Source organism: Manis javanica, chromosome 4 (assembly GCF_040802235.1).
Source record: "Manis javanica isolate MJ-LG chromosome 4, MJ_LKY, whole genome shotgun sequence".
Taxonomy (NCBI): domain Eukaryota; kingdom Metazoa; phylum Chordata; class Mammalia; order Pholidota; family Manidae; genus Manis; species Manis javanica.
The window spans coordinates 14,636,889-14,920,965 of record NC_133159.1 but is presented as its reverse complement, the minus strand read 5'-3'; the positions used below and the strand labels follow the sequence as shown (position 1 = coordinate 14,920,965).

The 284,077-nt window shown below is 49.6% G+C and overlaps 5 protein-coding genes and 2 long non-coding RNA genes across 19 annotated transcripts; 4 read left to right on the top strand and 3 right to left on the bottom strand.

Annotated features, from left to right (window-relative positions):
• The first annotated feature begins 14,013 nt into the window (after positions 1 to 14,013).
• On the top strand, positions 14,014 to 28,021 carry LOC118968607 (uncharacterized). Its single transcript, XR_012129743.1, has 3 exons — positions 14,014 to 14,378; positions 16,468 to 16,579; positions 27,584 to 28,021. It is a non-coding gene; the product is annotated as an uncharacterized lncRNA (long non-coding RNA).
• A 44,746-nt stretch (positions 28,022 to 72,767) lies between these two features.
• On the bottom strand, positions 72,768 to 142,394 carry VWA5B1 (von Willebrand factor A domain containing 5B1). Of its 8 annotated transcripts, none has more exons than XM_073233330.1 (25): positions 141,890 to 142,392; positions 136,658 to 136,884; positions 134,885 to 135,070; positions 134,285 to 134,419; positions 116,190 to 116,292; positions 114,298 to 114,450; positions 112,773 to 113,043; positions 109,510 to 109,655; positions 109,013 to 109,144; positions 108,267 to 108,391; positions 104,564 to 104,740; positions 100,577 to 100,687; positions 98,668 to 98,870; positions 98,121 to 98,235; positions 96,545 to 96,730; positions 94,545 to 94,692; positions 93,568 to 93,758; positions 88,937 to 89,138; positions 88,160 to 88,474; positions 86,268 to 86,405; positions 83,233 to 83,361; positions 81,119 to 81,193; positions 80,423 to 80,492; positions 79,871 to 79,988; positions 72,768 to 78,310 (listed from the first exon to the last, which is right to left on the bottom strand). In XM_073233330.1, exons 5-25 carry the CDS (start codon positions 116,209 to 116,211, stop codon positions 77,843 to 77,845), a joined length of 3,495 nt encoding a protein of 1,164 aa, XP_073089431.1. In that variant the 5' UTR covers positions 116,212 to 116,292; positions 134,285 to 134,419; positions 134,885 to 135,070; positions 136,658 to 136,884; positions 141,890 to 142,392; the 3' UTR covers positions 72,768 to 77,842. The 8 variants fall into 8 exon arrangements, with proteins under 8 accessions (XP_073089431.1, XP_073089428.1, XP_073089427.1 ...); XM_073233327.1 differs by having other exon boundaries at positions 116,128 to 116,292; positions 136,473 to 136,884; positions 141,890 to 142,391; XM_073233326.1 differs by having other exon boundaries at positions 116,128 to 116,292; positions 141,890 to 142,391.
• An 8,867-nt stretch (positions 142,395 to 151,261) lies between these two features.
• Positions 151,262 to 212,918, top strand: LOC140848836 (uncharacterized). The gene is made up of 6 exons (XR_012130040.1): positions 151,262 to 151,378; positions 152,947 to 153,215; positions 209,207 to 209,279; positions 209,940 to 210,019; positions 210,413 to 210,481; positions 211,018 to 212,918. It is a non-coding gene; the product is annotated as an uncharacterized lncRNA (long non-coding RNA).
• Positions 204,745 to 225,707, bottom strand: UBXN10 (UBX domain protein 10). Of its 4 annotated transcripts, XR_005056446.2 has the most exons (4): positions 221,446 to 221,539; positions 213,318 to 215,927; positions 212,931 to 213,055; positions 204,745 to 206,763 (listed from the first exon to the last, which is right to left on the bottom strand). XR_005056446.2 is itself a non-coding variant. In XM_073233325.1 (3 exons), the coding sequence occupies exon 3, from the start codon at positions 215,910 to 215,912 to the stop codon at positions 215,070 to 215,072; it is 843 nt and encodes a 280-aa protein (XP_073089426.1). In that variant the 5' UTR covers positions 215,913 to 215,927; positions 222,976 to 223,130; positions 225,313 to 225,707; the 3' UTR covers positions 213,084 to 215,069. The 4 variants fall into 4 exon arrangements, 3 of the variants coding, with proteins under 3 accessions (XP_073089426.1, XP_036856082.2, XP_073089424.1); XM_073233325.1 differs by lacking the exons at positions 204,745 to 206,763; positions 212,931 to 213,055; positions 221,446 to 221,539 and adding exons at positions 222,976 to 223,130; positions 225,313 to 225,707 and having other exon boundaries at positions 213,084 to 215,927; XM_037000187.2 differs by lacking the exons at positions 204,745 to 206,763; positions 212,931 to 213,055; positions 221,446 to 221,539 and adding an exon at positions 225,313 to 225,707 and having other exon boundaries at positions 213,084 to 215,927.
• Positions 225,708 to 229,807: 4,100 nt separating this feature from the next.
• Positions 229,808 to 242,555, top strand: PLA2G2C (phospholipase A2 group IIC). Its single transcript, XM_017662744.3, is given in 4 exon segments — positions 229,808 to 229,848; positions 231,649 to 231,786; positions 233,604 to 233,707; positions 241,023 to 242,555. Coding segments are annotated over 4 exon segments (450 nt in total). The 3' UTR covers positions 241,190 to 242,555.
• An 11,302-nt stretch (positions 242,556 to 253,857) lies between these two features.
• PLA2G2F (phospholipase A2 group IIF) lies at positions 253,858 to 264,508 on the bottom strand. 2 transcript variants are annotated; one of them, XM_036999545.2, is made up of 6 exons: positions 264,219 to 264,508; positions 263,500 to 263,552; positions 260,639 to 260,783; positions 259,737 to 259,846; positions 257,542 to 257,705; positions 253,858 to 256,101 (listed from the first exon to the last, which is right to left on the bottom strand). In XM_036999545.2, the coding sequence occupies exons 1-6, from the start codon at positions 264,332 to 264,334 to the stop codon at positions 256,090 to 256,092; spliced, it is 600 nt and encodes a 199-aa protein (XP_036855440.2). In that variant the 5' UTR covers positions 264,335 to 264,508; the 3' UTR covers positions 253,858 to 256,089. The 2 variants fall into 2 exon arrangements, with proteins under 2 accessions (XP_036855440.2, XP_017518222.3); XM_017662733.3 differs by having other exon boundaries at positions 253,858 to 257,705; positions 264,219 to 264,507.
• Positions 264,509 to 277,029: 12,521 nt separating this feature from the next.
• On the top strand, positions 277,030 to 283,718 carry PLA2G2D (phospholipase A2 group IID). 2 transcript variants are annotated; one of them, XM_017662735.3, is made up of 4 exons: positions 277,030 to 277,101; positions 279,766 to 279,910; positions 280,607 to 280,713; positions 282,081 to 283,718. In XM_017662735.3, the coding sequence occupies exons 1-4, from the start codon at positions 277,062 to 277,064 to the stop codon at positions 282,224 to 282,226; spliced, it is 438 nt and encodes a 145-aa protein (XP_017518224.3). In that variant the 5' UTR covers positions 277,030 to 277,061; the 3' UTR covers positions 282,227 to 283,718. The 2 variants fall into 2 exon arrangements, with proteins under 2 accessions (XP_017518224.3, XP_036855452.2); XM_036999557.2 differs by lacking the exon at positions 282,081 to 283,718 and adding an exon at positions 281,541 to 282,074.
• Positions 283,719 to 284,077: the final 359 nt, after the last annotated feature.

Below are 284,077 nucleotides of genomic sequence, written 5' to 3'. Positions count from 1 at the left end.
CCTGGGCAACTGGGACCCCTGCCCTGGGCCTGTGCCAGGAGGTCCTGATCTGGCCTTCCTCTGACTACTCCATCTCATGGAGTGAGCAGTATGCAAGGCCAAGGGGACCTGGCCACCCAGCAGCTGCACCTCCTCTCCTGGACTCTGCTTCCAGAGCCTGTATGGGCCTCTTCCCTGGGTCACCCTACTGCAGTTGGACCTCACTTCTGGTGTTTGTGTCTCTAAGTCCAAAGGATGGCTAAGCGGTGGCCCCTTGTCCAGCCTGTGGACGGTGCTTGGCCATATTCATGTGAGGCCCCACCTGGGCACATGAGGCCCCTTGCAGATTGGGATGGAATTGGTGTTGGGGATTGGAGTATGGGGACGCTCCTGATACAGACCTCCACTTATATTCTTGGCCTGGGCCCAGCAAACGTTAGGGGTAGCTCCAGCAACCCCCACTTTTTTACCTTTCTGTAGGGAAGACTGTGCTCAGGGGCGGAGGCAGGGAGGAGTGAGTGTGGTTTGGAGACCTCTGTGTTAGGGACTCTCCTGTTCTCTGGGCACAGAGCCACCTCTGGGCCAAGACAGGCTGTTCTTTCTGTCTTGGGGAGGGGGGTGTTTGGACTTAGGGGACAGAGTGACCATAAATGACAGCAGGAGGCTTAGGAGGCTCTCCCAGGCTCTGGGATGGGACTAGAATGCCACCTGTGGCTCTGGCCCATTTTTTTGGCTCTGCCCAGGAGCTGGTGAGGTAGCGTCACTGCAAAAAGGAGACAGGGAGAGCAGGGGTAATGTGGGAGCCAAACCTCATCCAGGGCCAGGCCTGCTGAGTGGAAGCTGGGTGGGGTGCAGGGGCAGCCCCAATGAGGGCCTTGGCCAGGCAGCACTTCCTCCCAGTTGGGCTTTACTCACCACGTCAGGGAGAGCCTGGTGTCCAGGAGGCCCATACTCAGCTCCCCGGCAGGTCCCCTGGTGGCCAAGAGACAGGGATGGCTTGCCCAAGGGAAAGAGTGGCAGAGCTGGCCCTTAAACCCAGTACCCTCCCATTTCCCTCATAGGGTCACTTTATTGAGCTACAATTCATACACAAGAAAACATGCCAATTTCATGTGTACAACTTGATGAATTGTGACAAATATATACACTTGAATCACACTGACCAGGGTGCGACAGAGAGCATTCTTCCACTCTCTTAGGCCCCTGAGCAGTCACCTGTCCCCCACCTTCAGGTCCAGGTGATCACTGATCTGTCTCTGTCCCTGAAGTTTTGCCCTTTGTAGGATTTCAGAGATGGAATCACATGGCATATGCCTCTCGTGTGTAGCTCCTTTCACTCAGCACATTTATTTTGGGCCTGGTCCATGTTGTGGCTTGTGTCAGTAATTCCTTTTCACTGCTGAATAGTATTTCAGTGCAAGGCAGTATCATTGGTCCATTTGTCAGCTGGTGGGCCTTTGTTTCCAGTTTTTGGGTTTTACAAATAAAGCTCCTGTGAACAATTCTATACAAGCCTTTGTATGGACATGTGATTTCATTTCTCTGGAGTTAAATTGCTGGGCCATATGGTAAGTGGGTGTCAAGGGCCTTGTAAAGTGGCTCTATTACTCTGCCTTTTCATGGGCAGTGTCTGGGAGTTCCAGGGCCTCCACTTCAGCCCAGGACTCCTGCCCCCAGAGCCCGGGCAGTGGTGACACAGGGAAGTGAAGGAGTCAGGTGGGTTTGGTCTAGCTGCTTCTATCTGTGAGGATCTTAGGCCATCAGAATGACAGCAACCTCCAGGGACGTTAAGCTCTGTGCTGTCATTTTACAGATGGGGAGGCAGAGGCCCTGAAGGAGAAGGAGCCTATACTCCTCCAGGAGGGGTTTGGTGCTGGTAGGGGCTGGCAGGAGAGGGTGGAGTGGACTGGGATTAAGAGCGGGGGTTTTGGGGTTCGATTAGCCCCAGATTGTAGTCTTGCCTTAACCAATTACCAGCCTCTGCACCTCTGCTCTGTAAACGGGGACCAAAACAACCTCATAGGATAAGTTGGGAGGATTAAGTGCCTGGAGCTTGACCACAGGGTGGTCAGAGAGTCTCTCCAAAAAGAGGGGATTTAAGGTGGAATCTGAATGATGGGCAAGAGCTGATATGTGGGGGAGGGGGAGGTAGTGGGTTCCAGGGTGTGGGAACAGCTTACACAAAGGCGCAGAGGTTGGAAAGGACTGCCCGCATTTCGGGCAAACGGCAGCGTGGCCCTGGGAGGGATCTCGGAGAGAGCTGTGTGGAGACACCAGAGAGAGATGGCCTGGGGTCTGGCCCTGCTAAGCCTCATGGGAGCTTGGATTTTATACGACAAGCATGTTTATTTTAGACACAGTGTTGGCTGTTATTCTTTCTCTTATTTTTCCATCCCTCAGGGGTCTTACTTCCCAGTTCAAGCCTCTTTCCAAAAACCCAGTGTGGGCAGGTGCAAGGCTGGGGTCTGCCGCCAGCTGAGTCTGGGCCCCCACTCGACCTCTCCCGCAGGCCTGGCAAGCCGAGTGGCACCAGCTGGCAGTGTGGGGGTTGTGGGAAACCATCTGCTGCTCCCTATTGTCCATCACCCATTGTCGGGTCCACGCCCTCTGCTCTGAGGACAATGGGGGACAATGGGGGAATGTGATCGTCAGGCTCCTGTTTCCCGGCCTGGCCCCTCGCCCCCACAATGACACCAGGAGAATGGCCCCCTGGGGTGGAGGCAGGGGCTCTGCCAAGCGGGAGGCAGCGCCTCCTGCATCCCTCCTCATCTCCCTGGCAACCGCAGCTGCCAAATTGTTGGTTGGAGGTGTTTTTTTTAGCGACCTGAGTGGGGGCTTTCTTCTTGCATCCCCCTGAAGGCTGGGGTGCTCTTGGGCAAGGATCTGCCCATCACCTCCAGAGGGCCCCAGCTCTCTGGGACCTTGCATGCACCTAGGGGCCCAGTACAGGAACATGCCCAGTCAGACCAAGTCCGTGCTTAGGATGCCAGCAAGGCAGAGGCACCAAAATAAACTCAAGTGATATTTGAGACAAAGCGGCAAAGTTGTCCTCATCTAAAAAATCAGCACATTGTTAAAGTTCCTTGTGCTCATGTTGTGTTTTAGTATTGCTTTTATTTGGACTTAAACAGTGTGGGGAGGGGACCCAACACTCTGCTTGTTGTTTAGAGTCTCTAAAAGTCTGGGCACAGCTCTCAGGGGGTGTGAGGGGAGGGGAGCAGATCCCTGGACAGCTTCCCTCTCATCCCTCCGGGGAGAGATCCCAGCCGTGCAGAGCAGCCTGGAGAGCTGACTTGTTAGCAGCAGGTGAGGTCTGCTCTCTAGTGTTCCAGAAGCCAAAGGGCCAGACAGCGATAATAACAGCCCTCATTTACTGAACATTTACTATGTGCCAGTAATCGCCTTATGTATATTAACTCATTTAATCTTCACAACAGATCCAGGCGGTGAGCACTAGTAGTGTCATCCCATTTTATGGATTGGAACACTGAGGTGCAGAGAGTTAACGATGTCCCCCAAAGTCACACAGCTATTGGGTGGCACAACCAGGGTCTAACCTGGCTGCTGAGCTCCCGGCAGTGAGCTCTTATGCTCTCTCTCTGAGTCCGATTCCTGGTGGCCTCCTGCATAGCTCCTCCTTAGGATGAGCTCCATCACCAGCTCCACTCCAGGCCAGAACTCTGGAGAGATAAAAATAAAGAGGCTAGCCACCTCTCCAGGATACCCCGGTGACTTGGCATAGCCCGGGGTTGTGAGCTAGACCACCCCCCGGGCCTATGTCGTCACTCTGGCACTTGCTAGCTGTGTAGCTGTGTGGCCTTGGCTAAGCCACTTCACCTCGCTCAGCCTCATTCTCCCTTTCTGTAATTTGGTATAACAGTCACATCTTCCTCACTGGGTTGGTGTGGGCATTAAAAGAGTTAATATACGACAATCACCCAGACAACTTGTGCCCCTTAGAATGTGCTCAATAAATGCTAAGGGGGATGTTATCATTGCTTTTGCCCTCCCTTTAGGGTGATCACAGGGATTGAATAACGGGTAAAGGCACTTTGTATGTGGAAGACAATTACACAAATGCCAGGGCTCGGTGTGACTCATATAAATACGAAGTGTTCAGCCTGGAGAGCGGCAGGGGGTGGGGGTAGGGATGAGAACCACCTTCTGCGGGTGTTTAAGTGCCAAGTGCCAGCTCAGTGGGATGGTGGTGAGGGCACCAGCAGCTTAGAGGCAAGGGAACGTTCCTTTCCCTACCTGGGCCTCAGGTGCCCCATCTGTAGAATGGGTGACTGGGGACGAGCTGATTTCTAAGCCCTCTGTCCCAGCTCTGATCTTCCATGGCTGACAGAATAAGAGGATGTGTAAAAATGAAAGTGGAAAATAGACACATAGGGTGGTACACCTACAATTGCAAAAAAGTGCCCCATTCTTCCTTTTTCTCTGTAATCACACTGTTTACAAAATGACTTTCAGTGTGTCCCTTTAGGAGGTGGAGTCTATTTCCCTGACCTGTCCTGTGATTGGCTTTGGCCAATACAAAGTGGAGGAGGTGGCACGTGCAGGCTGCAAGTGTGGGTCTCAAGAGGCTTGCAGCTTCCTCTCTCTCTCCTTCCCTCTCTCCCTCCTTCCATCCCTCCCTCTCCCTCACATTCTCTCCCAATTCTGGGCTACCCTGGTGGAGGAAGACAGACACATGGCCCAGCCAGTCCTGCCACCCCAGCCCACGGCAGGTGGGTCGTCAAACAGGTGAGAGCGAGCTCACCTCGAGCAGCCAGCCCCCAGCCCACCACTGGTTGTCAGCAGACACATGGGCGGAACAAGCCGAGATCGGCTGGGCCCGTCCAGAGCCACATATCCACCCAGTTGGCTTGCAGACTGGCGAGAGAAAATACACATTGACTGTTGTGTGCCTTGGAGGTTTTGTGGTTGTTACACAACATTGAGTCGGTAGATAAATGACACACATACATGATCAGTAGAAAAAAACATGGCTGTGGTCCACTGTATGACCTCTGCTGGGACTGCTGCTCTCTTTGGGGGTTCAGGCAGGGTGGGCTCAGTGTAGTGGTTCAGGGCTTAAGTTCTGCTTGGAGATCTGCCTTGCCTCAGATCTCAGTCACTCACTTTTTAGTTGTGTGGCTTCAGGCAAGTTACTTAACCATGAGGTCTCTGTTTTCTCCAAACTCTGGATCATCATAGAACACGCTTTGGGGTTGTTTTGTGGATTAACTGAGTTAATAGATGTTAAAGAGCTTAGAAAAACTGCCCATGGTGTAGCTTTCATGGTTTAAGGTCTAAAGTCAGATACACGTGCGCCTGAATCCTGGTTCTCCGGTTTGCTGGAGGGGTGCCCTTGGTCCTTCCTGAGCTGCCGTGACCTGATCTGCAAATCCGGGATCCTGCTAGCATCTACCTCATAGATGAGACTGTGCGTATCAAGGGCTTAACCCAGTGCGTGGCCCAGAGAATGCTCAGTAAATCTGTTTTGGGGAGCTGCCTGCTGCTTCTGGGGACATGGAATCTTAGAACCAGATGTCCCTTGGAGACCAGTTTTAGTTTGACTTCTTCAGATTAAAGATGGGGAAACTGAGGCCCAGAGTGGCACTTGCCCAAAGTCACACAGAGTGGCTGGAACCTACACATTCTGACCTTCAGCCTGGTGCTCTTCCACGGTGCTAGGATGGTCTTGGCCCTACGAGGCATGTACGTTCTGGACTTGGTGGCTCAAAAGAACAGACCAAGCTAGCGCCTGTGCCCTGTCCCACACAGGCCTGAGGGGCGGATCAGCCTCTTATCCATCTTTCTGGTATAGGTGAGGTCTCCCAGAGAGCTGGGCCAGGCCCCTGACCGTGGAGCTCACTACATACTGGGGTCAGATGTCTCAGTGACTAGTGACCCCTGTGACACAGACCTCACTATGGGCACAGAGGGTGCCAGGGCCAAGGTTGTTTCCCCTGGGGCAACCATGGGGAAACTGAGGCTCAGGATGGGCAGGGCCTGGGGCTTTCTGCTCAGTTTCTTGCCCCAACCACTGCAGGCTTCTGGTCCTGTGGGTGAAAGAGGCAGGATGGAGCCTGTCGTGCCCCAGGCCTCGGCCTGGCTCAGTGAGTCTCCCTGTCCTCCAGCCCCACCTCTGTCCCTCCCTGGTGATTACAGGGCTGCCCGGCCTGGCTGCGGCCCAGACACTCCCTCCAAGGCCCTCTCAGGGGAGTGGGTCTCTGACCTCATTGTCTCTAGGGGTCGGCACTGATGCTGAGCCGGAAATTCCCCATGTCCCAAAATGCCTCTGTGGATGTCCTTGCAGGTCTTAACTTGTCTACAGGGAGGAGGTAAGGGGTTCCCCACCTCTTCCTGCCCCTTCCCTGGGCTGGCTGTGTGGGGCTGGGAGTGCTGCGTGTGTGTGCATGTGTTATTCACAGGCATGGCATGTTCATTCTGTGTGTTCCCATGGGAGGTAGGTGTGTGGGTGTGTCCCCATAGGTTCTTACTGGTTTCCACTCATCCTGTGGGCCTCCCATGCATGAGTTGTATGCACAAGTCTGCACAGTGTGTGTGCCCACACTGGTGGTTAAGGGAGCCCTTGGGGCAGGTGCACAGTGTGCTCATACCCTGAGCACTTAACTGTAGATGCTGTGTGCTCTGTGTTGGAAACTCTGAGTATATGCACATTGTGTGTGTGTACGTTGTGTGTGTGTACATGTTGTAATCACCCCATTTATGATGCACATTGTGCATGCATACAGTGGGGGGTCTTCTGAGAAGGGGTTGGCTGGGAAAGGGCTTTACATTTCAGTGTTGTGTGCATGTCGTGCCTGATCCCACTGGCTTGGCCCACATCCTGCTTCTACGGTGCTGGTTCCCAGAGCTCAGGCAGGCACAGCAAGTGGGAATTGCCTGTAGGGAGCTGGAGGTGGATGGATCGCCTCAGCCTGGGTGCGGCCCTGGGCACTGCTGCCACTCACAGAGACCTTGGCACCTGCATCTCCTAGTAAAGATGGGGCAGGCAGGTCTTGGGGGCCTCTTTTTGGCCAAGGTTCCCTTTGATGTTTTTCCTCTCAGACTCCTGCTGTCTTTGAGGGTCTTACACACAATAGACTCTTGAACCTCTGTGCAGAAGGGTTGCGGGCTCCTGAAAGCCCTTGGTTGTCCCTGACCTCAGGGCCAGCCTTGCTCCAGTGGGGGAGTGAGGAGTTGGGTGGCCTGGAGCCCAGGTCTGTTGGCATCCAGGTCATGGGCCCCCACCTGCTGCTCCGCCCAGCTAGAGACTTCTGCAGCCAGCTGGTGGAGTTACGGCGAGGGGACAATAGCATCAGAATTTGCCCCCATCCACCTGTGTGCCCTCCTGTCCTTGAGGCGTAAGACAGGGTGCCATCTCCTCACCCCCAGTCCTGGGCTGCCATGGCAACACAGAAGCTGGCTCACCACATGCTACCATGCTAGGAATTAGTGGGAAGAAGCAGCTGCCCTGCTCTGGGGCGGCCATTGGCCACATCTGACACCTTGCCACCCTGGGGTGTTCAGAGATGATGTAGGCTGGAGTCCCTCTGGCTGCTGGAGAAGAGTGGCCATGGGGGTCGCCCATGGTCCTCTCTGGGGCTGGCATCTCCTGGCAACATCTCTCAGGGAAGGACCAGAGACTTATTCACACTAGAGTGCAAATGACTAAGCTCTTCTGAGAAGGCAGTGGGTTGCAGGAGTGTAGAAACTTGGGCTCTAATAAAATCAGAAGCTTAAATTAACAACTTATCAACAGGGAAGATTTTTAGGCATGGGAGGGGAGAATAGGGATATTAAACAATTAAAATTTAGTTGCTGATGGTTCTGGGCATGCAGGGGGCTGCTGCAAATCAAGCTTGTCCTTGGGTGTTGACGGCAGTGGGGGAGGGACCCATGCCTCATCCCGCCTGCTTCTCTGAGGACTCGGCCTCCTTTGGGAGCTGAGTTTTTCTATTGGACTCAGAGGTTCCTCCTACCCCCACTGTTGGCTCCTCTTTATTTGTTTTCTTTGGAAAAATGTTCTCCCTTGGATGCTCTGAGCTTAGAGAGAAAAGAGCAGTGGAGAGGAGGCTGTCAGAATTCTGGTCGAGGAGTGAAGTGGGGAGGTGGGTGGGATGGTGGGGAGGGGTGGGCGAGAGAGGAGGGGACAGAGAGAGATGGGAGGTCTGAGGGAAAATGAGACCAATGGCAGGTCTATTTGAATCCCTGTTCTGCCACTAGAGGGCGTGTGACTGTGGGTGAGCAGCCTCCCCTCCCTGTGCCTCAGTTTCCTTATCTGTAAAATGAGTACAATGACTTCCCAGGGTGTCTGTGAGGATTGGGGTGCATGTGGAGGCCCCGCATGGTGAGAGCCCACAGAAGCTGCTTGGGAAATGACAGCCTGCATCACTGTTCCCTTCTGCCATGGATTCTGTGTCAGAGAGGGAGGTTTCTAGACCTGACCCCAGGCCCTCACTCCTAGAAGGAGAATGCCCTGGCATCTGAGCCCCTCTTTTGCCACCTTGGGTCTCAATGTCTGCCTGTGAGAAACCACTTCCCGCAGGCCCTGGGTGGGTCCCACAGGCCTTTTTCTTGCCAGGTGACAGATCCACGAGATGGGAGTAACCCACATAAATTGAGGTCAGTGTACTGTGCAGAGCCGGGGTGCTGGAGTCCTCCACCTCAGGGGCCCCTGGCCCAATCCCAGGCCCAGGAAATGGGACAAACCAGGAGATAAACAGGGGAGGCATTCTCAAAGGCATCCACGCTCAACATCACCCAGCAAGGCCCCAGTAGCACCCAGCTTGGCTTGGTAGGAGAGACAAAGGGTGCAGATAGGAGGGGGAGCAGCCTGGGGGGAGCAGGGCAGGATATCAAACCCTCTCCTCCAACGAGCTCCTTTCTGTGAAATTCCAGCATCTGCAAATTTATTTCTGCCAGCAATTTACCTTTTCTGCAAGCAGGAGAAATCTGTTCTTGTTTATGAGTCACTGATTTTCTGGAAAGATTAGAAAAAGAAGCATCTGCAGTTGGGAATGAGACAGAGAGGTGAAGTTCAGTGGCCGAGCTGGTAAAAATGAGTTCTGGCTTAGAGTCTAATGTGGTCTTTCTCCCATTTAACCACAGGCGATTATTTTGTTGACTGGAGGTACAGGGCTTTATTAATATCCATACAGCATCCTTTTTGATAAAGCAAACATTTTCTACTTAAATAAACTTTGAAGCTTTAAATTGAAAGCTCTACTTGACACGATGTAACAAACTGGAAAATATTCTATTTCTAACATAGAAACCTGTCAGAAAATGTTTAGCCAAATAAGAATGGTCTGGGTAGGGATTTAGCATTAGATCTATAGCTGGGGGCTGGAGAAGGGTGGCTGGACCCTCTCTGGGGAGTAAGCCTGAGCCACCATCCTGTCCTTGTGGGAAGCATTGCCACTAGAAGACACCTCCCCCAGGGGGTCTTCCAGGGGCTTCCCTCCTCCCCTGGGTGCCTCTTCAGGTGCCTCAGGCCATACTACCTTGTGTTAGAGAGTCTGAAAGTGGTCCCCAGTGTTCATGGTCCCCCAGCTCGACTACATTTCCTAGACTCCTTTGTAGTTAATCTAACCATGTGACTGGGATCTAGCCAATGGGATGTGAGTGAAAGTGCCATAGGCAATTTCTGGGTTGTGCCCTTAAAAGGACAGGAGTGTGTTTTCCCTCCCCTTCCCTTCTTCCTGCTGCTGGAGCAGACCTTTGGACCCCAGGATGGAAGCCACGTGTGGAGGCTGGCAGAGCCCTGGACATGTACCTCTGGGCTGCCATATGGGAGAGAAGTAAAATTTTATCTTGTTTAAGCTAATGTACTTTGGGGTCTATTTGTTACACAGCTTATTTTGTACCTACCTTCTTCATATGGCAAGCACAGCTTGATAACTGGCCCAAACCCTGCAGGGAGTGGCTTGTGTGTGTCAGCCACAATCAGTATAGCATTGTGGTTCAAAGCCTGTTAGACCTGCCTCAAATCCCTGTGCTTTCACCAGAAGCTTGTCAATTTGGGCAAATTACTTAACCTCATTTGCCACAGGGTGATTTCAGTAAGAAATGCTTTTCAGTGGTGACCCTGTGTCCACAGGTAGATGTCACTGAAAGTTTCATGGAACAACACTTAGCCTTCCTGCCTGCAGTACACTCTGACATTTTCTATTCCAGTGGTTCTCAAAGTGGGGTCCCTGGACCAGCAGCAGCAGTATCGCCTAAGAACTTGTTAGAAATGCAATTTTTTTGGCCCCATCCCAGACCAGCTGACTCAGAAACTCTGGGTGAACATCTAGCAATCTATGTTTTAATAAGCCTTCTAGGTAATTCAGATGCAGCTGAAGTTCGATAACCACTTTTTAAGTCCATTTAAAAATATGCTAGTTATCACCTACTAAATCGCTCTCATAAGCCACTCATGTAAGTCAAATCATGTGGACTTAACCGATGTCTGTCTGTCTGTTTCCTGCCAGCGTTCATCTCTTCTTCAACTTGCTAAAATTTCAATAGAGGAAATACCCTAGTCCATGGCTGCAGAGATAGGTAAAGACCCCTACCCACCTGAAGCAGTAGTTGGTTCAGGGATGAGCACATGATCCTTGTCTGACGAAATGCAATCCTGAGACCCTGGCTGGAAGTACTGGAAAGGACAATATCTTTCCCCAGGGGTTGCTGAGCTTGGAGCTGTTCATGCCACTGTTGCCACCACTCTGGAAGAGACTGCCTAAAGCTACAGGCATCTCAGAGGAGGGGAGCTGAGCTTTGGGCATCCTGCATCTCCTTATGCCTGGTCTCAGGCAGAGCTGCCAGGGTCCAGAGCTCAGGCAACCCTAGAGCAGAGGACCCTGCTCAGCTGGACCTTAGGTGCAGCTCTGATGTTCAGGGAAGTTGATACCCTGGGGGACACCTTCCAGTGCAGTGAGGAGCTGGTGGGTAAATGCCCCTGGCTCCACTTCTTCAGAAGGACAATGCTGAGAGGCAGCATGCTTCTAAGAAGTTCCAGAAGAGTCCAGTCCCTGTTGCTTATCTCAGCAAATTTGAAAACACTCCCTTTATCACTCTTTTCTTCTTCCCTGTCTCAATCTCCTCTCTCTCTCCCTCATTCCTGCTTCCTGCAATCCCTTCCTAAATAGACCATCTGCACCCAGGTCCTGGTCTCAGGCTCTGTTCTCATGGAAGACCAAGCTAGGACAGATTCCTGTTGACCTTCGAGCATTTGGATCCAGCCCTACCTGAAACAAACTCCACTTCTGGATGTTTCAGTTAAGAGAGCCAAAAAAATCCACCCCCACTCCTTTTTTTTTTTTTGCTATGTATACTAGTCACTATGCAACAAATTACCCCCCAGATTTAGTGGCTTTAAACAGCAATGCTCAGTGTCTCCGTTTCTGTGGGTAAGGAATCCAGGGGCGGCTTGGCCGGGTCCCTCGTGAAATCGCCATGAAGATGGCAGTCTAGGCTGCATCATCTCAAGGCCTGACCGAGGAAGGATCTGCTTCAGAGCTCACTTCTTGGCAGAATTCAGTTCCTGCTGGGCTGTCAGATAGAGGGTTTCAGGTCTTTGCTCTCTGTTGGCCAAAGGCCTGCCTCAGTTCCTTTCCACGCGGGCTTCTCGTGGGGCTGCTCACGACACGGCAGCTGGCTTCTACGAGAGCAAGCAAGGGAGAGAGCAAGAGAGGGCAGCTGAGCTTCTGTCACCTAATTTTTTAATGGCATCCTAACACTTTTGTTGTATTCTTTTTGTTAGGAGCAAGTCACTAGGTGCAGCGCACACTCAAGGGGAGGAGGGGCTTACACAAGGACACGAATACCGGAAGGTGGGAACATCAGGAGCCATTTGTGAAGCTGCCCTCATGGGCCACAAGTAGCATGAAACCCTTCCTGTTCTCTTCATTTAGGGATATTCTTTCTGTTTGATTCTCACCATGCTATTACGGTACTAGCTAACCTTTTTTAATGCTCTGTGTCCGTGCCTGGACTTAAGAGCATCACCTGCATGATGCCATTAAATCTCCTGCTCTGAGATCAGACCTGAAAGTATCCTCATTTTACAAGATGAGGGAACCGGCATGCAGAGAGGTTAAGGAATTCGTCTGAGGACACAGAACTATTACGTAACGTCACTGGAATTCATCAGAGAGTAATTCATCAGAGAATAAGTCTTTACCTGCCAGGCCATCAACACCTCTCAGCTCAGTGAACACAAAAGCATTCATGGAGGCTTGAACAATTCATTCACTCAGAGCCTTAATCTCCCTTCCCTTTCACATAGACCTTAAATTTCTGACCCTAACACTCTCCTGTTATTGAGTTTTCATTCCTGCCAGCGTTTATAAACCTCCTTTGGGTCATGGAGGCATTGGAGAATGTGTTGAAAGTTATGAACATTTTCCTCTTCCAAAAAATATATTACCCACTCAGATCCATGTTAGCTTTATGATTTTCAGTGGCAACTGAACTACCTGAAGGTACCCGGGGCTCCAGGATGGACTCTCATTGGCTCATCTGTGGTCACGTGCCCAGCTGGACCCAATCTCTGCAGCCTAGGGGATTTGATCCTTAGGACCATAGCATCTCATCCTCTCATTTTACCGACGGAGAAGCGGAAGCCTGGAGGGGAAGAGTGACTTGCTCACGGTCACACAGCACTGGTGGGCCCAGGGCAGAGTCATGCAGCATGGAAGGCATGGTCCCTCCCTCAGTTTGCAGGTTCCTCCTGACCAACTCACCGATGCGTTCCCAGCCACTTGTTCTGGGCCTGGCCGCACATTCAGCACTAGAGGAAAAGACCCCTGAAGGTTACGGAGAGCGAATCAATGGAAGCTGAGGATAAAGTAGTGCCGACCCAGTGAGACCCTGGGACACTGTCCTGCAGGATGTTATCGGATAGCCCATGAATAAAGAAAGGGCTCCGCGAGGAAGTAGGTTTGTGAAACACAAAGTGAATTGGTTTCTTTACGTTAGAACTTCTCAGAACTCTTAATAGGCTCAATGCAGTGAATCTCTCAAAAGGAGGATATAGCATGTGTGTTTCCCAAACGTGTTTGACCATACGATCCTTTTTATTAAGTTGGATTTTTGAAGGATTACTGTTTAGAGAAACATGTTTTGGGCAATGCCAGGGATCAAGGATCAGCATGGACAGGGTGGTCAGGGAAGCTTTCTCAGAGGAGGGGGTGCCCCAGCTACATTCAAGGACAGGAGGATTAGGATAATCAGGTGAGAGCAGGGAAGGTGTCCCAAAGGAATCACAGGAGAAAGCACTAAATATTATAGCACATATGAGTGGAAAGACTTATACAGGTCAAGACTCCTTTGGAGACAAGTGCCAGAAATGCAATTCAAACTGGCTTTGGCAAAAAGGGTAATCTATTGGTCCATGTGACTGCTTTCAGGCATGGCTGGATCTAGGTGCTTGAACCACGCCTTCAGGGTTAAGTATTGGCTTCATTCTCAGGCAGGCTCTCTTCTCAGAGGGGGTTGTCATCTCCAGGTTCATATGCTGGCAGCTAGCAACCTCAGCAGGGAGTGAGATGCTTTTTACAATAGTTTAAATCGAAGTCCCAGGATGGACTCTCATTGGCTCAGCTTGGGTCATTCTGGTACCATTCACTGCAGCCTAGGAGATCTAGAGCTCTGATTGACCAGATCCTTAGGGATCATTGTACCCCATCATCTCATAAACAGATGATGACACAGACCTGTGTAAACGGGTGAGGGCAGGGGCTGAGGGAGCTGAGAAGAGGGTCTCCAGATCTACTCTCAGGAGGACAGGGAAAACTCCAGAAGGGGGGGTGATACCTTAGCTGAGACTTGATGGTCAGATGTCCAGGTACATGTGTGATAGTTCATTCACTTACTTATTGAATTAATGAATATGCATATTTGCATCTTTAGGGATAAAGATGTCAGGGGTATGTGCAGTTGTGTGAGTAGATGTTAGAATGAGTCAATAGGCAGCTGTGTGTCACCATGCATGCCAAAATATGCTGTGTGCATAGAGATGCACATAAATAGGTACACACAAAATGCACATAAACACACAAAAGTATATGCATGTGAGTGCAAATGTGGATTTCCATTGTGTATAGAAGCATGTTGAGGGAGTACCAAGTAGTGGAACCGGATGCCTGTTTGAATCTTCGCTCTGTCACTGGTATGTCCTAGGCAGGTAAACCCACTGGTCAATTTCTTCATAAATAAATGGGGCAAATAATAGTATCTCTCTGTCTAGGTTGAGTGCCTACGGCTGAAATCTAGTCTCAGAGATCCTGTGGGGAATTCTGGAGCATCAGCGACACCATGGAGTTCATCCCCCTTGAGGAAAGGAGGACAGCCCTTGCCAGCTGGTCACTGGCTGTGTCCCTCCACCCTTCTGCCTGAAGGAAGAAGTAATCTCGCAGGTATTTCCTGGTGAGGCCCCTTGGGTTTGTTGAGGGTCATATTCCAGAGAAGAGGGGAGCTGTGAGCCAGGAGCGCCCATGTCACAGCAGGGGATGGGTGCACCAACCGCCTTTACTCCACACTCACTCCTCAAAATAAAGTCCTGGGGCCAGTAGCATTGGTCTCCCCTGGGAGCCTGTTAGAAAAACAGTCACAGGCCCTACTCCAGACCTGCTGACTCAGAACTTGCATTTTAACAGGAACCCTAGGCCTAAGCACATTAAAGTTCCAGAAGCACTGTGTGAACCGACTGCACGGGGTTGTTGCAAAGATTTAATGGGGTTAAGATACAGAAAGCACTCAAAATGACAGCTGGTCCACAGTAGGTGCCCTTGTCGTTTTGCATGGCAGTGTGCAGGGCATGTTTGCTTATCCAGAGACTTGGTATGTGTAAACAAATGCGTGCAGGGAGGACCAGTTACATAATTTGCAGGATTCAGTGCAGAATGCAATGTGGGCCCCTTGTTAAAAAATTAGATGGCAGACAGAGCCTTAAACCAGGCAAGGGGCCCTTCTGAGCTTGGGGCCTGTGTGACTGCGCAGGAGGCAGGAGGAAGCAGCCAGTGCTGGCATACGGACGTGGATGTGGATGGGAGTTTTTGAGGCCCTGCTGGTCCCAGGATTTCTGTTCTATGGTGATTTGGGTATCCTTCTGGTTCTACAAAGGAGGAAAGCCTGGCTGAGGGTTCTGGGCTGGAAATCGGACTCCTGGCGCCCATCTCCCATTCGCACCCCACTCCTGGAGCAGCGCGCATATGTGTGTGTGAGCCGGCCTTAGTGACTTTGTGGAATTGTTGAGAGCTCACAGCTAAGAAATGTTCCTCTCACATTTGCACATTGCAGAGACATTTGAGTATGTTCCCCCATGAATCGTGGGTATCCATTCCCAGGGAGCGCTCTCTGCTCAGGAGAAGGGGTGTGAAATTTAATTTGCACTAATTATTCTGAAGTGAGAGGAGTGGGAAAGAGCTGGCTTTGCACATTCAGCCTCTTCCAGCAGCTCCAGGTTGCAGGTTATTTATGTGCGGGGTGGGGGTGGGGTAGGGGTGCTGGTACCATGGCAGCAGCAGCTGCTGGGATTTTTGGGCAGATGGGCAGAAAGGGTGGGTGGGGGAGGGGAAGGAGTAGGGTAGAGCTGGAGCTGAGTCCCTGTGGTTGTGGGGGACCACGTGTAGAGCCCACTGTCTCTGATGGGGGAGAGAAGAGGAAAGGAGCTCCCTCCTAGCCCTGGTTTAGTTGGCGAGGCCTTTGGCGGAGAAGGTCAGCAGTTCATCCCAGGATACAGATGGGCTGTCCTGATCTGGAGGGGAGAAAACTGTGTTTCAAAGACTCCCTGGGACAGGGGTGTCCCGATGAGGCCCCAGGTCCTAGGCTGAGCTGGAGGGCAGAAACACCCGCAAAGGCAGGTGGCCGAGGGAGCACTGCAGCGGGAGGAGGGGCTCTGGAGCCAGGAAAAATGACCTGCATGTCCCCTCTTGCTCCTGTCCAACGCCTTCCTCAGCCCCAACTCCCCCGCATCTCAGCTCCTTCGCTCCCTTCCCCCTTCCCCTCTCCCCACGATGCTCTTTCCTTCCACCACTAGAGGGCGCAGAGGCGCCATGGTTGCTCATGATTTATCAGCCTAGGCCGGGCTGTGGGTGCTTGAGTCGGGTGGATGGGGCAGGGGGAGGAGGCCCCTCAACAACTGGGTCCTCAGTAGAGCTGGAAAGGTTCAAGCCTGTTTGGAGCCTGGGCGTGCCTGGGCTGCCTCCAAGGCCAGAGGATGTCACGATGACCTCCCTCCAGCAACCTCAAGGGAGGGATTTTTGTGGGGGGAGAGGGCATTCCCTTGGGACCTGGAAGGAAATAACCTGGGTTTCCTTTCCAGCGCAGTCACTTCCTCATGCATGGTGTCACGCCAGGCGAGTCACATCCCCTCTCCAGGCTACTGTTTCCTCTTCTGTGAATGGGGACAACCAATGCCGCCTCAGTTGCTAGGATTGGATAGAATAACATACAGAAGAGCTGCACTGTAGGCACTCAAATGGGAGCTTTCCTTTGCCTTTGTAGGTCAGTCAACAGATGTTTCTTGGGCATCTACTATATGCTAATGTCTCTGCAAGGCACTGGGAACAACCAGAAACAAGATGGACACAGGGCCTACCATGAAGCTTTCAGTCTGGTAGGGATAAATCATTATACATAAGTGAAAATGCCTTTTAAAATTACTGTAAATTCTGAAGTCATTATAAATATGTGTCATGTGCTATGAAAAGTTAAGTTCTGGGTGCCATGGGAATGCAGACCAAGGAACCTGACCAGGTCTGACATTCAACTGAGCTCTAAAGGATGAATAGGTCAGTCACAAGGGAGGCAAGAGGGAAGGGCCTTTCAGGCAGAAGAACAGCAGATGCAAAGGCCTGGAAGGAGGAGCAGTATGTATTCCAATCATGAAAGGCTGTCAAGCGTGATGGAGGGGTGAGCGACATGGAAAGGATGTGAGATGAGCTGGACAGTGGACAGAGGCCAGGTTACCTAGAAGATGTGGGCGCACGTGCAGCCCTGGAGCAGCAGGAGTACAAAGTAGGAGGCCCAGCAGCCTTTTTGTGACAGGGAAGAAATGGGAATTCCCAAAGTGATGACAAGTTTTCTAAACAAGAAAGTGCATCTCTTCTTCTTTCCCAACAGTCCTAGAGCAACTGAAAATAAAAGAGGCATCGAGAGAACATACTGGCAGTGACATCACGATGCTGGGTCTCATTGTGGGGGACCTAAGTGTTGGGGGAAGCTGAGCTGGCCTCCCAGCATCCAGTGGTGAGGACTGAGAGTTAGGGCCCTGCTCTCTAGATTGCAGCCTGAAGAGAGTCTTTTCACTATTGGCTGCTTCAATCTACCCATCTGTGAAATGGGGAAAGCTGGTTTTGACTACCTTGCAGGGACCCTGTGAAAAGCTGCTCTGAACTCCTTGCCAGAAAAGTTGTTCTCTGGTGCCAAAGTCAAGTCTTGCCCCATTGATCCCAGCCCTGAGCAACCACTAACCTATTTTCTTTCTCTACATATTCACCTATTGTTGATATTTCATATATATGTGGATCATATAGTGTGCGGTTTTTTGTGACTGGCTTCTTTCACTTAGCATAGTGTTTTCAAGGTTCAGTCATGGTGTAGCACAATCAGTCCTTGATTCCTTTTGGTAACTGAATAACAGTCCATTGGATAAGATACACCACATTTTGTTTGTCCATTCATCAGTTGACAGACATTTGCACTGTTTCTGCCTTTTGGCTCTCATGAATAATGCTGCTATGACCATTCACTTACAAGTTTTTGTTTTTAGTTCTCTTGAGTTTATTATTCTTAGGAGTGTACTCACTGGGCCATAGGATAACTTTATATTTAAACTTTTAAGGAACTGCAAAACTTTTTCCATTATGGTTGCACCATTTTACATTCCTATTACCAATGTATGAAGTTTCCAATTTTTCTATATCCTTGTCAACACTTATTATTATCTGACTGCTTGATTATAGCCATCCTAGTGGGTGTGAAATGGTATCACATCAAGATTCTGATTTGCATTTCTGTGATGGCTGATGATGTTGATTATATTTTCATGTGTTTTTGGATATTTATCTATCTTCTTTGGAGAAATGATTACTCAGATCATTTGCCCACTTAAAATTTGGATCATTTGACTGTTTATTATTGAGTTGTAAGATTTCTTTATATGTTGAAGATGTAAGTCCCTTATTAGACATGATTTGAAACATTTTCCTTCCATTCTGTGGGTTTTCTTTTCACTTTTTTGATAGTGAACTTTGCAACACAAAACTTTTAATTTAGATGAAGTTTACATATTTTTTTCTTTTGTTGCTTGTGCTTTTAGTGAATCCATCACCAAATGCAAGGTCATGACAATTTATCCCTGTATTTTCTTCTAAGACTTTTATAGTTTTGGCTTTAAAATTTAGATCTTTGACCTATTTTGAGTTAATTTTTTGTGTATGGTATAAGGTAAGGGTCAAGCATCATTCTTTCGCATGTGGCTGTCCAGTTGTGTCAGCATCATTTGTTGATGAGACTTTTCTTTCCCCATTGAATGGTCTTGGCACCCTTGTCAGAAATCAGTTGATCACAGACGTATGGGTTTATTTCTGGACTCCTAATTCCATTCCATTGATCTATATGTCTAGCCTTATGCTGGTACCAGAATGTTTTGATCATTGTAGCTTTGTAGTAAGTTTTGAAGTTGGGATGTGATTCTTCTTTGTTCTTTTTCAAGCTTGTTTGGCTATTTGAGGTCTCTTGCAATTCCATATGAATTTTAGGATCGGCTTTTCCATTTCTACAAGAAATACCACTGGGATTTTGTTAGGCATTGCATTGTGTGTGTAGATCAGTTTGGGAATTATTGCCATTTCAACAATATTAAATTTTATGATCCATGAATGCAGGATGTCTTGTGTTTTATTTAGGTCTTCCCTAATTTTCTACAACATTTTGCAGTTTTCAAAGTGTAAGTTTTGCACTTCTTTTGTTAAATTTATTCTAGACTATTTTATTTTTTGATGCCAATGTAAATGGAACTTTCTTAGTTTCATTGTAATTGTAAATTTATAGAAATAAATTGATTTCTGTATACTGATCTTGTAACCCAAAAACTTGCTGAACTTACTTTTTAATTCTAATAGTTTTTAGTGGATACCTTAGGATTTTCTATATATGTGATCGTGTCATCTATGAATAGAGGGATTCTACTTTGTCACTTTTTCTTGCCTATGTGCCATGGCTAGATCCTCCAGTACAATGTTGAATAGAAGTGGTAAGAGTGGATATTCTTGTCTTGTTCTGGTTTTAAGGGAAAAGCATCTAGTATTTTTCCATTAAGTATGTTGTCAGTTGTGAGTTTTTTGTAGATACCCTTCATCTGGTTGAACAAGTTCCCTTCTATTCCTAGTATGTTGAGTGTTTTTCTTTTTAAATCCTGTAAAGGTGTTGGATTTTGTGAAATGTCTTTCCTGTGTTTATTGAGATGACCATGTGATTTAAAAAAAAATTCTATTGCTATTGGGTACTGTTACTTGGTTTTCAGATGTTAAGCCAACCCTCCAATCCTGGGCGAAATTACATTTGTTTATGGTATATAATTTTACATTGCTGGATTTTGTTTGCTACCATTTTTTTGTGGATTTTGCATCTATATTCATAAGAGATATTGGTCTATAATTTTCTTTTCTTGTGATGTCTCTGGTTTTGTAGTAGAGTAATACTGGGAATGTCTTTATTTCTCTTTCCTTTTTGAAAGATAATTTTTCTGGATATAGGATTCTTGGTTGGCAGTATTTTTCTTTAAGCACTTTGAATATATTTTCCCTGGTCTTCTGGCCCCATTGTTTCTGATAAATCAGCTGTGAATCTTATCGAGTTCCTTTGTAAGTGATGATTTGTTTATCTCTTGCTGCTTTGGAGATTTTCTCCTTATCTTTGTTTTTTAGCATTTTTTACTACTTTGCATTTATCCTTCTTGGAGTTTTATAAGCTCCTTAAATCTGTAGATCAAAGTTTCTCATCAAATTTGGGAAGTTTTCAGCCATTATTTCTTCGAATTTTTTCCTGCTCATTTCTTTGTCTCTTCTCTTGTGATAATCCCATTAAGTATGTACTGATGTACTTAATGGTGTTTCCCACTTCTCTGAAGTTCATTTTCTTTTTTTTAATCCTTCCCTCTAATATTTTTTTTATTAAGGTATCATTGATATACACTCTTTTAAAGGTTTCACATGAAAAACATTGTGGTTACTGCAGTCACCCATATTATCAAGTCCCCCCCACTCCCCACGGCAGTCACTGTCCATCAGCATAGTAAGATGCCACAAAGTCACTACTTGTCTTCCCTGTGACCACCCCAACACCATGTATGCCAATCATCATGCCCTTCAATGCCCTTCTCCCTCTTTTCCCACCCACCCTCCCCCATCCCTCCCCTTTGGTAACCACTAGTCCCTTCTTGGAGTCTCTGAGTCTGCTGCTGTTTTGTTCCTTCAGTTTTGCTTTGTTGTTATACTCCACAAAGGAGGGAAATCATTTGGTACTTGTCTTTCTCTTCCTGGCTTATTTCACTGAGCATAATACTCTCTAGCTCCATCCATGTTGTTGCAAATGGTAGGATTTGTTTTCTTCTTATGGCTGAGTAATATTCCATTGTGTATATGTACCACATCTTCTTTATCCATTCATCTACTGATGGACACTTAGGTTGCTTCCATTTCTTGGCTATTGTAAATAGTGCTGCGATAAACATAGGGGTACATGTGTCTTTTTGAATCTAGGATCTTGTTTTCTTTGGGTAAATTCCTAGGAGTGGAATTCCTGGGTCAAATGGTATTTCTATTTTTAGGTTTTTGAGGAGCCTCCATATTGCTTTTTACAATGGTTGGACTGATTTACATTCCCACCAGCAGTGTAGGAGGGTTCCCCTTTCTCTGCATCCTCGCCAACACTTGTTGTTCCTTGTCATTTCCATGTTGGCCATACAAACTGGTGTGAGGTGATATCTCATTATGGTTTTAATGTGCATTTCCCTGATAATTAGCAATGTGGAGCATCTTTTCATGTGCCTGTTGGCCATCTGAATTTCTTCTTTGGAGAAGTGTCTGTTCATATCCTCCACCCATTTCTTTAATCGGGTTATTTGCTTGAAGCTCATTTTCTTTTGTTATTCTGTTTGTTCCTTGGATTGCATAATCTCTATCAATCCATCTTCAACTTTGCTAATTATTATTTCTTCTTTGCCAGTTCTAATCAAGTATTGGGTTCCTTCAGTGAAATTTTCATTTCAGTTATTGTTCTTGTCAGCTCTAGAATTTCCATTAAAAATAACTTCTATCTATTTATGTTCTCTATTTGATGAGACATTGTTATCATACCTTTCACTTCTTTAAGCATGGTTTTCTTTAGTTACTTGGAAATATTTATGATAGCAACTCAGAATTCTTTGTTAAATCTGACAACTGCTCTCTCTCACAGACAGTTCTGTTGCTTGTTTTTTTTCCTTATGTGTGGGACAGAATTTCCTGTTTCTATGCATGTCTTATAATTTGTTTTTGTTGGAAACTGGACTTCTTAAATAATAAATGGTAACAATCGTGGCCTCCTTTGAAGATACAGCTTTTGAGATCATTGTTTTAAGATTTGTTCTGACCCCAAGAGAGCTCTGCTCTCTGACTCCTTCTTTAGTTCTCTGATAAATTTGTCAGTTTATAGTTTAGCTTATATCTCAAATGAATCTACCAGTCTTCTCTTAATTCTTTTTCACACAGCATCTATAGGCTTACCTTTCCCAAACTGGGTTACAAATGAATTATTTTCTTTTGAGACAAGTTTTAGAACTTTCTCTTTTATGGTCTCTCTCTCTCTCCCTTGGAGAAGATCTCTGAGCCAGGTTTCCAGAGCTAGGTGTGGGGATAATAGCACTCTTCTTTCTGAATGACATCCCTGCCGTAGGAGCTGGGCTTCTGGTGGGACTGGCTATAGTTTCTGGGCTTGCTGAGAAGTCAGCTTGCTTCTCCGGAGGTGGAAACTCTGATTTATCAATGAGCCAGGATAAGAGTGATTGGGGCTTCAGTATTTCTCAGCATGCTAAACACAAAGCAGAGCCTCCCTCCCACTGGCGGGGGCTGGGGAGAAGAAGGAGCACCCACCTCTCAGCTGTACCCACCCAGAGCTGAGCCTCTGCAACAGTAAGCTGGGCAGCTGAGAAACGCTGATGGCCTGCCCTTCCTGGGAAGGTACTGCAGGCCTCCAACTTGGGGCTAGGGAGAGAGAGAGCCCCGTGCTATTGGCTACACCTGTCTGGAGTGCGGTTTCCATAATGCTGAGCTGGGAGTGGAGGTGGGGAAGTGGATCATAGTTCAAATGCCACAGACTTGCTGTTCTTACGGAGTTTTATTGGGTTTTCTTGAATAGATGTTTCTTCGTTTGCTTTATGCTCCTAGGACCATTTCTAGAGACTTTAAATGGTTGTTTAAAAATAATTTTCAGCAGTTTCACTGGGGAACAAATCTGCAGAGCTCCTCGCATTGCTATGCCAGAAGTGGGACTCTAGCTGTATGACTTTACACTAACAAAGACGAGAATTTAATTCTGTTCACTCCCTCCTCCATCCATATCTTGCATTTCCTAGTCTCCTATTCTCCCAGTAATGCTGTGATTTCCTCCTTTTTATGCAAAAGCTTTTGTTTTCCCTGGAGTTACTAATCATCTTTTTTTTTTAAGTATTTTTTAAATACTTACAACCAAGTAAACTCCAAACCCTTGGCCAATAGCAGTGCATAGCCTCTCAAGATATTTAGATGCATCAATATTCTATCAATTTCCTCTTCCTGAAGTAGTTCTCCAGAACCTTCTGATGTGCTTCAGGTTGGACTGGCTGCTTTCTATACCTGGTGCATGGATGTTATCCTGCAACCCTTCACTATCAACCTGGAGGATTCCTCTGTCTCTCTCTTGTGTTGGGTCTTCAGCTTCCTGTATCCCATGTCTCCCTCTTTCTTCACTTATTCCTTTGTTTTGATGAAGCACATCTTCCAGTAGTTCCTCAGGAAGGATCCATGAGCTGTTAGTTTTTTGAGAACATTGTGTATCTGAAAATGTCTTTATTCTATCCTCATCCTTGCTTGGCTGTTGGTCTAAGTATAGAATTCCAGATTGTAAACTGTTTTCCTCCAGAGAACATGCAGGCTTTGCTCTATTGCCTTCTAGCTTCCAGTACTATTGTGAGGAGAAGGAAGCTTCTCAATCTGGAAGCTCAGAGAATCTTCTCTTGGTTCCCAGGGTAGTAACATTTTCCTTGCCTTGGCATGAGTCTGTTTTTATTTATTGTGCTGTGCCCTCTATGAATCCTTGAACTCTAGAAAGTTGTTATTTGGATCTGTGAAAAAAATTGTAAATTATTTTATGACCCTGCCGCATCTGCACTTTTTTCTGTTCTCTCTAGAATTCTAATTATTTGAAGATGGAACTCCTGGCTAAGTTCTCTCATTTTCTTTTATTTTCTCTTCTTTTTTTCTTCCTTGTCACTCTGGAAAAGCTCAACCTCATTTTCCAGCTTTTACTTTTTAACTTCTGCTATTGTATTTTTAATTTTTAAAAGCCTTTAATTTTGTTCTCTATGCCTTTTTTTAAAAAATGAGAACCCAGTTTTAATTTTGCTTGTGTGTGTCTGATGTTATCACTCTGATGTTATTAAGACAGTTTTTTTCCCTCTTGCTATTCTGTTATCTTCAAGTTGGTGTTTTCTGTTTGTTTTATTTTTTATCTTTCAGGTTAGGGGCATTTTTCTGATTCCTGGCAAACCTCAGCTGCACTTATTTAAAAACAGGAGCTGATTGGCAGCTCTGAGCCCACAGGGAGGTCCTGTGGGCCTTGGGCTTCTTTACAGGGTGAGCGGGCAGTGCCATTTGGTTGGGAAACCTTGTGTTCCCGAGGTCTTTTCTCCCTGGTCCACCATGTTTCCCAGGGGAAGCTCTTCCAGTTGTCTGCCTGGTGGGTAGTGGTCTCACTGCCAGTGTCCTGAGAGCAGAGTGAAGGGAGACGTTGGGGTCTTGATCTGCAGCTTGTTCACATGCATGGAATCTCCTTGACATCATTAGAGTGCCATGCCGTGCATTCTACTGGTGCCCCTGGTCTAGGGGCGTCTGGGGTGACAGCAGCTTCTTAAACGGCCTTTCAAAGAATCCTCTTAATTTAAACTGCCATTTACCCCAACTTCCTGAGATTTCTGATGTAACCAATCCCTGAGTCTTCTGGGGACTTCTTTTCCTGATTCATTTTCCTCAGTTATCCATTTGTTTTCCAGCTCCTGAGATTTTGTTCCTGTTGTTTTCTCTCCCATTCTCCCCATCGTGTGGGCTCAAACCCTCAAACATTTAAAGAAATCCCTTTACTATTGTTTCAGCATCTAGAGGGCGAGGGAAACACAGGAGTCTGTGCGTTCAATCTGCCGTCTGTACACGGACATCCTATCTTCTTGCTGCCTTCCCCATCCCAGTAAATGGAGAATCCATATTTCTAGTTGCTGAGGGCAAAACTTTGGAGCCATCCTTGACTCCTCTCTTTCTCTTATACCCCACATCCAATCTTTGTGTAAATGTTGTGAGCTCTCCTTTCAAAATAGGTCCAGAATTCACCACTTCCACCGCTACAACTCCCCGCCAAGCCGCTCCGTCTCTCACCTGGGCCCCGCAGGAACCTCTGCCCTGGCCTCCCTTTCTCCCTCTGCAGTCGCTCTGACCAGCTCTGAGCAGAGCAGCCGGCTCTCTCTGTTATAACCTGCCGCTCCTCTTTCTGTAGCTCTCCTGTGGCTCGTGTTTCACTTTGAATAAGAGATCAAATCCCCATAAAGGCCAGCAAGACCCTGCGTGACCCAGCCCCCCATACCTCCCAGGCACATCAGCCCCCTGGCCATCTCACGACACACAGGTCAGCTGTCTCCCTGGCTGCCCCCTTTGCTCGGGGAATCCTCCCTCAGACACCTTCAGGGTCCCTCCCCTCACCTCCTTTAGGCCGCCTGGGAGCCTTCCCCAGCTGGAATAAATCTCTCTTCCTCCCTGGGGCCTTTCCATCTTCCCTATCTCACTTTATCTTTCTCTATAGCAACTCTCAAGATTAGACATATTTATATCTCCTTATTTAGTTTTTAAAGCTTATTGCTCCTCTTTAGAATGGATGGGTTTGGAGACAGGGATTTTGGCTTATTTGTTTACTGCTGTGTCCCCAGCATGGTGGCTGGCATATAGTAGGTGCTTAACAAATGTGGACTGCGTGCATGAATGAATGTATGAATGAATGAGTGCTTGCTTGGCTCTAGCCCTGGTTCTGGGATGGAACTTGATCCAGGTAGGGGATTTAAGGGCTTCTAGGTCTACAGCCCTTTCACTCATTCATTCATTCATTCATTCATTCATTCATTCATTCATTCATTCATTCATTCATCTATCCACTTATCCACCCAGGCATTATTATTATTGATGTCGTGAGTATAAAAATTCCACAGCTAGAAAGTGGCAGGCGGGGATTTGGCTCCAGCCCATGAATCCCAACCCCTGGCTGCTGATTACGCTGCTCACAAGGTTGGGGGAATAAGACATAGACCCACTGTCTTGTCTTGGGGTAAGAAGTTAGAGCAGAACCTGGCCTGGGGCTGCCCATACTCATTAGCTTCCCCCTGCTTGATGGGTGATCCCTTAGAGAGTCCTTCAAGGTCTAGCTCCAGTGATGCTGCCTCAGAGAAGCCCCCCAAGACTGGCCAGGGCAGAGCCAGCTGCTCCTTGTCTGCTTTGTCGGAGCCGTGCATATCCTTTATCAGGGTGAGCATCAGATTTCTTTTCTTTCTTTTTTTAAAAAATTAAAGTATACAGTCTTATGAAGGTTTCACATGAACAACACTGTGGTTTCAACATTCACCCATATTATCAAGCCTCCCAACCCCCACCCCATGGTAGTCACTGTCTATCAGCGTAGTAAGAGAGCATCAGATTTTTTACAAATGGTGCCACTCTCTGTCCGCCCCCAACTGTGAGCTCTTTTGGTACGGGCTAGATCTTGGTTGGCTCAGGTTCCCAAGAGCCCAGTGCAAGGCCTGCAGCTTGGGAGGCACTAGAGGAGCAGCCGAGTGGAATGAATGATGTAGGCTAGGGAGGGGCATTGCTAAAATTGGGGCCTGAACTGGAAGTCAAGCTCTGCTACTCACTAGCTCTGTGACCTGGGGAGGTGTCTCAGCTCTCTTGTCCTCAATTCTCTTATCTATGAAATGGGAAGAAAAATAGTTCCCCATTCCATGAGGATTCAATGAAGTAATGAAATCACTTTGCATAGTCCTGGCACAGAGTAGATGGGCAATAGCAATCACTGTTCTTGTGAGGCAGGCGTCCCTGGCACCAGTCCACTGGCTCTGTCCCCCCCACCAGCAGGGGCCTCCATCTGATTTCCTCCTGGTGCCCCAGGCATCTGGCTGAGTCCCTGGTCCGCCAACTTGGCCCTCTACCATTTAGAGACTGGCCTGTCTGCACTGAGTGTTGGCCTCCAAACAGCCATGCCTGACACATCATGCTGTTGCCTGCTGGCCAAACTGGAGACAGTCATCACTGGGGCAACTGAGGCCTCCCCTGGGGTAGCAACAGAGTAGTGGGCATTGTACAAGGAGCAGTGCCTGGGAGGCCCACAGGCCCAGGGTGGGGGGCTGTTGCAGGAGCGAAGGCAGGCAGGGGTGATGGGCAGGTATGTTAGAGGAGAGGGACAGGGCTGATCCCAGGCATGCCTTGAGCAGTCGGGGAAGTCTGGGTCATTATCAGTATTCCTTGAATTGGGTCATTTGGCAGAGTACGGGTCTCCTTAACCATCCAGTCCCTCATCCCTGACATGTAAGCTCCAAGAAGAAAGAAAGAGGGTGTATTGTGTCTGTGAACAAATATATTTAATATATTGCCTTGTATTCTCTAAGTGCTCAGTAGGTGTTTGTTGAAAAAAAAAAATACATCGAAAAGAGGGGTGACATGTTCTAAACTAATTTACAAACTCTCTTGTTTCCTTATGGCGCTTGTCAATGCCCGGAGACCCTTTCTCAAGGGCAGCCAGGCAGGTGGGTCTTGGGAACATGCATTTGATATTTCACCCTCCACACACACACACACACACACACACATGCATTTGATATTTCACCCTCCACACACACACACACACACACACACACACACGCATTTGATATTTCACCCTCCTTCACACACACACACACACACACACACACACACACACACACACACCAGTTGAGGTGGGGAAACAGCAAACATACAAATATCTCAGTGGCCTGACTGATCTGAAAAGAATGAGCAGAGAGAAACCAGGTGACACTCTCCAGAGGAGGCAGTGAAAATATTATGCAATTTAATGTATTCATACACGTAGTTTGCTGTGACCAGACAAGCACTTTGCCCTGGGGAAACTGGAGTGAGCCTGGTGGCAGGGGGGAGGGAGGAGCAAAACCAAGAACCACGCCCCCTCGGGGGAACAGGGAACACTGGGCTCCAGACACCTTTAAAAAACGACATTTGTTTGGTGTCTGCTGTGTGCCAGGAACTTTATGCCAAAAGCTCGCATTTCATCCTTGTAACAGTCTTTTCTTCTCTTTCAGCAGGGGGAGCGGAGGCACACTGTGGCCAAGCGACTTGCCCAAGACCGCAGAGCTGGTGGGGGGAAGAGCTGGGTGGGACCCCAGCGTGTCTGGCTTCTCCTCCGTGTCCACTCCCCAAATTCCTCCCCTAGCCTCCCGCGAGCTGCCACCCCAGGTTTGGGGCCTGCTCTCTCTCACCATTGTAGTCAGGCCTGGAGACAGTGGGACGGACTAACTGGCCTCTCAGACACCCCTCACATGTCCTTCCTCCCACCGAATCCCTTCCAGGTCCCTGACTCCTGGGCCACTCAGCATGGCCTTTGGCACCGTGTGAGCTGGACCTCCCACACCGGACAGAGGCTGGGACCAGGATGGGACGGGGAAGAAACCAGGGAGACACACTTTCTGGATTTGTGTGTGTCAGCCTTGGCTCCGGAAATGAAATGCCTTTTAATTTCATCGTCTGTTTTTCTTTTTTTCCCTCTGTGATGCTGTCTAGTGCCAGGAGGCCCTTGGCCACAGGATGCGTGTTTAACAAATCCAATAAAGCCTTTATTTGGCTGGCTGTTTGCTCCCTGGAGCTTGCCAGCCTGGGAGACATTACCTCATTCAGGCTTCTCACCTGTGAGCAGGGAGGGTCTGGGTGGGGACCAGGAGAGGGACAGCTGAGTGGCTGGGAGAAGCCCAGGCTAAGGAGGCCAGCACTGTCCACAGAGGGTGACAGATGGTGCCTAGGGCAGTGTCCCAAGACCTGAATGCTGGTCCCAGCTCTGCCACCAACTCTTGGCTGGACTTTGGGCGATCTGTGGAAACACTGGATCTTAGTTTTTCTTCTGTGAGGTGTCAGGATTAGACTAGGCTACTGGGTTTATGTATTTTTTAAAGTGGTGAAACCCAATTTCCCCAAGTGGAAGGGGCTATGGAAGTCTCACCTTGGACGGCTCTGGACCGTGGTCACTACTCTCTTGACTTTTTTGTGTTCTTTTTTTAAGATGGCAGGCTTGTTTCTGCCTCAGGACCTTTGCACTGGCTTTCCTTTTTGCATGAATATCCTTCCCCTGGAATGACCTGTGCACAGCCGGCCCTCGTCACTCAGGAGTCAGCTTGGATGTTGTTTCCTCAGAGCACCTCCTCTGACCAGCCTGTCTAGTGATGTCCTGCAGCCCTTCTGTACACTAGCCCCATTTTACTACACCCTCAGTGCTTATCACTCCTTGATGTGTTCTTGGATCTTTATTTGTGAACACTTTTATTGTCTGTTTTCCCCACTAGCTTACAAGTTTCAGGGGGAGAGACTTGTCCCCTTTCCTCTGTTCTCATCACAGCAGTGCCCACAGTGAAGGTACTCAGTAAATATTTGAGGAATAAATAAGTGAATAAATGAATGCTGGTTAAAACAGGTGATGCTGAGGCTGCTCTGAATCGGAGCAGGTGTACCCCACTGGCTGGAACACCCCCTCATTAGTTCCCTCCTCCCACAGTCTTTGAGGACCCTCCCTGCTCTCCATTGGGGTGCCATTGCCACCAAGCGCAGTTTGAAACCCACTCGGACTTCATTATGTCTAAGGCTCCTTGCAGCTCTGACAATCCACTGCCAATTCCAGAAACAGTGGTAAAGGCAAGAAGGGCAAGGGGAGGAACGGCTTCGGTTGTCTCTGAGGAGGGGGTCCCTAAACTGGCTTGGAGATTTAGAGATGGTGCAAAGAGCCTTTGAGGAGGAAGGGAAGAGAAGCCGAGGCTTGGTCTCCAGACAGCAGTGGGCCAGCCAGGCTGGGGAGATTAAATGGGAAACGTTGGACACAGTCAGGTGTCAGAGGGTCTTGAGTGCTAAGGTGAGACGAGTGTCCTGATTCGTGATGTGGGGGCGCCGGCCCTGAAGCTTTGAGCAGGACGGTAGGATCATCAGGGCCTTGCCTGTTGGCGATCAAACGGAAAGGGGAGACATGGAGGCAGGAGACCAGGGGAAGACTGAGAGGTGGTGAGGCCTGGACTGGGGCAGTGGGGATGGAGTGAGGAATCCGATTCAGCAGCGACAGGGCACTAAGAGCCCAACTCCTAGTGAATTCGTGAAGTTGTGTGGTGAGAAAGGAAGAGGGAAGACAGTCTGACGTTGCTCCTGGTCTATGGGGATGATGCTCTTGCTCAGGAACGGCTCTGGATGACAGTGTTGGCAGCGATGGTGGGGGAGGGCTGGGCTTGTGGAGAGGGCTCTCCCCAGCCCCCACATTCCCTCCAACTCCTCCTCCCCAGGCTGGAGGGTAAGTTTTCACAACTCAGCTGCTCCCCACCGCAGGCTGCCTGGGCAAAAAGCAGTGCTCTGGTTTGGCCCCCTCCCCGCAGACCCCAGGGTTAACGTACTGCTGGTCATCCAGGGGCTTGGCAGAGAGTGGGGATGACTCGGTGTCAGCTCATTCCCACTGCCGAGAACAAGGCACACCGTGGAGTACACCGGAGAGGGAGATAAGAACTCAAGGGCATGTTCTATCCAGGAACCTGCTTCAGAGTTTGGGCTGCTGCCTAGAGGGTGCACCCTAGAGGGTGTACCAAGACTGCCAGAAATGGACAGTGTGTTCTTTGGGTATCTAGACCATGTTCTAGATGTCGGGGAAAGGATTCTGGAATTCAAGGGCAGATTTTGGAATTCCAGACTCGTTCCAGAACTCTGGGCTCTGTTCCAGAATTCTCGGGGATGTTTGAGAAGCTTAGGGTGTATTCTGGAATTCTGGGACATATTTCAGAACTCTGGGGGCTTGCTGGAGTCCTGGGCTGGCTCCCTATCATTTGCCTCTTGGACCTGTCTTATCTGCTGTGATCTGCCAGTACACATGGTTACAGGGAGGCGGTTGCCAGGGCAACAGTAACCATAGGGTGTAACAAGTCCCAGAATTTACTCTGAGCCTTTGACATTTTAGCTGGTGGAGAACCACAGTTAGCGCCTCAGAGCCTGAAGAGCAGGGATTCCTGCCAACCCTGTTTTTATGCCTCCCTTCCCCCCACCAACCTCAAATAACCCTCTTCTCGGCCCCTGGATCTGGTTGCCCAACATTCCCTTGGGCAAATGAATATTCAAAGGCAGCCAAAAAGTGTATTCAAATCTTATAAACTTCCGCCTGCCTTGCTCCATTTAAATGCATTGGCTTCTGCTGTGCCCCATTTATCTGGCAGGAGAATGAAGGGTAATTCCAGGAGCTGACAATAAGTGTTTTTTCCAAGTTGTTTTAATCTCCTAAGTGGGGTAAGAGAGGAAAGAGCCTGGGCCCCTCGCTTGGTAGATTGTGCCCCTTTGACAAAACACGGAACCCTAGAATGCTGGTGTGCATCTGCTGAAACCGTGGTCCAGGGAAGCGGGGCAGCAGTAGGTGAGTGGCAGAGGCAGTGAGTCCCATGCTGGGCCCTCCTTCCTAGCGGCTTGTTCTGACCTGTAGGACGTGGCCCCTGCAGCCAGCCTCCTCCCCCCTCCCCCCCTGCCCAGGCTACATGACAGGGCTCTCTAGCCTGAGCCCCTGCTTCTTTCTACCAAATCACAGACTGTCATAAGTGGAGACCCTTTAGAATCACCTGGGCTCTACAGATGGGGAAACTGAGGCCCAGAGACATCCCTCAGATGGCTGGTTAGGGACCTGAATTTCAGGCTCCCAGGTCCCAGCCCAGAGCCTCTTCGGTCCCACTTGACCTCTCCCACCCCATATGATTCATTCATAAATCCATCCATTATCCATATATCCATCCAGCAAGATATTAAACACCTGCTCAATGCCCTGTACCATTTATACCCCCTTGGGCTGAACATGACAGAAAATTCATGGCTGGGCACCCTGTTTATGATCCAGGCTCCCTGGGCCACCCTACCTCATTCACCTCTCCTTCTGCCAATAGACATTTTCCCATCCAGACCAACCTCCTCCCACTGCCCCCCACCACCAAGCCAGCCCACCAAGCTCCTTCTAGTTGCTGCCTTTTTCGCTCGTGAAGTCTCTCCTTCTTGGAACATCCCCTCACAGTTTATCCAAACCCTACTCATCCTTGAAGGCCCAGGAAAAAGCCCCCCTCTTCCATAAAGCATTTCCTTAGCACCCCAGGCCCTCTGAGCCCTCCTTTATCCTATGACCCCTTGACTAGGAACTGCCCAAATGAGCCCCTATTTTCTGCTTTTCAGTTTTGTCCCAGTCCACTCGTAGAGAGCAGGCCCCATGCAATTTGATCACCACTATTGCTGTTGATACAGTTACAGCAGGGCAGTGCCATGATGTCAAGAAAATGCCATGGAATGTGCAGTCTGACAAGGGGTTAAGTCATTGTTTTACAGAAGATGTTCTGTGTGATCCTGAGCAAATCCAAACCTCTCTGAGCAGCAGCTGTGCGATGCAAAGCTGTGCGATCACAGATGATGCCTTTGAAAACTCTAAGATGCTGAATAAACAGGAGAAGACTTCCTCGTTTCAGGACCCATTTCCCTCTGGGCTACTTGGGCCTGTGATCCGGACTGATTGCGGACAGCTTAAGCCACAGACACCCTCTCTCTATCTCCTTCCTCCCCCGCTGGGGTCGCCATGCTTCAGGGCAGCGTCCCAGGAGGGATCTTGCTAAGCAGAAAGAACCAAGGCGGTGGTGGGAGTAGGATAGGTGGGATTTGTTTCTCCCAAGAAGACTCACTTCCTGATTGGTTGAGGGTGGGCTGGGGGCGGAGCAAGCCTCCGAGTATTTATTTCCTAAGGGGCCATGGCTTCCTCGGAACAGCGTCCTGTCTGGGAAAATAGGAAGGCACATGCAGCTTCATTTCCTCTCTGTGGGCTCCTGATTTTAATCTTCATCACCTCAACATCAATCAAAATACAAATATGTAAGTGGTGTCAATTTTCACCATGCATCGCGTGTGCCCACCGCATACACAGGCCCGGTATGTGCGCATGAAGACACGTACTCACACGGGGCTGGCGCCGAGGCCTCGCGAGCATGCTCGCCTCCCTGCAGGTGCACAGCGTGTGTCCATGCCCGCACCCTCATGCTGGCACCGCCCTTTCCCACTCAGAGCAGGTGTCCACGCGAGTCTACTCGAGTAGATTTGCACATGTGCCGACACAGAGAGGGGGTGCTCTGTCATGGCTGTCCATTCACCACTTGCACGGGCTTGTACATGGGCTTGTACACCCACATGTGTTTATCTCTGTGAAAATGTAGGCCCCTATGCATCCATGTCTGATGAAGATAAAAGTAACTGACAGTCACACACCCTCTGTGCCAGGCACTGTGAACTTGGGAGTGTGAACGCAACGACCCCTTACAACAACCTGGTGACATACACACATATGACAGCATTCTTAGCCCCGTTTTCATGGATGTGAAAACTGGCTCAGGGAGGTTACATAACTTGCTCAAGATCCCGCGGCTGGGATGTAGGAGGGCTGGGGTTTGAACACAGGCCGTCGGCTCCATGATCCATACTCAGAACCTCTACACCAACTTGGTAGTAAGCTTGTTTACACAGGCACTGCGAAGATCAAGCCAGGGCCTTACCTGGGCCTTGCCCTCACAGGGGTGTAAGAAGAGAGCAGTTTTGCCATGGATGGAAAGATGGGTGCCTGCGGAGTGTGTGCACGCCTGCCCGAGCTATTTCCTTGTGAGCTGCTGAAGCACTCCAGCTTTTTCCGGGGCCGGATCCCTGCATTGTGCTCTCTAGAATGGACTACTTTCCATTGCACTTTTTTTCTTAAATCACACATGTCAAGGCCCAGCTGAGCCCCAGCAGGCAGGGAGTGGAGGACCAGGCCACTCCCCCAGTACTGGGCAGCTCTTAGAGCCACTGCCTCACCATGCTTCTTTTCCTACCCTCGTCTCTGGTTGAGATCACTTGTGAGGACAGATGCCTTCCCCAGGAAGCCATCCTGGTCCTGTCTGATGGAGTTAGGGGCTCCTTCACTGAGCACCTACAGTGTGGCTTGGGATCTCCCTGGGTCTTATTTCTGGCTCTGCTGCTTCTCAGCTGTGTGACCTTGGGTAAGTGTCTTAACTTCTCTGAGCCTCAGTTTTTTCACCTGTGAAATGAAGGTGATATTGACACCTACCCCAAGCATGCATGGGAAGATTATATGAGTTAATACATGGAAAGGTCTTAGAACTGCACCTAGAACTTAGCTACTATCATCATCATTGTTGTTCCAGCTCCTACCTGCGTGGGCCTGGTTATTTGTCAGGCTCCCCAGGCAGGTGTGCCCTATAAGAATGGGCACCACCACATATCACATATTTCTCCTCTGTCCCAGGGCCTGGCTTGGTTCCTGGTGCATCACTGATGTGCCTCGACATTGATGAGATGTCTGAATGAGGGAGCCCAGTGCTTTCCCCAGTGGGATCAGGCTCTCTCTGAGTGGGATAAGCCCCATCTCTCTGTCTTAGGGGGTGGGTGAGGCTGTCTTCTCTATGCCAAGGATGCAAAGTAGGGCAGGCCTCCCCTGGGGGGGTTGCCATGGCAACAGGGAAAGTTCTGCTCAGAGGCAGAGACGCACAGGGTCGCTTGGGAGGCATGGTGGTGTTGCCTGCCTACAGGAGGGAGACAGGCTACTGAAATGGCTTTGGAGCCTCCATGACTCATCTGTACAATAAGGGCAAAGCTCCAGCGCATGATCAGGGTCATATTTAAGGGATCATAGGTGGGGAAGGTTGTTGGGAGTTACAGAGGGCCACACCAGTCTTGGCTGCTTTATGACAATCTTCCCCACCAGCATGGAAACATCGTAAGAGAGGGGACATTGCTTTATTTGCTGCTTTATCCCTGGCACCTAAAATAGTGCCATAGTATCTGCTAATAAGTATTTGCAAAATGAAGAATGAGTCAAACAAGGAGATGGGGGCATGTTAAGGTCCCAGCCCAACCCAATATTAGAATTCTACCAGGCCCTGGTTCCAAGCTGTGGTCTGCTTTAGAGACCCCTCAACACCATCTCTGACCTGCTTCAGACCCCCACAGACCCCTGAGTACCACCTCCCACCCTAGATCTGACCTCTTTGAAGGGGCAGGCCAGAGACTGGGTTCCATCTGGCTTTGGGGAAATTGTCCTAGACTGGGATTCTTGGAGTTGGCTGATGCCAAGCTTGGGGTGGGGAAGTGAGATGGTCATGGTGGGCATAAAGAAGACAGGTTCTCAGGCCCTTCCCAGTCTTGCTAGATCAGACTCTCTGGGGTGGAAACTCCTGCTCAGGACACAGCCTCTTACAGCTGGAGGGGCTTAAGGGATCTCCCTGCCAGCCCAGGGTCTGGTGCTTCTTGTACACTTGGGGAGACTGAGTCCAGAGAAGGGCCTGGCTTGCCCCAGTCCTAACTCAGGCACTCCTTTGCCCTGTGACTTGGGAATTGCTTGACCTCTCGACTCCAGCTTCTGCATCAACCCTCGTGGCCTCCACAGGCTTCTCCTGAGGGCTGACTGCTGCAGCTCTCACCTCTGCATCCTGCTCAGGACACCAAATGGCGCAGGAGGGGGCAGACTGGGGCTGCTTTTTGCTTCTTGGGCAGGTGTCTTAGCCCTCTCGAGCATCAGTCTCATCTTCTGCCAAATAGACATAACGTGACCCATTTCATTCGGAGGTGGGTTGGTGAGGCAGTTAAGAGTGTGCACTTTGCAGCCAGAGGTACTGGTTTGAGATCTGGCTCCACTGGGTTGATAGCTGTGTGACCCCAGTCAAGTGACTTCACCTCTCTGAGCTTTAATGTCCTCATCTGTCCAGCAGGGTGATGAATCCCAGCCTCATGGAGGACATTGTGAGGGGGTCCATGAAACACAGAGTAGGGGTTCAGCTAAAATGAATGCCCTTTTGAAGAAAGGCAGGAAGGTGATAGCCCAGATGTCCAGCTGGTCTGTCTCAGTACAAGACAGAAGCTAGAGAGAAGGCTGGGTTTGTCTCTGTATCCAAAGGGCAGTGCAGAGCAGGGGCAGTGGAGGGGAGAGGTATTTGTTCGAACAGCCAGAGATGCTGAGAGGCCCCTGGTATCTGGCCATTAGCTGGTTCCTGCTGAGTCGGAGGGAGTTGGAGGCTGGGAAAGTGATGAGCCATCGCAGCTGTGCGGTACTTTCTCTGCTGAAGAGGAGTTTTCATCTCCTTGTCTTAACTCGTCTTCACAATAACCCTGGTAATTGTTAGCCCAGGTATCAGGCTTCCTGTCTCAGATGGGGAGAACCCAGAGAGGTCAACTAGCCTGGCCAAGGTCACACAGCACAGCAATGACCAGAGACAGGGAAGGTGGAGGGTGAGTGTTTCTAAAGGATGGCGACGAGCCATAGGGATATCATACTGGACTCCGTCTAGCTTAACTGCTGCTTGCTGCCAGGCTCTGAAGCCAGATATCTGAGTTCGAGCCCTGCCTCTGCCAATTCCTAAATGTGTGCCTTGAGGAAGTCACTTAGCCCCTGTAAGCTTGGGTTCTTCATCTGTCACATGGGAAGAATAATAGCACCTATCCCATTGGGTTGCTTTGGGGAGGAGCCCAGGCAATATATATAAAGCCTGCTCAGCATTTGGTGGATTTGCTACCTTAGGCATAGCTTTGTCACTCCCAGATGTTACGTGCCCTAAATTCACATCACCTCTCTGAGCCTCAGTTTTTTCATCTGCTAAATGGGCACTGATTTTGTGCCAGGCATTGGGCAAGACCCCTGCTGGTCAGGATTTCATTTTGCAGCAAGCAATGAGGCCAGCACTTTTAGTCTCATTCTCCAGATTGGACACCCAGACACAGAGAAGTGAATGGATGTGTTTGTAGGTACTTGGCTAGTCTCCAAGATAATCCAGCTTGAACTCAGATGGAGATTCCAGAGCCCATGATCCCAAAATGTGCCTGCCTCTAGCCTCCCTACAGGGAATTCTTTCAGGCTGATAACTTGCTGCAGTTCTGGAGTCCGGGGGCTGTTGCCTGCCTGGAGGCTGGAGGAGCGGGATCCAGCCGCAGGTTGATTCCTTCCCTCCCAGCGGATGGTGGCCTCCCTCTGTGCCCCTGACATAGGGGTCCAGTCCTTCTGGACCTTTGCACTTCCCTGGGGCCAGTGAGGAGGCTAGCAGACCCCAGGCCATGGCCAGAAAGTCATTAGCTGGGACTGGAGCATGAGTGCTGGTAATGACCCTGTTTTCATATGGAGGCAGCGCACAGTCTCTCCCCATGCTTGAATTTGCTCCCGGAGCTCCCATTCCGGAAGGAAGCAGCAGCAGATTATGTAATCAGGACTGGGTTATGTAAGGATGTAGCAGGCCCTGGTGGGCCTGGGGGAACAGGGCAGCTCCCCCAGCCCTTGCTCCCAGCCCCCAGCACCAACCTCTGGAGCGGGGCCAGGCTGCTGCCCCAAGCTGCTCAGGTGCCCCCCCCCTGGGACTGAGGACTGCAGCCCAGCTGCAGCAGGAGATGCAGGGTGAGGCGGTGGTCCGGCCTGAGGCAGCACTGGTCGGGGAGTCAGGAATCCTCGCTTGGGGTCCCAGCTCTCTCATGAATTGGACAAATGTCTTCCCCTCTCTGGGCCTTAGTTTCCCTTTCTGGAAAACCAAGCAGGCAGCGTGTGGTGGGGAGAGGGGCTTGGGTAATCTCCAGAGGCCCTCCCATTTCTAGGGGTGCTATGTTTCTCTCACCTGTGAGAGCGAGGTCTCGATTTCTAGGTTTTGACACTGATGCTGTTGCCAGGCTCCCTGAGCAGGGCACACTCTCACCCTGGGCCCTGACTTGCCTGTCTAACAGAGAGATGAACCCCACTGGCAGCTTCCTTGGTGCCAGATGTGTCTGGACTTCTGGGATTTTGCAGGCTGGGAGAGAGGGGAGCCAGGGCAGCTCGTCCCCTTCTCCCTCCTTTGCTCCTTGATCGAGTCCTGCGGAGGCCAGCTGCACCGTGTAGTAACCGTGACGCTGACGACAGCTACCACCGACTGGGCAGGCCCTCTGCTCAGCTCTTTTTGTGCAGTATCCCATCTAATTCTCACAAAAGCCCCACAAAGTATGTGATTTTATTATCCCTATTTTACAGATAGGGGCTGAAGCTCAGGGAGGGCAAGAGACCAGCTCAAGCTCACGTAACCAGTCAGTGGCCAAGCCAGGATTTGATTCCAAGCTTATAAGATTCCAGAGCCCCCGACACCGTGCGTCTGCACAGAACCGGCCTGGTTCTCTCCAGAGACCAGAGAAATGGGTATGCCAGATGGTGTAAACAGCCCTGTTCTGTGGTCTAGGCTCTGAGGAATGTCCATCCCCCTCACTAGCCACCCCCAGGCCTCTCTGGATTCCCCACCTCCCACTGTGTTCCCTTTGTGCTACCCACGGTGGCCACGATGGCATCTGTGTAGTGGGCAGCGCAGCCTGTGGGCTGTGTGGATGGTTGGCACTGAGGGTACGTGGGTACTTGTATTTTTAAACCCTGGCTCTGGCCAACCGCTGAAGTCAGCTCAGACTGGGCCAAGGGGTTTTCTTTGGGCACTGCTGCCCCCTGAGTGGGAGGGCTGGGGGCAGGCTGGCATCTGGAAGTACCCTGCCAATAAGTAGGGCTGCCATCAGCCAGGCAGATGCTCAGCACTGACTGGGCTCTGTGTCCCTTGAATCCTGGAGGCCCAGGCAGCCTGAATGGAAATCGTGGGGGCAGTGGGCAGGTCAGGCTTGGAAGGAGGAACCAGGGAGAACAGGAGAGGAGGCAGGTGGAAAGAAGGCAGGAGACCAGGGGTGGGTGGGAGGCCCTCAGAATGCTTAGGTCCAACCAAAGAAAATATCCAGGTCACACCGTGAGTTAGAAACAGAGCCAGGACTCAAACCTCAAGCTCTTGATTCTAAGCAGGAACAGTTTGGGACTAACTCCCTCGTGGCCCCAGGAAGTCCTGCTCTTGGGGCGCTGCTCCTGGGAGGGGAGTTTTGCTTGCCCTGTAGAAACGCAGAGGAGGAGGCGGCTGCTCCTCTGCCCACTGAAGCAGCCATGCTGAAGGACAGGGCAGGGTTTCATGACTGAGGCCAGACGGCAGCAGGGGATGGGACTGGAGAGGGACGGAGAATCTGCCACACCCACCAGGCCCCCAGGCTGTCCCTGCTCCCTTCCTTCTGACATTTGGAGTAGTGTCTGGTTTCCTTGCCCCTGATGCCTGGCACCAGGAGGGTCCCTCTTACCATGTGCAGAGCAGGATATTGAGGGGACAGGGAGGCCATTTCAGGAGAAATGCGGCGGAAGTCTAGCTCAGAGGGCACAGGAGGATGTGACCTCTGCCCCAGCTCGGATGCTCTTGGGCTCCTAACTTTGTCATAGCACCTTGTGGGGTCGGTGTGTCTTCAGTTATCAAATGGGAGCAATTATCAGTGTTTGGAAGTACTGATCTTAAGGCGGGCACTGGATTAATCACTGTCATATGTTATTCTTCTCAACCTTACAGTGATCCATTTATCAAATGAGGAAACAGAGGTTCAGAGAGGTTAACTTTTATGTCCAGGGTCACTCAGCAGCTAAGTGACAGAACTGAGGCCTCTCTTCAGAACCCAGGTGCCTACCAGTAGCCAATGCCTCTCCTGGGGAGAGGAGGCCTGGACTGGTTCTTTCCTGCCCACCCCTGCCTATTCCATTCTCTATTGCTATCAGTGCCAGCCTTCTAAAAACCCAAACCTGATCATCTACCTCCCCAACTTGAAACCCTTCCGTGGTTCTCCACTGCCTCTGTGGAAAATCCAAACCACCTAGCTCGGCATTCAGGGCCCTTTTGTAACCCAGCGCCTTCCCACCTCTCCAGGGGCCCTGGGGTCTGGCCCTATTACTCCCTGGACCGTCTGTTCTCCTCCTCCGTGCCTGTTTGCTCCGTCAGTCCCCTCGGCCATCTTCACCTTATCCTCAAACTTATCCCTCCCTTGAAGCCAGTCCAAAGTCACTCTGTGAAGCTTTCTGTGCCTGCCCCTGACGGGAGCTCACTCCCCTTCAGTGCCCCCATTGCCTTGAAGGTGGTTTGCAGTGAACTGTTTGGTACTCTCCTCAAGTCCTCTGGCACCATCTGAGGGTGCCTGGAGGAAAGCAGCTGCGCGAGTCACCCCCGCGTCCCCAGCCCCGAGGCCGCGCACAGGGGACATTTCTTGCCGAGTGAGCGAACCAAGGGAGTGGATCAGGAAGCTGCAGAGGAGGGCAGATCAGAAAAAGTGCTTTCTGGGTAGAGGCCTCGTCTTGGGCTCCGGAACTGCTCTATCTGCTTCCCACTCACTAAGGACGGTCCAGGTTGACAGACAGTTGGACAAACCTGGACTTGAACTACGTGATGTTGGCAGGTTGCTGAACCTCTCTGAGCCTCAGGCTTCCTCATCTGTGAAGTGGGCTAACAATATGGCTGCTATCAGGATTCAGTAAGACAGTGCCTGGAAAACTTCTAGAACAGAGCTTAACCTGCCACAAGATAGGTGCTCAGGGCTCTGCTATCATCTCCCGCCACCTTCACCAACACCTCCATCAGTATCACCATTCTCGTCATCAACTCCCTCATGACACTGCCAGCTCCACTGTCATCACCAGCACGCTCACCAGAGTCCATCACCATCTTCATTGCCTTTCCTTGGGCCTCCCTATTTCTTTCTGTGTACCTGCCCCTGTTCTGGAGATTCTGCAAGTATGAGGTGCCAGCCATGGGCCAGGAATTAGGCTGTCCTTTCCTTATATCACCCTATTTAATTTTCAGCCTGAAATAAAAACACAAACAAAAACCACTTTCTTCCTAAGGAGAATCTTCACATCCACCACATGGGTTGCTACCATGACCCCCATTTCACAGAGAGGTAAACTGAGTCTCAGGTAAAAAGTAACTTGCCAAGATCATATCACAGCTAGTAGGTGGAGGATCCCCGCTTGGTCATCTCTTCAGGCCACACCAAGCTGCTTGCGGCTCCTGAACCACTTGCCTTAAGGGTTTTCCAGATTTGCTTTCTGCTGCTAACACTCCCTGGAAAAGGTCAGTATGACCTTTCAGCTTTTCCTGAATCCTCTGGGCCCAGCAGAGAAACACTAGCATTTTACAGCTTTGCTCAAAATCCAGGGAAACAAAACGGGACATAAGCAAGGATGCCAGGAAGCGGTGGAAGATTTGCAGGCCCAGAAACCAGGGTCTTGGGCCCTCGCTGGTTCTCTCGCCTGCATGTGCACCATTATTCCTCCGACACACAGAGCCTCTGCAGCTCCTGCCTGAGGATCCGGCACAGAGGAGCCACACCAGAGAAGCTTTGCCCGCCCCTCACCCCCCAGACCGTCACATTTCCAGTCTCCTTCTCATCCTTGCCTGCCTGCCTTCCGGAGAAGCATCTCTGAAGTTAGAATAAAAATTCCCAAGTTGGCTTTCTTTTAGAGTAGCTGTGGTGAGGCTCCAAGTGGAGAATCATGGATTCATTCATTCTGCAAATGTGTATTGAGCACCTACTGTGTACTACAGTTGTGCTGGGCATGAGGCCCTAGACAGAGCTTAAACACGGCCCCTGTCCTGGAGGAGGCCAGAGGTTATCTCTAGGAGTATCTTCTCTGTCATTCATTCTGGGAGGGCTCAAGGACAGAGGCCCATCTCTGGCTCCACAGAGCTGGACACAGAAGGCTTTCAGAGAATGTCTGTAGAATGGAACTAAATGCAATGCAACTAAATGAGAATCAGCCTCACTGTGCAATTCTTACTGATTTAAAGCAGGGACCTGAGGAACCTCAGCCCTGACCTGACCCCCTTCCCATGGGCCCACCAACCCTCTGTGTGTGCCAGCTCACCTCAGAGCTCCTCATATTCTCTCTCTGTCTACACCTCACTTTCTACTCTGAGATTGAATCCCTATTTGTGCCAGGCACAACGTTGGGCACACGCTGCCATGTTCTTACAGAGACTGGTGATGCCCGAAGCACATACCAGGAGGGCATTAAAGGAGGGCACATAATGGGGCTCTCTAGGAAAAGCAGGGAAGCTACCAAGCAGGTCCAAAAATGGAGGGCAGGAAAAGGAGCCCAGCTTGCAGTCTTATGGATGAGTGGACCTCAAGGGTATTATGGGATTTTTATGAAACTTGAGGGTTGAGATGAGGGTTCCTGTGCCTGCACTGGGGACTTTGTGGTTTGAATCTCTTGCTGGTACTAAGGGAGGAAGCATCTGGGTTTTCTTATCAGCTTGCCCAGATGTGAGGCCAAAGGGGAAGGGGGGAGTGGTGGGTTTGAATGCCTCCAGCAGTCAAACATCAAAAATGGAACCACTCCATTACATAGTGTGCCTCCTCCCCCATAACCATCGCCAACCTTGGCAAACACTAATACGTGCTGCAGGTCGATAATGTGATCACCTTGAGAATGTTATATAAATGAAATCATAGAGTATGTGACCTTTGAGATTGGCATTTCCCCACTCACCCTGTCCTTGAGGTCCCTCCAGGCGGCTGCTATCAGCAGTTGGGTCCTTTTTGTTGCTGAGTAGTACTCCATGGTGTGGAGGTCCACAGTTTGTTTAACCAGTCACCCATTCAAAGACATTTTGGTTGTGGTGTTGGCTCTTGCAAATGCAGCAGCTCCGCGACTTGATCTGATATTAATGTAGCCACACCTGCTTTCTTGTGATTGTGATTGGCATGGTATATTCTTTTCCATTCTTTTCTTTCAGCCTGTCTAGATCATTACGTTTGAAGTGAATTTCATGTAGATATATGGCTGAATCATGGTTAGGTTTTTTTTTAGTCCACTAGGCCACCTTTGGCATTAGGGTTACCACCAGGAGGGCAGAGCAGCCCTGCACACCCACTGCCACACATGGGGTAATGACGGAGCAGGAGGTGGTGAGTGGACAAGTTAGTTTAGACCTAAGAGAGGAAAACCCTGTGCTACTGGTGGGGAGAGTACAGACAACCCTGAAGACGGTGGGCTCACTGGTTGGGTTTGGGGAGGTCTAAGTGGGATGGGGGATGGGAGAGCGGTTGGGCGTTTTGTGTAAATGAGTAAATCCAAACATGTGAGTGATACCGTGGAGGAAAGCAGGCCTTCTGTTTCTTTTGCTGGCCTAGGTCAGGTTTCTGCAGCCAGCAAGTGGTTGGTGTGTCACTTTGTGCCTAACAGAATGCCTGGCACATAGCAGGTGCTCCATAAGTATTTGTTGACAGAATAAATGGATGAATGAGGGAGTAAATGGGAGTTTATCTGAATCGCCTCACTTCCTTCACTAGATGTTGTCACTGAGTGGAGATCCATCCCCACTGCTGGAGAAAGCTGGAGGCTGACTCTCCTGGGGCTCTGGGTAGAGGAGGTCAGGGAGTCCACAGTTCACAGTTCATATCACCACCCACCCATCCATTCACCTGCCCATCCAGGGTTGGGCCAGATGTTGCAGGTTTTCATGCCGTAGGGGTGGGCCCATGAAAAGGGAGAGGTAGGGAGAGGGATAACATTTCATCCATTCATCCATATACCCACCCAGCCAGCCAGCCATCTACCTACCCATCTGTCTATCTACAAGTCTCATCTGTCCATGTATCCATCCTCCCATCCTCGCACCCCCTCATCCCGGGTTGGGGGCCAGATCATTCGTGGTGGTGGGATGCCAGCCTCTGGACTTTAGGCTGAAGGTTATCTTTTGTGACAGCTGCGATGGAGGGGAGATTAATTTGCGTGCCAGTGCAAGTACATGCTGGAGTCTAATTAGGGCTTCTGCAGGTCCTGGAGGAGGTGGAGCCCCAGGCACTTCAGGAAGGGCCCTCTCCACTCCCTCTTGTCACTTAGGGAGAGAGATGGGGACCAGATGGAACACAGTTACTCTCATGAGCAAAACACCTGGATTGTACTTATTAACCAGTTCATGCTAACTCTAGAATACAGGGCAGCAGATGGAATGATCTGGGCTGGCTGGCCTCACAAGTTCTCAAGAGGGAGAGTACCCAGTTAGGCTTTGTGGCATCGTTGTTGGGTTCCAGACTGGGTAGCAAATTGTTTTGGAATGAATAAATAATCTGTGAGGGGGTGACTTCAAAGGCTCCTGCCTTTGAGTAGAGACCACCTCAGGGTCAAAGCCAAGACTGAGGCCGTGAGCGGGGCAGGCCTCATGGAGGTACCATCACCTTCCACCTTTGCCTCTGAGATCCTCACTCCCTGTAGGCTGAGCTTCACTTCTCCCTGTGCTCAGCATCTGAAACATAGACAATGCCAATCACATTTACAGATGACCAAGTGGGCAAATATATCCATTAGGTACACATGTTGCTGAGTGCCTACTATGTGCCGGCATGCCCTAGGAGCTTAGGCACAGCAGTAGAGCAGGCAAGCTCTCTGTCAGCATGGATCTCACTGTGGTGCTCAGAGTACTGGACAAAATTAAGTCATATGTCTTACAGGGCATGCACTGCTGCTGGTGTTGCCTGTACGATGGTGTCTCGGAGCCAAGGCTTGGGGTTGTTTCTGGCAAAAAAGGGTGCAGATAGGGGATTACCTGCTGAGGAGCCAAAATTGATGGAAAATTCTAAGCACTGTTTACAAAGCGCTTGTTATATGCCAATAGAGGGGTTCTCTCTCTGAGGTCTCCACCGAGGAGGGAGGTTTTTATATTTGCTCTGCTTTGCAGCGGAGGAACTAAGGCCTTAGAAGCAGCTGTGACTCACCCAAGACCATGTAGGGAGAGGGTAGTGGAGCCAGGATTTGAATCCAGGTCTATTTGGCTCCAAAGCCCAACTTCTTAACCACTTGGCTCAATTGCCAGGGAGGGTAGAAGAGGATGGCAAGAGGGGTGGGTATACAGGAGCTGGTGTTCAGCCAGGGAGACTTTGGAGGGCCATCTTAGATGCTGTCTTGGTCTCAACATCCTTTGTCCTTAAGCTTGAAGGTCTCATGGGTAACTTCTGGCAGACCAACCAAGCCAGGCTCCCTGTTGTCTGCCCACCGAGGAGGCCATTCTGCAATGCAAATCGTGTCTGCCCACACTGAATAAGGATCCTATGCGTTTACACAAAACCACTGAATAAAAATTACATATTGTTGCAATTTCTAAACACCACCCTGCTGCTCGCTCATAGCTGCAGGGCAGGCGGAGTGCTTACGGAAGGCTGTCAGCAGCCCTGGGCCCCGCTGGGCTTGCTGAGGCTCTGCTAGGGTAGAGTAATTCAGTGCTGCTTGCTGTCCCTACTGCTGCAGTGGTAGGAGGGACAACCTAGTTCTCCTGCAGCTTCGAGGGTTGACCCGAGCCTGGCTATGTGTGCAGTTCTGCATTGATTCCTCCCCGCATCCGGAGGCCAATGAAAAACCAGAGGTGATTATCACAATAAAACAGTGATCATAGCCAACTCTCACTGAGCACGTTCCGCAGCCCAGAAGCTTAATTCTCACTACAACCTTTGGAAGTAGGTCCTCTGTCATCCCCATTTTATGAAGGTGGAAACAGGCTCAGGGAGGTTAAGCAACTCACTCCAGGTCACCCTGCTAGTCGCTGGTGGAGATGATCGCAAACCTCCTCCGATTGAATTAAACCTCTGGCTCTCAGCTCTGATGTTACCCTCTCCCTGACCTGCCTGCTCCCTCTGAGACCCATCAAGAAGAGCTCCTTGGGGGAGCAGCCAGCAGCAGTGGGCTCAGAGAAGATTTAAGAGAACAAACCCAGGGGCTAATCTGCCATGTGTGCTAAGATCCTTGCTCATGTGTCCATTGTGTGTTCACACGTGTCCTTATGTGTGTCCTGCAGATTTTGCACTTGCCCGTGTGTTCGAAGGTGTGTGTTCTGCATATGTTTGCATCCTCATGTGTGTAAGTAAGTGTGCGGCTGGGTGCTTTTGTGTTTTTGTTCACAAGTTTCAGCATATGTGCATGTGTATTCATGCTCATGTACATGAAGCGTGTATCTGATTTTTACTGGGTGTTCACTATGTTCCAGGTGTGATTCTAACTTTGTCCTCGCCGCAATTCTGTGAGGCAGGTACGGTTAATATCTCCAATTATGGATGAGGAACCTGAGGCACAGGCGTCGGTACAAGTTGCCCAAACATCCCTTCCTGTGGTTATAGAACCTGGTTTCTTCCTTTGTGCCCACCATCCTCTTTTCTGGCCCGTATGGCTTAGGTATTGGTTGTGAACCTCCCCAATGCCGGGGTTGGCCGGGGACCCGGGTGTGGCAAGTCCGAGTCACTGTGGTTGGTTCAAGCATCTGCGGCAGTTCGGTGTTACTGAAGTGTGCTTGGTGGCAGAAGCAAATCCCTGGGCCCCAGCCCGACGTCCTGAACCAGGAATCTGCTTCCACAAACCCTCCGGGTGATCCTTGTGCACTTAAGAATCCAGACCTTAAAGTCCAACCGCCCTGGTTGGGGCTGGGATTCCAGCCCTGCCTCCTGTCAGCTATGGACAAAGCATATAAGCTTTCCAGGCCTCAGTCTTCTCACCTGTGAAATGGAAACAATAGTATTCCTGACAGTTTAGAGGGCTAAATAGGTTAATATAAACAAAGGGCCTGGAATAGATCCTGGCATGAGATTAGTTGCTGGAGGGTTCACTGTCCCTGTCGTTGCCCGGGGACAGGCATGGGGCGCAGTCCTACCCAAGAAGCATCAGCCCTGAGACTTTTGCTGGCATCGTTAGGAAAAAGTCTCTTTCTGCCAAGACAGAGGTAAACCTGGAGCTGCTGGTATTGGCATGGCCTCCTGGGGCAAGCTTGCCTGAAAATTAAGTAACAATGAAGAAAGTAAAGGGGAGCGGGGTCCCCAAGGACATTTTGGGAGTACATAGTCCACACCTAAAGCCACTGGACTTTTCAATTTCATGAGCAAATACATCTTGTTTTGGCTTTAGCCACCGTGAGTTGGGCTCCCAGAACTTACACATGAAGAACTCCTGCTAAGCGTCTGATTTGTCCCAAACATTTTGCAAAGAAGCACCTGAAACGAGTCCAGGTCCAGATAGTGAGGTGGGACAATGCTGCACTCAGTCTGGCACCTCTTCTTGGCTATCTTGTTCCAAAAAGGTGACTCTAGGCCTCATGGCATAGCCTTTAATGATGGGTTCTTTCTGGTGGGCAGCTGAAGGCTGGCCCTGCGTGTTGGAGATGCAGGTGTAATTCCTTGCCAGCATCACCATTTGTTTGAGGTGCCACAGGGCTTCCTCCCAGAGACCAACCTCTACGTAGTCAGCCTTATTACGGACTTGAGCTCTTTTGCCATGTGGGGAACTTGATGGGGCCCCTTGGCCTTTCAAATGTCAAGCAGATCTTCCCTCTGCCAGGCCCCCTCTGTAGTCGCCCCTGGGCCCCTCACTGGCGATGCAAAGGCCCTGTGCCTGGAGACAGGCTGAGGGCAGTGGCCGAGGGCCTGTGGGAAGTGACTGTGTCCACCGTTCTCATTTAAGGTATGAATAAGGAAGGTGCTGTTTTCTGCCTCAGCTTCCCCAGTTCCTGTGTCTTGGGCTTCCTGCTTCCTTCCTGACCAGGTATTCTTTGCCTTCCACCATCACCCCCATGGTTTTCCCTTGATCTTGCCTGCCTTCCACTCTCCCACCCTTCCCACTCCATTCCCAGGCTTCCCAAATCTCCCCATTTCAAGTTCTCGGTGTCTCCTCATCTCCCAAACCCTAACAATCTCTTTGTCTGCCAGTCATCTTCAGCTTCTAGAAATCTCAGCCTCCCTTAACCTCTGCTGTCTGACCTCTCCCTGTACCTCTCGGGATCCCCAGCTCACCCCCACTCACTATGCTGTCCCCATGACTCTGGGCGTTTCTATCTCCCCAGGGCTCTCCCCATCCTCCTGTCCTCTCCCTGCCTCAGACAGCAGCCCCACACCTGTCTCCTCTCCTCCCTTCTTTCCTCCAGGTGGCCCGCTGCCAGTTGGGTACCAGTCGGGTTGCCATGGGAACCACTGAGCCGCTTAGGAAGCTGCCATAGATCTAATCACAGGCTGTGAGTTTTCAAGGAACAGCTCACTTTCTGGAGGAAAGACTGGTGCTGACAGCTGATTAGGCTGATGCTGGCGGGCAGGGAAGGGAGAACAGAAGCCACAGAAGATGTCAGCCAAGGCAGGCCAGACTTGGGCTTCTAGGGGCAGGAGGCCAGAGCCACCCAGCCCACACTGTCTGCTGCCTCACAGGCACTCTCAGACCTTCTAGGGTTTTCCTGAAGAGATCACTGATGCTCCGTGTATTCTCTCCTTCTCCCCATATCACTCACATTCAACCATTTCCACATTCACTCATTCACCAAACTTCCCCCCACTTCCATTGTGTGCTCCTGAGGTCTTCCCAGAGCAGCGGGAGGCACAGATCCTACCTGGACACATCTGCCAGAGGCCATCCAGGGGCCGCGGGGGATGCAAGGAGGGTGGGAGTCCCTTGCCAATGGTGGGGGCTGGGGGCATGCTTCACAGGGGACCCTTGAGCCGAGTTTCAAGGATAGACAAGAGAGTGTCAGCTAGGCAAAAGGCAAGGGCCCTTCTGGACCCATAGGTTCTGTCTCTGAACGGTCTATGGGCCTGGGATCTGTGTTTGGTATGCTTGAGTGAGGCCATGTGGAGCCGTACCTACTGAGACATTCCCGAGGGGCTGTGGGGTGGTCCTTCAGATCCTTTCTTATAGCCCTGTGAAGACTGGCGGGGGGGATGATCCAGCTCCTGGAAAAATAAACCAAAGTTCACCACACGCAAGTCCTCCATGGTGGTCTGTGTTTCAGGAGGGCAGGATGGTGGGAGATTATTTAGGAGAAATGTTCTAACCCACCTGCTAATGCCCACCCACCCCACTTTAGTTGTATTGCCAACAGGGTTGTGCCAGAGCTTTAGGACCAGAAGGGCCTGCCAGCTTGGTCTAGTCTTAGATGGCTCCCCCTGGTACAGGGCTTTCGTTTCTCTCATCTAAGCCCGAGACTGTTTGCACATAATTTGCATACATTTGCATGCGGTGTCGCAGGGCTCAGCATAACAAAGCGAAAACACATTTTTCTTGCCAGGATGCTTGCAGCCTGGATTAGAGCCCAGGTGCGCAGAGACCAGGCCTATAAAATGCTTCCCTCCTTTGGCCCTTGATCCTCCTTTAGGGGGCACCCCTTGCTGCATCCATCCCCTGCTGCGGAGCTTGGGCCCCAAATCAGCAGGCAGGAAGGGTATCCCAACCAGGGAGCCTGGATTGTCCACATCCTGGCTCAGCAACGTGCTTGCTGTGTGGCTTGGCAAAGTCACTTTTCTTCCTAATGTCTCTACCTGCTTCTGTAAGAGCCTAGGGTTTCCAAAAGATTGGAAAGTGGAGTGGCTGTCCTTGAAGAAGTATCATTTCATGTCATGTCATTCATTCATTTGATTCTGTTCATGGTGTGCTTAAAATGTACCAACACACTCTGTTCTTGAATGAACAAAATCTCTGTCTTTGGGGATTTTCAAGGAGACTAGCATTGATCAAATGACCACACAAATCAATGTACAATTGCAGCTGTGATAAGTGCTACACAGAGACAAGTGGTGCTTTATGGGAGTCTGGAAAGTCACAGAAGACTTCCTGGAGGAAGTGTCCCTCAGCTGAGATGTTAAGTGTAAGATGTTCTCTAGATAAAGAGGGGCTAGAAGAGCCTTCCAGGGAGAAGAAAAAGCATGTGCAAAGGCCCTGGGGTAGGAAAGAGCAGGGCCATGTGGAGGAGGGAGAGGAAGGTGCTGTGTCTGAGTGAGAAGGGAGTGAAATGAGAAGGGACAGGAAGGTGGGGCCAGCCTCACAGGGCCTTTCTGGCCCAGGAGTGAAGGTTGTCTTTAAAGCAATGATGACTTTATTCTAAGATCAAGGAGGAACTATTAAGCAAGGAAGTAGCATAATCAAGTTTGCATTTTGCAAAGATAGCTTAGACTATAGTATGAAGAGTGGGTGGAGTGAAAGCAAGAACACCTGTCCAGAGGCTATGGGATTGTGAGAGAAAAGCCAGGACTTAGGTTAGGTAATTAAGGCTTGGGGATGAACACCAGGAATTGAGTTATGGTCATGTTGAGTTTACAATGCAGTGGCAGTTGGGTAGCAGGGTCTGGAGCACAGGGAAGAGATTGATGGGGTGTGGTGTCCTCCCACCCTCCAGCCCCAAGCCCCAGGAAAGGGGGCTCATTAGGAGCTCCTCTGCATCTAGCACCTTTCAGAAGCAACTGACCTCATCTGTCTTTAGATCAGTATTTTAGGTGTATTTCTAATCCAAGGGTAGGCGGAGCACCGGGTGTGATAAGTGCCTTCCCACGTCACGTGTATTGAACTTGCACCCTCTGCGGATAAGGATGGCCTTTCTGAGCCCCAGGTCAGTTCCCACAAAGGAATCCCAGGCTAGTTCCAGGAGTGGTACACATTCTGGAGGACAGGTTTTGGATGCAAAAACTTTAGAACTGCTGGGATCTTTTGATGGTTTGTGGGGATGTGGAGACAGAATATTTGAAATTGGGACAATCTCAGAAAATTGAGACTGTATGGTTTTTATGCTGTCTAGGAATGGGAGAAACCAGAGGGAAGGAAGGGGAAAGGAAGAGAAAAGAAAAGAGGGTCTGTTATGTAGGAACGTCTACTGGATGCCAGCCCTTACAGTAGTTTTTTCCTTTTAATAGTATTGTAATATTTGCTTCTCACAAAAGCACGATAGGAATCAGTTAGCCCATGTTACAGGTGAGAAGTGGATGCTCAGAGAGGTTAGATAACTTGCCCCAAGCTGCATAGGAAATTCAGGTTGGAGCTGGAATTCTAACCCAGGCTCATGCTCTTTCCACCACATTAGCCATGTTTGAAAGTGGAGTTTTAATCTGGAGCCCAGGAAGGGTTTGGCTTCCTTAAGGACCAAGTGCCCAGAGGCCAAGGAGTCTCACAGCTTGGCCTGGCCCTGCTCAGCAGGAGCCCAGAGACCAGCGGGGGGCCGCTTTGGGTTCGTGACCTTTCTGCTCTGCACCTGGCCCTCACCCCTCCCCTGGCAGTCGCAGCTCTTCCTTCACCTGCAGGCACTTTCTACCCAGCACCCGCGCTTTTCTTGCTGTCCCCTGGGGGTGCCACGGGCTTTCTCACCTCCACGTTGCTCCCCTGTGACTCCGTTCAGAATACCGGCCACCCACAGCCCTGCTCCTTGCACGCTGCTCCCCGTCCTTCGTGACCCAGCCCAGCAGGCTCCTTTGAACCTTCCCTGATGCTCCAGGCAGAGTTGAGCCCACCTTCTCCTGGGCCAGGAGGGTGCCTAAGAGCCCCAGGGCCAGGTTCAAATCCTGGCTCCCCCACTTCGGAACTCTGTGACTTAGCGCAAGTTACGCCACCTCTGTGGGTCTCAGGCTGCTGCTCTGTAAAGTGGGGATCATAATGGTCCTGACTTCAGAGGATCATGGTAGGAGGTACTTCATGAGATTAAATTAATGAGATGGTGGAGGTAAAACCCTTAGCCCAGGGCCTGCTTGCACACAGTGATCCCTCAGTGAGCAATGGTCAGTGTATGACTTGGGGCCACTGTCTTGTATTTATTTGCTTGTCTGTCTCCCAACCAGGCTGGGAGCTCCTTGAGGACAGAGCCGTCCTTTTATTTTAGTATTCCCAGTATTTCCCATAGGCCTTAGATGTATTAGGTGTTCAGTGGACATTTGTTGAATGAATGGACAGATACCAGCATCTTTAATATGTTTTGCTTCCCTTCTCTGCACCCAGCTTTTTTCAAGTTAACAGGGTTTCATGCTCAGTTGTGCCCTTCACAGAGCCTGGCCTGCACACAGTAGGTGCTCAACAAAGGTCTGTGGTTTATTTCCTTAGGCAGCCCTTCTCCAGACAAATGGAATGCAGCCCCTGACCCACACACACACCAGCAGTCCTCCTGGGTAGAATAGATACACATTTCTTATTTCCCACATGTCTCGCCTTCCCTACCGAGCACAGAATTAAATGGCTGCTCAGCAGCTCAAGCGCACAAATATTCCTTTCAAAATTATTACATTCACCATTTGCTGGCAGAACATGCCATACAGAACATCCCAGCGTCTTACTGAGAGTGGCTGTGTGCTTTCTGCTTCTGCCTCAATGGCAGTATGTGAGGCCAAAAGGCCTTGTCAGGGCTCCAAGTGCCGCCTTTGCTAAGTATTGGCTGGACTCAGGGGGCCAGTGGGGAGCAATTCTGGGATAACCTGAGCTGACCTAGGCAGGGATGTCATTGCCAACACATCCTGGTGGCCTTCATCACTGACCTCACCACCACCACCAGCACCATTACCATCACTACTGCCATCACCACCACCACTGCCACCATCACCACCAGCTTTGCCACCATGATCACCACTCCATCCACGCAGACACCATCACCACCACTGTCACCATCATTACTACTACAATTAATAACACTATTAATTATTAACATTTTGAGAGCTTTACCTGTGATCGACATAGAGCTAGGCATATTACATGAATAATTTTATTTAAAATGTACCTATAGATAGGTACATTTTTAATTTTCATCTTACAGATGAGAAGCAGAAGCCCAGAGAGGTTAAGAAATTTGCCTAACACCACAATGCCAGCAGGCTGCAAAGTCAGTTTAAAAAAAAAAAAACTAAAGTCAGCAGAAAAAAAAATAAACAGCAGTTTAATGAGTGTCCGTTGGCACCCAAGATACAGTGCTTTCTATTACCAGACACAAAATTGAGTGTTACTCTTAATGCCTGCAAACTACCTGTGAGGTGTGGGAGAGAAAAGTGTGTGGGAAGACCTGTACCTAGAGGGATCCTTATACTACATATATTTTGATGAAAGCTGTCCTAGGTTTTCTGGTCACTTAAGAGCCTACTTGTCTTTATGACACCCCAGAGGTATGGCCAACGCAAGGGAAGACTTGGCTCTCTCTCTAATTCCAGGTGCTGAAGCCCTGGGCCAGTTTCTCCTGTTGCTTTAGGTTTCCTGGACCCCATCTGGGTTTCCAGCTGGAAAGGAGTGTAGCAGCCTTACAGATGGAGAAAACTGAAACTCAAAAGAAGGAAGGACCTTACGGAAGGCACAGAGAAAATTGCTTTTTTGTCTAGTTCCCTGACAGCTCAGACACTGTGAGGGGACTGTATGGACTCTAAGTTTGCTGAGAATGAGAATTACTAAGGGGGACGCACCCATAGCAAGACTGCCTTTCCTTATGGGCTGGTTTATGCAGTAAACAGCAGGGGAGGGGCCCCTCCCTCGGTCCTGTCGGAGGGAACCCTAGGATTCACTGGCTGTGCTTGGGGAAGGTGGCTCAGAGCTCTTTGTCCACCAGTCCATCAAGGGTTTATACTCCCCACGGCTGGCCAGGGAATCCTTGCTTGAGAAGGAAGGTTCCAGAGCAGATGGTTCAGTCCCCAGATCCCTCCCCAGAAAAATGGTGAGCAGTTATTTCAGTATTTCCTGGAGTGGCAGGCTGGCCCCTTTTTCTGAGTGTCTGGAGTAGCCAGAGCGAGAGCTGAAGGGATTTGAAGGTAGTTGATCTGAGCGATGAATATAACCACCCTACTTTTGGCATTCTCTCAAGAGACTGCAGGAAAGCCTTCAACTTGCCTTTTGATGATTTCTGGGTGTAAGACTAATGTTTCTTTGTGACTCATGCTAAGGTTGACTTCAAGGAGGAGGTAAGATGGCCTGTCTTGAAGAGGGTTACATTCATTCCTTCATTTGCTCACACAACACATATTTTTTGACTTCCCACGGAGTGTCAGGCATTGTGCTGGGAATGCAGCCCAGTGGTGAGGACAGAGTAGAAGTGGTCCCTCACAGGAGACAGACTTGTCTTCAATGGTTCCATTAATGGAATGTAATTACAAGTGGTTTTGAGCTCTAACCAGAAGTAGCAGGAGCTGCAAAGAGAACATAGAACTGGGAACTGGAGGTGGTTTTGGGAATTGGGCTTCCTTGAGGAAATGAAGACCAATCATTATTTTGAAGATCAGGAAATCTTAAGTAAATTGTCCAATAAATACAGCCAGTAAATATTGGGATTTGGATTTCAACCTAAGTCCTCAGGTTTTAGAATCCAGCTTAGCCATTTTGCTCCCAATGCTTCTGGCGGATGAGTGGGTGTAACAAGACAAAGATGGGGTGGATGTGGGGACGGGGTGAGTTCCAGGCAGATGGAACAGAGCTGCACGGAAAGTGCCCGGTGGTAGGAAGAATGCAGGGCATTCAAGAGCTGGGAGGAGGGATCAGGTGGCAGGAGGGCAGGGGGAGATGGGCAGAGCCAGATTGCAGGGGGCTTGGGAGGACCGTCAGGGTTTGGGCCAGGCTCCTGGCGCATGAGCTCCACAGGGTCGGCATTATGTCTGTTTTCTTCATCCTTGAATACTCAGCCCTGAGCACACTGCCTGGCACAGAGCAGGAGATGGTGAATGACTGAATAAAGACAGAGAGAAAGCCCATCTCTCTAGCCCTTGCCCTGTTTGGTGTCCTCAGTTCCCACTGTCCATCAAAATCCCCAGGGATCTTGTTAAAAAATATAAATGCTGGGGCTCCAGTCCTGGAAAATCCAGTTTAGTAATTCTGGGTTCAGCCTTGGAATCTGTATTTTCAGTAAGTTTCTCAGGTGACTCTGACTCCACCTGGCTGTCCCCTGGGCACCCCTAGAAGCCAACAGTTTGCTCGTAATGGACAGCATGGAGGTGGGTGCTGCCCTGCAGATCCTTGCTGGGGGACACGTCTTTAGCTTACTCCTCCCACTGAGGTTTTACACTATAGCACTATGGAGAGAAACACTGTTGGTAAAGGGGCTTCCCATGGACTGGCAGCCTCTCCTTTGGGAATGCAGATGTTCCTGGGCTGAGCCTGACCACCTGACCATCCGGGAAGCTGGACTGGATCTTTGTTGCGTCCTGTAAACTCCCTAGAAGTCCGTTGGGAACCAGGAGACAGAGAAATCGGTCAGTCAGTCAACCAACCAACCAACCAACTAGTTAATCCCGAGAAAGGAGGAAGAGAGAGGGGGAGAAGGGGGAAGAAGGTGTAATAGGGGAAGAGCTGGAGAGAGACTGAGGATGGACAGAGAGGGAAAGAACAGAGAGACAGGGAGATGGAGAACGGAGAGCGAGCACGCCAGCTGGGGATGACGGGGTGGCTTTTGGGAGACAGTCCTGAACAGCCACAGTTCTGGGTATCTCACAGCAAGGCACTGTTCTCTCCTGCTGTTCTTGGAGGGGCCCCGGGGGATCCCAGGGAATGTGAGCATAGCTTGAAGGTGTTGAGGGAGGTGGTGGGGGCCCTTTCCTTTCTCCCCGCACTCCCCTCTCTCTCGGGTTCAAGGCTGCAACTGTTGGAAAGGGTCCCACTCGCTGAAGCTTCACAGACCCAATCAGCCCAGGATTCCTGTTCACCGGACTGGGATGGCCTGGTCACTCCCAAGGCTCTCCGGGACACAAGGGCCATCCCTTGCTGGCATCCATCACTGTGCAGTGCTAAGGCACGTGAAGCAGGTGAGACTGGAGGTGACCAGGAGAGGCAGCTGTGCCAGGCCCAGTGGACTCTGGGGCTCCATTTCATCTTATTCAGAACTGAAGCCCTGAGGTGTGGTGGCCCTAGAGGTCCTCCACATCAGGATGGGCCTCTGGGCCATCAGCAGATGGATTGGCAGTCATATTGGCCAGAGGGGGGCCCACGTGTAAGAAAAGGGTGAAGCTGATAGGTCAGCCTCGGTCTCTCCAGCTGGAAAACATGGTCCTGGGACTAGAAGATCATGCCTACAGATTAATATCGGGCTCCCACTATGTGTCACACTCCTTTGCAAGCATTCCAGGACCCTGTCCTGACCTGGTCACACTCACCTTTCCCAACTCAGCCTCTGCCACTTTCCTGACCTGTCAACCTCACTAGAGACTTTGAGGAGCCCCACTGCCTCCTTAGGGCCTTTGCATGAGCTGTTTGCTCTGCAAAATGTCCCCCCTGGTCTTTGCATGATTGGCTCCTTCTTGCCATTCACCTCTTCAGAGAAGCCTTCCATTATCACCTGTCTCAAGGAGCTTCCCAGTCACTTGCCATTATATTACCCAGTTTTTTTTTTTGCCACTCCACTCTCCCCACCCCCCCAGCAGTCCATTAAAGAAGGGACCGTGTCCTTCCTAGTCGCTGGGGTAACCCACCCCCATCCCCAAGTCCAGCTCAGTGCCTGGCATAGACACTGCGTGTCTGTCCGCTGAGTAAAATGGATAAATGAATGAATGCAGTTAGAGTAGCTGGTGCTTGATTTGTGTCATTTCATGTAGGTGTCATAAATTCTTTCATTAGATATGGAGGGGGATGTTAGTATCAGCATCCTACACATGAGGAAACTAAGGTTCTGAGAGGTAAGGCCATGTGGCTGGGACCCAGACCCAGGACTCTGCCCCCAAGGCCCTCTTTCTGTTACCCCAGACTGCCCCACTCTTTGCTGAGCCAAGAGGAGACACCAGCAATGAGGAGGAGGGGTTATTCTCTGCACTGACAGATGGGGGTGTAGTTCAGAGTCAAGTCGCAGCTCCAGGCTGGTGGCATTCAGCACTGCCACCCACAGGCCTTTGGTAGTGGTGGTCTCCCTGCTTGTTCTTGGTTCCCACTTTCTGCAACTGTGATTGCAGGAGGCCCAGGGGAGGCCTGGGAGCAAATGGCCGCTGCATGGTCCACCCACTGCCTCTAGTAGCTGTATCCTGGAGGCACCAAGGGCAGATGCCCAGTCTGAATGAGGTGCTGGGGCATGGGAGAGGGCACTGCCTTTCAAAATCATGTAGGCTCACTTCCCAGCCAGACCCTGTGTGATGTTCTGAGTGGGGAGAGGGCAAAGGCCTGACTTGCTTGCTCCCCAGTGGCCCAGTGAGTGCAAGGCTCCTGACTCATAGGGCAGAGGCTTCTTGTGTTTGTGAGCATCGGGGAAGTACTGCATGTGCCCTGAGGCTGCAGGAGTGGGCTGCACTGCCACCTGTCAGGGGTGGCCTGCTCCTCTGAGAAGCACTGAGCTGGGTTTGTCCTGGTCGAGAGGCAAGATCATGGCCTTTAGGGTCACCCAGGTCTGGATTCGAGTCCCAGTTCTGCCATTTACTGGCTCTGTGATTTCAGGCAAGTCGTGTACCTTTCTGAGCCTTAGTTTCCCTGTCTGTATAAGAGACAGCACTGGCCCCAGTGAGTCACGCAGGAGGCATCATCTCCTCACCATGGTAGCCAGACTGCCGCCTCGGGCCACTGCCGGCCAGCTCCTCCTCCATGCCTCCTCTCGTGCTGTTCTCTGTCCGGTGCCTTGTCCTGCCTTGCCTGCCGGATAAAGGTGTCATCCTTCTGTGTAGCGGGCACCTCCCCAGGGAAGCCTTCCCAGACGCCACGAGAGGGCTGGTCATTCTGGCTTTTCTGGCCCCCGCAGGGCTACGGAGTGATGGGGTCACCAGGGCCAATGTGTGTTCCTGGAGGGCCCAAGCCGTGTTTTGTTCAGCTGTGTCCCCACCGCCCAGCACAGGACTTAGCACAGAGCTGGGAAAAGAAGACTATTGCTTGAAGAAATAGATGGAAACAAAGAGGAATTAAAAATAGGAATGAATTTATGAGCAAAGGAAGGAAAGAGGGAAAGAAAGGAAGAGGCAAGGAAAGGGGAGGGAACAAAGGAAAAATAAAGGAAAAGGAGAAGGAAGGGAACGAAGAAAAGAGGAGGAGAAAAAGAAATGAGAGAGGAAGGAGGCAGGGAGGGAGGCTGGGCGTCAGCTCGCGCCCCGAGGAGCCCCCTCCGTGGCACCTGCAGCACTGACATCTCAGGGCCTGGCCCCTCTCTCCTGCCTGCTCCGCCCTGCCTGTCACTCTGCAGAGATTGGCAGGCGCCTCGGGCTCCCACAGAATATTCATTGTTCTCTTCCCTGCTCTGCTCGTCTCTCCCTGCCTCTTGGGTGCCAAAAATGGTGGCATTAACAGAGGTAAAGCATGTCTGGCACTGGGTATGGTGGGTGGGGCTGCTGCAGGCTGATTCATCAAAAGACGCTCCTCTGCCCTGGGCTCAGGGTGCAGAGGCTGGCTCAGGCCTGACTGCGCCTTCCCCAGAGGATCCAGAGAAAGCGGGAAAGCTATGAACAGGGCAGTCCCTTGGGCTTGGGAAGGGGTCTGCCTGCTGGGGTGGGGGGAGTACAAGCTCAGCTGGGACTCCTGGAGGGACCTTATGGGCAACTCATTCGTGTGATTTGGAGCAGCTGGGGTCTTGGGCAGGGCTTATGTGGGGGGCAGAGGCAGGCTCTCCAGAAGGGCTGGAGATGGGGCTGGGAGAGCACAAGAGGGTTAAGACTGCAGGCCCAGAAGCGGAGGCCAAGATTTAGAAAAGGCCCTGAGGCTTCAGCCAGTCCCATGGAATCCAGCTAATAGCTGCTGCTCACTATGCACCTACTATGTGCCCGGTAATCACCTACCTTAGGCTAGGCGATTTAGGGCCTTGTTTCATTTCAATGTTCACACTAGGCATCATCACCAACCCCGTGTGAGGAAACAGTGGCGTGGATAGGCCAAGGAACCCATCAAGCCCACAGCTAGGGAATGTCAGGGCCAAGATTTGAACCAAGGATTGTCAAACCTTATTGTATGCCTATCAAGGCCCACTTTAAAAAAATGGTTGATCTTTCTAGAATAAAATAATGCATGCTAGCTGTAGAGATTTGGAAAGTAGATTTCATCATGGAAAAGAGAATTTACCTTAAGCCAAGTATTTTTTTTCCTACGCCCTTAAAAAAATCACACAACACACACCACTTGGCATCTGGTTTTCTCCTACTTCACATTAGAGCAGAAACATTTTCCTCGGTGAGTAAATGGCTGCCTCAGTATCTGGTTGGGGATACGTACTCTAATTCCCTTGGCGATTCCTTTACATTTGGACATTTAGCTAGACACTAAGTTTTCCCTGCTGGAAGCAACATTGTGATGCATTTCTTTTCATTCAAGCTTTTTCTATACTTCAGGTGATTTCCTGAGCATAGAATTCTGGAAGGGGAATTACTGGATCCAAGGAAGGACTCCTTTTGGAGGTGGGCACAAGGGCAGAGGACCGAGGGTCCTTGACAGTCTGCCACAGAGAGGGGGATTTCTTTCTAATGAAGACCGCTCACGAGGGCAGCTGGCTTCCTCTGGGCTAGCACAGTTCTGATTTCAGGCCACAGGAGTCAGACCTGAAACAGAACCCTTGCTGATAGCCTTTTGGCTGCTGCTTCACCCTCTCCCAGGAGCTGATGGGTGGGTGTTGAGGGCAACTTAATGTAGTCCCCTAGCTACTGGAGCATCTAGCAGTGGTCATCTCATCTCAACCCACCCCACATGTGACAGGTGGAGCGGCTGAGTCCCAGCAAAGACAGGTAACTTGCAGGGTCGCTCTGATAGTAACTTCCCTGTGGTGAGACACAGGCCCCTCTGACTTCCAGTCCATTGTTCTTTCCATGACATTAGCTGCTTCTCAGTGTTTGATTCCAGGTGATAGAATTCTATACTCCAAGCATAATGAATAACAATGGCTGGCCCCATAGTTACCATGGCAACACTGGCCCCAAATTTCCTCCTGGAGGTGCTGGGAGCACAGGCTTGGGCTGTGAAAGGTGTAAGGCCGGGGTGGGGGTTGAGCGAGCTGGGGCTGGAGTCCACTAACGTCTCCAGCCAGTGGGATGACATCACCCTGATGCCCTCAGGGAAGCCCCAGGGCTGGGCCCAGAACAGGGACTGTCACCAGTGATGCTCCAATTTGGTGCTTATATTCCCTGTGAAAAGAGAAGCGGATTTTTTTAAGACAGGAAGCTGGGAAGCACAGCTGTGTGTATTTGTTCTGGGGATACAACACAGGAAAGTGCCTGGGGAGAGGGCTCCGGCCAGACCGGTATTCTGGGGATGAACGCGCTCCCAGCACAGCCCTGGGCTTGCTGGTGGGACCAGCCCCAAATCCTGCTCCCCAGGTGTCCTTGGGGCACTGCTTACACAGGGTCCTCACCTGGGCTGCACTGCAGAGGAGGGAGAGGCTCTCAAGAAGGTGGGAGGACAGGGGGAGACTCCTGGCACAGGAGCCGCGGGCAGAAGGCCCTCAGCTTCAGCTGCTCTCCCCACCTTCTTTCTCTGCTCCGCTCCGCATCCATCTCTCCTCCCCCACCACATCTTGCCCTCCCTCCTCCTGCCAGCCTTCCTCTCCTCCTTCTTTTTTGCCCTTCCCTTCTGTTCTTCTCTCTTACCTCTCCTTTCCTCCTTCCTCCAGCTACACTCTCTCCTGTGCCCCCGGCAGGCAACTAGAAATGCAGCAGTTCTCAGCCTCACTTACAGCATAGCTGATCTTAATTTTATAAACAAACAAACAAATAAACCAACACACACTGGGTTCATGCTGCCTCCCAGCCATCATCTGGGCCTACCGCTGTTTGCTCAGGGAATCTAATCATCAGCCCAAAGCAAGCAAAATTGAAAAGGAAACTCTATTGCTAAAATTTTCCAAAGCTAAATAGACGTGCCCATGGGGAAGCATTTCCCAAACTGTGACTGCAAACTCCAGGTCCTCGCAGTGGGAAATGCAGTTCAGTGACGTGAGGAAAGCACAGACTCTGGGGACTGTCTGCCTGGGTTCAAATCCCTGTGCTGCAGTACACAAGCCATGTAAACTTGGGTAAGTACTTAATCTCTCTATGCCTCAGTCTTCGTTTCTGCAGTGTCAACAATAGTATCTATTTCACAGGTTGTTATGAAGATTAAAAACCTTAAAATGGAAAGATCTTAGAACAGCACCCGGCACATGAGTGCTATGTAACATAAGCTATTCCTATAGGTGTTTCATGAAAGGAAGTTTGAAAAACACAGAGTACTTCTCACCCACTGTCTTGGAAGTAATCATCACACAATAGTGCATTATGGGGGCACAAAGTCTTATAGCCAAAATATCTGTTTGGCTTTGTTTGCCTTTACAATCCTCAAACTTATTTTGGCTATGACACTCCCCGTTTCTTCTTTGTAGGCACAAAACAACTGTCTCTTAGGACATGCCCACTTTTGAGGGTCACAGTTTGAGAAATGCTGGTTTGGGATTATTCACTATTTCAAGACTATGGTGAATGAGGTAGAGGGAGAAAGCGTCATCTGAATCATCAGAAATATCTGGGGTCAAACCTCAGCTTTACCCTACCAGCTACAGGGCCCAGGAACTGCCAGTCAGGCCTAGAGGGGGAGGAGGCTTGCCCACGTCTATACAGTTAGCTAGGGGACCTCAAGACTAATACTCAGGGCTCCCAGCCCAGGACTCTTCCACTTCCCTCCTTTCTTCTCCATCATTGTCAAGTAAAAGCAGGAGATCTTTGGTGGCGGGGGGAGGGAAAAGGGGGTGTTCTTCATCTTTGAGACTGATGTGAGATCCCTTCCCCCCACCCTGCCCCCCATTGATTTTTCAGGTCCTGCAAGGCTTGAGAAATGCTGCAGCCACAAAGAACATATGCTTTCCTCCCAACCAGGCAGAGGGATTAGGTAGGACATTCCCACTCTTCTCTTCCCACCAAAAACAGTAAAAGAGCTAAAAACCCCTGGCACAGACTGAGTGACCAGGCACCTTTGAAAGGGCCGAGGCACGTGCCTTGTCCTTGGTGCTGAAACATGACTGGCACCTGGGCAGTGGTCCCCAACCCCAGGACTGGCTGGAACGGCCTGTGCAGAATCTCCTGGGGAGAGTCCATCCACACTGTGATGTCCAGGCCTTGCATCCCACCTGCTGAACCAGAATCTGCAGGGGTTGGTACCCAGCTTCCACACATGTAAAAATCTTCTGAGGGTGATTTGGGACCCCACTACCCTTGTGGAACATTTATGTGTCCTAACCCAAGCCCACCTCTCTGATGGATTATTGTTTTTCAGTAATATTATTTTCTGACTTTGTGAAAAACAAATTGTAACTTTGATATTCTCACAGAAAAAAATTAATCACTTTATATATTTCCTATTAATGGAGCTCATTCTATGCATGACTGGAAGTTCTATTATTTTTATAACAGCAGCAAATTTTTTTCACACTCTGGGAACTGTAAGGTGCATATTCCCTCCTGATTCCACATTTGTGGTCCTCTGAAGTCCATTCCATTCTTTCCCTTGGTTTGCAAGCCTAGGGATTCAAGGCACTGGGGTGGTTTAATTATGTTTATGTGCTCTCTGTCCCCACATTGCAATGCTTCAGGCATAGAGAAGATGCATCTATTGTGGTATTTACTCTTTTTAGATATCTTCCCTTTCCCTCTGGGACCCAAAGAAAATCCTTGGTGGAGAAACAGTTACATTGGACATTCTACGAAGAAGGGTGCCAGCAGGATGGGGCCAGAAAGCTTCAGTAGCCTCCGATGACCCCCTTGGACTCTCACGCTGAGCAGGAGTGTGGATTTGTCCCTGAAATCCTGCATCCCCCTCTTATTGATTTCCCAGATGCCAGAACAGCTGGCTTTGGGGCTGTGAAGAGGTGTAGAGCAGTGATCGGCTTTGGAGTCAGACCTGGGTTCAAAGGTAACTGTGTGATCTTGGACAGATCGCTTCCACTTCCTGGGCCTCACATGCCTAATGTGTTAAACATAGACAGCACTATTCATGCCTTAACAGGGCTGATGTAGAGAACATGTGGGAAAACGGACATCAAAGTGTCATCAAAGTGGCTTATCCTACAAGCCACCGTAAATTATAATCATGCAAATGAATCTCTAGGCAGATAGATGGCAGCAAACTAAGGAGGACATTTGCATCTTAATATGATATTCTGGGTGTCCTGCAAACTTCTGTTTTTCTGCCCGTGCCCTGGAAATCAAGTTCTAAGAGTGAAGCTGACATTAAATGTTTGGGATCATGAAAGGGTAGGGTTGTGTGTCCAGAGCAGAGTGGTGGTCATTGTCTCTTCTAAGGCATCTTCTCAGGGTGCCTCTAGTGGGAAGTCAGTTCCAGAGGAAGAAAGGAAACTATACCAGGGGTTGGAGAAAGTCACTCGGTCTTCCCTGGTGTGAAAACCTTGGGCCAGTGTGGGCCTGGGGTGCTCAGGTCTAAGGATTGGCCTGAGGGAGCAGTACCAAAGATCATGAACTGCAGGCCCCTTTACCTCTTTGTGCAAATGGGAAAATGGAGGCTCAAAGGGGTCAAGCAACTTTCTCAAAGTCACAGGGTTAGTTGGCAGTAGAAGCAATGGAAAGAAACAGGTGTCCTTTTCATTGCGCTGCATGGCCTCCTGGGCACAGGGCAAGGAGTGCAGTCACTGTTTCTGTCTAGTAGAAAAAGAAAAAGTCTCAAGAGAACAGGGGTTAATTTCTGGGAAGCTGGGCTGGGTTAGTTCTATGTGGCCGCAGGAAGGGAAGCTTAGGGGTTGGGAATGCAGATTTTGGCATCAGGTAGACTGAAATATGACTTCTGGCTCTGCTATTCACTACTGCTGTGGGCTTGACCTCCTATAGGCTCAGTGTCTTCATCTGTGCAATGGGACTAATGGCAAATGCTACCTTAGTGATGTCATGAGTCAGTAAGTCAGTCAGTGGCAATACATATGATAACAAACTTCACTCCTTGCATGAACGATACTTTAGTTCTGGTTCTGTCTATGAACATGCTAAGATGTTGAGTGGGACAGTGAAAAGGGTGTAGTAACGCTAGGAATAACTGAAATTACATGCAAAATTGTATGTGCAGGAGACCTCCAATGATGGAAGGAGGGGTGTGTGTGTGTGTGTGTTTGTGTGGACAGTGAGCTCCTCATCACTGGAGGTGAGCAAGCCCTGGCTGGTGGAGGTGGAAGGAGGGGTGTGTGTGTGTGTGTGTGTGTGTGTGTGTGTGTGTGTGTGAGCTCCTCATCACTGGAGATGAGCAAGCCCTGGCTGGTAGGGGTGGAAGGAGGGTGTGTGTGTGTGTGTGTGTGTGTGGACAGTGAGCTCCTCATCACTGGAGGTGAGCAAGCCCTGGCTGGTGGGGGTGGAAGGAGGGTGTGTGTGTGTGTGCGTGTGTGTGTGTGTGTGTGTGTGTGTGTGTGTGTGTATACAGTAAGCTCCTCGTCACTGGAGGTGAGCAAGCCCTGGCTGGTGGGGATGCCGCCAAAAGGAATCAGGCATCTGCTGGAGAAACAGGCCAGAGCTTCTGGTGTTCCATAGTGCCCACTCTCTCCTCAATTCCCAGGCTGCTGCTCACTGGGGGCCTCTGTTTTCCAAAGCAGCAAGCAGCCTGCATGGTAATTACTTTTGGACTTATTAAGCATAATTATCCCCTAATCGCATACAACCAGTAATTACTGTGGCTGTTACCAGGGGCCTACCCATGCAGTACTGCCCGAAGCCCTGGGGTCCACCAGCCTGCTGGGGCCTGAGGTGGAGCTGGTGCTCCCTGTCACGGGGCAGGAGGGGCTCGGCTGAGCTGGGCTGTGGCATTCCCCACAGGGTGCTTCTCTAGCCAGGCATGGGGCTGTTGAAGGGGTTACTCACACATGCCAGCCCCCGGGCACTCCAGGTTCCAACCAGCCAGCCTTCTTCCAAGTACCCCCCACCCTGTTATGCTTGCCCATGCCACCCTCCTTTGCTAACACTGTTCCCCCTCCTGGGATTCTCTTCATCTCCTTTTATTCCCCTTCCTTCCCTCCCATCAACTACCCTCCCCTTTCTTCCCTTCCTTCATGTATTTCTGAGTCTCTTTTATGTTTCTAGGCTGTTCAAGATCCTGGAGATAGAGGAGCGGGTGTGTGTGTGTCAAAATCCACGCTCTCATGGAACTTACTTGCTATTCGGGAGAGCAAGAGACAAAGAACAAAATAGGTAAGTTATGTAGCATATTAGAGAGGGTTGAGTGTTAGGGAGGAAAAGAAAGTGAAGTGATGAGGAAGGAGGAGGTTTTCTTGGGTGGGGGTTGCGGGAGAAATTTACAGTTTTAATAGGATGGCCACAGTTGGCCTCATGGAGAACGGGACACTTGGACAAAGCCTCGAAGGAGGCGATGGGCTAAACTTTGATAATGTGAGGGGAAAGAACGGGACAGTGCAGAACCCCTAAGGTGGGAACAAGTTTGGTAAATCTGAGGCTTGGAGAGGTGGTCAGGCTGGCTGAGCAGAGGGAGTGAGGGGAGGCGGGGGTGGGGGGGTGCAGGGCCAAAAGGGAGGGATTGGGGTGGACTGGGTCGGGCCACCCTTCCCCACAGCAGGAGAGCCCGAGGGCCATCAGAGGCCAGTGAAGCTCTTGGGCCGCATCCCACGGGCAACCCAGATCCCTGGGTTTTATTAAGCTGCGATTCCCAGCTGGGAATTTTTAAGGATGTCAGCTTTTCCTCTGAATGAAATATTTGAACAGAGAAGTGGCCTAATCTGGCTTGTATTTTTCTCTGCTCTGTCCACCGAGAGCCTGTGGGGGTGGGGGGCCCAGGGAGAAGTTGTTGTTACAACAGTCCAGGTGAGAAGGAAGGGGGACCTGGTGGTGGAGCAAGGTGGCATAGGAAGATTCCAGAAACATTTTTAAAGCAGAGAGGGCAGGATTCCCGGATGGGGATAGGAGGTGTGAGAGGGAGGCACCCACAGGTTTCTTGCCTCACCACCTGGAAGGAGGGAGTTGCCACCTTACCTAGTGGGAAGCAGGTTTCAGAGGGTGGCAGGTATTCAGTTCCAGGCATTTTAATGTCTTAGACATCCAAGAGAGGTGTCTGCCTGTGGCTCAGAGGAGAACAGGTCTGGCTGGGGTGCATGTGGGAGCCATCCACACGTGGATGGTATTCGAAGCATCCACATTGGACCTGCTCACATCTAGTGAGTGACTGAGGACAGGTGAGAAGCAGCCCAGGGTCTGAGCTCTGGAGCCCCAGAGTTAAGAGATTAGAGAGGTAAGAAGGAGCCAGCAAAGAAGACTGAGGAGCAATTGGAGAGGTGGGGGAAGCCAAGGAAGCCCGCTATCCTCTCCGGAGACAGGGAGCTCTCACCTCTACATCCTGGGGCAAAGATTCTGCCTCCTCCTCTCCCCTCCTTCTCTCCCTACGTCCCTCCTCATTCCCCCTCCACTCCCCTCCCCGCCCAGCCCCGGGGCTTTCTGTGTTTTCCTGTGTCTCTCTTTCTCCCTTGGGCTCCTTCTCTGGCCTCTCCCTCCACTCCTCCCTGCCCAGCCCCTGGCAGCGGGTGAGGCCCCAGAGGCGTGGGATCTCCCAGCAGCCGCGGGCACCTGCCAACCTCCCGGCTTTGGAACCGGCTTGTGGCCCCGTGTAGTGCCTCGCCCCCTGCCCGCTTAATGCGTTCTAATATTTATTTACACGCCTTCCAGACTATTATTTATTAAGGTATCTCTGCCAACTGTGAGCGGGCTAATTGCTTTAATGAGCCCCCTCTCGGCTTCCACGGCGACGCCGTCGTGGCGACCGAGCCTAAGCCGCTCAGACGGGGGAAACCGAGGACCTCTGGGCGTGCGGTGGCCGCGCGGGACGTGCGCAGTGGAGGCGCAGAGGGTGCTGGGAACGGGCGGAGGGAGAGAGCCGGGGGCGTAGGGAGCGCGGGGGGTCGCGGAGCCAGGGCGTGAGCGGCGCGCCTGGGGCGCAGTGTGGTGTCTTGGAGCGGGCGGGGGTCCCCTAGCGCGAGGGGCGGAGCAGGGGACCCAGGTGGGGATCCTGGAGCGGGTGGGCGACCTCGGTCTGAAGGGATGGTGCAGGGGTCCCACGTTGGGGGCCTTCGGCCTGCGGGGACCCAGTGCGCGAGGCCAGGCGCGAGTGAGGTTCGGATGCGCAGCGCTTGGGCGTCGCGCAGCTCGCAGGGCTGTGGGCGGACAGACGCACGGCCGCGGAGCCCCGGGAGGAGCGTGGCCCTGGGAGGGGCTGTCCTCTCCCCTCCCCTCCCCCTCCCCCTCTCCCACCGCAGCTGCGTAGGCGGCGGCCACGCCTCGCCTCGCTTGGTCGTCCCTACGTCAGCAGCCGCCGCCGGAGCCGGAGGGAGCGATTTAATTGGCAGGATTTGGGGTTAAGGAGGGACGTCGCTTCGTTGGGATTGGAGGCAGGGCGCGCGGGGTGGGGATGGAGGGTGTAGGCTGCTGGCCGCAGCGGGGAGGGGAGCAGACTGAGTGAGACTCCGGGCCGGGAGTCCCTGGAAGGGGGGGACAAAAGCAGACGTGGGCGACAGTTGGGGGAGAGAAGCAGATGAAGCGCGACAGAAAGTACAGCTGGGCAAAAACGGAGGCCCGAGAGACAGCCCGGTGCGGGCCCTCTGCGCTCCAGCCGCGGACCAGCCCGCTCGCCGCGTTGCGCAGCCAGTGCCAGGAAGCAGCCTTCACAGCGAAAGTGGGCTAACCAGGGGACATTTATCATTTACTTTTACTGCTGGTACTGTGGGTACAGTGTTTGCCAGCTTCCAGGCCTTGGTGTCACCGGGAAGTTCTCTCCCGGCTGGGAATTGCAGCTTAATAAAACCCAGGGAACTGTGCCCTGCGCCTCCCCCGCACTCAGTAAAGTGATTTAAAGCGCGCCATGCAGGGGCCTCTTGGGTCCCTCTTCCGAGCCACACTGGGCCTAGCGCTGTGCCTTCCTGTGCACACGCTGAGGTAGGTGTGGTGAATTTCCCGACGGGTAAACCGGGGCTCTGAGTGGTGAAGTGACTCGCCCACCTGCTGACCAGGCAGAAGCTGGATGGAGAGGCCAGCCCAGAAGCTCAGGCTTCTTCCACCTCCCAGGGCCAAACCACTCACTGATGGATGGTGGTTGTAATTTCATGAGGCCTCTGGCCCTGAGGGACACTGTTGTGGCCATGGAGCTTTATGGAACTAAACCGGTTGATCTGCCCAGTGGCGGTTTCTGGAGGTCCAGGGCTGGCTGCTCTCTCTGCAGTTCTCCGGGGTTCCCGGAGCTCATTCCGATGTCCCCGGCCCGGATGTGGCCATGCTGGCCTTTGCCGCCTGTGTGCTGGGAGCCTGTGGCCCAAGGGGAGAGTCCTTGCCCCCAAGGAGAGCTGATAAAACATCCTGGGGGCCGAGAGTGGGGTGGATCACCACCACCCTTTCATCCTGGAATGTCCTGGAGTCTGGAATCAAGGTGTTAAAAGCACCAAGCCTCAGAGTTGGAGGGAACCTTGAGAGTCTGCCTCCTGCATTTTCCAATGGGGAAACTGAGGCTCAGAGAGGGGAAGGGACTTGCCTGGGGCCCACAGTCTGTGCCCCTGGAATGACCTGTGTCTTCACTGAATGGTTGCTGGGAGGTGGGGCCCCTCCCCCATCTCCTTATTTCAGCATCAGGGGTCTGGGTTCTACTACAAAATGGGGAGGGTGGCAGGTTTTGACTTCCTGTGTGCCCTAGACTTCTTTCCAGCTGTAGCCTCCCTCACCTCATGCTCTCTGCTGCCTTAGGACCTGACTTCCTCCAGCCTCCATATCTAGCTGTGGGTGTCTCCCCTCTGAAGCCACCTGTCACTAGCCTTCACCCACACCCACATTTCCACAGGGGCCTTCTGCAGATACTACCTTAGAGTAGCTGTAATGTGGGATCTTTAGACCCAGCAAGGTCAGGTTTGGGAAGCCCTGAGAGACCTTGGTCCAGGCCCTATCGCTCCCTGGGTTTCAGTGTCTCCATGTGTATAATGGGGTGCAGGGAGGGGGACACTCAGAGATTTCTAAGCACCCTTTCCAGCTCTGACATCATGGGACTGTCCCTGGTAGCAGCAGCTGGGACTTGGGTCCCCCAGGCCAGGGCCCATCTACTGCTTCCCTTCCTTGGGGCAGGAGTAGGTGGGGGTCATGGGGAAAGAAAGCGGAGAAAAGGCAAAGATCTCTGGGCCCCGTGAGCAATGTGTGCTGAGCAGGGAAAAGCTGGGGTTTTGTCATCCATTCTTTTCCTGTGTCTTGAGCCTCATGGTCCCTGGCTACCTTCCTGGGGAGGGAACAGAGGAGCTGGGCTGTATTTTTCTTCTGGGGATGGAGGAGGGGACTTTTTGGGCAAGGGCTCAGTAAGACCGCAGTCCCAATAACTGAGCATGGAAGAGCAGTTCTTTTCTAATGGAGGAGAAAATGAAAAACTCAGTAATAAATGCTCTCTGGCCCTACTTGGCCTGGTTAGCCTAGTTGCGGCACCCAGGACCCAGTAGATGTGGAGTGTATTCATAGGTGGAGGGAATGAATGAATGAATGAATGAATGAACTAGTGAACGAAGTCTTCAAGTAAGTGAAGAACCCTGGCCCTAGAGTTGGGTAGATCGGGGTTTGGATCCGGCCCTTGCCAGTTCCTAGCAAGCTAGGTGACCTCGAGCAAATTGCTTACTGTCTCCGAACTTCCGCTTCCTCATCTGTAACACCAAAATGACACTTACAGAGTTATGAGGAACAAATAAAATGACTTAATGGAAAGGCTTTAGAGTATTGTCTGACATTTAGAGCTCCCCAAATTATAACTTCTGATTATTTTCAGGGAGGATAGAAGGCTTGAGCCACCTTCTAACCTTGCACTTCAGCATGCATTTACTGAGCACTTAGGATTTTCCAGGCACTGCAGAACCCAGTCTCTGCCTTCAGGCTGCTTATAGTCTGATGGGGGAGACACTTGAACACACAGCCTTGAAATACTGCTGAGAAGTGCTGGCAACAGGTGTTTCCTGGAGTACGAAGGACTGTGGGGGAGGTCCAGTCTGCCCCAGAGGTGACCTGGACGTGGCGGACTCCACACTGAGCTCTGAAGGAGTTTGCCTTTGGTAAACATCCATCATGGGCAGAAAGAACGTGGCATGAATGTCTTGCTTGGGGAACTCAGGATGCAGTCTCTGCCCCTGTATCGGGGCTCTTCTCTAAGTGCCCAGGATAAATAGCAACCTTCCTAGCCTCTTCATCCCTTGTACCCCGAATGTTGCTTCATTTGCTGCCGTATCACCTTTCATGTTAATTTATCTTTACTTGATTTTGTTTATGTGTCTTTCATCACTAGGATATCAGCCCCAGGAGTGCAGTGTTATGGGTTTAATTGTGTCCCCCTTCAAATTCATACATTGAATTCCTAACCCCTAGTACCTCAGAATGTGACCACCTTACAGGGAGAGAGGATCTTAACAGAGGTATTCAACCTAAAATGTGGTCATCAGGGTGGGCCCTGATCCAATGACTGGGGTTCTTATAAAAAAGGGAAATTTAGCAGCAGATATGTCCACAGGGAGAAAGCCATGTGAAGATGGGAGCTGTGCTGCCCCAAGCCAAGGGGCCTCCAGAAGCTGGGAGAGGGGCCTGGGACAGATCCTGCCTCACAGACCCCAGAAGGAATCAACCCTGCTGACACCTCAACCTTGGACTTGGAGCCTCCAGACTGTGAGGTGTTAATTTCTATTGTCAAGAAATTACATTTCTGATTTTGGTACTTTGTGATAGCCTCCCCCACAAGCTAATATAGGCAGAGATTTTGTTCAGTGCTGTATCCCTAGTCTAGAACAGGGCCCAGCATTTAGCAGGTAAAACAACTCATAGTTCTAGAATGAATTAACCTTGGTTGCAATGTGCAGTGATGAAAGCTGGACTCTGGTGACCATGCAGATGGAGTGGAGACCTGCAGAGGCAGGACAATGGTTTGGTGTCTCAATCCCTTCTGAGGCTCATTGGCTCCCTTTCTGTCCTTTCCCAAAGTGGTGATCTTTTGCGTGATTAACCTCCACTGTTTTCTTGACCATTGTCCAAAACCCATAGGTTTGGGGGCATCTCAGATCCTCCCTTGGGGGAATGGGGAAGAGGGCTGCGCCCAGACGAATTGCTGTCTGTGGACAGAGTCCCCAAACACAGGAGCTACACAGGAGCTGACTCAGAGAGTGCAGTCTGAGGGAGGAGACAGAGCCCTACTTGGGAAAACATCTGGTCTGACGGAGGAGGTAAGATCTGTGTCCTTGGAGAGCCCCCAGTCTGATGGGGTGCATAGCCTCCAATATGATTGGGAGCTCCCAGTCCGCTGGAGGAGAGAGACAGCCCACAAATACGCAATAATAAAATGTCCCATGAGGAGCTGCTGCTGACAGGAGACCTGGGAAGCCTTCCTCAAAGAAGGGGGACTTCACGGAGCTTGGATGAGGAGGGGGTGCTAATATGATGGAAAGAGGAGAAGTGGCAGGGCAGGGAGGGACCACATAGTCACCTCCCTTCTAGTTAGTCCCAGGTGAGTGAGGTCAGCGTCCGGGCACACGAGTAAATATATGACCAACACAGCCTTTCAGTGGGCTTCGTAGCCATCACGAATCACCCATTTTTAGCAGAGAAAAAAGATAGTTGGCAGGGGACAGGAATATCTTCTAAAGCCACCCTTCATCCCAGACGCTCTCCTCTTTCCTCAAATGTTTCAGCCGGCCGGAGGCCTGGAAGGCAGTGCATGCCCACAGCGCCCTCTGCTGGACAGCGTCAGAAGAGCGCAGCAGGCTCGGAGTGCCCAGGCATTTGTGCAGCTAGCCCCTGGTTTGCAGTTCTGGGGAAGGCCCAGATTCTGAAGCTGGGAATGGAGGATAAACAGGAACTGGGTCAGTGGCCGAGGGGTCTACATCTGCAACCTGAAGGATCTTGGAGCTCGAGTAGTGTAAGCTGTAGTTAGCTCGGTTTGGGGGTGGCTGCAACTATATATTGCCACCATAGGCAACTCCCCCTTCTCAGATATTACCAGGGGCTCAGGAGCTGGGGTGGCCACCTGGGTGTCCAGGACAACTCCCGCCCCCCACCCCTCCCGGCTAAGACAGGACCCCTCCCAGGAGATTAGCTGTGTCTCATCATAGCATAGTGGACCTATGTCCCCTTCCTCCTCCTACCCTGGGTGGCTGGGCTTGGGGTCGGAGGTCTGGATACTTCCAGGAGGGCTTCATGATCAGAAGATTCTAGGCGATGGTCAGATGGGAGTGAAGGCAACTGCTGCAGCGTGGCAGGACATAGAGCTTGGCAGAGCTAGGCCGGAACTCAACTTAATATTTTCTCTTCATTTCAGACCAGGGTAAGGCTTAATTGAGCCCAAGGGAGCTCAGGTTTCCCTGGAGGCCAGCAGTGCCTTGGAGGGACTGGTAACCATAGAACAGAGGACCCAGGAGACCCACAGACCCAAGTCATTGGGCTCACCTCATTCTCTCCTTCTACAGAGTTCCTGGAGGGAACCCAGGGCCCCCTAGTTCTTGCTTTCCTGAGCATGTTTTTCATAGTGTGAGGGGCTCGGAGACCTTCATTGCCATCCCAGCAGCGTGCGTGCGCGCGCACACACGCGCGCGCGCGCTGTCTCTCTGGCTTTTTTCCAGGGTGTACAGTAGAAGAAGAGATTCTTACAAAGGTGGAGGTAGTGCCCAGCTCATAAAAGTCAGTGAGGTGCTAAAGGGACTTCAGGTCCCCCAGCCGTCTAGAGCTGTGGTGGGGGGTCAAAAGGCTTGTCTATCTCAGTAAACGTCTGTTACCGGCTGAATTCTCCATGAGGACCACGCCAGTGAACAGATTTCTGTTGACCCTTTTATTCTTTGCTGGTCGGCTCCTCAAATTGTTCCCATTAAAGGCCGTTAGCACATCACAGTGTTTCTGGCTTATTGGGAATTTGTATTTTAGTTAACTCTTCTCTCTGAAGGCTGCAAAGGGATGGCTGATTATGAGGAAACAAGGTAAACTGCTGGACGCTTTCCAAAAGGGACCTATGTTTGATTTGGCCAGTTTGTGTGGGTTTCAGATAAAATGGTGGCTGGTGATTATATTCAAATAAATATATTTTGTGATTACTAATTGCTTCTGAGAAAAATCTGAAATGTAGAAGCCGCTCTGCAGAGATATTGCAGCAGGTGCTGTCAGGGCCTTGCCCCATACCCCTCAGCTTCTCTCAGTCCAGAGTACATGGGCTGGACACCTGCACTTCTCCACATGACAGTTCTCTCTAGCTGCAGAGTCAGTTCCACTGGTGCACCTGTGGAAGGCCGGAGGTGCCAAGAAATGAATGGCTCTGAGAGTGACCCTCAACCAGGGACAACACTCCCCCCCTTCCTTCACTGCAAGCTTTGTGTGTGTGTGTCTCCTCTGTTTCCCAGAGTTCTCCAGTGGGATGATGTCCACACCCATAGTAGTCACCTGCTTCACACCATTCCCTTTACTGGTGTCCTTCGTGTCACTATTTCACTTCCTTGCTTGCCTAAGGGTGTTTCCTGGGATCACATAAATACACTGTTTGCACTGAATCCTTATCTCAGGCTCTGCTTCTGGGGAAACTATTGTGACCAACTTGTCCTGATTTTCTTGGGATTGTCCCAGTTTTGAACTGAAAGTGCCACATCCTGGAACCCCACCCCTCAGTGGGTCACCCTAGAGGAGAACCCAAACCAAGACAGATTTGACCACACTCAGTGGGGCAAGCAGATCACTGAACCATTAGCTTGAACGCCAAGTATCAGCTTTGAGAACAAAAGAGCAGGCACAGTATAATTTTGTCATATCATCAGGTTTAACAGTTTTTATGAGCTAAAAGCCTAAGACAAAAGTAGCCACCAAAATAAGCCCCAGGGCATGATTTGCTAATTATTGGTGGACATGAGTTGGCTGATGTCCCAGATTTCCACAATGTCTACATAACTGGCTACTGGGCAAAAAGGTGGTATGTATTCCAAGAACAAGAAGTGTCACGGGCACAGTGGAGACGTTACAGGTGAGCAGGCAAGGGGCTGGGGCAGCACATTTTAGGCACTTGAGGCTCTGAGGGGGACAAGCACCGGCCATGCCACTTGAGCCAAAGCCACTTGGGCAAAACAGTGCAACTACACCACGTGTGTCACCACATTTGGCCACATTGAGACGAGGCGCTTTGCCTTGGGAAGCAGCTGTAAGCTCAAGACAGCTGGCTCCGAGCCAAGGAGATTTGCAGCATGATCAGGAGAGTCCCACTTTGTCAGGTAACCTGGGAGGCAGTGTCGTTGGGAGCTAAAGTCAACAGGCTGGAGGCCGGGAGAACATGTGGGTCTGGGAGCTCCACAGTAGGGGGCCGGGGGCCTGGCCAGGAGATCCTGTCAAGCTCCTGGCCTTAGGATCCATCTCTGCAGATTGGATTATCCAGCTGCAGAGTGCTGCACAGACCCCTGCCCTGGTTATTTTTACACTGGCCCTGCAGAGCATGCTACAGCTGAGGAATGTGCCCGTTTTTTTGGTTGATTTCTCTAGTCCCTGCTAGGCTGGTTTAAAAAAAGTCTTCAGATGCCATGGCAATGAACACACAACCTATGCCTGGGGTAGCAAGGCCCTTCTCTTTCCCTTCCCAGGGCATTACGGATGCAGAATGCATCGTGTCCAGGGACCACATGGAGGTGTTCCAGTGTGCAGGTGGTGAGAGGCAGCCCTTGGACCCCACAAGGGCAGGTGCTAGAGTGTCACATGGGCTCCAGCCAGCCAGGTTCACAGCTGCCACCCATTCACCAGGGGGAGGCTGTGCACAGACTGGGGGAGACCCTTTCTCAAGTCCTTTCATTGGGAGTCCCTGCCAAGGAAGAAAGAGGGGAACAGTAGCTGAGAGAGGAAGAAAGTCTTCAAGTAAGGGTAGAGACCAATAGGAGTTTAGGGAAAGTCAGGAGTTAGAGGAAACTTCCAGAAGCCTTTTCTGATGGCCATTCCAGGTGAACCAGCTGGAAGGGAGGAAAAGAAACCCTTGCTTTCTCGAACACCTGAGGCATGGGTGGAAACACCCAGAGGCTAGTCTGAGAACCAGCTACCCCATCAGTCACGGCCGTGGAGGGCCGTAGATGTCACTCACGTTGTCCACAGGAAGGGGACAGGCTTGGAAAACAAGTGCCGGCTAGAAACCGATGCTGCTTATTTACTAGTGTGGTGTAGGTCTGCCTAAGGACAGGCTCCCGTTTTCCCGGGACCTGGAGCTCTCTCCTAAGGGGTCTCAGAGAGCGGACTCAGCCTCTCTGTGTGGCAGGAGCTTGGACCCAGGGGGCCACTTTGTTGCAGGGACCCCCTCATTTCGCCTGGACAAGGAGGCCCACATAGGGAGCTCCTCTGGCAGCACAGCACCGTGCACTGCTCAGCTCACCTTTACTCTCCGCCTCGGTGAGCACAGACGGCTCAGGGGGCTGGCCTGCAGTGTACACGGTGCCCGAACGCACTCGTGTAAGGCCACACTCACAGACGGCAGGACCACAGGTTTGAGATGGGGCTGGTCAAGACACACCCACCTGGAAAGCTGGGAGTGGGGAGATGGTTCCTGGAGCAGATTTTCTTCAGATGCTTCTCAGCAAGCTCCAAAATGGAGAAGAACACCCCCTGATATTTCACTATGCTACCTCATGGTGTCTGGCACATAGTAGGTAATCAATAAAGGCCTTTTGAAGGTCAGTGCCCGAAGGATTCTGAGAGATGTAGACCAGCATTTCCCGATGGAATAACACAGGGAGAGCCACCTCCTGAGCCACCTTACTGGAGACTGACAGTACACTTGAATGAATACTTACATATTTACACAACTGAGTCACTCTGACCTAAATAAATGTTTGCCTAGTGTTTTCCCAACATATTGGCAGGTGAGACAGTTTCTCATGAATTGCCAGTTCACACATGAACCAAAGAATAATGCTGGACATGCTGATCTATGGGGCCCAGAGATAGCAAGCAACTTGCCAAAAGTCACACAGCCCACTGGTGGAGTTTAGGCCAACACTAGAGTTCCTCAGCAATCGGCTCAGTGTTCTTCCCTCTAAAGTGCCATTAGGCAATCGTACTCTTCTCATTCTTCAGTCAGGCAGGGCTTAAATGTCCCTTTGATTGACTTAGAAAGCAAGTGCTACTTTAACAGAGAATTTAGATTAATCCAAATTAATCCCAATTGCAGGGGCAATGTTTCACCTACTTGAGAACCTTCCAAACTATTTCAGCTTTAATATGCATGCCAGCCACCGAAGGTTCTTATCTTTTCCTTAAAGCTAGTTCCTTCCATTCTCTGTTTGGTAATCCTGGAAGCAGATTCCTAAGACTGCATGTCTTCTCTATATCATTGAAGTCCACTAAAAAATATCTTTCATCTTGATATCCCCCAAAGCCTTTGGGTTATTGAAATCAATGAGGATTTGTTCCTCTGCACCTCTGGGTGCTGGGCAGGGGAGCCAGGGAGTGTGGAGGTCCACAATTTGCTTACGCATCCAAGTTGTCCAGAGCTCCAGCAGCTGCTACCAGATTGGGGTCTGAGGAGGTTCCCAAGGCGGGTTGTGGGCCCACTGCCTTGCTGGATTTCTCCATTACTCCTTGCAGGTGTCTTACAGCACTAGTTCCACACTGGGCACATGCTGGGCCACCTTGATCCCTGATTATTGTCCACACTGAGCCTGGAGACCCACAATCAGGTTAATTGGTAGGCTGGTCAGCCCTGTCCAACCTATTCTAGTTAGAGAAGGAGAGAGGCCCAGAAACCCCATGTGACTTTTTCAAGGTCACACAGACAATTACAGCAAGTTCATGGTCACTAACACAGGGAAACATCTCAGAGGCAGAGAATCTGGGAATGCCAGGGCAGGGAAACCCTCTGGCTCCAGGGCACCCAGAGAGGGGAAGCCACTTGCCCAAACTAGTGCTAGGGATTCCAAGTCTCAGCCTGACAATGTTTCCATTTACACTGGGCCAACCAGGGGATGCCATGCTCCGCCCTCCTCAGGCTGCCGCTGGGGCTGCTGGCTGCATAGCTGCAGTAGTGTTACCAAGTGCAGTCACACCATCTTGACTTTGAGTAATGACTATGAGCCAGCACCCCAGACTGGTATGCTTCCCTCCAGGGCTGTGGTGGCCACAGTGTTGGTGACTGGGGTCCTCCCCAGGCAGTGAATCTGAAGCAGGTCAGCCAGCCATGCAATAGATGGGATTTCATATCAAGTCTCCAGCCTCCTCCCCTCCCTGGGGGATGGATCACTGGCTTTTTGTGAGAGCCTCAGGAGGGCTTGTGTGGGGACAGCGGCTCTTGGGAAGTGTGGTGGCATAGCTGGACTTGGCATGGAGGGGTGGACTGTATGGGGCAGGTACCCCACCCTGCTGGGGCTGCCTTTTCTCAATACCCAATGGGCCTTCTGCTGGAGGCCCTCTCCCCCCACCTTGCCACTGCTAAGACTTGGCATTTTAGTCTTCGTGAGGCTGGGCTGTGTGCCAGAGCCCACATGTCCTTTACAGTCAGTGTGATCCATAGAGTCCTCCAGATCTGCCTGAAGGGGAATATCTGTGGGGACTTTGCCCCAGGGCTGCGAAACCCACGGGGACCACTTGATGTGGAGGGCTAAGGCCTTGGAGAGGTGGGTGTGCAGGGTGTGGAGGTTCAGCCTGGGGTTCCAAGCTGGTGGGCTTCCTTGGGGATGTCCAGATCCACTTCCAGGGGAGTCTCCATGGGTACAGCCACCAGGGAATGTGAGGCTGGGATACACCTGTCACCAAAGCTATCACAAAGTGGGCCTGAGAGGGAGAGGTCCCTGGGGGCAAAGACTCTTGAAGCAGCACGTCTTCATTTCATTAAATAAGTCATGCTTCCCAAGTGGAGCTCCCATCCAGTGCACTGCAGCCAAGCATGGTTTTCTGTTGCCAAGAAGGCCCCTCTTTCCAGTATTCTGTGGCTAGAGAGGACCCCCTGTCCCAGAATGCAGCTGATGCTGGGTGCTTCTCTAGCCCCTCAGCCCAAGCATAGAGTTTACATTGCACAGTTCCTGCAAGTGTGTGAGTTATTTAAGTTGCTGTCTGCTTTCTCCACTGAATTCTGTGACCATGTCTATTCTTTTGGACTATTTTTGCATAAATTGTAGATTAATTCTAACATCTCAGCTTGCAGGGTGCCCTCTTTGTCCTGACCACCTCCTCTTCTTAGGTACAAAGTCACAAATAATTGGTCAACCAATGCTAAAGTATACTAAGGGCTTCCAAGCCAAAAGAAAGAGTCCTGGGGGACTCTTTTGTAAATTGTTGAAAAGTATAGTTCTCCAGTTGGTTTATACATGGGATTTGGGGGTCTTGGGCCATCACCATGGAAGCAGGTGCCTATCCTACAATGCAGCAGCCAGAGGTGGGCTCCATGTACCTAGATGCAAGCTTGCATGTCTGGTTATCTGCAGCCTTTGGGTTCGCTCATCTACACTTTTATTTGAGGGGGGCATTGCCCATGAAATCCTTCTCCAGAGAGAACTCAGGTTTAAATTGTGTTCTCTCTTCCAACCCCCCTGAATTTACTGGCTGTAAACCCCACTGCTGCATGCATGTCTGAGCAGAAAAAGGAGCCTTGGAACCTTCTAGAGATCTGGACTAATTCCCTCACCTTACCCACTTATTGTATAAGTGAGGAAATGGAGGCCCAGGCAGGGGGCAGGGGTGACCTAAAGTCACAAAGCTGGATGGTAGCAATACTGGGACTGAAGTCGGGCTTCCTGATTGTCAGGCCAGGGCTCTTTCTAGCAACCAATATATTGGCTACAGCTTCAAAAATTCCCCCAACCAGGCCAAAACGGTCCCCTCCCTCTCCTCCGCTGTTCCAGCCTCCCTTCCCCCGACTACACATAATTTGGGTTATAGCAAAGCATATCGAACTCCAGGTTCTCATCCCAGTGCCGCAAGAGCACGAACAGCTGGCGGGCAGCAGCCTTCAGTGTGCCCTGCGTGCGGCCCTCCGGCACCTCCTGCTGCTCCAGCCACGAGTTGGCCTTGGCGGCCACCAGCTCCCACTCAACAAAGTAGGAGGCTGAGCTGTGCTCCAGCCACGCCAGCGCCACCACTGTAGCCCACAGCTTCCCTGTGTGTTCTGTCACAGCCTTGGGCTCCCAGCCCGGCTTGCCCTCTGCCAGTGGCTTTGGGGAGAAGCTGTGGGGACTCGGGGTCTTAGACTCAGGCTGGCGGGTGGTGAGGGACTCTCGGTGGCATGTGAAGGGCGAGGTCCACTTGAGCTTCTCCATGGGGATGTGGATGGCCTCACAGAAGGCTTGGTTGAGCAGGAAGGCTCCGGAGGCCAGCTGCAGAGACACCTGTGCATGGGAGAGCCCCTCAGTGGGCCTCAAACCTTTTAACCTGTGGAACCCCAGGCCACACAAAAGTCTGGGTCCACATATAGCCCGCCCTTTCATCCTCCCCAGCTTGTCCTGCCTGCCTGGGGGATTTGCGGGATACCCAGGCCACCCGAGCTTCTCCATGTTTTCTCCCACAGAAACACGGAACTGAGCACCTGCCAAACGCATCAACACCTTCACTCCAAACCTGCCTCTTGTCCTGGCAGGTGCGCCGAGGTTGGCCACTGGGACTGTCCACTGCTATCCAGCAGACTCTGAGCAGCTCACCTCTCTCTTCCTCCCTCCATGCCAAGCAGTTTCCAAGTCCCAACAGGTTTCCATGCTACACAGCTCTGTCATCCGCCATCAGCCTCTTCATGTCCCTGCCTCTACTTCCCCTCCCTGCCCCCTCCCCACCACTCCATCTTTCCTGCACCCTTGGTGCATGGGAGGGGATTTTGTAAGGCACAGATCATGTCACTCCTTCGAGGCCATCAGGTCAGTGGCTTCAATTTTCACTTAGAATAAGTCCAAACTCTGATTACAAAAATGTTCAGATGTGGACTTGACACTTGCCCCTCAAAGCCCCTTCTCCGGCCACCAAGCTCTTTATCCTCTCGTGGCTGCTGGCCATGACGCCTCATGTGTCAGGTCTTGGCTTTGCCATTACATTTTTCCAGAAGTCATGGGCCCTTCCTCCCTGACTTCAAGCCTGGAGTAGGTGTCCTCCACCCCTTTCCTCCCCACCAAACCTCAGGCCTCTGCCATTACAGTGCCCACGGATCAGAGCTGTCCAGTTCCTTGTCTGCATCCCCATTGGAACTTAGTGCCATGAGCTCAGGGACTCTGTTTATCTAGTTCAAGGTTGTCTCCCAAGGTCTAGCACTACACCTGGCTCAACAAATACTTGTTGAGTGAATACATGCATAGTGCTCTGTTGTCCTGGATATTTGGAAATTCACAGTGACTATGCACTTGGGTGTACAGGGATGAGAGCCGTGCAGCGGAGCTCAGACTGTGTCCTTCCTTCTAGCACCTCTGATCCCAAAGCCCCACTGGGTCCCACATGTAGCAGGGCCAGTGTCCCTTGCTCAATTCAGAGACGCCTACTCCAGACTTGGGCTTCTAACTCTGCCACAGCATGCTGGGGCGTCTTCAGAGCCACCTGCTAAACACAGTGCATGTCCCTGGGGTGTTAATTTTACTCGCTTGTGAGTCATTTCAAGGCTTATTTTTATGTATTGAAAAGCAGACACACATAGAGGGTGGAGTGGAATGCAAAATTTCTGTGAATTTTTAAAGCAAAGACAGCAGATTGCAAGAATATTCATGATGCTGGTGCTGGCTTCTAGCAAGACTTCTAGATCTTAGGCTTGGTGGGGTGGGGGGCTCAGGCAAACTCCCTCTGCCCTGCTGGCTAGCTGGGTCAGAAGATCTAGCTCTTCTTTCCCTTGTGGAGTGGGAGGGTGGGCAGGAGGCTCACCGGAAGGCCGATGGGCATGGTGTTTGGAGCGGAGGGGTGGGGGCTTGGGCACTTACCAGTGGGACATAGTCGAAGCTCTGGCTACCTGGGGTTGACTGTGGGGCCTTAGTCAGCGGCTTGCTCAGGAAGCCCTTGGCAGCTCGTGTCAGCAGCCTGGACTTGTTGAGATTCATCCTGTGTGGGTAGAACCCAGAAGAATGACCAGAGTCACCCTTGTGGTGTCCCTGGTCATCCCATCCCCCTGAACGTCAGAGCCGGAGGGGATCTGACAGATGGCTTCCTCCAGTCTCCTCATTTGACAGCTGGCAAAACTGAGGCGGTGGGGAGGGGATTTCCCAGGGTCACCTGGTGGGCGAGCAGCAGCCTGGATAAGGAGCATGTTCGTGCTCTTTTCATGACACTCTTCAATGCTGTATGCTCACCCAGCACAGCGGTCAGTCGTAGGACTAGGCCTCCCAGGGGATTCGCATTTACAGAGACCGTGCACATTTCAGATTGTTCGTTTTTGTCTAAATGTCAGGATGGGCCTGCCTTTGACCTTCCCAGCCAGGGAGAGCCCCAGGAAAATGGGTGGCAGTTGTGTGTCCCCCCCTGGAAATCCCATATACCTGGATCCAAAGAGAGCCTCTGAGGCCTTCAAGGAAGAGAGCGTGTGGGTGGCCAAACTGCGCAGGGGACCTGGGGAGCCACAGAGTGACAGTTGGAACCTGACAGATGACCCTACCCAGACACTCACTGCCCAGCTAGGAAAACAGAGGCCCAGAGAGGGGCTTGCCTACATCTCCAGGGATCCGAACTGCCCATTAGGCTGCAAGGCAGTTTCTGACCCAGCTGGTATGGGGACGGGTGAAAAAGGTGGGCTCATGGGAAAGAAACAGGCCTCTGAGTTTCCTTGACAGGCGGCCCCTGGCATCTTCTGGAAGGTTATCTTTGGCAGTAACAGCTTTACATCCACTCCTCTTATCCCCGAAAGGGGGGCATTGGGTTTCCCTCCTGGTACACACTTGAGGATTCTAGGCAGAGTGAGATGGTAGAAAGGTCCCTCAGCTGGGCACTGGGAGGCATGACTCCAGACCTAGCTCTCTTGCCAGCCTCTTGTGTGACTTTGGGCAAGTCACTTCACCTCTCTGACTCTCAGTTTCCTCATCTTTAAATTGGGGGTACTCCTATTCATCTCACACCAGGATGTTCTGAGGAATAAATGAGCCTCCGAGGACTTTGTTGGCCTAAGACACCCTCCTGGCCCAACAGTCAGTCAATATCACTTTCTTTATTAAAAGGAGAGCCAACCGATGCCCACTCACCTTCAGAGGCAGCATACTTCTCACGGCCTGGGGACCTGGTCTCGCTGAAGGGCGTGGCGAGGCTGTCCTCCACACCTACAGCATGAGAAGCCAGGGAGGCCTGAGCCCCGCCCCTTTCTCACAGCCCATCTCCCCAGGGAGAGTGATTATATGAATACCTGGGGATGGGCTGGGGAGCAAGGTCAGGGTTTCCATCCCTGCTTGGATGGGGCTTCATCTTCCAAACATACCACCAATTTCCCACTGTAAAAGCCAGACACGCCTAGGTTCACGTCCTGACTCTCCCACTGACTAGCTGTGTGACGTTGCGAAAGCTGCATCCTTTGTAAGCTACGATAGCCAGTTGGGATAATTGTATTTAGATTGCAGTGTGGTTGTAAGGATTAAATGAAGTAATACACAGTGCCTGGCCCCTGGTAAGTGCTCAATTAATCCCCGAGCTGCAGGACCAGCAGGGAATCAGGAGCATCAGAGGCCTGAGGGTGGGGTTAGGGGAGGAGAGAGGTGGGCTTCTGCTCACCAGGTCTGTGCCTTACTAAGGAGGGGCTCATGCCAGCTCTCCAGGAGGAGTCAGAACATGGCACTGACTTGTCAGGGGCTCTGAGCCTCACTTTCCCCATCTGAAATGGGGACAATAATTGCATGTAGTTTAAAATGCATAATCAGGGTAATTATTGGTATGACTATCATTTCAAGGGTGGAAGATTTCAAAGGCAATATACTGTAAGAGAACTGTATTCAGGGACGATGTTCATCAGAGCCCTGTCTCTCCTGGGAGACCATTAGTAGCGCTGTGAGGGCTAAGAAGCTCTGTTTATTGCTGGGTGCTCAGGGGCGGTGCCGGAGTAAACTAGTGACGTAGTGCTCGAGGGACTGCCTGGGTTCAAGTTGTGGCTCTGCACGTATCAACTGTGTGATATTGAGTGAGTCACTGAACTTCTCTGAGCCTCAATTTCCCAATTTCTTAATGCAGAAAATAAAAGAAATGTTCTCAGTTGGTTGTGAGGAGTCGTGGGTGATTGGAACAGTGCCTAGTTCATAGAGAACTCTCGGTATGTGTTAGCCATTGTCATCCTTGGGGAGGGAAAGGGCTTGGGATTGAGTAAGAGCTTAGAAGGTGTAGACACGTGGGCACGAATCAGAGGGCAATGGAAAGGGAAGGATTTGTGATTTTGATGGCAGCCATGGGCCCCAGCAGGAGCTGAGCTATGAAGAAAGGAAAGGGCGGAAAGGAATCCCTGAGCCCAGCCTGGCTCAGGGGTACCCCCCCTGGTTTTGGAGGCTCTGAAGGACCACAGAGTTGGCAGAACTCCTTAATTCTGAAAAGCTCCTCTTGCCACTCACACTGTTCCTTTTTAAAGCCAGAAATGTCTGTAAGCACTTTCTGCTCCCTTGGGTAAAGAATTGCTCTCATCTGGGTGTCTGGCTAGTGGTGAGGTGGGACCACTGGTGTCCTTCCCATGCACAGAAGGAGGCAGGATATCCTCACCGTACACGTGAGGGTATGAAGGAAAAGGTTAGCACTAGTACAACAGTCAGGCTGTCTTTAGGAGGACAGAAAGACTTTCAGACATTCGGGACACAAAGGGTTAAAGCTATCCTGTGAATTAGTGCAAGGTCCCCACAAGGTCAAATCATGGATCTTCAAAGACCCAAGCTGCAGACACAATGAAATCAGGTGAAGGCAGGAAGGAAACGGCTGGGAATCCTGACAGAAGCAGATGGTGGGACCCAAGCAGATGGAACTACTCTTTGTGCTCTTTTCCCTTGTTTATTAGTTTTCCTGGCATTTGGTGCCTGGGAGAATTCAGAAGTTGGAGGCAGGGAACAGCCCCGAGTGTTGGCGGACCTAGAAAGGGGAGCGGTGGTGGGACGGTGTGGCACGTGGTCAGGGAGACTGTGCTGCTCTCTGGCTCCGGGCAGCCTTCTCAGCAAGGCTTGGTTGGGCCATGCTGAGCCCCTCTGCCCATCCTCAGAGAGCGCAGGAGGCCTGGCCTTGCCGTGGCCCTGCAAAGGCCCATGATGCAGACTCAGAGAGAGTCCTCCGGGGCCGTGGACATGTGGTGCCCTGACTCAGGGGCTCAGGATTGGAACACGCCCCAGGTGGCTCTTACTGAGGTTGTGAAATACTCCGTCTCCTGCTGCCGAGTCTTCCCTGGGCATGGTCTGGGACCGTCCAAAGCCAGCAGAGGTGCTCCTCCACTGTCGGGTCAGGACCTGAGAGCTGGCCATACGAAATGCACCTTCGTGAATTCGAAAAGAAGGGGTTAGATGGGTACAATCATGCCAGAGTCTTGCCCCTTCCCCAAGGTTGGCAGCAGGGAGTCTGGCTTCCATCTGTCAATCATCCGAAGGCAGGAAGGCCTTGTCCAAGGTCAGACCATGAGGTTTGGAGCCAGATGCTCTGGGTTTGAAGCCCAGTCTCATCTCTTAGTAGCTGGATGGGGTATTAACTCCTCTGAGCCTCGTTTTCCTTATCTGGTAATATAACTAACTACCTTGCCCGGTAGATACTATGGCTGAGATAATATTCAGAAAGTAGCAGTTTTCTAGTTAATTAAAAGACTGGCTTTTTCAGGAACGTGCCACTTTCCTTCTCTCAGTGTGCTGTCTCAGAGACCCAGGTCCCAGCTCTCCTCCCACAAGACAGGCTCCTGAAGTCCAGGGTGTCACCAAAGGGGGGTGGATGGAAGTGATGAAGCTATGGCGCACTGAAGTGTATTTTGGGAAACCCCACTCTCAGAGAACACCATGTCTGTAAGGTTTTCCTTTAAAAAATGAAGAGTTGTATTGGGAAATAAGTTTTGAAGAAGCTGCATAGTATGGTCCATTCTCAGCCTCTTGAAGTATATGACGATGCTAAAAGCACTGAGAAGTATGCAGTAAAGAAAGCTTTTGAGCTTTAATTGATCCACGGTTCCTAATCCGGTATTCCCTATTTTTGTGCTGAATGGCCATTAGCAGGACATGGAATCATGGTTCTAGTTTCCTGGAAGACATTTTGGAGAGAGCTGATCCAGGTCTTAGGCAGCTGTGGGACTTGGATTAAGACACGGGCTAGGTCCTCAAACCTCCCAGGCTGTGGCTGCAGACACTAGGAGAATGGTCAGAAAGAGACACCCTGAATGAGGAGCAGTTTGGGATGACAATGACGGTCACTGAGAATGGCCCAGTGAAGCAACAGCTTGGGCTGCTGACCAGAGCATGAAATGCGAACATTTGGGAGAGTTAAGCAAGGGAGGGAATGGGTTGTTGATTATTTTGGTACCAAAGATACACAAAAAAATAATGGGTGGGGGAACAGGAAGAATGTGGAGAGGCGTATTTTGTTCCCAAACACAATTCCTTCCTGAGGTCTGCTAAAAGAAAAAATGGAGCTGTAAAGGACAGGAAAATGTCATTCAGGAAAGAAAAAGGACATATAATTCATAAACATATGAATAATACCTCACCAAAAACCCTAAATAAATTCCCCAAGAGATTCTTTTCTTACCTATGAGACTGGCAGGATTTAGAAAGATAAACAATATTCAGTGTTGGCAAGGGCAGGCATCTGAATAAGCTTTGGGGCAGGGTCACTTTGTTAACTAACTTACATTCCACTTTTAAATGTACAGACAATCTTACTTCTAAGGGTTAATTAAACCTGCAGAGATAACCAGACAGATGCACAAAGATGTTCTTTGCAGCATAACTGACAATAATCAAAAGGGGAATAAACTGAGGGTATAACAATAGGGCTGGTTAAATAGGTTCTGATGAAGTTTAAGAGGCAGCGGAGAGGGGTGAGAGGGAGCAGAGACTCCAGAGCCAGGCCCCTGGATTCAAAGGCTGGCTCTGCCTCTCATTGCTGTGTGGCTGTGGGCAAGTTACTTAGCTCCTCTGCCTCTGTTTTCCCATATGTAAATATGTTGGGAGCAAATCTGTGGGCCTTTAAGCAGATTCGGTCACAGGAGCCTTAAGACAACAGCAACGTTTTGAGTAAAAATCTTTCCTGTAAAATCAGCTGGAAATCTTGCCTATAAAGTCAGCAACAATGAACCCATCCACACGTTGGAAACAAGTTTTCCCCTATCACTAAGAGGAACATTTAGTGAACTCCTAGGTTAGAGCTGGGGTTAATTTACCTAGCAACATTTGCATTTCTAAGTCAGAGTTAGCAGTTGGGCTACCTCACAGCATGTGCCTTTTCTGTCCTTTGTTAAGCAAGAAACACCTCCCCCGCCCCCAGAATGGCAACCCCCCCGCTTCTCTTTCGAGTCCTCCGTTCCCGTCAGGGCCTACCAAGACCCAATCACCCTTCTGCACCTCCCCGCCGGCGCCTCCTAAAGTCCAGTTATCTCCTGACCCACCCCTTACTTGCTACTTATATAAATTGAGCCTGTAAACAATAAACTTCGCCAGCTTGATCAGACATCCTGTCTTGCTGGTCATTCTTTGTGTCTCTTGCTTGTCTCATTTCTGCAGGCGTCTCCGGTACACTCCACGTTCGTCCCGCGGGCCGGGACATAAATAGGGGTAATAATAGTATCTGCTTTGCCAAGTTGTTAAATCATTTAATATATATAAAGTGTTTTGGAACACTGTCTCATTGGCTATTTGATGGTGATAGCTCCCTGCAGTAGAATACACTGCAGCTCTGAAAATGATAAAGATTTACCTTCACGGAAAGGTACTTTGTAAAATATAGCACATATTAGTATGATCCAATCCATGCAAAATTATCTGTCTTGATTTCTCTACATGTAGATACCCACAGAGAGAAGTCTGGAAGGATGGTAATTAGTATTCATCTTTGGATTGCTGTCATTCCTTTTGCTTTTATTTATTTTATGTCTTTCTAGATTTTGGAATTTTCTACAGTGAGCACACCTCATAGTCCCAATTGGAAAAATACAAAAACGTCATATTTATTTGGTGCGAAAGAGGGAGCGGGATGGTTTCCCAGACTGCAGAGCAGTGGGATGGGGGCTCATGTGTCACACCCCATGGTGGCCAAACCATCCACTGGGGGCCTTTCTGCTTCTAGGCCATTCCTTGTACCCCCCGCCCCTGCAGGCCTGTGTTCCTTTGTATCCCAGCACCCCTCCTCAAGCCCGTAGGGGTTGCTTGGCCCTGAGGAATGCCTGGCTGCCCACACCTGCCTTACCAGAGTTGGGATACCCCACCACGGTGGGCAGGTAGCGGCTCTTGCTCATGTCCACAGGCACAAAGGCTGTGTATTTGCTGATGATGTTGCAGGCCTTGCTGGTGTGCACGGCATTCATCTGGTAGCGGCGGCCAGACCCTGCGGAGGGAGGAGCTGGCAGTCACTGCGGAGACTCGAAAAGTCCTCCAACAGGGGGGTTCGGCAGCTAAAAGGAGGGCTAGACCAGGAGTCCCCATCTTTGGGATTTAATAAGCCCTTAAAATCAAGAGGTTGCCACCTTGCCAATTAAGGACATTTTTTTAAAAACCTACGGTTATTAATCTCTACCATCATTTCATAAAATAAGGACATTTTAATGTAAAAGAGGTAAGACATCTAAGAATAAAAAGACAGTTACATCCCTTAAATAACTTTAGTGTTATTTTTAAGAAAACAGAACCCTCTATGGCGTCTGTATTTTCTCTTTTCATTTTGCCACTGTCCGATGGGATCCTTGCTGCAGGATTTCACGGGTCCCTGGCTGGGTGGGGACCACTGGGACAGTCCTGCAGAGAGGATGGAGAGCCCGAGAGGAAGAGTGGTGGGCACAGGGTCACAGAGTGAGTTAGTAATGGGCCTGAGATCAGGACTCAGGATGGTCTGGCCCCCAGACCCAAGCTCTTCCCATTGAAAGAGTGGGCAGCGTCCATGGCTGGTGGCCTCCAGAGGCCTATGTGATGTGCCAAGGGGACAAAGAAACGCTTTGTGAAGTATAAGGTGAGGTGTTTATGGGAAGAAAAAAAACCCATATATGTGTGTGTGTATATATATATATATATACATATATAATGTGAAAATATAAATAATATAAAATATAAACAATATGATATTATTGTATCAATAAAGCATGAACCTCTAATAAATGCTAAATATATTCTCTATTTATAACTGTATCTATCTATTCTCCAGATGTATTCCATCGAGAGCCCAGGAGTCACTTTCTTAGGAGAGTTTGCCACAATTCCTGAACTAAATTAGCTCCCCGCCATCCTTGTTATAAAATCTTTTGAATTTCTGTAATTCTTCTTAGTAGCACGTAGGACAAATGGACTCAATTGTGTGTTTAACTATTTGATTAACGTCGGTTGCTCTGCTAGTCTGTGGCAGCATGTATGAGGGAGACTGGGGATTATGGTGGTCACTGAGCCATTCAGCCCCGAGTCTGGCCCCTGGCTGATCCATACTCAATAAATGGCATTGATGAGGGAGTGAATGGACCAACTAGGTCTACAGGGTTCTGTGGGAAGGTGTGGTCCTGGGAGCAGGTGGAATAGAGCTGTCCCAGGTTCCAGAGCTCTACAGGGAGCGCTGCAAGGAGAAGCCCTGGGAAGTGTGGAGAGTGGGGGGCCTGTAGCAGAGGGGAAGGAGGTAGGAGAGGACGGATCACCAGATCACGAGGCGGGGTGGCAGGGGGTAGAAGAGCCCTGGACTGGGGAGAGGGAGGTGTCTGGAGGCGGAGCGAGGGGGGCAGATCAAGGAGGGGATGGAGTCTGGGCGCTGTGGGAGGAGGAGAGTGTTAGGGGTGAGGGGAGGCATTTAGAGGCCGCGGTGGGAGGAGGGTGGAGCGCTGGGCGGCGGCGGGGCCGCGGGTCCGTGGAGGGGAAGGAAACCCGGCGAGGAGAGGGGATCTCAGCGGCGGCGGGGCGGGGCGGGGCGGGGGGGGGCGGGCCGGTGGGACGGGCTGAGTGGAGGGGCGGGGCCCGGATGCGGGGCGGGGCTCAGAGGCGGGGAGGAGCGGGCCGGGCCGGTGGGACGGGCTGCGAGGAGGGGCGGGGCCCGGATGCGGGGCGGGGCTCGGATGCGGGGAGGGGCGGAGCCCCGAGGCGGTGGGGGACGCAGGCCGCTGTGCTCACCGTGCTCGATCTCGCCCTCGCGCTCCGCCAGCTGCTCGAAGTCGCGGATGATGGCGCGGGCCGCCAGCTGGTGGAAGGTCTCGTTCCACAGATCGGCGTCGCGTGCGCCGCCGCGCTCGGGGCCGGGGGTGCCCAGCTCGAAACTCACCTCCCACTGGAAACTCTGGCTGTCGCGCAGGCCCTTGACAACGGCCCTGCCCAACACGGGGCGTGGGGTAGCGGGCCTGTCGGGACTGACCCGCTCCTCCGACTCACCCAGGGGCTCCCAGTCCGAGGACGTCTCGGTCTCGAAGGCTGAGGAGTGATGAGACGGCTCTGCAGGCAGAGGGACAAAAGGGCGGTGCCCTGAGCCGGAGGACAGAGGGCCAACCCCCAGGGGCCATCGTCCCTCAGGATAGACTCCCCTCACCCCCAGCAAGTACAGTGCCTCCCACCCCAAACACACAGCTCCTTCCCTAGGACAGCTGCGGTGGCATGGGCTTGTCCAAGAGTGGGGCAGACCTGAGGGAGCGAGATAGGGTGGCGTCAGGACCCTTGGGTGCAGAATGCAGCTGCAGGGAGGATTATCTGGGAGCCTCACAGGCAGCCCAAGGGCCAGGTTGATTGGGAAAGAGGGGTCGGTGAGGTCCTCAGGGACGGCTGGACTACAGCAGACCTACCCTCTCCGCCAAGGGCACAGAGGCAGGCATCTGCCCTCTGAGCTGTCATCTGAAGCTAGGCCACAGCCAGGGGTTCCTCCCTCTCCCCAGTCAGATCCTGGACCCTATTGACACTTACCCAGGTCCCCAGGGCTGCGTCTGTCTGAGGAAGGCTTCAGGCTGGACCCAAAATCCAGCTCTCTCATGGGGTTCCAGGCCTGGGACTCCCGGCAGGAAGGCAGGGCTGGCTGGCAGCCTTGGGGCAGCAGAGAGGGCCTGCGGGCTCCTGGGCCCCGGAGTTTAAGGCCCTGGCTCAGGTCTGGGCCACTGTTCAGCAAGGGCTAGGAGTACAAGAGGAAGAGGAGGAGGTTGAGTTCCTGGTGACTGGACCCTCCCTGCACCCCCAGCCCCAGCTCTGCCTGGGCACTTTGGCTCCTCCTGGGAGACTGACTGCCCAGCAGCACCCAAGGGCAAATTACGTGCTTCCTACTAACCATGAGAAACAGCAACGTGAATAAATAAGCCCGAAGTATGGATGAAGTCCAAACCATTGGAAAACCATGGAAAATGACGCACCATGGATAGTATTCTAAACCCACTTATTTTTTTTTACCATAAAGCTCAAAACTGTGCATTTAAAATTATCTTTTTATATGTCATGCTTAAAAGGTCTTTCCCACTCAAAAACATTACAGAATTTCTGTGATTTTATTTTTGTTGGTTTGTTTAAATCTTTGATTCATATGAAATTTATTTTGGTGTAAAGAAATAGGAACCAGCCTTTTCCTTGATTTTCTGAATAGTACAAATCTCAACACCGTTTACTGAATACAGTTCATTCATTGAGTCCCTAGGGTTTATCAATTCCCCACCTCTATCCTGACAAAGCTGTCAAGTTATTTGGCTTTATTTCTGGACTTTTGTTCTGTTTTGTGTATTTAATCTGTTTATTCTTGTGCTGGGACAAAAAGTGTGAAAAGGCAAGGGATAAACTGGGGAATATATTTGCAACATGCATGACAGAAAACATTTTCAAGAAAATGCTCTGATAAAGCATGGGAGAATAAACTCAGAAAAATGGGTTGAGAACATCTACAGAAGTTCTTAGAAAAAGTATCCAAAAAATTCATGAAAAAATGCTCAGCCTCACAAGCATTGCTCAAAATTCAGTTATGATTTTTTTCCCCATCTTCCAGGTTGGCAAATATTTAAATGATGGCATCCATTGCAGTCAATGGAGAGATAGGTTCTCTCTCATGGAATGTTGGTGGGAGAGCAATTTAGCAATGTGCTATCAACATTAAAAATGCATAAGCTTCTCCAGAGAAGAAGTTCAGATGGCCCACAAGCACATGAAAAGATGCTCCACATCGTTAATCATCAGGGAAATACAAATTAAAACCACAATGAGAGATCACCTCATACCGGTTAGAATGGCCACTATCCAAAAGACAAGAAACAACAAATGCTGAAGAGGATGCGGAGAAAGGGGAACCTCCTATAGTCTTGGTGGGAATGTAAATTGGTTCAACCACTGCGGAAAGCAATATGGAGGTTTCTCAAAAAACTAAAAGTAAGAATACTGTTTGACCCAGTAATTCCACTCCTAGGAATTTACCCAAAGAAAACAAGATCTATGATTTGAAAAGACATACACACCGCTATGTTTATTGCTGCACTATTTACAATAGCCAAGATATGAAGCAACCAAAATATCCATCAATAGATAAATGGATAAAGAAGATGTGGTACATATACACAATGGAATATTATTCAGCCATGAAAAGAAAAATCCTGCCATTTCCAATAACATGGATGGAGCTGGAGGGCATTATGCTCAATGAAATAAGTCAGGTGGATAAAGACAAATACCAAATTATTTCATTCATTTGTAGAATATAAAGACAAAGCAAAACAAGGAATAAAAAAAACAGTGGACTCACAGACACCCAAGCGACTAGTGGTTACCAAGGGGAGGGGTTGGGCAGGGTGGGTGGGGAGGGAGAAGGGGATTAAGGGGCACTATAATCCGCAGTCACAATATAGGTCTAGGTCACAGGGACAGTTGTACAGCATGGAGAATACAATTAATGACTCTATAACATCTTACTACATTAACAGACAGTGACCCCAACAGAGGGGGAGAGGACTTGATAATATGGGTGGATGTTGAACCACTGTGTTACGTATGCGAAACCATCATATGTATATCAATGACATCTTAATAAAAAAATGCACAAGCTCCTTTGACACAGCAATTCCACTTTTAGGAATCCTGTGGAAGTATGCAAGGATGTAAATAATATTTGCTGCAATATTATTTGTAAAAGTACAAATCTGGAAACCAAATGTCCATCAGTAGGGTTGGCAAATAAGTTACAGTACAGCCGTGCAGTGGGACACCACACAACGCTGAAATGAAAGAGGCAGATGGCTCCATACCAATGTGGGAAGATGGCCAAGATAAAACTAAAAACGTGATTTGCAACTGTTCTGTATTTTGATTGGGGTGGTAGTTACATGACTATATGCATTTGTCAAAACTCGGAACTGTTCACCAAAAAGAGAAATTTTACTGTATATAAAAAGGACTATATTTAAAATTTTTTACTGTATTAAAAAGACTTTAAAAAAGTAAATCAGACATTAGTTTGCATATGCGATATTTCAAAACATGTGTATTGCATGTATATGCATGCGTGCAGGAAGTTTTTCTGGAAGGAAATACTTAAAAACAAGTGGCTCTGGGCACAGGAGAGGGATGCTATGATTACTTCATACCTGACTTGAGTTTGAAGGTTTTTATTGCAAACCCTGAGTTATGTATTAATTTTGTAATTAAAGAATATTAAATTAGTTAAAAATGAATTTTGTGCCTCTGGGAACACATACATGGCTTGTAGGGAGAGGGGGTGGGGAAGCCAAGGCACTTCCTGGGTGTAACAGAGAGAAAAACTGCCTCTCAGTCTTTTTAGGTAAAGTTAATCATGGGGTCTTTTTCATCCCTATCAACTGTTTGTTGGGAAGAGGACTGTGATTCCCCATTAGAAGCAGGCTCCTTGGGACAGGGGTTGGGGTTCTCCTTCCTGTCTCCTCTGGACCTGAGGTCCCGGAGATGGTACAAGGGTGTGGAAGAAGAAAGAGATTGGTCACTCTCAATAAGACCTCAGCGAAAGCTGGTACCCATCCAGGGCTTCTGCATCCTGAAGGATGCCTTTCTCCCTCCCCCATCAGAGACTGGAATTCCCTTCCCTCCTCCCCCACCATCACCACCGCACTGAGAAACAGAAGCTGGCAGTTGCCATGGCAACCGATTAGTCTAAGATTCAGCCCCTCACCCAGCCAGAGGCTGCAGGGAGCGTGTACATGTGTGAGGGCACATGTGTGTACATTTGCACAAGTGTGTTGGGGAGTATCCAACTGATGGGGAAGCCAAGCAGAGGATGGGGAGAAAGAAGCAAGACGGGCCAGAAGCAAGCGAGAGAGAAGGAGGCCAAGCTGCCCAGAGGTCTCACCAACAGAGCTGCGCTTAAGGAACACCTACCGTGCGCCAGGGGCTGTACCAGGCACTTCCTGTCTTACCGGCTGATGCCTGCCAGAGTCCTCCACTTACAATGGGCTCCCAATAAACATCTGTTGATGGATGTTAACTCATCTGCATAAGCTATTCTCCCCATTTCACCCATGAAGAAATTGGCACTCAGGCTATTAAGCCACGTGTTTGAGGAGTAGAGTCAAGTCACTGATTCCAAGATCAGTGTCTTCCATCTGCATGGAGGAGCCCTGGCTAAACACAGAGGAGGGCTTTCAGGGAAAAGGTGACAGTGTCTCTGCCCTTCGGGAGTGTATGTGCAGGCGGGGAGAGATGGAGGAGGTGGGTAGGACTGAGAGAGTGAAAAGCTGCTTTCGTGGGACTACAGACTCACAATGACAAAGCCACATAAAAAGCCCATTTGTAAGAAAATGGGATTAGGCCTGCAGATAATACCAACACCAATTTGGTTTAGGACAGTGTTTCTCAACCTGGTCATTTTGCCCCCCATTTCGCAGGGGACATCTGGCAGTGTCTGCAGACATTTTTGATTGTTATGACTGGAGGTGGTGGTGGTACTGGTATCCAGTGAATAGAGGCCAGAGATGCTTCCAAACATTCTACAATGTACAGGACAGGACAGCCAACAAATAATTATCATGTTAATGGTGCTGAGGCTGAGAAACCCTCGTCTAACTGGACAGTGCAGGGCTGGTCCTCCCGTAGCTGTAACTCTGAGATGATCTCTGCCCCAGGTGAGTGTACAACCCTTGCGATTTGCAGAAGGTGCAGTGTGATGGAGGGGTGAAGCAAAGGCTTTGCAGGCAGAGGGTCCTGGGTTGTAAACTCCTGGCTGGCTGTGTGATGCTGGATAAGTCACTTTACCTCTCTACCCCTCAATTTCCACATCTGTACAGAGTGGGGGCAGCCAGCCTGAACACTTCTTTTTCCCAGGGATGCTATAAAATCAAATGAGAGTGTAGATGGGGAAGCTCCTTGCCAACTGGGAAGTGCCGTGTGCAGACAAATGGGTGATGTCATTGACCAATGGGTATCATTATCATGAAGGTTCTAATATTATTGGGGGTCAGGCAGATGACCGTCCAGAAAAAGGAGTAAGAAGTCACTCACTTCACAGTGTAAGTTGTGGACAGGCCCCATCCTTGTGGCTGAAGCGGGAGACCGAGCTCTTCCCCACCCATGGCTTCCCCCAACTCCAACATGCCCTGTTTGAGTACCTGCAAATCAATCTGCCACTGCAGGGCATCTGGGCTGGGCTGGTTGGTAAGGTCTTGCAGCTTAGCTTTCCTCAGTGGGTGTTTCCTGGCAGCCACCGTGGGGTCACTGGCTGTGGGGGTCCTTGGGGAGGGCTTGCGGGCGGTGATCTGGTTGGCGCTATATGCCCGCCGTCGCTGGGAGTGGTCCAGACCTGGGCAGGGGTGTTGATAGGGAAGCCATCAGGATGGAGGACAGTGAGGGAAAGAGAAACTTCTTGAGTTTTCCCGTTTGCTTACTGAAATATAACCGGCTGCCTCACCTCACTTGGCATTCAAAGCCTTGCCTAATCTGACCCTAATCTCTCTACCCAGCTTCTCTCTTTTCTGTTCCTTTTCCAAGGTACTGTGTGCTCCAAACTTACTAGATGAGTAACCAATTATGTATGCGTTTTCTAAATGCCACATCTCCACATCTTTGCTCCGTCAGTTTCCGCTGTCTGAAATCTCCTCTCTCCCCACTTCCAAGAACCAATGCCCTCATTATACCTTTGTTGATATATTCTCTACCAGATGTGCCTTTCCCTGGGACCCCCACAGTTTGTTAAGCTTCCTGTGGCCCCTGTCCCTGCTTTCTATCAGAGTTAAGGCCAATTATATTCCACTTTGCACTCAGTTATTAGCCTTAGTAGGTGATCAGTTAAATACCCTCTGAGTGGAAATGAACACCATAAAGAAGGTGTTTGGAGACAGACAGATCTAGACCCTTTATCTATACTCTTATCTCTTTCAAGTTCCATGACCTTAGCCACTTTGCTTAAATTCTCCAAGACTTAGTTTTGTCATCTGTATAATAGGTATAATAGTAGCTACCTCTACAGCTGCCCTATTCAGTAAGATTGTTTGTATAAAGTGCTTAGCACATAGTAAGTGCTTAGTAAAATGTAGAAATAATGGCCTCCCTAGAGAAGGGAGTGAAGTACAAAGAGCAGCAGACTAACTAGGATTGGTGGTGGAGTCTTCGCCAGATGGCTGGGCGTCTTTGGCCTGCCTCAGGGTGAAGGGTGCACCCAAACTCCTGGCACAGTCTCTGCTGTCTGGGCTGGTCCCCTCATCTTGTGCATGGTAGAAGACAGAGCTGCCAGACTCCTGACGGGAGGGAGAGAAAAGAGGGCTGAGAATGAAGCTAGATGTCAGGGAGGTCATCTACAGGTCATGAAGGGATGTGAGAGTAGGTGGTGGAGGTTCCAGCTCGTTATTATTTTTCCAGAATAATGGGAAAGATTTTTGCTTGCTTGGGAAACTTAGGCAGACTTCTGTTTAAGAGATGGTGAATGGAATTGACTTTTCATATCACTTCTATTGTTTATATTTTTAATTGTCATCTTTATTAAAAATTTTTAAAGTATTTCTAAATGACACTGCTGTCTCCAAAATTTAGGTAACCAAAATTAACAAAATGAACCATCTGTTTCTTCCATTCCATTCTCCATGATACAACATATATATATATACACATATAGATATATAGTATATTATATAACTCAAAACATATATAGAATGACCAAAAAACCCTTATGTTTTATTTATTGAAATCAATTTTGGGAGTCATTTTTGTTTTCCAGAAACTGGACCATATTACTTACATTTATTGTATCTAGAAATTTTGCACTTAAACATTTTGGAAATCCTGCATCTCAACTATTCTTTTTAATATTTACACAATATTCTGCCAGCCCTTATTGTTTAGCATTCACCTTGTGGCCATTTATTTTTGCCTCCATAAAAAAAATGCTACAATACATCCTTGGACATAAATCCATTTCTGTTAGATTCTTAGGAGGGATTTCTGGGTTGAAAAGTTATCTATTTCTAATTTCATTAGTTATTTCTAGATTGTTTTCCAGGAGAGCAAGTCCTGTTTACACCAACAATATATGAGAGTATATGCTTCACCCAACAGCCCTACTAGTAACAAGAGAAGTCTTTGCCAATCTCATGGTTAAGGAGAATGATTTGAAGTCCTTTCTATCAGTAGGGTCTACTGAAGATCTGCTGCCTTGCAGACTATGGTTCTTAAGAGATCCCATAATACTCTAAAATACTCAAAAATTTCACATAAAATTCTAACTTCTCTTGAAAGATTAGTAACACATTTAATACAGGGCTCACATTCCTGCATGGCAACAGTTTATTAGGGCTGAGTAGGAGCTGCCCGAGATAGACAGGGCAGGTGCTTACAGCTTGTCATATTCCTCACCACTCCTTATTGCCTCTCTATGAACTCAGTGATAACTGCTATCTGTCATGACATTTGCCCCTTTTATTTTTACAAGTCCATTTCATTCATTTTATGCCTACCCATACCCTCTAGGTATTGAGTTTGTGACTCTTGCTTAAAAATAAAACAAAACAAGATGGTAAGTCCTTCAAGGAGGAGTGGAGAGAATCACTAAAGAGGGAAGATGGGTGAGGAAAGAGCTTCAGGCAATCCCCCTATTTTTAGCATGAATTCCACCTCCCTTTGAGAAATTCCTCACTTTATCTCACTTCTGCCACTACATACTAGAGAACTGTCTGTGTAAATGAAACCTAAACTCATCTAAGGAGTGACCTGATTAGAGAGCTCAAGGAAAGAAATCTGAGTACAGTTGTTCTGAATTATATTGTTCATCAAAATCACTTTGGGGAGATAATGTAAAATGCAGGTTCCTGGGCCTTAACCCCAGAGATTTTTATTCAGTTGGTTAGTAACTAGGGCTTTGTATTTTAAACACATTCCCCAAGTGCTTCTGCTGCAGGGGATCTTGAGAACTACATATCGAGGTGGTAGCATTTATCCACGTAGTGTCATCGTGACTGAAAGCTCATGGCCTGGCAACTACTGAAAACCCAGATCTAATTAGTTCCTAGCTACCACGAACAGTCTTTCCAGCTACGGACAGCTTTGTGGGCAGGGTTCTGGACCCCCAGTGCTGGTTGGAATTTTTAAGATACTTACAGATCTGGGATTGCAGATGTATAAGGAGGCATCACACACAATGCCATACCCCACCAACCGTTCTCCAGGGAAGAGGCAGCTGGTGCTGACAGGTGAGATCAGGACCTCGGTGGTCTCAGGGAAGACCCACTCCACAGACACATCACTCAAGACTGGGGCCATGGCCTTCTTCAGGGATTTAACCATCTGTTGGGCAGGGCCAAAACACAGGTTGAGGGGATGTGTGAGCAAGGGTATGTACAGATGAGGAGCACAAAGACCATGTGGGTATGAGCGTGAGGTGGGGTGAGCAGGGAAGAAGGGATAATAGGCCTTGGGGTGGCTTGCCCCGCAGTGAACATGCCTCTGAGCTTCCTAGAACTCCTAGAATGCCAGAGGTGGGGCAGATCTTTGCTGTCATCCTCTCTAAGCTTAACATTTTGTAAATGAGAAAAACCAAGATTCAAAGTAGGGCTAAGCTCTGGTACACAGGAAGTTTCTGTCAAAACATGGACTGGATAGTGATCTTGAGCAAGTTAATTTATCTTCTTGGATTTCAGTTTCCCTTCTGTTAAAGCAAGTTAGTAATTCTCAACTCTCAGTGTAGCTGGGGAGACTATCTGAGATATGGATTTGAAGTATCTGCTACATGGCAGGTGTTCAATAAATGACAGCTGTGGCTTAGCGTCACCCAGGTTGACTTCTTCAAATGTACTGAAAAGCTAGAGAAAAATGATTTGATTTGGGGATTGTGACAGCCATGCAAGATCACTCTAAAATCTCCCTTCAAGAAAGGCAGTGCCCTTTTGCTGCAAGGAATGCAATGAGGTGACAGTCTCCAAATGCAAGACCCAGCTTTTGAACCAAGACCTCACGACTCCCTGGAAGCCCCCAGACGACCACTGGACATGGCAGGGATAATGGTGCCTGGCATTTCACCCTGAAACAGAGCTCCCTGCTGGGTTGGCTGAGACCTTGCCAGGCCTGCATTGCAGTGTGAGGCCCTCCCTGCCCAACCCTGCTTCCCTCCTTTCCTTCCCCAGGTGTGACTGCATCACGGACTGAAGAATTGTCCTTCCTGTTCTCTCCTCTGTTTTCTCTCACAGACATTATCCCCCAGTGAACCTCTTGTGCTCTTAACACCAGCTCTGTTTTTGGTTCCTGGACGACCTGGACTGACACAGGGATTTTCTGAGTTGGCTTATTGATGCCAATTGTACAGGAAGTAGAGAAAAGACTATAATCTCCCAGATTTCTGGACCCTTTAGGTTCTTCCGAGCCACCATTTATCTATCGTCTGGAACATGGCAAGAAATGACCCCATATCCATAAAGATAGCGTCTCGTCCAGGAGCTTTAATCCTGCGCAGGAGGGGAAGGAGTATGTGATTCAGTGGCAGGAGAACAGGGGATCCAGTGTCCTGTATGTGCTCCGGGCATTGCCTGTCTTTGGCCTCCACCTCTGATTCTCACTGAGTGGCCTAGAGGAAAGCTTAGACTTGGCCTCGTGAAATCCCAGCTCCATCACTGAGTTTCTGTGTGACTGGTCTGAGCCTGGTGGTTCCAGCCCCAGAAGAGACTGAGGCCCTGCTCCCTACCTTGGGTTGCAGTCGTTCCCCCTCCACCAGGAACTCAGCACTGCCCTTGGACACAGTTGCCAGCCCTTTCACCAGCCTGTGGCAGACGTTGGATCCAATTCCAAAGCTATAGCACCTGGGGAAAGGGGAGGAGAGAGGCCGCTACTTCCCATTCTCTCTGCCATCTTTGTCTCCTGATGCAGCAAGAGAGAGCGTGAGCCAGCCGAGCTATCTCAGAGGGTGAGGGAGAAGAAAGAGGGCCGTCGGACACTCATATTCACACATGGACAGCCCATAAACTACCACCCCAGCACAGACTCAAAGCAGCAGGAAGGACTTCCGCCTAGTCTGCTCCACGGGAGCTGTGTGAGTGTGGGAATCTGTAGGTATCCCTCCTGAACGCTTGAGGGCAAAAGGCAGACTTTGCAGTCAGCCACACCAACCTGGAAGCAAAGCACCGTAGGAACTGTGGGTCCTCTCCTGGCATTTTCCATGTTGCTCCGGTTCTGGCACCCCCAGCCCAGGGCAGCCCAGCATAACCAAGCCCTAGACATCCGCCTGTGCCCACCTGGTGGAGAAGGCATGGTTTCGCACCAGTTCTAGCACCTTCCCAGTGTTGTTAACGGCACCATCTGTGATCAGGAAGAGAAGCCGCGGGTGGCCTCGGTGCACAGGCTGCCGGATGATCCACTTGAGAGGAGAGAGGACGTTGGTGCCACCCATGTCAGCCCGCATCCTCTGGATGTTGTCACAGGCAGTGGCCAAGTTTTCCTGCAGGAAAGGCCATAGGCAGGGGAGATTGTCCCCAGGATCACCGTATGGCACCCCTGGAGGATGCGTCCTTCGTTTGCCTAGATCTTAGCTTGATCTCACTGGAGTTGATTCATGTTCCCAATTGCATCTCTGCCCTACATGCAGGAAGAGTAGATGACCACTTATTTGGTGTGACTCTGCCCAATAACACCCTCTACTAGTGCCCAAAATGTCACTGTGGTGTATTCACTTATTATTGTCCTTTGTTACTCCCTCTTAAAAATATCAACACCCCTAGAAAAGGTAGCATATTGGGTCCTAATTGCTCAGCACAAATGAGTTTCCTTTTCCCATGAGCAAGGCAGGAAATGTGGTGGATAGAACATCAGACTAGAAATCTTAAGACTTGAGTCCTGGCCTCACTGTGGCCCTAAATCCCTACCATACTTTGAGGAAATCACTGCCCCAATCTGGGCTTCAGATTCCCTCCCTTCTGGACCAACACTGTGAGACCCAACTGGCCAAGGATTACGGGCCCTGGATGGATATCACTGCAGGAAGGACAGATTCTTAACAGACATCAAGTGCCCTACTTCTGACTCAACAAGATGCTCTTCCAACACCCACGCTTGGAGTAATAGATACATCAACAGTCTTAAAACGTATATGTACCTTTTGAAACAGCAAGACTAGGAATTTATCCCAAGGGAATCATTAAAGAAGTATGGGAAGTCTTTGCTACAAAGCTGACTAAATGGAAAAGAATGGAAACAACTTAAATACTCAACTGTAAGTGTTCAGTTAAAAACCCATCACAATCTGTGTAGTGAAATACTAGGCAGCCATTCAAATTATGTTGCAGGTTAATACTTATGGCATGGAGATATGCTCAGGATAGTTTTGTGTTAGGAAAGTTGGATACAGAACAGAATGGAAGGTCTAATCCTATTTTTATTGAAAATGTCTGTAAATTCATAGAACAAGGTCTGGAGGGAGTTACACAAAACAAGCTCTGAACAATGGTTTTTCTTCTTTTTTTCTGACTGATATGATTATGGGAGATTAAAAAATTTTTATTTTTGATCATTCAGACTTAAAAATTATAATGCAATCATGTTATTTTTGTATTTTAAAACCCATGTTATTTTTAGTTGAAAAGTGTCCCTATGTCCTTCCTCCCTTCTTCCCAGCCTTCCCTCTCTCCTTTGCTCTTTTCTTCCTGTCCCTAGACATGGGTAGGACGCTCCAATTTTGAACATGCTGCTGAGGCCGCAGTCCCCTTTGTTCCCAACCGCAGCTTGAGGCTTGTGAGTCCCACTGTTATCCCGCACCCACGTCCACTTACTCACCTATTCACCCCCGCCCATTCACTCCTTTAGCTCAACCTTGCATGAATATGTCATTCTCATGAGACAGAAGCTTCAGTGGATTGGGGGACTGGGATAGAGCCTCTCTCTACCCTTCTCTGTACCCCCTCTTCTGTGCACACCCATAGTTTTCCCAACATAGTCTTTATTTTTAAAAAAAGAAGGGCTATCAGAAGATGTCAGAAAACTGCCCACCAGAGACAGCCTCTCTTTAGTCCTCTGTTCCTGGGTCTCATCTGGGTTCCATATGAGTGGCCCGCTTCCAAGGCAGGCTTCAAGGTGCCCCCTCACTCTTTTCCTTCCTTCCCTCTGCTCCTCACCAGCCACCCTCTCCTGGTCCCTGCCTGACCTCCTTACCTCACTGTAGGTCTGACTGGAAGGGAAGAGGGTCTTAAATGTGGATCCAAACCCGATGACATTGAAGAGGCAGGCTGGCATGAGGCTCTTAAGGGCTACCAGCATGGCATCCTGGCAGGCAGGAAAGGGATTTTCAGGATTTGGGAAGAAGTTTTTACCTCCACCACCATACACCTGTATTCTCATCCCAACACAGAGGCAGCCTCCAAGCAGGACTTTCACTCCTCCATCTGCACCCTACAGATCAAGAAACTGGCTGACACTGACCAGAGGCTGGACCAAAGCCATCATCATAAAACTTCTCGTCCAATTAGCAAGTCCAACTCCTCAAAGCCATTCTATTATAGCTTGCCGGTTCCATTTCACCTCCTTATGACCTTGGGAGGCAGGGAGAACAGGGAGCACCTCCTCTCTTCTGCCAAAACAAAATGGACATCCAAGGGAGGCATGTGGCTGGGTCTAGGTCACGCTGGTGATGGAACACGCTTCTGGCTCTCCTCCGGGGCTTTTTATATCAGATTCACCCTAACCATTATTTACAAATCTCTTAGGGGCAGTTTCTAGCTTGTATCTGTTCAATGACCAATATGTACTTTAGATGCATACCTCAAATAATCTTCGCAATAACCCTTGAGGCAGCCACAATATCACCCCCATTTTATACACAAGAAAATCGAGGCACAGAGAGGTAGATGGACTTGTTGTTGAGCACTAAGATAGTAAGCAGTGGAGCCGGGATGCAGGCTTGTGTCACTTTGCCTCCAGCGTCTGGGAACATTAAAGAGTCTTAACCTATTTAACTATGCAATACCAGGAGAATTTGACAAAAGTATAGTGAAAACAAATAATGACGAAGAGGGAAGATGGAGGAGATGACAGGAGGGAAATCATGACTTGATGATGATGATACAATACCATGATAAATATAAAATGAAACTACATGAAAAAACACTGTTCTAAGCACTTTATATTATCTAATTTAATCTACATAATATGTGTTACAGGATTGTGATTAAGAAGATAACATTGAAGTTAAACATATCTGGGTTTAAATTTCACCTTTATCATTACTCACCTGACCTTGGGCTAATTAAGTCACTCCTCTGAGCCTCAGCCTGGCACAGAGTAAACATTCAGTACATGGCTATTATTACCAACCCAATGAGATACCTGTTTATCCCAATACTTCTATTGTGTAGATAAGGAAACTGAAGCTCAGAGCGTTAAGGAATGGCACTGGATCACAACACCTAAGCATGGGACTGAGGCTTTCAAAACGTAAGTCTAAGATCTTTCTCCATGTTGGCTCTGCCTTGGCACAGAGTTTGGGAATGAAGGACTCACCTACATCCCAATAGTTTATTGACGACACCCCACTGAGTTTACTTAGCCTAGCCTCAGGGAAACAAGCTGTTGTATTCCAGAATTCAGAAGGAAACAGCTGCAAGTGGATCCAAGCGACTTCTACACCACATGGCTGTGCAGGCTCCACAGACCTGCAGCACCTCTCACACCCACCTCTGTAAACATTAACATTAACATCCACTCCATTTCTCTTTGTTGTTTGTGTCAGTACGTTTTGTTTCTTTACAAAAGAAGTCAATATCTGCTTGTTTTTTTCATTAGCCACTAATGTATGTTTCTGCTAGCAGGAGACTCTATTGATCCGTACAGATTGTCTCTGTTCACGCCTATTAGAATGTTTAAAGCCCATGTTTTTGGCAGCAGGTGGAAGCTGAAGAATGAGACCAGCTGCAGGAAATTAAACTAGCTGAACTGTCCCCTTTGGCGGGGCTATTTGGATTTAGTCTCTCCTACCTCCCTAAGCCTAGTTTTTCCTAAAACTTCAACCTAATGGGCTACAATTAATGACCCAAGCAACTCATCAAGGATCTCATTGTGAGTGGGGAATGGGGGTGTATGGCCTGAATAATTTTTGTGCCTTTCTCTAAAAGGGGCATGCATAACAGAATGGATTGCATTAATGCAAAACCATTTGCGAAGGGATGACCTTGAGCTCTAAGAGCAGAACTGGAAAATTGAGCAAGAGACACTCCAAGGGGAAAGGGAGGGAGAGGAGAGCCAGAGGAAGTTGTCAGAGAATTCTGGAATGTAAAGGTTGGAAAGGTCTTTACAGGAAATGGTTTCCACTCATAAACCAGCTCCATTTAACTGATAGTAACTGCCTGGAACCCTGAGATGAGAAGGATACAGAGAATGAGTCAAGGCTCTGCATGAAAAATAAGTGTCATGGCTAATTACTGATATCTGTCTGGGCTTGGGAGAGAGGAACAGAGGATGTGTGACATGTATTTTCCCTCCCTGAATCAATCCTTTGTCACTTTACAGGAAGGATAAATGAGGCCCAAAGTTGAGAATCAATTTGTCCAAAGCCACATAGCAAGTCAGTGGCAGAACCGATCCTGGAGCCCAGGCATTGCTCTTTCCAATAAGCATACAGCAGAAATGACATGATTAGAGAAGAGAGCTTTTCTTAGTGGAAAAGTCTTATAATTACCTATCAACAGTGTAAGGAAAATGGGCACCGAACCAAGATATGCAAGGCTTATTAGGCTCCCTCACTAGCCTCATGATGTTGGGAAAAACACTTAATCTCCTGGGGACTCAGTTTCCTTACATGGAAAGTGGCAGGGAAAATAAATGCTCTTCAAGAGATGTTTTAGGTTTATTATCCCTTGATACTTTAGAGTAACTGGAGAGACGTCTTACAAGTTGATGTAGTTATGGAATGGAGCACACATGGTCGGTCACACAAGGCCTGGAGAATGCTTCAGCACTGCAGCACTATGGACAGCTCCCAGTTCCGATTCCTGCCTTTGAGGGTGGGCGAGAGTGGGGAGGCAGTCCTGCACCCCAGTGTCAGGAGGCCTCAAGCAGGAGCCTGGGTCTCATGTATGTCTGCTCTGTCACACTTCAAGGACAAAACCCAGCCAGAGCAAGCCCAAGGAGAGAGCTGGCAGCACAGATCTCACCTAACCCCAAACCTTCCTTGCTGATTCCGTTGCCTTGGAAGCAAGAGTTTGTTTGCACCAGGGATAAACTAGGAGAAAGGTTGAAATTTCAGGTGACAGCAGAGTCTGCTCCCTTGTTGTTCACTCATCCCTTATTTTCTTGAACTATATGATCCTTTACCCAGTTCAATAAACATCAACTGAGGGTTTTTTTTTAACGCGTAGGCACAGAGATAGGCCCCATGGGGAGGGATAAATGAAAACTATCTGGTCCTTTCCCTTAATGAATTCATAACTCCAGAGGAGATGGACATCTACACAATTGAAAATACAAAGGGGAGTTGGGTACGTCATAATTGATATGAATAATCTGAGGGAGATGAAATGCTTCTGATATGAGGGGATAATACAAAAGAGGGTATCACTGTTTTGTAGTCCTTTAGAACTCTCCATTGCAGCAAGATCATGCTCCCAGGCAAGAGTGATTATCAGGACTGTCCCCCTCACTTGACTGTGAACTCCTTGAGGGCAGGAACTATGTTTACAACCTGCTGTCTTCCCAGATGGCCAAGCATAGTGCTTTGCACATATTAGAATTTGGGGGGAAAAAGGATAAACCAAATATTTTCTACCGGATCATACACATTCCTAGATATCAGGGGCCATGGTTGGTGTCAGATGATAGGGTCAGTCAGACAGACAAGGGTTCAGTCTTAGACCACTCTAGCTGTGTGACCTTGGGTAGATCATGGAAACTCTCAGTATAGGTTTTTCCATTTGGAAAATGGTAACAATAGGACCAGCCTCAGAGGATTAGTGTCTGGATTGAACACCAAGCTGTGCATTAAGTGGACACAGTAACTGACCTGTTGTAGGCCCCTAGCAAATGTTAGTTTCCTTCCTCTCAAGGAGGGCTGCTTGGAACAGAAAGTCCTGAGGAAGTGGGTTTGGGGGAGCACAGCTGATTTATCCTGGAGCCCCAGCCCCCAGGGGGAGGGGGTCCTCTTACAGGTACCTTGACGCGGTGGATGTTGGTCCCACTCATGCTGCCACTCCTGTCAATGAGGAAGATAAATTCCCCTTGGCTCTTTCTCAGGTTCGGCTGGACTGACTGGAGGTCGGGACAGAAGTTGAGCATGATGACAGAATGGTGGGGGACATCCTTGTGGAGGCGTCTCCGGATGATTTCTGTCTAGAGGAGGAAGGAAAACTCTCTCACCTGGGCATTCAAGGAGTCCAGAGCTATCCTGGGGGCTCGCACTGATCCCCTATTGCTCACCAAGTTTTGTCAAGATCCCACTCATACTCTGGGTGAAAGGCTGCCAGGCAGACTGTACTTCTCACAGGTTGACTGTGACTGTGGACTTTCATGGGTTGCAACAGCAAGTATGGACTCAGAAGGCAGAAAGATCTGGGTTTGAATCCACTGTTTGGCAGCTGTGTGATCTTGGGCAAATCCCTCCTCTGGGTCTGTTTCTTCATTTGTAAAATGGGGCAAACACTGTTTCCTTTCTCCAGGTGGTTTTGAGGCTAATCTGAGCTGGCACACAAACGGGAAGCCACCAGCACACATTCAGGTCTCGGCAGAGTGGCGGTTTCTTTCACGTTCACGCCCAGCACCAAGACCGTTCGGGCTCATCTTGGCTATGAACTGGTTTCCCTGGTTTGCTGATTCTTTCCCACTGATAACTTCCTATTCCCTCTTCAAATTTTACTTCTTAAGAAAACTTGCTGCAATCTTACAGGTGGACTTAATTAGTATTAAGTTTCCTCATCCAGGAAATGAGCACACGAGTACACGCCTCGCTGAGTGGTATGGATCAAATGCAACGCTTGTGAAGCCCACTTGTTCCTAAAAAGTGGCCTTTATGCCTGCTGCTCTCAGGCGTTGTTGGGGGCCCAGGAACTTCTCTCCCTGCAACTTTTTGCTTGTATCTCTGCCTCCCCTCTAGCACCTGTGCTACTTGAATGCCTACGTCTCTTTAACATCTCCAGGGCTTAACATAGAGCCTCATACAGAGATAGACTGAGTAAACATTCAAGAAAGGGCTTTATCTTTTCACTTCTTGCTCTTTTTATACATTCCCTTAGCTGGTACACTGCTCCTGAGCCCTCCTGCTTGACTCTCCCATTCACTCCGCACCACATCTCATTTCCTCCGTCCTCTTCTGTCCCCACACCGACTTTCTTGGTCTTTGTCTGACTGTCCCTGCATGTGTCTGTCTTTTTGTGTCTGTTTCTCAGTTTTCGTCTATTTGAATCCCTTCCCCAACTCCACGGCATCATCACACACCCAGGTGCTCAAATCAAAGACCCAGGAGTGGTCCCTGGTTCCTCTGTCTCTCTCACCCCACACATCTACTCCTTTAGCAAGGGATTGGCAGGCCTGCTGCTCAAAGACATTCTAAACTTGTCCTTTCCTCTCTGTCCCCACTGCCACCACCCAAGTTCAGGGCAGTATCATCTCTTATTCGGACCCTTATTGGCAATAGGCTCCTACTGGCCCTTCTTCCTCCTCCATCTCCTGGTGGTCCGTCCTACATAGAGCAGGAACGTGATCATTCTCATCATTCTCTTACTTGAGCAATAGCTTCTTCCCCTTACACCTCGTATAGGGTTTATGAAACCCCCAATGCCCTGACCCTTGTCCACCTCTTTTGCCCACTCTGCTCCTTGTATTAAGCCACCTTTCTGTTTTCCAAACATGCCACCATTATCCTGTTTCCAGTGCTTTGCACATTCTCCCATTTCTTCATCATCCACCAGGTCTCATTCTCAGATGGGCTTTCTCTACACTCCTGCCTAAACAGTACCCGGTGCTTATCATTCATTATCATGACATCCTGTTTTATTTCTTCAGTGGTCCCCAGCCCTCTCCAAACTCATATTGCTCACTTGTTTACTTCTTGTCTGTGCTAGAATATAAGCTCCATGAGGCCAAGGATGTGCCATTTTCAGTATTGTCGCCCTAGTACCTAGAACAAAGCCTGACATCTATTGGGCACTTAGTGTTTGTTGAATGAATAAAGGAGACTGAATCTGTGTGGGTCTTTGTCAGCCACCGACCTCTGTGTGCATCTTTTTCTTTTCATTTTTTCAGTTTCTCTGTCTCTATTTGTCTCTGCTTCTCTCTGCATCTGTCTCTTGTATATGGTGTCCTCCTCTGTGTCATTTGCCTCCTTTTGCTAAATCACGTTTTTTCACACATTGTCCCACTCAATCTCCCTGATCGACATTTGCTGTCTGGATGCCCACCTTCCTCTCTGGCAACAAATTGCGCCCTCTTTCCTTCATGGAGCTCCTTTGCCAAAAACCACTGCCTAGTCTGACTCTCTTAATGACAGAGCCCACAGCAGCACAGATACATCTGCCAGTGACATGGAACCACCTCTGAGAACGTGATTTTTGCCTCTCAGAAGGGTGGTGTTGGGCCCTGGCTCAGGATTCCCTGAGGTCTTCTTGAGTGGCCATTATCCATTACAGCAAACTCACCACTTCATAGCAGCTTCCCCATCGCTGTCAGCCCCGGAGCTCATGAGAATACAGGGTATTTGCCTAACCAACAGAAGGTGGCAAATTCTCATTTGCTTCAGGTCCCAGAGCTACTTGATTTAAGCTTGGCATTGCCCTCCCCCACCCATGCTGTAGTTCTCAGAGCTCAGTGGCACCCTGGCACTGCCACTCCCACTCTGAGAACCTGGCTCCAGCCTCTTCTTCCACCTGACTCATCTGGGTGAGGGAGCCCCTCTGGGAGGGCAGGGGTTTCCAGTGGGCCTTTAACATGCAGATGAGGTGAGCAAGAAGCTGTCCACCTGCTCTTGTTCACTCCCCTCTGTATTGTCCCCTGCCAGTCAGACTGGCAGGAGTGGGGCTTTTAAACCCAGCGTAGCTCTCCCACACGATCAAGTCTAAGTTTATGGCCTCACTGTCACCAAAGCCAGCTCCCAAGAGAATGGTCCTCCCCTTCCCCCAGCCTACCAGCTGTTTTTGGGGTGCCAAACCTCAGTTTTCTCAGTCGAAGAGGAGAGAGAATAAAAAGTGTGTCCTCATTCTTAAAACTACCTTGGCATTCAGGACGGGGCTCGGTGTGCAGGCCGTGAGCTGGAGAGAGACTGCTGGTGTAACCTGCGGCTGTTGGCTCAGCCTCCCACCTGTCACTTCCCCACTCCGGCCTCTCTGCTGAGGCCTCCTTACCCTTTAGCTTCATGGGGGAGGGGCGGGCAGAGGGAAGGCTCTTTCCCAGGCGTTCCCCGCATTGCCTTTGTTCTTCATGTAACAGCAAGCAAGGATCTCCGAGGCAGAAGAGCAAGAGACCCATTAGGCCGGTGGGGAAACGGAAGCCTGGGAGTAAAGACGCTGCTGGGAGGGCACCGACTGTAGGTCCTGGGGGTCCCTCGGGGCTGGAATGGTCTGGGGAAGACCAAGGGGTCTTCTGCCACCAACCGAGAATTCTGCTTGGCTTAGGCATCTTGGTGGCAGTAGGGGAAGGGGGCCTGGCTGAAGGCAGGAGGACAGAATCAGGGAGACAGCTGCTCCGGGCCTCCCTTCTCCCTCTGCCCGCGGTCCCCGGAGTGAGGCACTGATGAGGTGTGCCCTGTGACCTGGGGCAAGCCATTGCCGCCCCTGCCCCGGCTCAGTCTCCTCACTGGCCGCGCAAACACCAAGTCACCATGCCACCCCAGTTCTGCCGCCACTGCTTTCGCTTCAGTCACCCTCACCTTTCGCCCTGCACTGCTGTCCTTCTTCGTCCCTTTAATGAAATCTGTTCTTCCCTTCAGGTGCTGGTCAAACTCTCCCAGGGTCATGTCCCCTTTCTCCATCAGGACGTGTGGCATGTGGGGCTCTGCAGAGATGAGATTGACTCTTGGCACTGGTCCGAGTGCTGGAATGATGCCAGGGGCTTTGCTGCAGGGGCGGGATCTTCGCAGCGGGGAGGCCTCCCAATTGGAAGAGGGGCGTGGAATCCCTGGCTGCCTGGAGCCGTGTGAGGCCATGGGAAGACTCCTTAGCCAGGAGCAGGAGAGCCTAGCCGCCATGGGTGACTTGCTGGTCCTTTCTGGGCCTCAGTTTGCAGGTCTGTAAAATGGGAGCGGGACTGGGCTCTCTGATCTTTTCAGGTCCTGACATTCTATGAGTTCTTAGAGACAAAAAACTTGCTCCCTGAGGTTCAGAGCTGCCAGGGTCTCATCTAGCTTAGGGTTCCGAAAATCCTATACTCAGCAGGCCAGGGGGCAAAACGCCCCCAGTGGGTAGATGAGACCCTGGGGCCTCTGGAGCTAGAATCGGGGTCAGGAAACCCTCGATTCTGCAGCTACAGCCAAATTTCCCAGGAGGCCAAAAGTCAGTCTCCTCTCCTCCCCCTACCCTCTCCCTGGCTGGTCACTGGACCTGTGTCTGTGCTGCACAGGATCAGCGCCCCCTCCATCCCATGGCATCCCCGGGGGCTCTGCCTGGCGCACAATACCGCTGGGGTGGATGAGGATCTCCACAGGCCGGTCGAAGGTGTGCCTGTTGGCCAAGGTGATGATGATGCTCTTGGCTGAGCATGCGGACGGGGCAGCATCGGCTCTGATCTCGTGGGTGGGACTCTCCACCCCTGAGTAGCACAGAAAGAAGGGACACACTCAAGAGCCTGGGAGAGATAGGGGCTCAGTGGGGGACGCAGAGACCCAGGCTTGAGGTGACAGGCACACCAGCCCCATTGCGGGCTCCTGACACTGAGGTGGGCTTGGAACCTGACCTTGGGAGGGGCTCATCTTTGGGCCACACATCACAGAGAAGGAAATGGGGGCCAATAAAGCTCCCTGTGCTTCAGGTTGTTCCCCATCTGGGTGGGCTATCTTCCCTGCCCCGGGGCCTCGAATCCCTGGCAGCTTCCTCTTTGTCCCTGGCAGCTGCCTGCCTGAAGCCCTTCCCACCCCGGGGCCTTGAATCTTCTTTTTGGCTCCTAGCTCCACTCACCTGCAAGCAGGCATGGCCCACGGATCTCCAGCTGGAAGTTGAACTCATATTCCATGGGGTTGGACACTTCAGTGTCCAGGAGAGTTGCCAGGCACAACTTGTTCCAGCAATCCAGGGCCCGATTGCCAAAACAATGCCTGTCTTTACTGGGAAGGGGGCCAAGAGGAAGGAGAAGGCGGAGACAGGCAGCCAGGGCAGAGGCACAGGCCAGCATGAGAAGACATGGAGGGTCGGTGAGTGCCGGGCAGCCCAACACCCCTGCATCCCAGCCCCAAATGGGGCTGAGGAGCTCTCCCTGACCCCGGATCCTGACTCTCCCACTCATCCTGACCTGAGGGAGAGCTTGGATTCTGCCACAAGGCCCAGCCACCTCTGATGACCTGGCCGGGCACCAGCATGGTGCCCCACAGCGCTGGTTCACCTTGTCCTCACTGGACCCCAGAAGGTGGTATCAGGGCCCCACCTCTCCCATTTCCCATGAGGGGAAGCTGGGGCTCAGCCAGATGAGGCATGTAGCCCATGCCCCCTCAGTTAGGATGTGGTGAAGCATGCATCCTGCACCAGGCCTGCCTGGCTCCATGGGGAGATAGCTTACACTCCATCTCACCACTTCTTGAATCCCTGCTGAAGCCTCAAGTTACTGGGCCTTCGTTCTGCGCCATCCCCCACTGTCTTTGATCCTGCCCTGTGGCCTTCCACTCCATGGCACACCCTCTGAGGTTTCTGATGTATGTCCTTAAATATGCATGTCTCCTTGTAAAATGCTGGTGGTTTTTGGTTGTGAATGTGTTTTCAATGGAAAAGATTGCATTGTATTATGAATCTTATTCAATCACTTCCTTCTTTCCACTCCAGTGCTATGTTTTTGAGGTCTGTCCAGGTGTCTGTCTGCAAACCAGCCTTTTCTGTTGACATGGTGTCACAGGGGGACATCTGGTATATTGTATTTACTTGTTTCTGCCTCTATCTCCCTGTGTCCACAGACGCCACCACCATGAAGCTTCTCATTTGTGCCTCCTTTTGGACGTACGAGAGAATTTCCCAGGGGTCCTTGGGTCAAAGGGCACACATCTGAAATAGCCAGATTTACATCTGGGATGGGTGTCTCAGTTTCCACGTCTGCCAGCAGCGAACAAGGATCTCTTTTTCTTCTCATCCTCACTACCACTTGGTGTTACCTATTTTTCTTACTTTTCCTAGTGTCATTCTATCTGAGCAACTGTGAAGTTCATGAAGATTAGATGCAGGCTTCTTCCCAGAGCATCATGTTAACTTTGCCTACTGGACTGGGCAGAATAAGCTTATCAGGGCCACCTCATGAGCATCAGAGCCTCCTGGGCCTCTTGTTCCCAAGGTCTTGAATGTCCTCTGCCTTTCAAATGCACAGGCTTGGCAGCACTTACAAAGACAATACCCAAACTGGTGTTCCCTGGTCTGAGACTGGCTTGTGCTGCCAGCTTCTCTGTTGTGTCAACAAGTGTCCTCACCCTAGGCTTCAAGGTCCTACACATTCTGACTCCCTACTACCTCTCCTTGGGGGTCTAGCCTTCCTGCTGCTCTTCAAACACACCAAGCCTGCTGCTGCCCCAGGGCCTTTGCACCTACTGTTCCTTCTACTCTCTGCCCAGAATTTCTTCCTCCAGAATATCTCCATGGTTTGATCTGTTCATTCATATCAGGCCTCAAATGCTGCCTAAGCCCTGTCTATTCTAGCAAAACAGCACCCACCTTTTCCTGCCCCCTCTATCCTCTGTAGCATTTATCATCACAGAACTCAGCCAGTGTATTACATGCTACAGGCTTGTATCTTTATTGTCTGTCTGCCCCTGTCAGAATTCCAGTCCCATGAGGGCAGGGACCTTGTCTGTCTAATTTGCAGCTGTATTCCCAACACCCAAAATAGTGCTGGCACACAGTAGGTGTTTAATTACTAGCCTATTGAAGGAGCAACTGAGGAAGCCCTCCAGGCTGACTGCATGTGGGGAGCTGCAATAGCCCCTCCCCCCAGCTTAGCACTCTAGCTGGTGGTGTCCGGGGGCCTGCAGACACTGTCCTCTGTGTCCCAGTGTGCACATGCTCCCAGCTGTCGCCAGAGCCTTGCCAGGGTGCGTGTGAAGCTCCTGGATGTATATGGTACATCTTCCCAGATTTCTACTTGGCTCAAAGACGTGGGGAAAGAGTTGGGTGAGGGGAGTTAATTACAAACTTAACATCAAATATTATTTTTATGCCAAAATGGTGCTAAGATACTGTGGGTTGAGAGATTTTAAAAATTCACACATGAATGATAATATACAAGCTTTCCAAAAACATCACCTGAATGCAGTAGGCTACTTAAAAATGGAGTCCTGTGTCTCTGCAGAGGAACAGCTCTTTCTCCTGGTCCTTAGCTGGGGAAATGGGAAGGGCCCTGACCTCAGCAGGAGGTGCCTCAGGCTACAGCCCACTTCCTTTGCCCTCTTACTCCATGGGGAGTACAGAGAAACTGTCTGGTCCTGGGCTTGTCGTGCTCCCCACCCTGCCTTGCTGCAGACCCTTTCAATGGCCCCTGGCTGCTTTGGAGAGAAATCCACTGTCTGCCTGGGCCACAGGTTGTCTTAGCTCTCTGCAGCTTCATCTCATGCCACTGGTGCTTCTGGGGCCCTGTCCTTGCTACTTCAGGGCCTTTGCCCCTGCCGTTCTCACCTACAGGAACACGCCTCTCTGTGCCCACAACCCCCCCCCACTGCTGAGCTCACAGATGAAATATCACTGCCCAGAGAAGTCCCACCTGGACCCTGGCTCCCCAGACTGGGTCCCTGTTTTATACTCTCAGCCCAGTGAACTTGCCCTTCATAGCACTTTTCACATAATGAGTTATACAAGCACATAAATGATTACTTACACATTGGTTGTGTTATTGCTTGGATAATGGTCTCTCCCACCAACTTCCAGAAAGGAAGGAACCATGCTGGTTTGGCGCCTCTGTATCCCTAACATTCCGCTTGGAGTCTGGCACATAGGTACTCAGAAAATACCTCTTGAGTACATTAAAAATTAAATGATCCCAAACTATCCAAATCCCAGAACTTCTGGCCAGTAACAATACAGGGTTTTCAGGGAGATTTTTAAGTGCTCTGAAAGTGAGCGGGTGGCGGGGGCGGGGGGAGGGGGGGTTGGGGGCGATTGTTCAGCCAGTGGCCCCTCACACCGCTGGCTCCACCCTACTGACTCCCTGATGCCTACCTGAGATCCTGACCCGCGTCTGGGCAGGGGATCCTTACCCTGGGGCCTGTAGGTTGGAGGGGCCGGTGTTCTCGGTGCAGAACTGGGGCACGGTCGGGGCGCAGACAGCAGGCAGCAGAACGCGCACAGCCCCGCTGGGCAGCGTCGGGAGCTCAGAGGAGGTGCTGATGAAGATGGTGACGTTCTCCATGGGAGCAATAGTCCCCAGGTTGACCACGAACAGGATCCGCTCCAAATCCTCATCCAGAGCCACCTTCCCCGGTGTGTAGGAATGAGGGGTGACAGAAATCCCATCTTGCAGAAGGTTTCCTAAGTGCCAGGCCTGGAATCAGGGTCTGTGCATGTATTGTCTTTAGTCCCCTCCAAGCATGTTGTGTGGTAGGTCGGAGTAGCCCATTGTGGATGGGAAAACTGAGGCTCAGTAGGGGGTGTGACTTGCCCAAGTCACTCAACGAGTAACTCATTGAACGGAGTCCGCATGGATCTGACAACAGGCCATGTTCTTTCCACTGTACCCTGGTGGGAGTGGGAGACTGGGACCCACAAGACACCAATGGAGGCTACATCTCCATTTGCAGACCTATTTTCCCCTAAAAATCACACTCAAGCATCCCCACCTTTGGGATCTAGGCTTTGCTCACTTTCTCCTTTTATCTGAAAGTCTATTTCCTCATCCCTTTTCAGCCAGTCCTTCCTATCCCTCCAGTCCCTCCATGGAAACCTCTCTGGTGCCCAGTCTGGACCCCACTTCCCCTCCTCTGACATTACCCACACCTCTTTTGGCACAGCCACTCTCCACCTCCTAACATGGCCATTCCTAGGCATGTCCTGGCTATTCTTCCAGGCTGTGAGTAGTTGCAACAACTTGATGGCAACTTTTCATCTTACACATGGTAAATGCCCATTAAAAGATTCTTGAAAGTCTTAACGATCAGGTGAACAAACTTCACTTCAATCATAGATCCAATGGTAAGAATCTCTTACACCATATGAATTCAAGGTCTGGCTCTGCTCTTAACATGCTGTGTGGTGTTGGGCTGATCACTCACCCTCTCTGGGCCTCAGTAGCTTCAGTAGCAGGCATCAGTAGCCACAATTCAAGTACTTACTCTGTATCAGGGACTGTGATCAGTGCTCTGCACGCATGCTCTCTGTTGAGCTTTGGGTGTGTATAATTATTAGTTCCATTTTACAGATGAAGTTTGCTTTCATACCTAAGCTCATACCATTTGTAGGCAACAGGATGGGGAGTCAAACCTTGGTGTGACTCATTCCACAGTCTCTGAGCTTGAATGGCATGCTATTCTGTTCTGTTGAGATATCTTAAACAACCCTTTGTTATCTTCTTTGATCCTCACCATGGTTTTTAGAATAGAACAGCATAATTACCTCTGTTTGATATATAGTAAGGCCAGATTCAGAGAGGTTAATTATTGGCCTGAGTCACACTGTACCTGACTCCTAGTTTAGTGTTCTCTCTACCTAATCCTATTACTGCCCTTTAAATCGACCTGCGACTCCCACCAGACCCAGGCCCTGCCACAGTCCTTCTGGTCTCCTTACCTGTGACAGTTGTGGCTCTGATATGGGTGGCATCCAAGTGGCCGCTGTCCATCTTGGCTTTGTCCTTGATCTGTACTGTCACGACGCGGTCGGCAACGACAGCCTCAAAGCCGATCACCGTGGTGTACTCATCCAGGGGGTATATGAAAAGGCCTGCAGGGGCAGGGCCCTGCGTCATGGGCTGCCCCAGCCCCGCCCACCCTCCCCCGCCCCTGGGAACGACCCCCGAGCCTTTGGCCCGCCACTAGGAGGATGCCCGAGGTGATCAGGCTGGGACCTCACGGCTCTGGGGCAGGGTGAAAGGGACAGCTGCTCCCTTGTCCCAGCTGACTCTTAGCCCGTAGGCGGCCTGACTTCTCAAGAGGCAGGGCAAGGCTAGATTTCTGTGTGACCTGCTGTGTGTGCCCCTGTGCTGCCCAGGGCTGAGGCTTTGGAAGATGTAGAGTAGGGTTCTGATCCAGGCCCTGCACCTTTCCTAGCCTGGCGACCTTGGATGAGACGTTTAGCTTCTGTAGCCTCAAAGTCCAATTTGTAAAATGGGAATAATAGAACAAACTCATGGTCATGAAAATTGAAAAAAGAATCCCACTGTGTATGTGCCCCACATTTTATATATCTTAGTGCTTCTGAATCTTTAAGAGCACACACATCACCTGGGGGGCTTCTTCAGATGCAGATTCTGGTTCACTAGTTCTGGGCAGGGCCTGAGATGCTGCATTTCTAACCAGCTCCTGAGTGATGGCGATGGCTCGGGAACTGCACTTGGAGATCACGGTTGTATCTCATTTAATCTGCCGACTAACATGGGGACAGCGCAATGCCAGGCCCAGGGGGAGCCCTCCAGAAACCTCACTTCCCAGTTTCCTCATCTACAAGATAGGGGCTGGGGGCCGGTGCCTGGTTCTTTCTGCATGTGGAGAGTCAAAAGACTGTCCCCAAAGTAGGTCATTAACTTACTCTCCTGGGTCCCCAGTGGGTCCCATTTTAAGCCCCCTTCTCTAGGTTTCCCCAAACAGGAACAGTCTCATTTGCTCTTCCCAGGAGGGTTGTGAGGGGATTGAAGAGTCCCTACAGGTGCCTTTTAGGAACTGAAATGGTGTCAGAACCTCAGGCTGGGCTGGAGGGCGGTGCCCCAAGACAGGAAGCTTGGGGTTCAGGAGACCCCCACCACCCTGGATGGGAAGGAATCCTAACCGTGACACACTTACACAGCTCCCTCCCACCAGCCTTCCTGCGACTCCCTCCCTTGAGCAGAAAGAGAAGAGCAAGGGCTACAAAGGGTTCCTGCAGGCGAACCCCTGCCCACAGCCCTGAGGGCCCCGTGCCGATGATTCATATGTGCAGACTGTTTCTCATTCCACACTGTCCTTCCTGATTACCTCACCTGCTCCTCCCACAACCCTGGTGCTCAGACAGGGCAAGGAGCATCCCAGTTTTGAGAAGGACAGTGGCTTCCCCGAGGTCACAGGGACAAGAGCCACACCCAGGACTGGGAGCCCTGACTTCCTCTGAGTTTTGGTGCCTGTCCTCCTGCGAGGCTCCCTGGGGAAGGTGGACAACTGACCTTTTGACGCTAGTGGGCATGCCTTGTGGACATAAATAGCACCAGGACGGTTGGCTGGGGCTGAGCCCAAGCCTGGGCTCCCATCCTGATCTTGCCTGCTGCACGCTTTGAGGCCTGCAGGGCAGAAATGCTTTCCTATTTTATAGACGAGGAAGCTGGGACTCAGAGAGACCCAGACTTGCCCAGTGTCAGTTGGCTGGTACATGTCAGGACACAGATCCGTGTGCAGAGGGTAGCTCTGGGGAAGCCCCAGAGGAGGTCCTTACCCTGGAAGGGCTGGGCTTCCAGGTTGCCATAGGTGAGGGAGGCGGTCAGACCCAGGGCGTACCCGCTGACGAAGGAGGTGACATCAGATGCAGTGAGGGGCAGGGCTGCCCCTGTGACCTGGTTCAGCAGACCAGGCATCCTGCTGGCTACTCAGCCTTCAGGGCCTGCAAGAGACAGAAAGGGCAGGAAGTGGGGAGAGGCCCCCATCCCTCCAGCTTTCCCTCCGCAGACCACACAGGCAAGTAGAGCATCGTCTTCATTGTCCCAAAGCACTTCCAGCTAGTGCCCCATGCTGATTCTCCACCAGCCCTGAGAAGTGGTCATTCCATCTCTCTCCATTTCACAGTAGAGAAACTGAGGCCTGAGGCCCTGTGACCTGCCCGGATTCACTCAGCCTGTTGGAGCACCATGGGGGCGAGAATCCAAGCAGGCGCACGTGGGGCCTGGAATTCTCCTCAGGAGACGATGCTCCCTGACTGGCAAGGGGAAGCGCAGGACTCAGCTCTGACCCGTCCCTTCGTCAGCCCCATAATCCCCGAGCTGGAGATGCTCCCTCTGCAAAATAAGGGGATTGGACTGGCCCACCAGGTCCCTCCTCCCCTGATTTCAGCGACTCTGCCCACTACAGTCAACACTGTGGCTGTGACGGGGTGAGAAGTACCCCCCAAAGAAAACGAAGTGAAGGCAGCCTCCATCCGTCCAGGTGTGCAGGCTGAAAGCCGGGGGGTCACTTGCAAGGCTGTCCAGTGCGTGCCTATCACTCTGCCTTTCCTCAAAGACGGGAACTCTTCCTCTCTAGGACCCCTCATGACCCCAGCTGGGATCCCCAGGTGCTCCCGCCCCGTCTGCCAGGCCTGAAGTATCTTTTTAATTATCTTCTCCCTCCTGGCTCCAGCCCAGACAGCTTATCTCTGGAAAGCTGACAGCAGGAGGCAGATAAGGAGACAGAAGGGGGCGGCTGTATCCCCAGATGTCTTCTCTCAGGAGTTCTTTGTCCTGGTGGTGAGAGCAAAGCCTGGCTACTCCCATGGGGCAGAACAAGATGGTGGAGCTCATTTCCTGAGCCTCTCTCCTGCCACCCACACTCCCTCCCTCTTCTTTCTCATCCTTGTCCACTCCTGGCCAGAACACTGACTGGGGAAAGCAGCTCCCGGGAACTAGCACCCGATGCGTGGCAAACTTGGACTTAAGCTTCAGTCCATCTTGGGGTAGAGTTTTGCCAAGGGCACCTTATCCAGTCCAGGCTCCCCACACTGCCTCTGGTGCCCTCCCCCGGGTTCCTGGGGAGGCCCTTTGCCCAGGGAGTGGGGTTTGAAGGAGCAGTGAGTGGGGTTTGGAAGGCAGGCTCCCTTGGAAGTGACCCTTTAACAATATCAGCCCTCTTGGAAAAAGCAAATTTGAAATCTTCTGGGGCCTAATTAATGCATGTTTTTCATCAGTTCTTCCAGCATTGATAAGCACCTACTGTATCCTTGTGGGAGATGAGTGCCAGGGAAAATAATGCTGAGCGTCCTTCCTCTAACCATCCCAGCCTGGGCCCTGAGTGGGCACCAGGCCATAGCAAACAGCCAGGAGGGACTCGACAGGGAAGATGTTGTCTCCGGGACAGGGCAAGGAGGCAGGGCTCAGCCTCGGGGGCAGCGCCTGGGCAGGTCTGAGGTGCTGCTATGGAGGCTTCTAATGGGTCGGGGCCAACATACTGCTCTCTTCACCTCCTTCCCTCATCTGCCAGACAGCCTGTCTCTGCTAGGTCCTTGACTTTTGGGTTGCTGAATATGGAAAATGGGCTGAAGGGCAACAGAAAGCAGAAAAGGTGGGAAATGGGCTGAGAGACAGAGGTTACTAGAGATCTTAGTGCAGTCATGGGGAGAAATGGGGGGCTTGAAAGGATTTTTAAGGAGTGCCCTGAGTTACAAACTTGGTCTTAATTAATATTCTTTAAGAGGCACAAAAGCAAGCTTGGGATTTCGTGGGGTGCTGGACTATATTTCTTTTAATGAAATGTTGCAGTGACCCTGAGCCCTGAGAATCCTATACAGGTTACGGGAGGTTCCCAGTGTGACTATCAAATACCAAGACTGTTTCTTGATGGTCCAGAACTTGTAAGTCCCAGATTTGAATCCTGGTGGATGGCTGACTGCCTGCCTCACTCACCTTGAGCCAGTCACTTCTAATCCCTGAATGCTGGTTCCCTCTTCTAAAAAACTGGGTGAGTTGGATGGGGCACTAGCTCCCATCTCACCAGCACTGTGAAGGTTGACTTGAATAATACTAGGTAACCAGTACAGTGTCTGGCAAATAATAGGTGGTCAATAAACATTTGTAAAGTGAAATGAATGAATGTCAGCAGCCTCCCAAGGACACTAACTGTAATGATCACCTAGGTGCTGGGGAAATTGTGGGCAACAGGGCAGATGTGGATATAAACTAACAGAACATACAGATAATAAATAGAGCTGCAAGCCAACAACTTCGGCACTGAACCCCTTCTTGCCACCCCCGGTACTGCCATCCACATGGCCCCTACAATCTATTCCCAATGGAGAAGACAGAGTGATACTTTGAAGACATGGATGCAGTCATGTGACTGTACTGTACAAACCTCCTTCAGCCTCTCCACATCCCTCACAGCCCCCCTGATCTGAGCTCCTTGCCTGTGTCCTTTCTCATGTCTGCATTGATGTCATCAAGCCAGCCCTTTTTCTGTCTCAGAACTTTTGTGCTGGCTGTTCCCATTTCCAGGAATGCTGTTCCCTTAGGTAGCCACTTGGCTCGCTTCCTCAAACCTTCAAGTCTTTGTCCAAATGGCACTTTCTCATGAAGGCCTATTCTTACTACAGTCTTACCTTGGAGACAGTGTGAGTTTGGTCCCAGATCACCTTAATCAAATGTGTCAAATGAAGTTTTTTGGTTTCCCAGTGCATATAAATTATGTTTACACCATACCGTGTTCTCTTCAGCGTGCAATAGCCTTGTGTCTAAAAATACATACATTCCATTATTTAGAAATACTTTATTGCTAAAAAATGCTAACCATCATCTGAGCTTTCAGCGATTTGCAGTCCTTTTGCTGGAGGAGGGTCATGCCTCGATGTTGATGGCTGCTGACTGATCAGGGCGGTGGGTGCTGAAGGTTGGGGGCTGAGGCAATTTCCTAAAATAAGACAACAGTGAAGTTTGCTACGTTGATTGACTTCCTTTCATGAAAAATTTCCCGGGGGCATGCAATGCTGGTTGATAGCATTTTACCCACAGGAGAACATCTTTCAGAATTGGAGCCAATCCTTTCAAACCCTGCTGCTGCTTTATCAACTAAGTTATGTAATATTGTAAATCCTTTGTTGGCATTTCAGCCGTCTTCACAGCACCTTCACCAGGAGTAGACTCCATCTCAAGAGACTACTTTCTTTGCTCACCCGTAAGAAGCAACTCTTCATCCGTTCAAGTTTCATCATGAGATGCGGCAGTTCAGTCACAGCCTCAGGCTCCGCTTGTAATTCTGTTTCTCTTACTGTTTTCCTCACATCTGCAGTGACTTCCTCCACTGGAGTCTTGAACCCCTCAAAGCCCTCCATGAGGGTTGGAATTGACTTCTTCCAAACTCCTGTTAAAATTTATAGTTTGACCCCTTCCCATGAATCATGAATGTTCTTCATGGCATCTAAAATGGTGAATCCTTTCCAGAAGGGTTTTCAATTTGCACAGATCCATCAGACTGATCACTGTCTATGGCAGTTACAGCCTTATGAAATGTATTTCTTAAATAGTAGGACTTGAAAGTTGAAATGACTCTCTGATGCATGGACTGCAGAACATTTGTGTGTTTCCAGGCATGAAAACAGCATTAATCTCAGTGTCCATCTTCATTAGAGCTCTTGGGTGACCAGGTGCCCTGTCATTGAGCAATGATATTTTGAGAGGAATCTTTTTCTGAGCAGTAGGTCTCAATATTGGGCTTAAAATATTCAGTAAACCATGTTGTAAACAAATGTGTTGTCATCCATGCTTTATTGTTCTATTTATAGAGCACAGGTGGAGTAGATTTAGCATAATTCTGAAGGGCCCTAGGATTTCCAGAATGGTAAATGACCATTGGCTTCAAGTCACCAGCTGCATTAGCCCCCAACAAGAGAGTCAGCCTGTCCTTTGAAGCCAGGCATTGACTTCTCCTCTGTAGCTACGAAAGTCCTAGATGGCATCTTACTTCCAATAGAAAGCTGCTTTATCTACACTGGAAACCTGCTGTGTGGTGCAGCCACCTGCGTTAATGATCTCAGCTGGATCTTCTGGATAACCTGCGGCACCTTCTCCATCAGCACCTGCTGCTTCACCTTGCACTTCCCTGTTACGGACATGGGCTTCTTCCCTTAAACCTCATGAACCAACCAACCTCTGCTGGCTTCCAGCTTTTCTTCTGCAGCTTCCTCACCTTTTCTCAGTCTTCATAGAATTGAAGAGAGTTGAGCCCTTGCTCTGGAGTAGGCTTTGGCTTAAGGGGATGTTGAGGCTGGTTTGTTCTTCTATACAGACCACTAAAACTTTCTCCATTATCAGCAGTAAGGCTGTTTCTCTTATTGGGTGTTCACTGGAGTAGCACCTTTAATTTCCTTCAAGAACTTTTCCTTTGCATTCACAGCTTGGCTACCTGGTTGGCACGGGAGGCCTAGCGTTTGGCCTGCCTTGGCTTGGGATGTGCCTTCCTCACTAACCTTAGTGATTTCTAGCTTTTGATTTAAAGTGAGAGATGTGTAGAGACGTGGCTCTTCCTTTCACTTGAACACTTTATGACCATTGCAAGGTTTTCAATTGGCCCAATTTCAATACGGCTGTGTCTCAGGGAATAGGGAGGCCCCAGGAAAGGGAGAGAGAGATGGGGGAACGGCCGGTCAGTAGGGCAGTCAGAACTCACACAAGTTTTATCAGTTAAGTTCAGAGTTTTATATGGGTGTGAACCGTGGACCTCAGCATAATTACAAAGATCACTGATCACAGATGACCATAACAAATAAAATAATAATAATGAAAAAGCTTGCAATAGCATTAAGAATTACCAATATATGATATAGAGACACAAAGTGAGCAGATGCTGCTGGGAAAATGACGCCGATACACTTGCTCTGTGTTGGGTTGTCACAAACCTTCAATTTGTAAAAACGCACTATCTGTAAGGCCCAATAAAGCACAGAGCAATAAAATGAGGTGTGCCTGTACTGTACTTAACCTTCAACCCATTCCTCTATCCTCTGCCAATCCCTCACTCTGTTATTTTTATATTTCCCATAGCATGTGTCACTTACATGCTATATATAAAATATGACATTTACTGCTTATCATTAGGGCAAGGGTTTGGGACCTGTTTTCTCACTGTTATACCCCATGTACCTTGAATAGTGCTTGCACTAATAGTAGGTGGTGAATAAATACTTGTTGAATGAATGAATCAATCAATATGTAATCACATGGCAAGGCTAGCTGTTTCTAGGTTTCCCATTTGCTCAACTGAGGGAGAGAAGTCCTCTGGCCACCAGGCCCAAGGCAGTGAGTACGTCAGAGAAGATGCTGAAGCTAAATCCATTCATCCCAGTGTTTATCCATCAGGGCCCCAAACACACCCTCCCTGGCAGCATGCAGGTTCATGCATCTTCTAACAGACCATCAGTCCATAGCGACGCTCTGCTGTTCTGTATCCCTGAGCTGGCCCCTGACCATCTCCAGCCTCTCCTAGCCACCCAATGTGCCTTCTGCAGCCACCACACCAGAGGCAGCAGGCTCCCTGTATTCTCTCTGTGTCCTTGTCTAGGACCCGCTTTCTCTCCAAGTGGGGCGGCGTATTCCTTGTCACCCATCAGAGCCAGGTGGGTGTCCTTCTTGGTTCTGATTGTGGTGCTGAGACCATTACTTTTCTATCCGCCTGTAAAACCCCTTCTCCTTTTGGTTGTCCTCCACCCTTTGGTGCTCACCATCTTCAAGGTCCTGATCATACCCTCCTTTAGGCACATATGTGACACCTGGCTCCTGGCTTCCTCTGCTACCCAAGGTCTGCCACCACCCCAGGAGACTTTAGCATCCAAGGGAATGGGACATCCAACCCCCTGGGCTTCTATTCCCTGACCCCCACATCTCAGTAACTTTCCCCTCCAGCTTGGCCTCCATTTCCACCCTCATGCCTTGAGCTTGAGATGCCATCCACAATCACTCCATCTCCAAAACCATTGACTCAGGCGTGTAGGTCACTCTTAAAATCACAACCTCTGCACACATCCTAGCCTTCTTCCCTGGTTTCCTCATTCCTCGCACTTATCATCATCTGACATACCGTATGCTTGCTTATTAATCTTGTTCAGCGGGTCTCCCCAACTCTCCTCAGTGTAAACCCCAATGGGGATTTTGTTTTAGTTTGTTCACTGCTCTATTAGCTACCCATAGAATAACACCAAGGGTATAGTAGATATTTGTTGAATGGATGACACATCATTCCAGGTGCTTTATATATACCATTGGGCAACAATTCTCAGAGGATACGTACTGTTAATATTCCTGTTTTATAGATGAAAACCCCAAAGCTCAGAGAGGTGAGGTAGCTTGCCCAAGGCCACACAGCCAGCTGGTGATGAGGCTGGGAGTTGAACACAAGCAGAAGGGCCCAGTGCCCGCATGCTTATCCATAGGCTGCACTGCCTCTCACACTAAGCTTCTCCCCACACCCTCATACTTTGGCCCAAGTGCTCTCTTGACAGCCTGCTCTCATCTCCATCCCCCTGCTGCTGCTTCTTGCTCTCCCTGGACCATCTCTACCATGTCCCTGGTCCTTCAACCTCAGGCTGTTTTCCTTCCCAACCATTCCATCACCACTCACACACACACACACACACGAGCCTCCCTTTCCCCTGAGCTGTGGTTCCCATTGCTTTTGCCCAACAGGGCATGGTAAACCGCTAGCAAGGTTCTTCCCTGTTGGGTCCCCTGTCTGTTCAGTGTCACCCCTGCCATGTACTGCATTCTTTGCTCCAAACCTACCAACCCTCTCACCATGCCCTGGACATAGGGGTCTTGTCCACCCTCGAGACTCTTCCTGGAATGATGCTTGCCTCTTCTCTGCCTTTCAAAGTCCTGTTCACCACTTAAAGCCCAATTCCACTGTCACCTCCTCCATGAAGCCTTCCCTGATACCCCACCCCCATCAGACACACCCTCCTTGGGGCTTCCATGGCCTCTGAATCCTTGTCTGTCACATTATGTCAGGAAGCACTGTAACTGCCAGTCTGTAATGCCTGCAACCCCACAGGGCTGCCAGCCCTCCAAGAACAGAGGGCACATCTCCTCCTTTGCCTCTGTCCCAGCTTCTAGCACAAGGCTGAGCTCAGAGGAGGCACTTCTACCAGGTCCGAGTGCTTCACAGTCATTGCTACTGGCCACAGCCTCCCTCACTTCACAGGTGGAGAAACTTAGTTTCTGCCTGGAGCCCAGCATCGCATAGCTGGTGAGTGGTCAGCTGATGGGATAACAAGCAGCCCTCCTCCAAAGCCCTCCTTTCCCCAGCTGCTTCCAGGTCCATGCTGAGTGCAGGCTGAGCCTCAGAGGGTGAGGAAAGGGAAGGGGGCTGGTGAAGAGGAGGAAGGACCAGGAGCCTCAGGGGCACTGGAATTCCCGGGCTCTGATGCCTCCCGAGCTGCTGCTATGATCCTGATGACACCGTGAGCTCAGCCAGCCCCTGCGCACCCCCCCAGGTTCTGGAAGATGCCTCTGGGCAGACCTGTGGTCTGGGTCCCAGTTTGTCCTGGGACAGCCTGGGGTGCAATGTTCTAGGTTGAGAACAGAGAGGGCTGACAGGGGTTAGAGTCCTGGACGGACTTTCTGGTGGCCTTGGGCCAATTACTCAGCCGGGCTCTGCCACTTATATATTGTGTGACTTTGAACAAGTTACTTAACCACTTTGTGCTTTAGTTTCTACACCTGTAAAATGGAACCACGATGGTGCCCACCTCCTCGGAAACTGGGCAGATACAGGAGAGAATGCCTGTCAGTGAGCACATCTGCTGGGAGGCAAGGCCCGCCTGGTGGGGCTGGGGGCTTCTCTTCTCCGCCTTCTTTAATGGGTCCTCCCTGTAAGGCCCACCTCCTAGGCTGGGCATGAAGACGGCAGAGCTAGGAAAACCCTTGGGTTTCTGCCAAGCGCCAGTGTCCATAGCCCTCTGCTTCTGCCCTGGAGCTGAAACCTGCTGTCCCCTTCCACCCTCATCTCCCCTTTGTCCTTGCAACAGCTTGGTAGGCCTCCTCCCTCCTCCTGGAAAGCCATCCTGGAGGCCTCTCGCCCTCACCGTGGCCAGATCCCCCCACCCTCAGACTGTGCCCATAGACTCGGGGCCCTCCAGCTGAGTGAGCTCAGGCGCGCCTGGGCCAGAGGCAGACTGTGAGCCCTCCAAGCCATCTGGCCTGCCTGCGCTGCCCTCTTACCTCGGGTGGGGGGTGGGGGAGGTCCTTACCCCTTGTCCCGTCACCGTGCCCTCTAGGAAGGCCATGTGTTCATGTCCCCACTGGGAGGCTGTCCTCCAAGGACCACCCTGCCCACAGACCAACACCAACACCCCCAGCAGAGTGTGGGCAGAGTTGATGGGGTCTCTGGATCCAGTCTGATTGTTCTAGGCTTCTAGAATTCTGGGGTTCTCACATTCAGGTCCATCTCCCCTAAACCTCCTCACCTTTTGCCCACATCCAGCTCATGTGGGAACAAACCCATGCTTCTGGTACCCCATCCTCACCCCCACCTCATTTATCCCCTTGCTCCAACCTGTTGAGACCATTTGCTATTCCTCCAAACCAGCCTGGCCTTTGCTGCTTCCATTTCTCTTCTGATGCTGCTTGTTCTGCCAGGAATGCCCTCCTGCCCTAACCCCTCCCCCAGAGGGCATATATTGCACATCCGTTAAGGCCCAGCTTCAATGCCACCCCCACATGACGCCTTCTCAGGGTCCTGTGCTGGATATGATTGTGCCCCACTCTGAGCACAGTTGGTGCCTCTGACATTAGCTACCTCATTATCCACGTGTATGTGTGTGTGTGTGTGTGTGTGTGTTCACTCAACAGATTCAACAGATGTAGGTACAATGCCTACCATATGCCAGACCTGTGCTAAACCTGGGTACAGAGGTGAAAAAGACAGACAGGGACTCTGCCCTGAGGTCTTGTGTCCTGTTCCCCACCTGCCCTAACCAGGAGGCCCTCAGCTCCTAGAACTCAGGCAGAAACTGATTTTCTCCATAGTCAGTGAGTTGAATGAACGAATGGCATATGCTCCACTTGTTAGATGAATGAATGACTGACTGAATGCATGAATAAATAGGATGGAATGTGTCAGGGATAGGAATGAGCCTTGGCTATGGATTCCTTTAAATAATAGGGAGAAATCCCTCTATTTCAGCCCAAAGCCTGTGGGATTCCATCTAAGAGAGCCGTGGTCTCCTTTCAGAGTCGGGGCCTGGGGACATAACCACACAGAAAATGCTCAGGCCTCTTGGTTCTCAGTGAGCCCACACTGCCTCAGAGACCTGGAGTGTGGCCAGTCCAGACGTCCAGGACGGTCAGCCCCGCAGGTGGCAGAGGCCCAAGCCACCCACAGCTTCTGAGGCTTCCAGCTAAGGGGCTGAGTCTGGACTTGCTAAATGAGGGAGAAATAAGCACATGCAAATTTGAAAACTCCAGGTAAATAAAGAGTCTGTTATATGCCCCTAAGGAGAGAGTGGTTTAAATACTTATCAATGCCACTGGCCTGCAGGGGACAGGTGCCTGTTTCCTGGGGCCCAGTGAATTTCCAGTGCTGGAATCTCTGCCCATTGAGGGTCACTCAGAAATGAGCCCTCACATCAAACTGGTCTCCATTTACACAAACTCTGTTTATGCACACCTTTCCGGGACCACAACCGCAAGGTGAGCTCCCCTATTGAGCTCCCAACATCCTCGTGGCCCCGTGGAAAAGTCCTAAATGGCTTTGGGCCTCCTGTGGTCTCCAGCCCAGGTCTGCTGAGGAGCTCACGGGATGATGGTGTGGAGGGAGGACTATTTTAGGATCCACCCTGCACCCATGTCCCTTCTAGAACTGCCATCTTGCACAGGAAGCTCCTGGGAAATTAGAGATCCTCGCGCCACCCCCTTCCCAGACACTTCTAAGAGGTGAACTGACAGACTAAGCAGCTAATTCCTGCTCCTGGAACCGGCCTTTCCTCTTTCTTATTCAATATTTTCCCACTGGGAGCTTCTTTGAAACTCAGTTTGGTCCCTACCCCTGGAGCTTACATCCTCAGGGGTGTTGGGCAAAGTCAGGCACTGAGCTAGCAACCTACCAGTCTTTGTGGCCCACCAGTTGTGCTGTGTGCCAGGCCTGAGAGGTAGGCCCTGGCAGTGTGTGTGACAGCAGGGTCCCAATCTGGGGGGTGTATGGAGTGGGTGGCAGAGCCAGCACTAGGGCCTGGGGGCCTTGTCTCCCCATCCAGTGCCTTCAGCCCACACGGCCTTGCTGTGCCATCTGGGGGACAGCATGTACGGGAGAGCAGCTTCACAGCTTGGCGCAAACCGACCTCAGAGGGACACTAAAGCAATGAATGTATTCATCAGCCAACACCCGGGCTGGGTGCCCTGGGAAAGAGGGTGCCTGGCAAGGCTGGATGATGGGTCTGGGGGCTGTGGGTGACCATGGCCACCATGGAGAAATGCCAAAACTCAGGTGCCCAAATGCCATCTGAGTCGGTGGGAGAATAAGACCAGAGAGAAATGAAGGCACAAGTGGTGGAGTTGGGATTTGGACCCTGGCTTCAGAGACTGATCTCTTAACCACGAAGCCTTAGCAGCCCCTCCATACGTATTTGCAGAATGAATAAATGACCTGGAGAGAGTCACTGCCCAAGACCAACCCTCCCCGCCCCCACCAGGTCTCAGCATCTTTATCTAACAACATGAAGAGGGGGCCCTGGAGGATTAATCCTGTCCCCTCTCCCGAGGTGACAGTCCAGGGTCCTCTCCAGAAGGACCTTAGTGCTCCCATTTATTCTAAGGGAAGAGGATGAGCATCTTTCCCCATCTTAAGCTTCCCGCTGTAAGAGGGCTGCATGTCTATCTAGCCTCCTCTCAGTGGTTCTGGAGTGTCGGGGGCATCATCTCCTTAAAGTCCCATGAAGACCTTATGAGGCTCAGTGTCCTCACTTTACAGCACAGGGAGCCAAGGCCCAGAGAGTTTAAGTAAGCCTCAGGGTCACGCGGCGAGTTGGTGGGAGTGCAGGACTTGAACCCAAGCTGCCTGGCTCCAGAATTGGGTGGTTAACTGTGTCCCTCTGCTGCCTGCTATCCAGGCCCTTGTGCCAAAGCCCAGTCAGTGCACTGGGGAACCTGCTGGCTCTTACTCAGGGCCTTGCAATCCCTCAGCATGGACTGGGGCAAAACCCCGGGTTCCACACCCCCAATGGCTCCTGCCTCTCTGATGCTCCTTCAGGGAGCCAGGGTAGGGGCATGAGCGGGGCGTGAGCGGGGCGTGAGCGGCATCCTTCCCCATGCTTCCACACAGATGATGGATCAACACCATTGCTCTCCTTCTGCAGGTCAACGTTCGAGGTAACTCCTACGGTGGCATTATCTGAACTCTGGCAGTGCCGCCCTGGTGCCTCTGCGTTTACACAGCAAAACCCATAGCAACAGTAGCCCACATCTAAAGCGAGAGAAGGCCTTCTCTCTGAGAGTCCAAGGTACCAAGTGGGGTTGTCAGCCACAGAGGCTAAACTAACCAGGCGCAAGTAAGCAGAGAGAGGAGGCCAGCTGCAGAGTCCCTGTGGTCAGCCAGCCTGAGGGCCACGTGCATGGGCTCTGGGGTCCCAACAGTCCAGGTCTGAAGCCAGGCTCTGACTTGGACCTCTGAGTGACATAGCCAAGTCATTTCACCTGTCTGAGCCTCGCCCTTCTGATCTGTAAAAAGGGCACAGAAGCAGGCTTACCTCTTAGCACTGTTAGGACGAAATGAAGCAATGTGTGTAGAGAGCTTAGCACAGTGCCTGGTACAGAGTAAGGTGGGCAGGAGTGTATGACTTAGTCAGGGGCCAAACTAGAGCAGTGAGTGAAACAGGGCTGACTTTTAAAGGTGAGTGGGCAGCTCTGGCCTGTGTGGGGGAAGAGGGGATGAAGGGCAAAGCTGGTCAAGGCCAGCCCTCTCAACAGGATCTCAAGGAATTTCTTAGAAAGGGAATATTTTAGAAAAGGCTTCAAGACTCAAAGAATTGAAAATGATGGAATTAAAAGTAGTGAGGGGTTCTGGTCTCCGACCAGTTTACCCCTTCAAATCCACCACTGGGCCACAAATGTAGTGACAATGGGCACCCGTGCCTCATAGGAAGCATTTGTGACCAAAGCATTTTCACATCCATGAATTACTTAGGGCTCTAGAGCAAATAGAGATTATTATACCCATTTTAAGGATTGGGAGACTGAGGCTCAGAAGGGATGTGATGCGAGAGACTTGGAGCTCCTTTGGCAGAGCTCAGTGCTATGCAGGGAATGACTGTGCTCCCCCCAAATTCATAAGTGGAAGCCTAATCCTCGGTGTGATGGTATTTGGAGTGGGGGGGCCTTTGGGAGGCAGTTAGATTTAGAGGAGGCCATGAGGATGGAGCCCCATGGTGGGGTTTATAAGAAGAGGAAGAAACCAGAGCTCTCACTCCACCACATGAGGGTATGGCAAGAAGGTGCCCAGCTATCTGTGAGCCAGGGCAGGGGCTCTCGCCATGCCCCTCACCATGCTGGCACCCTGATCTCAGACTTCCAGCCTGCAGAGCTGTGAGGAGTAAATTTTTGTTTAAGGCATCCAGCCTACGGTATTTTTGTTATAGCAAAACCCAAGCTGACTTAAGACACTATTAAACTAACCTGCTGCTTGGCTAAGCTGGATTCAGAGCGACAGAAGCCGACTCCATTGGCCGAAAATTTGTTGAGATCTGCTGATCAGAGTCCAGTGTTAGTGACCAGGGTTGGGAGCTAAGATGCTTGAAGGGATCCAACCCAAGACACCATTTCTCTTCCCCCCATTCCCTGTTAGCATTCTCCTAAAGCCACACTGTCCCGCTCTTGAATAAGCACATGTGTGTTATTCATGCAGCTGGGCAGATCTGTCCAGGTCTCCCCTGGGCAGGTGATGGTGGTCTGCAGGCTATGCCACCTTGAAGGCGTGGCTGCGTGTCTTGCTTCAGCCAGTGACCTAAGTGGAAGTGAAGTATGGCACTTCCAGCAGGAAGCTTTAGGAGCCAGCATGTGATTGGCCATGTCTTGTTTCCTGCCCTAGTGATCATGGGGACACGTGCCCACGAGGTGCTTCTATTATCCTGGACCTAAGAGTGACTTGTATGTGACAACATGTGTCCCGCTGTAGATGTGTGGAATGAGCAAGAATGAAAAAATTGCTGCTCTTTGTTGCAGCTTAACCTAATCCGCCTTGACTAGTAGAGCTCTGAATTTTGGGATTCTGAGCAAAGATGATGGTCTCGAGGACAGAAGCCACAATATTTGGAAGAAAGTCAGGGGTGGAGGAAGGGCAGATGGGCCAGTGGATCCATTAGAAAATAAGCTCCATGAGGACAAAGATTTTTGTATATTTGATTGACAGTTGTGTCCCCACTGCCATTAAGTGTTGAATAAATGAATGAATGATGTAAGGCGAGGCAGGCAATGCAGAAGCAAGAGGTTTGAAAAACAACAGCGCATGGTTCTGGCTGGGCCCCTCATTCATTCATTCACTCATTCATTCATAAACTCTACAAATATCGAACACTAACCACAGAAGGTCTCCATATTCCCTCAGTAATTGGGCCAGCAAAATATCACACCGAGTGATCACCCAAGAAATGGTGAATTAAAAAAAGCTTTCAATTGAGATTTTATTTTGAAAAATGAGACTAAAAATATGAAAACAGAATCTTACATTGGACCAAAATAAGATTATGAGTCAACCCATTTGCTAACACTTCCAATGAACAAAAAACAAATCAGGTATTAATTGGGTTGGGGGAGGTGGATAATTGTTTTGAACAAAATATGTGCCAGCACAACATGACCTTTATCATTTTGTATTTCACTGTCACAGCATCAGGACTCCTTGCTGCCAGTTTTGTCGTCTCTTGTTATCTGACCTGCCTCTGCCAGGTTCTCATTTATCCATGTCCTTTTGTGGGGTTAGAAAAGTCCTCCAATGTCTCCTTTGATTGGCTTCATTAAATCCTACAACTCCCACAGGATTTTGGCTTCACTGTGCAATCCTTTGCATCGTATGGTCAGCTGCTGACCCCACCCAACAACTGAAGCGAACCTGATGGACATGGGTGTCCAGGGCTGGGCAGGGACAGATGCTGCCATTGAACTGATGCTCACATAGGGACCACTTTGTAGGTAGTCAGTTCATTAACCTTCTTCTAGTGTAGTGGCTTTTAAAGAAACCTACAGCCTTCATCTGCGGGATGTCAGGTAATGATGGCCCAGACCTCTTCATGGGGTCTGAACAAGGAACAGGGGATATACAGTGAAACAGGCAGACCTGTGCCCTGCCCTCCAGCCACTCTGTCCCAGGGCCCCGTTCCAGGCTGTGCTGGGAGCATCAGCTTCCCAGCTGCCCATCCTGACTGTGTCCTTCGCTGCCTCCAGAGTGGCACTCAGGAACCACTTAGTGTCCTGACCCCAGCAGTTTGACTTCAAGTGTGGTTATAGGAAGAGAGAGAAGAGCTTTGTACTGAGACCCCCCGGAACTCATCTCAGGAACACTCACAGCGCACCATCTAGCAAAGGGTTTGCAAACTGGGGGCTGGATCCCTCTGGATCCCAGTGGGGATTCAAGAGGACTCAGGAAATGTCAGCTCCTCAGGCTGGCCAGCTTGTCTCCCCGAGGACCTGGTCTGATCACAGTGTTCCCCTGCCCCAGGGCTGCCAATGGCTTTAACTGAAGCCCACCTCCTTCAGGCCAAATTCAGCCTCCCTGACGATCACCCCCCACCCGTCCACCTGCGCAGCCTGATCTTACATCACTCCTCTGTTCTTACTAAGTGCTCCTGACAAAGCAGAGTATATGCTCCTCTCAGGACCCCCGGGAGCCCCCAGCTCTGTGCCCTTGCCTGTGCTCTCCCTTCAACCCGCAGTGCCACTGTCCCATCCATGTGTTTCTGAACTTCCGTTTCCTCCTGGGCCCTTTCAAGTCCCACCTCCTTCCTGAAGCTTTTCCTGATCCCTTTATCTGGATGTGATGGCTCTCTGCTCTGCACCCCTAGGATGCAGCCTCACCCAGACTGTCCTGCTACAACAACCCCATCCCTGAGTATTCCCAATATCTCTCCTGCGGGGATGGCCCAGAGGTCCTTCTCATCTCAGCTTCTTTCCTGGCACCTGGCACATAGCATGTGCTCAGTTTGTTCGATGAACTTACCAACAGCTCTCACTTCATTTCCGGTGGAAGGGCTCTGCTATCTGCTATGTGACCTTAAATTTAGCCCTTCGAGCTCTCCAAGACTCAGTTTCATTGTCTGCAAATGTGGAATAAATGAAACACCAGGGATGAGGTACCTGGCAAGGGGACAACATGAGGCAGGAGGCAGGGTGACACTGGGTGCTGGTCCCCTCCCCCTATGTGTCCCTCTCTGCCTCTTTGCAGGCTCATCCCTCAGGGCCGGGACTCAAGTAAAGCAAGTGACCAGACACTGGAGGCCCAACCTCCTCAAGGTCCAATCTCAGACCTTCTCTGCTCTGTTCTGAAGTGGCTGACCCCTGTTCTGCTCCAGCGCCTAAGCAGGTGACACAAACGTCTGTGCCCAGCGGGCCCGCCTCTGTGTCTCGGGCTCACATACCCCCCTTGGCATTCTCCTCTTGGCCCCCCAGAGATCTCAAATCCAAGTGCTCTTCTCAAGGGGACTGTTCTACATAACAGAGTGACTGAAAAACGTCAGCACCCCTACCTGCGACAGCAAGCTTCTCGAGGACAGAGACCCAGTGCCTAGCACAGAGCCTGGCGTAAAGTGGGCAGCCAGGGGCTGAATGATTTTCGCTCCTTTCCCTCTTTCCACCCTAGCTTGTCTGTGCATTCAAACTGACCAACTTATGCCCATTGACCAAGACCTCCTGTCCCTCCTCCTGTCCCTCCCAACACTGTCCTTCCCCCTCCAGCCGCCCATGAAACCTTCCCTGCTCCCGTGTCTGTCCCTATATCCACATCCCTCCATTGCTGCCTTCAAGGCCCCACTCTAACATCACCTCTGCCAGGAAGCCTTCTTAGCCCCACATTGAACACCACTGATCCCAAGCTCCTATCCCAGATGGTTTCATGGGTCAGCTGTGCTGCTGGGTGAGACCCCCCGAGTGCAGGCCAGGGAGAAGCCCCAAGAGGGTCTTCATGTGGGAACCTCCATTGGTTACATTCTCTTAACAGAGTTACTAGGATGACAGGATTTTGGTGCCCTTGGTGACCTGGAGCCATATTTTGTCCACTGAGCCTACTGGGCTGTTTCCAATACCCCCGGGAAATGTGTCAACTTGTTTATAGCGACCCTCTGCTTGGCATTGCCCAAGCTCTCTTCCCAGTTTGACTGGACTGGGCATGCCCGTGAGACTAAGAAAAACCTATGTCAGCTTAGCTATTGGATACCCAGGTCATGAAGTTGCAGATAATCAGCCAGGAGATGCTAGAAGAGGCCCCCTCACCCCACAAACAAGACAACTTGAACTTGAGCAGGACCCCAAGGCCCTGGAGGGTCCTGGAGGAACAGCTGACCTGGGGCCCCTGGGTGCCCCTTCCACTGTCCCTGCTTCCCCAGGGCTGTCCCTTTCCCCTGTGAAGCTGGCCTACAGAACCATAATGGTGTCATTTATCTGGAGGCAGAGGCCAGCCAGCCCATGCAGGACCGAGTATAGTGAGGGAGTCCAGGAATGACAGAAATACTTCTTCCCTCTGTCAGGACAACTTGACCACTAGCCCACTCTCCCAGGTAGCAAACCTATGGCCAATGGCCGGAGTCCCTTCTGAGAGTTTTACCTGGCTTGGGTTTGGGGCTGGTCCTCACACTATTTTCTGTGAGGCCAGAGGCCCTGAGTTATCTAGGTCTGGGAGGATGCTCAGAGCCCCAGCCACCCCCAGGCCAGGAGCCTTGGCCTGTCCCATGCCAGAGAAGGAGTGAGGTCTGCAGGCCACTGATGAGGGCACAGTGCCCACCTCACCTTGGACCCTGGGTCTCCATCTGGGTGGGGCTGGATTGGAAATAGCACTGTCCTTGAGAGAGAAGTTAGCCAAGGTGGGTGACGGAGGGTACTGAACGGAGCTACCACAGCAGGCCTTGGAGATTCTGCCCAGCCACTAGGGTCGAGTTCAATCCACAGTGGTCTGCACATGACACGTTTGAGTTCATACACACACACACACACACACACACACACGCATGCATGAATGCCCCGAACTCTTAAATTCCTGCACACCAGCAGACAGAGGGCATCCCACACATGTACCCCTAAACATGTACGCACATTGACACGTGCACCACTGTCTCCCTTACCAACTCAGGTAGGGACACACATGCCCCGCACACACATGCCCCATACACTTCTCAAGCATGCATCCCACAGACACCACATGCACACATGCTCAGCTGCACCCCCAGGCCAGCTAATCACGGGAGCTCCCCTGCCATCCACCCTCCACCCTGAGCAGGAGGGCTGGGGTTCATCCAGTGCCCTTTGCCCCTCTGCCCAGTTACCATGACCTGACTGGGTTCAGACGGGGGAACCCAGGAAGCAGGTTCTTATGCCAGTAGAGGAGGCAAGGAAGGAGTCCTCACCTCCTCTTAAGTCTTCTTCAAAAAGAGAAAGAAGGAAAGGGGAGTAGGAACAGAGACAGGAAGGTGCCTGTTGCTCTCAGAGGGGAAGCTGGAAAGGGACCGTCTGGCTCCCACCCCACCAAGCATCATCTGCTGCAGCCCGGAGCTGGCGGTGCAGAGGGAGCGAGGGAGGGAACTGTTGGGGCTGCAGAAGATGTTATGACAGGACCTCCAGCGGGCTTGACGTGTTAGCAGACGCCACTGCCGCTCACGGAGCCAAGTCCCCTGCTGTCGCCCGCCTCTCACCAGCCCGAGGACCCCTTCTGCATCCCAGAGCCCCACTTACCTGGCAAGAGCCTGGGACCAGGGGCTCTGAGAAGGGCAAGAGCCCAGCCAGCTGCTTTGGGGACAGTCACACGCTGGGCATGAACAGAGCAGTCAGGGGTGGACAGCCCGCAGAGCTGCCGGCTGCCCCAGGGCCCTGGAGGACAGACAAGAGATGACGGGACGAGATGGTGGAAACAGGTGGCAGGGGGGGAGATGGAGAGTGGGAGGAGGAGGGAGGCAGAGGCAGAGAGGGGCACAGGGAGAGGGAGACGCAGAGAGAATCATACACGGGGAAAAGACAGACACAGACACACACACACAGAGTGCTCCGTACAGAGGGAGAGAGAGGGGAAGGAGGGGAAGGAGGGAGAGGGGTGGATGGGGCAGCAACATGTGGCAGCCCTCTCACTTCTCATGCTGGAACAGCGAGTCCCGTCCTCCGCTGACCCCCCTCCCCGCTGGAGCAAGCACACCATGCACACACCCCAGGAACACATGCACACTCACACACATACCCGCTGACACACAGAGGCACACAAATCCATCATTTACATGCACAGTCCACACGCACACACTCAGGACAGCCCCTCATCCTCACACGAGCTGGACCAGCCCCTACCTTGCCCCAGAAACAACAGGTGTCCGGGCAAACACTCCCTCTGTCCACAGTCCCAGCGGCTGCCTCCCTGCATCCAGAGGTGCTGGGTGGGGCACCCAGAGCTGGGCTCCACTGTCCAAGCCCAGTGCCCACTGCCCTGGCAGCCAGCTTGATCAGTGGCCACATTGTGATGGCTGTTGAGGTGGCCTGCAGGAAGCAGAGCCATTTGTTTTGCCAGAGTGTAACCATGACAATTCCCCCCTGCACACACCGCTGGTGCTGCGCCCCCCTCACCCCTTCCCTCCCCCCTTCTTCAGAGCACAGGAGAAAAGCCACAGGCCACGTTGCAGCCTCTGCTAATTCCTGCTGGGGCTGACCAAAAGGCCTTGGCCAGAGATAAAGGGCTGTGGGTGGGAAGCCCCTCCCTGAGGAACAGGGCTGCCTCCTGGCTGTTCAGCACTGGGCAGGGCCTGCCAGGAACTTGGGCCCTCTCTCGTGGGGACCAGAGCTGAGTTGGCCCCCTCTACCTCTCCTTGCCCCCCGCCAAGTGATACAAGCGTCAGTCTTTCTCCCCTGAGACCACGATGGAGCCAAACAAGGGCTCAGGTTATCATGGCCATGGGCAGGCTATCTGCCGAGACCTTTGGCTTTTCCTGTCTAGTCTTAGAGTCCAAAGCCAGCAGCCCTTGCCTGTGGTCATGCCAAAGCCACAGAGGATTTTCTAGGCTTTTAGGTGCAATGCCAGGAAGCATGAGATGAGAGGTCTGGATACCCCAGAGAGCCAGGGGCGCATCATGATCAAGGACAAGTATATTTGGAAGCCAAGAGGTCTGCCAGGTACAGTGAAACCTAAATTTGGAGTCCAGAGTTAATGGCTCCAAAGCTGAGAGGGTAGATGCCTCAGAAGTACACGATAGAGCTACTGCTCACACACCTAGAAGCTCATTTAGTCTCCATCAAAACCCCCCAAAGAGGGGTTTCCTCCCAATTTTATAAAGGAACTGCAGTTCAGAGAGGTACAGTGACTTGCTCAAGGCCACACAGTAGGAGGTGACAGCAGGGATTCAAACATACACCTGTCAGATTCAGACTCCTGGAACTTTCCATGATATTCACTGGCCTTTTCAAGCTTATCACTGGGTACCAGGTGCTGCACACAAGGCCCAAAAGAGGTGCATGCTCACCAAACACTGAGAGGTGCTCCTCACTTCAAAAACCAAGCTCAGAGAGGTGAAGTAACTTGCCCAAGGCCACACAGCAAGTAGAAGCACCAAAATTTTAGTCCAGGTCTGTCTGAATCCATCTCTCCACCCTGCCTCTTTCACCACACATCAGGCTAGATCCAGAAACAATGACTGTCCCTTTTCTGGACTCTCTGCCTAAGGAAGGTGGAGTCTGAGGGTGGGATGGGGACAGTGGATGGATACAGTGGGGTAAAGAAGGTATGAAGGAAGCAGAGATGTCACATGGGATACAAGACACCTGCCGGGGTAGCAGATGACACAGGATCTTAGAAGTCTGAGAACTGATGATTCCACATTAGGGGGGGGGTCACATCTTAAGCCTCCCCAGAGCTTTACATTCCCCTAGACCTTCATTAAATATCTACCTGAAACCCTGGGTCTTTCCTGTTGTTGCAGGTGTCAGCCAGCCAACAAGGAAGCCCCAGCAAGTGAATTTTGGAGAACAGTTTGGAGGGAGGGATTTTAGGGGAACTGCTGGGCAGAGGGACTAGAGGGGCGGAGAGAAGGGGGAACCACCCTGTCGGCAAACGAACTTCTTGGACTTGGTTACCGTTTTGCCAGGATTGCCTCTAAATACTGCCGGGGTGTGCGAGAGTAACAAAGGCAGAAAGTGGTGGTCTGGGGACTGGAAGGCTGCCTTGGTCGTAATGAAGGTCGCCAAGATACACGGCAAAATTCACTGCGGTTCAGTCCTTATGGTCCCACGCAGCGAGCCAGGCATCGGTCCCTCGCTTGGAGAAGATGATGGGGAGCAAGTCACAGATTCCAGGAAGCTGGCTAAGTGGGGAGACGCACAAGGGTTCCCAATCAGCTTTTGTTCTACCTGACAGTCCCCCAAAGCCTTTGCATATACACTGTCTTGTTTAATTCAACCCTCATGATCACCTAGTGAGGAGGCAGAGCCCCCTTCTCTGCTGGAGGCGGACGACTGAAGCTGAGAAGCCACCGGTACCGGAGAGGCCTTGAGGCTCTGAGCCACTTTTCACTCAGAGAGTCCTGGTTCCCTTCAGGCAGGACCCCCAAAGGGCCTGGCCACTTAGAACTCCAAGCCCCCCCTCAAGGCTCCCAAAGCCCCATTCTCAGCCCCCATGAAGTTCACGGTCTGGTCACCCATTCAGATTCCACATTTGCCAGTCAGGCCTTACACTCAGCCATCCCAACCCTGCAGTTTGCATTTCAGGACGAAAATTTTTTGGAAAGAAAGGACAGCCTGACTGAGTAACTGTAAGCCATGAAGAAGAAATGAGAGGTGGTAGAGACAGAGGTTCGGAGACATAAGCTGGGCCGGCAGAGAAGGCTGCCAGCCTGGAGGTATTTTCCAGAGCTGCCTCTGCTTGCAGCCATCAAGACTTCCTTACCCATTGTGTTGGTTTCCCAGGGCTGCTGTGACACATGACCACGAACTGGGTGGCTTGAACAGACATTTATTCTCATATAGTTTGGGAGGTTAGATGTCCACATCAAGGTGTCCTCAGGGTCCTGCTCCCTCTGAAGGCTCTAGGGAAGAATCTTCCTTCCTTTTGTGGCTTCTGGTGGCTGACAATCCTCGGCAGTCCTAAGCTCATAGCTGCCTCCCTCCCGTCTCTGCTGGTTTCCCATAGCCATCTTACCTGCGTGCCTCTCTATTGCGGTATCTCTGTCTCCAGATTTCCCTCTCCTTTCTCTGATACAAACCCCGGGCTCCAATTAGGCCCACTCTAATCCACTATGACCCCATCTTAATTTGATCGCATCTGCAAAGACCCTATTCCAAAGAAGGTCACATACAAGGGGTCTGGACTTGAACATATGTTTTGAGGGGACACAACTCAACTTACAAAAGCCATTTGAAGGAAATAAAGGACATGAAACAGGCATGACTCCAAGAGGCCAGTCCTCTGGACTTCTAGAAATTTGGAGAGGTAAGCAAATGGCCCCATAATATGGCAGCTAAACGTGGACTCTGGAAGTGGACTGCCTGGGCTCAGGCCCTAACTCTGTCATTCCCTGGTTGTGTGCCCTTGGGGAAACCGCTGAACCTCTCTGTGCTTCAATTGCCCCTCTATAAAATGGGAATGATTTGAAGTTTTATGCTAGTTAATATTTGCAAAGCACAAAAATAACATGACACTTAACAAGCATCACATGAGTGTTTGTTAAAATAAATATGAAACACCCCTTAGAACAATGTCCCTATTTTATAGGTGTGAAAACTGAGGTCCAGAAAGGGGAAAGGACATCCCCCAGCCTGGGTACTGTCCACTTCTGCTTCCTTCCTCCCAGGCTTGCCCTCAGGGGAGATTAGATCTCCTTCCCCAGATTGGCGGTCTAGAGGGGCAGCAAGAGAGGGGGAAGTGCATACAGAGGGGAGGAGGGGACCCCAGTGAGGGCGGAAGCGGTAGGTTCCTCCCACACCCAAGCACACACCCCTTTTCCCACCCATCCCTCTGTTTGCAGGACTGGAAGCAATTATGCGACTGTTCCTGCCCGCGTGGAGGAAAACAGTCTTGGGAATGTGTAATCAACACACACAGCCTGAGCGAGAAGGGAAAGCTCATCTACCAGTGGCACAGGCTGGGGGCCCCGGGTGGGGCAGGCAGGGAGATGAGGGAAGGCCTGGGTGGGGTATGGGGCTAGCTTTTTTGTTTTTAAGCATTCATAGCCCAGAACACCCTGAGCAGGCGAAGGGTTGCCAGGATGCTCAGGCATTGCATCCGAGAGGACCCCTCCCTCAGGCTTCATCCCTGAAGGGGCTGGACCCCACTGTGCGTGTCTGTAGGGTACAGAAGGGAGCAGATCCAGGTTTGGGAGGCAGTGGGCTGACATGTGCCATATTCTTGGCAGCAAACTCATGAACTCCCTTCCTCTCCTTTCCCTTCCCTTTCCAGCCCCTCATCTCATGCACAAAGTTACAGGTATTGCCCCAGTTTGTCACTCCTCCCTGTATCCATGTACTTTAAAAAGGTGGAATATAGCTCCTGCCCTTCACCTTGGGTTCAGCCCCGTTACTTAACCAATGAGATGTTGGCAGTTATGATGTCACCAAAGGCTTGGAAAATGCTCGCTTGATTGGGCTTGTGCTCCGTACCTCTGCCCTTGTTGCCAGGAGAAGAGCAAGCCCAGATTGGCTCACTGGTGCCAGGAGGAAAATGAAGAATACGCAGAGCAGGATCGAACTGCCCTAATCAAGCCCAGCTGACATCACCTGACTCTTAGCTGATCTCAAAGAAACAATTGTTATTTTAAGTCACTGGTTTGGAGCGGCTTGTTCTGCAGCACGTTCTGGCAAGCCACCCCTGTTGACCGCACCTTCACAGTGTCTCTCGAGTATACCCTTCCTCTCCATCCGCCTGCCTCAGGTCCAGCCTCCTAACAGCTTTCTTCCTGTGCTCCCTGGCTCGAGCCTCACCTATTCCAATCCACGCTGCAGCCAGACCTTTGTGATACCTGTTGACGGCTGTCCCCACCTATTATGCGCGTTCTCAATCCAGCCTAAAACTCTTCAGTCACTCTCCCAGGGCTTTCGGTAAAAAGTGTCCCTTCTTAGCTGAGAATTCAAAGCCCTTTATTATCTGCCCTGCCCTCTTTTTGGTCCTGTTCTTGCCCAGTCCTCCATGTGGACCCTTCGTCCAGCCACATAGAATTACCTGTGGGTCCCTAAACCTCAAGTTGTTTCAAACCTGCAGGGTTTTTACATGTGTAAATCCCTCCATCTAATAAAAAAACCTTTTCCACCTCCATAGGCTAGCCTCAACCTGAAAGGAGAGCTGAAGCACCATCTCTTTGAGGGAGCCTATCCATCCCAGTTAGGTAACCCTACTGAGAGGCCTCAGTATCTCATGCCCAGCATATAGTAGGTGCTCGACTAATGTCACATCCAATGAGTGAGTGAATGAGCAAGTGAGCCTCTCTCACGGGCAGTAGCATGTCTAACATTCCTGTACTTGTAGGATCTGATGCCGATCCTGACATTCAGCAGAGCTTCATAAATATTTGTTGAATATGTGGATAAATGAACACATGATTTCAGTGTCCTAGAGAATCATGCAAGCTGCCCCCTCTCCTCCCCTGGGGATGTGGCAGTGGGATGGGGGGAACTTGGCACAGCTGGGAAGAAGCTGGGAGGGAGGTAGTAGCACACAAGGGGCAGAGGCTGTGAGCCATCTTCTCTGAGCCCAGGCTCGAGGACTTGCATTGTCTGTGGGGAATTCAAAAACAAACCGACTACAATCGGTCTGCTCTTTACTATTGTCATGCAGTGGTAAGTTGCAACAATGTCAGTGATAAAATAGTCCTCCCCACTGGAAGCCAGTGGTGGGGTCATGGGGCACATGCTAGAAGGTGGTAAAGATTGGATTTGGATCCCAGTCTGTGTCCTCCAGGACCTATCGTCGTGGCCTCTTCCAGGTCCTGTCTCCAGCTGGTCCTCGAGCTTGGTCTCCTTCTGCCCACGACTGGCACCCCCTTGGGCTCTGGCTGAGGACCCAGGATTTACTGAGGACAAGACTGGTCACCTGGAGGCCACCCTTACCACCTTTGGCAGCACAAGCCTTAGGAAAAGCAACCAGCCCTGGCCTGGGGAAGCTGTCTTTGCTCACAGAAGTTATACCTGACACTGGTCTCCTGGGTGGGAACCTCTGAGTCAGAAGACTGGCCAGGAGCCTAGTCCCATCACTTGCTATTTGTAGGGACCACTTCCCCTTTCTGAGGCCTGATTCCCTCATCTCTCAAGTGGGGTTGGTGATGCCCATCTCCCCCAGTGAATGGCAGCCTCCCCACCCCATGGTGTAGCCAGCTACCTGAATGCACTCTCCAGCTCTGTTGCCACCACCATCCCCAGGCCACCCTCTCCTCTCTCCAGGACAGTTGCAAAAACCTCCCAGACCCGGTTTCCCCTCAGGAACCCCCATCCCCCACCCCAGCCTGTTTTCCACACAGCAGCCGGAGTGACCTGTACAAAGCATGAGACCTGATCACATGACCCGCTGGCTGAACCGGCAAATACTTCCCATGGCTGTCAGGATGAAGACACGTTCCTCTGCGCCTGGCTGTGTTCCTGCCCCAGGACAGTCTTGAAGCCAGGAGCTGGCACTGCCTGTTTGTTTGTACCAATACACCACATATGACAACAGATCATAAACAAGGAACAAGCCCCTGACGAGAGAGCAGCCGACTCCCGCCAGCACTGACCCCTGCGAGATCTGGCCCCTGCTGGCTTCCTCCACTTCATTTCCTCTCTGCACCCTGCAGAAACACCGGACTGCTTGCAGGCCCTCATGATCTCTGGGTACCACCTGACCCAGGGTTTTTTACATTTTTTACAAGCCCTTCCCTTTCTCCAGAACATTCTTCACTTCTCTCCTGGTTAACACCTCCACTCCATCAGATGTCAGTTCAAGCATCAGTCCCTCGGGGGACCCTCCAGGTCAGAGCCCTCATTTGCAGCTCTCATTGTCCTGAGTACCTGTCCTTTGGAGAATTTATAGCACTTGTCACAACTGCAACCTAACATTTGGCCTGGGATCACCTGATGGAGGTCTTTCTCCCCTGCTGCATGCAAGATTCAGGAAGGCCAATGTCTTATTTATTTTGGCAACTGTACCTGCCGTGCCCAGCATGGTGCCTGGCACAGCGTAGTCACTCTATAAATATTTGTTGAACAACTGAATAAATGAATTGGAATGAAGCCCTTGATGGAAAGGACCTTTATCAAAAGTACAAATCCTAGGTACCCATTTGGAATTATTATTATGCCTGCTTTGCAGATGAGGAAATCAATAGTCAGAAAAGTTAAGGGACTTACCTCCAAGTCTCCTGGCTTAGTGGCACAGCCAGGCTGGGAACCAGACAGTTCCTAGCCCACGGAGGGCCTTGATTCCTGCTTGCTGAACTCAGGTGGGCTCTGTCTTCACCTCCAGCACATGTCCCTCCAGGAAGTGGGCAGCCTGGAGTTTGCAGACGGCTGCTGGCAGGGGTCAGTGCTGGCAGGAGTCGGCTGCTCTCTCATCAGGGGCTTGTTTCTTATTTATGATCTGTTGCCATACATAGTGTCTTGGTACAAACAAACAGGCAGTGACAGCTCTTGGCTTCAAAACTGTCCTGGAGCAGGAACACAGCCAGGCCTGGCCAGGGGTCCTAAGCAGCTCAGCTCGGTGTACTGGGAAAGGCTGGCGGGTAGGGCAGTTGCAGGCAGATCGGAACAGGTGGCTGCTCAAGAGCAATTGGAAAGACGCAAGCGAGAGCTGCTCAGGGGACAAAGGAGGGCTGAATCTCTGAAGCTATCAATCTTGTACTGTGCTCTTCCAGCTCCTTTATAACAGACACAGTGCAAAGAGGAAAAGGAGGAAAACAAAGGCAAATAAATTCTTTCAAGTGTGGTCCGGAGCATTTCCAAATGCTTCCTGCCCTCTCATCACTTACGATTTTCTTCCCAGGAGAAAAGACTAATGCAATTCTAGCCCCTGTGATCAGCAGCAGGCTAGCCTGGGACACTATGTGTTGAGGATCTGCAATGAACCTGGCACTGTGCCAGGTGCTTTCCCATGCACTGCTGCCCCTAATCCCCAAAACAGCCCAGGGAAGCTGCTGTTGCAGTTTGTTTTGCTTCAGGGCAACATATATTTAAGTGTCCCTCTGCTACACAATGGTCCCTTAAAAGATGGGCACAAACCCTGCCATCAAAGTTCCTACATTCTCCATCCAGGAGACCATGGAAAAGTGGTAAATGCTACAAAGGCGAGCATCAGAGTGATGTGCCACAGAGACACTACAGTGAGTCACTAGGAGTGTTAGATTGGGAAGTCAGGGGAGGCTTCTCTGAGGAGGTGGCATCTGAGCTAAAGCATGAAGATGAGGAGGAAGTTAGCTGTTTAAAGAATGGGATGAGGGAGCAACATTCAGAGACAGAGAATAGCAGGTGCAAAGGGTGGGAAGGGGCACTGTGGCCTCAAGGGAGAGAAAGGAGGCAAGACTGGCTGGAGCAAAGCAAGAGAGGCTTGGGCAGAGGACAGGGGCCAGTAGGAGGGGAGGAGCAGTGCAGGACTGCAGAGGTGGAATTTTACTCTGAGAGCATTGGACAATCCCTGCAAGGTTATAAGGAGGGCAGAAATAGGCTTCTGCTTACATGTGAGGCCTTCCTGGTCACTGTGTGGCGGATGGGTTAGAGTGGGGTAAGCTGGGAGGTCAGTGGGGTAATAGATGTACAAGGTGGTGGTGGTGGTGACTTTGGGGAGGAGAGCTGTGCATGGATTGGGTGGGTGGGGGTAAGGGAGAGGGAGGAGTCTAGGGAGCTTCCTAGGTATGGGCTTGTGCAATCAGTGGGTAATGGTGCCATTCACAGGGTAGGGAAGGTGATGGGAGGACCAGGTGGAAGGTGGCATTGGTGGGAAACTAGAAATCTGTTTTGGACATTGTGAATCCATGAAGCATGGCAAATCACGTATCCAGGTAGAGTTTAGAGTTCAATATACGAGTTTGGAGTTCAAATGACACTAGACTGAAGATAAAATTTATCTCTGGATGGTACTTAGTACCACGCAACAGGACCCTCTGGACTGGGAGCTGGTTGAAGGCCAATTACAATCTAGGAAATAGTAGGCATTTGTGAAGTCATTACTGAAGACTGAAAGGAGGAGATTCAAAGAAAACCAAAGACACGATTTCTTTCTTCAAGGAGCTTGTCTTATATGAGGTCACCCAGAACCAAACACAGCCTTAAATGTATAGAACAAATAGCTGCCTAAGCAGTTCGGAATCTGGGACCATTGAATGAAGAAGGGTTGACATCTACCTTTGCTGCACAGAACCTGCTTTTGGTGGGTGGTCCAGAACGATAAGCTAAGTACACTGGGGAGGAAAACCTTTAAAGAACTCGAGAGCAAGTATTTCCAACCCTGTGGCAGTACCCGTTACGCTCCATCTCAGATACACCCCGGTGGGTTTCCACACCGTGTATTTTTGCTTTGCTGTAGCATGTGTACGCCTTTGCTACCGCCCTTGTCTCATGGCAGTGGGGGAGCAACATTGTCATGTAGTCCTGGCAGAGTAGTCCTTTCCTTGGAGATGTCCTCGCCATCCCCCCCAAAAACATCCCCCACCCATCCATAAACCTGCAGCTTTGCTGAGGGAGGGGGCTGTACCTGACTTATCTTCATAACTCCTGAGGCTGGCTGGGTGCTGGGCATAGGACAGTTAAGAGACAATCAATGCCCACAATAAATAAATACAAGCTCAATGGGTTTATTGAATAAATGAATTCTTAGCTATTCATTGAAACAAATGGCCTAAGAATCTCCCTTAGGTAATGCTTAATGCTTCTTGGAATTACTATAAATGTCTCAATGGCAACAAAACTGCATTTGGGGTATTTCAGCTCACTGCCTGGTTGCTGTGTGATCCCAGGTAAGTCTCTCAATCTCTCTGAGCCTCAGTTTCTTCTAAACATAGCCTAGAAATGGTCTACAAAGCCTGGTTTCTTGCTGTTGGTAGCATAAATTTTATTCAGGTGGTGTGGTACCTCTGAGTCTAATGCAGGCCGTGGAAGGAGATGCAACCCTGCTTTGGTAAGAGCTACATGCAGAGTACTTTGGTGCCGATGCCCAGGGCCAGAGGGGGACACCTTTCTGAAGTGCCTAGTGGAGAAAGGCATAGAAATAAAGAATATGTGCTCTTTTTAAAATAAAAAATAGTCAAGATATGCATGGTTAGTCCATCAGCAAGCATGGTTCACTCTCCCTCCAAAATGTCTCTTGAACCCACCCACCCTGACTGTCCCCCTTTCCCCAGCACCCCCACCCCCACACTCTGTGGGCTGCCTCCTGCTTCCCTCTCTCTGCTTCTCCTCTTGCTTGCTTCCCCGAAGTGACATTTTCAAAACATCAATTAAATTACATCCCTGCCCTCCTTAAAACACTTTGGGGATTACATCCTATTCATAATCTGAACTCCTTGCTCTTGAATGACCAAGCCCAGCTTCCAACCTCACCTCCCAGCCCCCTCTCTCCAATATGTGTTGCAGCCTTACCCTCTTCTCAGTCCCTCAAGCCCAGTCCGCACTGTTCCATTGCCTGGAATGCTCCATCCCTCATTTTTGGCAGGACTGCTCTTAAGTCTCACCATAAATGTCACCTCCTCAGAGAGATCCTCCTTGACTACCCCGTCCTATTAGTTTATGTAATTGAACAGCATTCTCTTTCGTTCTTCAGTGGCTCTTCTCACAGTTTTTGATTTCTCTTTCATTTGTTTGTTTATCATCTATCTCTCCCTGACTAGACCACAAACTCCACAAAGAATAAATACTACACCACATTTATTCCCCAGTGTATCTCCAGAACTTTGCACAGTGCCTGGCACATAGCAGATGCTCAATAAATAGTCATTGCAGGAACACATTCTCCCTGTTTTGCAGGGACCCCAGCATGGCTCTGACAGGTGAGGACAGAGGGGACAGGGGGCTTTCTTGGCCTCTTGGGCCTTCAGCATGGAGGGCACGCCAGGGGGGTGCCCTGGCATAGGCAGCGGTTTGAGCACTCACAAAAGCTACACTCAGCCCTGGCAGGGGACCCCAGGTTGCCCAGCATGGACTTGAACCACTTCCCCAAAGTCTTTAAGAAACATTTAAAGACAGAGACTTTGTGGGGTTCTGAAGTCCTACCCAGTGGGTGGGGCTCCAAGTCTGCGGGTTTCGTGTGTTCATGTTAACGACACTGGCTAATGGTTACTCACCTTCATTACAGCCCTTTGCTCTCAGTGGTAAATAAAATTGCATTTGGATTTAGTAAGAATGTTTGCATTCCTGCCAGTCTTGTGTCCTCCCATAGGGAGTGACGCTCAGCCCTCATTTCTAACGTTGGCTCTGATAGAGGCAGAGGGCCTTAGTGAAAGAATATGGTTTATTTCTGGGGAAAACACGTGAGCAGAACTGTCTCACAACGTGGCCGTTCTTCCCTTTTGCAGACATTAGTGGCATGCAGAACATAGGCAAAAATATAACCTTAAATTGGTTTCTGGACAGAAGCTTCTGGCCTGTGCTGAGCCTTCTTTTTCAAGGTGAAGAAGGAGGGGATAATGCTTAGAAACCAAGGCATACCTCTTCAATACTTAACTCCTGGATGCTCCACACATCCCCAGGGTGAGCGCTTGTCCACTCCACTTCTAAATCCCTGCCATGGAATCAGAGGGAACAACCCACATTGGCAGAGGTGCTCAGGGGCCAGGCAAATGTAGTCACACAGTCCTCCCCCTGATCAAGGAGCATTTCTATTAGGGGAGGGAAGGGGCTGGGGGAGAGGCTGGGACTTGAGGTTTGCACGCCAGAGGTGGTGCATGGTGGCATGTGGGCTAGCAGCTGCTGCTGTACCGTCTCGGTTTTATTCATGAGAATGTACCAACTCAGTCCCTGATGGACCTTGGGCAAGTCATTTGAACAGTGTGCACCTGGAAATGTGCCACCGGAAGTGGGGACCATGATAGTTGTGAGACAGACCAGATCAGGTAGGCCAAGGAGGTAGGCCAAGGGCTCAGCACAGTGCTTGGCACAGCCCGAGCTGCCCCTGCCCACTGCCATGGGTTTCAGCTCTTTTAGGAGAACCAGGACCTTGGCAGGTCACACTCAGCAGGTTGCAGTTCAATTTACTAACTACTAAGTATCTTCCTAAGAACGTGTCATACATCTTAACAGCACCTTGTTCTTGTTATCTGCAGTGATGCTGATGAAAACAGCTATGATTTAGTGTGCACTCTCCATGTTCCAGGGAATCTTCCCCTATCCACGGACAAGGTCCTCACAACAGCCCTGCAGTAAGTCTTTACTATGACTCCCATTTTGTAAATGAGCTCACTGGACTCGGAGGCAAAGGGAATCAGAAGGCAGTGACAAGCTGTACACCCAGGCCACCTGCCCGGCCCCTTGGTGCCATGCTGCCTGGGAGCTTCCCGTGACCTGCTTTGTGACTCCTCGCCTCCACCAAGCCTTGCGCCTTGTCCGTGTGTAGACATATGGGCAGGCCTGTCAATAGAACCAATTGATCTGTGGCTCCTCTGGACTCTCAGAGGCAATTGATAGCAAGGACGCATTCCCAGCAAGTCTGAAGGTGGTTTTCCTTCCTCAAAGATTTTGTTTCTCTGTCTTGGACCCTGGGCTTGTCCCTAGAGAACAGAGAAGCCTGACTTGGTATCCCCATGAGCAGTCTGGGCTCTCCTAGGAGCTAAGCTGTTACCATGGCATCCGCCTTAGCTCCTCTGGGACTGGGTACAGCTGACGTGGTCCAGATAAGCATCAGGTCATGCCAGGCTGGTGGCAATGTTGTCAAGGGGATGCTGGCCTCTGAGGGGGCTCTGGGGCTCTGAACACCCAAGAGAAGCCGGCAGGATGCAGGCTTCAGAAGGACATCTCCCTCCTAGGGGCTGGTCCTCTCTTCTGGAAAAGTCCCTGCCTGTTGATATTTCCCAAAGTGCCCAGCACCATGCCTGGCATATAGTTCCCATTCCTTCATTCACTCATTCATCATGTAACCCATGTGACTGAGCCCACCCTTGTGCTGAGCACTAGAGATAAAAGGAGGACGGAAAAGCACACAGTACTGACGCTCACAGAGCTTACATTTTGACAGAAGAGAGAGCTGCTAATTAATACAAAAGAGCAACTGTGACAAATGCCACCAGGAGAGCCATGCGGAGCTTGCCCAACATGGGGGAATCTGACCTGAGCAGGGAAAACCTATCTGAGTTCAGATCCAAATGAACAGGTGTCAGCTAGAGGAGGAGATGGAAGGGAAGCCACGAGAACAGCACGTACAAAGGCTGTGTGGTGGGGCCGCGTGGAACAGGACGAGGACCAGACCCTGCGGAACCTTGCAGACTGTGTTAAGGAGTCTGGCTTTCATCTCAAAGGGCAATAGAAAACCACGAGAAAACTTTAAAGCAGGGGTGATGTGATTGTACCCACTTGTAAGTATCACGGAGCTGCTGAGTGAAGATTCAGAGGAAAGGCTCCAAGCGGACGTGAAAAAGTCAGAGGTGATGGGGGAAGGGCTCGATAAATATTTTTTCCAAATTGTGCCATATCTCCCTTCCTCACCACCACTTCCTAGGTTCAGGCGCCTTCATCTCTTTCACACAATTCTAACCAGCCCCTGATTAGGCTCTTGGCTTCTGCCGTCTCCTGTCTGTCATTCGCTTTGCGACGGCTGGCAGCGGTCCCATTCAAGACTCCAAGGCCAGTCATGTTCTCCGCGGACTACACGGGGGCTGTCTATGACTTCATTCCTTTAGGCTGAAATATGGGGCTTTCTCATTGCAGTGATACCCCTTCCCCTCCCCTCCCTCCCAAGGGTCCCCTCCAGCTTCTGAAACATGGGGTGGGGACTTCTATCCCGACGTGGGCTCTCTGCCTGGAATGCGGTCTCCTCCTGCAGTCCTGACAACTCTGCCTTACCCTTCAAGAGCTAATCCTCTTTGATGGCCCCAGCCTGGTGTCTTTCCTGTCCATCAGCCCAGAGCCTGCTTTATTTCCATGACGCCTCTTTAGGCAAGGGAAAGAACTGATGTTTTTTGAAGCATCTACCCAGACCAGCCTCTTAAAAGCACATGAATTCATTTAATCCTGGTAACAATTGTCATGTAAAGAAAATATTGTTACTTACATTTTAAGGATGAGAAAACCAAGGCTCAGAGAAGGGAAAGAACTCTCTGCCAGTAAGTGACAGAATTGGGGTCTGTTCTGCCCTGAAAACCCACTCTCTTTCCAGCATAGCAGCTGCCTCTCCCTGAGCAGAGATGGGGACTGTCATTTGGCTTCCTGGGGTTCATTGCACCTGGGAAGGGTAGGATTCAATGCAACTAAGAGGCTCCCTGTGTATCTGCTCCTTGGCTGAGGTTCCTCTGTCTCAGACAATGTTATTAATACTGGGTGTGATATGCTCCAAACATTTGTGTGTTATAAATGTTATGTTATAAATAACATTGACATATTTATTGTACATGTGTTCAGGCTCTATGAAAACTGCTTAGCTAGCATTGCATCAAAAATTTTGCAAGAAGCCTGAAGGGAGGTGCCATTGCACCTCTCCTGTAGAAGGGAAAATGAGACTCAAGCCCTCATCTGCTGCAGGACAGACTGGACGAGGCTGGCCCCCAAGCCCACGGTCCCTACCACTGTGAAATCCATACTTGTACAATGAATGTTGACCCTGGGTCTCAAGGTCCTTAGGGGCTCAGACACTTTTGTGGGCCTATAGCTTTCCCCGGAGCCTGAGACCCACTGCCCCTCCAACACAGGGTCTTCACATGCTTCTGGAATTCCCTAGCCAGAAGGAGGCAATCTTCATTTTAGTTCATTGTACTTAATATATTCATCCATCCATCCAACAAACATTTAATACCTACTGTGTGTCATGCCCTATGAGGTGCTGAGACTATGCAGATCAAAAAGGCATGGCCCTCAAGGAACCCACCGGCCAGCGCTGTTCCCTGCCTGCCAAACTCTTTGGTGACAATGCAGAGACCATTTAGAAAATCTGATTTCTGGAAGGGCCCAGTGACCCGTCAAGGTCGGCAGCCGGAAGGCATGCTCAGAAAGTCATTTTTTTTTTCCACCTCCGGGATGGACTGGAGCAAATGCTGCAAATAGATGGGAAAAGGAATTAGCTCAGCTGTTACTCTTTCCGACCGAACATCAACAATCAGGAAACATCTTGCAAAGCCGGGCAACGTCATCAGGATTGGGTTTCCCCCGGCCCAGGCAGCTTGCTGGGATTTTTTTCTAGAGGCAGGTTGTGACATTCTTCTGTCAGTGTCAGCTCAGGAGGCCCCTCTCCACATCTCACTCTTCCTGTTGACACTTGTGCCACTGGGGGGGCTGTAAGGCAAGCTCTCCCTCCATGAAGGGGTTACTGTCACAGCTGCCATCTATTCCATGCTATCTGTTAGCAGGCTCTTTGTAAGTGATGTCACCACACCCCACAGTGCTCCTGGAATGTAGGAGGCATTATCCCCATTTTACAGATGAAAACATTGAGGCTTCTTGTGGGAGGCCACCTTGTCCAAGATTGGATCTCCAGGCCGTGGAGTGCTGGGGCAGGAGCCTGGGCCCCTCTGGTGTAAGTCCGTGTAGACTGTTACACACCCATATGGTTTCACAGCCAGGCAGCCCTGTATGTGGGGTAAGCACTATGTAAAACTGTGATGTCTTCTAAGTCTCTGATCCATTTGCTTGTGGGGATTAAGGAGGTCTGAGTGCCTCAGGGAGGCACAGAGGGGAAATGGAAAACATTAGATACAGCTCTCGGCTGATAGGGAGATAGCATCTAAAAGTTCGGAACCTGGAATCCATTTGCCTAGGTAAGATGGTGGTTGGATTTCCAGACTGGCCTACAGAATCCCATGTGACCCCTAAATACTTGGACGATTAATAGTATTTTAGCTATACCCACTGTCCCTTATCACCCTGTTGGGGAAAAAAATGAAATTGCAGGATTTCACTCATGCCACCAGAACATGCCCTCTTAGTGCCCCTACTCCTGAGCTATAGCTTCAGAGAACCTCCAAAAGGGCGAGGATGGGGGCTTACCCCCTTATCTAGGAGGGAGAGACCCCTCTGGACATGTGCGAACACCATGTCTGCCTAAGACAGAGCCTGACGCTCAGCAAGTTCTCAGTAGATGTTGACAAAAAGTAAAAAGTGGGAGGTGGGGGAGGGCAGCAGGCAGGCGGGAAAGTAAGAAATGAAGAAGGGAATGAAATGAGTGGTGGACAGATGGGAGAGCAACAGCTTTGGTCATTGCACAGGTGTTTTGAGAGGCTCAGGACGGATTCTGCAGGTAAGCCGGCCTGACGAGCCTGTGCTGTACTTGGCCTCCACCTATACAATTTCCGCCTGGCTGGCCTGTCTCAAAGATAACGAGTTCTTCAATGCAGGGAAGGCAGTCCTGGCTGCCCTCTGTAGGGACACACGCCCTGTTACACCAGCAGCAGCCTCAGCAGGCCCTGGCTGCCAATACAGAGCTGTGAGGGCTGACGCTTGCGCCTCACAAATGACTCCTTCCCATGCTGGGTGTCCGTTTGCCCTTTCCTGATGGAAGAGACTCTGTCTGGCAGACAGGCATCGCTGGGCGTTGCCATGGTGATGGCTATTATGTCACTCGGGAGTAAATCAAATTGCAAGTTTCACAGTTGAATAGCTCTATGCTGGGAGGGCTGTCTGGAACCAGGAAGGAGTGGATGCGGCAAGGGAGTCGCCAGTGGATCTGTGTCACATCCATCTCCACCTCTCCCCTGCTTCATCACCTGAGATGAGGTGCATTTGTTCATCCATTCATGCAAAAAAATTTTTGAGCACCTACTATGTGACAAGCACCATGCTAGATGCTGGAGATAAGATGATGTGGTCCCTGTATGGCTGCACAGTTATAGTCTAGTGGGAGAAACAGGTACACAAGAAATTATGCAATAATGTGCTGCTCACCATTGGGGTTCATGCCATGAAGGAAAATGCCAGAAGTGTATTAGTTTGCTTGGACTGCCATAACGAAGTACCACAGACAGAGGTCGCTTAAATGACAGATTTATTTTCTTACACATTTTTCTGGAGGCTGGAAGTCCAAGATCAAGTCGTAGCAGGGTTGGTTTCTTCTGTGGCTTCTCTTTGGCTTGTCAATGGCTATGTTTTTGCTGTGTCTTCAGATGGTCTTCCCCCTGTGTGTGTCTGTCTTAATTTTCTCTTCTTATAAGAATATCAATCATTTGATTAGGGCCCACCCTAAGGACCTCATTTTAACTTAATCACCTCTTTAAAGACTCTATTTCCAAATTCAGTTAACCCCAGAGTTACTAGGGTTTAGGACTGCAACATATGAATTGCAGCCCATCCTAGGATGTTAGATGAATATATAAGAGGGGATCCAAGGGTGGAAGAGGGGCAAGGAAGGCCTCCCTGAAGAAATGACCTTTCAATAGAGACTTGAAGCACTAGAAGTTTTCCAGGAGGGGACGAGGAAGATGGACACAAATTTCTAGGCAGAGAAAACAAATGTGTAATGACCACATGTGTTAAGTTTCCACGTGAGTTCAAGGGATTAAAGGAAGACCAGTGTGGCTGGAGCAGAGTGAGTCAGGGTAAATGACGTGGGACAAGTAGGTGCCAGATGACGTAGCACCGTGCAGGCCCCAGTAAGGATCTAAGTTTTTCCCTACAAGTGATGGGAAGACACCATGGGTTTTAAGCAGCAGAACAACTTGATCAGAATGTTCTTTTAGAAGATGGCTCTTCCAGTGGTTTTGGGAGGATGCCCATTCATAGCAGCCCACATGTGACAGATTGTATTATTTGCCTTCAATTCATTCTCCCTTCCTAGCCTTTGCCACGGCCTCCCTTCTAGGGAAGAAATACTATTTTTCTGCCCCATCATTTTTGTGCTTAACAAAATGACTTACTTTAATAGAATGTTGGTAGTGGATGTAACACAAGCAGGGGCTTCAAGAGCGCTTGCATGGTTTGGCTTTCGCTCTTATGCATGTGCCACCTGCCATGAGAAGAACATGCCTTGAGTTACCTGCTGACCCATGGAGAATGAGAAGACCTAGAGAGAAGACTGTAACCTGACCTGAAGCCTAAAGAAATATTGTCCCAAATGACCCATTAACCTGTCATCAAGAAAAGTGAAAAAAAAAAAAAAAGCGGAGCATGGTGGCATAAAGAAGCTTTGACTCAGGAAAGGGGTGTCACAAGGGGAGACCAGTCATCCTTTAAGGAGAGGGATGTGCTTGGAGGCCATTGCCTGGCTTTCTCCTTGGGGTGTCTTGATTACATTGGGGTGGGACAGATTTCCCAGCTTGCTCTGGATTTTCTGTCTCTGTCCATTCTAGGTTGCCTCCGAGGCCACTGCTAAAGGGGGAGGTTCCTGGACTCTGTGTGACCATCTAACGCTGCAAGGAAACGGGGAGCTTCAAGCAAAGGGAAGGCTACTGGGGCCTCCTGATGGGGCCTCTGGCAGAACATCGGACCCAAAGTCACCCCTGAGGCTCAGGAAGCATCGGTGAGGAGACAACCGGACGAGTGTGTCAGAGCAGTGGGGAGAGGGGGCACAGTGCCCGGGAGACCTGCGGCCCCCACCTCGCTGGCTGTGTGACCTCACGTGAGTCTCCCTGATGCTTAGTCTCTTCGTGTGTCAAATTGAGAGAAGCACGGAGCCTACCACATAAAGGTTGTTGTGGGGATTAAGTACATACAGGTCAGGGTTTCCTGGAATCTGGTACACATTATCACTGGTGGAGCGTTAGATAATTTCAGCTGGTACACAAAAAAGGAAATTGTATTTTAATAGTTACGTGTTTATGTCTACGGATATGAACATGAATAATGAGCACACATGGTTGCAATTTTGTGGTTATTATTCTTCAGGATGAGGTCAAGTTAAACTTGGCTGCTTTAGAGAAAAATATTAAGAAAATAATAGGACAGTAGGTAAAAGAAGGTAGCGATTATCCAGTGAACCCTGCTTTGGACACGGTGCTTACAGAGTGGGCACCAGCAAGGTGGACATGGCTGGCAGGAGAGGGTAGGGCCGTGGGAAGCAAGGCCTGGCCGGGTCCAGATCCACTGCGGTCAGAGATTGGTGATCCCCGTGGAATATTCTGCCTCGGGCAATGGCCAGGAGGCGTCTGAAGCTCCACCGAGATGGGCCTCCTGGGCTGGACTTCTGTCCACCTCCCAGTGCCCTGAGGGGCTGCCCTGTGCCTTGGAAAGACAAACTCCTGTCCCCCCATCCCTAGGGACAAGCCATGCTGTATCTACAGGAGCAGAGGAGGGTGGCCTCCATCTGTTCTCCTGCCTCTGATCTGATTCCTCTCTCAAGGTGGGCACTGGCAGGGGCCATGGACTTTGGGATCAGGCAGGGCTCTGAGGCGTTGGGTAAGTTCCCTTTGGCTGTGAGCCTCAGTTTCCTCATCTGTCAAATGGGGGCAATAAGAATTTTTGGAAACTGTCTTCCCCGCCTAATTCTCAAAAAGGATTGGAATGAAACTGATAGGGATGTAATGGCCTGGTGAGCTCAGGCAGCTGCTGGGCGATGAGGGCCCCTGGGAGGGCACCCAGCACAGGGCATTTCCTCACGCTGCAAAGACAAGGCCCCACCACACCCCAAGCCTCAGTTTGTCTATCTGGGGGAGGGAGCGTCCATGGGAAGGCTGGATGGGACCTCTCTGAGGTTCCTCCCAATGCAAACACCCCCTCTTCTCTGTGCTAGGCTTTGTTCTGCTCTAAGAAAACTGGGAAGCGGGATCAGTTTTACGTGTTTGCCCATCCCCCTCCTCCCATCTGTCTTGGGGTGGTGGGCTTAAAATCAGAGAGAGCTGTATTAGAATCTCACTAATGAGCCTGGTGACCTCATCTCAGTTGTTCAGTTGCTATGTGCCTCAGTTTCCTCATCTACAAAATGGGAAAAAAAGTAATGACCAGTTAGGGGTTCTTGTGGGGAGTGAATGAAATAAGGAATGTGAAAAGGGCCAAGACACTTACAAGCACACAGCAGGTGGCTGACACTCCTGGCAGGAGCTCAGTGGCTCATATTCCAAAATGACGTTCTGTAAGCTCACTTCCCCTCAGTGACAATCCCCGCCCCTTCTGCCTCTCTGTCTCCCTCTCTCTGCTGTGGAACCCGCAGGAGGTGAGTGAAGACAGGGAACTGCTACATATGTGTGTCCAGGGCTCTTGGCTGAGAGTAGAAGTGCGGCAAGGAGCAGCTGGCTGAGTGACAGCAGCCTGGGAGGAGGGCCTTGGCGTTGTCGGGTGAAGAGGCCTGGGCTCCCTCTGCATCTGGGCCTGTTAACTGGGCCATGGCGCTCCTCTCCATGAACACTGGCAAAAGCAGCGTTTGATCAGGGCACTGGCTGAGGCGGGCGGGTTGGAAAAGTAGGGGTGGGTCATAAAGATCAGCAACAACCATAGCTATCACTCCCGGAGTGCTTAGCGTGGTTATTCTAAGAGCTCTGTGTGCATTAGTTTATTTAATTTTGCTCTTTGCTCTTTCTGAGTTCAGACTAGTACAGATAACGTCATAACTACCATCATTTAGTAGTTACCCTGCCCAGGCGCCATGTTAAGCACTGTACGCACATTTTCTCAATTATCCCCGACACCAGTATGAGGCAAGTACTATTGTTATTCCCATTGTACAGGCGAGGGAACTGAGGCTCAAGTAAGTTGCTGGCACTGGATCATTGCTTCGCACACTTTAGTGTACATGTAAAACAGCTGATGATCTTGTTCCACTCCAGGTCATTCAGATTCAGCAGGTCTGGGGTGGGGCCTGAGCATCTGCACTTCCAATAGGCTCCCGGGTGATGCGGATTCTGCTGGCCCAGAGCCTACCCTGGAGTAGGGAGGCCCTAGATCACCCAGCTGGAGAGCCACTGATCTGGGATTGAACACACAGCTAAACCTAGTGTGGGGCCGACTTTGAGAGGCACCATCGTGAGAGTAGGAGGAGGATGTGTGAGAAAACACAGAGGGAGGGACTATTTCTGACCAGAGAGAGCACTGAAGGAAGGCTTCACGGAGGAGGTGGTTTGAGTAGGGCCTTAAAGGACTGGTGAGATTTCGACAGAGATGAGAGGGAAGAGGTGTCTCGGGTCAAAGGCTGCTCAGGTCATAAGCAAGAACATGGAGAAAGGAAAAGGTGGGATGGATGTGCTTGGGGGAAACTATTGCCGAAGCATACGGTGTGTTACGGTTGGATTGTGTCCCCCTCCCATAATTAATACGTTGAAGTACAAACCGCCTAACACCTCAGAATGTGACCTTGTTGGGGAGTAAGGTGTAACCGGTAAAGATGAGGTCATCCTGCCGTAGAATGGACCTCTAATCTGGTCTGATTGGTGTCCTCATAAAAAGGGGAGATCTGAACACCTAGACATGTGCACGGGGAGGAAGCCACGTGAGGCTGGGAGTTACGCCCCCTCAAGGCAGGGACACACCTCAAGGCAGGGCCCTGGGAGGGAGGCCCGGAATGGCTCCCTCTCTCCTCCAGAGGGAGGGCAGCCCTGCTGACACCTTAGTGGTGACTTCTCACCTCCAGAGCGCAAGACAATACATTTCTGCTTGAACCACTCAGCATGTGGTATTTTGTTACAGCAGCCCACAAATGAATAGGGTGTGTTGGCAGATGGCCTCAAGGGAAAAAAAAAATGCTCTTTTGTGACTAGGAAGTGTACTTTTGGCCCCAGGAAGATCCCTTACTTCAAAGGGAATTGGGTCAGAGAATGGCTAACAGGTTCAAGAGGAGCCTGTTTCCCACCACGTGGGACTTGGTTGAAAGCACATGTAAAATGTACATGCACACAAAGCTAAGGCATAACTTGAAGTGTTTCTAAGTACTAATTTTAGTATTTCTAAGTACTGATGAAAGTTTCTCTCATTACTTGAGGAGGTCATACTAGGGCATCTGGGGAAGAGTTACCAGGTTTTAAGTCCTGCTATGTGTCAAAGACTGCTAGGCACTCTCCAGGCTTTAATTGTATCCCTTCTGCACTCTTAGAAGATCTGGTTATCCTCATTTTACAGAGGATGAGACTGAGGGTCAGAGAATTAGGTCATTTGCCCAAGGACCTATAGATAGGAAATAGCCCCACAGACATTGGGACCCAATGGTTTAACTTTTTCCGCCCTGTCCACCATTACAGAATGCACAGTCATGGGGAAAGTGACCCAACGCTGGGCCAGTGTGAGAAAGGGGATGAGACTGAGATTGGGAGGTTTGCAAAGAGATCTGCCTACAGAATTCTTACCGTGTAAAATCACAGTCCCCTTATTGTTCAAGCTGCTTTTAGTCGGACCGTCTGTTGTTTGTAACCAAAAGCATCCTAACAGAATCAGCTGTTGAAATGTGCAGATCTTTAGGTCTCAGATATATTGCAAGTGTTGCCTGTCAAGAGGGGCTAATAGGCAATACCCTCATTTCCCTACCCACATTCTGAATCAACAAGAAATAAGAACAAGAGAGGCAGATGGAGCCCCAAAACATCACCTCCACTAAAGATAAAGCTGCAGTCGGAGAACGTGGCTCTAACTACAGGGAAGTGGGTTGCCTTATGTTGCACCCAGAATAGTCGAACTCGCCCACCTGGGTGTAGGCAGCTTTGGGCCATGTCAGGGATGGAAGGAAGCAAGCAGAACCTGGCTCCCCATAGGCAGTTCTCCCAGACAGAGTGGGGAGGAAGGTTCTGGGCTATCATCCCCAAGTTCCTTATTCCAGACTCACCAGTGAGCAAGGTCACTTGGTAGGATGGGTGTGTGAGCAGGTAGGGAGTGGTCAGTGGAGTCCAGGGAGTGTCAGTTCTGGAGGACTCGTCCCGAGTGGGGGAAGACATCCTCTTCTGGAAGGGTAAAATTGAAAGAGAGAGAAAAAGAGAGAAAGGCAAGCAGTGTACGTGTATAGTATGGACTCATTTTTGTTTTAAAAATAGAAAAGCCTACATGTGTGAATATGTTTGTGAGCACAGACAGGAGTGGTGGAGTATACAGCAAGGTGAGGGTGGAAAAGGGAGGAAAAGATGGTAAGGGGGGTTCAAGGGAGGTGAGGGGCAACGAGGCACCAGGTCCTTGCCCACGAGGAGCTGCCAGTCCTGAGGAGGAGCTCAACCTTTGAGGATCGCGTCTGGAAAATGAGATAGGATTATGGGTTCGGGTTGGAACTGGATCATGCAGACCCTGGAGGGGAGATAGAAGAAGTCAGAGGTGTGTTCACAGAGGAGATGAACACTGACTGGGAGGCCCAGAGTGCAGACTGGTGGTTCTCAGAGAGTGGTCCCCGGACCAGCAGCACCCACACCACCTGAAAACTTGTTAGAAATACAAATTCTTGGGCCCCACTCCAGGTCTGCCGACTCAGACATGGGGGCTGTTTTAGCCAGGTCTTCAGGTGACCCTGATGCCTGCTGAGATTTGAGAACTACTGATGTAGTAGGTGCAGGTTTGGACCAGATCACCTGGGTCTAATACTGGTGCTGGTTCTTAATAACTCTAAGGCCTTGAGCAGCTCAAAGAACTTCTGAAGTCTCAGGTATATTGAGTCTCAAGTTTCTCATCGGGGAAAATATGAAGAGTGTCCTATTTTACACAATGATCATTACTAAGTATACACCGGGCACCATTCTTGATACTGAAGCCCAGGGTTGAACAGTCATGATCTCTGACATCAAGGAGTTGGCAGCCCTTGTATAATTTGTATAATTTTGATATTGTGATTATATTGTAATTACAAGGTTGTAACAAGAGGCAATACTTATTGATCACCTGCTATATGCCAGACATTATGTTGAGTGATTTATGTGTATTATTTCATTTAGTTCTCACAACACCCCTATGAGGAAGGAACAATTATTATCCCTGTTTTCAGATGAGACTGAGTGATGAGGCAAAATCCACATGGCCACCGAGTGTGGACAGCTGAGAGCCAGACACGTGCTTATCTGGCTCCAGCGCCCAAGAGGGAGAAACCTCCGAGTTGCTGAGTGAGCCGATGTGGAGATGCCCCTTCTCACAGAAGGGAGACTCCAGGTAGGGGGAGGGGAGTTTATCAGGACCCCCTCCTTGGCTGCTTAGGTTTGGGTGTAAATTTTTCTGCAATTCCACACTACTTTCCATCTCAAAGGATCTATATTCTCAAAACCTAAACCCTTTGGCTCCAGGTCATGGCTAGAATTCAAGAAAGGAATGCGTACACTGTTCCTTGCTCTCCAGGAAAGTGGAAACATTCAAGAAAGACTTGAGTTGGGAAGAACACCGAGAATGCGATGGCACCATTTTAGAGCTAATGGTATCGTCATGCCAAAGCATCAGCACCATACTGAATTCTTGGTTGTGTTTGAATTTGGCCCATCTCTGTTTGTCCCCTCGCCATTTCTACTGCCCCTTGCTGGGTCATCATCTGCTCTCCTACAATCTGCTCTGTGTCCCGGAGGCCGACCACTGTACACCTCATCAATCAGCTGCTTTGGCCTCTGGCTTCCAACTGGAGGACCCAAGAAGAGATTGGACGGCAGGAAGAGATGTGGGGCCTCTGGTCTCCCTACTCCCTCCTGCCTGGTACAGGGGTCTTGTAGTGGTGCTTTTCTCTGTGGGGCTCCCTCTTCCATGGCCTTGGCTTTTACCAACAGCCGGTCCCTTCCCTTGTCCCTCAAAGTCTGGGATGGTAACAGCTTTCTGCTATTGCTGGCCCCTTGGGAGCTTCACCATCCTTCATAGCTTCCTTTAATCCTGCTCATGCCTTACAGTTTCTTTATTACACCCTCTTTCTGGCAAACCTTTAGTGCATCCCATCTGTGTCCCAAGTGTACCCTTCCTGATACAGATGCCAGCACCACGATACTTAGCATTTACGGAGTGCTTCTCTCTGTGCGGCCTTGTTCTAAGAGCTTTACATGTCTTCATTCATGTAATGTGCTACTGGCACTATTCTTGAATGAATGCTAGCGTCCTTTGGCCAGTGAACTCCAGGCATGGTTCAGATGAAGAAAGCAGAGTGGTTGATCAAACAGAAGCTCTGTCATGGCCTCTGACTTTTATTACTGTGCCCTGGGAACTGATGCTGCAGAGGCCTGGTGTCCCACTCAGTGACAGCCTCTTATTGGGGTTTATTTTTCCTCCCCAAACTCTTTGAGTGCTGGAACTGTTTCCTGTGCTGCTGGGCCCCTCCAGGTACACAGCACAGGCTGAGAGGCTGGCAGCAGATGCTCTTTGAGCTCCTGTGGACTGATTGATTGGCTGGTACCATGTGGCTGAATGAGTAGATGCTTTCAGAGCGGCTGCTGCCAGGGGAAAATTCCAAGTGCAAAATATTATTATTAATTATCACAATTGCTCTTTCAGCTGCAGGCACTGTGTCTGCTTAGAAGGAAGAGATAAGGCATTCCTGCCAAAGTAAAAAGACTGATTAATGCTGATAGATTTTGTCCTTTGAGAGGACACTGCAGGATGTTATTATTTTCCTTTTAATGACTTCTAGACTGAAGTTTAAAGAAAGAAACCTGGGTCTGAGGTCTAGCTAGGCCCAAGGCTGTGTGACCTTGGGAGAATTACTTAACCTCTCTGTGATGCAGAGTCTTCATTGATTAAATGAGAAGACAGGATTAGGTAACCTCCAAGATCCCTTCTAGCAGTTCTCCAGAGATGCTGGGCTGTACAGTACCAAGGTCGCAGCTGATTGGCTATCTGGGTTCATCCGTCCTCTCTCCAGCCAGTCAGCACTCTGAGATGCCAGTGCCAATGCCTCCTGCCCCTGGGTTCTTCAGGATGTGAGGGTTGGCTGTGCTCTGTGTCCTGAGCATCATGGGCCCAGTGGGGGGAAGGGAAGAGGTAAGGGTTCTGCCACAGGCTCCCCTCCTCCTCCCCTCCCCCTTGCCTTCATGATCACAGTAAGGTCAAGAACAAGAGCAGCGACCGAAGCTACCAGCTCCATGCTGGGGGCTTTATGTGCTGCCCGGTCACTGTTACCAGTACTTCATAGGAATCCCTTTCAGTTCTCTTAACACCTCGATGAGGGCTATGCTTTCTTTACTGATGAGGAATTGGAGGCACAGAGACCTTTAATTCACTTCTCTGAGGTCACACAGCTGGAAGTAGCATCTGACTCGCCTGTGCAGCCCACTGGGTCTCAACCCTGCCTGCCCCTTGGAGTCACGGGCGAGAGGGCCTCAGGAGAGGCTGATGCTGGGCCCACCCAGAGGTTCTCAGGTGGTTTGAGGCGCAGCTGGATGTCTGGGTTTTTTAAGTCTCCCCCGCCTCTAACATGCAGCAAAGTTTGAGAATCACTAATTTCATCTAATTACTACTTTGCAGATGAGCGTTTGAGGCTCAAAGAAGACAGTGATTCACCTGCTTTTCTCCGCCCTGTGTGGCCCGGCTTCTTGGTCCTCCAGGCAGGAGCCCAGGGTGGAGGATGCCAGGATCCTGCTCTACACAGCCCCTCTCGGCCCAGTACCTCTGAATCCCCCTGGGTATCCTGGGTTACTGTTTCCACTAACCTCCCCATCCTCTGCCCAGGTATCAGTCGAGCCTTGAGGTAGCTGGGGCCCCAAGGAGGGGCCGAAGCAGAGGAGAGCAGAGATGGAGGGAGGGGTCAGCCCTGGGGACTTAATTATCCTTCACCTTGGCCTGAGCCTTTGTTCTCACCCTCCTAGCATGTGGTTTCCTGAGTTGAGTCTCCCAGGTTTGAACTGGTGGGGATCCACATCTGCTGCCTCGTGAGCACTGGTGCTCAGCACACTGACCCCAGCCAGGCACAGCCTGGGGGCTTGGCCTCAAACAGAATTGTATGGTCAATTGCCTAAGAAGTGCTTCCTTCCTGTGGGCCAGGCACCATGCCTATTATCTTGTTTGAAGCTCACAACTATAAGTGGGAATTACTATGAATCCTACATGTCAATTATGGAAACAGAGGCCTAGAAAAATGATTTACACAGGGTATGTCAGCTAGTAAGTGACAGATGGACGTTTGAACCCAGGTCACCTGCTAATGTTAGCCTAAATGCTACCTTCTCCAGGAAGCCTTCCCTGAACACCAAGATAGGCCAGAACAGATCCTTTTAATATGCTCCAGCATCTCTGTGTTACCTATTTCCCTTTATAATTAAGCATATATCAGTGCTATATAGGGACGTGCTCTCCCACTATATTGTAAGCCCCTGGAGAGGGGTTGTTTTTGCTCAATCCCCGCTCCCATATCCCCAGTTCTCAGCACAGTGCCTACCACCTGGAAGTGTTGAAAGACACAAATGATAAATGGTCCAACTGATCCCAAAGTCAGTGTTTATAACTGTGCCATGGTCTGACAGATTTTCCCAAGCTTTACATCAACTAGTTGGGAGTAGTCTCTGAAATTAGCCTCTTCTAAGAAAGGAGGGTGACCTAGAAGGAGAAAGTCCTGGGGTGCCTTGCCATATTAAGAATGCTGATAATCCCTGAGAATTTTTAACCCAAGAAGTGAAAACTTAAGGACGTGCATCTTTATTGGCCCAGTGGAGGCCAAGGGGCCTGAGCAGAGCAGGGAGAGATCTGGCCATTCAATTTGACCATGAAAATTCAGGAAGCATTGCTTCTGTGCCAGGCTGTAGCATTTAGGATTGCATTTAGCTGCATGTAGCAGAAGCCCATTCAGTAAATTAACCAAATTGGGGTTTGATTTTTATATCTGACAATCATTCAGGAAGAGAGAAACACCAGGCTCTCACAGCCGCTCCAAGAAGTCCTTGAGGGTTCAGGATCCTTCCAGACGCCTGCTCGGCTGCTCCCAGTGGGCTCTTTCATCTTTATGGTCACAGGATGGCTGGCTGCCGCGCCTCGAGGTGTGGAGTCCAAGGTTCCAGGTGGCAATGAAAGGCCAGAGGCAAAAAGCCAGCTTGGTCTGACCCTTTATCAGGAAAGTGATGGCTTTTCTAGAAGCCTATGCTATAGAATTCAACTTGCATCTCACTGGCACAAGCCAGGTCAACTGCCACCTGAAATTGAAGGGAGCCTGGGGAGGTTAGCATATTTTCCAATTGGGATTCTGATAGAAAGAAAGATAGGAAGGGATATTGAATAGGTCATTGGCAATATCTGTCATACAGTCTCTGTGCTAGGCATGCAGAATATAAAGATGAACAGCACATGGCTCCCTCCCACCGTGGAGCATACCGCCTGGTAGAGGAGCCAGACACAACCTTTTACAGAACAATGTATATATTGTTAGGAGAGTGGTGGGAGCACAGGCATGAGGAAAGAGTAAGTAGATTCCCTAGGGGAGCTGGAGTAAGTGTAACAAAGATGATAGTTTGACATTTGAGAGGGGACAGTGGGAAATAGTATGTCATGTAAATAGAGTGAGGGTCTGATCTTTCCAAAGCTGGTCTCAAAATTCCTGCAGGCTCTAGCTCTTGAGATTACTCCATTCTGAATGCTTCAGACCCACCTATAACTGGCTCTATGTTTCCTTCCTTGGAATGGGTCTTGAAGGATGAGTAGGAGTTTGGTAGACAAGCAGCAAGAGCCTGGCCATTCAAAGCCTGATTCTAACCTATCTTTCAGCCTCAGCTCTTGGGATTACTGCATTCTGCATGCTTTCAAGCCCCCCAGGAAACTTGTCATCCCCACACCTACCATAGTTCGTTATTTCTCTGGGCTCTGCTCTCTGCACAGGCTGTTTTTACTGGAATAGCCCTCCCCCTTCATCCTCTGGGACATGGCTGTCTTGTGGCGGTGACTCATCTTTGGCCAGCTGTTTAGAGGGCGAGAAAGGATTTCATCAGAGTGAGACATATGCAGGAAGATGGATAGCAGTCACATGCCCAGCTGCAGAACTTGATTTTGCTGGTTTTAGGAATGAGGGGAAGGGGGAAACTAACACACCCTGATCACATGAGGAAACACTAGGTGCAGCATCTAATCCCCGAAATCCCCATGTAGTAGATATTTTTATGTGCATTGGATAGCCTGGGAAACTGGGACTCTGTGAGAAAAAGCAGTCTGTCCACTATTGTATAGCAGTAAGTGACATGCCTGGTTTGAATCCTGTCCGTCTAATGCCAAAGCCCCTTTCATCAGGCTATGAGGTCCTCTTGGTGGCTTGCCTTGTCCTGGGCTCTGCCCTGTAGGTCAGCCCTTCCACTTAGAGGTGCTGCATGTGGGTATTCCAGATGAAGGACTTCTTCCTGGAGTTTTGCTCCTTCTCCTCACTCATTCTGAGCTACAGCAGCGGTCCTCAACTGGGGGGAGCGGGTGGTTTTACTCCCCAGGAGGCAAAAATGTCTGGAGACATTTTTGGTTGTCACAGCTGGGCAGCTGGGTTGCTACTGGCATTGAGAGGCCAGGGATGCTGTGCAACACTCTGCAGTGGACAGGGTGGCCCCCTGTGACAGGATTATCCGCCCAACATGTCATAGCGCTGAGGATAAGTAACCTGAGTTAGAATCAGCCTCCTTCAGTCCTCGTGAGCATCAAGAAAGCAGGTTATTTCTGGAAGGTTCCCTGAGTAGCTCTTGCTGCACTTTCCCCTTCCACTCTTGACTGCAAAGCAGTGAGATGACCCTGTGCTGGTTGCATTTTCCATGCACAGAGGAGTCTCCTTCCTCCACTCATCTCTTAAATTCTTGTCCATCTTAATTTTATTCTTTGTAGTTATAATTCTCATGAAGACCTTGGTCTTCAGAGTCAGGTCAGCTGGGGTTTGGGTTGTGAGCCTATGACTTACCTGGGACAAGTCATTTAATGCTTTGAAGACTCAAGATCCATCTTCAAGATGGAGATCAAGAGCATGAACCTTGGTAGGGTGGTTTTGAAGATTTAATGGGATAATTTATGTGAATCAGAGTGCCTGGGCACATGGTAAATACTCATTATGTATCTAGTATTATTGTTACCTCTGAGCTTCTTATGTGTTAGGTCTTTTCTATTTTTTATTTTTGAGCCATTTCATTTCTTTGGAAGGCATCTGGTATAGTGGGAAGGGCATAGACATTGGAGTGAGACATCCCAGAGTTCCAATCCAATCTCTGCTAACATGTTGACCATGTGAACTTGGCTAAATTGCTTCTCTGAGTCTCATTTCCTCATCTGTAAAGCTGGGATAATAATACTATCTCATAATTCCTGTAAGGATTAAGCTAGTTAGCTGTCTGACACTTAATAAGTGTTCAGTAAATGTTAGCCACCCACTCTTTCTATTTCTGAATCTTCCTGGGCATTGATAAATGTGTATTTTTGAAGCATCTTACTTAACATCAACCTTACAGAAGATTCTTGCCTGAGAAAAATTGAGGAGGACAAGCGCTGCATTGGGGAAGCCAAGAAGCCCTCAGAGTACATGCTTTGGGGCTCAACAACTCTGTGGAAGCAGGGGTGACACTGTGCTACCCTCTCCAGACATGCTCTCAATAAGGCATAGGTAAAATTCAATAAATGGACTCTTTGGGGGTCTGCAATGGAATTCAATATTGAGAGCATTGCTTAGAAACAGCATTCCTAGCTGCCGGAGGTGAAGATGAAAGTGGATACCTCATTTCTCTGCAGGAGTTAGCAAATAAAAGAGAGACACTTCAATAATAGTGCTGGAATCTTCCACTTGGCCCTCCTACCCTGCTCTCTGCCTCAGAGTCTGGACTCCTGGGACTGCATCCATGAGTTCTGCCAATTTTGAGCCTTGGCTGGCAAGGGAGGGAAGGAGTAAGGGGGGGCATTTATTTCCTTGGTGCCCTCCCTGCAGCTTCACTGCCAGCTGGCCAGTCTCCACAGCTTTTATTCAGGCAGATCTCCCCAGAATGTTCTCTCTCTGGGTCCCTGCATACTGCCGCCTGCCCTCTCCCTGGCGGCCTGGGAGTGGCGATGGCTCCCTGGCTGCTAGCCCCACACCCTGCCCACATCCCCACAAAGAGTCCTTTTATTAAACTCACTTCAAATTACCCAGTCTGATGGTGCTATGTGCGCATTTCCCACTAGCATATCCCGAACTGATAAAGAGGAACTTGTCACAGGCACTCCCTCCAGTGTGTTTTGCTGAGCTTCTGGCTTTTTGCATTGGTAAGTATTAATTTCCATAACAAAGTACCACAGACTGGGAGGCTTAAACGACCAAAGTTTATTTTCTCATAATTCTGGAAGCTAGAAGTGTGAGATCGGGGTGTTGGCAGGTCCCTTCTGAGGGCCATGGGGCATCGGTCCCAGGCCTCTCTCCTTGGCTTGTGTGTGGCCATCATCCCTTGTCTTCCCACGGTGTCTTCCTTCTGTGCGTGTCTCTGTCCAAACTTCCCCTTCTAATAAGGACACCGGTCATACTGGATCAGGGCCCACCCTCATGATCTTGTTTAAATTTTGTTACCTCTTTAAGACCCTGTCTCCAAAGAGTTATATTCTGGAGCACTGGGGGTTACCACTGCAACATATGAGTTTAGGGTGGGACACAGTTCTGTCCAGAACTTGGTGGCTGAGAGACGGGGAGGGATAAGGTTAGTGGGCAGGAATAAGACTTGAAGGGTGTGAGGACACAGCAGCAGCAAGAGCCTGACATTCTACAGTCAGGGTGGGTAGAGAGAGGACGCAAGAGAGATCTGGACCACGTATGAGAGAGCAGGACCACGTACGAGAGAGCTGGACCACGTACGAGAGAGCTGGACCACGTACGAGAGAGCAGGACCACGTACGAGAGAGCTGGACCACGTACGAGAGAGCTGGACCACGTACGAGAGAGCTGGACCACGCACAAATCAGTAAACAGAATGATGCCAACAGTGACAAATGCTGGAAAGACAAACATGGTCTAGGACAGAATGGCAGTGCCAAGTCAGACAGCTCAGGGACAGCCTCTCTGAGGAGGAGATTTAAAAGCTGACACCCGAGTGAGACAGAGGAATCACCGTTTGGCCGCCCTTTGGGTGGAGCATTCCTGGCAGAGGAAACTTGGGCAAACAAGCGAAGAGCCGTGTTCACCCGGGAGGCGTGTTCCCCTGGAGAGCAACTTTTGCTGATACAGAGAGAGAGAGAAATGGGGGACATGTTTATTTTCATTGGAGAGAAAAATTTTAACTAGATTAAACAAGCCTCATTAAGGTGGGCCATTTTCCAGGACATTCTGTCCCACAGCAGCCTCTCTGTACTTGGAATTGATCCCCTCCTTCAACAACCTGTCCAGCCACAAAGTCTGGCCTGGCTCTGTCCCATTTTCACTGCCGTCAGGTGGTGCTGGACACAGACTAGCCACCTCTGTGTACAGAGATGACTGGGCAATCCCACCAAACCAGTCCCGGTTTCCCCCAAGGTCCTCTATGCAGCTGGGAGGATTACCATGCTGGAGCAGGGCTCTTATTAAAATATTAATCTACATTTAAAATGTTCCCATTGTGCCCACGGGGATCTCCATTCCATATGTTTGCAAGAGCTTGGGGGCCAGCGTGTGTTTGATTTTGAGTGTTTTAAAATGAAGGCTAAAGGTGACTTGTATCAAAGCAGTGCAAGTAATAACACAGGGGATAATATACCCCCTTAGTAAGTATAGATTCCAAGGCTTTCCTTCCCACAAACAGCATCAGAGGCTGTTAGGTTGTAACAAACCCTAGAAAACGTTTCCTTTAACTGGTTCAGCATCTCTTGGTTTAAATTATTCCCTTCCCTCCTCCCTTCCTCTCTCCTGTCTTCCATTTATTCCAAAAATGTGTTAACCTGACCACCTGTATTAGTTTCTTATGATTGCTATAGCGAATGAGCACAGACTCGGGGGCTTAAAAACAACATAAATTTACTATCTTACAGTTCCAAAGGTCCAAAGTCCAAAATAGGTCTCAACTAGGCTAAAATCAGGGTGTTAGCCGGCCTGTGTTCCTTTTGGAGGTGTTAGGGGAGAATCTGTTTCCTTGCTTTTTCCAGCTTCTAGAGGCATCTGCGTTCCCTAACTCACAGCCCCTTCTTCCATCTGCAAAGCTAGAAATTGACAGGCAGGTCTTCCTGGTGCTGCATCACCCGACTCTGACTCTGCTGCCTTCCTCCTTCTTGTGACTCCACTGGGTCCACCCAGAAAATCCAGGATAATCCCCCCATCTCAGGCTCCTTTGATGACTCACATCTGCAAAGTCCCTTTTGCCATGTAATGTACCATACTCTTAGGTTCGGGTGATTAGGATGTGAACATCTTTGGGAGCCCATTATTCTATCTACCATACCATCCCTCAAGCAGTTTAATTTCTCCAAGTTATGTGCTTTCCTAGCATCAACACTCCTATTCACGGTGCCAACCAACACTGTAATTCACTGCTTAGTTGTACAATTATTGATTTCATGTCTGTCCTCTTAATGGGGCAAAAAGCTCTCCCAACAAGGAGATTATCTGTGTTTTCTGACTATCACTAGCATTTTCTCAGAGCTTCCTAGCTGCTAAGGCAAGAAAGGAAGCATGTTGACAAGGGAGGAAGCAGAGAAAAGAAAAAGTGGCTACCATTTCACCATCACTCACCTCTTTGCCCGCAGGGCTTCAAGGGTTTGTAACCTAGTTAATTCACACAGTGTGAAGGAAGGGCTGTCATCTACTACAAGCGAGTGACACAGCAGGAATCCAAAATTCATGATCTTAACTACTAATTCACATAAACAAATACTCTCAAACGGTATTTCATGTGCTATAAGTGAAGTCTGAGAGACAGAAATAAAGGAGGGAGAAACCCGTTTTGTGGATGTGTCAGGCAAGACTATTCAGAGGATGTAATACATGGAAGGCAGAAAGGAGTGTCTCCAGTTGGGGGTGTGAAGGGGTGGGGAGGGGACTGTGGGCGGGAGTGGAACAGGGCATTCTAGACAGAGAAGGCTGGGTGAACGAAGTCCTAGGCAGGAAATTGGCTTGGTGTCTTCTAGAATTTGAAGCTTAGGAAGTGAAAGCGTACAGATCAAGAGACAGGCTGAAGAGAGAGGCAGAGGTGCTATTGGGATGATACTGTTGGTGGCACCTGGGCTTCAGACATTATCCCAAGAAATCAGAAGCCATTAAAGGACTTTTGATACACAGGTTTTTATAATATCAATTTGCTCGCCATGTGGGGGGAGGGATTGAGGCATTGACTGCTGAAGGCAAAGAGGCAAATGGCGAGTGTATGAGTCGGAAGCCAGAGGTTCGGTGGCTCCAGTCCAGGGCATTCTTATGTATGCCTCTGGACCCTCCCAAAGTCTTCACCACCACCCACGGAGGGAGAGGGGTTAGGGAATGGCAAGTCCTCTGCTGTTTGGCATGAGTAAACTTGAAGTCCAATCTCTGCTTCGAAACTAGAGGGAAATTAATAATTAATTCATGGTGCTTTCCTTCAAGAAGCTTGCTTTGCTCAACTCATTCAGAAATTATTTCTCCCTCCAGAGACCACTTCCCACTATTATTTCTGCCACTCACCTTCATTCAGTCAATAAATACTCATTGAGCACCTGCTGTGTGCCCAGCACTGTGTTAGGCACTGTGCTAGATACAGAAATGAGTAATCTTGACCTGTTCTTTGCCTTGTGGGCTATACTGTCTAGTGGAAGACTAAACATCAAACAAATAAATGCATATATTGTGACATGATTTTAAGTGTGGCAAGCCCCATGAAGAAGTGGAGGTTGCTGGGAGAAGATGCGATGGGGAACCTGATTATAGCAGATTACTCCTCTGGCTCCAGTTCTTTGCCTCTCCTTGCAGGTTCAACCTTGTCATGTGACTTTGAAGTTTCTCCCATAGCAGCAGAGTATATTCCCACATCTCTTGACTTTTGGCTTGACCATGGGACTTGCTTTGAACAATAAGATGAAGTGGAGATGACAGTGAGCCAATTCCAAGTACAGGTCTTCACAGTCCTTGGTGTGTTCCCATTTGCCCTCTTGGGCCTCTGCCATCACCTTGGGAATATGCCTTGGCTAACCCACTGGCCCTGTGAGGAGGCAGAGCCACCCAGCTGAGACACTCTAGTTAAGCAGAGCCTATGTTAGCTGACCCCCGAGCCCTAAAGATGAGTGGAAGGGCCCACCTGAGATCAGCAGAGCTTCCCAGCCAGTCCCAAACCAGGTCAGCTGACTTCTAGCTAACCTGCACCCTCCTGAGTTCAATACATGATTATTGATGTAAGCTGCTAATACTGTTGTGGTTATTTGTAATGCAGCATTATTGTGTATAGTTAATTGACACACTGACTTAGTCTGAGTAGACTACGACAAGATTCCCTAAAGAAAAGGCATCTCAGTGAAAGCTAAAGTAAGTGGGTTAAGGAGGTGGAGAGGAGCATTCCAGGTTGAAGGATGAGCAAATCTTCTGAGGCAGGAAGGACATGAACATGAGAAACTAAAGGAAATCAGAGTTTTCTAGGGATGCAAAGATGACCAGGGCATGGTGGAGGAGTACTGGCAGGGAAACATACCTGTATGCTTCTGTGCTCTGGCATGGCACCAAGCAAAACCAATATGCTATAGTATTGTGTACTTTTTGTAATAATTCCCTTGGGGAAAGGGTCTATGATTTATTTATCTTTGTGTCCTATCACTCTGCCAGAGCAATATCCCACACTACAGTAAATATCCAAATCTCAGGTGAATGAAGTTTAGCTAATGGAAGAGGTGCTGAAAGAACAGCTCCCTGGTGTCTCATAAACTTCGGACAATGACCACAATTTTCCTTCCTTGGTAATTAGTTCGTTTATAACAGTGTTGTTTGAGATGGGAGGCCCCTTTCCTTTACCTATTGCTCTCAATTTTCATATTGAGTTTTTTGTTCCTGCATGATTTTTATCACTACCTGACATTATATTAACAGAATTATTATTTTGGTATCTGTCTCTCCCACTGGAGGGCAGGAACTTTACCATGTCCATCATTACTGTATCCTTACTGCCTAGGACTCTGACTGACACAGATACAGATGCACAAAAATATCTGTTGAATGAATGTATGATCAGATGCTGAAATAGCTGACACTGAAGAACCCTCAAAAGTTCTTGTATTAATGTATCAATTATAAGTTGGTTCAGTAAGAAAGTGGGACAAAATTTCTTATATGAGAATCCATGGACAGAGCAAAAGGAGTGGTTAAGTTACCAAAGATTCTTATGATTCTAACTGGATAGGCAGGGCCTTAGGTTTTTTATCATAAGGCCCTGCAGTTAAGGGGTTACAGTATTGCATTAGTTATCTGTTGCTGCATAACAAACTGAAACTAGTTGGCTTGAAACAAGCACTTTGCATTTAGTCATACTTCTGTGGAACAGAAATGTGGGAGAAGTTCAGTTGGGTGGCATTCATGGTGTCACTTAAATTAACTCACATGGCTGCTATCATCTGGCAACTAGATTAGGGCTGGAAAAGATAAATGCTGGTGGTGCTAGATGGTTGACTGGGCCATTCTCTCCTAGGATCTCTCATCCTCAAGGATGATGGTAGCTTCAGGGAAATAAGTGTGACCAGCCATATTGCTTTGCCTGGGACTATCTTGGTTTTGACAGTTGCATGTCACAGGAAGTTCCTTAGGCCTGGAAAAATCAAGATGGTTGGTTACCTTAGCAGCAAGAAAGAAAGAGAGTGGAACTTACAAAACCTCTGAGTTCTAGGCTAAGAACTTCCACAGTGAGACTTCTATTGTGATCTCTCTGTCAAAGCATGTCACAAGGCCAGCCCAGATGCAAGAGCAGTAGAGAAATAGACTCCGTCTCCTGATGGGAAATGCAGCAAACACATAGTACAAAGGGGAAAGCATACAAGGATGGGAAGAGTTTTGCAATCTACTACAAGCATTGTGGAAAGTAAGACCACAGACTCAGAAGTCCAAGTAAGGCTTTTTTTATTTATTGACAAATCTGTACATAGGAAGGAAATATTGGGAAGGCCATCAGTAGCCAAACATTGAATGACAAGTGCATTTTAGTGTCTTAATACATCAGAATTAAATACAGGCTTTCTTTCATATACAAGCACAGCTTAAGACTCCCTTCCTTTGGAACAATGTCTTGTGCTCAGCAGATTAGGAGGAATGGTGAAATATTCCCATAAAGGAGAGAAGCCCACTTGGTGATTAAGAGAGGGAGAGCAAATCTCAGCAATTACAGGCTAACAATTAACAATATGAAAAATGCTATTTCAAGGGTAGTGTTGATAACCTGTTTGTCCAATAAAATATTTGAGATAATAAAACATTACACTTACAGGATGCTTACTATGTGCCACACATTGTTCAAGGGTGGCAATTTTTTCGATTAACACATTTAAAACTCATTTGCACATGAGGAAACTGAGGCCTAGGGTCACCCAGGTAGTGTATACGATGGAGTCGGGATTTGAACCCAGGCAGTCTGCCTCTTCACCTGCCTTTGGAGGAACTACAATTTTACTGAGAGTTTAACTTCATTTTACAACTAGCAGCTTAGAACACTCATCTAAATGTCTGTCTAGGGAGGTTGCTCTTGCTCATTGGGGTTAGAGAGGGTGGCCTGGAGTTTGGCCCCAGAACAGAAGTCTAAGGCTTGGGATCCCACCCGGGTGGGAATGGAAGAGCTTCTTGCGCAGGCGCAGTGGTCCAGTCAGGCCTGGAGTCCGGTCTGCCCCAACCCAGAGTCGGCGAGCACCACGGGCCTGGGTTGCGCCGCGTGCCTCCCACCCGCTACACACGGCCCTGGAAGTGGGCGAGGGGAGAGGGCGGGAGCCAAGACACCCAGGGCAAGCCCGGAAAGGCACAACCCGGGAGGGCCTGGTGCGGGCGTGGCTGATGCTCTGGGGCCCCGCAGGTGGCTGTGTGGAACTCCGACCGCCTGGAATGCACCAGACCCCTAAGACACTCATCTCAGCACACGCGCACGTTTTGCAAATGGGCAAACTGAGCCCTGAGCCCTGTGCCCTCTCGGAGCCCTGGAGAGAACGTAGCCTACTTTTACGTTTCTCTGAGCCCGGCTTCTCCATCTGTGGAATGGGATGAGCAGTACTTGTCCCTACGTGAATACTGACAACGCTCTTACCAGGCACTGTGCTCAGTGCTACTTAGTCATGCGATTATTGTGGGGAGCTCAAACAAGATGACCAAAGTGAGAGCGCTTGGCATGCATTTAAGTGGGTTTTAAATGGGCGCTCCTAGGAACTCGTATTTATGTTTGTAGTTCGTTTTTATTAAGAGGTCAAGCTTTGCTCTTTCCTGGCCACGGGTCACCCCACTCTCTCTGGCCAGATTTCTTGCAAATGGATCCAATTAGTCACTGGAAGAGTTGAGAATAAGACTGGCTCAGTGCAAATAGATGACTATGATTTTTGCCCTTGCTGTGCAGTACTATATCTTGATTACTCCTTCAAAAGGATTAAAGTGAGTTCGTAATTTGTAACAGATCTAAGTGTACTTCTCTGGCAGGTTTGGAATATATTTCAATCTCCTAATTGATTTGGGAGGCTGAAAATTGTTAATGTTGAAATGGAACATTTGGCTCCTGCTTCCCTTCCTCCACCCTTTGGTCAATAAAAACCCAGTAATGGAAAAATGCCATTGGCATTCTCATTGCTTCCTCTTCCCATTCACAAGGCTCAGTGCCCCATTTGTGGGCATCGAATATTTATTTTCTGTAGTTTAAAACCTGTTTACACAGTAACCAACTTGGATAAGGCTTTGTGCCAAGCCCTCAAGACATGAGAAAATGACTATGATAGGGTCTCTGGTCTCAAGGAGCTTGCAGTGTTGAGGGGAAAAATTGTAGAAGGGAAACTCATACAAGTAGATTTAAATGACGACTAAATGAGAATTTCGCAGACAACCTCCATTATTTTCTAAAGTATTTGGTTGTTTTATTTCACTAGTGATTAGCATCTTATTTTTCAATGATTGCTGTTTAGAGCCAAAATTGCATGCTTTCCCATCCCTATAGTTGTCATGAAAAAGAGTTTAAGTGCTTTACCTGCTCCTGGTCCACTATGCATTGTCACATACATGCCTCTGACTCTGGGGACATATTATCAAAGGACCTGTGTGAGGCACGTGAAAGGAGAATTTCTGAGGCTTAGTTTTGCTTCTCTTAATAGTGTTACGGCTTTGGGATTTGCTGCCCTGTCTGGGGAGCATGCACTCCTGTCTCTTAAGCTCTTTTATCCTTATTTCAAGGTACAGCTAGCCTTACCACCCTCTCCTAATCATCTGTATCATACTGATCTTCTGTTTCCTTAAACTGTAGCATTCACACCCCTCTGCTTTTATCTTGACATGTAATCACAGACCACTTTGCATTTCTAGTTAACTTTCATTATAAATTGTATATTGTTGAGCAGAGATTTGGAGACAATGCACAGTAGATGAAAAAGCACAGATTTGGGAGATAAACAGTTTGAGTGTAAATTTTATTCCTGCTGCTTGTTGACTGTGACTAAAATTTTGTGAACCTCTGTTTCTTCAGCTGTCACATGTAAAAGCTAGCTTCCTCAGGATTGTTACTCCTAGGCATGTAGGAAGAATTAGTAAGATGGGAAGCATCTTTCTTTCCTTCCTCCTGTCCTTATATTTTCTGTTCCCAGCCATACACAGTATTGGTATCTACAGGTTCTGTTTAATACTAGTTGAATGAGTGAGGGCCTGCCACACACAGTTAAAGGTTGTCTCTCTCCCCTCAAATCATAAGTTTAGAATACACATCTTCTGATTCTCAGCTCAATGTTCTGACCATTATTTGGTGTAATCCATAAGGAGTATTTCCTTAAGACACGTTCAATTCAAAGCACTGTCTCTTCAAAAAAATAGATGAGGCAGAGAGTTCCTGTTTTCAAGAAGTTCCAGTCTATCTGGGAACCTAGGGATATCTAGCTCTTATCTGTGTCACCTCTATCCCAACAACTAACCCTCTAAAAATGGGAGACCTTTGGGGTATGGTCCAGGTCATCTTGCAGCTTTACACTCTCCATGGGTGAACCCATTCACTTCCATGTCTTTAAATACCTCTTGCACGCCAGAGACTTTGTACCTAGACTTTTCTTTTAAACGTTAAACATACATCCAACTATCTACCTAACAAGAGCCCTTATTCCATAGCGACTTCAAATTAAACTTAACCTGAAACAAGCCTCCTTCTCCTCCGAAACCTGCTTTACCTCCAGTGTACCCACCTTCACTGTGTGCTGGAGCCAGGGACCCAGGAATCGCCCTGGTAGCCTCCTGTCTCTCTTATACCTCTGCACACGTCCAACATCACCAAGTCATACATATGGCTTCTACCTTCACGACATAACTGGCTCCACTTAATTCTCTCTGTCTCCATTGATATCACCAAAGTTCAAGCCACACATTAAACATCTGCCCCCTGTACCAGCATAACAGCTGCCTCTCAACTGTCTCCTCTAATCCATTTTCCACGTGGCAGCAAGAGTGATCTTTTTGAGTATAGAGCTGGTCAGGCCACTTCCCTGTGAAACTCCTCCCATGCCTTTGCTGATAGGCTTTCCTTTCTAAGCCTCTGTCAGTCCACGTAAGTCACCCCTGCTGACTTCTCTAACTCCAGCTCCTACGACTCCCCACACAGTTGCCTTCTTCCAGGCACAATGACCTTCTCTTTGTGCATGCATGGTCATTTATTCAAGGAAGTCTTCCAAGCCCTGGACTATTCAGATTAGGTTCCCTTATTGTGCCTTCTTCATGAAACCCTGACCTTTTTTTGTACTACTTATCTTAATTGTAATTATAATACTCTGAATAAATATTTGGTCATTGCTTTGCCTCTTAGTCTGTAAGCTCCTTGAGAACAGATACCACATCTCTTTAGCTTCCAGCCCCGCACCTAGCATACAAAGATGCCCAGTAGATAATGGTTGAGAGAATGAGAGCAATAAGGTAGGTTATATCAAGTACCAAAAAAAAAAAGCTCAAAACAATGGATATGAAGAGAGTTCAGAGAAAGGAGAGATCCCTGGGGCCTCAGGTGGATGAGACTTGAGTTATTTCTTAGAGAAAAACAGAAGGCTTTTTTCAAGGTGGCTATGGACTCTGAATGCTCAGGGGACAGAGAGTATACCAGTTTGACAGAAGAGTTTCATATATAGCATCAATTCAAAATAAAGTTGGGGAGGTAAATTGAGACCCATTTTATGGATGGCCTTTGGTGCCCCGCTAAGAATTTAAACTCCCTCCAATGACAATAGGTAGCCATTGATATTTTCTGAGCATGAGGGGTGATATTTGCAAATTAGTGACATGAGAAATATGTCTTCTGGGACTCTCAGTTGCCAGCGAGAGAAACCCATCCCAACAGGCTTAAGCAAAATGGAATTTATTGGCTTACACAATTGTAAAGTCCAGAGATGGGCCTTATTTTAGGCATATCTTGATCTAACAGCTCAAAGGATGTAACTGGTTTCTTCCTGAATTTCTCTTCTCTGCATCCCTTGAAGAGGCTCCTTTTCCTGGCAGGCTTCCCCTCCTGGGGACAGGATGGTTACAGCAGCTCCACGATCATGTCTTTCGAGGCTGACGTCTAGGAAGAAAGGATCATCCACTTTCCTGGTAGCTCCAAGAACAATCCTGGGACTGAGTCTTAGTTGGCTGGGACAGCCTGGTCTGCTTCCTGCGCACCTCTCAGGACCAGTGTTTGTTACCAGAAGGATTCAGTGTGCCAAGTGGCTATGGCCTAGTTCAAATTCACAGTGCCCCTTGCCCAGCTCAGGGTAGGGGTCGCTTCCGCATGAGAGCAGGGGACGAGCAAATTTCCAAAGCAAAACAGGTTTGTCGCTGTAAATAGAGTAGCTGGAGGCTGAATCCCAAACCGGGAGATTTCCCTAACCGGAGGGAGGGTCAGCCCCACAATGTATAGCGCAGACTGAAGCTGAGAGATGCTGCGGCAGTGGTTCATTCTGTTTCCTGCAGGGGCCTGAGAGCATTGAACTCTGCCACTCAGTCCTTCGCAACCATTCAAGCACCTCTTACACTGCTCTGCTTGTCAAAGGTCCCCCCCAGAGATAAATCAGAAGAGAAAGAGGAAGTCAGGAGGGGTACAAAGTGTCCTGGAGGCCACACCTATCTCACTGCCTGTAAATCGGTCACATTCTACTGTGTAAGAAGATCCTGCTGTTTCATTTCAGCAACTGTTCAAGCCGTGTGTTCGGAGGGAAAAGCTGCTAGCTTGGCAGGATTATTAATCTGTCTAGGTTTAGCTGATTTAATTCTTTCTGTATTTATTGTTATAAAAAATGGGTTTTAAAAAGACCGATTCTTTCTTAGTTTCCTAATGGTTTTTATTTATTGCACAACAACAATAAAGGAAGATAAAAAGTCGGGGCAGGGGAGGAATAGTAGGGCTACTGTAAATATCTTCTTAAGGGGACACATGGCCTTGGCAAATGTGTACATATTGTCTTCAATTTATCTTATAACCTCTAAGTGTGGACTTGTCAAAAGAAACCTCATTCTCTAATAGCACCAAGAGGCACATAAGTACAAAGTACAATGTAGCCCTGTTGAATTTAATAAGTATTGGCTAGACAAGAAATCTATAGCCCTTACTCATCCAGTTCAAGATGGGCCAGTTTAAAGTGGGACCCAAAAAAAGGAATCTGTGTCATGTTTATTTACCTTTTGCTTGCAGTCATTTCTCCTACTGCATAGCTTCCTATGTGAAAGGGATGCAGTGTCTAAACCATTTTCTGTCTTTCACTGTAAGCTGAGAGCCTGCTAGGTCACTGAGCTCTCAACTTTCTGAAAACTCCATAGAACCAAGGACGGATTCAATACCTATTTGTGAACAAAAGGTGATGAATCATTTTGTTGTGACCTTGGCTAAGGGGGATTGGCAGGGGTGGGCCTATCTTGTGGTCAGATTGTCATCTGATGGATTGACCTACTTTGATGCAGGGTTTTCCTCCTCCAGCACTTTTAAGTCTTTTTAACAATTCATGGCCCATCTGTTAATTTAATGTGATTGAGACAAACATTGAAGGCTACAGTTTAAGACCGTAATTGAAAAAGCGTTGCTTTTCCAAATGTGTGGGGAAAAAGAGTATTCACAAAGCCTCTGGACATTGGTAACATCTGACAGATAGGTGGGTGGTAAATTGAATAAATAGGATCTATCATGTGTTAGAAAGTGGTTTCTGTAAATAGGAAATTAATGTCGCCCACAATGAGTCAGATCTGAAATAATGGTGTTCAAGACCGTTGACTCCCACTCAGGTATTTTAAGGACTAAGTCAGCCATTCTTAACTCTTTTCAAAATGCAAGGTACTAGAATATGACAGGCAGTGACCCTGAAGTATTATCTGTCCCCTGTGGGTTCATTTGCATAATACACACGAGCCAATACAATCAACATTTATCAGCTCATGCCCTTCAAAATTAATGGAGCCATTTCACTAATGCTTCTGGGGAATTGTCCTTTTCTTGTCTCTCTGACACAGGGCCTCCAACCATCCTATTCTCTCTCCCTTCCTCTTCCCGGGGAAATGCTCCTACCTTCCCTCCCTAGCTAGAGAGAAATGCCACGCATGCTGCCCCAGGCCTCTTTGCCTTCCCACACTGTTTCAATGTCCCATTCACTTTAGTTGAGTGTTCCTCCCAAAGAGCTATACGCTTTCTCTCTTTCAGAGCTTAGTATGCAGGAAAACTGAAAAATTATCACCAGCATATGGAATTTTCAAGGCACTCTGTTTTATGATTTTTTTAACTTAAGAATTTAACCTCATAATAGTGATGTAATCAATTATACAGTGCAAGCACCTGACATATGGGACCCGCAGTCTGAACCAGACTTTTCATTTAAATCAGGGCAGTTCCCTCCTTCTGGGGGACTCTGTGGAGTGTAGACAACAGTCAGCTGCACCACTCTCAACCCTCTTAATCAAACTGTTTCCATGTGTCATTGCTCTTGGGGGATGTAGAGCTCCCACTGCAGCCCCTCCTGGCCTCTTCTAGCCTCCCAGCCCTGCGCAGACTGTACTTCCTAAGTTGGTCCCTGTTCTGCATTGGATGGGGGCAGTTCTTCCCCATCATGCTCTCTTTGTCAGCCCTGAGCATTTAAAGTGAAAACGTGGTTGGCAGGAGCAGATGTGTGCTGTACACCCACCCTTGCTCATCCTCATTAGCTGTCTTTCTTCAAGGCAAATCACCAGGGAGGGTAAGTTCTAGCCCTGCTGCAAATGCTAACAGCCGGATGTTCAGTGTCTTAACTCCTCCTAAGCAGCAGCTGCTTCCTCCTTCTTTCCTCCTGTGCATGTCTTGAACCCAGTTTGAGAAAATGCTGTTCCTTTGGTGCCTCGGCCACAAATGTTCTAAATATTCTAAATGAGGTACAGCTGTTTATCAAATGTCTGTTATGCAGAAGGCACATCCTCTCTACTATCTTTCAACCCTTATCTCAACTCTGGGAGTTGGTTATGGAGTCAGAAGACCTGGGTTTGAATGCTGGCACTGCCACTCCCTAGCTGTGTGACTCAAGTGACCTCTCTGAGTTTTATTTCCCCATCTGTCTAGTGAGGAGAATAATCCCCCCTCTGTAAGGTTATTGTGAGATTTAAGCAGGATGGTTGATGTAAAGCCCTTAGCACAGTGCCTTGGCATGTAATGTGCTTTACAAAGGGCAGCTGTTGTCACAGAGAGTTTGAACTTGGCCAGGATACTTGATTAAGCCAAGGCCATATGCCTAGCAAATGATGGAACTCGGCTGTGAATTCAAGTCTTCTGCATTTATTTCTTCTCTTCCTCTCCTCCTCTATTAGAAAGGATTCTGTGTTGCTGCCAGAGCGCTGAGACAAAGACATTGGAGCTCCTGGGTATTTGGCAGTGAGCTACGCAATTCAACTCCAAGGCTAATAATAAAAAGTTATAATATGATGGCTGATATCTATTGAGTACCCACTGTATGGTAGGCGTGTGCTAGGCAGCTGGCAGCGCTCTCTAATCTTTTTAACAGTGTTCTCCAAAATGCAGTCATTTGTGTCTTATCTTCACAATTGTTGCCATTTCTTTACCACCTATACCATTATTTTACTTATTTTTTTTAAATGGACTCATATTAGTACTTTAATAAGTGTGTTTTAAAAGAAAAGTTGTCACTACTATAAATGGAAAGCCAGCATCATTTACCATAAGTAGGAGATGACCAGGAAAATAAATGCAATTAAAACAATATTGTCAAGTGTCAGCTTGATAATGCTCTGGACCTGAGGCCAGTCCTTTGTTAAAAAAGAAGATTAATGAGCATTAGAGGAGCATTAAAGACATACTAGACCCGAACAGGGACTTGTGCTGGCCTTCAGGAGCAACTGAAAGAGAACTGGGATAGGAATAGCGTTCGCACTTTCTTTAATAGATCTTTGATCCCTGTCAGCCTACCAACCAATAATTTCGCGCGCCTGTATTTCCGGCTGGAGGACACTGGCTTGAGGGGCATTATCCTTATCCCACTGTGCAGACGATGACTGAAGCACGGAGAGCTCACATCAGTTACTCCAGGTCAAACCTCTAATATGAGGTAAAAGACAGAGTTAGAACAGAGGTCTTTCTCAAGGAAGCAGGAGAGAAAAGTGTCAAACTGCAACAGGCTTGATCATGCTCCATGTGCCCTGGAGCACCAGCCAACGTGGTTGGGTTTCCTGTTACAAGCTCATAGTCGCGAAGGTCCCTGGGCTGCGGAAATCCTCAGCAGCCTGAAGAAGTCCTGACACCCTTGGGGAGGTGGGAGGTCCAGGGGCCTGGAACTGGGCTGGCAGGGATCCTTGCAGTTGGCAGTCCTGTGCCCACTGCTGCTTCCCCCATTTGACCTTGAGCTGTGGTGGTGCCCGCAGCTGCCTCCTCGCTGGAGGTGCTGTGCCTGGGCCTGGCGTGGCAGTGAGGGTGGCAGGAAGGCCTCAGGACCTGAGGCTGTCTGAGGCCTGTAAGGCCCTTGGCTGGGAGCACAGTGCCCTCCTGTAGAGCTTCTACAGGCCCTGGAGTGGCAGAAGGAGGAGAAGCCTGAGTTCAAATCCCAGTTATTCCACTAAGTTACTAGCACAGGAAACTCAGGGAAGTACCCCCCTTTTGTGCCCCAGCTTTCTAATCTGAGAAACAGGATACTGCCAGTACCCTCTTTTACGGCTGTTCTGATGACAAAATGAACCAAAGCAACGTGCTAGCCACTCATGACACCGTGGTTTTCTTTTTTCCCTTCTCCTCCTCAATTTGGCACATAGATGCTTCCTTAAGTCCTCCCCCCAAAACTGATAGAGTCCTAAGGACAGGGGTTGACACTGTATGCACTTGGGCTGGGTGGTAGGAATGTACTATCTTTCACATATTAGCAGTGCCCAGCCATTTGTAGCTGTTGATATCCTCCAACAGATGGTGGATGTAGCCTGGTGAGGTTTTGGGGATTTTTTGTTTTTCCCTTTAAGAAACCTTTGGGCTTTCTCTTTGTTGCCACTCCAACATCATGGCATCTGACATTTGCTGAGGTTGCTGTTCTGCCCTCCATGGCATTTTCTGTCTCTTTCTGGCTGTTTTTGGAGCAGCTTTCCTGTGCTTTGGAATGTCGGGGTAGATTGACCCTAGGGGTTGCCAGGGCCCCCCATACCCTCATTCTGTGTTCTGACAATGCAGGAAGGGAACCGGGGAGATATCGCTGTTCTTCATGACACAAACTTCAAATGGATAAGGCTTTCCCTTGACGGCCTATCATGAGTCTGTCCTATATAAATTTACAGCAGCCCCCTTTTTCCCTTCACCTTGTTCTTTCTCTGTAAAAGTATAAGGTTTCTACCAAACAGGGGAGGAAACATTTATTTAGTAGAATGGCCTTATGTACACTATCTTGTGTTCTTCTTCAGCAGTCCTATGACAGGGGCTTTACCATTCTTTTTACAGATGAAGACGTAGAGATGCAGAGAAGTTCAGCAAGTTAATAACATTATATAGCCAACCAGTGACAGCTGGGAAGCAAACCCTCTCCCAGCCTTCCGAGGAAATATATTCTGTGGAAATGTCCATATCCTGGTAGCCCAGGTTTGGCGCATCAGCCCGCATCCTGCTAAGGAGACAGAAAATGGCTCTTGAGCCATGTGTCCTGGATTAGAACCTTCCCCTCCATCACTTACAATGGTGTCATCTTGCAGACTGATGAACCTTCTTAGAACCTCAGCTTGTTTTTTGTAATATGAGCATAATAATACTATCTATCTCATCAGGTGTGGCAATTGAGATAACGTAAGTCATTCATTTAGACTAGGGACTGGCACCTAGTCACAGGTAGTAACTGGTGGGCATTAGAAGTAGCAGATGCTGCTGAAAACACCTTGATTTTACTCTGCTTCCTCAGTGTCCTGGAAATCAGTCTCCTGGTTTACATGCTTTTCCCACCATTTGTCATGTTTGCTTTGCTGGCTCCCCTTGTTTATTCTTCAGATCCTGCCCCTTTCCTGCTCCCTCTTCTGTTCTTTGTCCATGTTCTCTCTCTCCAGTCTCTTCCACTGTGCTGGAAAATGGCCTGAGAGTCTTCACAGACTGCAGTGAATAGCCCTTGAAGTGGGCTGTGTGTGTCTTTTAAGTGACTCAGTTTTTAAGAGGATGGGCAGGTCTGTCATTTGCATTAATTACTGGAGCATTTCCCATTTGGGCGCTCAAAAGTCAGTCTGTCTAGAAATACCATTTGACCCCAGAATCCTACTCCTTGGAATTTACCCAAAGAATACAACTTCTCAGATTCAAAAAGACAGATGCACCCCTATGTTTATTGCAGCACTATTTACAATAGCCAAGATATGGAAGCAACCTAAGTGTCCATCAGTAAATGAATGGATAAAGAAGATGTGGTACATATACACAATGGAATATTATTCAGCCATAAGAAAGAAATAAATCCTACCATTTGCAACAACATGGATGGAGCTAGAGGACATTATGCTCAGTGAAATAAGCCAGGCGGAGAAAGACAAATGCCAAATGATTTCCCTCATTTGTGGAGTATAACAATGAAGCAAAACTGAAGGAACAAAACAGCAGCGGACTCAGAGACTCCAAGAACGAACTAGTGGTTACCAAAAGGGAGGGGTGTGGGAGGACGGGTGGGGAGGGAGGGAGAAGGGGATTGAGGGGTATTATGTTTAGTACACATGGTGTGGGGGGTCAGGGGAGAACAGTGTAGCACAGAGAAGGCACATAGTGCATCTGTGGCATCTTACTACTCTGATGGACAGTGACGGCATTGGGATATGGGTGGGGACTTGATAATATGGGTAAATGTAGTAACCACATTGTTTTTTCATGTGAAACCTTCATAAGAGAGTATATCAATCATACCTTAATTAAAAAAAAAAGTCAGCCTGTTAAAGCCTGTGAATTGTGTTGGCGATTTTGTTTTCAGCTTCTGCCCTTGAGTAAGAACGTCCTCCTGTCTTGTAATAGGTGCTATTGTCCAGGCTGATAAAGCAGAGAAGGCGGAGAGAAAGGTAACTACCATTTGAGGCTCTAGGACAAGAGACCGTGTAAAGAGATTCTGAGAAAGTCCTGGAATAAAGAGGACAATGAGCCATTATTCTCAGGGCTTCATATTTAGACTGTTTGGATAAGTCCTTTAAATCTCAAGTGTTTACATACGAACTATAAGATTTCTAGGAATACATAAAACCCATGAAAAATGCATACAAAAAAAAATCCTACTGGTGGCCTGTGTTTCGGCTTCAGTTGGTGTACGGCTAAATCCATGAAGATTATTCTCTGACTTTAAAAACATGGTTCTGGGAGGAGAAGAGCAAAAGACGAGCCTGGAGAGGAAAAGATACTGTAGGAGACGTGAGGAGAGAAGGGGAGAAGGGGGCTAATATCTGTTAGTCCTTACCCTGTGCTCAGCGCTTGACAAAGCTTTTCCTATTTAATATTCACAAAGCCTCTGTAAGCACGGAGTACAAATAGGGAAACGGTCTCAGAATCCTTCCGAAGGCCGCACCCAAAGCCTGAACACCCCGCCCCGCCGGAAAGGCTAACTGGCTAACTGAAGGGCACTCTTAAGGTTCTAACTTTGAGATGATCTTCAGTTTCTCTTGACACCTTTGTGGCATGCAGAGACAGTGGTACAAGGTCACGATGAAACAAGGTATTGCTAAGTAGTGTTTAGATTTGTTTATAACATAAACCAGTGAAAATTTTACAGTGAGTCCATGCCTCCCCTTCCTCTAATTCAACACCCACCTGGCCCCACCACCCATACATTCCCCTTAATTCAGAAAAGTCAGAAAGCTTCAGTTCTAGTAATCCTCATCTTATCTATGGTGCGATCCCATGTAGCCAAATGGATAGAACCTACTTTCAATCTACTTTCTGAATAAGAAGATTCCAGAGGTGGGGTTGGGTTATAATCTTGGGTGCTAAGATAAGGCCTTGTGTTGGCCAGCCAATGAAATCCTCATCGCACGCGTGCGCGCACGTGTGTGTGTGTGTGTGTGTGTGTGTGTGAAAAATTCTCCCTTATATGAGGAGCCCTACCAAGTGGTTTCTTACCAAATGGTACCCTTTAATGATTGCTGCAAAGACAGGGAAAAAGGAAAAATTATTCTGAAGAAGAAAGTTTAGGAAAGAAAGAAAGCTGTTTCCTTTCTTCTGTGCTGGATTAAAAAAAAAAATTCTTAGCAGTTGAAATGTGGTGCTTGTGGTTTTGAAAAATGAAATACCCAAGCCTTTGTGTGGGACTTCTGTGGGCTCTGACCTGGCTCCTGCCCCACAGTCTGTTCAGCTGAGCATGACGGGGGTCTCAGCCTTGGCAACTGAAAGTGACCTACAGCTGATGAACAGCTGCTGCCCCCTTGCAGCTAACCCCTCTGAAGCACAGTACTTTTAAAGCGGACTCTGTGTTAGGATCCATGCTTGCCTCACTGTGGTGCTACATGGAACGGTGCTGGGTTTCCGTGAATCTTAGGTTTGCGAGGTCTTTCCAAGATTCTTCTTGGTTGCCTAGAGTCCAGGGGTTTCATAAGGTCAAAGAAAGTCATTCTAGAAAACACTCGAGGATGCACTGTGAGCCAGAAGCATCAATTTTGCTTTCTCCCTTTATTCCAACCTGTGAAATATTTTCCAATCCTGTTTCCGTGTTGTTCCTAAGCAAGCAGTTCTTTGTGTCTACTGCCTAGACTTCTTACGCAAGGGGTTGAACCATTTGCTTCAGAAATAAAATGTCCACCAGACTCCCTCTACACGGAAATCCACTTGCAAGAAGAGTCTGTGGCACTGCTCATGTTAAGAAACCCATTTACATTTCCTGCAAGAATCCTGTCCCACTGCCCCCCACCTTCACTTCCCAGTCACACTCCTCTCAGGTTCTGATTTAAAAGCACTTAATTAGGGTGCTAATTAGAACCTAATCAGGTTGCTAATGAAATCGTTGAGAGCCCAGATCAATTGAGAAAGAAAAAAAGCATCTCTGGCCTGCCTTGTGTTTGCAGCCTCTGTGGGAGATGACATTCTCTTTTTAATTGCTTTCAAATAGGTTCTGCTGAACCAATCAGCCTGCGTCACTGGCGCTTGGCTCCTGGTCACATTGCCTGTGACAGCAAGAGGCTGCATGGCAGCAGGAGAGAAGCTTTTGGACTTTGAAAAACAAGATTTTTCTTTCCTCTGTGCTTGAAGCTCTGTAAATCTTACACTTCTCAGGGGATTGCTCTGCCCACCTATCTTGGTCCCTGACCGCTGACATCCTGAGATAATAGCTATAAATCCCAAATAAGCTAAATTATCATTTAACCAGCACATCCCCACGGTATACACATGTTGTCTACCTGAAAAAGTAGCACTGAGCATTGAAACCAGATAAATGTTTCAATAATACTTTTTCCCTGGCTAACCTGGACGCCGGACTGAAGACACAGGACTCCAGTTTTGATGATTATTTTTGTAGAAATAACAATGGTGGGTGAATTCTGACATAGGAGGCATTACATGGGAGAAAATAAAGTTGCTTTCTAGGTTGGAGTCAGATCACACATTGTGTGAGGTGATCACAAAGCCAGTGCACCTGGCACGGAGGGCTGATGATCAGACAAACCGGGGTAAGGGAGAGAGGAGAAGAGAGATCTGAGGCTGGCATGGGCTTCCACCAAAGAGGAGAAGAGATATGCAGGTGGTTTCACAAAATATTTTTGAAAATACATATTGAGCGCTTCTTGTGTGCCAGGCACTCTGTTGAGCGTGGGTTATAGAGCAGTGAACAGAACATGACTTTGGAAGAGAGACAATAAACAAATGATTACAAATAAATTAAAGTACGTAAAGGGCTGCAAACGGTGACTCCTGAAGCATGTCCTCTAGGGACACTGCAGACTTCGCCAAGGAATGAAGTTTAAGCTGAGAAGTGAAGGTCAAGCGAAGGCAGAGGGGACAGAATAGCCCCTGCTGCAGGAATAGCACGCGGAAAGTGGGAGGGGGGCGGCCGGTTTTGTTCTAGGAACTAAGAAAAGGCCATGTGCTGGAGCAGAGAGAAGAAGGGAGGGATTTCATAGTTGGGGCTGGAGCATTGCCTCGTCATTCATAGCCTTTTAAGCCACTAGAATTCAGGACTGTTAAGGGGGCCTCACCCGGGAGGATTTTGCCACGGTCCACGTGAAAGCTGACAGAGGCCTGAGCCAGGGTGCCGACTGTGGGCCGGGGAGATGTGGGGAGACTCAAGAGGTCTTTAGAAGACAGAATGGGCAGAGCTGCTGCTTAATTGGATGCTGGGACTGAGGTAGACGGAGTAGTCAAGAACAGTTCCCAAAGGTTAGCTCGAGCAATGGGTTCACAGAGGAACCATTTACTGAGATTGGGAGTGCTGGGGAGAGAGTAGAACTGGGGGTGGTCATCATTTAGGTCTTGGCTATCTTTAGTTTGAGGTGTCAAATGTGATGCAGTGTCAAGAAGGGCAGGGGGTTGGTGGGTCTGGACCCCGGACACGTGGAGATGTGGGAGTCCTCAGCCAACGGTGTGAATTAACCCCTCTTCACTCCTCTGACCAGTTCCCCACACGGCTGCTGGGATATTTCAAGAACAGGACCTGATTGGGAGAATCTCGTGCTTAAAGCCTTTCAATGCTTTCCTCACTGTCACACTGTCCCCCCACAGCATTCCTTTGAGGTGGGAGGCATTCCTTCCTCCGAGAGAGAAGGCTCAATTCCAGACAGAGCCCTGAGGAATCCCGACACTAAATGGTCCCGGGGCAGAGGAGGAAGGGGGAAATGAAGGGAAACAGAGAGGGCCTTTCCGTAGTTTTCCTGCTCCGGGCACTGTGAGCCGATAACCACTTCACGCCTCAGGGAATCTGTTTCTAAAAACGTTTAAGCAGCAGAACCCACCTGAAAGCAGAATCTTATGCACAGGACACCCAGGAAGGTCTCGGCTGGGCTCAGTCTTCCCCAGTCACCAGCCCCACCCCCACCCCACCCCACCAACCTCTGAACCCCCGGGCTCTGAGGAGGGGCTGTGGAGCAACCCTGCCCCACAGCACGCCCACTTGGTGCCCTGAGTCTAGGGCTGCTCCCAGTAGAATCACATGGATTCTCACCTAAGGCTGCGGCACACACCTCCCCACCAACGGACCGAAGGCCCAGCTCCCTGCACGGAGGGAGCTTCCCGAAACCGACCTCTGCACTGCTCCAGGTTGGAAAGTCTCTGGGGACATCATCGCTTCTTCCCACTTCTACAGATGAAAACCCAGTTTAGACATCATTTCCTTCATGAACCGTTTTAGGCCCCCACTGGGAACTGATCACGCCTCCCCTGTGTTGCATCTCGCCGCACTCCTGACTACTGCTCATGTGGTTGATTTCCCCACCCTCTCCCCTACCACACCGAGCTTCTCCGGGGCAGAGACCAAGTCATTACAGCTCAGAGCCAGGTGAATGCCTGGCACAGTGTGGGTATTGAATGAAATTTCACCCAATTGGATGAAACTGCATTGAATTAAACTTGCAAGGGCTCTCAAGTCTCCCTTCTACACCCTCCCTTCTTGGGCATAAAGGTGAAGGCAAGCTCCGGCTCCTTGCTGGCAGCACTGGTTCTGGGAGCCAGAATCCTGATTTCCAGCCCAATTTTCTTAGACGCCCTTCTTCAGTGCTCTAGAGGTAGATGCTGGTGGGAAAAGCTTCCCGCCTGCAAGCTGCAGGCGGCCCCAGTGGGTTTAAACGGTGCTATCTCAGTGTCTCCCCCAGGCCCAAGGGGAAAAGTGATTTTCCTGGGAGTCATTTCTCACCAGTGGAAGTGTGACTGCCTGTCCCACTCATCCTTGCCACCTGTCACGGTTCTGCTCCTTCACACATTCCCCGTCACTTTTATTTCTTACCTTCAGAAAAGAGCCACTTCTCACATTTTCTAAAGGAAATGCTTTTTTGTTTGTTTTAATCTCCTTTTCCAGGATTTGGCCCAACAATGGTTCCAGTCAAAGGCTCTGGGGCTTTCTCTGCGTGGACAAGGGCTAAGAAACTCCTTGGGGTAAAAAGCAGAATCGGCCTCTCTTCTTTGGAAGCAGCGTAATAGTTCTTTTTTGAAGACCAGTTGAAAGGGTTGCTCAAGAGCCATCTTGAGTATAAAAGCCGCTTTATAAAAAACACTTCTCTCTCACTGTGAGTGGTGACAGTGCTGTGACCCCCAATTCAGAAGGAACCTGCTGAGGGGTCTGAGAACCTGGTTGTTCATTTCTTTCTCCCATTTATCACTTACCGTGGGCAGTTATTTGGACCTCCCCTTCTCGCACTATTCCACCTCCCAGCGCCTGGCCAAGACTGTTATCAGCCGACCAGTTTTGTCGAGGAAGTAGAAAAGGCTGTGGGAAGGAGCAAGAGCTTGGGACTGGATCTTGCATTCAGACCCCAGCTCCACCACTGACCAGGGCACCGCCTGCCCCTGACCCTCAGTGAGCCTCACTTTCTTCCTCTGCAGAACGGGACACTTAGCACGTCCCTAGCAGGGTAGTTCTCAGGACGGGCATAAATGTTTATAAAGCTCCCAGCAGAGGGCATGGCCCATGTTGTCACTTACTACACATTCGTTGCTAATAAACCAAATGTGTTTCACATGCAATCGGTAGTTTTACTTGCTTTAATCCCGGTAGTGCCACCAAAACCATCATGATTCCACCAACACCGTCATGATTGATCCATCTACCCACCAATTTCATGGAAGGGAGTGCCTGGTGCAATAAATAGTTGGCTGCTCTAAATTACTGTTGTTGTTAGTAGCGCTATTGTGATGCTAAGTGATGGGACAGGCGCTTTTAAAGATAGATTCTTGCATGATAAGTAGTTACTTCTAGCTGAACACAGACAAAGAGTGAAACCCAGATCGCTTGATGTGTTTTGCCTGTTTTGTGTTTGAAAAATATGAATTAATCTGTCAAAATAGAAAGCGTTTAACCAATGGGGGCCCTTGGACTAACTGAGCACCGGTTTTGCAGCTACTAGGGTTTCCTTGGCAACTGTTAGAGGAGAACTGAGCTTCCCAGCGCTCTGTATTCAGATGGAGGACACACAAAGGTTATACTCTCAAAGCTCTTTGGGTCTGTCAGCTAGTGTCTGCAGGCAGTTTGGGCTTTTTGTAAGGCTGGAGGCACCAGGGGAACGGGTGAGCCTGCTGGACAAGCTCAGGCCTCACCAAACAAGGCAAAGAGACCAACAGGTTCCCGTCTGACAACATTCCAGAGCCTGATCGGATAACATTCCTAACTAGAGCCCTTCCCCCAAGCTAGAACAGTAGTGGTAACTTTCCGGTACCTGGCTAAAGGCCAATGAGAGACCCCCACGTACCCTAGGCAAGCCAATCCGCGCGCCACTGTACACCTTTGCGCTTCCTCCCCCTGCCTTCTTTTAAAACTTGCTGCCTGCCCTGCTGGGGGTGACTTCCCCCGCCTGTTTCAGACCAAAGAACATCACCCGGGAATTGCGTTCAAATAAACTGCCTGGCCCTTTGTTGCTTCTGTTCACCTGCTTATTTTGATTGGAATTTATCTTACATTAGAATTTATCTTACACTTTTTAGCGAGCCTGTTGAATTACAAGGAAAATGTGGATGGCCAGATTCTTTCCCTGGAATAGACATATTATGCTTTTTAATACTAAACGTCTGATTTTGATTTAGTAGCTCTCTGGTTAAGAAGTGTCATGTAACAAACAGCATCTTAACCCTAGTTTAAGAGCAACAAAGGGTTGCTCTTTGTCTCTTCTATCACTTTTCTATTCGTTGGCCCTCCCGGAAGGAGCTCTGCTGCCACTTGTAACAAATACAGTGATTCAAGTCTCCACCTTTTTTGCAGTATTGGGTATTTGCTAGAAACTGTTCTAGTACAGTATAGTTGCACATGAGAATATACCCAAAAGAAATCACAAGAAACACCAAAGAAGTCTAAGACCTTCATCCTGGCAACCTGAAATGTCCAGCAGTGAAATGTGGTTAAGGTCAGAACATACAGTAAAATGTTGTTTTATATCATCATTAGAAGTTGCATTCATGAAAAGTTTTTAATGGAAGGTGTGGGAAGATGCTTATGACATAATATTAAAGGAGGACATAAAAGTATACATTGAGCCTAATTTAAACTTAAATAAAAACAGATACAAGGATGAAGATTGAAAAGAAGTGTACCAAACCAATAATTTTATCAAAGTTATTACCTGGTAATAGGACTGTTAGGGGGAGTTCGGTTTGGAGACACAGGGAAGTCAGAGGACAAGGTGAGGAAGGAATTCATTAAAGCAAGAGTGTCAGGGAGTGACAGAACAGAATGATAAAGGAAATTCATTGGACAGCTACTCAGGGTGGGGCGCCACCTCTGCTAACTCCTCAAGCCGGTGTCATCTGGCGTCCAGCCTCCGCTTGGATCTGCACGGAGTGGGAAGTGAGTCCCCACCACCCCAGGCTTTGGGGGAGCCGCAGAGCACTGGATGGAGTGAGATTGTGTTCTGCGAACTTCCTATAGGTGAAGAAGGAAGACTTTCGGGCAGGTTACTAAAGAGCACGACTGTAAACTGCAGGTCCCGGTCACCTAGGCAACGGTAATTTGCAAGCCCAGGTCTGAGCTGTCAGCAGCCCCTCCCTACTTGTCTGAGAGGATAGAGAGAGTGAAGGTTAAAGCGGAAATCCGGATGATTAGAATGACAGAACAAAGTAATAAAACACCACTGGAAAGGTGCAGAGACAATGCGTTTAAGTGAGAAGTTTATTTAAGGCAGAAAGGAGCACACTTGGAGAAAGGGGAGTGTGGGCTGCCCTAGAGAAGAGGCGCCACTGAAAGGACGGGAAAAGGTTAAGATTAAAAGGTTATGCACCTAGAAAGTATGGGCAACCCCAGAGAGAGGAACACCCTGAAAGGTTTGGGGTTCCCCCTTTTAAGGATTCTTTAGGAATGTGACTAAGGGCTGGGGGTGCAGACTTGTTAAGTGGTCTTTGAATATTTAAATGAACTTAACACAACCAACTTTACTGCTCTGATTTCTCCCTGGGATACCGGCATCTTGGTCTGGGAGCATATCAAACAAGATCGCCGGCCCAGCCCCCAAGGTGGGCTGAGTCATTGTCTGTTTGCTAAAGAGGAAGTTAAGAATCTTTCTTCTTAACTTCTTGGGTATTAAAATGCAATCTTATTTTTAAGATGGAATTCTTCCTGCCTTTTACTATGTTGTTTATGGCTGGACCTGCATGATTAACACAATAAAGACATGGGCTATGCTGAGGTACCTTCCTTTATCTGGGGAACACTCAAACATTCCAGACTAAGTCACTCCTAGCTTTTGAGTTTTAATTGATTAACTCTGGGTCTCTTTAGTGGACTTTCCTGGCCTTTTTCTCTTTCCACCCCACTCATATCTATTTTCCTACCTAACAGGGCTGCAAGCGATTTTTCTTTTATTCTTTATATTTCCCCATATTTTCTAATTTTTCCCAGTACATATTAAGAACTTCAATTAGGTAAAAGTGTTATGAAAGAAAAGCAAAGACAAAATCTCCTAAGTTCATGGACGTGATAGTGGTAGAATTTTTAAGTTAGAAACTGGTAGCAAGTGGTAGATCCCACTTGGATATCTGCTGGATATTCATGTTTAGCACTTATATAACATTGCATGGGGGGGCGCTTTTAAGGTCTTTACAGTAGCTGAGCTCATTTCACATGATCTTTGTATGGTAGGTGGCAGGAACTGTAATGATTTTGTCGGTTGAAAAAATAAAAAATAGGCACAGAATAAACACCGCCTTTTGCTTCTGCTGATGTTTTTAAGCTGTGAAATGAGAGCTTACATAAGCACGTCTTACCACTGTTCCTCATTCATAGACGCATTATAGATGGTTAGGATTGGATGGAAGCTCAGAAATAGTGTGCGTCCACTACTGTGCAAAGAGGAAACTGAGATGGAACAGTGAGTTATCCTAGCATCTGAAAAGCTAATTCCCATTGAAAAGAAAGGAGCGACACACAGCAGCAATTCTCCAGAGAACTCCGCTTTATTAGGGAAAGGTGCTGGGTTATATAGAAAGAGGCATGAGCTGATTGAGGTGTCACTTCTACAGGGCTGGTGGCTATTGGCGAGGTGCTGGGAGTGGGAGGGAGGAGAGAGATGATTGGTCTTCAGGTGGCGCCGTCGGGAACCGAGAACCCGGAAGAGAAGCCGAAAGTTCGCCATCTTACTGGTAGGGGCCCTTCACCCATGCCTTCTTGTTTCATACTTGATGTGCCAGAGGAGCGTTTGCTTAATATATGACACTATGTCTGCCAAGGGTCTTTAAAAGAAAAAGAAGGGGAGCTGAATTATTATTTTTAACAGAGCAGTGCTGAGTTTATTACTCGTCAGGGGAGGAAACAAGAGCCCACCGAAAACATTCTCTGAGCTGTTCACCAAGTGGGAAAGGTCAGGATAATTTGTGTTAGAAAATGAGTTTGCACTCTGGATAGGGCAAAGATGCGTCCTGGAGTGTATACAGAGCTGAGTCAAGTCCCATTGCTCACTGGTTAGGTAAGATTTAAATGCAGAAAGATTCTAGCATACTGGGGCATTCAAAGTTCTCAGTCATTTATCACCTTTGGTGGATGGCTTAAAGTTCATGGTTGTTCAACACTTCAGTTATGGTGAAACAAAGTATTTTGTTTTGTTATTGCCTAGGCAAGTGCTATTGTAAGTGCTTTTTCCTTTTAAAAGTGTAAAGATCACCTAGTTCAGAGGTTTTCAAACACTACTTTTTTTTTTTAAGTAGTAGACCCTTTACTTCAAACATATTCTTACACAGAAGCCCAAAAGGTAAGACAGAGAAAAGTGAAGCTACCATGAAATAGTGCAGATGGGGTTTAAAGTCCCCTTCGCTCAGTGTCCAGCCTGGCTTCCTGCGTGCACCCCTGGAAGGGGAATGCTGGGGGTCTCTGGTCTTGGTAGAACAGGAGGAAGCTGAGAAGGGAAGTGACTGGCTGCTAAGACACCTCGCCCGCCACCATCATCGCCATGGGACCCGAGAACCACAGGGTCCAGGAAGTGCGGGCTTACAGGGGGCCTTGGAAGTCCTCTCTCTCACACCCCTCCACCGGGCCGGAGCAGAGGGGCAGCCCTGCGACACTCACAGCCACGGAGCTTCCTTCCTCTGAGGCTCCCCTGTCCGCAGTCAGTTCTGAGCCCCGAGACGCTGACCAAGCCCTGCTTCTCTGTGGCAGCAGACATCATCTGTCCCTCAGAACACTTACTTCTTACGGGTCGCACAGAAGGAATTTACTTCTGCTTCCCCTGGAGACCTTGCTCTGATCATCGCCATCATTAGATACGTGCTATGTCAGAATTTGGTAAAATGGATAGTTTGCAGTGAGAAGTCCTGGTTTTGGATTCTGGTTCTCCACTTAGAAGCAGAGTGACCTGTAGTTACTTCCTGAAATTTTTCGACTCTCAGTGTCATCATCTGTAAAATGGGGAAAGAATGCCTGCATTGGAGGGTTGTCTGAGATTACACGGGATGGCATTTTTTTAGGCTTAGAAACAGTGCCCACACGGAATGGACCCTTGGTAAGAGGCAGCTGCTACTAGTTGAAGGGTGCGGACTGTGTTAGCTGCAGATGCTGTGCCTAATTGGAGAGCTGAATTATTCCAGATTAGATTGGAGGTGGAGTAGGTAGGAAGGCTATTGGAGGCCAGAGGAGGTGGCTCCTAATCCTGAATTCCCTGGGGTATCCGTGCACCCAGTGTCCTTCCTGTCCCCAGTCAAACTCCAAACTCCTTTTCCACGGCCAAGTCTCCTGGATTCCCACGCCACTGGTGTCTCTGGTCCATCAACCCATCTATGATGCCTTTTACATTTCGGAATCTGTATTCTTCCCATAGAGTGAGAAAATAATTCTAAGCTTCTCTCCCTCTCAGTTCTCTGATACGGTTTTTAAAGGTGGTCTGGTTCAGATTCAGAGGAGGCAAACACACATATTTCCCAACAGTGACCATCTCTGACATTTCTATCAGTGCTTAACTGAGGATGGACTTTTTCTCATAGCACCCAAGTGTTTGCAGGGATTCCAGAAAAGGTGAATGTTAATGTTGTGGTGTTGTTTTTAGATTTCAATAGATACGTGGGTTTGAATAGAGGTGCTCCATTTGCTAGCTGATTCTCAGTTTCATCAAAGTGTAAAAAGAAGGTAGTAAGAATGATAGTAGCTGTGTTAGGCTAGGGAATGCTCTGCTGCAGTAACAAGCAAATCCGGAAACCATGAGTGCTTAGACAGCACAATTGATTTTTTGTTCATGCAAAATGCAATGTGCACCATCTGGGCTCTCTTTCATCTGGTGGCTCTGGGAGGCAGGTGCCTTCCATCTAATGTTGCCACCATCTCAACATGTGGCTTCTAGGGTCACTAGGGTCAGAGAAGAGAAAGCTAAGGGGTCCTGCACTGGCTCTTACATGTTGTGTCCACAAGTGACACATGTCACTTCCACTCCTGTTTCACTGATTCAAACCAACCACATGGCTTTGTTTAACTGGAAGGAGATTGGATGTTTAGGGGAGCACATGGGCTACTGAGTGAGCACTAATGTCTCTGCCACTTACCAACAATGACTGAGGCTTTCCTGTGTGCCAGGGACTATTATAAATGCTACATGTTCATCCCATTTAACCCTCAACCTTATGAAGTAATAACCAATATCTGCATTACACAGATGATGAACTGAGCCGAGAGGTTAGACAACTCACCAAAGTCTCCCAGCCAGTATACCAAGATTTAAAGCCAAACCATCTGACTGGAAGGCCTGAGTGCTTAACCTCTGCACCTGTTGCCTCCCTAATAATCTCTCTGCTGGAGGGATTTCTGTAAAATCATAGGCAATGTAAATAAAATACCTGGTATGTATCTGACATGTAATAGTTACTCACAAATGGCTGCTACATCTATTATCCTTATTGTTGGCTATCTCAAATTCTTTCTGAGTCAAGGCAGGGTATAAATAGATGACTATGTGATACAGCTTTGTTAAAAAGTATCTCTTTTGTCCTGGCATCTGGGGTTGCATGGAACGCTTTAATATAACCTTATGGGTACGAGAAGTATCAAGTAATTAACCATTGTATGGAAGTATTTTAGCAAGCTGTGCTCATTCTAGCCCTATAATGGCAAGAAAGCAAAGTTTACATTTTAATTACTGGCCTGCCGTGTCTCATTACTGGTATCTGTAAGGCTGCTCCGAGCAAAATTTAAGGACACAAGAGTAGTTTATTTTGTATTCATTTTAATTAAACATTAGCACGGTTCTTGATTTGTTCTGTAGGTCGTTAAAGCAAAAATACTGTGCTGTAAAGTGATTTCTGAACCCCTTCGTGTAGCCAGAAATGTATTTGGTGCTGAAGTGACTTCCCTGTCTCTCTCCTGCATGAGTTAATTGATATCCCTCCTGCCCTTTGTCAGGAAGCCTGGGCAGCTGGGGACAGCCTAACGTGTGGGTGAATGAGCAGGCAGCACCACCAGGAGAAAAGGAACGGGTTCAGACTCTCCAGATGTGCATAGACTAGTGAAGGATATCACTGGGTGGTTAATGGGGTGGGCCAGCCTGTGTGACAAGGGTGTTTTGTGCCACTCCTTTCCAGGGACGAGATGGAAGGCAGAGTCTCAGCACTTGAGAAACAGTTCTAAAGTCTTCTCTAACCTTGGGAGTTGGGGAAATGGCTCCTTTTATTTCTTACCTTCTTTCAGAAGCCCAGTTCCTGGCATAGATGGCACCTCATTCTCTCTGACAAGAGAAGATGTACTCCTAGGAATTTCTCACTCCTGAGTTTAATGCTTGTGCTTAGCAATGGGCCAGGAGAGAAAGAGGAGATCCTGTTGCAGCCCCACTACACACAGATAGCTGAGTGATTAATTAAGTGGAACTTCAAAAGTGCTAAATAGGCAAACCCAGGGGAGAGCAGAGGAAGGGGAAATAAACTCTGAGGATTGGGCTAAAGATCACTGAATTATATTTATGCCTCATAGTCTCTTTATGCCAATCAGAATTGACAGGTGTTAGTATTTCTAAGAACAAAATACATCCTGTTAGGTAATGTAACTCCCCAGTGTTGTTTTAGCTGAATATCATTGTGAGGATCTTTAGATTAGGTATTGGAAACTATGTTAGTCAGATATTTTATACATTTTGACAGGTCTTTAAAAAGAGGTATTCTGCAAAATGGCACATATTCTATGCTTATAATTATATAAAAATACGTGTATATGTGGCCAGCTTCCAGGTGGGAATATGCATGGTGACCATAGTTATTTTATAGTGGTGAGTTTATAAATGAACTTTTTGTGAAATAGCTTTTCAATATTATATTGCCTTCAATTTAAAGAGAGAAAAACAAATAATTACTATTATATCCAAAAACATTATTTTTTCTTATGTAAATGGTGAGATTAAGAAAGGGAATCTTTAAAAATAACTCAGGAACAGTCACACTTGATTGAAATTCTGACCTTTGGAGAGAGGATGTGAAAGGGTTTTAAAACAGAAACACAGTTTTAGGGAAATACAGGAAGCTTTTTAGAAGTTGGTAGATCCTGGTCATTAGGGATTTTCTATCGATATTTTTCAAACATCAGAGCACAACAAGAACACTCTAAATTTAAGAAAGAAAAATTCACCCAAATCACACAGATGTCACAAACTAAAGGATCTTTCTATTTGTTCCCTATGTTATAATATCTGCCATATGCATACACAAAATTTAACATAGCTTTTGATATATTTTATGCAGGTTCATTTTTTTCCAAAAAAGGTTTACTGACTGCATTTTAAAACATGGTTTTTCTGGAACATTTATTGACTTGAACTATTTGACCTTCTCTCTTAAAATAATGATAAAAAAAAAAAAGAGCCTACAGCAGAAAGGAAAGAGAGGTCAGAAATACTGCCAATCTTTGGCTTGCTCAGACATGAAGAAGGATGCTGGAACAGGCCCCCTGGACTCCACAGTTCAGGGACGCCATGGCATGCGTTGTATACCTTGCCCCTGGGTTCTTTCTAAGGCTTCAGAGCCCTTGATCTGTGAGGCTGACGTTCTGAAAAGAGTCTCAGATGGAGGACCAGCACAAAGCCCACACGGGAACCCTCTGGCACCTTGTTCTGGCGAAAGCAGGGCACACATGCAGTCACACAGGCCATGCCCAGGGATTCAGATCCAGGACCTGCCTCCAGGAAACTGCTCGGCGTGTCCAACCGTGGGCTGCGTTACCCTTAAACCAAATTGCTTTTTGAAGTGTAAGCTCCTGGTCATTTCTGGTTCTGCCTTGATTCAACTTGCCAAGTCTGATTGCGCCATCTCGGCCTGGTCCTGGAAGAGCAGCAGCCACCTGTCTTCACTGTGCTGGGCCAAGTGTAGCTGCTGAGCAATTACCCACAGGCCTCCGACCCTGGTGTCTGCAGTTGGAGGCACAGTGCCATCTAGCGGATAAAAGGAAAGAGCCCCCCTCCGTTGCTTTTTTTTTTAAAATTAGTGGAGCATCATTGAAATAGACTGAAGAATCGACTGTCCTTATTTGATACCAAAGAGCTTGAGAACCAGAGCAGGAAATGGGTTCCCCAAATGTCACACAGCCAGCTAGCGGCAGCATGGACGCTACAGACCCTCATCATCTGAGCCTTGGTTCAGCATCCTTTGCATTACACCACAGTAAAGAAAAACAGAAGATAAAGGAGCTTCTGGTTTTGGTTGAGTGGCATTTCAGACCTCTGCTGAGGTGGAGGCGAACGTGTGCAGGGGCCAATGTCTGACAAAGCCTCAGGTATGTACTGTTCTGCAGAATGTCTTGGCTGGACTGGAATAACGATGGGTGCAAGGCCGGAGCAAATTCAGTTGCCCTCCTTACTCCCCCTCCTCCCCTAATCTGCTATGAAGCTCGGCACAACATGGGACCACCTGCACTACACTGGGCTATGGAGCAGGAGCAACCATGGGTGACCTGTGGGGAAAAGAATGCCCCTGGGCTGCCAGCCTCAGCCTTGCCCGTCCTCTTTCCCCATCCACTTTCTTGAGACCTAAGGAAAATATTGTGCCTCTAGGCTTAGTCCTATTTCCTTTTGCCACCTCCTGGAAACTCCCTGCAGCTCTAAGTGCCTTGTCCCCGGGTGTACAGGCTCCCAGATCCCAGAAGAGGGGTGGGGTGGGGGTGCAATTCTCTTGATGCCTGTATTCTAGAGACCGCCTTGACCTTGATGGAAGTGGACTGCCATGTAGAATTGCATAGCACATGGGCTTCTGAGCTGGTCTGCAGCTAAATGGCTTAGACACTGAGTAGACACTGTGGGAAACACACACTGCATTATTCAGTGTCGTTTGAAGGGTGGAGGGAAAGGTGAATGCCAATGCCTCCCTTCATCCCCTCAAAATAAACTCCTAAATGTTGACTTGAAGCATATGGCTCTGCTTCGGTATAAATCTTTGTCTAGTTTCTCATGGATATCATAAAACAGCAAAAAGATTTCTTCGCCACATTCTCTTCCTTCAGAGTCTGGGCTTTCCCTTGATTCCGAGGCTGTCATTCCCGCAGGAGGAACGAGCCCATCCCGTCTTAAATGGAAGATTCTTTGCAGAGGCTTAAGCTGTAAATGTGAGCAGGAAGGGTTTGCTGTTAGCCTTTAAACGGACTCCTTTCATTTAATTTCTTTAGAGCTGATTAGAGTAAGGGGAACTTTTAATGCCAGTTGCTCTTCTGACCCAGGGAATCTGACTCAGGGACTTTTGTGGCCTGGAATGTACTGAACTGGCCAAGATATGACAAAAACTTTTGGTGCCCGGGGTGCTGACTGAGTCACAGTGAAGCGTCACATGGCCCCATTTACCCAGGCAAAGTGGTCTAAGTTCTCTGGATGACAGCACAGCCTGCCAAGGCCAAACCCTGAAGGCCTGCTGCCTGGCGCCCCTGAACGGAGAGCCTGCCCCCAGGCGAGGTCCCGCTTCTGCCCACCTCTGTGTCTCCCCACCACCACCATCCCACTCTCCAAAATTCATTCTTTGAAGAACTTGGTTAAAACTGGGCTTTGCTGAGGTGTCCAGGAGTCTGTTGAGATGCAGAAGCACAGACAGTCCTGCTTTTCAGCCCAACCCGCCCCTGGGAAAGGAACTATAAAGAGTATCTTCATGATGTAGATCATATTTTCCCACAGGAACACTGTTATAATTGGGGTGCATTTCTAACCAGAGACCTGGTGTCAAGCAAGTCACAGTGATACCCAGCATCATGTCACAAAAGGCACTCTGTCCCCAAAGCTCTGTAATCATTGATCAGAGGAAAATCTGTGACAGGCTCTGTTTCTGATGCCGGCGGGGCAGTGCTCCTGAGCTGAGCTGTGCCTCCCCAGACACACATGCTGGAGCCCCTTTCTCTCCACTCCTGGCCTTGATCTTGAGGCTGTTAACCCCTAGTTGTTCCACATGGGCTGGCTCCTTTCCTTTCCTCACTGATTCCCTTTAATAAAAGACCTTTGAACCATTCGCCAGTTCCCCTGCCCTCCGTTTCCCCCCCACCCTGGCCCTGCGATGACATAATCCACACTGTGATGGGCAAGTCACAGTAAGAGCGCCCTGCCCCGCAGTACTGACCCTGGACTGTGATGAGCATGTAAGGATAAACGCCTCTATAAAGCACTCATCGGTCAGAGCCCTGGAAGAGCCTGAATATACCCCAAAGCTATGGCGCCTCAAGGGGAAAAGGTAGCTAAGTAGAGCATTCTTTAATTCTAAAAATTTTTTATTGATTTCTTTCTATGTGCCAGGCCCTTTTCAAGGTACTGGGGGTATAGCTGTGAATAAAACACATAAAGAAGCCACATGGGGTTCTAGAGGGAGGACATAGTGGCATGTATCTAATGAGTAAAAAGACCACTGTCCCACGAGTGTGGACATCTGAGGAGCTAGCACAGATGCTTCCGCTAACCAAATTACTTCTCCCCCTCTGATCCAGTCTCCTCATCTGGAGAATGAAAAGACTGGAGGTGGTCCCAGTGAAGGACTGGTGTCTGTGACCAGCCAAGGGCACTTTGATTTGTAACCCTTCTACTATAGCATCTTTGGCTTCTCAGCTGAGAGAGCCGAGCTCCCTGCCTCTTCTTATGTGGCGCATTCACACCAGCTCCCCTCTCTGCCCCACAATGCTTTTCTGCTTTGATTATTGTTTGGTCTTAAGAAAGAAGAGAGAGCACCTCTCCAGCAGGTTACCTGCTGCCTCCCCCCTGCCCCCCACCTACTCCCCTGTATCTTCCCTTCTCCATTCCCATGTGGGCAGAAACATTTGTCAAGAGCAGTCAAATGACCCATTCTTCAAGGGTGGTTGCTGTGGGCAGAATGCCTCTGAGGTCACTGCGATGCCTTTGGGGGCATCTGTGGCCCTGAGCACGCTGGAGGAAGCCAGCGGACAGATTACAGGGCGGGGCTCCGTACAGTTGGTGCAACAGAACCCCTGGAAACCAATTAACAGGCTGTAAACCTGAGAAGGGACTGCAGCCAAAGAACAGGCACCCTGTGGTAGACAATCATCAGTGTGGGCAGGGACAGCAATGTAGGTCAGCTCCCAGCCAGGAAAGTTTTACGAGTGCAAAATGCAAATCCCTTCTGGAAGCAGAATCTAGGTAAAGGTTTTCTTTCCATATTTGGGCAGATGACCACCTGGTTGCCCTGCAGCTCCCCTTGGTTTCTGAGGCAGCTGGTCTTGGCTTCCACCCCACCTCCAAAAAAAAGTCATTCAGAGGCCTCCTAACTGTGACCTTCTGGTTGATGATCATGAGAGAGAGGGCGAGATCCTGCCTCATAAGCTACGTCCGGACAAGGTGTACTCTCGCATTCTGAGGACGCTGGAAGTTTTCCAGCCTAGGACAGCGAGATTCTTTTCTGTTTGTTTGTTTTGGAAAGCACACCTTTCAGCATTTCCAGTGCTTGTGAAGAGTTACGAGTTTTCTCGGTGAATATCTGGGGAACAATGAAATGAGGATGAACACCCAAGCTTCAAGGACTCTTCTGGCAGGGATTCGGTCCAGCAGAGACAGGGGAGTCTGGCTCAGGCCCCGCTGGGGAGGGCTCGAGGACCACTGTGAACCTTCCACCCACCAGCCTGGCGTGGGCACAGGCTTTATGGAGTCCAGCAAAGCGCTGCCATATTTATTCTCTTGTTTTGGTTCTTCAGAACAGCTCTGGAAAGTGGGCAGGGTTGGTGTTAACATCTCCAGTCTGGAGAAGGCAACCAAAGCTCAAAAAGGCTCCTCTGTGCGTTTGCCAAGCTCAGACATGACAGGACAGGAGAGTGGTCTCCCAGCGCTGAGGGCAGGAGCGTGGCCAGTGCCTCCTGAGAGCCCAGGGTCGGGAAGGACAGTTATACACATGAGAGCACATTTCTGGTATCAGGAAATACTCTAGGCTTCCCAGGGACTCAGGGAGGGGGACCCTGACACGTTGTTTGGTAGAGGGCTTGGCCCTACTGGATACCACTTTCCTTCAGAGGCCAGGGCACTAGATCCCTGACAGGCATTTTTCTAGGTGGTTCCTGACTCTGCTTCAACAAGACAGGAGAGCAAATCACACCTCCTAAAGGTCCTGGGCTTCCCAGGCAGGCAACAGTTGCCATTTGCCGAGGGCTTCAGAGGCTCCCCTCTTGGGTCCCCACTCTGCTGCTGCTTTGCCCTGAGGCTCTTTTCCTTGATGACAGACACACTTGGCTTCTGCGTGATGCAGAAATGTTGACCAAACCTGAAGATCCCCTCCTTCTCTGGCACTGTGCAGGGCATCTCTCTGGCATATGACCCCGAGGATGGGTAGACTTTCTCCTGGCCTTTTCATAGAAGAACAAAGAATTGTCACCCTCCCCTTAGCAACACCACCCTCCACCCCTGAAAAACACCTGCTCACAGCTAATCATGTAGCATTTCTTAAAATGGTGCATGAGAAAGTTTGCAAAAGCAGTTGTCTAGGATCCTTCTGCTCTTATTTAACTTTGCCAGCAGAGGTGTCTCCCTAAGTGAATAATCTTCCTAAGTGAATAACAGTAGAATCCTGCTTAGACTCATCTCTCACTAGGTGGACTAGCTGTAGCTCACACTGACCCCCCTAAATATTGTTCCAGGGAATGCTTGGCATGAAAGAGTTTGCTTCCACGGTGCCCTCTAGGGCCTTGTTAGAGAGGGGTAAATGCTAGGGGTGAAGGAATTCATTGTGCACCTGGAGGAGTTTACTGCCTTTCTTAAAGCAGGAATTGAGAAGTGGAACTAATGAGCCGGCTGTAAAAGCCACAGACCACTTGATGAGATGTAAAAGCCATTTCCCAAGTTGGGGAGAAATGAAAATCCCCAAAGAAAGACCACCCCATCACTTAACGAAGAACTATTTTTTTTCAATGTGATGAGTACTGGCAGACGTTTTGATAGACAAAGAGGAGTTACCAGAGGCCTCCCCTCAAAAAACCCTGATTTCTGGAGGGGTGACAGGGGTAGAGAGGAAGAGATTTCTTTACCAGATGCACTCTATGTTATCACAATGGCTAGTTTGGGATTTCAGATGATTCTCTGCAAGGACGCTTCTGTCACTGTGGCTTTTGTTTACTGTTCTGGAGCCCAGCCCCAGAGCGGCTGTGAGGGTGAAAAACAGAATTCACAGAAGGCTGGTACTTCAGTGCCTGGCATATGGCAAGTGTTGGGGATAGCTGTAGCCCATGTAATTCACAATATCAGCGCTGGGGAAGGAGCTGTATGTCTTTTTGTGAATGGGGAAATAGAGGCAGAGGTCAGGCAGGATGGTTGCCCATGACCACAGCAGAAGGTCGCAGCCACACCCAGGCTTAGCTTCACAGGACAGTCTTACTGGAGTGACACTGGTGGAGGGAACCCAGGCTGCCTGGTGGGTGCCGGGCAGGGTCTTATTCCCCCTGGCCCTCTTCCCATTCATACTGGCTGTCTGGGTTGTACTGGGACAGCTAGGGACCCACCAGCATGGTTGTAAATATAAATCTCCATGCTTGTATTAAGGTCCTTTATAAAGGACCTTTTTAATTGCCAGCAGCTTGGACTGAGGCCATACTTGATACTGCAACAGCCTCAGCTCAGCACCTCCAAACGGGTCTCCCTGCTTCTAGCCTGCCTGACCCTCATCTACTCCCCATACAGCCACCAAAAGGCCTTTTTAGAACCAACTTCTGATTTTGGTCATGACACACTCCTGTTTTGAAATCTCTGCTGGCTCCTGTTTGCCTGCACGGTCAAGTCTATACTCCTTAGTGTGGCCTCACGACCCTTTACAATCAGCCCACCTTACGCTCCCCTTTGAGGACACCCTCCAGTCACTCTGTGCTCTCCATCCATGTTAGGGCAGACCCCTCCCTGACTGCAAATGTCTGCACATGCTCTTCCCACCGCCTGAAACACTGTTCCTTGTCCCCTCCTCTGCCTGGCAATCTCCTGTTTCACCTTCAAGACTCAGCAGAACGGTGACCCCTTCTATGTAGCCTTTCCTGACTTTCTCAAGCAGAGGTTCACAAACTTCTTTGCAAATAGGAACCTCCTGTTTAGTGAAGGCCAATATGTTTCCCGTTACTCAAGAGCTGGCCCCTGGCCCCAGCCACCATCACTTCTACGGAGGGCCTGGGGACTGCTCAACGGTGTAGCCTGGCCTTGGAAAACATTCCTCCAACCTTGTTACAGGCTCTATGTTTCAGCCCCGTAGGAAACAGGGTGAACATATGCAGCAGATAGCATTTTAGACATGGAAACTGTGTACTTGAAGATTAGGAGATATTAACTGCTATTAAATCGTCTCACCATGTTTGTGAAAACAAGATGGGGAAGACTGGGACCTGGAATTGAAATGTTTCCCAGAACTCTAGCAGAGGGTCTGCCCTGGGGTGGGAGCGGAACCATTCCCGAGTCACCTGCAGGGTTTTCCTTACACAGATTGGAAGCTGGTGACCCTCCTCCGAGTGTCTTCCCACCCTTTGCCACCTGTGCCATCTTAAGACACTGGGCTTCCTTTCTGAACCTCCACAGCCTCGCCTATACAAAGGAGGTAATGACGTGTGCCTCAGAGGAATATTCTAAGATCAAATGAGATTCTATCTATGAAGTTCTTAGTAGACACCAAAACAAGTCAGTTCCAGCCTCCTCGTCCCTTCCTCACTTCAGCTAGGAACTCACCCTGCATTCCACCGTCAGCCAGGGAGGAAGTGCTCAGTGGTGGGGCAGAAAGCCGGGTCACGCCAGAGGGTAGGAGGCTGGGCAACACGCAGCCCCTCTTCTTTCTATTGCTTAGGGAAAACCCTGCCCACAGACCCTTCATAGCAAGGGCTTCGTGGATTTTCACTCATGTCTGCATTCACATATTATTAGCAGAGACGGAGCCTCTGCTGCACGATGCCTGCCAGGACCTGAGGGGCCCAGATTTAATCACCAGGTTGCAGGTTGCCCTGTGAATGGCTCCAGAGCTCTTCCAAGAAGGACACCAGGTGGCGCTGTGGAGCGACCCCGAGAGAGAAGAAGCTCTTCCTGGTAGGGGAAGAGCCGACCACCGAGGGAGGGCTGCGCTGGGGGTGCAGAGAGAGCCCTGGGGGCCGCAACCGTCAGGCACAGGCGCCCCGCTATGAGCACCCCTCTGACGCTAAGACTGCATTTGAACACCTGCATCTGTTTTCCTGGCAGAGTTGTTGACAAGACCGGCGACCATGTGCCAAGTTCAATTCCAAACGCTTCATATGTATGAACCCATTTAATGATCACAACCCGTGAGCTAAGTCCATGATCCACCCTAACCAAAAACTCTGGGAAAAGGAGCACAGAAAGGTTAAACTTTCCCAGGGGACCTGGCTGGTCAGAGAGATGGAGCCCAGGTGGCCTGGCCCTAGGGGGCCTGGGCTTCAGCACTCAGCCACTTGACACAAAGAGCTCATTTTGCCCTGGCAGCTTAAATACCTCTCTGTGGCTCAGGTTATCTTTAGTTGTCTGAGGTTCAGTCAGCAGCACTGGCTTAGAGGAGACACTTCTAGGAAGCTGGGGGCTCCACTTTCTCATAGACAATGTACCTTTAGGCTGCCATTTGCAAGAAGCCAAAAACCAGTGAGTGTATCAGGGGTGCGTTCTTGGGCAGGGAGCTACGCATCCATTTATTTACCAGAGAGGCAGTGGATGCCAGTGTACAGGCAGGCAAGGTCCCAGCTCTCATGGACCTGATATTGGAGTTGGGAACACAGCTAATAAACGAATCCATAAAGAAGAAAATTCCAGGTAATAATAAAAAGCAAAGAAGAGTAAGGCAGGGGAATGGGATAGAAATTGAACAGTAGCTGGAGGCAGGGACAGGGAGGGATGGACGTGCGGGTGCAGCAGGCAGCTCATTCTATATGAGTTTTGAACTAAATACATCCTAATTCTGTGATCCCCTTCAGGCAGAGAAAATGTCATCTGACTTGTACAGCAACCTCTACACACACCCACTCGTACATGCAATGCATTAAATAAGGGAAGACTTGTTCTCCAAGTGCCAGGGGTTCTGGGGCTTGGCTGGGCTGCCTGTGCTCCTCGCTTGCTCACCTGGCCCCAAGGGTACAGGTGCAGGAATGCAGTCTCCTTCAGCCTGGGGAGCTGGCTGCGTCAGAGGCTCTATGGCAATTGTTGACCTTTAATCTCAGATTTGAGCATTTTTCAGAAAGGAGCCTCTTCCTGCTTACAGTTTGGCAGTAATGTTGGCTTTTAGCAACATCTCCAGTAACCAGTAATAAATACTCAGTCATAGAACTGAAAGGGTCCTGAGAGATTGCTCAGCCTCTGTCTTTGGACAGGAAATGAGTAAACCATCCTTGATCCCAAGGCTCCATCTCTCTTCTTGGCTATAACCAAGGACAGAGATCCGTGGGGAACCCGCAATGTCTCATCCTCAGATGGATCCCTGAGCACAGGTCATGCATTGTTTTCATTCAGAAGTGTGGTTCCTGAAAGGGACCCAAGCAAGGGCCATTAAGGTATTTGATTACTTGTGCAGTGGCTGTCTCACCTGTAGACAGGGCTTCTGTTCTTGCAAAAAATGTAAAATATTTAGAGAACAGGAACCTACCTGTCTTCACAGTCCCTTGCTGCTAAGAACGTATTATCTTGATTAAGGTTATGAGGGACGTGCTCTGAAATAGGTGGATAAAGACCAAAGCAGATGGACTGAATTAATCCATATTTGCTGGCTCTACCCAGAGCACTGCGGGGACTTTGAAAACCATGCCAAGCTCATTGGGGATGGCATCAGTGTGAGACATCGCACTGTGAAGGGGGTGGGTGACCCAAATGCCCTCTGTTCATTTTATGCCTTTGATGCTGAGTAGCTGTTTTGTTTTGTTTCGAAGGCAGGATCTTTAACCATTTCATATTGGGGAGACTGGCACCTACCATGCTCGGGGCCCATGGCTAGGCACCCAGAGCGCCCAGATGACTGAGTCACGGGCAGTGTGGGAAGGCCTGGCAGCCTTGTAAAAGCTGTGCGCTGGTTCCAGGACATCTCTCTTCCCTCGGCTGGTTTTCTCCTACCCGGCCCTCTGAGATTCAGCTCCCGCATCACTTTCTAGAAGCTCCCCCCATTGTCAGTCTGTGATTCCATGGTATCTTTTAACGTCTTCATTCATTCCTCATAGACTTCCTGAGCACCTCCCATGCACCAGGCACTGTTCAGACACTTGTGCTAATCTCCGGGTGTGGTAGCTTTCTGTGTCCCCATCTGCCTCTCCCACTGGATGGGGAGCTCCCTGGAGGGCAGCGAATACATCTTCATATCCCCAGTAGCTGGTGGCTGTTCAATAAATGTCTGTGGAACAAATGAAGAGAGAAATGGCAATATAAGATGGGAAGTTATTAAAACAAAAAGATGTCAACACATTCTCAGCAAACATTACTTCATCTGATTCTTCACAATAGCACCCTGGGTAGCAATCATTCCCATTTGTGGGTGGGAAAATTGAAGCAAAGCATGACCCACCCAGTAGAACACGGGGCTCTGGATGCCAAATCCTGTGCTCTTTATACTCCACATGGTAGTGTTTCTTCTGTGAGAACTAGAGGCGGGTAATGAGCTGGGGAAACCCGGGGAAGGGAGAGGTCACTTGCAGCAGACACCTTCAGAGAAGCTGGGGCTGAAGCTGAAATTGACAGGTGGCTCCTGACAAGTGGAAGGGGGTTGGAGAGGAGGAAGCCCACCCAGGGATCTGAGAACAGGACAGCCCAGGGCAGGCTCAGAGGCAGCCACTAGCCTGGCCTTTTGAGACTCACAGACCATAGGAATTGGAAAGGACTTTGAAATGCCCAGCAGTTCTTAGCCTGGCTCATCCTTTGCATTCCCAGTGGTGGGAGGTAGTGGTGTTGTGGGGGGTGGTTCACAGATCCCGACAGACTTTAATTCAGGAGATCTGGGACAGACCTTTTAACAGCTCCAGTGCCTTTTGGATGCTGAGGGCCCCTTTAAAACCCATTATCCAATTTTTGCCTATTGGCCACAGTCTTAAAAGAGTTCAGAAGCCATTTGGGAGAATTTTTCTGGCTATGCTGAGTCAAAGGTTTGGGTGCGATGGTCTGCATTTTCCCCAGGCTTGCAGCCTAACCCTTGTCTGCCAGCTATAGCCCCTACCCACCCCATTTTACACACTGGGCTTCCCACTCCTCTGCCTGAAAATGAAGGATAGCCTCCAGCCGTTGTATATGGATCTCACCTTGGACTCCCTGGAGGATGGGACTGAGGAATCTAGCCTGATTGGCACCAGATGCCTTACCGGGCCCCTCCTGGTGGGGAATGACTTGAGCAGTGTAGCACCGCTTGGAGAGCTAGGGCCGAGTCCAAGGGCGTTTCAGGAAGTCCCGTTCAGCGTCTCCTCAATGACACGTTTCCAGTATAAATGATGAAGTGGGGAGCAGATGCTCTCTGCGGAGCATACTGATTTCCTGTGCTTCCCGACCAGCCTTTGCTTCAGTTTGCCTCTTACACCTCCCCCGCCCTCTTGTTAAACCTAAATTAAAAGACATTAGGTGACGGAGGGCTGGAAGCCCAGGTTCCCAGACTGAAAGCTGGTGGCTTTGACCGGTTCCTATCTCTTGTAGGTCAGTAGGAATGTTTTCTGCCACCATTGTGCCGCATTGGTTTCAGACTATTGTTAACACTGTGCTAACCACACGTGGTATTTTTAAACGTACATGCCTCTTCCCACTAGATTGGAAACTCCTCGACTGCAAAGACGTGTCTTTCTTCTTTGTGCCCCATGTGCGCCATGTCTGGCGCGTGTGAGTGTTCATTTTGTTGGCTCGATGAAAAGATATGTATTGAAATAAGGTTTGAGTCATAAAAAACCAACAGGCATACAGTTCACTTCATGACTATGTGTTTCGGAAAGTATAATATTTATCAATTCTAATTCATTTATCAACAAATATGAATATCAGGAACAAAGAAATTTATCTCCCAAGCCCCCATTAAAGCCCTTTCCTTGCCTCTAATTAGAATGGAGTGTCCCGGATTAAGGCAACAAATTAGCTACAACCTGAGTTTTTAATTTTAATATGAAAAAATATCTGGAAAGACATGCAGAAATGTTAATATTGGATAGCAATCAAAAACATGCAAAATAAAAAAACAAAAAAAGATTTTTCATCTTTGTTTTCAACCAGGAAAGGCAAGGGAAATTATGGAAAGCAGTAACCTCAAAGTTGAAGATGCTGTGTTGAAACATTTAGGTGCTTGGTGTACAGTCCTTTGAAAAGCAAAGCAAAATTCAAAAGATTTTTTTTACACAGTTTGACCTACCTATCCTATTCCTGGAAACTTGTCCTAAGGAAATTATTGGAAAGATACAAAAAGCTACAAAAAATGAAGACGTCCGCATTGACACCTATAGCGAACCACTGAGAACATGTTGATGCTCCATAAAAGGGAAATGGTTTAATAAATCACATCAACATGTTGACATATTACTCAGTCTTAACATAATTATGAAGACTGTAGAAATTTGGAAAAAGACCATAAAACTGCTGTGTTTGCTGGGATTACAAATGTTAAAAATATGCCTGTGTGCCTACTGGCAAAAAAGTAATGTGCAAAATAAATTCGATCTTTAAGAATGAAATAACATATGCCAAAATATTAACAGCAGTTATCTCTGATGGAAAGGCTTATGGATGGTTTTTATTTTCCTTTTCAATCTCCTCTATGTTTTCTAAGTTTTCCACTGAAAAAAAAAAAGCTGTGTGTTTTGTTTTGGAGGCAGAGTGTAACAGATTGTTGAAGAGTGAGCCTCTGCTGCCTGGAAAAAGAATTTGTGATGAAGATGTATGGAATGGGTAAGCATTTACTTTAGCACTGTTTTGACAATAAAATTAAGTATTACTTTTTAAAAAAGCAAACGGGTGATATATATGGAAGCTGACCACTTCTCATGAAGTCCACCTTTCTGCTTTTCATCTCTCACTTGGATTATAGAAGTAATAGCTTCTGCTTGGTCTTCCACCTCCTACCCCTGCCTGTTCTCAGCACGGCAGCCAGATTGCTGGTTTGAGCATGGATGTCAGGCATGCCTCCGCTCAGCACCCCACAGTGGCTCCCCATGGTGCCCAGTTACTTGCCTATAAGGACCCACGTATTCAGTCTCCTCTCTGCCATATCTGACAGCTCTACCGCTCCTGGCTCCAGCCCCGCTGGCCACTGGCCTTTCCTCTAACAGGCTAGATGGGTTCCTGCCTGAGGACCTTACCAACCCCTCTGCCAGGAATACTCTCCCCGGCCCCCTCACTCTCACATCTTTCTCCACTCTTACATTACTTTGTCAATGAACCCTGCTTTGACCTCCCAGGTGAGATCTCATCCTCTACCACCCCAGCTCACCGCTTTCTAGATTTATCTACCCTACTCTGCTTTTCTGTTTTCCACCACATGTACCCCTTTCTAGCATACTATATACTATTGATTATGTATGTTGTTTCTTTCCTGTCCCCGTGTACTAGGATGTAACCTCCCGGAGGGCAGGGATTTTTGGCCTGCTCCGTTCACTGACAGACCTACTACGTGCCTGACAAATACATAGGTGCCTAATATATATTAATTGAATAAATTTGTTACAGATGGTTTTAATAAGATGAGGGCCTGCTGGGAACTGCAGTCAGAAGGAAAGGAGTGAGCTGGGGCCCCGGGCTGGGGTTGGGGAAACTAACAAGCCCTCTACAGGTCAGGATCCAGAGTCTTTGGGGCACTTAAGTCTGGGCTGGGCTGGCACTGCAGTGTCCCCGGGCTGGATGCAGGGCTGCAGTGGGGCCAGCAGGTGATTCCCACTTGCTGCCATCCTCCCATGGTTTGTCTGCGGGTAGCTGGCTTCTCTTGCTAACAGTGGGCTGGGGCTGGGAGACCTGGGATAGCCCTTGGTGGTACTCACCAACCAGAGCTGACCCGTGATCTCTATCTCTCCGAGGGCAAATGTCAGAGAGGTACAATTCTCAGCTGCTCACAAAAAGGACCAAGGCCTTACAGATCCCCTCATTGTAAAGAACAGGTGGGCATAAAAATCATGAAACTAGAAGCCTTGTTAATTAGCTAAAGAACAGTGGTTTTATTTTCTTTCCTAAGAGGAATCATCCCAAATCGGCTGCTGGAGTTGAATGAATGGCATGAAGGGAAGCAGGAGAGGGAGAGATGGGGGAGGGGAGAGGCATAGATAAGCAAAGTGTTATTTTACTGAGACAGGACTTATTAAGTAACTTTGGACAGTCATCTTACCCCTAGAGTTGGATGGCAACTGATTGTGTTTAACCTACATATTACGTGAAATAGTAACCATTCTAGTTACATCTCTTCTTAATTAGAGCAATGAATAGCTTTGGGATTCTCTGTATGCTTTGTCCAAAAACATTCCTTCCTGTGAACACTGCTGCTGGTCTGGGGGTTTCCCCTGCCTGCGTGTGTTCATCTTGTTGCCCTCATGTTTGTTTCATTTTATAGAAACAGTCCCCATTGGTGATATAATCAAGCTAGGCCCACTTGGGTAAATCCCAACTTGCCAAACTAATCTGCTTTTTTTTTTTCCTTAAGAAAATGGATGATGAGCCCAGAATCTGACCACCTCTGATGACATCTCTGGCCCAAGGCACCATCGCTTCTCCCCTGGCTGCTGTCAACGTCCAGTCATGAGTCCTCCATCTTCCACCTTGACCCCTGCAGTCTACTCTCAACACAGCAGCCAGAGAGCTCCCCTGAGCAGACTGTTGGAATGAGGCTTGCTTAACTGTATCCACTGGCAGTTGTCACATCAGTTGTTCAATTCCTGAGACCAGATTTAAGTGTGTCCAGAAATATCTTCAGAGGTTTGTTCTTCCCCATCAACTGTTCAGTTACCACTGCTTCCTAAACTGCTTGCAGGGAGAGGGCATTAGAAGGAGCTGATCGAAACTGCCCTAATCAGGAGGAAAAACTGTCACATCACCAGTGTAGACACAAAATAAAACACCCAATTTTATTTTTATAAAGTGAGTTACTGTCTTGTGTGTTGGTGAGTCACCAGAAGTCTGCTCTGCTTGGATTGCTACGTCCTCCGCAGTGGCCTCCGACCTTCACCGCTTATATGGTGGGGTTTGGGTTGGTTCTGGTTTGGGGTGCGCTTGGCCAGTCTCCAAATTTCCTCTGTATTGTGGTGTGTTGCCTTAGTGGACTAAGGAAACAGATGTTCCTGCATAATTCTCAGAATGATTTCCAAACTAATGCTAAAGTAAAATAATCTAGTTTTCTAAGCAATTGTGTTTAAAAAGTAGAAAAGTAGACCCTCTTACCATACAAAAGGCTCATCTAAAATATGTCTCAAAACCACAGGAGACTGTGCATCCTCCCATCTCCACTTATGATGACTTTAATAAAATTGTGTAAGGAGAAACTATTTTGCATCTTGGGGCAGAGTAGCTTTATCTGACATTAGAAACCCAGTTAAAATGGTGATAAGAGCAGGAACGAAAGCAAGGTTTAGATCCTGGAAGGCCTGCTTGCATGATGCATGACAGTGATGGTGATTTGTCACTAGTCTTTTAATTGGAATGGAGACCTCAGGCTTGTCTTAGTTTGTTTACGAAGCACTTAATGTGGGAGCACTGGGGTGACTGCTGGCCCACGGTCATGTGCACCTGCGTTCCCTCCCTCAGGACAGCCCTGGCTTGATGGCCTTTGGCTGGGTCCCCAGGTACTTTCTGGGCAAGGACTGTTGTTTAGAAGCCATCTGTTGGCAAAAATGCTTTGGATCCTAAATGATGAGTCACTTATTTCTCCAGCTGTTCCTTCAGCTGCCAGCACTAATTTACTTCCTGGACTTTATCAGGGGATATACTGGAATAGCTTGTCATGAAGCTTTGTCCTATGCAAAGTTCATGTCCCAGATGAGCAGCCTTCCTAGTGCCATCACTGGGGTTCCTTTGCATTTCACAGTGGGGGAGGGGTGGTGGAGAAGACAGCAGCCATCTGGCCTGGTCCTCACTCTAGGGTCTTTCATGGATAAAGCTGCAGCCACCAACCTCAGTCGGGTTTGAGAGCCCAGAGGTGGCTCCACATTTTACAGATGGTCTCTGGGTGGGACACCAATGCCTGTCACCAAGCATGACGCAGGACAGGCCTGCAATGATTACTGCTTAAGTGGATGCAGGAGGTCTGTAACCACAAAGTGGGCACAGCTGACTTACCTAGAGTCACAAAGAGTAGTAGCCAGCCCCAGCTGAACCCCACAGGCCAGAGTGCCCCGTTGTCAGTTGTCACATGCAGAGCCACCAAGAGCTCTGGAATCCCGAGTCCATTCTTGCTGACCTCAAAAGGAGTGCAGTGCAATGATGCCTGGGAGAAATTCAGGAGACTGTCCCTATGCAGGCAGGCTTAATGCTGTAAGTGGAGGGCCAGAGCTACAGGAAGGGGGCTCATCTGCAGTGCCTGGGGGAGAGGGCTCGGATGGAACAGCAGAACTAAGTGCTTACCGAGATCAGGTGGATGAACTCCTCTGTCCACTAGAGTGTGGGAGCAAAGTCTTGGGCTAAATACAGGTGTACTTCTCCACTGAGTCGATTTCACACAAATCAGTTTTTATTGTTAGTATCATCATCTTTTGTCCAAAAAAAAAAAAACGATCATTAAGGTGGTTTAAATCTAGTTTTATTCATATATCCTAAAATATCCTAAAACATTCCTATGCCTCATGCCTTCCATTTTTTTCACCACCCCCAAGTTCTAGGCTAAACAGCAGAAGCAAACCCCAAGTGCAGAAGATTCTAACCCTCACGCATGCTCCATTTTCCTGAAGTTTTCTAAAGGTTTCCTGCCTGGAGTAATTACTCGGTCCCAGGTGGGTGGAATTTTATTCTTACCACAGAGTAGGTGTAATTTTGTGGGAGGCTCTTCCCCCAGCCTTCCAGATCAGAGGCACAGTTTTAGGTGGGAGGTGAATCTGTACTGAGTACCAGACTCAAGCCACCAGCCTCTTCTGCCAGGGTGGGTAACTGGGAGCTGTGGCCAGTCGTGTGTGCTGCACAGGGCACCGCAAGCCCCAGATGACCTTTGCAGTCAAAGGAGCTGTTGACCAAACAAGAGGTTATTGAGAAATTTTGCTAAACATTCAGAAATAACCTATCTTGAGTGATCTGTGTGGTGTGGGATGCAGTTAGGACAAAGCAAGCCTTCTTCAGAGGAAACAATGTTGGTGTTAATCTCCATGGCTAGTATCAATTTACGGGAGTTAGTTTTCCAGCCACATTCCTTATCTACTCCCACGATGTGCTTGTTGCTGAGGTTGCAGCACTGATATGCTTCCCCAACTCCTGCCTTCTCTGTGAACCTAGGAGGTGGGAGTGTATTATCAGCACCCAAGGCTTCACAATGGCCAAGCCCTGGGGGGATAAGATTCCCTACTTTCAATGGTGATTTGGCCATAAAGAAGGTCCAGATGAGACGTGGGAGTCTGGCTGAACTCACAATACAAGAAAACTTTGGCAAATTATCCATGTCACCTCTTCAGGGTTGGAAAAAGACGACTGTGGTTTTCAACTCAGCTGCAGGCTCAGGCAGTCAGCCGCACTTCCTGCCAATCAACAGGACCACATGGCACAGCGAGTAAGTGACATCAAACCGAGGGGCCCTTCTCCTCTGGGGACTTCTAAGTCTAAGAGCCACTGGGCACTCTAAGAGGGCCTCCATGTGTGTAGTAGGTAGGACATGGAAACTGGGGGATAAAACAATGCACCCACACCCAGGTAAGCCCGAGGTCCTCAGCGCCAACTTGCACAGGCCTGTAGGTTTGTATGATTTAAGAACAAAACATGCCATGACTGACAAAAGCAACGGAAATCAGGTTACAATGGCTTTTCTCAGTTTGGGAAGAATTGTACGCACAGAGAATAGCTACCAGAAGTTGTAAACCTAGTTATTCTCTACTTAAAAGAAGCTGCGTGACTAATCTACGGCTGTGGAAGCAATTTACTTTCCAGTTCCCAGTGATTTTAGAAATGTTGAGGTATTAGGGGTTTGTATTAGCAAAATACCTGCTCTTTCCCCTGAGACCCCCTCACGCAAAACAACAGTCATCCCCAAGGAACTCTAGTCACCCAGGCCCAGCAGAGGGGCTGCTTCCAAGATAGGGCCAACCACCTGTTTCTTAAGGATGCTTGCGAGACTTACAAATGCCAGCTGACATTTCCTGAACCCTAGTTATTTACCAGGCTAGAATCCCCTCTAGGAAGTGTTTAATCCTGCATCGAATGCAGAGAGGCAAACCACTGGCTTCAAGAGAATGAGTTCATTGTAAAGGCAAGCAGGTGCTCTGGACAGGGCCCGAAACTCTAGAAAAAGGGAGGCCTGGTCACACCCGTTTGAGGAACAGCCTCAGGAACTCGCCAGTTCACTCCAGGGACGGAGAGAATTTAGCAACTGGAAGAGAATCTTCTTGATGTGCTTGGTGGGTGTACAAATATCCCTGCTTCAAAGGTGATGCTGTGAAGACAGGAGTCCCAGTCCCAGAGGCACCACGGTGCCATGGCACTTGGCACCACGCTGCCCAGGACGCCATGGCACCCAAGCACACTTCTTGCTCAGAGACCCAGGACCCCAGCTGGGTGGCTGTGGACTCAGGGCCCCCCTGCCCCACCTCCCTGTGAGATGCCCAGCACCGACTTGTGGGGGATTCCGCACTCTTGCAGAGATTTGGTGAGATCAGAGAGGCATCTCCGGGGCACCTCCATTGTTTCGATGCTGCAGTGCTCGTAGCTGGCCTTGTTCTTGTGCTCAGCTACGGCAACAACGGTTTGCAGGTCATCAGTTGGTCGGAAGTGGCGTACAAACCTTCGGCCTGACGGTGACCTGACAGCAAGCAGCAGCCTTGGCTCTTGATCTGACGGTTCCTCCAGAGCTCCAGCCCTGGGGGAGGTCTGTCTCTTGTTTTGGATGAATTTTCTCTCTGGGGAACAGGCTTGAGCTCTGGAATCTTCTTTGCTTGTCTTCATGGAGCATGTCTCCTCTTGGTAAAGACCCTGCGTGCTGCTCAGGTGCAGTGAGCAGGCCTTTTGAGCTACTGTTTCCACCGCCCCCTCCTGCAGGGTCTTCCTGTTGATGGAAGGAAGAACTGGATATTTATTGAGGGAAGAGGAAGCCCCAGTGGGCACCTGCTGCAGCAGCTCAGGGACCCCATCGGGAACTCCCTGATTGGGAGATCTGGGTGCACAGCTTCCTGGTTTCTGGCTGCTTGGGGACTTACAAGGAATGGCTGGAGGCAGAGAAGAATGTGTGTCATGTGAGTACATCCCTGGGTCCCGGGGTTTGTGCAGACTCGGCCGCATGCGACCCTTAGCGGACTTGGGCCTTATGAGGTGCATGTTCAGTGTGTGTGGCTGCCAAGCGAAGCTGTCGGCCGCTGTGCTGACTACAGAGCTGTGTTCAGGGTGAGCTATGTTCACAGGGGCTTCCGTGGCCATTGCTTCCTAAGACCCCTAAGGAAGCAGGAGAAAAGAGAGGAAGCCATGATCAAACTTCCAGGACGTCTGGATCCAAGCCCTTCACTCCCCAGTGCCAGGATTAGTACCAACCAGCCACCCTCGAGGGTATGGGGCCTCTCTCTGGATTTCTGACATCTGGAGAGGGGCACCCTCTGCAAATCATTTGCTCATTCATTTCAGGCAGTTGGAATAAATATATCAGAGCACCAAACTCCTTTCACTTGAACAGAGAGGGAAGACAGGTGTTGAACCCGTGAGTAAATAGAGCTTTTCAAAAAGTAGTTAACTGCTATGAGGAAAATAAAAAAGGTGTTGCACCAGAGAGAGACAAGGGTGGGAGTCTAACTCTTAATCTTTTGGGTTGGGGGTACTTTAAGCTGAGAGACCAGGATGATGACAAGGCACCAGCCATGTTACACTTTAGACTGGCTAACCTTTTCCAGAAATATTTTCAGCTTTGAGAGCCACATGGTCTCTGTTCCAGTTACCCAGCCCTGCCAGTGTAGTACAAGAACAGCCATAGATGATATGTACACACAGGATTGTGGCTGTGTTCTGATGAAACTTGATAAAGACAGGGGTGGGCCAGATTCGGCCCATGCTGTGGTTTGCCCACCCTTGATCTAGGGGGAAACACGTCCAGGTGTAGACAAAGGCCTGAGGTGGGGCAGGCTTGATGTGCTCCAGGGAATTTTCTGGCCCCCAGGGTACACAGCCCTCCCTACGGATAGCCTATACAACCCATAGACATGGAGGCAGAGAAAGGAAGGTTATCAGTAGCTACCTTTGCACAAAAGAGCCACAATAACCCAGTTAAGTTCCCGAGCAGGGAAACCAGGCTGAGCTTCACTGAAGGGCTGAGAGCAGACCACAAACTTCTCTGTTCTTTGATCAGACAGTGGTCACCTCTGGGCCAGCGCTCACTCTGGAAGAGCCACTCGGTGCAACCCCCCATTCTCATCTTCTCCCTCAATCCTTTTTGTATTCGTTCCCCATCCAGCCATAGTTTGGCCTTATTTCATTCCCCTTCCTATTGTGTGTTCATTCAACCTTGCTAGGTGGCTCTACACAAGTCACTCCCGTAAAATCCCTCCACTGCCTTAACTTTGTTCCCAGGGTGGAGGGAGAGGAGTGGGGGGCCCTGTTACTGATCTGCCCGTTGGCCAGAACTCGCTGTGAGGTACTCAGGTGCTAGCCCAGGGGTCCGCACGCCTTTCATGTTAATGGTCAGACAGGAATATTTTTGGCTTTGTGGGTCAAAAACATTGTGGCATATGGTCTGTCACAAAAAGTTGGCTCTGTCCTTGCAGTGGGAAAGCCACTACAGACAGCATGTAAATAAACAGGTGTGGCTATGTTCCAATAAAACTTCATTTATGGACGCTGATGTTTGAATTTCATAGAATTTTTACGTGGCGCAAAATACTATTATTCTTCTGATTTTTTTCAACCACGTAAAAAGGTAAAAGCTGTTCTTAGTTCACGAACTACACAAAAATGGGTACTAGGCTATTATCTGCCAAACCCCTTCTTAGACCCACTCCAGAGGGGACTCTGGGCACATGCTGACTGTACAGATGTGTAAGCCAGAAAGGCAGAGCAATGCCCCCTGCTCAAGGCCGGCAGGCAGCAGAGCCTGAAACAGAGCTCAGGTCTGTGACACACAGTCCTGTTCCTGAGGACCAGGCGTCCCATCATCTCTTCATTAGCTGTTTACATTTCTGTCTTCCCAACTACCTGCTAAACACTTTGCATCTGTAAACCTACATTCGCATCTCCCCTTAGCAGAGCTCAGGAGTGTTCTGAAATCACACCGAAGCAATGTTCTGAGGCATGGTGGGAAGTGCAGCCGGAATTGCCAAGTCAGGTGTCCTCTTTCCTCACCATCGGAGGCCTCTTAGCGAACAGAGTCATCACTCCTCATCCTCCCAGGCCCTGGTTACATCCTTCCCGGAACACGCAACTCGGTGCTCCCTGTTCTCTGCCTCCCTCTGAACCCTGATCGCTAGGGTACTCCTGTTCTCTCCACCCACAGGCTGATCGGGGTCTTTCGTGGTCTTCTAAAGACCTTCTGGTAACTTCCCAGTGCCTCACTGTCTTCAAGAAGCAGCACGTTTGGGTGCAAAGGACACAGGACCTGCGATCGTTTGCAGGCTCTGCAGAGAGCCAGCTGTGTAACCACGGGGCATTCCCCCTACCTTTCTGATACAGGCACATCTCAGGATGGAAGTTGGGTTCCAGACCACCACAATACAGCAAACATCGCAATAAAGTGAGTCAAATGAATTTTCTCCCAGTGCACATAAAAGTTATGTTTACACTATGCTGTAGTAAGTGTGCAATAGCATTACATCTAAAAACACAATGTATGCGCTTTAGTTAAAAACTTTGTTGCTCAACAATGTTAACCATTGTTTGAGCTTTCAGAGAGTTGTAATCACTGATCGCAGATCATGCTCAGTAAATATAAAAATAATGAACAAGTCTGAAATATTGCAAGAATCACCAATATGTGACACAGTGGCCCAAAGTGGGAAAATGCTGTTGGAAAAACGGAGCCAATAGACTTGCCCAACACCGGGTTGCCATAAACCTTCAATCTGGGAAAAATGCAGTATCTGCCGAGCTCAACAAAGTGAGGTGTGCCTGTACATCACTTTCCTCCTCTATAGAATTAGCTGTAAGACCTTGAAGACATTATTCAAACACCTCACATCAGTCTCTTTCCTGCAACATGAGGCTGGTGATATGATATCATGTAGGTGAGGCCAGAAGCACAAGGCATGACACACAGCAAGGGTTTAATTATGTGGTAAGGTTTTTTTTGTTTTTGTTTTTCTGCTTGTTTAGTGCTTTCTATTATTTTAGGCCCCAAAGTCTAGCCTGTTGCTGCTGAGCTTTTCCCCAGGGTGTTCTGCTCCTAGACTCTGCTAACCAGCTGGTGACTCCTGGGACTCATGCCCGCCCTGCCCTGCCCTGCCCACTGCACAGAAATGGCAGAGAGCTACGGCCTATAGAATTGCCTCAAAAATGTGAAATAAATGCTTTCCAACAAATCCCTGCTAATTCCACATTTTAATGGCATATTTACCTCAAATGCACTTACTCCAGGCTACCTTCATCACACACTCCTGAACGTCACTGTAATCCCAGCCCCTTAGCTTTGCACTCCAACATTACCATTCTGTGTGCACTACCATTATTGCTTCATTTTAGGGAGCACCCTCTTCCTCTTCACCCAAACCACAAGCAAACAAAACACAATATCCCTGTGTGTTTCTGAAGCCCTACTCAGTTCAGAATCTACCCTGTCTTCCTTAACATCAAGGCCTGTAAGTTTGCTCCATTCTATCCACAGACCAAGCCTTCACACCCTCCCATATTCCACTTCTTGCTAGGCTTTCACACCCAATCTGGCTGCTAGAAGTTCAGGAGCCTTCTCCTTGGCATCAAAAAAAGCTTGCCCATCTCTGTGTTAATTTCATCTATTTTCTGATCCACTGTGAAGAACATGTGGGGGTTTCTTCCCTTTGATTTTAGTTTAGTTCTAAAGTCTTTCCCTTGTAATTTAGCAGCTCTGCACTTTTCACTCAGCAAGGCAGGAGATCGTAACTGTCCAGCTCTTCTGCCAAAGATGAGCTCCACTGATACACTGCCTCATGCTCTCTGCCCACCCTCCTCCCAAACAGAATGGCTACTAATTTGCCACAGCTTCTACAGAATTATCACAGACTTGGCTTCTAACTCCCACACATGCCTCGGCAAGGTTTAACTGTCAGTAAGTTTGGTAACTTAGAAACCTCTTCCTTAACAACTTTGACGAGGAAAGTCATGTGTTCTCACAGGCTTTCTGCTGGATTATTTTTAACAGTAAAACTTGACTATGTGCATGCACTTTCTATACCTTTTGGTACTATATAATTATCCATGTTCAGGGGGTGTCATATTCTAGACACCCTGGTCATAAGATAACATGACTGCGAGCTATCTCAGAGAAAAACCTCAATTATGACTAATTCCTGTAAGCCCACTCATGGTTATTTAGAGACTAACACCTCCTTCAGGTAAAACCGTTCCATCGAACCTGCTTTCATAACCCGCTGCCTCTCCCGAGTGCAGGGACCATCTGCTGCAAGGAGGGAACACCAGCTCTTCCCAGCTTCTATCGTGTGGAGAGGGGAAGTGAGGGCAACAGCTGTATAAGGACCTGGCCCAACTACACCCTTACATCCAGCCCTCAGGTCCCAAGCTCTCCCCACCCCCTCAGTCCGGGAAGGCTTCTGCAGCACCCATTACCATCTCTGCACAGCTCATTTCACCACCTGGAGGCCCAGCAGACTCTCAACCACAAAGTGATTTGATAAGACCTAGGCATAGGCACCCATCAAGCGGCCAGCTGAATAGGCAAGTGGCCTGTTTACTTCAACATAATAGCTGCATCCCAGAGGCCTGCTAGGAGTCAGGAAACAAACACTGATAGCTGTTTCCAAGGAATGGCCAAAAGGGCAAACGCCCAACCTTAAGATTAATTGCCAGATCAACCGGAAAGAAGGAAATTGTGGCAGGAGAGGCTAAAGTCATAGTCTTGCTTTCCAAAGAGCCCACCTCCCACCAAAGGGTCAGACCACCCTATTTCAGTCACAGCCCAAATCCAAACCTACAGTAAGTACAATAAAATATAACCACCCACACACCATCTGCTGGTATATACCAGAGATGCATACATTTGAATTGGTCTTTTAAAAATGTTTACCAGTTAAGACCATCCCCTGCCAATCCCTACCCCTCCTCATGAGGCTTTCAGGATGAAAACGCTCAGAAGAACCAACAGGAGATGGTAGCTGGCCTAAGAATGAGAAAACTTTGGTACCACTCCCAGTTCTCCCAGGACTAATAATTAGAATACACTGTCCTATGCCGAGTGCCACGTTGAAAGGGGGAGCGGAGAAATTGGACCACAAGCTACCAGTGTGATCAAAGGTTTGGAAAAGGAACTGGGGATGATTCCAGCAGCCCCGGGAGGCGGGTAGGTGGAGGGGGATGGCTCAATTATTTGCAAGTACTGGCAGCTCTAGAAGGAAACAAACTAAAACAGCAGAAGGAGGGATTTGGGGGAAGGGCAAGGAGCGTTTCGAGTGTGAGAGTTGAATTGGGCCAAGAGCACAGGTCTGGGGGAGGCTCAGATCTTGTTCCGGGCTCTCTGTGTGACAAGATGTCCCTGTCCCTCTGGGTCTGCGTCCCGCGCTGTACTGCCCAGCCAGGGTGGGGGGCATGGCCCAGAGGTTTCCCAGGCTCCTCGGATTCCGCAGAGCGCGCGGGCTGTCCTAACCCGGCAACGGAGAGCTCACACCAGGCTGGCTTTGCCCCTGGGGAGTAGCCACTTCCCCGGCCCCTGTCCTGTCTCCCGGGGCTCGCCTCTGTGGCCGGGTCTGGGCAGGCCCGCCCGGCGACGCGCCCGGGCCCGGGACTGGCCTCCGGCCCCTTCCAGGCCACCGGGTCCGGCCGCTCTCACCTCGCCGCTCCGCTCCATCAGCTGCGGCCGCCTGGCTCGGCCCCGCTGGTAAACAGCCCGGTCTCCCGGGCAACCGCGCAGGTGGGGGGCCACGTGCTTCCGGCCTGACCGGAACCGCCCGCCGGGTGGGGGGCTGGGTGTGGGGCGAGGCCGGAGGCTGAGGAGAGGGGAACCTGGGCTGGTGCGGGGGAGCACCCCGGGGAGCACCCCACCGGCCTCAAGACTGGGGGCCTAGTAGTGGTCCCCGGCTTTCAGATGACGTTGCTGGACTGCCTGCGTCCTGCGAACCCTAGGCCCTCAGGGGGCATCTGTTTGAGTTGGAGACCACCTGTCCACCTTGTCAGTCCCCAGCGCGGCCCTTTCAACCCTCCTCCACCTCTTCATGTCCTCCTCAGCCTCTCCCTCCTGCACCACGTCCGGAACCTTGGTGTCACCTCCATCCGCACCCGCTCTGATCCTCCTAACCGCATCTTCCCGGACTCCCACAAGTCCAGTCACTTCCACCACAGGTGTCTTATCAACTTAAAACATCGTCGGGACTCCAGTCCAGTGGCCCCTCTGCTTGCTCCCAGTTTATCAACCTGCTTCTCTATCCTGCCCAGCCCATGGTCCATTATCTCGTCCATTCTGTCGCAAGAATCCCCCAGGCCCTGGTCCTGCTGTCTGCTCCCCCCTGATGAAACTCCAGCAGTCCACCTACACCCAGGTACTGAGGGACTCTTGACCAGCCACGGACCTTGATGGAATGGCATTGTGTGTCTCCACGCCGACTGGACCCCCAGCCCACCCAGAAATCCTTCCACGTTCTCCAGCTTGGTTCTGTCTCCTTTGCCCTCCGTGGCTATTTCAAACCTCCTCCTTTCGCCTGAAGCTCTCACCTCTTCCCCTCCCTTCTACCGCTCAGAAGATACCTGACTTCCCCCTTAGAAAATAGAAGCCCTCAGATGGAAGTGTTCTCAGCTTTCTGCCATCAGACCTACAAACCTGCCTACTTTGTCTTCCTGTTTAACTTCCTTCCTCCTTTTCTAATGGTAGGGGGACCCATTCTGATTCCGCCCAAGACTGACTGCTCCTCCATGACTGTCTTGAGACCAGTTGCCTGTCACAGAACCACACATAAGCACAACCTCACCACACTCTAGGTCTTTGGTCCTGCTGGCCCTCTGCCTAGAAGATTCTCCTCCACCCTCCCCAATCCTTCCCTTTCTTTGCCTAATTCTCACTTACTCTTCAGATCTCAAATGGACGAAGACTTTTTCCCAGGGTAGAATTAAGATAGGCTTCAGAAGGAGTCCTAACTGGTCTGTTGTCCACCAGGTACTGTTCTAGACTCCTAGAATATGCAGATGAATAATAGAGTGACACTAATTTTAGAAGATAATGTTAGTAGACATTCAAGGACCATATTATCAGAAGAAGGAATTAGAATTCATTTCCTAGCATTGTGGCAAAATGTTTGCTGATCTTATCCATCCCTGATACACGGGATTACGATAGAGCACAAGGCCAACCCTCCTACAAGATACTCACAATCTCGTTGAGGAGACAGGTCACACATCTGTGAAAGTCACAAATCAGGTCCTTTGCTATATAATTTGAGCCAAGGGTAGAAGAGCAGGCTGAGGCTGGGCATGAGCGATTATGTTCCAAGTGATTATCAGCATGGACAGGAAGTTCTTTGGGGCCTGAGAAGGATGGGGTCATTTCAGCAATGATGTTTCTGTCCATCTCAGAAAAGAAGCACCTAATCTGTGGGAGCTGCTGGTGAGGGTCTGGGCTGGGCAGGCCCTGGCTGGGGTCGCCTCCTCACCCACCCTGGACATCCAGAGAAATGTCTGGAAGGCCCCAGGAAGGTGCAGAAGGTGGCAGTTTTAGAGCTGATGGTTTTGCAGCTCTTGCTGGCAGCTTCATTCTTGTAAGTGATTTTGTCAGAAATGTCTAAGCAATGCTCTTCAGGCCTTCAACGCCCACCCAAAAAAGATTAAAGTGGATTCTTCATCAGCTATTTTAATATCACCTAAGAATTATGCAACTTTTTGGAAAATCAAATTGGCTCCTCACCCCCCCGTGTGCATCCATGCGTGCATGTGTGTGTGTGTGTGTGTGTGTGTGTGTGTGTGTGTGTGTGTGTGTGTCCCATGTGGGCATAAAGTAAAATGATGTTTATGCCTAAGGTCTGTTGAATATTCAGCAGTATGTGCCTTTTGCTCCCTGGCGCCCTGTAATGCACAGCCTCAGGGGAGGCTGGAGGGAAGGAAAGGAAGCCAGCCAGCCAGTTGCTGTGCCCGCCTTTTCTTTAAAGAAATAGCTGCGTCTGTTACCTTTGTCTTCCCTTCTTTCTTAAAGAGAGTGTCTTCAAAGTACAAACTCTATAATGCCTGGTCTCTGGCACACACACCAAGTGGATTCTCAGTAAAGGCTGCCAGAGGTCACTGCCATGCCAGATTAAATGTGGACTCACCTTTCTTTTCAGTCATGGTTCCCTCTGTTCCCCAGCTCTCTCCCTGGGCTCCAGTCAGCTTGCTCCCAAATGGGCCCTTAGCTTTTTCATGACCAGGGTCTTTGCTCATGCCTGCCCCACCCTGCTGCCTTCCTTAAGTCAATCCAAAATCAGTGATCCTGCAAGGCCCGTAAACGTCATCTCTTTCATGAAGGCCTTTTCTGACACCTCCTCCCCGCCCCCCCAAACCTCATGTGCTTTTCTAACCCCTTTTGGTCCAGTGGAACATGCCCAAGGTGGCACCATGCACCACCCCTGGGTCAGCTCCTCTGTCATCATGACCTTCCTCTAAAGCCATCGTTAGCCTCCTTTGCCATAGAAAACAACTGAACCTCAGGGCCCTCCAACTTAATGAGGGGCAGAGCAGTTTTAGAACCCCCACCCCAAGTCCAGCTGACCTCAAAGCCCTCCTTGTATCCCAGAGCCCCTCTCCCACCCTGGCATTCCCACAGGGCCCTCTGTCTGTACCTGCCTATAATGCTGACCATGGGGTTGTAGGCATGGCCTCTGGAGTCAAGGCTTAAGTTTGAATCATGGCTCACCACTTGCTAGCTGAAGACCTTAAGTAACTGATAAAACTTCTCTGGACCTCAGTTTCCACTTGGAGAATGAGGATGACAAGAGTAGGATTGTTGCCACAGTGAAATCAGGTAGTATGTGTAAAGGTCTTGGCACAGTGCCGGGCACATGGGAAGTACCTGATGAGGGTTAACACTTATTATCATACTGTTTTTATCCAACAGTGCCTATTTCCTGTAGTAGCTTATGAGCTCCTTGAGGGCAGGAACTTGCCTGTGTCTGAGTCCCCCTGCTTTGTTCACACAGTCCCTGCTTTGTGGTAGGTGCTCAGCAAATGAGAGTTAAGTTAATGAAGAGGCAAAACGGATCCCACAGCGGGCTTTTCTACCAAGAGGTCCAGCAAGCTGCCAGTTGGTATCCCCCCAAGGATGTCTCGTTTGAAGTCTAAATGACCTCCCCTGGGGCTGGGCTGAACGCAGGAGCTTCAGGTTCTTAGCAGCTTGTTCCCAAAGAGCATTTGACCTCTTTTTGAACTAACAGCTTCTAGGTTTTGGAGTCTGTGCCCTGTGTCCCACTCTGTCTGTCCTCGATCCTATTACCTGTGTCAGCTGAGATCACGGGTAGCTTTCAAGCAGAAGGTGAACAGAGTGGAGGCTCCAGTAGAGAGGCCAAGAGGCTCGCAGTTAGGTGGCTCCTGATGTACAGCTTCCAGATAATGAAATTTAACCCTTAAACTACTGAAGTTTTTAAAATTATTCCTCCTTCCCAATATTATTGGAAAACATTCATAAATGTATTGCTCACTTCCCAGTTTTCTTAAGTAGAACATGTCAAACATAGTGACTCACCTTGACTGCTGTTGACCAAGTGCTTTCACCTTCGGGAGCTTGTTGAATTTTGCAGGCAATCCGTGGGGAGTCGGTCATTGTCTCCACCCACCAGACAATGAAGCTAAGGCTCAATGAGCTTAAATGACTCTGCCAGGAAGTGGTAGGCCCCTCTTCTCCAACATCAAACCAGAGTTACTTGCTCTCCACCTTTGCAACCTCTTACACAATGCAACCTTTTCTTGGTGACTCAAAGTCAATAATTGTGCTACAGGTTCGACACTGTTGATGTGGTTAGAACCATCTGCCTCAGCCGCCCCAAGTTCATAGGCTTGGTTGGTTATCATTTTCATCACGCCTCCCTCTCCCTTGTCTTTCTACTAACAGCATCCTCTGTAACTTCATTCCTGTCCAACTGCTGGGCCTGAGAAAAAGAGGCTCATACCTTGCTAGAACTACATCCAAAGAACATTGTTGCATCAACTTGGATGCTTGGGTGGATTTTGGTTTTGTTTTCTCAGCTGTGTTTTGGAAAGGCATAGCTCTTGGCTCAGTGACCCACAGGTAAGCAGGGAGGACTGCTAAGGGATTAGGGGTGCCACCTTCGGAGTCAGACACACCTGGGGTAAGTCCTGGGTCTGTCAGTTTGTAGGGCAAAGTACCTAACCTCTGCTAGTCTCTATTCCCTCCTCGATAAACTGGGCTTGATCATCTGTGCTTCATCAGGGGTACTGAAAGCAGATTTAAGGAGTTAATCCACATACTGTGCTGAGCCACTTTCTGGCCCTCATCACCTCATTCCCCTATCCCTCAATGGGTAGGTTGCAGTTTTGTTTTTATTTCTGTAGCTTGAAGCAAGATAGGACTCTGATCATTCATTCCTCAAATATTTATTCACAGTGGATTTCTCTGTGCCTAGTTTCCTAACCTGCAAGGTGAGGATAATAACAGTATTTATCTAGTTGGAGAATGTGAGGACTTAGTGAGTAAATATATTTGAAGTGCCCAGAAACCATGCAGGGTATAAAACAGGTGCTATACAGGTGTTACCCATCATCATCATCGGTACTAGTTTATGCCAGGCCCTGTGCTAGTTAGGAACTAGGAGACAACAGTGAACAAAACAGGCTGATCTTTGACTTACGGAGTTGCAGGCTCTTTCCTCATTTTCTGCCTGAGGAAGAAAGCCAACTGATGTTTCATCACTATCTGTGTAAGATGAATGGATGGGTCTGAGAGGGTAGCTCTCAGGGACCTGCCACTTGCTGCCTACTGCCCTAGAGGCTGGCTTGGGGGTCCATGCCACTTTCCCTACAATGTAGAGACAGCCTCTGGGCCTCTGGGCCTGTGCTCTGGGTTTTTTTTCAGTACAGTCCAAAGCACCCTGAAACATTTAGTCAAAGGACAGAACCATGCCCATCTTACTAAGTCAGAGACGTGAAGGTCAGCATCTGAAATTCTCTGTAGCCTTCAAAACACTGCACAGACAAGAGGTGTGGGCAGGGCAGGGAGCCTGGTGAGGTGGCAAGAGTGCAGGACTTGGAGTTAGGACCCCAGTTCAAGTCTGGACCCTGCCACCTGGTCTTCTTCAGGTCACTCCTCTCTGAGCCTTGGCTTCCTTGATGCCAAATGGGAGCGTGATAGTGAGGAAGTGATAGGAGCAGAATACAAGCTCAGGGTAACTTAAGGCCCCTTCAGATGCTGCCTTCTTTTGAAGATGTGTTCACTGCTGCTGCTGCTGAGCTCAAAGGCCTTTGTTTACCCACCCGCTGGAACAATGCTTCTCACTCTTCACAGGCTTAGATTGGCATCCTTGGACACAGACTCTGAGATAGGGAAGTGCATTGCTGGGAGGATCCCAGGAGATTCATCTGTTGGGAAATGAACTAGGCAAGATTGGGGAGAGGAAGCAGCTGACACACAGGGGGAGAAGCTGACAGACGGAGGGAGAAGCTGACACACAGAGGGAGAAGTCCCTAGGAGGGATCATGATCTTTGACCAGACAGTTCCGCAGCAGAAGCCACTCCCAAGAGTGAGAATGTCAGGAGCGCTGACAATCCATCTCTGAAGGGGGTACCTAACTGAAACAATACTAAATATTCAGGAAACAATGGAGAACTACACGTAGAATTTCTGCCCACATTTGGTCTGCCCGGTTTTTGGTCTTCAAATGGTCTCTGTTTACCCATTTTGTCTCTCTAGCCAACTTGGAAGCCCTCTATAGGCCTGACTCTAGCCTCATTAGGAGGTGCACATAGTTGGTGCCTAATATGAGTCTGCAGTTTCATTACTGGCTGTGCACCCAGGTCCTTGACTTTCTATCTCTAAACATCGTCACCTGCTCGTCTCAGGGCCCGGACATCGCAGGAGCCCTCTCTGCATCCTCGGGGAGGGAGCCCTGGGCCTGTGTTTGGCGGCTCATCTCCAGTGCATACCTGAGACCACTCTGACCCCCTGCAGCCCAAATGCTCATTACAAATGGGTAAACAGAGACCATATGAGTCCCTTCTTTGTGGACCAAAACGTCACATGGTTATTGTTTCAGACTCAAAAGAGACAAAGGAAACCAGCTTGCAGAGACGGAACCTAATTTGAGAACATCCCACGCAGCATTTGGAATGAAGGCTGGCTGTGTCCAGGCCTAGTCAGGGCCCAGTCTCCCGGCATCCACCAGAGCCTTGCCAGAGGGAAAACAGCAGGGGCACCCGCTGAGCTCTCTTGGGGCTCTGCAACAGGATGCTCATTTTGAAGTTTTCCTGGGAAATTTTGCCACAGAGTGTAAATCTAGCCGAAGCTCTGCCCCCACCAAGTCCTCCAGGCTCTACTGAGCCATTGTTCAGGCTCCAGGTCCAGACATTCCCAGATTTAGCCTGATTTATGGTGCAGTGCACAAAGACCACTTTTTTTCTCTATTTTTTTAAATTAAGGTATCATTGATATACAATCTTATGTAGGTTTCTGTGGGTAAAATTGTAATATTTCCAGAATATCTCGCCTGGCGTTAGTACATCTGCACATCAATAGGCGTTCAGAGGTAGAGAGAAGTATGGCTTGAGTGCATTTGCATCATTCCTCAGGGGTGGAGAGAAGTTCATCTCCATATCAGTGGGTAACTACACGGGCAACAGAGGGCTTATCTGTACCTGAGAGGTGAGGGGAAGAGCTGGTTTTGCTTCTGCTGGAGCAGAAAAGAAAGAAGGCCCTGGACTGCAATTTATAAGCAATAAATGATTTTAAACTTTATTTCTCCCTTTGACTGGTTTTTAGAGGTATTTTGCCTCAGGATTTCCTTTCCCTGGACTTAGAGTTTCACATGAGCAGCATTATGGTTTCAGTATTCACCCAAATTAGCAAGTCCCCACAACCCCATTGCAATCACAGTCCAGTGTAGTAAGATATTATAGAGTCATTGTCTTCTCTGTGCTACACTGCCTTCCTGGTGACCCCCGTGCATTATGTGTGCTAATCATAATGCCCCTTAATCCCCTTCTCGCTCCCTCCCCACCCCCTTCCCTTTGATAACCGCTAGTCCCTTCTTTGAATCTGTGAGTCTGCTGCTGTTTTGTCTCATAAAGACCACTCTTATTTAAAGAGCGCTATTGACTGCTCAGCCCTGGGGGCTCCACATCACGACTCTGGACCCACATTCTCTGCTGTCCTGTGGAAGGTGGACTGGATATGGTCAGCATTACATTGCTTATAGTAATAGGCAGGGTGTGTTTATGTGTTATAGCATTTTACATTACAAAGCTGTTTATTTTCATTATTCGGCTGGTCCCCACAAGTCTGTAATGTAGGGACTATGTGAGTGCGTGGAAGCTATTCCAACTCTCTGGGCCTCAGTTTCTCCACCTTGAAAATAGTAACAGAGCCTCTCAAGTTACTGTGAGGATTAAATGTCACACCCATGACGTCCTTAAAGAAAACAGCCCCTGGCATTTAGTAATGTCTTAGTAAATGTTTGAGATACTGACAGGTATTTTAGTCTCCCTTTATAGGAGAGGAAGCCAAGCTTCAGAGGGGCTACATTTATGCAGAAAATATCTGGGTAGGTATCAAGGTAGGCAAACTGGGGGCTAGCAGGCAAATGGGCTCGACTTTCCAGCCCCGGATTTCCATCACGAACCAGGTATCTGCCTTTAAACTTGGGAAGAGAGGAAATACTCCTCAAAAGAGAAAAAAAGATGAAGGGATGGTGTTGCCAAAGAGATAAAATTAAAAAAAGAACAAAACAAAAAAAAAACCCACTTGTACTTTCAAACAGCTGAACCCTTCTTATCTTTATATTTAGGTCTAAATATCAGAAAGGGGTATCATATTGAGAGATAATTAGGTTTGAAAGAGATCACTTTGCCAAGAACTCTCTACTGAAGGCTTTAGAAGGCCTGCACCATCACTGGGGTTTGTACACCTCATTTTGTTCATTTCCTCCCCGAAAGGAGTTCAGCCAGCAGACCCCTCATGAGCAGAGGAGGGTGCAAGCTTAGCACCCTGGACCCCCTGGTCTCCTCGGGAATGAAAGCCGTGGGAGTTCTCGTGGTCCTTGCCTCCTGCTCTAAGTAGTAGGCAGTGGGGAAAGTTCCAGGTGGCGTCCTGTCGGTGTCTGTCTTTGGGGTGCCCCCTCCGGAGGTGGCATTGGGTGAGGGGAAAACCAGAGTCACTCTAAAGGGAATCAGGAGTGGAACAGGCTCCCACCAAAGTCCTCCTACTTCTATTTCTTCTGCAAAATGGACTGATTCCAGCATTGGAAATCTCACAGAACTAGTGGGAAATCAAAGGTTGCTAACCTTTTGCTAAGAAAGAGGGCATTTGACTACTGTTTTACCACGCACACCCCCTTCAGGAACCTTTTTTCCCTTCGGATTCTAGTTGTCTTTTTTAAAGTCATGTGGATTCCAGAACAAAAATGCACATGTATGTCGAGCTAATTTAGGAAAGATTAGTTCTTATCAGAAAGGCATTCTTTTGGTGACTTATGGAATAATTGTAATTATAAGTCATTGCTACCAGGAGATCAGATCAGACACCTCTGCAAAGTGAAAAAGAATTTTCTAGGAAACAGTGTTGGGTCTGTTGGAAAATTCTTCTCTTCTGTTTTGATTAGTTGATTAGAGACTTGTCCAAATCCATTTCTCTGTTTCGGCTGTGTAGCAGTAACTTTTGGGTTCCTAAGTCAAAATGTCAAGAACTGGGTTCCCATTTTTGCATAGGGATGCAAGATCATGGTAAGGGGGCACCCATAGACAGGAAGGGCCCCCACAGTGCTCCCTGAAGCTCAGTGCCCGAGTGTGGTCCCACCCTCTCTGCAGGGGCTGCAGTGACAGCCTCTGGGCTTTGGCCCCCTCTGTGGTGCTTTATGACAAGGTGTCCAAACCCACAGGATGAGATAGGAAGACTCCTGGGAAATGTTCCCCAAACCCTCTGTCTCTGTTCTTTAAGTTCCTGTTCTTATTTTATTTTTATTGCAAAATGAATACATGCTTGTAATTAAAAATAAAATAAGTGAATAAAGAGTAACAAGATAAAGTCCTCTCTCATCCTTTCCAGACCCTACCCCTTTTCCTACACTCAGATATGCCCACTCTTAAGAGTTGGATATACACCCTCCTAAGGCTTTTACACATATATATTTCAAACATTTTAACAGAAAAGTAATACATGCTCATTGTAAAAAAAAAAAATCAAACAATATAAAAGCATATAAAATAAATGTCTGTTTTTCCTCCACCTACTTCCTCAACCCCCTTGGCTAGAGATATTGCTATTAAAAGTATATGTTTTCAACATATCATTTAGTTATTATCCCCCTGTCAGTGAATATGTGGGCAGTTTCCAGTTTTTTTGATATCATAAATAACACTGTAGCAATCATCTCTGTATATATATTTTTCTCCCACTTTTGTAAGCATTTTGGAGAAGTAAAAATTGGGTCCATGTGTATTTGCCATTTAAAGAAATGGGCTGAGCTGAGTGCATGTCTTCTGCCTCTTAAGTGTTTCGATTCTCCTGTGAGGTTGTAAATGCCTGATGATATGTGTAGAGACAGGCCATTCTGACTTCGAACTGTTAATGTGCCATCAGACCCAAAGTTATTTCTCCCTAGAATGGTGCTTTTTTACTTTGGGGGATGACTGTAGTTGATGGTAGAATATTGTCCTGAATGACATGGAAACTGGGATCTGATCCTATCTTCTTTCCTAGTAAAGGGGCTGGTGATCCCAGCTGTGCTCAGGCACCATGTTTGGGGACCTCCTGACGTCTTCCTGGATGAGAAGCCCTCTAGTTAGGGGACGCCAAGGTGGTGCTGTTCTCACTGCATTGTTCCTTCTCCCTTGTTTACCACTGGCAGTGATGGTGCCCACCCACAGCAGCTTCTGGTAGTTTCAAAGGATGGTCAAACACATCACAGGGCAGAGTGCCTTCTTCTCGTTTTATGGATATGGCTGCTTCTGTGGGCTTGGCGGGAGAGGGACCCCTGTGGATGACACTGACAGGTGAGTGCAGAGGCCCCAAGGTCCCCTTCCCTTTGATACGCTTGCAATCGTGCTTAAGTGTGAGGGTCTGAGGACTCTTGCATCGCAAGTCACAGACACCGATTCCAGTGAGCCTAAGAAAATAACTGAATGGGAGCAGGAGCAAGGTCTCCAGGAAAGCCAAGACCAAGGCTGGCTTCCTGAGCAAGCAGCCTGTGCAGCTGCCCGGGGCTGGCACCAAAGGGCCTGTACACGATTTGCTGCTCTGCTGTCACCATCTTGAAATTCTTGTATTTGAACAAGGGGCCCCGTATTTTCATTTTGCAACAGGCCTCAAAAATTATGTGGTCAGCCCTGCCCAGAGCTCTAGAAAAATCTTCAATTCTGAGACCTCATGGCAAACGTGGTCTCCCACGGTCTTCTTCCCCCATGTTTAGGATTATAGCACAGCAAGTGCCTGTCTCCCAGTACCATTTCCATATTCCGAGACAGAATCGAGTGGTCCCGTTAGGAAACCTTGTCCATCTGGGTGAGATCACATGGCACAAACCTGGCTGCCAGTCCTACTCCTAAGGATGGGGTTGGGGGGAGTGTGATTCCTAAAAAAAGTGGAAGTTAGTGTCATCTGGGGAGGGTCCAGGAGGCAGAAAGAGGGTAATTTGTCTCTCACTTCATTTGAAGAAATGGAAACAAAGTGTTCTGCACCACTTTCAACCTAGTGTGGATAAATATGTCCCCACAGTGGGACCTGAAATATGACTCCTGGGACTGGATTCCTCTGGGTTGGGCTTGTGGGCCCCTGGAATGTTCCAGCTGGAATTCCCCAGAGCCCTGGAGGGGAACTGGTACCATGAGATGCCCATTGTGTGTTGAGCGCTAGGATGGGTGATTTGCACACAGGGCCTAATTTAACCCCAACAGCAAATGGCTGAAGCAATGTCACCACCCCCATTTTACAGGCAACAATGGTGAGGCCCTACAAAGCTAGAGTGGCAGAGCCCGAAGATATGCAGCCCCTGAGCAGCAGGGTCAGGATCTGAACAAGGATGTGCCTGTTTCAAATGCTGGGCCCTGTGATACTCTGTGCCTCCCCTTCCAGGTCCAGAGACAGATGAGCATTTAACACGATGAACAAAGATGACAAAGGGCAGAGAGCCCGCTTGCCGATGGGGATACCAAGGGAGGGAGATTGAGGCACCTGGCCAGGGCGTCAGCCAGAAGTACGCTATCTTTCGTGGCTTCCGTCGGAGCCCCAGGTGTCTGCCTTCCTGCTTCGCATCCCCTGCTTGAGGAGATAGGCGGTTCCGCAGCTGTTTTCCCTCATGGAATTTCTTCCCTCCTGCCCCTTGCCAACTCTGAGTGCCCTGAGAGTAGGGACTTAGGGGATTATGTATGTTTTTGCCAACAATTGTCTTCTCAGAGGTGATCTCAGTGCTTGGCATGTAGTAGGTGCTCAGTAAAAAGGCACTAAGTGCACAAATGAGTCCCAGGGACCTGGATTTGAGTACTGAGTCTTTCATTTTCCAGCTGTATGATTTGGGGAAATTCACCTCTCTGAACCTTGTTTCCTCCCCTAGAAATGGGGACAATGATGGTACTTCAGAAGGTTACTGTGAGGCGCTAAGGAGAGAGCAGGAGATACTAGAAAGGGCTCGCTAAATGTTCATGGGCTTTTTATTATTTTTCATATCATCATGGACTTACCTCCCTATCTGCAGCACCTCCTCACCCAGGGGAGGAGTCAGTGAGTCCTATGCGGTCCCAGGTAAGGTGCCCTGCTGATTCCCTGGGGCCCACCCACAGCAGCAGCCCTCACCTTCCTCTGGTCTGGCCCCCAGGTGCTGCCTGGCCCACGACGGCTGCTATGAGAAGCTGAAGCAGCTAGGCTGCCAGACGGTGCTGAACAGCTATCAGTTCCACGTTGTCAATGGGACTGTGGTCTGTGAGTAGCTGTCTCTGTAGGGAAATGTCTGCACCTTGGCCTTTCCTTAATGTTTGCCCTCCGGTGGACCCAGGATCTTTAGGAAAAGAGATTATTCCCAAGCACTTTGAGATGGAAAGCGGCCACCCTCAGAATCAGAGCTTCTGAGAGGGCTTGCTATGTGTCGCTGGCCTTTCCCGCCTGCACCCTGTCACCAGCAGCCTCGGGGACCACGGAGCCTGTGCCTTGTGTATGGGGCATGCTTACTCAGTCGCTGTCAACTTGGATTACACTGAATTTTGCAGCTTTGCCTGGCAACTGTTGCTGTTGAGAACATTCCTCCTTCTGTCTGTCATGTGTTAACAAAGCAGCTCGGCTGCTTTCAGCTGAAGAAATATTCGAGGTGACTGCATGCCAAGGGCTGTGATAGGTTCTGTGGGGACACAAAAGTAGGAGGGGCCAGGGAAGGGAAATCACATGTCACCAAGGCCGTGCAAAGGACAAGGGGGTGCAGGCCCTGAGCATCCAGCCCGTGGGGCATGGCCCCCATCTCCGGGAGCTCTGGGGCTGCCGGGGCGGGGCTGTGAATACGGCAGTGTCGGTCCAGAGAGCGAGCTCCGTTGAAGGCACTGGACCATAGTCTTCTCGTGAATGCTGTTCATTTCAGGGTAACTGGTGGTTTGAATGCCCCTTAGGGTGAGCGACTCACCTCCTACCTGGCCTATGGATTTCATGAACCGCTTTCCTCACCAGGTGTATTTATTTACAGCTGTGAGTGTGTCTTTGGCCTCATTGGTCTCGTCCCTGAGGTCAGGGAACCTCCCTCTCTTCCCCTCATCTCCCCCTCTTACAGCAGGTGTTCAGCACTCAGATCCCAGGCCTTCCCAGCAACCCCACCCAGGGAAGGCCGACCAGGAGTTAAGAGTGTGTGGTGTCCCTGGTCCCAGTGGTGAGCCCTGAATCATGGCGGCTCGAGGCCTGGACTCCTGAGGAGGGGACAGCTTCAGCTGGGTCCGCCGCTTGGCCTCCACAGCCCCCTGCCCCCGGGCACACTGTCCATGGGGAGAGAACCCCCTTTCTTTCAATGTGCTCCAGGAGACTTCCTGTGCTGGAGCTCTCTGGCCATGGCCATCCTCAGGCCTAAAGCAGTCTCTTCTGTGAGGCCCCAAGGCCGCATCCAGGAGTAGGAAGGGATCAGGGCCTAGTGGAGGGGCTGGGGAGGGGGGACCAGAGGAGATTACCCGCAAAGTGTTCTTTACTTCAGCAGATGATGCCCCCCAGAGGCAGGGAGGGAGTTTCTGACCGCCGCCTGTCCGAGGTGGGGCAGTCTGGGCTGTTGGTTGGTGAGGGAGGGAGAGCACAAAACAGGTGCCCCTGACCCTTTTCTCAGCCTGGCTCATGGTCTCGCTGTCACATGATTTCTTCTCACCTCTTTTGTATTCATTTTAACATCTGTCATATCAATGTTACTTTAAAATAGCTGAAGAGGCATCACTTTTTGAGAAAATACTCAAGGAGCTCTCTGATCTGATGCCCCCATAGAGTGACTGAGGCCCCAAGCACAGAAGGGTTTGATCCAAGAAACGGCAAGATTGAAACACGCGTGTCTTGGCTTTCCAGTGTCCTGGAGCGTGCTGCCTGGCCCGAGTTTCCTGGGCTTCAGTTTCTTCTTCCTGAAAAGGGGTCAAAATCAGCAGCTGCAGTGTATGAGCACCTGTGACATGTGATTTACACAGAACACCTTGTACCTGCAGGATAAACCTTTGGAATGGGCATAACTCTCCCCATTACCAGGGACCCTGAAGCTCAGAGAGGTTAAATGAGGTGGCCAGGACACACAGCCAGAGAAAGAAAAGCTAGGATTTGGACCACGTGATCTGCCTCCAGAGTGGTGCTCCTGTCTCACACCACCTGCCCCGCCTGCAGGGGGCAGTCTCCAGGGTCACGGAGATGCACCTAACTAGAGGGCTTATACAAATGCAAGTCTTTTCTTAAAATTTTTTATTGAAGTATAGTTGACATAGTATCATAGGAGCTTTAGGTGAAAGGGTTTAAGAGGTACAAATACAAGTTCTAATGTCTGCAGCAACTCATTAGAATGCTCAGCCCCAGCTTAGGGTACAAAGACGGGCAGTGGAGGGAGTGCTTCTCTGGAATGTCCTAGATCTTTCTGTGCTAGCTCCACATCTCTGCTGAAGAGCCCAGAGCCCAGAGAGGGCACGTACTTTGGGGTCAGGCAGAGCCAGGTTCAAATTCCAGCTTCACTCCTTCTAGTTGAATAATTGCAGAATCACCCTGGGCCTTCTTCTCCCCAGCTGTAAAATGCAGAGAATCATCTGCACTTCATAAGGCGCTGGAAGGACTGAATGAAATAACCGGGTGAGGGGCTGGCCCACAGCAGGTGCTTATTTAGCGCTCTTCCTTTTAGAAGTTGTAGTTTCTTTTTTCATCAAAGTTGTCTTTCTCCTTTACTTTGCGGAAAAGCACTATTTTCTTTATTAGTGCTTTATTGAGAGATTTCTTTGAGGCCTCTCCTCTGCATTTGCATCCCCTCAAGCTAATGTCATTAACCCTTTATAGAATAAAAGCCTCCCCCTTACACTGCAGTTCAAAGAGCCGCGCTGCAGGGGTTAACCACCTCCCCAGCTGCAGAGCTCCGAAACCCTGCACCCAAGCGGGTCCTAGGTTGCTTAGCAACCAGCGGCTGCTCCTGGAGGTAGTTGGTGAGCAGAGAAGGGGAAGGAGAAAAACAGCTTGGTTTGTCAGTGTCTCTAAATGTCACTGGGAGATGAGTGCTGAGAAGGAGCTGTAACCTGAGCCCTGGGGCCAGTTTGTGGGCAGGGAAGGCTGCCCTCCGGCAACAGTGGAGGTGGTTAACCCTCCTTGGAATGGACTTACATAAGTACTTGGCATTTGCAAAGGACCTTAAGATCAGCCAGGGGTGACACACCCTCCCACCCACATACCAGACATAAGTTATGCAGAGGAGAACCAAGCCCTTGAGGCAGAGACCCTGTTCCAGGCAAAAGTGCCTCTGTCACCTCCATCTCTGAGCCTCTGACTTCTCCGCTGCCAAAGGGGGGAGGTGGACCTGGTAACCACTGGAATTTGTAGTTTGCAAAGATCTCTCTTCTTTACCACTGAATTTATTCCTCACAACATCTCCACTCGCTGACACGCCGCCGTTTTTCTCTTCTAGCATAGGTCTGCACCTGAAACTGTCTTGCTTATTTAGGCATCAGCTCTCGCTAACTAGAAGCAGGAGAGCAGGGAACAAGCCCGTGTTGTTTGGGGCACTCGTTCGCACAGAGCCCACAGAGAAGCATACCCCCGGAGCATGCGATGTGTGACCTGCTTGCTCAGATCAATACCGCCAGTTCCTAGCCAAAGGCCAGACACAAGTTAAGAACTCAATTGCTGTTTATTTGATGAGTGAATGAATGAAAAAACTCATAAATTAGTCGAGGCAGGCTTCTTTATCCCCATTCGAAAGCTGAGGAAACAAGCTCCGGGAGAGACAACTTTCCCAAGAGCCTGTGTGCATGTGGAAGGTCTGGAGCGGGAACCTGGCTTCCTGTTTCCTGGGATGGGGCCCCCTTCACGGCCCCACGGGTCATGTAGGTCCCGCCAGCGAGGCCAGTGAGGCGGTAGTGAATACCGATGGGGATTTACTGCGGTCCGGTCCCGAGCTGAAGATGTGTAATGAAAAGGCAGACTCCCCACCGGGAAGGAGCTCACACTCAGGGAGGGAGACCATGAAACATTCAGAATAAAGGTACGTGCACAGACAGTGACAATTGTTATGAAGCATCCAAAACAAGGCAACAAGCTAAAGAGTGACGACAGCAGCGGGAAGGAAGGATGGCCACTTTAGGTGGCCAGGGAAGGCCTCTGCACGGAGGTGGTGTTTAGCCAGGATAGTAGGAGCAGAGGAGGTGGGTGGGTGGCAGCAGGGAGTGGAGATTGGGTGTCAGACCAGGAATGAGTCCCACAGGACTGGGCACCTGGCTGAGGAGCTTGCCTTCTATTTCATTTGTGGGGGAGCCATCGGAGCATCTGAAGCAAGGAGGGATGTGCTCCAGTTCTGCCCCAGAAAGGTCACTCCTGCCACGGTGTAGAGGAGCTGGGGACTAAGGGGGGAGAAAGGGGAAGCCATTAGTGGGTTGTTTTGGTAGCACCAGGGAGAAGTTGCCATAGGGTGGAGAGGACGCCAGATGCCGGGGGTGTTTGGGAAGCATATTGATGGACCAGATGTGGAGCGTGAAGGGAAGAGACACTGAACCCGAGGTTCTCAGCCTGGGCAGCCACAGAGAATCGCATCCTCTGCGGAGCTTGTGAAGATGGGGTAGAACCATAATGACACAGCAAGAGTGTGGGGTGAGCCATGTGACGTGTGAGATGCTTACCAGACACCCAAAGGGGAGGTCACATGGGCACAAGCATGGTGGAGTCTAGAGCTCAAGAGGGACATCTGGGCTGGGCTGGGAGCTGCAGAGTCTCCATGCTCAGGTGGTAAATGCTCTGAGACCCGAACAACAGACCCTAGGAGGGAATTTAAAGACCAGGACAGAGGCCTGGGTGCAGGCAGTTAGAGGCCAGAGGAGGGAACATAGACCATCCTGCTTTGTGTCATCTCTGGTAGTGTGTTTCCTGGAATGAGAAGGAATGTCCTGAAGCTGTCACTTCCTTTCTTCATGCCTCAGTTTCTCCACTAGCAAATTGAAGATGCAGGATCTGAATTCAGGCTGGCTTGGGAAAAAATGGCTTCCAGAGATGGCATTTCTTGGCCTGGGGCTGCTTCTTCCAGATCACGACAGGCCTGATCCTACCACAGCTGTGGGATGTCCCCGGAAATGAGAGTCCACAGCCGTAGGGCACTGCTCAAGATCAGCTCCATCAGGCCTGCGGACTGTGCAGGCCATCAGAAATAGGACGAATGTCAGGAGAGAATTCTCCCCCATGCATTGCAAAGGGTTAGAAGACAAAGCAAGAAAAGGAGAGGAAAGGGAGAGAAAGGAAGAAGGAGGTTTGGAGAGCTGAGATGGACAAAGGAAGAGACGGAAGACAGAGATACACAGAAAGGGAAAGATGAGAAAGAGGAGAGGGGCAGGGGGGTGGCTGAGGCAGAGTGCGAAGCCTTCCTTCAGGTTTCCAGAGAACCAGCATCTGGGTGAGTGACAGCACCTGTGCCAGGCCCTTCTGTGGAGAGACCAAGGTTGAAGGGGGCAGGTCCCATCCCTTAGCCCTGAGAGCACCAGCCATGTGACCAAGTGGCACCTGCAGACAGAGGCTGCTGTGAAGGGGAGCACGGAGGGTGCAGGGTGCAGCACAGGGGAGAGACCTGGGTAGGCCGGGACCCCCTGGGGCAGCTGGGCTGTTTGGATCTTGAAGGATTTTCTTGGATGGAAAAGGGTGTGTGCAGGCAAAGGGACTCTAGGCATCAGCAACAGTGAGAACAGCAGCAGTAGAGCACCCAAGGTGTGAGCATCCTGACACACTGCGTGAGGTGACGGAGTGGTGCAGCTGAGCGTAGGGTGGGTGTCGACAGGTCTTGAGAGATCCAGTCTCCAGGGAGACGTGGGAAGACGACTTGCTGCAGGAATTGTGGACTTCGGAGAGGGAGGGAGGCACATGGACAACAGCCAGCCCTACCTTTAGGTCCGACCTAAAGGGCTCTTCTCTTTCCTATGTGTGATGCTGAGGGTGTGGCATCCTCATCACAGGCATTTTTAGGAGGACTGTCTGTGGACCGGGCACATCCAAGCCACACCATCTGTCGGCAGCAAAAGCCTGCGAAATGATCCCATGAAATAGACACCATCACTTATTTTTGGCACTATTATTTTTATCACCATTTTATAAATGAAGATACTAAAGCCGGCTTGCCCAAGGTCAACAAACCAGGGAGTCTGGCTGCCTACCTTCCTCAACCCCAACCCTCAGAAGAGAGTGGGAGTGGGGTGCAGTTATCTAAAGAGGCAGCCTTGACTTAGACATCCCTACACACACACACACACACACACACACACACACACACACACACACACGCACTCACAGAACATCATAGCTCTGACCACTAAATGAAAGATCCTCATCTAGTGGTGACTCAGCCAAAGGGCAGACACTGGATCCCAAAGGCCCATAGAGGTTTCATTCATTTATTTGGGGACTTGAGCACCCACTACATGCCAGCATTTGTTCTGCATGCCAGGGATACTGTAATGGACAAGACAAAGTCTTGGTGTCACAGAGCTTATGTTCCACTATGAGGAGAGACAGACATAAACAAAGAGAGGCACAGGCTGTGAAAAGTACAATGAATGAAATAAGTATGTGAGGGAGAGGGGCTGGAGAGAGCTTTAGATGGGTGGTTGGGAGAGCTTCTCTGAGAAGGAGAAGTACGACCAGACCCAAAGGCTGGGATGGATCCAGACCCTTGCAGATCCTGGAGAAGAGTGTTTTAAACAAAGAGAATAGCAAGTGCAAAGGCCCTGGGACAGGCCCAAGCAAGGACATAGGAGGCCAGTGTGCCTGGAGCAGAGCAGAGGTGGGAGCATGAATGCCAGCGAGGATGGAGGGGTTGGCAAAGGCCGGATCATGTGCACTTAGGCACCCATGACAAGGACTTGAGATATTCGAAAGTCTTCCCCAAATAGTAGTAAAGCAGGAGAGTGAACCTAATACAGGTTACATTTTAAGAAGGTCCCTGCTTATTTCCTCCCATCAGGAAGGAGGAGCTGGTGGTGATGGGGCTTGGGGAAGTGGCCAAGAAGGTGGAGAGGAGAGGGCAGAGAAGGGAGCACTTTGAAGAGAGAAACTGGTGGAGCAATCTGGTAGACTGGATGTGAAAAGTGAAGGGAGGGGAGGAAGCAAGGCTGGCTGCTAGCTTTCTGGCTCCAGAGGAGATGGTGCTATTTACTGAGACAAGAGTGTGGGTGCTGTTCAGCTGATGCATGGAGCGGCACTTCCATCAAGAGTTCCCTTTTGAACATCCTAAGTTAGAAATGCCTGAGATGTACAAGTGAGACGTCCAGCTGTGAGAGATGAGATCTGGGAAAGCGGGTCCCTCGGGCCTGGCCATGCGCTGCCCAGGTGCACTAACTCACACACCCTGCCAGGCAGCCCACACTCCCCCTCCTGTTTCTTCCAGCTTCTCCACACTCCAGTACTTGTGGCCTGTCCAGGTGTGATCAGGGAAGGGCGTGGGATGAAGGAAAAGGGCTCCCCTTTTCTTTCCTTTCTGTTTCAGCCTTTGACCCCATGCAGTGAGCTCCTCATTTTCTCCACACCCTGTGGGTGAGCTGGGAGCCTCCAGTGACTCTCCGTCTCTCTGCAGGTGAATGTTCCCCTGGTCCGGGGGTTGGCTGCCTCTGTGGGCTAAGGGCCTGCGAGTGTGACAAGCAGTCTGTGTACTGGTTCAAAGACAGCTTGCCCACCTATGAGATAAACTTCAAGCAGTTTTCCAGTCGGCCCCGTTGTGGCAGGCATAAACTGCAGTGCTAGGGGGACACCGGTCGCCTGCCCCATCAGCATCTGCTCCAGTATCACCTTCCTAGAAGTCTGCTCATGTCACCCCCGGCAGACTCAGTTCCTGAAGCTCAGCCCACAGCATCTGGCCTGGGGTACTCCTCTGACACACAGCATCAGGGGGCTGGAGGTCAGCAATGGAAAAGATAGATCCTGGCCTTCTATGGATGGAGACAGACCATAAATATACGCATAAGTAACCGATCCAGTCCAGCAGTAGTAAGTGCTAGGAAACAACAAAACAAGGTGACAGGGTGAAGAGATGTCCCCAGCCCCCATCCCAGGAAGTCCCCAGGATCCACCCTAAATTCTCCCTCCACTGCCACCCAAAATCAGGATGCAGGGCCGGCCTGGGAACTGGGCCCACACCCAGATCTTACTGGAAGGAAAGCAGAGATCGTGGAAAACAAGGTCTTGGCACACACACCAAGGGACCCAAGAGGCCCGCTTGGGTTTTGTTTCTCATTTGCTCGAGCTGCTCTCTGAAAACCCTCAGGTAGGAGCAGACTGAAGCCATTCCACCTCTTAGAAGACAGAGCATGTGACCATCAGCACCCACCACTGCCCCATGGGTGTCATGACTAGGAGGACATACAAAAATGGAGAAAGAGGGTCTGGGAGAGGGAATCAGAGGTATCCAAAAATCTCCATCCAAATTTAGAAGCCCCTGGTTATATCAGATTTAAATTCTAATAAATACTAAAGTGATCTACCCTGGGTGGATTCTGATCTTTATAATGCCCAACTCTGTATAGTAGATTGCAAAAATAGCCAGTTTTTCCTACCTCTCTGTAGCCGCTCCTTTCATGATGTAACGCTCAGCTTTTCCCATCAAGAGGCAGAGTCTATTTTTCCCACGCCTTGAATCTGAACTCTGAACTGGCCTTGTGAATTACTTTGGTTGAGAGAATGTAGTGGCACATGTGGACAGTCCACCAGTTCCTGAGCCTCGGCCTCAAGAGGCTAGTGCACTTCCCCTCTCTCGGGATACCTGCCTCCACCAGGAGAAGAAACCAGGGCTAGCCTGCTGGGGGATGAGAGCCCTCCTGGAGCAGAGCCCATCAGCCCAGTTGTCCCAGCTCAGACCTCAGATGTGGGAGAGCGCTCAGCAGAAATCCGCAAGCTGACCACGGACACGCAGAGGAGCTTAGCTGAGACCCGAACAACCATCCGACTGAGCCCAGGCCAACTGCCACCTTGCGGAATCATGAGCTAATTTAAACAAAGGCTGCTGTGTTAAGTCACTGCATTTTGGTGTGGTCTGTTATGCAGCATTACTCACTGATGTAACCGGTCTTCATTTGTTGAGACTTCCGGATTCTCAGCGCTGTGCCGTACTTGGGGGCCATAGAAACATCGTGGACATTGTCCCTGCTCCTCACCTAGTAGGGTAGGGAGGAGAAAGCCATGCTCACATGCTAATGGAGAGCACGCGGGGGGCTGTGATCACTTAGTCATCCAATAAACATTTACTGAGCCCCTGCTAGACATCAGGCCCCGACATTCAGAGATCTAAAGAAAACAAATAGAATTAGGTCTCATATACCCCGGGGATTATGTTAGAGCTCTAGTAGCTTTTAGTTCAAGTTCAGGCACTGAAAACCTGAATTGAGTGGTACTCCCTGATGTGAAGATAGAAAGGGAAGTCAGAGGGGAGTGGCTAGCAAAGGGTCTGGGAACCAGGGATCCTAGGCTCTGCCTGGCTCAGCTCTCACGGTCAAGTGGTAACTTGGCCTACAGGTCCTAAATTTGCCCCATGCTGTAGTAATTGTAACTGCAGAAGGGGAGTTTGAGGTGTGATGGGCATCAGTGAGGGAAGTGGCTGCAGAAAGGTGGATATGGAAGCAAGTGTGGCCAGGCCTCAGCCAGGCACCTCCCCTTCCTGGGGCTTCCTGATTGCAGCAGGGACTAGTTCAGAACTGTGCGGGTATCTGGCCATCTGCCGCAGAAGAGGAAGAGGATCCAGAGCCCAGCTCAGCACGATGGACGGGGCTCGTCCAGGCCATCTTCCACTCCCTGGGCCCTGGCTCCTAATCTGTGATATGGAGGAAATGGGCCCGTGAGGGTATCCAAGCCCCCTGCTCAGTGTCCCTGCCTGACTCGGAGAGGAGCGAGGTGGGACTGGAGAGGGATGTTGCTGACTTTGAGAAGGCCTGCACTCCTGCAAGGGCAATCCTTCATCCCCCCAACAAACAGACATTGAGGGCCTACTCCAAGCCCGGCCCTGTGCTAAAGGCAGGGGAAGATGCATCAGACTCCAAGTTGCTCTCAGACCAGGGGATAACAGGTGGTTACAAAGCAACCTGGGAAATACTGAAATCAGGGTCGGCTTGGGGAGCAATGACCACCCTCTGGGAGGGTCAGACAAGGCTTCCCAGAGGAATGCTTGGGGTTTGACAGTTCATATGAGAGCTGAAAGATAAAGAGCAGCTGGGGTGGCCAAGTGGGGTGCGCAGAGCCTCCCGGTAGAGGGATGGAAGTTAGTTAACACACAGACATGCCTGCCTCCACCACCGCCCTCCCCATCTCAGCAGAGGGGCCCTCCTCCACTGCTCCCCTCCTCCACACACCACCAGAAACCTGCCTGTGTCACATTCTTTTTCTCATATCCCACATCCCACATCCAATCTGTTAGCACTACCTTCAGAATACAACTAGACTCTGCATGTATTTATAAAACACTTAAGGAAAATGTACACATTAAAAAAATGAGAGAGTAAAAATCTCAGGCCTGACCACTTCTCACCATCTTCTCAGCTGATGTCTGGGTCTAGGCCACCGCCACCTGGTGCCTGGATTACTACAGCTGCTCGTCATTGTCTCCGCTCCACCCATGGCCTCTGCAATCTCTTCTCCACACAGCAGTCGGTCAGCACAATGCCTGGCGTCTGGCCGTGTCCCTCCTCCACTCACACGCTCCAGTGGCTCCCCATTTCCCTCTGAGCCAACATCCTTCCAAGGCCTGAAGACCCCCCATGATCACACCCTCTTCCTGCTCCTTGACCTCACCTCCTACGCTCCCCCCTCACTCTCCACCCCAGCTCCGCCTGAGCACACCAGACACATGCCCTCTCCTGGGGACTCCCCGGCTGTTACCTCTGCCTGGAAGGTGCTTCCCACGTGGCTCACTGCCTACCTCCAAGTCTGTGCCAGAATCCCACCTCCTTAATGAAGCTTGTGCTGACCAGCCTTTTCAACAGAGCCTGCCCTCCACGGGCATTTCCATCTCCTTTGTCCTGCCCTTCAGTTTTTTCTTGCCACCCAATGCACTATGCATTCCCCATATTTATGGTTCACGGACTGTCCACCCCACTAGAAGATAAGCTCATGGGGGCAAGGATCTTTGCTTTTTGTTTTTTATTACCAATGTATATGTTGAATGAAGTGTGGTCAAGGGAAGATGGGGAGGGTGGAGGAACTGCACGAAGCTCAGAGTGAGGGCATGGGTGTGGGGGGTAGTTTTCAGGGCAAATGAAAGAGACGAGGTAGGCCGGGCTGGTCAGGGAGAGCCTTGTGCTCACTCTGAGAAGTCTGGGCTTGATTCTGGGAGCAGTGGGGAGCCCCGGGATCCTAAGCAACCCACCACTTACCACCTGTGTGAACTGGGCAGTTCAATCTCCTGGAGCCCTGGCATCCTCATGGGTGAAACATACGGCTGAGAACATGTGCCATGGTAAGGTAAGGAGCAGGTGCATGGCAGTGGTTAGGGACTCCGTGGCATTCATTCCCTTGGCACTGTCGGAGCAAGCGCCCTGCCTCAGAGGGGACAAATGTCAATGTATGTTTACAACAGTTCTCTGTAGATTTCCATCAACCATGTTCCTTGATATCTGGTGAAGCTACCAGGCAGTCAGGAGATGGCATGGTGGGCATGCCCTTCACCAAGGGTGGGCATCGGGCCCAGTACCCCACACCAGGGAGAAGCTGTCATGCTTTAGACTGACTGTGCATGAGCTGAAAAGGTGGAGTCACTGTCCCCCAGTCCCACTCTTGGGGTGTCTGCAAAGCTGTAAAGGGCACGGGGTGAGCACACGTGGGGAGTGAGACATGTGGCAGTGTAGGCGTGGCTGTGGGTCCTGGAGGGGACAAGGGGCTGGGCTGTGAGGAAGGTGACTGGGTTTCTGGGTCAGTGGGCACTTTGGGGGGGCAGCTCCTGGGATGGCCCAGGCATTACTGAGCTCAGGAGGAGGAGGAGTCACATCCAGATGGGAGCACGGAGAGAGCTGGGGGCAGGGACCCTGATGAGGGAGAAGGGGAGCCCAGGTGTGTCCCACAAGCCTTGGTGGCCAGAATGTGCAGCTTCCAGTACTGAGCGCTCACCTTGGCCAGGCACAGGGCTGTTTTGTCCACAGAGTACCTGATCCATCTTCAAGCAGGTGCTGTTAAAATCCCCACCTTACTGAGGCTCTAGGCCACACACTTCATTCTGCAGAGCAGGGGACTTGAGCCCAGTGCTGTCTGCTCGCCCCCTGCTAGCCCGGGGTTTCTGGTGTGTTCCTGAAGGAATCCAGCCCTGGAGAGACTTGGGGAGGCCATGACCAGGAGCTGCTCCAAGGGTTTAAATACTTGCCCTGGAGGGAGGCCTAGGTTCTGGTTCTGGCTAAGCCACTAAATTATGTGATTTCATTCATTCATTCATTCATTCACTCACTCACTCACTCACTCACTCATTCATTCATTCATTCATTCACCCACCCATTCATCCATCCATCCATTGCACAAATATCCAGTGTGCCAAGACTGGGCTGGGCCCTGGGGATTCACAGGGAGTAGGAGAGGTCCCTCCCACCTGAAGCTCACAGCCCAGGGGGAGACCGACAGGTAGAGAGGTGATAACAGGACGGTGAGGAGCAAGGGCCCGGATGCAGGCACATCTGGGGGAAACCCATCCAGACCTGTTGGCTCACAAAGGCTTCCAGACCTGATGGTTATAATGGAAGTTAGTCTGTGTGGGTAAAATTACAATATTTCCAGAATCTCTCCTCTAGCCTTAGTGCATGTCCATATCAATAGGTGTTTCTAAGTAGTTCATCTCAATATAAATAGGTAATTACAAGGGGGAGAGAGGCATATCTGGACTGAGAAGTTGGGTGGGGTCCCTTCTTCTGCAGCTGGGTGGTGAGAGACATGGGAGAGCAGAAGTGGACTAATGTTTGTAAGAAATAAACGGATTTCTCCCGCTTTAATTCTCCCTTTAACTGATTTCGGTTTCAAAGGTATTGTGCCCCGGGATTTTCCTCCCTGGAGTTACAGCTGGGCAGGGCAGAGAAGAGGGGAGCTTGCTCCAGGCAGGGACCAGGCAGGGAGGCCCGTGCTGGGGGGGACAGGAGATGAGTGTGAAGCACGGATGGAGCTGGCCACTGTGGGGGGCAGCAGTGAGGCTGGAGAGAAGGCCGCGAGTGGGGGTGACCTCACACAGGTCCCTCCTCTTCCTGACCCCATTGTCCTCTTAGTAACCAAAACCCAGTATCTGTGTACATCTGACTCTTCCCAGGGCTCTTTCTCATCTGTTGTCTTGTTGATCATCACAGAGCCTCCGGGAATTATTCATCCCTGTTTCACAGATAAACACAAAGGGTCCCAGCAGGCAGGTGGGGCTGGAATTCCAGCCTGTTTTTTGACAGTAAATCTCTTGTTTTCCCTGCTCTTTCTCAAAGTGAGGGGGCTGGCCTGGAGGCTGACTGAGGCTAAGGCTCTGGAGTCAGGGTTCAGGACTCCGCTGAGGATTAAATGAGGTCACGGACAAGAATGCCCCAGGGCCTGGCATGGAGAATGGAAACTGCCAGCCCTGATGACTGGTGCCCTTGGCCCACGTGTCAGGCCTAAAGTCCTCAGGGCCAGACTGGCAAAGAGCAGTAGGTAGAAGGAAGGGGGAGCTGAGGGAACATTCCTGGGGACATTCTCCCCCAAATGGAAACCTGGCAGAAGCCAAGCTGTGGTTTAGCAAGAAAATCTGGCTCCCTGCACATGGGTGTGAGGGGTAGACGGGGAGAGGCCCTGCTTCTGCTGCATGACCTTGAGCTTCTTTGGGCCTCAGTTTCCTCCTTCTATAAATAAAGATTCTAACAGCCACTGCTGTCTAGGGCTGCTCGGAGGGTCCACTAGGACAGCCTGCACCAAGCTCTGAGCACAGTGCTTGGCTTACAGGAGGTGCTTACTAAACGCCGCTCTGTTTTCTGGGCGGGACATCCTGAGATGTCTGGGTCCAGGCATCAGGGCTGCCATCCTGGCCTGCCCACCAGGCAGCGCATGGGCACTCCGGTAGGGCTGCTGTTGGTGGGGCCATGTGCCGAGTCTGTACCAAACCTGTACCCCTGCTGAACTCTGCTTGTTGCCACAGGTTGTGGCATCAGCTGCTTGTTAGAAAGCTGCAGTTGGGCAAGCTGACAGCCAGCACCGCCTCACCAGCCTCTGGGGAGGAAAGGGCCACCTCCGCATTCATTGGCAGTTCGGAGCGTGAGGGAGTGGTGGCTCCCAGGCCCAGAGGGGCCCAGGGCTGGGTAGGCACCAGGCGCCTGACTGTGGGCTGGGGCCAGGAAGAGCCCGCAGAACCTGCCTACCTCCTTCCCCTCCTCCTGCTTCCAACTCTCTCCCTCTCCCCCTCCCACTCATGTGCAGGGAGCCAGATTTTCTTGCAAAACCACAGCTTGGCTTCTGCCAGGTTTCCATCTGGGGGAGAATGTCCCCAGGAATGTTCCATCAGCCCCCACTTCTTTCTGCTACTGCTGTTTGCCAGTCTGGCCCTGAGGACCCATTGCCTGACACGTGGGCCAAGGGCACCAGTCATCAGGGCTGGCAGTTTCCATTCTCCATGCCAGGCCCTGGAGCATTCTCGTCCGTGGCCTCATTTAATCCTCAAAGCCCAGGATGTGCACTATCCTTATTATCCACATTGTCCTGGAGGGGATCAGGGAGTGACGTGCCCAAGGCCGTGAAGGGCAGAGCCAGGGCGGCACCCAGGCTGCACTTTGTGAGCAGCGGCACTGATGGCAATGATAAGGTGGTGGAGGCGGTGCTGACCATTTCCTTTTTCCTGGCGCTGCCAGTCTGCCGCAGGGTCTCTCACTTCGGGTCCAGTAGCAGAGGCGCAGGAGGTGTAGGGCACAGCATTGATGGTGACCCACAATGACCACTAGGTGTCACTCAAGTTCTAGAAAAGAGTTGATAACCCCTCGCCGAGGATTCTGCAGAATGGGAGGGAGGAGCAACAATTCCCAGGGAATAGAGAACTGACCTAGATCTGGGCAGAGATGGGGTTGTAGAAAGCAGGACTGGATGGAAGCTAAAATGGTAAAACAGATCTTATCCAAGAACTATTGCAATAGGGGAAAAGAGACCTCAGTATAGAACAGGGCTCAATTCTCAATAGAAAAAAGAAAAGTGGGGATTTATAGCCAAGGAGGAGGGTTGGGAGATGGGGATTCATGGATGGAAAATTGCTAAGAGGGTAGGAGAATTCTTGCTAAGCTGACTCAACAGGTCCTTGGTGAAGGCAGGCCTAGAGATCAGATACCACCTGGTGGGTGGTGAGGGGTGAGGAAAAGGTTCTTTCTAAAACCAGGCACTGCGAAGATGGACACAGAAGCCCAGGGGCGAGGTCTAGTTGAAAAGAGGTCTCAGGAGCCTGTGTTTAATCAAGGAGACTCTCTGCCAGTCCCTGCTCTTGTTCAAGGGAAGAAAAGACATTCTCAACATGAGTTCATTTCTCATTCAGTCACTTTTTGTTTATTCCTGATGTGCAGAACCTCCCACTGGGACTTGGCGGCAGAGGGTATTTGCAGGCGGTGCGAAGTATCAGGCATTTCAATGAGGGAGATTTCTTTGAAAACAAAAGAAAAACAAAGATTAATGGTTGGAGCAGAAACCCAGCTTCTGAGTCCAGAGGGCAGCCAGTTAAGATTTCTAGATGTTGAGCTGAAAGCATCCTTAGACGGTGGAGTGAGGATAGGGTGGCGACCGGAAGGACTTGCTGGCTTGCAGTTGGAATGTGGCGGTGACGGCACAGCCACCAGCATCCTGGTCATGTTTATTTCTTGAAGAAGAGCATGGACGTTTCCAGCTTCAGCTCATTGGGATTCTTCATCCAGTAAGGACCTGGGGAGGTGGGTTTTAGTTCTCAGTGACTCCAAGTCAGAAGGCTGGGAGGAAAATCTGAAACGTTAGTTTGGACAGTTTGAAGCCAGATCTTGGAGGAAACAAGGAGAACTGACCAAATGTGTAGATGGCAGGATCCCGCCCAGTTCACAGGGAGATCATAAATGGAAAGGAAAATGGTCTTTAACTAAGAGGCTAAAAATAGCTGAAAGACCCGAATCGGACTATGATGTAATAATAACCCACCAGGATGCATTGTAGTTTTCCATTAAAACATTGAAAATTTATCTCCACACTCACCCTCCTTTTTGATTTCTTTTTACACGGTAATCAGGAATACACTGGTCTTGTTAGACTTGGCATGAGTATTTACAGACGGGCAACAAGAACAGTGATTGACCAGATAGGCCTTTTTGAGTTTTGCTTTGCTGGACACTTTCATAAGGAATCTCAGGCTAAGACTTTGAAACGCTCCTTGAGGCTAGGAAGCAAAACCAAGAACTCACAATCTCAAATTTTTTTCTTGCAATACCTATAGATTTGGGTGAACTCCTCTCAAGTCCCCGTGATTAGTGGCCGTCCTTTCTCACCTATAAGCCTGGCAGCCCTGGAAGTCAGGTATCAGGCTGGTTTTCCCAAGGGGGCTTTGTAAGCACTGGCTCCATAAAGTCAGCCTAAGGTCCTTAAATCACATTCTATGCACATGATTCTCAAATATGACATTCCAGTCAAAGCCTTGGTTATATAAAACCGATGTTTCCAATTATGTTCTGTTATAAAGAAACAGATATTTATTGAACTAAAGCAAATAATTATATTTTCATGAAAATAAGAATACTCAACAAGAGTTTCCAAATCCTGGAGGCATTGGGCAGGGAGAAAAGATAAATGTCTCATTCTGTTTATAAAAACATAATCTCTTAATTTGTCATGAGTTATACAGAGATTAAGATAATAGGGAAAGGAGTTCCTTAAATCCAGAAAATAAAACATTACAGAATCAACAAGGTTCCAAACAAAAACTGTGATCATCCTTCATTGATGAATTCAGTCACATGTAATTAATTCTTGTTTTACTTGATCTTGGGTTGTCAGTTTCACAAAACCCACCACCTGCTCTACTAGGTCTGGAAATTCTTCCTTAGTCCATTGGTACGACCTCAAAGGTATTCAATGTTGGAATACCTGTTCCCAGAGTACCTGTCATGGCCCTTCACACAAGTCTCTGAAATAGTCCTTTCAAAGCATTTTGGCTACTAGCTGATTGCATATGCTTTCAGGAAAGCATCATGGGAAAGCAATGAGTATAAATGACAAAAGGCTTAAAATGACCACAGTTAAAGATCTAAGGACAGTTCATTATAATACAGTTGACAAGGAAATGGGATTGTCTCTGTGACATGCAACATATATTAAGACAATAACTGGAATTATGACTGATTATATTATACCAGAACATTTCATAGGCAGCAAGGACATTGTCAAATATCTACTAACTTTATCAACTTTCTAAAATATTTATATTAATTAAAAATATTACCCATGCAAATATAACTTGGGAAAAATTAAAGCATTTCTTCTTGTTTGATAATAGCTGTCATGCAATTCAAATAAACCACACTGTTTTTAACATCTCTCTTTTTACAAGGTGACAGAACAAATCCTTTGAGATTTCATGGGCCCTCTGGAAAGGACCAATTTGAGGTCAGTTTGAGACAAAGATTTCGTTTTGGGAAGGCAAAACTGTCAGAAATTTAAAAACCAACAAAACAAAAAGCTGTCTTTAAAAACTGACAGTGGACAGTGACTGCAATGGGGTGTAGGGGAGGGGTGAATGTAGTAACCACAATGTTGCTCATGCGAAACCTTCATAAGATTGTATATCAATGATAACTTAGTAAAAAAAAAAGTAGAGAAGTCTGGGTTTTCTTAAATGATCAGTGACATGATATGGTTAATATAAGCACAGGACATTATTCTGATAAAACACAAAATCTTTGTTTCCCAGGCAATTCACTCAAAGCTAAAGAAAAGCCTTTCGTAGTCTCTTATAAAGAGCAGATGAATAATCCAAGGAAACTATTTTAACAGAGAGAAAAATAAATTCTAGTTTTGCATCAGTAAACTATTCAGCTCATTTTTTTAAACCTCATAAATAAATCAATTCAATCTCAGCCAACTTGACTGCACCTAAAATTCCTTTTCCACGAGCCCTCTGCAAATTTCTATACTCACTCCAATTTTTTTTGTCCTATATTTTCTCCTTTTTCTTTCTGGAACAACTTTTAAACAACGGCTAAACAACTACCTTAAGACAAAATAACTCTCCTTTTTTCTTAACAAAAAGATATCCTACATCCTTGCATATTTTGCATACAGAATGATTTTTGTTGATCCCTATTATTCCTAGTAGTTTCATTTACATATTTTGATTGGAATTATTAACCCTTAGTAACCTTCATTTCCAGTGAAAACGAGGAAGTAGGCAATTGTTAACTATTTGTCATATAGCAACATTCTATAGTAAATTAGCAAAATTTATGAATATACTATCTCACAATTTCTAGAAACATATGTTTCCTCTCATACAACTTTATGTGTTTATTAACAGGCCAAATATATTTCTCTACAAAAATAAAAAGCCAAAAGTATATAAGCTTAAACTTGTACTTAGTAATTAGTGTTTCAGTAGTTTCTCTTACTTACAAATAATCTAAATATTTCATGAATATCTACTATTTAATTTAGCATATCTCTCAGGTTGCAAATTACTAAGGATTCTGGAAACTGTTTTTTGGTAGACATGTTATAGTATTAAGTAAAGGTAGCCATCATCTCAGATTATTTCCCTGTTAACTGTTAAGTATTTCTACAGCTCATACATGTTAGGCAAGTATCATAAAAGCAAGCAGTAGAGAAGTTAAAGATAACGGGTTCTCTGTCATGCTGCTGTGCTTGATAAACATGAAGTCACGGATATCAAACAATTCATTGTTACTGCTTCTTTAGTCGTACATTTGTTCTTAGGTTGAATTTATGTTATTTACTTATTTACATATATAATATCAAACATTTAGTAAATAAGACATTACCCTATTTAACTAGTAAACCCAAGTAAAATAAAATGTACGCTTTTATTATACTTAATGCTGATAGCTCAGAAGACATAGCTCTTTCTGTTAAACCAATAACATTAGATTGACCTTATTTATCAAAGATTTGCTCAAATCACATGAAAAACATGTGGGTAAATTTCTATATTTCTGGGTGTTTGGGGAATACTTAATTTACATACTTAATTTATGTAAGTGCTTATTTATCTCTAAGCTATTTTGAATAGAACTCCTTTAAGGGATTTTATAAGTTAATTTGGTAATACTATCCTGAGTAGAAAAATACCATATATACATTACATATATACACACATACACTGACAGAAGCAAAGAGATCTTACAGATTTCATTCTAAAATTTTAGCCATATATCAGTAAAACAGTGATACAAACTCACTGGTTTATATAAAATAGTTGGATCTCATCTTTGTTCCACTTTATATTTTTATCCAAGTTCTGTTTCTAACAGATGGGACAAGTTGAGGTTACTTATTCAGTATGAGAGATAAAGCTTTGTACCAATATTTGTGGAACAGACTTTTAAGGTTTTTCTTTGCCCCAATATGAAATCTTAAGGAGGCTGTGGGAGCTAGGTTGAGGACATCAGGCAGCACCTGTATGCCTCCTAAGTCCCTCTGAGTGGATAAAATATCAGCCTGTTTCCAGTGAGCTTTTTTCCTTTTTAGCTTCAGGTAGTTGCTTTTGGGAGTCCTTGAGTCCCTTGAGAACCCTCGACAGATGGCAGGAGGCTGAACATTCAAGTGACTGAGGGCTGGAGTGGGCAGAGAAAAGGCTGGTGGGGTGAACAGAGGGACGGAGGGAGTAAAGGTTTGCAGGGGGTCATATAATGGATTCAGGGGAACTGAAGGGAAGCCTGAAGGACGTGAGAGGGGGAGACCGGGAGGCAGGACTTAGGAGAGCCAGTTTGGGGACATCTCAAGTTCCCCAAGGAAACCAGTGAAATCCCAAATTCAGCAGAGGCTTGAGAAAGGGGAATTTCAGTTGAGTGAGAAGTTCCCGTGGGAGAAGCAGGATCAGATAGAACAGAGAGGCTTCCCAAAGAATCAGGAAACATTTTCCAGCCTAGGGAGTCAGGGAGTAAATCCTCCCTCAAAATAAAGAGCCAGGAAGAAAGCCTGCCAGCCTCGCAGGTGTCTCTCAGACAAAGTAGCCTGGAACTTTAATCCAGCCTCAGAGGCTACTCGGAATCTTAAGAGTCAAAACCTGTCCTTACTGCGCTTCAACTGACATTTGTCTGGAGAGCTGGCTGGGGAGTTGGACTCATCTCTGTAGGTCCCCGATCAGTCAGGACTGAAGACAGAGGCTTCAAAGATGCACACCGGGGGTCCTGGCTGAGATGTCCAGGGGTCCAGTGATGAAAATGACCCCATCTGAGTCACAGCACCACGACTGTTAGAAAGCCAGAGCTGGGCAGTAGTATAAGAGGTAAAAACAGATTTTATTCAAGAACTATTGCAACAGAGGCCAGTGGAGAACTGAGCTCAATTCTGAACACAACCATCAGGAATCCCCACTTTTCTTGAGTGGGGGTTTATGGCTAAGGAACAGGGTTCAGGGTTGGTGGTTGGAAAATTGCTAAGAGGCTCAGATAATTCTTGCTAAACTGACCTAACAGGATTCTTGCTGAGGTCAGACATCTCCTGGGGATGGTGGAGGGTGAGAAATTTGATCAGATGTTGAGGACAGGTAGGGATTCTCTATCTCCCCTGCCCCAGACTAAACTGACGTGGCAGCATTCTTGCTAAACTCAGATGAAGTTGAAACCCAAAGGCTAAAGCCCAGTTGAGGAAAGGTCTCAGGGGAGCCCCACCAAAGTTTGGCCAGTGGCAGCTCCCGGATGGTGCAAAGCAAGGACCGCTGCCTCCTGGAGCGTTAGCATCAAAGACCTCATTAACTTGGAAGGGGTCCTGTAGAAGCAAGGAGCCCCTTCCTCAAAAAGTGTGACTCCCCAGCCCTCCTCTCCACCTCCAGAGACCTCAAATACACCCTCCTGGCTTCACCACCAGTCCCTGGGGGGCTCTTTCGGGGACTGCCACGGGCACGCTTGGGGCTCATCCTCGGTGCTCCCTGTGACGGCACTTGGCACCATGTGTCAAGGTTATCAGTCCACAGGCTGCAGGTTGGGGTGGGGTCTGGCTATTGGTGCCCGCTCCAAAGCCCAGCATCACACCTGGCCCATAGGAGACATTTGTTTAGGTCCATCAAATGAATGAACCAATGTGTGATCTTATCAGGGGTTTTCAAACCCTGATAAAATTTTGGCTGAAGAATCTGTTTACTTAGAGTCGCTCATATGAATGCTCAAAATATAATACAGGAAAACTTGGGCTGCTCAACCAAAGGTTGAGTTGGTGGGGGGCAGGGCCCCATCTGCTCTCTCTGCCCTTCCCCAGAGATGACCCCTAGAAGTCCCCAGGAATACACATGGCTTTGGGGAGCATGTGAAACAGCTGTTCTGGTCACTCTGCATATGGAAAACTGATGCCTGTAACAGGGAAGGGCCCAAGGCTGGGACCCAGGCCTAGTGTCCTGCTGGGCTATCAGTTGCTGTCAGCTGCCCCGAGCTGCCCAAGCCTTCATGAAGAAGGTGCAACGAAGAGTAGTGAAAGGTCAGATGCTGAGGAGTCAAGTCCCAGCTGTCACTGAAAACCTGTGTGGCTTTAGGCAAGTTACTTTCCCTCTCTGGGCCTCAGCTGTTCAATGGAAAAGGAGGGGGTGGAGGCAGAGCATTATGGACATTGGTGCTTGGCACTCAGCCCTGTAGCTGTTACTATCTGACTGCAAGACCACTGTGCCTGTGACCTCAGCACCGCTTCCAACCCGCCCAACATTTGCTTCTCTGCTGGAGCAGGACCGCTTCATCCAGGCTGGGTGTCAGGGCGCCCACTTTCCCAGAGCTAGAGACCCAGGAGGGAGTCACTGTGCCCACCCCCAATACCTGGCCAGGGAGCGCCAGGCCAAGGAGGACCGGCAGTGGGGCACGGAGGCAGGAGGCCTGTGTTAGTTTGGAGCGTCTCTGCAGCCGCGGCATCCAGGAGAGCCTGGGCTGAGCTGGGGGGCAGGCGAGCCTCCTTCACGCAGTCTCCCCCACACACGGGGCTAACCTCTCAGGAGTGGAGGGTGCATGCATGTAGAAGGGCAGGGCAAGAAACCGAAGCCCCCCCAGGGAGATGGTTCCCATCTCCGGGGCACTCCAGGTGCACCTCCCCAGCTCCAGCCCTGACTTGGTGAGGCTGCAGCTCAGAGATGGTGCGGCTGGCCCAGGAGGGCGAGGTGGTTTGCCAGCCGGGCTCCTGAGCAGGCAGAAGACCTCAGTGCTGGGCAGGCAGGTCAGGGCACACGGGGGACACAGCCAGCACCCAAGGCCAGCGGAAGGCGAGCGGTCAGCCCCTGCACAGGGACAGCCGAGCGGCCAGCAGCTTCATCCTGTCCCAACGGCCGGTGTTCTGGAAGCTGTGGCTAGGCAAGGCCCAGCCCTGCCGTCATTTTCACAGACATTGTCTCTCTGTCCCCGTGCCTCTCCCTGCCTCCACCCTTCTTGGGTGTCCCTCCCCCAGTGACAGTGGTCCGGGAGGGCGCTGGCTGGGAGGGCGACCCTGGCGGCTGTTCTCAGAGTCCAGTCAGGTCACAGCGCTGAGTCAGTGCGTCCTCAGGGTTGACACTGGGGAAAGACAGAAGGTGGGGCACGCTGGCTTCCTGGAGGCCGCGGAGCCCAAGGTCAGGAGGTGAGGCAGGGCAGGAAGGGGGAAGGTGCCCCTGGAGAAAGAGCAGTGCTGGGGCGGAGGTAGGAGGGCGGGCCTGCGGGGGCCCTGCTGCCCCGCGCTCCTCTACCCCACTTCTCCTGCCAAGACCTTCGTGATCTGGCTGTCTGACCCCCACGCTGTCTCGCCTCTCTCCCAGCCCCTCTTCTCCCTTCCCGCTGTACCATCCTGCTCCTCCCACTGCCTCCTGATTCTTCCCCACAGCCTCCTGTCTGGGCCTGCTCTCCCCCACCTTTGTTTCCCTCTTCACTGAGGGGTCACGACCCTCAGCCTCCTCCCCACAGAAGGGCTTCTGGCACTGGGCTGCAGCCAGGCCTCTCCCTGCCCAGGGAGAGAGGGGCCTGGGCTTCCTCCGCCTGCTGGCCTGGCTACTGCACCAGGGAAGAGGCAGGCAAGGTTGTGGGGGTGGGGGGAGTACAGGAGGGCTGGGCCCTGCTCACTCCCAAAATTGTCAGGGGCCCTGGGGCCTTGGGCCCGGCTGCTCCTCAGAGCAGTGGGGTTGCAGGCCAGAACGTGCCTCTTACGTGAGTGGGTCAGTGGGGCGGCAGGGGAGCCTGGGAGGGTGGGGAGCATATTGGAGTGGAGTGTGCACCCCCCACCCCCGTCTTGGCCCCTGTGCACTTAGTGTGAACGACTGTCAGTCAATGTCTACAGATGTTCACAGTCTGTCAGTGCCCACAAACCTGCTGTCAGGTGCTTTGGGTAACTGAGGCCAGGCTTGGGGGTTGGGACACCAAGCATCATGGCCATCCTGTGGGGTCTAGGCCTGGGCTCACGGACCACCTGCTGTCTGATGGGCTCTAGAGAGCCACACGGCCCTCAAAGCAGGAATTACCCTGAGTCACCCCATGGAGGCAGCCAAGGGGCCCCCAGAACCAAGGCCCCGTGACCAGCATTCTATCTGCCTAGGAACCCGGTCCTAGGATCCACTAAGGCCTGGGCCTGCTGGTGGCTCAGGATCTGGGGCTCAGACCCAAGGACCAGGGCTGAAGGAGTTAAGCCAAGACCAGCCAGTTCAGGGGCCCCAAGCCTCCTTCCTCTCAGGCCTTGCCTTCCACATCAGGAGAGACCCCCATAAGCCACATGTTCCCTGCTGAGTCCAGGATCAGCAGCAGGACACAGCCATGCTTGGTGCTGGGTGGGAGGAACTGGGTGCTGGTCTCCCTGGGGAGGTCCAGGGAGGAGGCAGGGGCATGCCTCCCGTCTCCTGGTCCTGCCTGCCTCCACCTGCCCCATCCGTCCAGTCCCCAGAGCCAGAACCTCCACCCCCCTTCTCTGCCAGACCCCAGAGAGCTCTAAGGAGGCTCATGGGGCACAGAGAAGATGTCACTGCAGGCCACCTCCTCCGGTGGCTCGTAGATGCTGCAGTTGGGGGTGGGGCCCTGGCAGTAGACATTGAGGTGGTTGCGATGCTTCTCATTGTACAGCTGGCTCTGGAGGCACAGGACCAAGCTCTTGTCACATGCACAAGTCTGCTTGTCACACTCTGTCTTGTTGAGCTCACCTGGGGGGTGGGGGGAAGCACACAGACGCTGGGGCTCTGGTGGTCCCCAGAATGAGGTCCCAGGGCCAGTAGCACCCCCGCAGGCCCAGCAGTCGTTCACAGTCCTCCAGGTGACTCTAGAGAACCTCTGAGGTCCAGCATGTCATTGTGTAGTGGGGAAACTGAAGGCCCTTAGAAAGGTTTACGTAAGTCCCTCAGCAAACCCAAGGCCGAGCTGGGGCAGAAACTCGGGTGTCAGGACCGGCCCCCCAGGCCAGTTACCTTCGACTATCCCAGGCCTCCTCTCTTTAATCACAGAATCGCAGGACACTCACCGGGGAGGGAGTTGTCGGTGAGGAAGGAGGGTGACAAAAGTTTGCAAAGTGCTTAGCTCAGTGCCTCCCGTGGAGCAATACTTAAACCTGGTAACTGCTGCTGTGGGCGGTGTTACTATTATTAGCCTTCAGAAATCATCTGCCCCATCTTAACCCCAAGGGTGTATTAGAATCAACTGGAGGGCTTATTAAAACAAGGGGTGTGGACCTACCCCTTGAGCTTCAGATTCAGTGAGTCTGGGTGGGGCCTGAGAATCTGCATTTCCAACAAGTTCCTCCCCTTCTCCCCCATGCTGATGTTGCCATTCGGGGAACACCCTTTGAGAACCACCCACCGGCCCAGTGGGTTGTCATCTTGTCTAACTTTCCTTCAGCAGAATCCTTTCTCTTAAGTGCAACTCTTTGCAGAAAGCTAATATATCAAACAACTGAAAGAGAAGCAGCTTCAGCTATAAAATACGAACCAACTGGAGCACAGAGGGATCCCCTCCCATCACCTGACCCTGGGGCCGCCAGGAATCCCCAGAACCCAGGGTGAAGACCACCGCTTTGGGGCAGTCCAAGCAAGACTGCTCTCCATGAACTGCTTTAATTCACCTCCTCTCTCAAGCCAGCCCCTCCACCCCAGGAGCGGCAGGATCCGGGGACCACAGGGCCCTGGGCTCCCAAGGGCTGCAGCTTGCCTGGTTCTCTGCCAGGCTCTTTCCCAGAGAACAGGAGGCTGTTTCCTTTTCAAAAAAAGGAGTTTCTTTGCACAGCTGGGATTGCTTGTGAGCTCTTGTGAGGGGCAGCAGTAGAGCCTGGTTAGGACAAGGAGACCAAAGGGGCCTGGGGCTGCCCAAGGCGCTAGGCCAGGGGGGCACTGAGGGCAAGGCGGGACACCTGGACCATTAGCTTGGCTGCCACACCCCTCCGTTGGGGAACGGCCACAGAGGGACCACGGTTAAGGAGGGCACCCTGCCGGGCCTAGTCCCAATAGCTTGGATCTTGGAAACCCTGAGGGTCCTGGGATGGGGCCCCCTTCTGGTGGGGTCCCAGTGACAGAACTGGAAGGCAAAGGCTCTTCTCTGATCCAGCACCCCGACCCCATACCCCTGGGGAGAAAGGCCAGGTAGGGAAGGGTCCTGCAAAGAGGTGCTGACAGAGCCCAGGTTTAAACCCAGGTCTCCCGACTCCCAGGCCAGCACATCACAGTCTCAGTCACCTGAGGATCTGGTGAAAAGCAGGCTCCTGGGCCTCACCCACAGGGTTGTAATTGCTCCCTAAGCTCTCCAAAGCTTAAGCATCAGGGACTAGAGAGCCAGGGAGGCAGTTCAGGCCTGGGGATCAGAACACACCAGGGAGGTGTGCCGCTGTCGCAGCCAGGGGCGTCAGGTTAATAAACCAACCACTGAAACCAAGAGGCCTGGTGTATTTGAATTTCAGACAAACAACAAATATTTTAGTATAAGGGTTTCCCAAATATTGCATGGGACATACTTATGCTAATTCGAATTTTATACCAGTTGATTTTATGTTAACATTTAATTTCTAGTTTAAGTATGTTCCATGCAGTATTTAGGATATACTTATGTGAAAACATTTTTTTTTTGTTTATATGAAATTCATATGTAATCAGGCATCCTGTAGTTCATCCGGCAGCCCTGCTCAGGACCCCATCCCAGGCTCGGGGGTCAGTGCCCTTCTCCTGGGGGTGGATAGCAGGGGAGGGACTCACTGCAGACAATTGTAGTATTATTGTTGATGGTGTAATCATAGTGGTCCACGAAGGGGTGGCAGCCCTGGTCAAAGAGCTTCTGGTAGCAGCAGTCATGGGCATGGCAGCACCTGGGGGCAGGTAGAGCAGAGCAGTCCCACAAAGCCTGCCTTGGCCCATCTCCGCTGGCAAGGACCCCATCCTCTGTTCCAGGTCCTCACAGGTCAGACCTTCAGGCTGAGGCCCAAAAAGGAGTAGTTACTTGCCCAAGATCACACAGCCAGGCAGGGCCAGGCCAGTGCCCCAGGTTCTTGTCCTATGCCCAGGGCTCCCAGCTTCCCTCCTTGGACCACTGGCTGCAGCTGCAGGAGGGGCCAGGCAATGTGGTCAGGGTAGGAGGGAGGGTTAGGGTTGAATCCATGTCAGAGGAGCCTGACTATATAAAGAGGCCGTACCTGGCTGAGCATGATGGCCAGGGAGGGACAAAGGTCTGGAGGGTTGAGTGGGACTGGGGGGGTTGGGGAAGCAAATGTGGTGTCGCTGTCCCCACATCCTCTGGAGGAAATGGAAGCAGAAGAGAAGCCATGGCTCTGTCGTCAGTCCAGTGGGAGAAGCAAAACCCCCCCCTCCGGGGCCCCAGGGAGCTCAGCCCTTGCCTCTCTCCAGGATGAGCCGGGTGACTGTTGCTCTCATGTGTTTTGGGGTAGGTCAAAGGTTCCTTTCTGGTGAGAACATGAGTTCAAATGCCTCCAAGCCCAAGACCTTGGAGATGGAACATAGAATGCGTCCTGGACAGTTGGGAGGGAGGCAGGTCCAGGGTCCGGCTCCTGGTCACTAACTCACTGAAAAAGCCGTCTCCCACCTCTCAGAGATGGGGATCAGTCTGACCTTCGCTGTCCCCGCCCAGGCCCTCCGGAACCTACCAGTCCACCTCATCCATGGGCAGGCCATGCCCGCCCAGCCCGCAGTAGCAGCCATAGCCCACAAAGGACAGGATGGCATTTTTCCCCGTGATGGCTTCCACCATGAACTTCAGGTTGAGCAGGTTGCTGTGGGCTACGGGCAGGACTGCAAGAGAACCGGGGGTGCTGTGAGCTCCCTGCACATGGGGGGGCCCTCCCGGGGGGGCCCTCTCATCTGAGTGACTGTCCTCCCAACACCCCAGGGACAGGGAAAGGGGGACGGTGGGCAAAGCAGGAAGGGGACGCAATCAGCACCACACCCGGTATGGCGCATCACCCACTCTCTTACTTTAAGCCCTTTGGCCCTGAGAAAATACCAATAGTTACTATTTGCTGTGCCAGGCACTGTCCTAAGCCATTTCTGTGCATTAACTCACGTTCTCACACTGCAACTCTACTAGGTACTATTATTATCCCCATTTTAGGGATGAGGAAGCTGGAGACCCAGAGCTCTTTAGTAACTTGCCCAAGAATCCGTTGTCAGAAGCCGTGGAGACAGGATTTGAACCCAACTATAAAGGGTTTCACCAATGCCATCTGCTCTTCTGAACACGGGTTTGATTCCAGGCCCTTCCAGCTTGGCCTGCCTCCTCTGCGCCCAGTGGGGACTCGGCATCCCTACCCTAGTCCGGAGCTTGGGGCGCCTCAGGATTAATCAGAGACAGTTCGGGGTGCTGGTCCTTCAGTGAACGCACACATGCTGTTCCTCAGTGGGAAGCCACAGACTTTGGGGTCACACAGGACTTGGCCCATAACTAAAGCTCTCTGGGACTCTGTTTTCCCTCCTGTCAAATGGGAACAGCAATCCCAGCCTCTGGAGATGCGGCAGGCCAGCGCCTAGCTGACAGCCTGATCCGCAGCGGACGCTCCCTCCCTCCGCAGCAGCAGCGCCCCGGGGGCCCAGCCTGTCTCCCAAGCTGCACGAGGAGACTTGGCTGGGATGGCTGAGGGGGGCAGGGAAGGGAGCTCAGCACCAGCTCCCTGTCCCAACCCCATCCTCCTGCTCTGCAGGGTTCTCACTGCTGGAGTAAAACATGTGTGCTAAGCAGCTTGGGAGTCACGGAAATGGGTTTGCAAACGGGTTTCCCCATTAGCGCTGTGGGGCCAAGGGCAGATTGTGTAACCTCTCTGACCTCAATTCCCAAATCGAGGGATAATGATGCTCCTCTGCAGGGCGCCGTGTGCAGAGCACCTTGAGGAAGGATGGCCCTCAGGGAGGTGTGGGCCTCCTCATCTCCCAGCCTGACCCCTGCACCCCATCCTTGTCACCCAGGGCCAGGGGTCAGGGTGGGCAGCTTCTGTCCCCAGGTACCTGGACCAGCAGCTCCCACTTTGCGAGAGAAGGTGAGTAACTCCCCGAGGCGGGGGAGCCCCACACAGGTTGGACATACACACACGTGCCACACGCACTTCACACATACGGACACACTCACACTCACCTGCCTCAAACTCTCCCCTGCACACCACTTACACGTGCACGCACAAACCCCATACAGTCACACACAGTCATGCTCATACTTGCCAGCCTCACACTCAGACACAGACACAACTCACATACAACTTACAGGTCACACACTGATGTACACTCAGGCCTAGAAACACACTTGACATACACATTCACCTGCCTCCCACACAATATACTCACACACAGGTACACATACTCACAGTCTACACACAACATACATTCATGCCCACACTCACCAATATACACCCACTTATATACTCACACACAACTTGTACATTGCACACTCACACACACCTCACATTGACAAACAGACCCTCACTTCCCTTGCACACCTGCACACACTTAGATGTACAAATACACTCACACACGCTGCACCCAGGTGGAATCCACCAGGCCGAGGTCACGTCCACACTCACAGTCCAAGCAGGAGAAACAAAGTTTGCGCGCAGTCAGCCGGCAGCCCTGTGCCCATCCAGTGGCTGGGCTGAACTCAAGTAGTTGTTTTCCAAACACAGCTCTTTGCCTGAATTCAACCAGCAGTTTCTCACATCTGGATACATTCCTTATTTTGTTTCTGGTATTTTTTTCTTCTTCTCAAACCAGGCTGTGTTCAGGCAACATTTAACAGGCTGGACAGAAAGTCAGAGAGAGGTTTAACACACCTTCCCCCACCTGCCACCAGAACACCTGGGTGTGGCAGGGTCAGCGTCATGTCAGGGTCCTCACTGTCCCTGGTCTCTATGCCTGGGAGCATTGCCCCTGGGCAAGAAGCCCCCCGGAGCTTCTCCACCATCTTCTTGTCCACTCACACCAACCCCACTGCTACACACACAATTTATGCAGGCAGTGCACCCCTCCATTCATATACACACTCTAGAAACATACATACTGTAGGTCACACACACACACACCTTATTGACATGTGTTTTAGACATAGACATCACCATGTGCTCAGCTACACCTACACAGACATAGATACACACGCATATCCACACACACATTGTGTACATAAGTACACAAATACACACTCCTATGTACACAAACACCCAGGTTTTGCTGGGGTGCCCAGACACCCCACAAATACCACTGCTTTATGATACTTTCCCAGCTCTGGGTGCTGGCCCCTTGAGGCCTGTAAATGCCAACTGCCCCAGTGTGTTTACAGGTGGCTGGAGGAGTAAACAGCCCCCAAAAGAAAAGGAAGCCTGATGGGCTGAGCCGGGAAGTAGAGGCCCGGGGAGGGGGCACCAGGCCCAACGTCTTACTGCTGGACGGTAGATGCAGAGCCCAGATGCCCAAGGTCACGGGAGAAGGCTGGGAGGGGAAGAGGAGGAGCCTGCCCAGAGCCCGTACTCACTGCTCCCAGCCAGGATGGCGATGGTGAAGAGCTTCTTCATTCCCAGGAGAGATCTGGAGAGAAAGAAAGTCCTGAGTCGGCCCCTTCCACCTTCCTGCAGCCCCAGGCCCGATGTTTCCCCGGGGCCTCATCACAGGCGCCATCCATGCCCCCTTCATGCCCTCGTTCCTGCTGCCCCAGCTCTGTGATTAGCACCTCCAGGAACATCTGAGGACTTCCCACCTGCCCTGTAGCTCCAGGAGGAACCGCAGAGCCAGGGGATACTTCTCAAACCAGGAGCTCCCTTCCTGCCCACCCCAAGCAGGAATCCCCTCCATGCATCCGCTTCCAAGACAGGAAGCTCACTGTCTCATGGCGATGGGTCACTGTCGCAGATCAGAACCAATCCCCCTTCCAGACACACTCCACGAAGTCACATGATGCAACCTGGTGGCTGGGTCTTGCACTTGGAGCCACGAGACCTGGGTCCCTGGGGTCCAGTCCCAACTCAGCTTCCAAAATGCTGTGTGACCTCAGATAGACCCCTTAGCCTCTCTGGGCCTCAAGTGCTTCATGAGGATTGACTAGATGACCCCTAAGGCTGAAATGCAATGTCCTATCTCAGTTGCCCCTTAGAGACTCAGAGCTCCTTTCTGGAGAAATGGATTCTAGGAACCAGTTCCCTACCCCTCCCTGCACCTCTCCATGGAGGGTGCCCTCCCTGGGTAATAGGCACATACCTGGAGGTTCTTGAAGGAGAAGAGGCCCTGAGACTTGGGCCCCTCCACCCAGAGGGGTGTCTAACCAGCACCTTCTTCCTGAACCCTCTGGGGCTGACCTGCACCCCACATGCCATGTTCTGGATCCTGGGGGGCCAGCGACATAGGGCTTGTAGAGTCTGCAATCCGCTCTGAAGGCTCTGGGGAGCAGGCCCCAGCTTCAGGCCACCAAGCACACTGGCAGGATAGTGCTGGGGCAATGCCCCTGGGCCGGAGGCAGGTGACACATGCCCTAGAAAAAGAAGGCTCCACCTCCTCCTTCCATCGCCACCGCCCTGCCCACAGCTGCCTGGCACAGCCCCACCCCCATGGTGTTCTGACCAGCGAAGAGTGTGGGTTTAATGCATTGGACCAGGAGCTGGCCCTTTCCTCACATCTGAAAGGAATTCGCCCAAAGGGCTCTCTATTCCCATCTGAAAAGGAAGCTAAAGAAAAAGTTATTCAGTGACACTTGTTAAAGCACCGTGAGGTAAATTTATTTGAGGGGGTCATCGGTTCGGTGTAGGGACTACAATGGGGTCTTGCAGTGGGGGAGAGAGATTAGGCTCAACTCTAAGTACAACAAGGAAAGTGGGGATTTATAGCCAAGGAGCAGGTGGGGATCAGTGGACAGAAAATTACTAAGAGGAGATATCAAGGGTATGAGGATCCTGGATAAGCTCACCTAGCAGGGTTCTTGCTGAAGGCCGGCCAGTGTGATTGGACATTACCTGGGGGATGATGGGCATGAGGAACCCCCACCAAGTATTGAGAGTGATCAGACATCAAGGATGCGTAGATCCTGGCTGAACTGACTAAGCAGGAGTCTTGCTAAAATTGGACAAAGAAGAGATGAACATGGAAATCTAGAAGTGGAGGCCTAGTTTAAAACAGCCCAAGACAGCCTGAGTAGAGTTTCGTTGAGGAGAGAGTCTTCGCCTGGGAGGCCCTCGTGTGGACATGCCCATGTCTGTAAGGCAGTCCTCCACATCTGGGAGGCCTTTAGTCCAGTCCCTGCAGAAGAACATGACCCACATCTACAAGGACATATGCCCACATCTGGCCAGACTAGGACAGAGGCCCATGCATCTGGCAGGAAGCCCCAAACTCACATCTGGAGGGGCAAGCCTGTCTCATCTGGAGCAGGGCTTCTCTGCCCAGCACCGCCGTCCTGTGGCCTGATGCCCCTCTGGGTGTCCTGTGGTGCTGACCATGTCCCTGCTTCCACGGCTAGACCCAGCAGGAGCCCCCTCTCCATGCTCCTCCCCCACTACCCTGCCAAGTATGACAACAGAAATGCTCCAGACATCACCAGATGTGCCCTGGGGGGCACAGTTGCCTCTAGTTGAGAGCCTGGTGACCTGGGAGTCAATGCCATCTGCCTCTTGCTGGGGAGGGCATGTGTGTGGGAAAGACAGACAGGAGAGCAGCCTGGAGCTTCCGCTCCTACCCCTAGCTTTTCCAACTTCCTCTTCCGGCTCTAGCCAGCCACGAGGCTGGCCAAACCAACATGTCATTTCCCCTTCTCCCAGGCCACCTCCTTCCCCTGTCCAACTTCCTCTCTATGGATCCAGTCCTTTCTCCTTCCCAGAAAATTGTCCTAGCAAAACCCCACTGCATTCCATCGCATGCCTCTGCATGGAAGGTGCTCATTTACGCCTGCCAATACATTCCTTTGTATATGGATCTTGACCCTTCACTCAGACTGGGGAATCCCAGAGAACACAGGATTATACATCCTCCAAAAGCCCAGGGGTTCCCCATGGGACAGGCCTGCATCTTCCTCACCAGGCTGGGAGCTCCCCGAGAATGAAGAGAGGTGGCCTGGAGGACAAGGCTGGTCTCTGCCTTCACTTGTCTGCACAAAGCTTGGCTTCAGTTTTTGCTTTGAGTTTTGTAAATGCCTCCTAATGTTATCACTCAGTTGAAGGGAGGAAAAACCAAGAAATAAGGCCCAGTTCTGTCCATGCACTGAAAGTACAGCCTCCAACCTGCAGATAACCAGGAGCCACTTACATCTATGACCAGGAGGCCACGGCCGGGATGGGGACCCCTGAGAGCCTCTGAGCTGTGCTGTTGCCAGTTTCTCACCCCAAATTTCCAGTGGCTGCTTTGGTTGGGCTGGTCTTCAGATTGGGTAATCCCCTGAGGGAAGGAAGGACTCTTTCCTCTTCCACACCACCTCTCACCTGCTAGCCCAGGGTGCTCAACACCAGAAGTCAACAATAAACTGGCCAACCCAGTAATTCCACTTCTGGGACTGTAAACCAATATGCAAACCTGGGTTGTTCCCAGAGGCAGATGAAAAAGGGTACTGACTGTGGCATTCTTTCCAACAAGCATCCCCAAATCAGAAGCAACTTAAGTCAGGAGATTAGTTAAGCAAATTATGAACCTTCCATCCATAAGCATATTTTCAAAGATTTGATGATACAAAAAGCAAAAACCCTAGATAGTAAGGGTAAAAATAATTTTGTAAAAAAAAGGAAGAGTTGGTGTGCAAATGTATAAGAATTATCTAGAAGGGTATACAGCAAAACAGTAGTGGTTATTTTTAGACAGTAGATGGTGGTTTTATTTTCTTATTTGTACATTTTTTTTTTGTATTAGAATGAATGTAATACATTCATTTGACAACTTAGATGCAATAGTTAATTTCCTGCAAAGACACAAACTCACTCAACTGGAAATGGCCCCATATCTATTAAAGAAATAGAATATATAGTTTAAAACCTTTTCATAAGTAAACTCCAGGTCCAGATCACTTCACTACTGAATTTGACTATGTTTGAGGAAGAAATAATACCAGCTGTATTAGACTGTTAGAGCTGCCATTACAAAGTACCACAGACTGGGGTGCTTAACAGATATTTATTTTCCCACAGTTATGGAAGTTAGAAGTCCAAGTTCAAGGTTTTGGCAGGGTTGGCTTCGTTCTGAGGTCTCGCTCCTGGGCTTGCAGATGGCCACCTTCTTGCCATGTCCTCACATGACTTTTTCTCCAGGTGTAATCATCTCTTCTGTCTTTTTTTGTGCCCAAATTTCATCTTCCAAATACACCAGCCAGACTGGATTTGGGTCCACCCTGCTGGCCTCCTTTTAGCTTAATCACCTCTTTAAAACCCTATCTTCAAATCCTCAGATACTGGGGGTTCTCATCAACATATAAATTTGGGGGAGGGGGACACACAATTCAACCCATAACACAAATTATACATAAATTCTTCCAGAAAAATGTAAGTGAAGGGAATACTTCTAACTCATTCTATCAAGCCATCACTTTTCTGATACAAAAAACAAAGATATTACAAGGAAAGGAACTACAAATTAATATCCCTTCAGAACATAGGTGCAAAATTTCTTAACAAACTGTTAGCAAACAGAGTCTAATAATATATAAAAAGGAAAACATACCATGACCATGTGGGGTTTATCCCAGGAATGAAAGGTTGGTTTTACATTAAAAATCAACCAATGTAATGGACCATATTAAGAGACTAAAGAAGAAAAACTATATGATTGTTTTCATAAATAGAAATAAAAGGCACATTTGACAATATCTGACATCCATTCCTGATTATAAAGAAACAAACCATCAGCAAATTCAGATAAAAGGTAACTTCCCTAGCTTGAAAAAGAGCATCTAGAAAAAACTTGCAGCTAATGTCATGCTTAATGGTGAAAGGCTGATTGCTTGCCTACCTTCCTAAGATTAGGACCAAAGCAACAATACCCACTCTCACCACTTCTATTCAACACTGGTGGTTTTAGCCAGTGCAATAGGCAAGAAAAGAAATAAAAAGGCATTCAGATTAGAAGAAGTAAGTTTGTCTCTGTTGGCATAAATATGATAGCCCATGTAAAAAATACTATAGAATCTTAAAAAAAAGTAAAGCTACCGGGAGTAATAACTGAATTTAGGAAGATCATAGGGTTTAAAGATGAAGATGTGAGAAAATTAATTGTACTTCCATATGCTTGGCAATGAGAACTAGAGATTGAGACTGAAAAAATATTATAATATCAAAAAATATTAAATATTTAAAGATAAATCTGACAATACTCACACTGAAAAGTATAAAGCAAGGCTCAGAGAAATCAGGGAAGACGAAATAGATGAAGGGATATACCATGTTCATGAATCAGAAGATTGAGCATTAAGATGTCAGTCTTCCCAATTTGTTCTGTCGAGGCAATGCACTTTCAACCAAAATCCTAATAGATTTTTCTTGTAGCAATTGACAAGCTGATCCTAAAATTCATATGGTAAAATATAATAACGTAACATTTACTATCTTCACCATTTTTTAGTGTTCAGTTTAGTGGCATTAAGTACATTCACACGGTTGTACAACGATCATCATTATGCATCCATAAGATGTAGGGCTTTCTTCATCTTGCAAAACTGAAGCTCTGTACTCATTAACCAACAACTCTCCATTTCCTCCTCCCCACAGTCCCTGGAAATCACCGTCCTACTTTCTGTTTCTATGATGCTGACTACTTCCAAAATTTAAAAAATAAATATTAAAAAATGGATCACAGTCCTAGATGTAAAACCTAAGCTTACAAAATTCCTACAAGAAAACATAAGAACATTTTTGAGACCTTGGATTAGGTAGGTTTCTTAATACAATACCAGAAGCACAATATATCAGGAAAAAAAAGAACCAATAAATTGAATTTCATGAAAATTAAACTTCTGCTTTTTTTTAAGACTCTGTTAAGATAATGGAAAGACAAGACCAGGAGAAAATATCTGCAAATCACATAACTGATAAATGACTTGTATCCAAAATACATAAAGAACTCTCAAAATTCAGTAATTAGAAAACAAACAACCCAATTTTTAAAAATAAGCCAAGTATTTGATTAGAATCCTCACCAAAGAAGATATTGATTGACAAATTAACATATAGAAAAGGTGCTCCAGCTCATTAGTCATTAGGGAAATGAAAATTAATGCCACATGAGACTCTACTACACACATACTAGAGAGCCTCCGATTTAAAAAAATTGACCATACCAAATTTTGGTGATGATGTGAAGCGACTGAATTTTCATATCCTTATGGCAGGAATGTAGAATGGCATACCACCTTGGAAAATGGCTGTTTTTAACAAAGTTAAAAATACACCCACCGTATGACCTGGTCATTCCAGTCCTAAGTATTTATCCAAGAGCAAAGAAAGCACATGTTCATATAAAGACTTATACTCAATTGTTCATAGCAGCTTTATTCATAATAGCCTAAAACTATAAACAATCCAAATGTCCATTGCTTGGTAACTGGATGAAAAACTGGTACATTCATGCAACACAATACCACTCACCAGTAAGAAGGAGGGAACAGAAGTCATATCCAACAACGTGACCTCAGCGGGGCCTGAGGGAACTTTTTTGGGTGATGGAAATGTTTTGTGTTTGCTTGGAAAATGGTTCTACGAGTGTCCACATTTGTCAAAACTTACCGAAATGGGTATATTTTGTTTAATGCAACATGTACCTCAATAAAGCTTTAAGATAAACAAATGTTTATAAGAAACATACTGCTTCTACTCTTATAACAAAAATGTTATACAGTATATATACTTATGTACTTTGCCAAATATTCCTAAGCATCAGGCAGTTGACTTTGGAGGAAGGAGGCATTGAAGGACATTATTCCCATTTTATGGAGGTGGAAACTGAGGCATCTGTGTAAACTGGGAAGCTACGTATCTCAGTCCTGTAAGTCAGGGAAGGCCATACTATAGGCAGCAGCCTGAGGACCAGGCCCGTCCCTCCGACCAGGTCTTTGTACAGCAGGCACGGTGCGTGTGTCTACTGAGGGACAAAAGGGGAGCAAGCAGAAGCAAGAGGGCAATAATGAACGGTGCACGCCTCCTCCAGGAAGACTGCCTGTGCATCCATTATTTTCTCTGGGCTCTCTTAACCACCTGTATTCATTTTCTTGGGCTGCCATAACAAAGTACCACAGATTGGGTGGCTTAAATAACAGGAATTAATTTTTTCTCAGTCCTGGAGGCTGGAAGTCAGAGATCCAAGTGGGAGCAGGGCTGGGTCCTTCTGAGGCCTCTCTCCGTGGCGTGCAGATGGCCCCTCTTCTCCCTGTGTCCCCACCTTGTCTTCCCTCTGTACCCATCTAGGTCCCAGTCTCTTCTTGTCAGTCATGTTGACTAGCGCCCACCCTAATGAGTTCATTTTAACTGAATTACCTCTTTGAAGATTCTATCTCCAAATACAGTTACATTCTGAAGTACTCAGGGTTAGGGCAGGGGACACAGTTCAGCCCATCACAATGCCCACTGTCCATAGGGTCCATGGCTCTGGCCCACTGGGAAAAACCAGGCTTGGGAGCGCAGAGACCGGTTAGTCCTCTCTGCTTGACAAGCAGCTGGAGCCTTTGGAGCCCCACTAGCCCCATCTGCAAATGGGGCACATAATACTCACCATATAAACTGTGCTTTGAGGAGTGAGATCTAAGCTTTGTGCAGCCGATGCATTGTTACTTCCCCTGGAGTTAATGAGGTAGCCCTCTGGACTAAGTCTTCTACCAGGTCTCCAGGCTGTGGGCCCCTGTGGGATCATGTTAAGAATTAATAGTAAAAATGCCTCTGGGTTCCTGTCTGGCTCACATAAGTCACCACCTCCCTAAGTGCCCCCCACCCCAAAATAAATCTTGCTATTATTTCTGGGAGTCTGTGGAGGAACCTTGGGAGTCCAGGCTTCTCATAGTCTTCTGCTCGGCATCCCCACCCACCTCCACAGCTGTCCATGGTCTTTGCACCCCAAAGGTGCAGACTCTCAAGTGCCCGGCGGGGCTGCCCTGTGTCGCAGCCTCAGTGCCGTACCATGCTCTGAACAGAGGAAAGGGCATGGCCCCCAGCCCCATCCTGTGCCATGTTTGCTCCCCTCTGCCCCCTGTGCCCTGCAGAGCCCCTCCCTGTGACCACAGTCTGTGCCTGGAGCTTCTGCAGGTATCTCTCCACAGGGCTGGAGCCAAATCCATCAGGCAAATATCCTGGTGTCCACAGCTATCCCCCATTCTGAGGCTGAGGCCGGACGCAGATCAACACATCTTCATGCAAATAACTTATGCAAATAGTGTGGGGTCCCTGCCCCTACCCACCAGACAGCCACCAGGATCTACACAGCCCAGGTTCCAAGCTCAAAGGTGTCTGGTCATTCCTGGGCCACTATAAGTTCCCAGTGGGCAGGGACTTGTCCACACTTTCCTCTCTGCCCGCTACAGTGTGCTGGGTCTGCCCAGAGCTGGCGCATAGCTGATGTTCAGCAATTGCCTGATGAATGGAATTCTTTGCTGGGTTCTTGTGGGATTTCTTGGAAATATGGTCTTTGCCTCCCAGAAGCTAATATACTAATAACACCACTAATTACCATTATTGAGTGCTTACTGTGTACAAGCCAAGTACCATACATGCTCCATGTCTTGGAATCCTCACAAGAACCCCATTAGCTGGGCATCCTCATTTTCCTCCCCTCCATTTAATAGGCGAGAAGACAGAGGGGAGTCAGGATCCACATCAGTTCTGTCTGACCCTGTGCCTCCTTCTGAACACTGGGGCTATGCTGCCTCCCAGCCTACGTGACCTTGCAGAAGACAACAGCAGGCTGGGCCAGGTCTGAAAAGAAACCTTTTAACAATGACTATCTTAAAGCTGCTGGATGTGGGGACTTCAAGCGATTTTAAAAGTACATTCTGAGGCTATTAGTCGGAGCTTGGGTCACTCTGAATGAACTGAGAGGTCAAAGTGGAAATCCCCCTGCTGAGTATGACTAACTCAGCTGGTTGTGGGGGCGTGTGAGGGGATGTCAGTTCTCCCAGCCTCTTGCTTTGGTCAGAATTTTAGACTTTTTCCTCCAGGGAGGACAGGTCACCAAGTGCCATGCATTTATTGATGACCTACTGTGTGCCGATCATTCTTCCGATACTCATGACAACAGTCCTGCAGGGGATGCATCAGTGGCCCCACCTTTCAGATGGGAAACCTGAGGCTCAGAGGGTTAGACTTGGAAGCCAGATCTGCCTGATATCACACTGGGGTTTTCTTTCTATGACCTAACCTCAGTCTTTAATCTAGAAGGAGATCTGGAGTGTTCCCTGCTGAACTTTGAGCCCATTCACTTTGGTCATCATCATCGTCATTCAAATGTATTGAGGTATAATGTACACACAGGAAAATGCACTATCAGAAGTGAATAGCTTTGGAATGAGTTCCTGCAATGTAGCACCCAGATGTAACCACCACCCAGTCAAGGAAACAGTAGCAATCTCCCTAAGCCCTCTTAGTAACCCCTTCCAGTTGCCAGCCCCTCAAAGGGTACCTGCTGTCCTGACTTATAAAATGGGTTCCTCTCCCATGAGGGAATTTCTAGTCTCTCCCTCCTTTTTCTTCCCCTGCCAGAGCTCTCAGAGAGGAAGCTCCGAGGGTCCTGGAGAAGCCCAGATCCTCTTGGGTGGAATCCAGGCAGTTGGGACCAGACTGATAAATGGGGCTTTGCATGGAGGACTCTGGCCACCACCTCTGAACATCTCTTAGGAGAGGAAGGTCCACTTTCTTCTCTTCCATAGTGTGGTTGCAGGCAGCAGGCTTACAGTCTCTGCCAGCTTTTCTTATTTCCACCTCCATCTATGTTGGGAGGGCAGGAAAGTAAGGCAGAGCTCTTAGACACAACGGCTCACCTGTAAAATGGGGACTAGGGCAGTACCGTCTTACATTTACTATGTGTGAACTGCTTAGAGCAGCGCCCAGCACATAGAGAGGGTGGCTCTGGCAGATCCGTGTTCTAACCCAAACTCTGCTATGTATCTACTGTGTAACCCTGGGCAGGTTTCTAACCTCTCTGAGCCCCAGTTTCCCCACCTTTAAAATGGGAACAGCAGTATCCCCTTCATGGTGTAGTTGTGAGAATTAAACGAGGTAACAGCCCAGTGCCTGACACGTAGTCGAGGTTCAGCTGATGGTTCCTAGTCTCAGTAGAATCTACACGCCAGCACCTAAGCCTCTCCTGCTCCTTCCATCCACCAACTAGAGATCTTGATGGGCTGTAGTTTAACAGTATCGTTGGGTGTTTTTCCTACTGTTTCCAGAGAAGTAAACTTGCTGACAAGCATTAAGAAACAACCAGCTGCTAAGGGTACTCACACACTGCTGACGGAGGCAGAAGCCAGGGGGTTTCTAAATGCCTACAGATGTCGGAGAACAGATGAGGCATAGAAGCTCTTCCATCTTCTGACCCAGCAATTTCACTTCTGGGAACCTACTTTTAAGAAACCACCCTTCTAAAATCAGCAAAGCTTTCTCATCAGAGTGTTACCCATCACAATGAGCAGCGTGACCTAAAAGTCATAACAAGGAAAAATCAATCCATAGAAACAGGCCCAGAAATGACCCAAATGATAGAATTAGTAGACAAAACAGTAAAATAGTTGTTATAACTATATTCTAGATGTTTAAGAAGATAAAGGAAAGCTTGAGCATGTTATGTAGAAATATAAATGATATTTTTTAAAAAGCCAGCTCAAATTTCTAGAGAGAAAAAATACACTGAGATGAGAGATCCAGTGGATAGGATTAAGAGCAGATGAGACAATGCAGAAGAAAAGATTATCTATTTTGTTTCTTACAAGCAGTGATGGTGCAGATAAAGAAGATGAGGATGAGGGGAGTAGCCATACCTAACACTTATTGCTCTCTGGCTGTGGACCAAGCCCTGTTCCTGTACCATCTTGTTTAATCCCCACAAGAGGCCTGGAAGCATAAAACCACTATTTTACACATGAGAAAACAAAGACACAGAGCTGAACAACTCCTTCCCGGTGAAGCAGCTGGTGCACTGGGGAGACCAGCCTTCACCCAGGCACTCTGGGTTTGAGTCCCACCTCCCCACCCTCTTCACCTCCACGTGGTCACTGTGATGACGTTGATCCTGGTGGGTGGGACATGGTGCAAATTGCTGTGTGCATGTGGTCTCTAAACCCTACAGCAATCAGAGGAGGGAGGGACTGTGTCCCATTCTGCTGATGAGGAAACCAAGGCTCATGGAGGTGAAGTGATTTGCCTAGGGTCCTGGAGCTGGGGAGAGAAGGAGCCAGAATTGGAAGCAGTTTCCTCTGATTGCAAACCCAGCCTTTCAGATGTGCCCTGGGGCCTCTGCGGGTGTCTGGGATACTGTTTTAAAGGTTTCCTCACCATATCAGATTTGTGTCTTCTGTTTCATTAGGAAAAAACCATCTTGAATTAACAAAGGGCTTGTGGTCCTGGCTACTTTTGCTTCTGCCCAGTGACACCAGAGCAGGGGCAGCTGGGGCTCTGGGAGGCAGCCACATGCCCCATCAAGAGCCCAGATCTAGAAGACTGCTTGTACAGCAAGGGCCCGTATTAGTAAGAGCACAAGGGAATGACCAGTGACTCACACGGGGGACGGGTGTCAGGGAATATGCTAGAGACACTGAGTTTGCCCACCGCTCCATTATTTTGCATGCAGATTGTTCTCCCACATATGAGGTGGTCGGTTGATAACTGAGTCAAGGAACACAAGAAAAATTAGACTTAGAGAGGGAAGAGATGTCAAAGAGAGAGAGTGCAACTCTCAGTAGTGACCCATGCGGGCACACTTTTTGGATGAACTGATTAGCTGGCAGCAAAAGGTCAGCCTGGGTACTGTGTCCCTGAATAGCCATCTACCAGGCGTAGAAGAAAACCGGTTTCTGTTTTCAATGGGTCTTCAGTAAACCTTGAAAGGTTCCCATGGAGCCTTTGTGGAAGGCTGTCTCTTTGGGATGCTTTGTGTGTCCTGCCATCAGCACAAGGTGGGTCCGCACCAATTGCCTCATTAGGATTCTCACATGTAAGTGGTGGCAGACCTTGGAGCAGGGTGAATTGTCAACATACATCCACTGCTGTCAAACTGTGCACGTGCTTTGATTCAACAAGTCTGCTTTAGGGACATAGGCCCTACAGAAACAATTCTGGACATGAACTGAGATTTAGCTTCAAGGATTTCTTTTATTGAACCACCATATGATTTAGAATAGTAAAAAATTAGGAGCAACCCATATGTCCATCAAAAGGGGATTTATTGAATGAACAGCACAGACTTATAGTGGAATACGAGGTTGCCTTTCAAACTGTTACTGCAGAAGAAAATTTAATGACATAGAAATATGTTCAAGTTATATTGGTTAAGTGAAAAGGCAGACTACCAAATACTGCCTGTAACATTTGCCTGATCTGGTCAGGGAAAAGTGTGGAAAGATATACAGAGCAAAAGAACTGGAAGGACATGTACCAAAATGTGAAAGTGGAAACAACCTACGTTTCTGTCAATGGATGAATGGGTAAATAAGAGGTGGTTATACACACACACACACACACACACACACACACAATGAGATATTCCTCAGTCATGGGAAGAAGAACATCTGGTATTTGCAACAACATAGATGGGCATTGAGGACATTGTGCTAACTGAGAAAAGTCAGACAGAGAAAGACAAATGCCACATGACATCACTTATATGTGGAATCTAAAAAAGCCAAACTCATAGAACCAGAGAGTAAAATGGTGGTTACCAGGGGATGTGCAGAGGGGGAACAGGACAGATGTTGTTTAAAGGTACAAACTTGCAAAAAGTAATAAACAATCACTAGATAGCTAATGCACAGGATATAATGAATATAGACAACAATATTGTACTGTATTCATCACACTTGCTAAGACTGGATCTCAACAACTCCAACCACTAAAAAGAAATTATAATTATTGTGACCTGATAAAGGTGTTACTTATTACATTGCTACAGTGGCAATCATATTGCAATACATCATTAAATCAGTATGTTGTACATGTTAAATTTATGCAATGTTATATGTCGAATGTATTTCAATTTTTAAAAGTTAAGGGTGCTTACTATTTATAATAGCCAAGATATAGAAGCAACCTAAGTGTCCATCAGTAGATGAGTGGTTAAAGATATGGTGCATATGCACAATGGAATATTATTCAGCCATGAAAAGAAAACAAATCCTACCATTTGAAACAACATGGATGGAGCTAGAGGGTATTATGCTCAATGAAATAAGCCAGGCAGAGAAAGACAAGTACCAAATGATTTCCCTCCATTGTGGAGTATAACAATGAAGCAAAACTGAAGGAACAAAATAGCAGCAGACTCACAGACTCCAAGAAGGAACTAGTGGTTACCAAAGGGAAGGGGTTTGGGAGGTTGGGTGGGGAGGAAGGGAGAAGGGGATTAAGGGGTATTACAATTAGCACTCACAATACAGGTAGGTCACAGGGAAGGCAGTACAGCGCAGAGAAGACAAGTAATGACTCTATAGCGTCTTACTATGCTGATGGACTGTGATTGCAGTGGGGTGTTGAGGGGACTTGATAATACAGGTAAATACTGAAACCACAATGTTACTCATGTGAAACCTTCATAAGATTGTCAATGATACCTTAATTAAAACAAAAAGTTAAGGGTTCTTAATAGATTCACAGGTGATTTTAAATTTCTTCTTACTATGTCTTCCAAATCTTTTACACTGAGTGCATGCTGCTTTTGCAATCATAAAGTAAAATAAAATGAAATGAGACAAATAAAACCAGATACTAGAAATAAGAAAAATAAAATTCCCCATTATGAGAAAAGAGGAAACAGGGCATGGTGGCCTCCAAGGGAGGTGGAGCTGAGAGGGGCGGGGTGGACCCAGCTGGGTGGGGGTCCCCCTGATATAATGGCTGCCTGCATGGGGGGGCCCTCCAGCTGCTGCTTCCACTGCTTTCTCCTGGGATCATGGAACACCCCCTGCTGTGTATGCTGATGATGTTTGCTGGTGAGTGGGCACGGGATTCACAGCTGGGAAGGGAAAAAGGGACGGGTAGGCCCTTTATCTCTTTCCTAGACAGAGTTGCTGTTCTAATCCCCACTGCTCTGGCACCCCCAGTCCCGAACCCTTCCCCCCTCCAACCCCACAAGTAGCCATCAGTGGCTGCCAGGTCCCTAGAACGGTGGCTTTGGCCAGAGACCTCTCGTCTGCCGAGCTGTGTGGCCTGCCGCTGGACTTCTGTAAAGCTGAGAAAAGAGATTTAGAAACAGGGGGCCTGCTGAGCTGACACCTGTGGTATCTTAGACACAGGTCACAGAAATGGATATCCCCACCTCATCTTGCTCCCCTGCGTCCCTGTCCCTTTGACCAAATAATAAGAATCTTATATTTGTGCACAGTGCTCTCTCTTTCTAGAACCTTTTCATGTTCATTATCGCCCTCGAACTTGGGAAGGAGGTTCTGTTGACTGTGGGTGGCCGGTGGGGTAGTTTCTATTCAGCCTTTAGCAGATCAAATGTAGAAACGTGGTTGCTAGCAAATTGGCATTTGGGTTTCTTAATCCACCTCAGAGTATTTGATGTTAGGAAGTGTTTTAAATGTGCTTTTATGTTACTTTGGGACTTCCAGATTCTAGAGAGGAACACATCTCCAGAGTTACAGTGAAAACTGTTAGGAAAATTACACTTAAGCTACTGAAATTCATCTCTCAGACATTAAGAGGAAGCACGGTGTAGAGATGAAACACCCAGACGAGCCTGCATTCACGCACTGGCCCGCCATCTCCTGCAGTGACCTTGGCCAAGTCACCCTACCTCTCTGTGTCCTCACCTGTGAAATGGGCACAGTAGCCTCCTCTTTGTAGAGTTAGAAAATCTCCAACATATACAAAGTGTTTAGCAAGTGTCCGTAATAGTAAGCAAGCAATAGCTTAACACACGGCACGTGCAGGAGGCGGTGGCGATGTGGCCTCCCGCCACTGTGGCTGACCCTTGGGAGAGGGGCTCTGTCCCCACCATGGCAGCTCAGGATGGAAAGAGCTACCAAGACGGAAATACTGACGAGTTGGGCCAGTCCACCAAAGCCCTTACAACCACACAGCGAGTCCCTTAGTCTCTCAGGGCTGGCTTTGCCTCACTGTAAAATTATAAGAAATAGGGCCACCACCCAAAGGCATTCTGAATCAAAGTTGAATTTATTGCTTGCCTGGCAGGGAACAGCTGCATCATTCAGGTGTGAGTTTGTATGTCTATTTCTAGCTGAAATGGAAAGACTTAATGCAAAAAGAGGCCCAGAGGGACCCCGAAAAGGCAAGGTCCCTGGCTAGCCCACCAGGTGGATGCTGACTCTTTTTGCAAAGGGCTGCCTTCAGGTTCCTATCGCTGAACTGGGGGTTCCAGAGGGCCTGGGACCGTTCATTAGCACCATCCAAGCTTAGCAAGATTTCCCTGAAACAGCCACAAAGCTAGAGCCACCATGTCAAAACAGGAGTGACAGTGTGGATTTCTGCACATTGAGGGGAGCCTCTGGGGATACAACAGGCCTGCAAGTACCAGACACCACCAGTCTTCAGCTGCAGCCAAAGACAACCTATCTGAGATCTCACTCTTGGTCCACTGCATGGTTCATTCCCAACCCCCTCTTCCCAATCCCACCTCCCACAATTTAGGATTAAGTGGACATTGTGCATCAGGATCTAACGGACTCAGCTGTCACATAGAAGGACCCCTGTTTATTATTTACTTCATTTGCATGAGGACCTTTCATTATAGCACCATTTATCTGAGCAGGTGGGGGAACCCCATAAGTAAGGTCCCCCAGAGGGGCGTCCCTGAGACTCTGGGCTCCGTCTGTGTTCCTGAGTCATCTCTGGAGATTACACACACGTACACTTCAGGCCCTTTCTTAATTGTTTGTTTCTCCCCTAAATCCATTGACTTAATATATTTTATTTCTCCTAATTCAACATAAAGGATTCCTCTCTCCCAATACAATAAATTTCCATTATGATCAAGTCTAACCAGCAGAACATGACTGAAATGAAAAATATCCTTGAAAATCATTGATTTCCAAATCACACTGCCTCCCAGGAGGGTCGCACTGTGCTCTTTAACATGCAGGTTTCTCCACGGGATGTGGGGGGCAGAGCTCAGGAACAAGGCTGCATCTTCCCTGGGGACAGAGAATGGAACCGAACTGCCTTGGGTTTCTATCATGGCTCCTCCAGTCACCAGCTGTTAAGACCTGGAGCAAGTCACTGAGCCTCAGTCTGCTCATCTCGAAAATGGGGGTTAAACATAGTACTTGTTTAACCAATGTCATGTCTTGGTTTTCATAAATATACCACAGTTAGATAAGATGATAATAATGAGATGAAACAAGGTGAGGGGTGTATGTACCATCTTTGCAACTTTCCTGTAAATCTAGAAAATACCAAACTAAAAAGTTTATTTATAAAAGAAATAGTACTTATCCCATGGGGTTGGATGGAGTTAATAAATCACTACACAGAAGACCCATGTACACTCACTATCATTGCATGTTTTACAGCCGTAGTGGTGATTGTCATTTTATTATCCAAGGTGACCAGTTTGGTCCACAGATGCCAGGCCTGTGGCCCACTGGCCTCCCCTGAGATTCGTGTCCTCTCCTTGTTGCTGGGCTTCTTGGCAGGTGTGATTCTAACCCAGGGCGGGATCCTGAACCTGAACAAGATGGTCGAACAAGTGACCCGGAAGACACCCATCTTCTCCTATTGGCCCTATGGCTGCCACTGTGGACTTGGTGGCAAAGGCCAACCCAAAGATGCCACGGACTGGTAACCCTTCCCAGGCAGGCCCACGGAGGCAACCCTGCCCTGCCCCCACCTCGGACTCTCCCCTTTCCTCTCCATCCCTTTATTCGTCCTGTGAATTCATTCTGTGCTATGTGCTAGGAGCTCTACTGAGCTCCATGCAGTCCCAGCCCTCCTGGAGCTTGCCTTCTAGAAGGTTCTCCAGAGTCTAGAGGCCAATGCCTTGCACTCCCAAATCCTAACTTAGACTACACACACACACACTCCCCACTGCCATTACACATTATATTTAAAAAGTGCAACCTCTTTTTGTCATTACCTCATTTGATCTTCACAGCAACCCTGGGAATCAGCCAGAGGAGATGAAGAGCCATCCAAGGACTGGGTCACTTCCCTGATCCAGGCTGTGTGACCTTGGGCAAGTGGCTTGACCTCCCTGAGTCTCAGTTTCCTCATCCGGGACATGGGATCATCCTAATACCTCCATCATAGGGAGTAGTGGGGATTAAGAGAGAATTTGCTGATAACACAGATGCCTGGTAATAGGAAGCACTCAGTGCCAGCTGGCATGACCGTAGAGAAGACCAGTACCCTGCAGGCCTTGACTCTTGCAAGGTGGCACGCACTTGCCCCTCTGGGACAGGGCAACCTCACTGGAGTCTGCCAGGGACCCATGCAGCTATGCCCCTGCATGCCCCATCTCCTGTCCTCTTCCTACAGGTGCTGCCATGCCCACGACTGCTGCTATGATCACCTGAAGCACCATCAATGCCGAGTCCTCACAGATAATTACAACTACACCTTTTCCCAGGGGCACATCCAGTGCTGTAAGTGTCCGGGTGTCAGGCTTGGAGTCAGGGGCTGAAGAAGGGAGTTCTGGCACTCACTGCCTTCATATGCTGTGTGATCATGCACACACTACTCAGCCTCTCTGTTTCACTCAGTTGTCCAGTAGCAGTAGCTGGGCTGTGGAGGAGGAGCAAGAATGTGGTTGGGAATATGGAAAGGTCCAGTGGGGACTTTGATGCCTTCAAGGTCTGAAAGGCTAATAAGCAGCAGCTTGGATCCCAGACCCACCACCAACCAGCTTTGTAACCTTGAACATGGTACTCAATCTCTCTGAACCTTGGTATCTGCATCTGTAAACTCAGGATGATAACGGCATAAAGTTAATTTGAGAACAAAAATGGTAACACACAGAATGAGCCTTGTAGATGCCCACTGCAGAGAGCATGCTGGATAAATCACACTGGCTACCGATAGTATTGTTACTACTTTCATCATTATCGATCTTCATAGCAGCCCGGCCAAAAGATGGCACCACCCTGATGATTTCCACTTAAGTGACAAGGAAAGTGAGAATAGAGTGAAGAACTGTTTCCCAAGGATCATACAGCTGCAGATGATAGGGCCTGGGTCGGAACCCAGGTCCCCTGGCCCCTGGGTCCCTGCATAGAGGAAGGTGGCAGGGCTCAGGGCTGGGACTGAATGGGCTCATCACAGCAGGACCTTTTAATGAAAGGCTTAATAGTAATAATAACAGCAACAATAATAGCCAACCTTCACTGGGATCCTTCTCTGTGCTGAGGACTTTGCCTCCTGGCTTTCATTCTTCCAACAGCCCTGGGGTGTCACTGTTATCGTCATTTTACAGATAATGAAACTGAAGCACCATGGCCGCCCCTGCCTCAGAATCCTTGCACAGGCTGTCGCCTCTGCCGGGAGCACTGCCCCTCCTCCACGCCGGCTCTCCTGGCTGGGCAGGCACCCCGATGGCAGCTCCCACGGCTCTTGATACTGAGTCAGGTCCCACTGTTGTACCGCCCTGCAGTCCCTGCCTCGCTCCTGGCTGCCTCCTATCACAGTTTGTGTACTGGCTTCCGTGGTTCCCAAATATCTGCCGCCGCCTCCGCAGGAATGTGAACCTCACAGTCCCTTCCCCCAAGGACTGCCACAGGATAGATGCTCAACTGTTTATTGAATGAGCGAATGAATAAAGGAGCAGTGGCTCACAGGGAGGTGATGGTTCAAGCCCAAGGTCATGCAGCTGGAGTCAAAGCAGCTAGGAAGGGCACCCTACAGCTGAGCGAGGATCGCGCTGCCTTCAGTGACTCCCTCCAGGGACCCTGGACCCACCCCTGGCTCTGCGTCAGGAAGGGACAGACACTAAGTTCCCCCCTTCTCCACCCCGCAGCTGACAAGGGGAGCTGGTGTGAGCAGCAGCTGTGTGCCTGTGACAAGGAGGTGGCCGTCTGCCTGCAGCGTAACCTGGACACCTACCAGAAGCGCCTGCGTTACTACTGGAGGCCCCACTGCAGGGGCAAGACCCCCATATGCTAGCAGAAGCCCCCTGGCTGCTGCACGTCCCCACCCCATTCCTCAGCATCTTGAGCTCAGGAAGTCCTGCAGGATTGCTGACACCCCTGCATCAGTATCTAACCCCCTGAACCAGCCCTTCTCCTTTAAAATACCCCTGGGAAGAGGGAGGGTCTCAGCCTGGCCCCTACTCCCCATCTTGCCTCCCGGACTTTCTAAACCTTCCCACAGGGCAGCGACTGTCTCCTCTGAGGGTGGATTGGAATCTTAGGAAAAGCTGAGGCCAGGTTGCCCCCAGGGACAGTGTTCAGGCCAAAGCAGCAGGCACTGGGGGCGGGGCCATGGGGCAAAGTATCTGCCGCCTCCGCAGGAATGTGAACCTCACATGTCCGCTGCCCCCACACCCCCTACCAGTAGCCCCAGTCTCACCCACTCCAATTCACTTCCCGAGTTGCAGCCAGACTGGCCTCTCTGCAAAAAGCATGGTATTGATCTTTCTGTCCAAGTGACTCTACTCCTTAAAACCCCAGGGCCCTCCACCACCCCTGGACAGAGCCTCTCACAGGAGTTGGCCACTGGCCCTGTCTGGTGCTGTGTCCCTTTCCCCAGCCAGGCCTGGAGGCCCTCACAGAGGAGGACTTCCTGACCTGGACCCAGTTGCATCCCTGGTGACCAAAGCAGGGTCCAGGCCTAAGAGGGGGTTCCACAGATTCCTGCGGAGTGAGGCGCTAGGTGACGCTGCCCCCTCCTCTCGCTCCAGGCACCTGCTCCACAAGCACATGCCACGGGTCCTCTCCTGCTCCCAAGCACTGGCTCAGTCTGGGGCTTGTGCAGAAATGCTCGGCTTGCCATCTCCAGGCAGCTAAGGCAGAAGCCTCCCCTGGCTGATTCTTGCCCAGTTCCAATGCTGCCTTCCTCCTGCAAGCCTCCCATAGCTCTTTAGGGGTCTGCAGCTTACCAATCTTTATCCTGAGTGGGGTACAATTGTGTGGATTCCTCTGATCTCCCCAACAGACTGGGACTCCTGGTGGACGGAGGCCACTTCTATCTCATCGTTGTTTCTGCTGCTCACATAGAAAGTGTTCAGTGAATGCTTACAGACCAAAGGAACCCATAATGGATAGATGGAGAATGTGGGTGGTGTTGGTGTCCCACGCAGCTCCCCTCCTGACCCAGTTCCCCAGCCCTCAGCAAGCCAGGTATTGGCTGCTAATGCTCACATCTGCCTCCTTCTCTTGAGGATTGCCCTTGCCCACGGGGAGCACCCTTCCCCTCCCTGCTCACCTCTCACCCATGACTAGGTGGTATAATACCATGGTGGGTACAACTGCCCAGCCTCCAGCCTCCGTGCAGGACCATGTGGGTAGTACAATGCGTGCCCAGAGCTCCTTGCGGGATCAAGGCGAGGCTAGACACCTGGAGCCACGTCCTTGCTCAGCTTTGTCCCCTGGCTTATCCTGTTTTCCCTGTTGCCTTGCAGGTTCCTCCTGAGAGCACTCCTCAATAAATTACTGACTTGCACAAGAATCCTTGTCTCAGGCTTGGCTTCTAGGGAAACTGAGTTTGGGTGGATGGATGGATGGTTGGATGGATGGGTGAATGGATATCTTTTTCATATAAGCATCCATGATCTGTCATTCATATGTAATTAATCATGTCTCCAGCAACAGAGGTGGGGCACCTGAGCCACTCACACCCCCAGCCTCTGACATACATACGTGAAACAGCTGACTGAGCATTCTGCTTCTGCATGGAGTTCAGTGGCTCATACGAGGCCGTGTAATAGGAATTAAGAACTATGGGTGCCGAGTTCAAATTCCACTCATACTGGACTAGTCATGTGACCTTACAGTGAGGAATCTTGGTTTCCTTGTG

Bases quoted from the DNA above. Each gene is read 5' to 3' on its own strand.
- UBXN10 (XM_073233325.1), bottom strand. From the start codon at position 215,912: ATGGCCACGGAAGCCCCTGTGAACATAGCTCACCCTGAACACAGCTCT.
- PLA2G2F (XM_017662733.3), bottom strand. From the start codon at position 264,334: ATGGCATGTGGGGTGCAGGTCAGCCCCAGAGGGTTCAGGAAGAAGGTG. The intron at 260,784-263,499 runs GTGAGTACGGGC...GTTCTCTTGCAG, and splicing joins CGCCATCCTGGCTGGGAGCA to TCCTGCCCGTAGCCCACAGC. The intron at 259,847-260,638 runs GTAGGTTCCGGA...ACCTGCCCCCAG, and splicing joins CCCATGGATGAGGTGGACTG to GTGCTGCCATGCCCATGACT.
- PLA2G2D (XM_036999557.2), top strand. From the start codon at position 277,062: ATGGAACACCCCCTGCTGTGTATGCTGATGATGTTTGCTG. The intron at 279,911-280,606 runs GTAACCCTTCCC...CTCTTCCTACAG, and splicing joins CCCAAAGATGCCACGGACTG to GTGCTGCCATGCCCACGACT. The intron at 280,714-281,540 runs GTAAGTGTCCGG...GTCATTTTACAG, and splicing joins CCAGGGGCACATCCAGTGCT to ATAATGAAACTGAAGCACCA.
- VWA5B1 (XM_073233329.1), bottom strand. From the start codon at position 116,266: ATGCCTGGTCTGCTGAACCAGGTCACAGGGGCAGCCCTGCCCCTCACT. The intron at 94,693-96,544 runs GTAAGTATCTTA...CCCTCCCGTCAG, and splicing joins ACATCTGCAATCCCAGATCT to GAGTCTGGCAGCTCTGTCTT. The intron at 88,475-88,936 runs GTAAGTGTCAAT...CTCTGCCTGCAG, and splicing joins ACGCAGCCCTGGGGACCTGG to AGCCGTCTCATCACTCCTCA.